The sequence below is a fragment of the Salvia hispanica genome, chromosome 3, assembly GCF_029641045.1.
Source record: "Salvia hispanica isolate PSC_SH4W2 chromosome 3, Shi_PSC_v1, whole genome shotgun sequence".
Taxonomy (NCBI): domain Eukaryota; kingdom Viridiplantae; phylum Streptophyta; class Magnoliopsida; order Lamiales; family Lamiaceae; genus Salvia; species Salvia hispanica.
This window is the reverse complement of record NC_142694.1, coordinates 33,481,586-33,689,186: the sequence shown is the minus strand read 5'-3', so window position 1 is coordinate 33,689,186 and position 207,601 is coordinate 33,481,586. Positions and strand designations below refer to the sequence as shown.

Here is a 207,601-nt window from a genome sequence, read left to right as displayed (position 1 = left end):
ATTCAATTTATATTAACTTTAATTTCAACATGGGTATATCTATACAATATATAAAAATGGAGTTTGAAGAAATTTACAAGATTGCCATTTAATTTAAAAAATTATATTAAATTAAAAATGTATAATTAAAGGGTGGAGCAAGTGGAAGGTTGCACGAAGGTTTTACACAAGATCCACCATTGCTTAAAAACCATCCAATATCATTTCATTCTATATGAATCTTAACATGGGGAAGTTCATTTTATTTAGTCAAGATTACTTTTGCAAAAGCTCTTTTGAACAGTATAATTATGTTGAAATTGATGCAAGCTACGAGCTTTCCTCATCTCTCTGTTTCTAATGTCTATATGTGTACATTCTTATCAAATGCTTCTTCTTATCTCTTATCTCTTGCGGAACAGTTATCTCCTGCGGAACAGTTATGTTTTATTCAGATTTGGGTTCCATCAAATCCGAAAGGTGCAGAGCGGGCCTCCTGGTTTGCAGTTACGTCAAGGGTTACGTGCATAAAATTTTTATACTATAAATATGTCATTTAAAGGCTGGATATCCACACATGCCTACTTACCTTATAGAACTCAAGCATACTCCCTCCGTCCGCTATTAGGAGTCCCGGTCACTTTTGCGCATTCGTTTTTGTAAAAATGATAATAAATAGTGAAAGTGGAGAAATAGTCAAGTAAGAGAGAGAATAACCTAGATAAAACTCTTCTCAACATTATTCTCTCTCTTACTTTATCTTTTCTCCACTTTAACTATTTATTATCGTTTTTACAAAGCGAGTGGACAAAAGTGACCGGGACTCCTAATGACGGACGGAGGGAGTACCATTTTTGCTCTTACCATAGGAGGAAAGCTTGACGCCATGAAACAATTTCACATCATGCTCAGTGAGCTCGAGGCTTCTTCAATTTCTTTGGTTGGCTAATTTTGTTCTTTTTAATTATGTTTTCGTTCCTTTTCATTTTATTAATTATATTTTTCTTTTCTTAACATATTCTTAATTATATTTTTTATTTTTTTCATTCATTTTTTATATATCAATTTTGATACAACATCGTATTTGTTTTTAATATTATATGAATTTATTGGTATTTTTTCCTTTTAAGTTATATGTTTCGATTCTTTCCGCTCATTTTTAGTCTATGTTTTCTTTTTTAGATTGATGTTACCACCATTTTCTTTCTTTTTGTTTTTAATAATTATAATTTTTTTTCAATGGTAATTATTAGATTTTTAGTCCATCTATGTTACTTTATAGTTGATCCATGTTAAAAAATTTATGTTGAAATTATAATTGACTAATTTTATATATATATATATATATATATATATATCTACAAGTAGGTCGAGTCATATGAAAGGATTATTTTGTTGGTAAATTTAATGTATAATTTAATTTGTTTTTAATTTTATTGAAAACTATACAAATTATTAGGCGAAAGTAGCTATGCATATTGATTATTGATTTTGTGCATTGTAAATTTATTTTGTTCCTTATTGTATTGTAGTTTTAGGTGAGGCGGATGACTTTAAAGATGATAAACGAGTTATTTTACCTATGAGTTATGTTGAAGAGTTACGAATTGTGAAGAATTGAATGTTTTAGTTTATAATGATGAGGTTGATTTCAATTTTAAAGTTAATGTAGTGTATTAAGAAATTTTTAAAATATGAGTAATTATCCATTGTGTTTAATTCTCTATTGTGATATATTTTTGTCTTCCTACTCCATGATTTGATGCTTAAACATTATATTATGTGATTTGTTTCAAATTTATTATGCTTCAATATTGATTTCTATGGATTTTTTATTCTCATATAACTAAAATTGTTACTCATATTGATTATTGTTAATATTGATTCTAATTTTATTTAATTAAATTAAAATAAAAATTATAATAATTTAAAAATATACTATCAATTTGTGCTATCATAGCACAGGTGATCGCACAGGTGTTATACTAGTTTATATTAAACAAATAGTTGTAGTTCACTTCATATTTTATACTAATAATTTAATATTTTAAAAAATAGTAGTAGCATCACTAAAAAAATTACTAAAACTCATAATCATCACATTTCATCCTTGGCACGTATATTTTTCAAAATTAAATAAAATATAAATTAGATATATTAAGTAAATTATGCTAACAGTAATGTTTGATAATTTAGAGAAAAATAGAGGAAACCTTTTAGTTGGAGAAAAATTATTGAGCAAAAATCTAAGAAAACGATTCGTTAAATAAAAAATCTAGAGAGTTCAAGATAAAATGTTAAGTTATGCAACTGTAAGTCTAAATGTAAAGAATTTAATATTTACAACTCAAAAATTTTAATCTTTTCGGATCACTACTAAGAAGTTTTAAATTGCACCAATAAATAGATAAAGAATAAATAAATAAAAATAAGAAATAACATCCCTTTTATCAAAAAAAGGGGGGGAAAGATCATAAGTAACAAATTATAATGTCATCCTTCAGGCTTATCTTTATGCATTCCAACATTTCTTAATGAAATTCCAAATTAAACATTCTCTTTGTTTCAACGGAACACTAATTTTATGCAATTTATTTTTATTTATTGAATCAAAAGAATAAAGTAAGATAGATACTACATCCATCTCTTAAAAATAGAAATTATTTCAATTTTGGACCGTCTTTTAAAAAAGAAATTTTAGCATCATTCTATTTTAGGATATGGACCTTACATGCTAATTCTACTTTTATTACATTTTCTTTTCCTCAATCTTTTTTCATCCTTTTTTCCTTTTAATTTCACTTACTTTACCTCTTCTCACTTACTTTATCAATTATGCATTAAGATATGTACCTTACAGTCTGCTAACTCTACTTTCACTACATTTGCTCTTCCTCTGTTTCTTTTCATCCCTTTCCCTTTTCATCTCACTTATTTTACCTCTTCTCACTTACTTTATCAATTATGCATTAGGATATGGACCTTACAGTCTCTACTTTCACTACCTTTTCTTTTCCTCTCTCTTTTTTCATCCTTTTCTCCTTTTCATCTCACTTACATTATCTCTTCTCACTTACTTTATCAATTATGCATTAGGATATGGACCTTACAGTCTGCTAACTCTACTTTCATTACCTTTTCTCTTCCTCTCTTTTTTCATCATTTTTTCCTTTTCATCTCACTTACTTTACCTCTTCTCACTTACTTTATCAATTATGCATTAGGATATGGACCTTACTGTTTGCTAACTCTACTTTCACTACCTTTACTCTTCCTCTCTCTTTTTTCATCCTTTTTTTCTTTTCATCTCACTTACTTTACCTCTTCTCACTCACTTTATCAATTATGCATTAGGATATTGACCTTATAGTCTGCTAACTCTACTTTCACTATCTTTTCTCTTCCTCTCTCTTTTTTCATCCTTTTTTCCTTTTCATTTCACTTACTTTACCTCTTTTCACTTACTTTATTAATTATGCATTAAAACTCGTGTCATTTCAAATGTTTTTATTTTTCGAAAATGGAGGTAGTAGTATAAAGCAGAGATAAAGATTTTTCTATTTTTAATAATTGATCTTTTTAATTAAGATAAACTGAAATGGAAAGTGGAATGGAAGGAGTATTTATTTCAAATGCTTTTTGGCCCTATATATTAGCCCAACATGTTAATCCGAAGTTCGAAGAATTGAGGTTGAAAATTTATAATCCAAGCAGGTTCCAAGTTCCAACAGTGAGGTATCCCCCATGAATTTGGGATTTCAGGGCTTTGTGTGCAAGAATGAAAAAAATGAAGATACGGTAGTTCCCAACGGCAAAATAATAAAAAGAGCTCTTATTTTGTCGGAGAAACAAATAATACAATAAATAATACAAACATGATTGTCGTTAATTCGATTTTTGAGAATTGAGTTATCGACTAGTGAAATTGGATTCATGTAGATTTCTCACTCACTATTGAACAATTTGAAATTTGGTGTCTTCAACTATAGTGCTTTCTGCATGTTGTGAAACCACTTTGTTTAAGAATTTCATTCATGGAATGTCAATTGAGATCATGGTGAAATTTAGGCATGTCAAATTAGGTACCCGGGATACCTGATCCGAAATTTTCGGGTACCCGATCCCGAAATTTCCAAAATTCAATATCCGATACCCGACCCGAATTTGATTTCGGGTACCCAAATACCCGACTCGGGTATCTAGTCCCGAAAAATCGGGTATCCAGTCCCAATTGTGATTTTGATTTTGATTTTTTTTTTTAAATTAACTACAAACTTTTAAAATTTATTTAATATTATTTAATTCAAATTTAATACAAAGTTGAAGTACTAATATCCAAGTAAAAATAACTACAAACTTTTAGAAATACAAAATTCTTATAGTAGCTCGAATTAAAGAGAAAATAACTACAAACTTTTAGGAATACAAAATTCTTGTAGTAGTTCGAATTTAAAAGAAAATAACTACAAACTTTGAAAAATACAAAATTCATAAGTTATAGTACATATTAAATTTTTTTATCCATCCACAATAAGTCAATAACCATCAAAATTCATAAGTTCAAACATTCATCCTTTATAAATATCACAATTCAATAATTCATAAGAATCAAGATCTAACAATAATATCATCAAAAAATTCAAAATTATAAATATCACAAGTCAATGAAATTAAAAATTTAATTAAAAAATTAAATTACATATAAGATATGCTAAATTAAATTATAGTTAAGAAGTTAAATTACATTTAGTTATAATAAAAATATAATTTATTAATTTTAGAAAATAAATCGGATAAATCGGATAATTCGGGTATACCCGATCGGATATCGGATAACCCGATACCCGATAATCCAAAATTCTCACTACCCGATCCCGATCCGATACCCGAAAAATCGAGTTTCGGATATCCAATTATCCGACTTTTTCGGGTTTGGATATCGGGTATCCAATACCCGATATCCATTTTGACAGGCCTAGTGAAACTCATGAATAACACTTTTCTTACTTTTCACATTTATAAGGTTCATCATTCATCTTCATGAAATCCCCTGTTATAAATTTAAATGCATACAATATTTTCTTGAATCTCTCTCTTTTTTAGGACATTGCAGGTAAATCCAAAAGTTCTAATCCACTCACTTATGCATATCTATCTATACATATATAAAAGGGGAGTTTTGGCCTTAATTTTAAATTTTATAAGTTTTGGGTATAAATTTAAACATTTGTAAATTTTGGGTGATAATTATAAATATTATAAAATCTTCCCATCAATTTGTTTTTTTAACTGCTCATTATAACTAAAAAAGGGTGTAACCGACTGTTGTGGTGGGGGAAATCAATAAAAATTAAATATATATCTTAATTTTGAATCAAATTCATATAGATTATTAATCATGTAAATTGTAACCGTTCCATGGCCATGGAGTATTGTAACCGCATATTAGTATGGGAAAATATTTAGATTTTTAAACCAATTAAATTATCTTCATTTGTGAATAATTAAATCGTATAATCAGTACTGATATAAATCATCATTTATGTAAAATCGTGAACCATGATTCACTGTTATATTACTTTTAAGATTTCAGCTGACAATTTTTTATTTAATTACTATTATTTTTCTAACAATTAATTTATTTATTGCACCATTTAACGTTAGTGCAGTTACATATGCAGAATTAATAATTCAATTTAAATTCATGGCTATAAATATATGCCATTTGTTTGTTTGTAACTCGATTATTCACCACCTTCTCCTATTGTACCACCAAATTTTTTCTAAAAAAAAATGTTTCTGTATGGTTTTTGCTATAGGGTTCTTACATATAGAGAATTAGTAGATTCAATTATTTGTTTTTTCCTTTTATAGCTATATTTTTTATGCGATTATTATGTTACTAATATTTATTGTTTGTGTTCTTACCAGAGGAAGAAAGTTGACACCATGGAAATGGAATTCAACTTTCTCAATGATCTACGACCTACCATAACTTAACCAGTCAAATTTTGAAATCATGGAAGCATTCACCTTGACGATTTGGTTTGAATTTGGTGAGTATTTTTATGAAATTTCATAATCATGAACTCTTGCGGATTACAAATTTCACCAATATAAACACAAACTTGTGTTTGCATTCGCATACAGATGAGGCAAGCTGCCTTGATGGAGAAGATGATGTTGACGCAGGACGACTAATCACTAAAGTGCTTGAGACGATGAGCGGAGAAGATGGAGGCTTTTGGAGATAGATGGAAGTCGATGGGCGGTGGCGTAGAGCCGCGTGAGTGAGCATAGGCGATTCTGGAATCCATTTTCTATATTTTTCATTTCTTGGTTGAATTCTGATCAATTGTTTTTTATAAATGGAGTTGATTAATGGTCTATTGTTAATCAATTTCAATTAATGAAATTATTGAATATACATACTATACTTAATTTTCAATATTATTGAAAATAACCTATAAGAAAATATGAGAAGCTATTTTATTTTTTTATATTTTTATTGTGATTGTATATAATTTTAAGAGCATCCGCAGCGGTAGCAGCTGCGGTGCTCGTCCGTCCGTGCCGCTGAGCACATAGCCGTCCGTCCGCCGTTGAGCCTCGTCCGTCCGTGCCAGCGGCACGGCGCTGCTCTTAGCTAAGAGCACGTCCGTGCCGCTGAGCACCATTACGTGGCAGCTTCTGATTGGCCAACGGTATAGCCGTTGACAATTTCGGTTTTTTATTTTTATTTTTAAAAAAATTCGAAATTTATTTTAAAAAATGTTTTTAAATAAAAAAAAATATTTTCCCACTTTCCAAAAAAATATATCCATTTTCTACCCACTTTTAATTTATTTTTCAATTTTTTCCCCAAAATTCACATTTTCATCTATAAATACCCCCACTCAAACACAAAAAAAATCACATTCTCATCTATTATCTATTCTATCATCATCTACATTCTCTCATCTTTTTTCCTCATACTCTCTCATCTAAATTCCCACCACACTATACAATGTCCGGCTCCGGCAATCACCCATCCGGCAATCGCGGTTGGAACCACGATTGGTTCGACTCCGAGGCCGGATATAGTCCGGAAACCCAATTTACGGCCCCTCCTCAAACCCAAGGTTCGCAAGCTCTGGGTGGCTACCGTCCTTACCCGTTGCACGACCTAAACGCCCCCGGGTTCGGGTGGGCATCCGAACCCGGATCGGGAGGGGGCAACAACTCTACTCCTACTCCTACTTCTGTTCCTACTCCTACTCCTCCTGTTCGTGGCACCCGCACCCCATACACTCCGGGTGAGATGATGGCGATGTTCAAAGCATACTTGGCAGTCTCCAAAGATCCGGACGTCGGCACGAACCAAACCGGGGATACGTATTGGTGGCGCATCACTCGCCTCTACAATGAAACCCGGCCGACGGGAACCATCTATCGCAATGATAGTATGGTTCGCAATTGCATCTACAGATGCAACGAGGCAATCGGGAAGTTCCAGGGGATTTACCTCCAGGAAGAGCGGTCGGCGGGGAGCGGCACGAACGAGCTCGACATCATCACTGCCGCCTTGGCGGCATACCAACGGGAGGAGTTCAAACCGTTCAAGTACTTCGATTGTTAGCAGGAGGGGCGCCTACATCCGAAGTATAGGGGCGGTATAGTAGCATCCTCCTCCAGCTCCTCCAGCAAACGGTCCAGGTCGGTTGCCCTATCCGACGGTGCCTCCGATGATGTGGCTACCCAGCTTGCCGGAGCTAACTTGGGTAGCCCCGACGCTGGCCCGAGCAGTTCCCGCTCGCAAGGAAGGAAGAAGGCGGCGGCCAACCGCCCCCGCCGTCGCGCCTCGACTCCATCTTCCCCCGCCCCCACCGCCCCCACTCCCTTTGTGCCTCCTCCACCCCCGAACAATACGTTGTGGGCCATCTTGAGTCAACTCTATATGAACGATACGTCTCAGATGACTCCGGATCAACTTGCAACACATGAGCAAATGATCCGGGGTCTCAAGAGGCAATTGGGGTTAGAGGAGTAGTCTTCCACGTGTGTAATTTTTAATTTATAGGATTTTAATTATGTATTTTTTTTTTTTTCTAGGATTTTAATTATGTATTTTTATTTTTTAGTATTTTAATTATGTAATTTTTATTTTTTAGGATTTTATTTATGTAATTTTTATTTTTGAATGTATTTTTATAATGTAGAAATATTTTTAATAATTGGAGTATTTAAATTGAATAATAGAATGGTGGGACCCTTGAGCTTGTCCTTAGCTAAGAGCACGGAGTGCTCTTAGCTAAGTACAAGGAGTAAAAGTGGGTTCGGGCCCACCTTCGTGCTCTTAGCTAAGAGCACGGATGGGGATGCTCTAAGTAGTCGTGCAACGCACGGGGCTGATACTAGTTCTTATTAATGTACGAAATATGGTTACTCACAAGATTTTTTGCTGATGTTTCTCAATATTTGTGTAGGCAATCTAAAATTGCACAATAATTGTGTAAGCAGATGGCCTCAAGTAAGATGTTTTTGTCCTTGACCGAAGAGGTATATTATAGAGCATATACATCATATATAGCTAATCTTGAAAGTTACATGTAAAAATTGAGGATTGTTTTGGCTGATTTCTGAATTTATGGATGAGATATTTTTCAATTTGACAAGGGTGATGTTCTCATAAAGTAGTGGTATCACTGGTATGTCACACCACATTTTTCACAACTTTTTATAGATTTGATAAAAAAAATGTGAGATACCTGTTGTATGCATTTTGTAGACTATTGCACCTAAGGATGTACATCGTTTCCGGATTCTGTGACTTCTCTTATAGCCGCTCCAACGATATTTGCTATGCTTTAGTAATCAGACTAGTAGGGTGTTTGGCTAAGCCTATTTAAAGATGTTAGTAGATTTATGTTAATGGATCATTTGTTGTAGACTGATAGCCATGATCAACCATGCCATAAAAGTATCTGGAGTGGTAAATCAAGAATGCAAGTTCGTGATTCAAAAATATGGCTCATCTATTATGGATATTCTCTTGAAAGAGGTAACTTTTCTTGTTTTTGATGATCTACATATGTTCCCAATTTCTGATGTTGCTCTCAACCATGGTTTGGTATGTCTACAGTTGCAACCAGATAATATATGTGGCCAACTTGGGGTGTGCGCAGCCCATGGAGCAAGGTTAGTGCTCGTCTTCATAGATTGTTGAGCTTAGATAAATTAAATATATGATAATTGAGGTTTGTGTAGATGGATATCTGATTTTCAGATGCACAAGCCGTTAGAGTTTGTATACTAGAAATCACCTTTCGAGTGATTGAATACTATTAAAACTCTTATTTTATTTTTCAAAGGAATAAACAGATTATTTTTGTCATAATGTTGTTATGTTTTACATTTAATGGATATTTATTACATATTTAAATGTATAAATAACTTAACAAAGTCTAAGTCTTTGTTTTAGTAGACCGGTTGTGGACGTCGTTCACTTTAAAGTAACACGGTCAGTTCTGAACAAAGAAAAAGAAGAATTTCACAACCTAGATAGGCTTAGACTATCTATTATGAAAGGTTGCAATGTCAGTCCGATTATTTCTAAACCTTACTGAAATAAGATGACATTGGTGTGGTATAACACTGAATTGGATAACAGCGAGACATGTCTTTATGCTATCTACTGAAAGACGAGGTCTTGTAAATTATTACTCCCTCCGTCCCATTTTAGGAGTCCCGGTTTACTACTTTTGGGTGTCCCACTTTAGGAGTCCCGGTTGGAATATTCCATAATTGGTAATAGGACCCACATTCCACTCACATTTTTCCACTCACATTTTATTATAAAACTAATATATAAAAGTAGGACCCACATTCCACTATCTTTTTTTACCAACTTTTCTTTGTATTTCTTAAAACTCGTGCCGAACTCAACCGGAACTCCTAAAGTGGGACAGAGGGAATATTTCTTAATCGATGTACGTTAGCATTGAACATACGGTATTGATTATGCACTACTTTGACTTACCAAATGGTATGGGTTTTTCGCAACCCAATAAGCTTGGTATATTGGATAGTGGTGATTAATATCTAGCGGTGCTAGGATTGCTATTATATTGAATCGTGCGCGAGGTGAGTCTCGTCTGATAACATCCTCAAGAGGAGCTTGAAATAAGGTTTTATTAATCGGAACCTAGCTAGTTGGAGTTTGATTACTCTATGAATAATAAATAAGAATTCCATGCTAAGTCCACTCTTGGAATTAATAAGAAATTAATTAATTAAGTCCATAGCAGACATTAATTAATTAATGGACACTTTTATCTTAAGTGCGGGAAATGAAAGTTAAAACGGAAACCCGAATTACTTACAATTTTGGATTTGGATGGGGAGAGTTCAATATTACTTCTGTAGTGGTTGCTTGTAATATTCAAATTAAAGCTTATATTAAATTGAGTTTAATTTAATTAGTAAAAAGCTAATTGGAGGAGCTCATATCCAAAACCTTCTATAGATCCTTGTCTTGGCCCAATATGTGACTTAATATAAATAGGAGAATAAAGGAGATAGAAATCACTTTTTATTTTGAGCACAAAATTTCGTCCCCCTCTCTACTTTGAAGAGGACAAAAATTTCATCTTCCTCTCCTCCGTGGGATAGATTTTTCGTCTTCTTTATTTAAGTCCTAGTATACTGGTGAGATCAGCCCACCCTGATATCAGTTTACAGTCCGGAAACCAGACAGAAGATCCGTGGTTTAGTACTGAAGGTCTTCACGTGGAGAAGGCGCTAGCTATCATCGATTCTTTGGAGAATCATCAAGGTAAAATAGCTAAACCGTAGAAAAGCATGTTTTAGGTTTTAATTAATTTAAAGCATGATTTATTTGAGTTAAGAGCATGATGCATGTGATAATTGCGCGAATAGAATTTGTCTAAATAATCTGCTAAATAGATCAGGATTATTATGTAATCAATTTATGTGAGCGCTTCCACTGCCAACCCCTTCACAAGCTTGGCTCAATGAAGGACTGAAGAGAGAAGAAGGTAGAGATTTTATCAGTCCAAGAAGCTGCATAATGTCCTAATCTCGATTTATTGTTTCTGAAGTTGTAACTTATTGCGGGTGTGAGGGGGTGTTTCACCTAATCATATATTTGTATCTGTGAATGTTTTCTTAATTGTTAATCAATAAATTTATAAACTAAAAAATACAATTTGATGTTTTTTTTTTAAAATATGGAGTACTATTAGCGACAGATTTTTTCAACAACTTTCCTATACATTTCTTAAAATCCGTGCCGAACTCAACCAGGACTCCTAAAGTGGGACGGAGGGAGTATGAGTGTAGTAATATTAAATAAAATAAATAATAATAGAAGATGAGGGGATGAAATATAGAATAATACTCTCTCTGTTCCGCAGTAGTTGAGTAATTTAATTTTCTGCACTTATTTTGGAAAAATGATAATAAATAGTTAAAATGAAGATAGAGTAAAATAAGAGACAAAATAAGGTAGTTAAGAGTCTTATCTACATTATTCTCTCTCTTACTTTACTTTTTCTCCACTTTAACTATTTATTATCATTTTTCTAAAACGAGTGAAGAAAATGAAATGACTCAACTACTGTGGAACAGATGGAGTAGAATATTACCCTTCGCCGTTTGCAGTCATTGCAGAAAAAGCTCGTAGATTCGGTCTGCCATGTCGCTGGACTAAATCCACGATCTTTCAGGCACTTCCATTCGAATGGAAAGGCTCATCGCCCAGGTCCTGACAGCATTGTCGATTGTGAGCTACTCGTGCAGTACGTGTTTTACTCTTTCGCACACACATCCTAACTTAGCCTATTTCTCTGTCTATGAAATAAAAAGTTACTCCTTTTTTTGGCAGTTTCGAGATGTTGGCGCTCGAAGATCAACTTGAAATCGCTAATCAGATTGGTACGACACGGATACAGATCATGTCCAACTTGAATGACCTCAGTGTTGCCACAAGCTTCTTATGAGTTACTTAAATATTAGGGTTGTTTTACCTTTATGCACAAGTTATGTATTTCACTTTTTTATGGATTTCGATGCAAATATAAATTTATTAGATCTAATAGTAATAGTTACATAGGAGAGAGTGTTATATTGCTAACTCAATACTTAATTGGCGTTTTTTGTGATCGTATTGACATTTCGTGGTTGATGATCTAGGCCTTTAATTTGAATATCTAATGGCTATTATTGAGTTGTAGTTAGCAACTAAACATTGAGTTATCAATATAACACTCCCCTAGAATTACTTCGATCAATACGAGCTTTATCTCCTCCTAATTTTACTAACTTATAGTATATAGATAGCTTCACTCTCTTACCACAGGATATTAATATGAAGATAATATCTTTTTCCCAACAAGGATGTAGACCAATCTGCATTCTTGCTGCAAACGGTGGCCCTGTTCAGGTTATATAATTTTCCCTCTGAATTATGTTAATGATTGGCATAAATTGGTAATCAAATGTTTCAAGAAGCACTTAAATGTTCAATTCAGGTCGTCTATCTATACTTTAGTACTTAGTAGATAGCATTACATCAAAATAGATTTTTGAATGCAAATTTGTACTGAATCTTGAAATGAAACAAACAGGTAGTTATTGACATTTTTGTTCCAAAAGCCTAAAGAGCCAAAATATGAGCACATGATTCCTCTGGCACGACCTTGCCTTGTTTAAAACTCTGAACATAACGTTGAGTTGTTAGAGTGCAAAGCCACGAAATAGCCTGCTCATCGTCTCACATGTATTGTATCCGCTTTCCATTAGAATTGCGGATTCTAAGGTCTGACCTTGACACAGATACAGCCTGCCTAAATCTGCTTTTCCTTTTCCTAGTTTAGTTACATGCCTCATATTTCCTTTCCAAGAATACACGTCTTGTTTATCTTTCACTAATTTTGGTAAATGAATCTTGCATTCCACTAGCTCATAAAACTAATACTCCGTACATACAAGTAGGACATTTTTCTACTAATTTTTCTTTACATTTTCTTAAAAGAGTCAAAGTGAGACAAGTAATTGGAGAGGAGTATTTAGGATCTTACAGCAGTATGCAGATTCTCCAACAAAAGTACTAGAGTTCTTGGATACTGTCACTTAGTTTAATAGTACTACTAATAGTCTTATCTTAAAACTGCATGAACCTCAAAATCTTGAAAAAACATGTGACTTGTCTATAAAGGGCATCTTCTCACTTTATCATTTCTCCATCCCTTGTTCATTTTCTGAATGAATTCTTCCACTCTCATCTTCAAATCTTCATCTTCGTCATCTTCATCTGCCATTGCTGCCTCAACCAGTGCACCATTACCCTTCACCGTCTTCGTCTTCGTCTCATCTACGGTGAATTTACGGGTTTGGTCATTCGACTTTGAGCTGCTGATGACGACGACAGTGATGATGAGGTTGAATAGGCAGAAAATCACATGGGAATTGGAGGCTGCGAGGCCGATCAGCTCAAATGTGGATTGCAACATTGTTTTGAGATTGTGTTTGTTTTGGTGATGAGAATGTGAAGTGTGGGAGGTTTTTGAGCCTAAAAATAGGCATTATTTTTGTCCAAGGCTTTGCTTTGAAGCCAACAAGAGTGTGGTATAAGCAACTTCCTTAGCAAAAGACACTTGTTAATTGAGTTGTGAAGGCTCTCCTAACTTGAAATTTTTTATTATTTTTAGTGCTATATAATATGAATCATTTGAGAAATTGAAAGTAGTGTCTGTGCCATAATTTCACTTGCTTTGGAAGTATTTAGTGATTTGAAGATGGTAAAAATGGAGTACCTGATCCACTAATGGAAAAGGCAAAAGGATAGTTAGTTTTATTAAGTTGAAAACTAACAAAAATTAATAGAGCTATTAAGCTTGGAGTGTTAATAGTTTAGGATTTGAGAGAAGTGGACAAAAATTCATAACATGCATATCAAGTTGATACTATAAGTGCACTTTTGCAATTATAATAAAATTTTCTACATAGTTGCCTTGATAATTAAGCTAATTAAAGTTGTTTACCGACTAGGGGAAAAACGAAAAATAACCACATTTTATTCATTGATAACATAACTACTTCTTTCTCTTTTTCTTTAAAATATACTAATACTAATAAATTTCAATCGATTAAGCTAGCTAATCTTCTTTAGCAGTAATTGTCAAATCATACCATTGGAGCCACGTTTCTGTTTTAATCAACCACTTCATTAATTTTTATGGCCTGATTTTGCCAACAACTTTTATTAACATTGCTTACACTTGTCCCACTAATTAATTACACCAATAACAATTAGCTATAAAGCCAATCCATTCAACTGTTCAAGCAATATTTTATTTCCATTTACCATTTCTGGTGTATTCCAAATCACTAATTATCAACTGAAATACTCAAAGTGGAGATATCTTTTTACTTGGCCTAATTTTCTGTATTTTATAGTAGTATGATTTTGTTTTGTATCAAGTACTTTTTTGTATTTTATAGGAGTATGATTCATGCACTACTCTATAATATTCTTACTTATTAAATTAGTGTTGCTGACGTGGCAGGGAAGAGAATGGCTGGCCTATTGCTGGTCTATGGCTGGCCTAAGCACCACTGCGGATGCTCTAATATGTATTGCATTAATTGAAAGTATGTATGATAATTGATATTCGTACAAGCAGAAATAACTGTACACCGATATTAATTGCAGTATGTACATTTTTGCCTCAATGTCAATTTTTATGGAATGATTGGTGGTAGATTGATAGGCAGTAGAAATAATTTGCTAAATTTGAATGTCATGGCACATTCCTTTCTTTTTTGAAAGGAACTAACCATCTACTATTACTGTTTCAAATTTAAATTGAGTTCGTCTATTTGATCATATCATGGAAAATTATAAAATATTTTTTTATCTCTCCAGCATTTAAAACACTATCATTTTATTCAATAAATTGCATCATGATCTAATGTGACCAAATAGCTATTCATTGTAAATCCCAATTTCCATAATTTGATCATAGGCTTCATAGCAAAGTAGTCACTCATAATAGGAATATTTATTTAGTTAATGAGTAAAATAATAAAGTATAAATAAATACAAAAGGAAAACTCATGTTTTAAATATTACTAAAATATATACTTTACCCGTCCAAGTAAGTTAATTAACTCAACTTTGTAGTAAAAATAAACTTTTACTAGTAATATTTTACTGTGTTTATGTATCTCTTATTTTTATTACATTTCCTTTACTAAACATTTGACACGAATGGAATAATATTTCATTTTGATGTATATGCATACTCTGAAAAATTTTGTCCCAAATACTCGTAAATTAAATGCGTTCCACGTAACCAGTGTTGACCATATAGTCAATCTGATTGGCTGATTTCAAGTGGGCCCACTACATTGACGAATTTCCAACTTTTCTTCCGTTGAATCCCACACGCGCCATAACTAGCACGTGGTACAAGGAAAAGTAGTATAATTTCGTCAGAAAATAAAAACAAAAATAAAAATAAAATACCCATTTTGATTTTTCTTCTTCTTCTTCTCCACACCACTTTTCCTCAAGTCAAGAACAGAACACTGAACACCTCACTCAATCACTCTCTCTCTCTCTCTCTCTCTCTCTCTCTCCCCCTATCTACAATACATACCCAAATTTTGATTTCGCAGCCTCTGTTTTGCGATATGTTCACCTGAGCGATTCTTCGAACACCTCACCCTCAAAATTCCACCACTTAAAAACGCGGCGGAGCTCTTAAATGAACTCACACTTGATCACTTGCGAAATACCAAGCTCGAAATGCCGAAGCAACAGTCATAACTCATAAACCAAAAAGCTCCGATTTTCACGGAACAGAAATGTCCAACGCAAACCCATCTCCAGCGGAGGCGGCTGAGGACGCGGTGAACAAGCGCTACGCGAGGCTGCTGTCGCTCCGTACGAAGGCGGTGGATGGGAAAGGAGCTTGGTACTGGGCTCATTTCGATCCCATCCTGATCAGAAATCCCGACACCAACCTCCCCAAATCAGTGAAGCTCAAGTGCACCCTCTGCGACGCCGCATTCTCCGCTTCAAACCCTTCAAGAACCGCTTCCGAGCATCTCAAGAGAGGAGCTTGCCCCAATTTCACCTCGATGCTGAAGCCGATCACGCAATTGCCCCCTCTCGCATCCCCCTCCTCGCAGCCCAATCACCGCAAGCGCGCTTCCTTGGACGTGTCTCCGATAAGCATGTTCGATTCTTCTCGATTCGCCGCCACTTCAATGACTCCAAAGCCGCCGGTTTTGTCTGGTGGGAGAGATGATTTGAGGCCACTGGCAATGCTGGAGGAGAGTGTGAAGAAGCTCAAGAGCCCCAATTCTCCTCCTTCTCATGTACTGAGGAAAGAGCAAGTTGATGCAGCCTTTGATCTCTTAGCCGACTGGTTCTACGAGGTATGTGGGTCTGTGGCATTTTCGAGCCTGGAGCATCCCAAGTTCGCGGCTTTTCTAAGGCAAGTCGGCTTGCCTGAAGTGTCAAAGAGGGAGCTTCTATGCTCGAGGCTTGATTCCAAGTTCGAGGAAGCTAGAAGAGCGTCCGAAGCAAGAATCCGGGATGCAGCTTTCTTTCAGATTGCTTCTGATGGATGGAATATCATTGAAAGGGGGAGCAAGAGCCTGGTTAAGTTTATGGTTAACCTTCCTAATGGAACCAGAGTTTTCCAAAAGGCGGTGTACTCGAATGGTGGGGCAGTGGAGGAGGTATTGTGGGAGACGGTTGGAGAGATTTGTGGTGACAATGCACAGAGATGTGTAGGCATTATCGCAGATAGGTATAAAGGGAAGGCATTGAAAAGGTTAGAACTTCAGAATACTTGGATGGTTAATTTATCTTGCCAGATTCATGGATTTTGTAGTTTGATCAAGGGCTTCAATAGGGAGCTTCCACTATTTGGGAGTGTAGCTGAAAATTGTCTGAAAATCGCGAATTTGATCAACTCTCAACCGAGGGTTAGAAGTTCTTTCCTCAAGTTTAGGTTGCAAGGGTTTGAAGTTCCTACCTTTATTACAGTCCCCTTTCCTAAATGTGACATTTCTAAGAATTATGGTCCTTTTGTTGCAATGTTGGAAGATATACTAACTTGTTCACAAATTCTTCATTTAGTTGTGTTGGATGATGCATTTAAATCTGTTTGTGTCGAGGATATTGCTGCTGTAGAAGTGGCTGATCTTGTTCAAGATGTTGGGTTTTGGAGTAATGTGGAGGCTGTTCATTCGTTGATAAAGTTGGTAACCTCGATGGCTGAGGAGGTTGAGGCAGATAGGCCTTTAGTTGGGCAATGTCTTCCTCTTTGGGGGGAGATGAGGTCCAAAATCAAGGAGTTGTGCACCAAGTACAATTTGGCTGAGGGGCCCGTTGAGAGGGTAGTCGAGAGGCGGTTTAGGAAAAACTATCACCCGGCATGGTCAGCCGCCTTCATTCTTGATCCACAGTATTTGGTCAGGGATGCCTGTGGGAAGTACCTCCCCCCTTTCAAGTGCTTGACGCACGAGCAAGAGAAGGACGTTGACAAGCTCGTCACCCGCCTCGTTGCAGGGGAGGAGGCTCATATCGCGTTGATGGAGCTTATGAAGTGGAGATCAGAAGGTTTGGACCCGCTGTATGCTCAGGCAGTTCAGCTGAAGCAGCAGGATCCCATTACAGGGAAGATGAAGATGGCTAATCCGCAGAGCAGTAGGCTTGTGTGGGAAACTTGCCTAAAGGAATTCAAATCACTTAGTAAAGTTGCAGTTAGGCTTCTTTTCCTTCAGGCAACCTCAGGTGGGAACAAGTGTGATTGGTCATTCACGAGATTATTTCGAGGCCAGGGAGTAGGGTTCGACAAGGTCCAGAAGCTTGTGTTCGTTGCAGCCCACACAAAGCTCGAGAGACAAGACTACTCCAGTGTAGAGGAGAATGATGCAGTGCTTCTTAGAAACATTAATGGTGAGGATGAAATGCTTAATGAGGCACCATCAATATAACTTCTTGTTGTTGTTGTTTGGTTAACTACCTAGAATTATTGGTGTAGCATTTGTTGATTTGTTTATTTATTTTCCCCATTTTCTCAATCAGTTTAGTGAAGGATAGATAGTACATTATTGCAAGAAATTACTAAATGGACCATCTCTTTTTTCTTGTTTGGTGTGTACAGAGGAAAATTTCATTCTTCTAGCTTCTATTTTTTAATCAGAAATAGAGAGGGAAACATCAATCTTTTGTAGCATATATATGATCATATGAATAGTGAAGGTTCTTATATTGCAAAAAGGGTAAAACCGCGTTTGGGGCTCGTTTGATGTATGTGGGTTTAATCCAAACGCGTTTCTACTGTTTTTGCAATATGCTAAGAAAAAGGTTCCCATTTTCAGAAAAAACCCGAATAGCGAATGCCAAATAGCTTCAGAAAGCGGTGATGTCTGTTGTCAAAATTACAGTTATGCTGTAAGATACTCTGGTTTTGTTTCATGCTGCATATGTTTCCTACATGGCATGTTGTCATTACTGATCTTCTAATTTCATGCTTGCTGTTTACTTCCAATGGACTTAACATATTTATAGCTGTAATAAATCTTCTCACTTTCCCATTATACATAATCTGTTTAAGAATTCATGTTATCCGAATTGAAGACATCTGTTGACAGCCTCAGCTGAACACTTTGCTCTCAATATACATAACAGGCCAGACGCATTGAAGCTAGAATGGTTGAAAAGCACGATCTTTTCCTTGCAAGAAGAGAGCAGTGGATACGAGGGAGTAAGAGGCTTCTGCTCTTATCCTCTTTCTGTTAAAGTTGCACAATTTGAATGATTGTAGAAAACGTGTTAAGGGGTGTCATGAACGCAACGTATGAAATGGACGTTGCAACGAGATAGTGAACTGGTTGCCGAGGCAAGACAAGTGTAGGGTGTGCTGGTGAGAATCATGATTTTGTGCATTGTTGCATCAATTTGTTTGTGCACATGGAATACTTAGGAAATGGATGCTCAATTTGTGCAGGCATCACGGCATCTGTCAAGTAAAAGGTTGTAATCAGATAAAGATGTTGATGATTGCCCATAAAAGACTCCAAGATGAAATTGTACAATGTAATGGTAGCAAAAGTTGGAGAGAGAGTGCAGAAATTGCATATGGGATCTCTTGAAAATGAGATTATCCCATTCCACAATTAAAGTTGTAAAGCTGAGATTGTCCTTCTCTTTATGTACTCAATCATTCCATCAACCCTCCAACACTAGTCAATACATTCCAACATACTCTCATCTGTCTAATTCAATATCTATGTACATGTAACACATATGGTGCTTGTATATTGCTAGTCTCAGTGTAGGGGGGCAACCTTCTCAAAAAATATGGACTTTGGACCATTTCTCGTTTTACGTGTTAATTTTAAAACATGTCGTGCAGGTGAATTGGTTTTGGTTTGTAACATTTGCTCCTTAATGGCAACTCTTATACCTTGCACTATTTTCAAAAGCTTATGAAGTAACATGAGAAGTCATTTACTCTATAAAACCTACATATATTGCTTATAGAACCAATGTGGGACAAGTCTCATACCTTGCACTGGTTCAAGTCCGTAACACTCCATTATCTTTAAGGATAAACCTCGTAGCAATCTATTGCTCATATAACAATGTGAGACAAGTCTAATATCCTGCATTGATTTCAATTCGCAGCATTCGACCCTCTTTGAGAACATGTCTCATACCTTGTACTGGTTTCAGTCTATAACATTCGAACCTTGTTGGTCACAATTCGTACTATCAAACCACCACTTTGAGTTGACTTCGATACCATTATTACAAACCAAATAAAGAGAACGCAACCAAAAAAAACTAGCCTATTAAGTGAAATAGTCTTATAGAACAGATATGAAGCAAGTCTTGTTTCAGTCCATGAAATTAATCATATTTAATTGATTATGATGGCTCATTAGTATTATTACCATTATCAAGTGAGTGATAAAAATTCTAATGGCTAAACCCTAGTCCCTCCTAATTCTTGCTTTGCCTTATAGTGTAGGTAAGGACTGCTCACATTGACTACTCACCAAACTTTAAAAGGAGAAAAGCCCTTTTCAATTGTATGGAATATGGGTATTGATTTCGGTCACGTTACATGTTAACAATGTAAGAGATATAATCATTACTATAGTACACAACAAATTTCACTTTTTTCTCTTGGACTTTGTGATTGATCATCTCTTCTCAGTCCCATTCACATTTGTAAGAATTCCTCTAGGTAAAATTCAAGAATTGACAGTGATGGTATAATCATGGCAATTATGTGTAGGCAATAAATAAGTTATTTATTGGTGTAAGATTGGAAAAAGTAGAAAATTATGGGACTGATAGACTGACACTGACTGGAATCATATGTCTACCACAAAATTCAGTGAATTATTATTTTTTAGATCAACCAATTATTACACATATTTATCATTTAATTTTAATTATGTGGGTGCCTCCTTTTTAGCTGTAAAATTTCCTAACACAATTCTAACCACCCTTTGTTATCTTGCTTCACTCTTTTACTTTCTTTCTTCCTTCCTTCCTTCCTTCTTTTATTGTTTCATTATTATAGATATGTTTCTTTCATGTCTTCACAACCATTAATGCTAAGGTTGTCTAAGCCAAGCCCCAAGATTCTTCTGTAATCTTTGTTTACCTCTCTCTATCTCTCTCTCTCATACACACACTGATTGTGGTGTTGGGACCATTCATCTTTTGCAAATTGGTTTCCATTTTGAGGATTGGGGCATTGATGAGGTCCACAATTTTTGAGGGAAGAAGGAAGTGTAGAGAAAAGTATGAAATCTATAGCATAGACTTGGGGAAAAGTTAAATACAGCAGACGAACACTAGATTGCAGTCACTCAATTCAAGATTCTTGAGTGAACAGTTGAAAGAATTGCCTTCGACGTAGGGAATTTATTTAAAATGACTTTTTATTTATTTAAGCATATTTGATTCTTCGAAAAATGTACAATACCTGTGATACTAATATGTAGAATACTCAATTTGCCATGCGAGGGTGAATACACATACACTCCTTGCAAAAATTCACAACTGCACGAGAATTTACTCAAGCTTGAAAAAAGGCGAAGTGTATGACACCGTAAGCGGATATTTGATGATCCGTTTGATAAGTCGTGGGATACAATTATGCTTCGAGCATTGCGCTATGAAGAGAAATAATTTAAGGATACCACGACGAACGGTGTCCTATTCTAATGCTTATAGCATCTTAATCCAAAATCAAGACTAAATTTCCACTCTTGGATTTTAAAATGAGTGGATGAGATTAAAGCTCACAAATCTCAATAAATAGTAGACAAAATATCAACAAAAGGGTAATATCGTCATTATGTTATCATATGCTAATTTTCGCGAGTGTTTTTTATATCAACATCGTGTATTACAAATATCAACAATATGACATTAGAATATCAACACAAGGACAAGAAAATATCAACACATTTTTATTGAGATTGGACATGCATAATATTGAGATTTTGCCTACAATATATTGAGATTTTTTGTTGCATTTGTTGATAAAAGCTGCTTATCAACATGTACGAAAATTGAAATACTCCCTCCGTCTCATGTTACTTGCACTTTTACTTTTCAGCACGTCACAAACTCCTTACACTATTTATAGTTTAAGTTAGAATTAATGCATTTAATTAATATATTAGATTAAGTTAAGAGGTCCTTTATTAAGTGATGTCTCATTACACTTAAAATTTTAATTTAATTACATTACAATCAATCTCAAATTTACGGCCTAGAATGAAAAGTGCGAATAGCATGGGACGGAGGGAGTATAATTTATCAAATTTCATCACCTAATATCGTCGGAACATATGCAATTGAGATCTCGTTGGAATCCTTATTAAATTATCTTTAATTTGATATATTTTTTGCGAAAAAATAATTTAAATTGAGAGAGTTACGTAAATTTAAAGATTTGAGATGATTTTGAAAAGAGAGAAAGTAGTTAGTTATAATTACTACATATAGGATTTGACATTAATACCCTTTTAATTTAATTAATAATTATTTAAATTTAAAATATATTACACTTGACATTGTATCAACCACAAGATCTTCTAATCTAATGGTTAAAAATTGGTCTCAATTTTAGATTGATAATTAGTTAGCAATTGATCACATCCCTACCATGACGAACCATCGAAATATAAATCCACTAATAAAGTATCACACAACAATTTATCAGGAGTGTAAATGTGTAATATATACTTCCTCCGCCCACAAAAAATAGATCACTTTTGTCATTTTGGGACGTCCACATAAAATAGATCAGTTTCTAAAAATGGAAAGTTTATCTCTCATACTTTTTTCACTTTTTTCTTCCCTCTCTCATACTTTATCCACTTTTTCTCCCTATCTCTCTAACTTTACCTACTTTTTTTCCTTCTCTCTCTTACTTTACCAATTCTACATTAAAACCTGTGTCGAACAACAATAGATCAATTGTTTATGGACGGAGGGAGTATATTTTATGTGAAAATTTGCCCCTTTTTTTAATTTATAGTGTCATTAATTTAAGAATTACTTATAATTAGGCAAGATTTTCCTTTAATTAATGTATTTGATGTAATACAAAAAATTTGAATGATTCATGAAATTAATTACCTTAAAAAGGTATTATAATCAGTATAATTATATTAAATAAAAATGAAATTTTATTGTGAAAAATTGCAAAAAATATGAATTTAGAGGCCCGAGAATGATTAAACCCATTTATCATAGCCCACATATAAATAAAATATTGAAATTAGCGAAAACAACCCCGTAGTTTTCCATATTACCATTCTTACCCTCCTTCAACAAAATCACATTTCTCTCTCGAAAAGTAGAAACCACAATAAGGAATTGCTAACCGCAGAAGAGAAGAAGAGATCACGCAAAATGGGGCTCACCGACGATCAGGTATCATCGATGAAGGAGGCGTTCAATCTGTTCGACGCAGACAGCGACGGCAAAATCGCGCCATCGGAGCTCGGAATCCTGATGCGCTCCCTCGGCGGCAACCCTACGCAGGCGCAGCTAAAAGCCATAATCGCCGAGGAGAAGCTCACCGCGCCGTTCGATTTTCAGAGGTTCCTCGATCTCATGGGGAAGCACTTGAAGGCGGAGCCGTTCGACAAGCAGCTCCGCGACGCGTTCCAGGTGCTCGACAAGGAGGGGACCGGCTTCATCGTGGTGAAGGAGCTCAGGCACATCCTCACCAGCATCGGCGAGAAACTGGAGCCCGCCGAGTTCGACGAGTGGATCCGAGAGGTCGACGTCGGATCCGATGGCAAGATCAAATACGAGGATTTCATCGCGCGCATGGTCGCCAAATGAGAAAGGTGAAATTTGAGTTATTGTTCAGATTTTGAATTTTGAATTCGATTTGCATTTCATCCCACCCGTTTATTGTTTATCTGTTTATGCGTAATGATTGTGTGATAAATTCGATTAGTTTCTTACTTTCTTTCGTTGGAATTTACCTATAATTTGATTAGGATGAAAAGAAAATAAGAATAGCCTTGAATTATTTGGTAACACATTTCATTAGAAACAGAGCTGGCTAACATTATCGTCTAGTATTCTCACTTACACCACTTCACCTCTTTACAAACTAGCCACAGAATTAGCATGCTATTCCCTTTGCCTATTTTTAACTACATTGCTATATCAAACATACATATATTTATCTCGAAATTGGAAATCTATCGTTGAAACTAGAGTTCTTATGTGGTATTTATCCTGCCACATTTATTCTGGTTTCATGTAAGCATTTTATTTCTTTTTGAGAAAATGGAAGATATGTAAACTTAAACAAGCAGTAGGTATTGAAAATAAAGCCTTGGCTGACTTTGGAGAAGATTATTAGGAAGAATTGGAAACCTTGAATTTTTTATAATTAAAAAGAGGATACACCTCAAACATGTAAATGTAAAATGATGAATATAATTTGAGAAGTTGAAGAATCCCCTCTTCTGAAGTTGGAAGACTTTTCCCAATCGTCATTATCTATATTTCCTCCGGACCTTTTGTTTGTCAGGGGCAAATATATCAAAACACCCGAAAGAAACTAGATGGTTTAAACCATGTTTTGTGGGCTGATAGAATGCAGTTTCCTGATTCGATGTGTGATTTGTAATGCATATTGAACTACATGCTGTGTGTATCTGAACTTTGCAGTGCCTGTGCCTAGATAATGTGATCATCTGCACAAGGAAACATTTCTTCTAAGCTCTTTCTTACATGATGTGTATCTCTTCTTTCTGGCTCCATTGCCATCGAAAAATACTCTGTAACTGGAGAATTTTTTCCTAGTATAATTATTCAGCAGTTTATCGGATAATCATAGCAGGAAGCCCTAACTTAACCCAAAACCATGCTATTTCACACTTTCGTGTGAAGCCGATGTGGGATCTTATCGCTATCTCTTAGTTTATGATTCATAACATTTTTGGAGGCCAATTGGTTTGGAACTGTTTGATGTTCTGATTTAAGCTGTCATTGCAGGTGAGTGAGAGGGGAGGTTCATGCTTTTCACAAGCCGTGAAGTCGTGAAGATGCATATGTTCGATTTTATTGATTTTGAACTTCATTTATTGTTGTAGGTAGCAAGTTTCATTTATTTATTGACTCATATCTTATGAAAAAGGAATGCCTATTTCATAATTTATCCTTTTTAGCATACTCTTGTTGTTTGGGAGATAGTGTCTTTTGTGATGAGATTCTTTTAATAAAATTTATTACTATAAAATACTAGTATATTTTACAATAATACATTACATCATAATAGTATTATTGTTTTTAAATTGTTAAAAATAATGGAGTACTAATGTACTTTAATTTTGCAATAAACTCACAATAATAGATAAACAAATTCAAGTAAAGAATACAAATTTGAAATAAAAAAAATTTACATCACCATATTGAGTTGTCTACTAAATTTAGTTTTCATCTACTTTTCACTTAAAACACTTTTAACTATAGAATATTGTTTATAATATCTTTTTTATTTTACTAATTTTGTATTAAAATCGTGCATTTTTATTGACCGAGTAGTATTAACTATGCAATATATTTATAACATCTTTTTATTTTATTAATTTTTGTATTATTATGGATTGAGGTAGTATGTATGAAAACATTGAAAGTTGTGCATGGAGTAACACAAAAAAGTGAATCATTAAATCTCATGGAAAGGTCAATTCAATACTTATTATATTTTTAAAGGAATAATATCCTGCATATGTTACGTGAGTATTACTCTCGTTTGTCGCACATTTAGCATTATTTGTTCCAATTTTTATATTTGATTTGATTTTAATATATAAAAAATATTATTAAAATTTTTAATTTCACAATATTCATAAAAGTAAAAGTTCGATTTGATCATTAAATTTCACTGAGTAAGTATATAAGCCCATTTAACATTTATAAGCCCAACAAAAATTTGCATATTAATAATAAGTGGGCCGGCCCAATATAATTTCTGCATTGCCTTCATAAGCATATTAAAACCCTAATCTTCAACCTCAATGCTTTTACTGTGGAGCTAGGGTTCGTGGCCTTCAAATTGGATATAGAACAAATTTCATCCGATTGAACTCACAGCTACTCCGCCATGGGTCGTATGCATAGCAGAGGGTAACCTCCATCTCCATCACTCTATTTACGCTTTTTTTCATTTGATTTTCCCGTAGTTATGGATTTTGCGTGCTCGTTTTTTGTTTGATTTCAGTAAAGGTATTTCTGCATCAGCTCTGCCTTACAAGAGATCTGCCCCTACCTGGCTCAAAATCTCGTCTCAAGATGTAAATAAGTCTGATCTAAATCTCGCATTTGTGTAATGCTTTACATGTTATGCTATGGTAAATTGGTAATGTATTTTTGTAATTGTTGAAATTCACATTCTATAGGTTGAGGAGAGTATTTGCAAATTCGCGAAGAAAGGATTGACACCGTCACAAATCGGTGTGATTCTTCGTGACTCACATGGTATTGCTCAGGTGAAAAGCGTTACCGGCAGCAAAATCCTTCGCATTTTGAAGGCTCACGGTATTGAGACTTGGTGCTCTCGAAATTAATTAATATTTATTCCTACATATATTTGCACTAGCTGATTGATTGCTGGTTGGTGTTAATGCTGTTTCAGCTCTTGCGCCCGAGATTCCTGAGGATCTGTACCATTTAATCAAGAAGGCTGTGGCCATCAGGAAGCATTTGGAGAGGAACAGGAAGGATAAGGATTCAAAGTTCAGGTTGATTTTGGTTGAGAGCAGGATTCACCGCTTGGCCCGTTACTACAAGAAGACCAAGAAGCTTCCACCTGTGTGGAAATAGTAAGCCCCTCTGCACTTTACTCCGTTTTAAGTTACTTCTCATTTGAGTAATTATGAGTTACTTGGTTGAATTGTCTTATATTTGCCCTGTATAGTTTGATATCTCAAAATGTGTTATTTATGGAGGCTTTATATTTCTAGATTGACGTAGGTCACCCATTAACCAGATCAAACTATTTACTTCCTTTTCTTTATGAATCTTACGATTGAGTCTCTTTGACTAATTGAGCTAGGATTCACTTGAGTCTCTTTGACTGGTTGAGCTATTCAGGAGATACTTCCAATTAGAATGTACTTAGTAGTTCTAGTTGACCACAGATTTTCAATTTTTATGGTTTGGAAGAATATTGTCTGGATTTCTAACAAAGGAAATCAAAGCCCCAACATGATTCATCGGTCGAATACAATATGCAAAAGGACCTGCATTTTGTTCTTGGATTAGTTTTTGTAACAAATGCATTGTGCATCATTTTAAACACCATCAGCTGTTCTACCTCCGAATTTGAACTTTGTGTCATTCCAGCTATAATCTTGTCTAGTTACTGCATAAATATTCTACTGCTGCTTCTTGTATCAGATCCTTGCAAAAGATTAAGCCATGCAACTTGTATTTGGAACATTAATTTCATCCCTTTCTAACTTCTTGATGTCAACTTTACTCCTGCAGTGAATCGACCACGGCCAGCACCCTTGTTGCTTAAGCTGAGAAGCCCTGATGAGAGCAGGGGAGGTGTAGCTATTTTTAGTCAACATCGGAAAAACCATTTTGTATTTTGGCAAAGCGAATTGTTGATTTGGAATTTTGTTCTTTTTATTCGACAGATTTTTTTACTCATGGTTGGAACTCAATTCTTCTTTGTTTCGTTAATGTTTGGTTCCTCCAATAACCATTTTCTTAGGTTTATTAATGAGTGTATTACTATATCTTACTACTAAAATCTCATAATCTCATAATCATTGTTACAGCTATATAGTTACAGCTACACAATTTTTGAAAATTGAAATTTTACTCCAGTTACATTGAGAAGTTATGTATATAATCAGGCTAAGCAACATATAATAATGAAAAGAGGTTACTATGTTTTTTCTGTCGATTAAATCGATCTAAAATTGAATTGTTGTTAAAATTGATTTGGTGTCGGAACTAATACTACTTCACATAAACAAATGAAATTTCCGAAACCATATTTCTCTTCCCCACCAACTCAAGTTGATGAAATAAGAATTGAGATTGGCATTAACAAGATGAGTTCATCTTGAATTAGTTCAGTTTGATACATGAAGGGATTGAGTGACATAAAGAACTAAGACATCTAACTTTTCAAAGATAGTACTACTACTATATTTGAAGGGATTTAGGTTAATTAAGGCTATTTGCAATCATTGGCAATAATTGGATGGGTCTAAGGGCACCCACACTGGGACGGATTAAGCGACGCCCTATGCACCGTCACGTCAACATTATTATCCTCCACCACTTCCACCTGCAATGGGGCGGACTATAGCCGCCCTAAGCCCCGCTCTAAGCATTTTACTTTTATTTTGTATTTATATAATTTATGCAAATATGTCAAGCAAAATAAATAAATAAAAACAACACAATTTAGGCAAATCCTACATTTACTTAATTAAAAAAAAAGTTACAAAATAAGAAATTGAAAAAAAATTTACAAACTATGAAATTAAAAAAAAAAGGTCCACTACATATAAACTAAACCCCGACTCGTCTAGAGTAGTCCCAACCTGCGGCTGAGGCCATCGATCATCCGCTGGATGCCTTCGATTTGAACAGGGTTGGTCGCCTGCATCAGGGCGTTGTGCACGTCCAACAACGTCTTGTAGTCGGAGGAGGCCACCAAATCCGTGTAGGCATGTGACACAGCCGAAGTCTCGCCCGGGGCCGGGCTTGCGGCACGGTCAGGCGGCGCCGCGGCGGATGTGGTTGCCTTGTCCTTAGCCTTGATGCCAGGGGGACGTCGGGATATCGGAGTGTCGGAACTCTCATCCTCGAACACCGAATTGTTGAGATCCATTGGAGACGCGCCGCTCTCGCTGCTTGTATAATCAGCGAATGTGCGCTTCGACGCCCTCTTCTTCGCCGCCGTCAATTGTGGAATCATACCACCAACGAACTTCTGATTCTCCTTCAAGATCGCCCAAGAATGTTAGTGCTTGAAATCGCCGTACAATGACGTGTACGATCTCATCGCTTTGTCCCGCACATCCGAAAGACTTTCGCCGCTGGCCTGCTCCCTCTCGCACTTGTCGTACTCCCCCGCAAATAGATTGACCTACTTCTTTATTTGATCCCAATGCTTGCGGAGCTGCTCCCTATTGCGCTTGTAGGCGTGGGGCGGCTTGGCCTCGTTGTATTTTTCGGCGATGCGCTCCCAATACGCAGTAATCTTCTGGTTATTGGCGAACACTCGATCCTCTGAAACATCAATCCAACATCTCGTCAAGACGAAGGATTCGTCCGCGGCGTAGTTCGTCCTTCCCGGGGCGAACTCTTCACACACCGTCGTTTGCGGCAATTTCTAGGCTCGTGCCTTGGGCCTCTTCTTCTTCGTGGCGCAGCCCGATGCGGCGGCGGCGGGTGTGCGGTTCAGAGAAGGCTCCATGTTTGACAGCCCGTACGAGTCCGTGCTGAACTCGGGATCGTATTGGGCGTTGGTGTCGAATGACCAGTATTCGTCGGGTTCTGTACCCGGCCATCGTGCACCGCCGAACATCGGACTATTCGGACTTGGGTAATCTCCGAGATTCATTTTGTTTGAAGTGTAGAATATGTAGTGTGAATTTGAAAGTTAAAGGAATGAAAAATGAAGTGAAAAGTGAGAGGTATATATAGGTTTTGAAAATTAAATAAAATTAAATTAAAAATAAAAAACGCGTCGCATCGTTCGCGATGCCACAGTGGCGGACGATGCGACGGATGATGCGCATCGTCCGTGCTTCGTCCGCGAACGATGGTTAAGCCATCGTCCGCCCCATTGTGGATGTTCTAAGGAGTGAACTGAAATCGTTCGTTGTAGGAAAGCAAGCTAGACCAGGGACCATGAGCCGGCTGCAGAGTGGTCTAGCCCGCATGAAATCAACCAATTTGAGAGTATCACACAACACCTACCGTTTATGAGCTGACCTAAAAAAAGCTGATATGACACGTTAATAATATGTTACTTGTACGGGATTTGTGGTCTATGTTGTTTGTGATTGCTCTGACGGCAGTTTTTTTTTCTTATCATTACTAATAAAATATTGATAGAAAATTAATCATTACTAATCAATTATTAATCCAAAAAAAAAACTATTACTAGCATTTTTTGGAAATCTGATTTTATCGGGCTCTTTTATAAATAAACCAAATAGCAGGGTAGCAAATGCAAATAGCCAAAACATGAAAACAAAACCCTAGTTTAGCCGCTTGGTTTAAAATCTCAATCACAATTCAGCTGCACTCTTATTTCGTCAAACTTCTCAGCTCCGCCGCCGCACTCCTCTCTCCGCCACCGGTAAATTCACACGCGAAAATAGTTTTTCGCAATAGGCTACTTAGTTAATGCTATTAATCTTGCGAATACGAAAATTTTGCTTGCTGATTGATTGACTGTACTATTCCGTGTGTATGTTGGAGCCAGACGAAACAATGGCGTTTGCAACAATGAAGCCGACGAAGCCGGGGCTGGAGGAGCCCCTGGAGCAGATTCACAAGATCCGCATCACTCTGTCCTCCAAGAATGTCAAAAATCTAGAGAAAGGTGCAACCTTTATTTGCTTATGCATTTTTAGTTGTGTTTCAGTATTCAATTGCTCTATTTAAGCTCTGGATTACATAGCTTGTGCCTGGTTTATTGTATTCTCGAAGACTAATTTATCCTGTTTGTGGTATAAATTGCAAAATGGCTTTGCTTGCTCCAGTTGTAGCATTGACTAATGGTTTGAGTATCTAAATAAGGAGCATATAAAATGTTAGTAATGACGGTGGTGTAATTGCAGCGTGATCAGTTTTGATTGCCCTTACTTTTGAAAAGAGCTTAAAAGGTTCTAGTGAGATTATTATTTTTGAAGCAATTTCTTCTAAAGAATGATTGCATACAGCTTAAATGAGCTTGATCATATAAGTTGTGTTCAAGAGCTTCATGTTATATTGAGGGTGAGCTTCATGTCTCCTTTTCCTTCGCTGGTGCCGTATGAGTCGGAGCGAATTAATAAATTCTGTTTTTTTACCAGCTCAATATTCAGAAAGTTTCAGTTTGTTGACGTCGGTCAAATAGATTGATATGGTTATTTGAGTGTGTTACGATCTTTCTCTCTTATTCTTTTTACAATTGGAGGTATGATTAGTTGGCACTGTTTACTTAGTTTACCTCTGATTGATGTATTCAAGAATCATGGATGTGCTATTTGCTTCTCCATTATTAGCTGGGGGATTTCTTTGTACCATTCAATAGGTTTCTTTGTAGTCTGTTGGCGCCATTGATCGATTATGTGTATGATCTGAGTGCGATGCTTCACCAACTTTGAAATATGGATTTATCGGTTCTTTTTAATGAGTTGGTTTTTTTTTTCTGTTGGATCTAATCCTGGACCATGGCTGTGCTCTGAGTTGTGATGCTTCGCCAATTTTGGTATCTTTCTGTATATGATTGAGGCACTGTTGACCTGAATTTTCTTTGACAGTTTGTGCTGACCTTGTACGTGGTGCCAAGGACAAAAGGCTGAGAGTCAAGGGACCAGTCAGAATGCCTACCAAGGTTCTCAAAATCACCACCAGGAAGTCTCCTTGTGGTGAAGGTAGGGATCCTATATAACTGTGAAACTCTTCGTGCTTGCTTGCTTGCTTATGTGAATCCACTCTGAACTAACAACTTGTAATGTTTCTTAATGCAAACTAATGTTCAGGGATTTGTTGCTCATGCGTCCAGTGAAAGTTTGTGTGGCTTGTGGTATACACAAATTTGTTTTTTGTAAATTTCGTCAGTGAATTTATTTTGGAATTTTCTTGGTAGATGCAAGAGGCTTGTCCAGCTTTCTCTGAATAGTATAGTTTACCTGATCTGTGTACATAATCTTGATGATGTTTATGTTTGCGAACATTTTACATTTTGTTGAATTGACTCTTCAGGAACAAACACATTCGATAGGTTTGAGCTGCGTGTGCACAAGCGAGTCATCGACCTTTTCAGCTCACCAGACGTTGTGAAGCAGATTACTTCTATCACCATTGAACCTGGTGTCGAAGTCGAAGTCACAATTGCTGACTCTTAGACCCTGTTGCTGTATTTCTGCTTTTGTTAGTTAAGTTTTAAACTTGTTTATTAAATGACCTTTTAGATTTTTGGAATTTGAATTAAGAGTGTTTCTGAACCAATGAATTTAAGTTTTGTAACAAAGGTTTTTTGTAGGTCTTTTTATTTATGCTCGGATACAATTCAGTTTAAAATTATGTTTTACGCTTACTCGAGTAACTGTTGTTAGTTGTTGCTGATTAGTACTCCATGTTTTACACTTTCACTTGCTTTAAAGGCTTTATTTCTTTAATAATTGAAATACAAATCATCACTTTTTATATACAATGAGCAATTCTGCAAGGGAGCTCAAGAACATGGGCTGGGATGGGGCCCCGGAGTTTGTGTGGAACTTGAGTAACCTGCAGATGTGGGTCAGCATGGATGCCTCGACTTGCTTGGAGGGTGTTAGGCCGGGCCTTGAATGGCCAGGTCAAGAACTCTGTTAGGGCCCCGAATGAGGAATGTGGCGCAGCACTATGCAATAAGTATGCATACAAGTATTAGTTAGGCCAATTAAGTTGTGCATTTGGCTTCATTTTATTTGAGTGTATGTCTGTCACCCAAGTTTGGTAATATAATTATATTATAGTGATTTGTGAAATTGAATCAATTGATCGGTCTTTATCTTCTTATCAAACTTGTTTGCCTAATGAATATGTGAAGGAAAATAGTAAGTGTTTCCTTATTTCCATAAATTTTTGAAGGAAAATATCCAATAATGAAAACCTATTTACGTTAAAAAAATACAAAAGGTTGAAATAAAACTAAGTACATTAAGAAATGAATTATTGAGGTTAGGTTTAGTAACTATTAAATGGAGCCAATAGATCTAGGTTTTAGGCAAGTACTAGAAGCAAATAATGAGATTTAATATGTACATTTTTCCATTTTAATGATATAAATAAAAATAAGAGTATATAAATTAAAGATATATGTATATCACATAATGCATGATTATACAATTCAAAGTCTACCATTCCAAGATACTCCTAATAGAATATACAACATCTCCGACTTATTGATTTTGACCCGGGCTAGAGGTGCCGATTGTGGTGAGCCGTGGGGCCTAAGGTGGCATGCTATAATCCAATTGACTAGCTAACTTACAATCCTAGTCGGCCTGCCACGCTCAATGCGTCAGCCTGAATAGGCTAACTCGATTTATACATAGGTTATTATTTTTCAGCTCCAATTGTTTACATTTATCAGTCACATTCATATATTAGATTTAGAGTTTCGAATTAAAGTGACATCCCTAGTAAGAACGTCGCGAACTTGTGGTTCAAAGAATAGGCTGAGTTAGATATTAAGATACCAAATACTATTAATTTGTACACAACCCTAAAACATCATGGTGTCTATATCCTTAACTATTGCTACAAACAGTGGCGAAGCCACATGAGGGCCAGGGGGGCCCTTGGTCCCCCCACCAATTTTGATGTTTACTATATTATAAATACATATATTCATAAGTTAATTTCGTACACTTAGCTCAGGTGGTTGTCAACTCTGCCCTTTTTTTGTTTATTATTGTTTTAGCTTCAAAGGTACAATTTATCCTTAGTCTTTGTTCCACAAAATTCTAAGAGATCCATAAATGTATCTTATGAATTTTATTAGTGAATTCAATTTTAAAGTTATTTCGCACATATTATCCATCTTTGTCGCAATCTCAACTTAAGTCGCATCAGTTCTTGGCGAAGACGAAACAAAAATATCTCACAACCTTGGAGAGTTGGTTGGGCTCCCCAACATTAAAATTCTGGCTTCGCCGCTGGCTACAAATGGCGCTTATAGATTCTTCCACGAGGAATGATCAGACTGCGAGTAACGATTTGTTGAGAAAGGATAAGGATGTGGTCAGCGTCGAAATTATAGGGGGTGGCTGTTGGAACGCAGAACGCTCAACTCAGACATGTTTGGTGGCCAAAGGTTTTTATACATTAAATAATGGATTGACGGGTGTTGGTCGGAAAATTATATAAATATTAATAATTATATAGATTTATGTAGTAGAATATCTACATACTTGTAAAATTATCTATACATAGAATTCTCTAGTTATAGATTTCATCTAATATAGTACTAGACCTTTTGTATGTAAAAATTTAAATGTTTAGAACGTAAAAGAATAGAGTACGAGAATTCTATAATATGTGAGAATTATCTATATATATCTACACCCCTATATATATTAGTGTGCTCTATCATTTTGCATAAGTTAAGAACTTGAAAACTAAAGTGTTTCTTAGAATTATGTATCTTAGATCTTAAAAGTTGGGAAAGTCTATCCGTTTGTTGAGGAGTGAGTGTTTTGCATAGATTATGATAAATGAATTTCGATATTAATTTTTTTTTGTCGAGATCGGAGATGTCTCGACTGCTGCACTGGCTGCAGAAAATAAGGGAAAAGAAGTGGAACAGTTGTTAGACCTGCCGTAGGAAAGAAAATAAGGGAAAAGAAGTGGAACAGTTGTTAGACCTGCCGTAGGAAAGAATAAAGGAACTGAACTAGCTACTAGGTACTGCAAGAAAAAAGAGAGGAACTGAACCTGTTACCTACTACGTTGTGCCATCGCCTACACAAGTGCCACCGGTTGCAACGGTGCCACCGGCTGCACTGGTGCCACCGGTTGCACCGATGTTCGAGTACACTTCCCTACCACCGATACCGGGATTTTCAAAGGCGATTTCATGGGATTATGGGACAAACGACAGACAAATTCATGTGTTTGTTTCAATGTGGATTGTAATCACAAGTCAAAGCAACACATGTGTCCTGAAGATCAACAATGTGATGTATCCAGTACAATTTCTGCTGTGGTCGTGGTTGTTTGAAGAAGTGTCCTCCTGGCCAGCTAAATATTCAATCAATGGATCAGATTAGATGTGGAGGGCCTTCGATGTGCGAGTCAGAAACAGCTGGGAAAACGAGATGATCCATCGATTGAGTACAAATTGTCCATGTTTACTTTTCACGTCTAGTCTCCAACATATGTATATTATGATATAGTATGAAGTAATACATAAATGTACTTTTTAATATATGGTACACGAAATCTAGTACACCACTTTACACCACTTTTTATGGGTGCTATATAAAGAGTATCTATCAATGGCCAACAAAAGTCGACATTGCTTGAAAAGGATAGTTAAAAAGAAGTTTACCGACGAATTTACCGACAGACAACTATATTTTATTTGAATACAATTAGCTAGTGAGCCGCGGCCTTAGAAAAATAAGCCAATAATCCAACAAGCGGCGACACGATATAAGTGGTGGGTTCCGATTTGGAGGAGTTGGCCCGAGCATCAGCAAAGGAGTCGTCTATCTCCGGCCCTCCAGATACGGCCCCTGTGAGCTCGTTAGGGTTGGGGGACGTGTTATCGAAATTCGGAAACCATTCCTGGCATCCTATGTGGTCGGGACGTTGATCCAACGACGGTATTGATGAACCCCGGTGGTGCATCCTCCTCGGAAACTTAGCGCCGTACCCCACCATGTAAGACATGTTCAATGGATTGCTTCCTAGTATATAATCCACCTACACAATTCAATTCAATTAGTTTCAATTATTCCATTAAATTTTCGGAGGTATGTAATGTGTACCTGATTTTTTGTGAAATTCAGGAGTTGGGTATGATTGATGATTTTGTCTTTGCATCGAATCACATGGGTAGAATTCTTCAAGTAATTAGTGTAGGCTAATACAAGGAATGAATAGGAGGTGACTTGTTGCAAATCGCATTTTCCTCCTCTCATCAAAAGCCCACCTGCAACACATCTATATACAATTAATACGCATTTTTGAGGATAGTAGTGGTTTATCATGGTCAGTTCCATAACGTTTGAAAACTAATATTAGCATATATATAAAAGTGTTAATTTTTTTCTCAAATTAAACCATCCACTTTTTATATATTTTTATACGTACTATATTAAATTAGAGGACATTACCAGGAGTGAATTGGACATTTTTGGTGGGAGATTCGGGAATAAGAGAACACATAAATGAGTCTGCATAGGATAGGAAAGGTGTTGTAGAAGCTTCCTTGTTGTTTTTAAGCACCCACTGCATCATGGTAGAGACAATGCTTTTGTAAGATTTTGTGATGAAAAATGAACATAGGATAGGAATAATCAAATAAACATATATGTACATTGGAGACAAGAACACTGATTCCAGCATGTTTTGAATCCCAACTGAATTCGAAATTGGCTGCTTCGATATTGGATTTGAAGCTTATGACATTTTTCTTCACATAATTCCAGTAATACACCTTATTGGTGGCTTTGTATAGCCATGCTGCGCCCCACAACAACTCATCCTGCAATTTTTTTATTTATCATAATTAATTGTTGGGTTGGTAAATTTGACAAAGAAACATACAATATCAGTGTAAATATAAAACTGGAATCAATATAAGAGTCTAAAATTGATTTTGAGATGAAAATCCCAAGTACTTATTTCTCAATATAATTTAAATACTCCTACATTATAGTAGCACTTACTTGGTAGCCACTGTAACTACAATAAAAAGGACATACTCCTTCACCAATACTTTCATTGTAAGATCTTCTATACTTGTCTGCAAACTCAAATACCTAATACAAACACACAAATAAATTTAGAACAAAATCCAAAACAAAAAGATACTTCCTCCATTACTATTATTCCATAGTAATTGAGGTAAAACTTTTCGGCACGAAAAATAAGAATAATTGGGTTAGGTGAGTTAAGTAAAATGAGAGTAAAGTGAAAAATGAAAAAAAGGTAGAGAGATGAATAGAAAAAAAAGTAAGAGAGAGTAAAGTAGGTGTGGAAAAATGTGTTGACTTTTACTGAAAAGGGAAATGACTCTATTACTATATAACGTACTAAAATGACAAAATGACTCTATTACTATGGAATGGAGGGAGTATATGTTAATAATGAAAATTACCTTAACAGCCCTTTCCAAAAGCACCTTGCCGTACGCCTCATCCCCGAAAGCCCTAAACGCCAAAGACGCGGCAGCCAGCGCCGCTGCGGTCTCAGCCGCGACTTCGGTTCCAGGCTTGTTAGGAGTGACCGCATAGACCGTTCTCGGGGTGTCCATGTCTTCCGGCCTTTGCCAGCAGTTGTGGTCGGCGTTGGGGTCTCCCACCTGAGCGTAAATGATGGCGGGGGCCGCCGCGGTGGATTTGAGGAAGTAGTCCGTCGCCCACCGCACCGCCTCCAGTGCATCCGGCAGCTCCGGGCCCATGGAGTTGCCGTGTTCGATCACACCCCAAGCCATCATCGTTATCGTGAACGCCATCGGGAAGTTGTACTTCACGTTGTCGCCCGCGTCATAGTATCCACCGGTTAGGTCAACCTGAAATATGGAGTCAAAATTAATCCTCTATAATCCTAAAATAATGTGTTATAATTATTTATTTATTCTAATAGTGGGCGACCTTCAAATTTATGTTCATTTAACCATAAAAAGAAATAAAATAAAAATGATGCTTACACCCTTATCGAAACCGTCGCGAAGAGCCGAGTCCTTTCTCCATCTCACACGCTGCGTGGAGGGAAGCTTCCCTGACCTTTGCCCCTCAAAAAATAGCAAGCTTTTGGAGAGGGCATCGCCATAATCATGCGATTTTGCATTTCCACTACTTACATACATTAACACTATCACCATACATATTATTTGTCTCACCATTGTCACTTTCATTTCTCCTAACACTGGTTATGGTGTTTCGTTTGGTAAAGCACAAGATTTTTGTTTTTATAAGAAGAGATTTTTCCATAAATAGATAGTTTTGGTTTGAGAAGTAAATGGGTCAACTTACTTCATTTTATCTTTGAAACGTAATTGGATAATTGTATTTATGTTTCATTTTCATAATCCAGAATGGCATAGTTTTTTACTTTTAGGAAATACAAGCAAATGCCTTAATTTAATTTTTAGAATTCCATAAAATTAAAGAGAGTCTCTCTTCAGAAGCAGCGCAAAAATACATAAAGAGTTATTTCCATCAATTGAATGATTTTTTCACCTATATATGTAACGTGGCATTCATATAAAGACTATATGTTCCCCATCGTAAGTACTATGCATTTGGCTTAAATATTTAATGGTGACGGAAAAGATTTGCTATAAAATATGACATATAAAATATTTTATTCTTGTAGTATTTGTATATTTCAGAGATAAATTGAATAACCTACAATCTGATATGCATGTAAAAACACACATTTTCGACATTATTAGAATTTTTCCAATGTGGCAAAAACGACTACCATTAGCACGACACCATTTATAATAGAATAAGCTAATTTAGTTGTAAATACAAGAACTTCCCAGATTTTACCTTCTCTCACTTTGAGAAAATTAATTTCGGGTTGGGGGGGACATGATATTTGAAGTTCATATATTTGGATTTTTAAAAAAATGGCGAAAGTTAGAAATAACTGAAAGTTCATACACAATAAAATGACATTTACGCCCTTGTCGTGCCCGTTGCAAAGAGCCGACTCCTTTCTCCATGCCACACGTACGCTACGTAGGCGGGAGCTTCCCCGACCTTTGTAATCATGCAATATTGTATTTCCACTACCCAGGACAAATAGTACTGATACTAATAAATTTTTTTCACCATTATCACTTTTATAAATCGATTGTTGTTTTCTGACAAGAATTCCAGATAAATATTCGATGGCAAGGTTTATTAGCCACGAGGCTGTCAGAACGCTCAATTCAGACATGTTTTGTAACAGCCCGCCCTCCTAGGGTACGATAAATGCGGCGGACTGCTACCCAACCGGCTCCAAAGACGTAAATATAGGCCAGAGTTACATTTAAAGAGAAATATCAGAGTAATTAATAGTAAAGACTTGACCTAGAAATTTTAAAGAGAGAATAGGAGGATATCATAAATGGTTCAAAAGTCTTAAAAGTACGACATAGTATCCAAGACAAAATCACGAGAAAAGGGCTAAGGCCACAAACAAAAGTAAGACGTAAGTATCCCAAAAGAAATTCCAAAGAGTATCAAAAATTCAGCGGAAAACGACCAAGAGAGGAGCATAGCTATGTATGGTGACACAACTACACTTAGAGTTCAACACATCCATGGTTATTAATTAAGCCGCTCAACACCCGCCACCGCTCGTCATCATTCAACTTGCACATAGGAAAACACATGCAGGGCTGAGTATTTTGAAATACTCAGTGAGCTCATTGCCAAAACATTTTATTTAATAAGTTATGCCACCCTTACCAAGTGAACTCGAGTTTTAAGCAGTTAAGAGAAATATCACGAGTATCACAAATTATTTTCCATAGACTGGCCAGTCAAAATAACTCTCCATTTTCTCATCCAATTTCACAATCACATATCACAATCTTTCCATGGTGCGACGAAAGCGTGGCCACGCTTTTCGCCCACGAGACCGGCCGACTAGCTAGGACGGCTCCCGATCCCCTCGTGTACACAGCCTGGTAGGGTTTGCGGCCCATACTCAGACCCGAATTCGTATATCATATCCATAGCCCTATAGCCCAATGGAGCGAACTCACAAACTAGGCATCAGGCACACAATCTCACAATAAAACAAACATAGGCATGGCATAACAGTTAAACCACCCTTATAGCTCCGATAATTATCTTTGACAAAATAAAAGAGAGTTTTTGAGAGTAAAGCCCACCTCGATTGCTTAGATTTCAAGTAGTTTTGCTTTTCCGCTATCTGGCTTCGCAACCAAGGTTTCACCTTTAAATTCACATAGGCACATATTCATAAATTAGGTTCAATTAAAATTCTCAACTTATGCATGTCTCGTTACTTCTCTCTTCCCAACGATTCACCTAAACCTTCATAACTTATAATTTCAAGTCACACTCACCAAGAATTACTAATTTCAAGTCATGCTTAACATACATATATTTCTTAGCGTCTCAACCCTAGATCTATCATCATACGTCATGCAAAAGTATTTAGCCATCAAGCACATACTACACAACACACACCACACGCATAACACACACACACACGGCACACACACACCTCACCCTCTCGGCACACACACACACACACATGTTCCATATCCCTTCTTATCCCGTTTTCTCTCAATAATATGCATGAAGGTTCAAGAACACCGATTAAATCGGTTGGAAGAAAAAGAAAAGAAGGGGTAGAAGAAGAACAACAAAACTCTTAAACGAAAATACCTTTTCTAGAGAAAATCAATCGGTAGAAGCGAAGTATAGGCTTGGTTCTTCAATATCCACGGATTAAACTTCGATTTCTTCTCAAAAGATGAAGGATTTATGGAGTAAAGTGGAAGAAAATTGAGAGAGCATATGGGGGAGGGATTTTCGAAAACTATGGGGGCTAGGGTTGGGGTTGGTTCTTATTTATAGAGTCCAATGAGATCTTTAGGTAATAAGAATATAATATTTGGTAGGATCTTTTGCCTTATAAATAAATAGAATAAAATCATAGGGTGAAGTAGAGAAGGAAAATTAACAAAAATAGGAGATGGAAATATCTCCATATTTTCGAAAATATAGGCTAGGTAATTAGCCATGGTTTTGTTTTGGTATATTTTACGGAGTAGAATAAAATATCACGGATAAGAATTCCCTCTTGGAAGCTAGAAATAGGCGTGTTCTATGCCTATTAAATAAGGTATGGATTTTGACTATCAATTAGAATAAAGTAAGGTAAGATCTCTTGAAGTATGGAAAGATTTTGTAGAATAAATATATTCTAGGTATGGAAGGAAATCAAGTAAGGGATCAAATAAAATAAAATAAATTCCTTCCTTCCCAACAATAGTGATTTTCGAAAATCACTATAAAATAAGGGGGCTCGATTTTTGTGCTTCTAAACAAGGAAATAATTGGCTCTTAGAACTTAATTTAAATAAATATCTCAAGGATTAAATTAAATCCGGAAAAAATAGAAATCCTCCACAAAAGGGGCTAGGGTTCGAAATTCACAAGAATTAGGGTGACAAGTATTTATGGAAATTTTCTCCAACATTCTCACTCACCCTTAAACAATTAATTTGCCACATAAATAATAAATAAAACACATGCCACATCATCAAATCAACAAGTTTGACTTTTCAAACTTTCAACATAGATTCATCTCACGAAGTTAAAGCATTCTTGATTCCACGTCATCAACAATTAATTCTAGGGCTCTAAGATTAGGGTTTTAAATTCCGGGGCGTTACATGTTTGGTGGCCAAAGGTTTTATACATTGAGGATTGATATTGGTCGGAGAATTCCCCCCCCTAATTTGTGACAAATTCATGTGTTTGTTTTGATATGTATTGTAATCCCAGGGATTATAGCCGTTTGCGCTTGATACTTAATTTTTTGATCGAATGAAATGTCTTGATGATCGACATTATATTGGAATGGTTGTCAACACAAATTTAATAATTTGGGGAAGGAGTTGATGTTATATAATAACCGTATAGATCTCAAAATACATCAATTGTCGCTTTTTGTGAAAAATAACATCGTTTTATTGTCATATCATATTTGATATTGCCATGTTAATTTCAAATTTGACCAAGCTGAGAAAAATAAAAAAAGTTACTCCATGGTCCGCCATTTATAGTCCCATTTGGACTCGGGGCGGATTTTAATAAATTATTTGACTTTGTGAAGAAAAATGGAGAAATGAATTAGTGAAAAATGAACCCACTTTCATATATTGGTATAAGAGTGTATTGAGTTAGGTGAATAATGGATCCCCTTAATGACCTAAAATGGAAAAAAGCAAATGAAACTTTAAATCGTGGACATCCCAAAATATCATAATGGGACATTATTTCAAGTACGGAGTGAATCAATTTTAAAAGTTGTGGGACTAACTAAAACTGAACGAAAAATTATTACAATCATCCCTTCTTTATGTTAGGCCTTCAATTTTTTATTGTGAAATCAATGTCGTGAAACTCTTACAAAATCGACGCTTTAAGAACAAATTTTGTTAGAACACGTCATGTTCACTTTTCACATCTCCAACACATTGCATATTATGGTATGAAGTAATAGCTAGATGCATCTTTTAATATATGGTACACAAAATCTTGTACACCACTTTACACCACATTTTTTGGGTGCTACATAAAGAGTATCTATCGGTATCAAACAAAAGTCGACATTGCTTAAAAAGGAGGAAAAAAAGAAAAAAAGTTTACCGGCGGATTCACCGACAGACAACTATATATTATTTGAACACAAATAGCTAGTGAGCGGAGACCTCGGAAAAATAAGCCAATAATCCAACAAGCGGTGACGTGATATAAGTGGCGGGCTCCGATTTGGAGGAGTTGGCGCGAGCGTCAGCAAAAGAGTCATCTATCTCCGGCCCTCTGACTACGGCCCCTGTGAGCTCGTTAGGGTTGGAGGCCGTGCTCTGGAAATAAGGCGTCCCTTCCTTGCATGCTATGTGGTCGGGATGTTGATCCAACGATGGTATTGACGAACCCCGGTGGTGTATCCTCCTCGGAAACTTATCGCCGTACCCCACCATGTAAGATATATTCAATGGGTTGCTTCCGAGTATATAATCCACCTACACAATTCAATTCAATTAGTTTCAACTATTCCATTAAATTTTTGAAGGTATGTAATGTACCTGGTTTTTTGTGAAATTCACGAGTTGGGTTTGATTGATAATTTTGTCGTTGCATCGGATCACATGTGTAGAATTCTTTAAGTAATTATTGTAGGCTAATACAAGAAATGAGATGGAGGTGACTTGTTGCAAATCGCAGTTTCCTTCTTTCATCAAAAGCCCACCTATAATACATATGTATACAATTAATACATAGTATTATTAAGGAGAACAGTTGTTAATTAATCTTGATCGTATAACGTTTGAAAACAAATATTAGATCATACTATATAAAGGTGTTAATTTTTTCATTCGTCCTATCTGTGGAATTTTGGGTAAGCATATGTGGTGACGTGGCAGCTAGAAAATTTGAAACTTAATTCGTAATCTAAATATTCCGTTTCTAAAGTTACTCACCGACCAAAATTCAACCAAATATTCTACTCTTTTTAAGATGAAAAATTGTCATAATATTAAATTAGAGGACATTACCAGGAGTGAATTGGAAGGTTTTGGTGGGAGATTCGGGCATAAGAGAACACATAAATGAGTCTGCATAGGAGAGGAAAGGTGTTGTAGAAGCTTCGGTGCTGTTATTAAGCACCCACTGCATCATGGTAGACAGATACAATTAATGATTATGTAATTAGATTTTGCGATGAAAAATTAAATCTAGGAATAATCACATAAACTTACATTGGAGACAAGAACACTGATTCCAGCATGTTTAGAATCCCAACCGAATTCGAAATTGGCTCCTTCGATCTGGGCTTTGAAGGTTATGATGTTTTCCTTCACATAATTCCAATAATACACCTCATTGGTGGCTTTGTATAGCCATGCTGCGCCCCACAACAACTCATCCTAAAGATAGAGTTGGATTCAATATAAAATTCTAAAATTGGTTTTAAGATGAAAATCCAAGCATCAGAGTGATCGCCGACTGATGGCTAAAACTTTAAAGAGACATCAATATATATATGGCTTGAAACTGAAAACCGACTAAGCCAATGATACATCTGGATCGAAACAGAAAAATACTGACATAAAAGTATATCAAAGCTTTAAACAAGCAAAAACAGAAAAATGATTGTTTAAGCAATGTATACATTTGCGCTGAAACAATAGAATGACTAACAATATGTATATGGTCATCAAACAAATGAACCTATTAAAACGAAACAAAAATGACTAACTCATAAAACCACCCATAAACTTAATTGTAGCACAACATGTATTTCTCAAAGCTTAAATGATTTCATCTATACACATATATAGTAGTAGTACTACTTACTTGGTAGCCACTGTAATCACAATAAAAAGGACATGCTCCTTCACCAATACTGTCATTGTAAGTCCCTCTATACTTGTCTGCAAACTCAAATACCTAATTATACAAATACACAAATAAAATTAGAACAAAATCCAAAACAAAAAGATATGTGTTAGTAATAATGAAAATTACCTTAACAGCCCTTTCCAAAAGCACCTTGCCGTACGCCTCATCCCCAAAATCCCTAAACGCCAAAGACGCGGCAGCCAGCGCCGCAGCGGTCTCTGCAGCGACTTCGGACCCCGGCTTGTCGGGAGTGACCGCGTAGACCGTTCTGGGAGTGTCCATGTCTTCCGGCCTTTGCCAGCAGTTGTGGTCGCCGAAGGGGTCTCCGACTTGGGCGTAAATGATGGTGGGGGCGGCGGCAGTGCATTTCAGGAAATAGTCCGTCGCCCACCGCACCGCCTCCAGTGCATGTGGCAGCTCCGTGCCCATGGACTTCCCTTGTTCCATCACACCCCACGCCATCATCGTTATCGTGAATGCCATCGGGAAGTTGAACTTCACGTTGTCCCCCGCGTCGTAGTATCCACCGCTTAGGTCCACCTACTCGAATTAATACAAATACAGATCAAACTAACGATACTTTCAAGATAATTGCACACATTTTGTTCTTGGAGATAATTGCATTTTTTATATCAGGAAAAAGAAAGAAAGAAAGTAAATAAGGTCTACAGCCATTATGTGGCATAGGGGTTACATCCCGTACAAAAATTAATAGGATACCACTTCTACGAATAAGCTCGTAATGCTCTAAAATCCTTAAATAATCATAATTCGATAAAAATGATGCTTACACCCTTGTCGGAACCATCACGAAGAGCCGAGTCCTTTCGCCATGTCATACGCTGCGTGGAGGGAAGCTTCCCTGACCTTTGCCCCTCAAAAAATAGCAAGCTTTTTGAGAGGGCATCGCCATAATCATGCGATTTTGCATTTCCACTACTTACATACATTAACACTATTACCATACACATTATTTTTCTCTCCATTGCCAATTTCATTTCTCCTAACATTAGTAATTATGCTAAAACACAAGACTTTTTTTGTCTTATTTATAACAAGAGATTTTTCCATAAATACATGGTTTTTGTTTCAGAAATAAAAGGGTCAACTTAATCTTATCTTTGTAACCTAATTGGATAATTGTATTTATGTTTCATTTTCATAATCCAGAATAGCATAGTTTTGGACTTTTGGGTGAGTACATGCAAATGCCTTAATTTTATTTTTAGAATTTCCACAAAATTAAGCAGCGCAAAAATTCATAAACAATTATTTCCATAAATTGAATGATTTTATCAATGCTTTAATGTTACGTCTTAAGATGCCCCCATCGTAAGTATACTAGTATGCATTTGTCCTTAAATATTGTTTAAATTGAGCAACCTACACACCCTATTTACAATTATAAGAGGAAAATTATACTATCACAAGTTTCTTTATTTATATTATTTTTAAAAATATGTAAGTAATTTTATTCTTGAAAATATCCATGTTAATTAAAAGATTCACAATAAAAATTTAGATAGAATAATTATTCATAGTATTCTAATGGAATAGATTTTTTATTCATTTATTAGAATTGCCACAATGATATAAACATAAATAAATTGTTCCTTTTTCTACAAAGTAAAATTGGGCAAAATACTCTTTTAATTCAAATTTCTCTCGTATTATGCCATATATATTTAAAACTACTGAAATACTATATTTTTTTTAATTTCTAACTTTTAATTTTGCAAGTATTTTAGTACATATTGGTAGAAATTTCAGAAGAGAACAAATTTTTTTGCAAAATAATAAAACATTTCATTGAAACTTCTTTAATATATTTCTTTGTAATAATATCTTTTTCCTTCATAAATATTATTCTAGATATTTCTTTATTTTATATAGTGTATATCATTGATATGATTTCAAAATGAAAATAATATATAATTAAGAAACTATTATGGTTAAATGATATTATGTGATGTATGACATTGCTATAATTTATTATTAAAAATATAATATGGGTCAGATGATGAGAGATTGTTTGAATCAGTAACATACAATTCAATCTTCTAATGTAAATCTTCTAATGTATAGCTTGTGCTGCACAAATTGTTAAGATTATGAAAAGTTGAAATTATCTGATAAATCACTATGATTTCAACATTTCACTGAAATATTGTAGCATAATTTCATAATTATTTTTGTATTGCGTTAAATAATATAGGGATGATTCGATGATAGCAACATATGACATAACATGTGACATATTATTTAATTGTATGACTACCAGATAAATTGATATAGTAAATTATATAATAAATCCCTATTATTTTTAAATCATATTATCGAATTATTTTGTGATTAGCATAATAGAGGTAATTCGATTATTGAAGATTGTCACACTCAGCGGCCCCATATGCTCGTGATACATTCTTCAAGTGTAATTAATTATGTATTCAAAATATACAGTACTAGATGATTAAATCTTCTTTCATGTAATTTTGACAATAGTACCAAATGATAATATATTGACATTTCTTTGCATATTTCTCCATGTAATTTTGAAATCATAGCTTCAAATTATATCCAAATCACACATATTAAATTAGTTGAAGAAAGTGAAATAAAATACAATGTACATACGTGATCAAAATTAAAAAGAAAATACTCCGTATATAATAAAATTTTGGAATAAAAAAATAATTTAAATAAATTTATGAAAATAAGTTTATAAGAATTATTATTTTATAACTAAAAATGATAAGTATTGAAGGAAAATGGATATATTGGAGTAATATACTATAACATTAATCTTCAAATAATATTATGATATACTATATTATTATATTATTTTAAAATTAAATTTTATTTAATCATTATTAATTTGATTATCAATATTTCCACTGTTTTTTTTTTCTTTTAACTCATTTTCATATTTTTGTTAAAATTATAAAAACATGACGTAGAATATTTGTTTAAATTCTGAAAATTAAATATTTTTATTAAAAATCTAAGCATTTTCTTTTTAATGTTTGGTTTATGTATTATAGTCCATTCCTTAATTAGTTGACATGGGGTTATAATGTATAATTAAAATAAGTAACTACCTTAGTCATTGCAAATAATAGAAAATGACAAATATACACCAACTTTGTATATATAATTTTTGTTAATTTATCACTACTCTTCTTAAAATTGGATTATTAGTATTTATTGTTCGAATAAAAATAGAAAGGAGTTATATGCATGTAAAAAACACAAACTTTCGACATTATTAATAGAGTTTTTCCGACGTGGCAAAAATGACTACCATTAATACGACACCCTTTATAAAAGGATAAGCTAATTCAACTTTAAATACAAAAAATTCCGAGATTTTACATTCTTTCACTTTGAGAAAGTTAATTTCGTCAGGGAAAAAATATGATATTTGAAGTTCGTATATTTAGATTTAAAAAATGGTAAGTAAATGTTCTTATATAATAAAATGACACTTACGCCCTCGTCATGGCCGTCGCAAAGAGCTGAGTCCTTTGCACCTCATAATAATATGCTTTTTTGCAAGGGCATCCCCGTAATAATGTAATATTGTATTTCCACAACCCAAGACAAATAATACTAATACTATCATCAAACACATATTATTTTCACCACTATCACTTTTATAAATCAATTCTTGTTTTCCAACAAGAATTGCTGATACATGTTCGATGGTGAGGTTTGGTGGCGGAGAGGCCGCCGGAATGCTCAAATCAGGCATGTTTGGTGGCCAAAGGTTTTATACATTAAATAATGGATTGATATTGGCCGGAGAATTTTTTTTGCCCTAACTTGTGACAAATTCATGTGTTTGTTTCAATGTGGATTGTAATCCTAAGGATTATAATCTTCTGCGGTTGATACTTAATTTTTTTGATCTAATGAAATGTCTTGATCGACGTTATATTGGAAAGGTTGTCAACACAAATTTTATAATTTGAAGGAAGGAGTTGATGTCATATAATAACCATATATACCTCAAAATATATTAGTTATCGTTTTTTGTCAAAAATAACGTCGTTTTGTTGTCATTGTTGGAATCTATGCCCGATTAATGAACTTTGACCAATTATAATTTTAACGAGACATTTAATTTTGTAAAATTAAATGATATAGCGTCGATCTACGTTCGGAGTAGATGACCGTGGTATATTCATTTTCTCAAATCCGATTCCCGGTGAGTGAGAAATAAGGGATTAAAGTTGTGCAAAATTGCAAACTTAATGAGCTATGAAAGAAGCTTAGGAAATAATTAAGAGAGTTAATTATCCCACATTGGAAGTTACAACCTTATTAAACTAGGAGTATTTAATAAGAAGGATTATTACATGGAATAATTATAGTGGACTAAGATGGGTTGTAGAGCCCACACGCGCGCGCCGCCGCCGCCCGCCCCGCCTCGAGCCCGTGCCCTTGGATCTTGGCAATTGGTCTTTGTGCTGTTCTTTGGATCTACAGCCCACACGCGCGCCGCCGCGCGCCCCGCCTCGAGCCCGTGCCCTTGGATCTTGGCAATTGGTCTTTGGGCTATTCTTTGGGCCTGGTCGTGGGCTTGGTGCTTGGGCCTAGTTGTGGGCTTGGCCCAAGGCTAGTGGGTCTAGTACTCTTTAGACCACCACCGTTTCCACGTCAGGGGGCCAAGCGGGATGCCACCTCGTCAGTATGACGCGGTAAGCCAACGTGGCTGACACGTGATAGTCCACGTCATGAACGAATCTAGAAGCTTCTAGATCAGACTCTCAGCTCTGTAACGTTTTGTAACGTTTCGTACCGACGACCGTTACGGTCTAGCAGCATTGATGACAGCCATTATGGCCGTTGACCCCCTGCAGTGGACCGAGCCTATAAATAGGCTAGCCATTCTAACATTCTACACACCAGAAACTAGAATTCACATAGCATTTGCATCATACGCTCTCTCCTCCCTCTGTATTGTTCTTCTGTCGAAGCTCTGCCCTCTCCTCCATCCAGTTCGCCGGAGCTCTGTTGATTCCGGTGTTGCTTCATCAGAGACGCTAGCCGTTTTATCTTTGGGGACGAAACGTCAATCCGAAGAGCACTACCGGGGCATATCTCGTCTTGCGGAAAGAGGCCTCCTCGACTCGGCTAAATTCCTTTTCAGTTTATTTGTTTCGAATCTTCCTTTGTAATTTCGATTCAGTTAGTTCTTTGTATTCCTTCTTTTGGGTTGTATTACGCCCGACTTATATCTTGTAAAATCAGAAACCAATAGTCATATCATATTTGATATTGCCATATTAATTTCAATTTGACCAAAACAACTGTGAAAAATCAAAAAAGTTATGATTTTATATATCAATTTTAAAAGTTATGGAACTATAAGTTAACCAAAAATTATTACAATTTGTCCTATCATATTTGATATTGCAATATTAATTTCAATTTATCCAAAACAATTGAGAAAAATCGAAAAAGTTATGATTTTATATATCAATTTTAAAAGTTATGAAACTATAAGTTAACCAAAAATTATTACAATCATCCCTTCTTTATATTAGGCCTTTAATTTTTATAGAGAGATCAATGTCGTGCAACTCTTACAAAATCGACGCTTTTACAAATTGTGTAAGAATACATCATGTTCACTTTTCACATGTATATCATGGTATGAAGTAATACCTAAATGTATTTTTTTTAATATATGGTACACGAAATCTTGTTCACCACATTTTTGGGTGCTACATACAGAGTATCTATCAATGCCAACCAAATGTCGACATTGCTTAAAAAGGATAAAAAAAAGTTAACCGACAGACAAGTATTTGTAGTTTGAATAGAATTAGGTAATGAGTGAATGCAATTAGCTACTAGCTAGTGAGCGGCGGCCTCCGAAAAATAAGCCAATAAGCCAACAAGCGGCGACACGATATAAGTGGTGGGTTCCGATTTGGAGGAGTAGGCACGAGCATCGGCAAAGGAGTCGTCTATCTCCGGGCCTCCGACTACCGCCCCTGTGTGCTCGTTAGGGTTGGATGCTGTGCTAGCGAAATACGGCGTCCCTTCCTTGCATGCTATGTGGTCGGGGTGTTGTGCCAACGATGGTATTGACGAACCCCGGTGGTGTATCCTCCTTGGAAACTTATCACCGTACCCCACCATGTAAGACATGTTCAATGGATTGCTTCCTAGTATATAATCCACCTACACAATCCAGTTCAATTAATCAATTATTCTATTAATTTTTTTAAGGTATGTAATGTACCTGATTTTTTGTAAAATTCAAGAGTTGGGTTTGATTGATGGTTTTATCGTTGCACTGAATCACATGTGTAGAATTCTTCAAGTAATTAGTGTAGGCTAATACAAGAAATGAGATGGAGGTGACTTGCTGCAAATCGCACCTTCCTCCTTTCATCAAAAGCCCACCTGCGATACATTTATGCAGAATTAATACGTATTTGTTAGGATAAAAGTCATTTAAACTATGAATCTTGATCTTGTCAAGGATTAATTTTATAACGTTTAAAACAAATTATTAGATTATCAAGTGTTAAACAAATACATCTAAAATAATACACGTATGTCCCACCACATTAAAGCTCATGACAAATTTCTCAACCTGACAATCCAGAAAAATTAAAACTTTGTAACGTTGACCATAATTCAACCACATTCGTTGTTTAGACAACCCAAATTATTATGAATATTGTTGTACTAGAGTGTTAAATTAGAGGACATTATTACCAGGAGTGAATTGGACTGTTTTAGTGGGAGATTCGGGCATAAGAGAACACATAAATGAGTCTGCATAGGAGAGGAAAGGTGTTGTAGAAGCTTCGGTGCTGTTATTAAGCACCCACTGCATCATGGTAGACAGATACAATTAATGATTATGTAATTAGATTTTGCGATGAAAAATTAAATCTAGGAATAATCACATAAACTTACATTGGAGACAAGAACACTGATTCCAGCATGTTTAGAATCCCAACCGAATTCGAAATTGGCTCCTTCGATCTGGGCTTTGAAGGTTATGATGTTTTCCTTCACATAATTCCAGTAATACACCTTATTGGTGGCCTTGTATAGCCATGCTGCGCCCCACAACAATTCATCCTGCAAGTTTTTATTTATTTATTGGGTTTATTTTGATTTAGTAATTGAATTTACTTCATACTCACTTCATAGCCACTGTAATCACAATAAAAAGGACATGCTCCTTCACCAATACTGTCATTGTAAGTCCCTCTATACTTGTCAGCAAACTTAAATACCTAATGGAGTAAGAGTAACAAAAAATTTAGAAGAAAATCCAAAAACAAATTAAAGATGCAAAACATTAATATAGTAGGAGTACCTTAACAGCCCTTTTCAAAAGCCGAATACCATAGGCCTCATGTCCGAAAGCCCTAAACGCCAAAGACGCTGCAGCCAGCGCTGCGGCGGTCTCTGCGGCCACTTCGGATCCTGGCTTGTCGGGAGTGACCGCATAAACTGTTCTGGGAGTGTCCATGTCTTCCGGCCTTTGCCAGCAGTTGTGATCGGCGTTGGGGTCTCCCACCTGAGCGTAAATGATGTCGGGGGCGGCCGCCGTGGATTTCATGAAGTAGTCCGTGGCCCACCGCACCCCCTCCAGTGCATGTGGCAGCTCCGGGCCCATGGAATTGCCGTGTTCGATCACTCCCCAAGCCATCATCGTTATCGTGAACGCCATCGGGAAGTTGTACTTAACGTTGTCGCCCGCGTCGTAGTATCCACCGCTTAGGTCAACCTGAAAATTATTAATTTTGTCATGTAAAAAACTACCCCTCTGTTCTATAGTAATAGAGTCATTTTGTCATTTTGTCAACCTGAAAATTATTAATTTTGTCATGTAAAAAACTACCCCTCCGTTCTATAGTAATAGAGTCATTTTGTCATTTTAGTTCGTTTCATAGTAATAGAGTCATTTCCACTTTTAGTAAAAGTGAACACATTTTTCCACACCTACTTTACTCTCTCTTACTTTTTTCTTAATTCATCTCTCTGTCTTTATCGTTTTCCACTTTATTCTCCCTTTACTTAATTCACCTAACACAATTTTTTCTTAATCTCCGTACCAAAAAGAAACAATGGTAAAATGACACTTACACCCTTGTCGCGCCCGTCGCAAAGAGCCGAGTCCTTTCTCCATGTCACACGCTGCGTAGGCGGAAGCTTTCCCGACCTTTGCCCCTCATAATATAATATGCTTTTTGCAAGGGCATCCCCATAATCATGTAATATTGCATTTCCACCACCCAACATCACTAATACTAATACTATCACCAAACACATTATTTTTCTCACCATTATCACTTTTATAAATCAATTCTTTTTTTCTGACAAGAATTGCAGGTACATATAATGGGTGTTTGGGTTTGGGATAAGAGAATGTCGTCAACTGTTGTTTTGCTATTTTGATTTGAATTAAATCCAAAATACTGCCTTAAGTAGACCTCACACATAAATTGTATAGAGTCAATCCATACAAATTCAGAAAATATTAGTATATGGAATTCTGCTTAATTTTCTGATGATTTTATGTAAATCATATTGACTTAATGACCTTTTGTGACTTACTTAAATTAGAACATGACAGTTTCATTGGATTAAAATGGCGCATTTGGATATTGTTACTAAACAGTCAAAATGTGGTCAATTCAGTAAAATCAAATTACCTAAATAAAAACAATAGTCAATTTTCATCAAAAATAAGATTGTTAAAATTATTATTATTATTATTATTATTGAAATTTTGCGTGGGCAATTATGTGACTGCATAGCTTTAATTATTGTTATCAAATAGGAGGATCTAAAGTGAATAAAGAAAATGGATAAATAAGATGTCAGTTGACGAATATTAAAAATTTTTGAAAAAATGAATATTTCTTTGTGTCATTTACCGTGTCATAAAAACGAATCTATTATATTAATAAACATTGCCGATTATAAAATAAGCACCATTTTATGTAGCAGTAAATGAGTATAATAAGTGATCGAATTAAAACCATTTTTAAATAAAAAAATAAGGTTATATTAATTTTTATATATTTTTATTTTACGATTATTATTTTGACATTTGGAAATTAATCATTTTAATACTTAAATGGTTATTTTAATTAATATAATTCAAGGAACTCTTTAATTTATGGGAAATATTTCCCTTAATTTAAGCAACTTGATTTTAAATTTTAACTATGTATTAAAATTATACATGGTGTTCGGTTTGCAATATTGTATCCAGGATTAAATTTGTAATGTGTTTGGTTCATGAGATTCAACTAGGCCTGCTTATTCGGCCGGTTCCGGTTCTAACCGGACCGGTTGACCGGTTAACCGGTTTTAAATTTTCATAAATTCAAGAACCGGAACCGGAACCGGAACCGGAACTGATCGGTTCCGATTTGGAACCGGCCGGTTAAGAACCGGTCGATTCCGGTTCTGAACCGGAACCGATGTGTAATTTTAATCCGAATTTATTTATAATTTTAAATAGTTCAATACTAAAAAAATAATAATCCAACATCTAGAATTATAACAAATAATACCTAAAAATTAAAATAAATACACAAAATACAAACCAACAATAGAATAATATTCATATATGGATAAGAGTGATGCCAAGTGTAGTAGGTCGGGTCGGACTAGTTTATGTTAGCAATTTTTTGCTAATATAAAAATAGGAGTTCTAAACTTTAGTAATTTTTTAAAAAAAAATGAGTTTTAAAATTGAATTTCATTTTCCCTTTTTTGGCTAAACATAGTATTCATTGGAATTTCCAATACTAATTTATATTGTTGTGACTATTTGGTTTATACCGGAACACTTAATAAATTATTCACAAATATGTTAAAATCGTATGTTAAATGAATTGTTAATAAATTTGTAAGAAATATATCATATGAAATGATATTGTTTTGTATAAGTTCTTTTGAAAACTAAAAACAAACTTATGATGTTCTACTCATTGTAGTTAGTTCATAAAAAATGGATTAGGGAAATAATTATAGATTCAAAGTATCACAGATTAAACATTTAAATCTAAAAATCACTCAATGTTTCAAACTATTTTACTTTAATTCAAAATTAATTCAATAAATTAGATTTTTTAGTATATTAAATTATAAAAAAATAAAATTGAATTATAATCCGGTTCCCGGTTCGGAACCGGTCGGTTCCGGTTCGGAACCGGAACCGGTGTTATTTAAAAAGTTGGAACCGGTACCGGAACCGAAACCGGATTTTCCGATTCCGGTTCCTCAATTAACCGGTCGGTTCCGGTTTCGGTTCCGGTTCCGATTAACCGAGAACCGGAGAACCGTTTAAGCACCCCTAGATTCAACCCCACAAGGCCACAACTCAATCAAGATGGATAATCATGAGATAATTAGTCATAGCTAATCCCCTATGACTCAAATAATCTCACAACTCAGTCCTAAATTGTACTATCTTGTATTATTTTATCTTGAAAACTGCACACCAGTATAATGATATACTCCTTGCAAAGCTATTGGACACACATTATGAGGATACATATCATCATTCATTTGAATATCAACCTTGACGTTATATATAATAATATCATTAATTAGCAATAATATCGTAATGCTCATAACCAATAAAACCATAATTATATAATTTTCAATTATAAATTTTTATGAAAAATAATCTCATTTGAATTTCATAATATATGACGATGAAGACATATTATTGGTGAGAAGGCCCATATATTTGGGCTGGGCTGCATAACCTCGCAATAGAAATAATTGTACAGTTGACGCTAAACTCAGAGCCCAATTAACAACGACAATTATTGTGGTTTGGTTTGTTTTATTTTCAATTATTGAAAATGTTCATTGAACATTAATTGTTGTCTGATTTGCGACCTCAGTGTTGTAGGGTAGTTTATTTAATAGATGTGGTATGAGTATAGATTTGATGGTGGTGGGCGTGGCTGACACTCGCAAAGGGCATTGGCTTGAAATTCACGATTTTAGGTTAGGCCATAGTTACACAGTCATCATTCTACATCTTTTCTCAGTAATTATAGTGTTGGTTTGCCAAAATGCTTACGTGCCATTTTCCTTTTTAACCCCTTTTTTTTTGCAGTCAGTTGGTGATTATGGAGGATGATAATTACATTTGTTTTGAATATATTGGCTCTTTTTCTAAAAAAAGGAAAAATTGACACCAATTAATGAATGTGTTCTAGAATGCAATCAAAACATTTTAATTGCTTTCACCACTATAATTTGCAATAAGCCTTTAAAAGTAGTCTAATTACCTTTTGCTACTTTCAAAAATATATAAGAGGAAGGACAATTTTATGCAGGATATAAAAGAAATTGTGCAATGTGTTATATGTACACTATCATATCCAATATACACGTGGTATTTAATATTGTGGATGTATAAGGTACTTTTTCTTCATAAAACATAATCTCATAATCTTCTTTATATCTCAACCTTACAAATATCTCTTCTCTATAAAAAAATCCATATTTTTCTATTTCTATATAGTGGAGCCCTTAATTAGTAGTAATATCTTTTTTCTACTAAAAACACACCGTAACTAGCAACTATTAGTATTTTCTCAAAATTATGCATTGAAAATATTTGTAAGGTAATTTCAGACAATATTTCAACCACCCTCATTTGAAACAATAGCATTACATATTTAAAATTAAGTATAATGCCATTATTTCCTCAAAGGAAAAATATATCACCTGTATATGTATCGCCAATAACAATAACAATGTTGCACGAGAAAGTATATTGCCATTTTTGAGGAAAAATATATCACCTATATGTGTATCGCCAATGACAATGTTGCACGAGAAAGTATATTGCCATTTTTGTATACATTTGATTGTTTAACCATTATGCTTAATGAACACCTATAATGTACTTCCTCCTCCGTTCTATATAAAACAAAGTCATTTTGCTATTTTGATAAGTTCCATAGTAATAGAGTCATTTCTCTTTTTAGTAAAAGTCAACACATTTTTTCACACCTACTTTTACTCTCTCTTACTTTTCTCTCTCTTCATATCTCTGCCTTTTTCATTTTCTACTTTACTCTCCTTTTACTTAACTCACCTAACACAGTTTTTCTTAATCGCCGTGTCGAAAAAAAACGTCTCCATTACTATGGAAGGGAGGGAGTACATCGCCAATGAAATTGTTGCACGATATTCTCCATTTGAAAGCCGTTATACGTAGGATGAAACGGAACTTAGTGAGTAAACACTTCTCTTTTGTTAATGGACTCAATGTTCCACTAACTCTTTTTCAATCACATTTTATTCTAAAACAAGGAATGTATAAAAATAGGAACATTGCACTAACTCTTTCAACCCACCTTTTATCATACATATTTAGTAAAACTCGTGCTGAGTCAAAGTATGAAGTTTAATAATAGACGAAGAGAGTATATAATAGTATTCCCTCTGTCCTATAACAGATGACACATTGGAATAATGACACGAGATTTTGGGAGATCTTGTTTTGTGTGTTAAGTGAAAAAAATATTATATATTTATATGAATGTGAGATGCAACTTTTATTATAAAAGAAAATATGATAGCTTTATTATGATAAACTAAAAATGAAAATGTGACATTTATTATGAGATGGAAGAAGGTAGTACTCCCTCCGTCCCACTTAAAATGGAACATTTGGAAATCGGCACGAGATTTTATGTAGTGTTATTTTGTGAGTTAATGAAGAGAGAGTAAAGTAAGAAAGATAAAAAAGTAGAGATAGAGTTGTTTCATTTTAGAAAACGTTTTATTTTTAATTGGACAGAGGGAGTATAATATTATGGTAAATAGGGCAATATTGTCTTTTTAGTTCTTGACTTAGGAAGCACCCAAAGCAATAGCAGTGGGCCTACCCACAGGGGAAAAAGGTATCCATGTATGCCGGAGAACACAGATTGGAGTAGGTACACCGTTTTAGTACGGACCCCGCAATCCTATTGGTTAACGTAAAATCTATCCAATCAGAAGCTGTCCCTCATCCTGTAACGCCGTCTGTCCTTGCCAATCCGTTACTACGGGGTCAATGTCGTCATCCCGTATTCCCGTTCCATCTATATGACTATATCTATTTCTATTTTGATATTTCGAATATAATCAGTAATAAAAATTTATTCATTTTGTGGAAATATAACAGATTTATTTTTTCTTTTGCATGGAGATTTAAGCAATTTATCTAAATAATTAAGAATAGTTGTTTTTTTAAAAAATTTCATTGTACAATCTTCTACTATATGTGTTTATAAATAATTTCGTTCTTAGTTGTGCGATATTAATTATTAAGTACTAAATGAGTTACTATGTATATAATCAACAATTTATTATTAATTTTTTTCATTCAAAACTCCTATACATTAAGTTCTTGATTATATTAGCTATAGTAGTAGTGTTCCTAAAAGTTAGATGATCTGAACACACATCTTGCACCTGGTTATCATGTTATATTGGTCTGTCTAGTTTTCTAATTATTAGAAATACAAGATTACGAATGTTTATTATTTTTATTAATAGTAATTTATTATCATCATTTAAACCCTTCAAACACTTCGTAATGATTTATTAATTGTAAAATAGAGATCGACGCAACGTGAGTGGCCTGACTTCGAACTCCTCATGACATTTAGACTTTTAAAGCCCAATAATCATTTAAATCGTTAGTGGGTAAGCAATCATGAGTAGATGGAATTAATTGGTTAAGTTTATTTTTACCAGTTTGGAAGTGGTTACATTTAAAAAATAAATACTGGTATTTTACAAATTTCGAAGTCGTTACATTAAAAATTTAATCACTAATGTTTTGGAGACATAATGTCTAAGACATAATGAGGTTAAAGTAGTCATTTTAGATTATTTTATATTTTTATTTAAATAAATATTTTGTACATATACCATACTACCCTTGTGCATATAAAAACATTTATTTATATTTAAGAATTACTTGCTTAGGAAAGTTGTGTGCATTTATATGGATGACATGATTTAAGCAAATATTCTCTCTAATCATCTCACCATAATCTTCAATCTCTCTAATATCGGTTGCATCATATATTGGATTTAATTTTATACTCCACTATTTTGTTTAGGAAGAAGTCCACAATCTCACCATTTTTTTCTAGTTCCAAAATTCCACTTGATTTAATTCTACTAACATGAGTCACGAAGACTTGGAAATACATGCCATAAATTTTTTGAATTATTCATTCTAACTTCAATCACGAATTTTTTTTAAAAATTTAATCTAATATAATGAATTTAAACTTTATTTTAAATAATACATTATACAATTAACTTTTTTAAATTCTAAACTTATAGGTACTTAATAGATTTGATACTCAATCTTAATTATATTATTACAAAACATTATTGAATCTAGAATTTATAATTATAAAATTAATAAATCAATTTAATTGCTTGAGTTCTTATAGCATCAAATAAAGATTCGAAATTTATACATGCTTTATTTTATTAATGGACAAAATGTTAGGGAACAATAATTTAAATTTGTATACTAGAATTAAATTGTTACATGGTGTCAAAATAATGTGTTTTAGAATTTTAGAATTTAGAATTTTAAACATTATTATAGAAAAAAAAAAGTTGACGTGGGTGACTATTACTATTTCGTTGAACAATGACACTAAGAAATTAAGTATGTATATGCATGCAATCATTTTTATGATTCAGAATTTTAGTAATTATTTAATACTAATAAAATAATTTGACGCAAATGACTATTATCCTTTCATTAGATGACACAGGTAGAAATTAAATATATAACATATGTATACTACTGGAGTACTATTTTAGAATTTAGAATTTTAAACATTATTATAGAAAAAAAAAAGTTGATGTGGGTGACTATTACTATTTCGTTGAACAATGACACTAAGAAATTAAGTACTTATATGCATGCGATCATTTTTATGATTCAGAATTTTAGGAATTATTTAATACTAATAAAATAATTTGACGCAAATGACTATTATCCTTTCATTAGATGACACAGGTAGAAATTAAATATATAACATATGTATACTACTGGAGTACTATTTTAGAATTTAGAATTTTAAACATTATTATAGAAAAAAAAAGTTGATGTGAGTGACTATTACTATTTCGTTGAACAATGACACTAAGAAATTAAGTATGTATATGATGCAATCATTTTTATGATTCAAAATTTTAGTAATTATTTAATACTAATAAAATAATTTGACGCAAATGACTATTATCCTTTCATTAGATGATACAAGTAGAAATTAAATATATAATATATGTATACTAACTATTACTATTTCGTTGGATGAAAACAATTAAACATATTTATGTACGTATATACTTTTTAAAATCTAGAACTTTAATTATTATTATTTAATAATAAAATAATTAGATGTGAATAAATATTTTTGTTTTGTTAGAGGATAATATTAAGAAATTAAGTATTCCTATATGACTATTAGATGATTGAATTAAAATGTTTTTATATAATGCAAATTTTGTAGAAAGTCAATTTATGATATGGAGTATCCTTACTAAATTATTGGCTAGCGCTTAGAATCAGAAAATAATGGTAATTGCAAAATTAGTGCATTGATTTGAAATGTCAAATCTTTACGATACTAGTGAATTAATTTGACAAGTGCATTAGTTTGAAAATAAGGGTATATTAGTCCATATTATAATTTGGCTTATATCAAATTGACATAAGGGTATTATGTCTTGGAGACATTATGTCTCTAAATCATCACTCAAATTTAATATTCTTAGAGCTTTCAACTATTTAATCTTTTAGTTAAAACATAAATTGTTTACATGAACTTCTCCACTTTGTTATGATTTTAGTGAGAGAGTTTTTGTGTTAATGTAGTGATCAGCGTTCCTCAATTTAATTCCATGCCAAAGTTATCAATTACTACTATATTTGAATCTATAAAGGTGATTAAAGGGATATGATGTTTAATTAGAGTAATTAATAACAAATAAGATAGACTTAATTGAATCCGAAGATGCAGAGAAAATGTCACGCCGGACCACTAAATTGGTACTTAATTAATCTACTGATTATTGAATCTACATTTGATCAATTTGGGCCCTCTTTTATTTCCACCACAAGTCCACAACTACCAAATGTCACAATTTTCTAATTTCCACCTTTCATCGTCAGTTAAATCCCGTTTGTGGAGAAAAAATGGTGTAATGGGTAAAGATATATGCCCCGAACAGAGCTGTTATGATATTTACTAACCTTTTTAGATGAATTAGAGCATATATATGTTGACAAACTGATCTTGTTTTCCCGCAACTTTAAAAATTAGTCAGAAAAATTATGAAATTTGAATTTTATTCGCAACCCACTGCGAATTTTTGGATAAAATTGTATATGACCGATGGCAGCCGAGAAAGCATATGTATATGATATCGTTTATTTATAAAGAAAATATTGTCTTTCAGTTGAAAAACATACATTGGCGATTATATTTTTTTAAGTGAGATAAGAGCAAATTCAATGTTCATCATTTTTGGAATGATTTTAAAAATTGATTAATATATGAATGAGAATATTTTGAAACTTGGTGGATTTGTATGTTATGAATTTAGACAAAACGGGGTAGAAATAATGATGAGAGTCGGTGGTGGAGAGGAAGGCGTATTGTTCACGAGCAAGAAGCTGCTGGTAACTTCAATCATGTCATGCAAATATATGAGTATCCATCTTCCACTAGTGAGCAAAGTGCAAAGGGATTTCCAATACCAAAATATTTAAAAATTATCTTACACGAGCCCTAAGTCAGTAAAAGCTTTTCTTTTCTTTGTTTTTCCTTTTTCTCTTATTGTGGCCATTTTTGAAATTATTAAACCAACGTAATTAGGATGAATGACTAATTAAGAAGGTCATCTAGTTATAATCACACTTCAATTAATTAGCTTACTATTTAGATATAGATTGACCATGATATGACCGATTAGAGGAGGGTGTCTAGACGACATAGCTTGTTAACTTCAACAATATAAGAAAATGATAAGAATGAGGGGATATATACATGAAAATAATGGACTTCTTGAGCTCGTTGTGATTTTGTTGTTTCTTGGCTTCATAAGTGATTAATTTGTTTTTATTAGGATAACGTAAGAAGTTGGTTTATGTTTGTACTTTTGTATTTTGATGAACCTCTGCTCATATTGTTTGATAATTTGAGCATTTTTAGTTCTTTTTATCATCCAAATCGACATGTAGTACTCCTACTATATATTGCAATACTCTTTGACCACACATTCATAAGTAGCATCAATATGATCAACTATATATAGTGCATATATATATACTTCTTTTTAATCACAATGAAATGTCAATACAATCTATGTGACATTAAATTGTGTGAATAAAGATGGCTTATATATGGATTTTAATCTGAGGGGACGAGATGGGTGGGACAATGATGGTGGTAATAATTGAGAAAGTTAACAAGCTAACCAACCCTCTCAATAAATGAAAGATAGGACAATAATTAATTACAATGATTCACATAACAAACACTACACTTATTTTAAAAAATGAAATATCCCCAAACAGATCAAGTATGCACCGTGCGCATTTGGGTCCCATATTGTTGGCTAATTAGTGATGGACAAGAATTTGGTAGGGACAAATTTTAACATAGATGTCTAGGGTTGATAGGGTCCATTTTCCTCCATTTTCACACATGGGTTTTACATATTCTGGTTTGCAGTCATCAAAACCCCACAAAAAGAACTAATAGGAAATTTATTACTTAAGAGACCAATCAATAGTTTATTGGCCCTTTTGGGTGTCTTATTGAAGTCTTGGAATAGAATGTTTCCTATTGGTTTGGTCTTTCTCATTCTTTCTTTGATATAAATATGTCACAAAAATAATCAAACTGACATAGAAAATACGAAAGTCCTAGCTAGTTTCTTAATTTGATTTCTTTAACAACATTAAAACTTACTAATAAAATTCACAATTTATAAGTGGTTTGAAAACTCAAAGAACAGAAAATGAAATAAAATGAATTATGAAAATAAAAAATAAAGACAAAAAATAATAAAAAGACTATTGCATAAGTCCGGTGTGAATTTCCAGTTAATCCGACTAAGAAACGTTTTCGATGTTGTCGACGTCTTTCACTAGATTCAGTGTTCAAAATTTGAGTCACATTTTATATTTATAATCCTAAAAAAGAGGACGAAAGCACCAAGAAACTTTAATAATTTGAGATGTCATTTATAATGGAAAAAGGATCTTTATTGGTGACGAATTGGAAAATGCCAACAGTAATTCTCTTGATATCAAGTAGTGTGATTTACCAATTAGGAAAAAGGTAGAGTTATCATATGAATGATTAAGTACAATTATACACATTACATATACAAAATAATCATTAAATTTATTTAAAGTTCTAGAAATGTACCCAATACCATTAAAAACACAGAGAATGGTTTTGTTCTTTTGTGGATTGGGAGGATGACTAATTCAATCATTTAATTAGAAATGAATGATTAAGGATAGAGTAAAATGAAGTGAGTTACATTGTACTTTCAAAAAAGTGAGTACTAAAAATATGCATATCTGTATAACACATATCATAATATTTTGAAGCTTTCATCTAACAAAACTACTCCAAACATTTGAAAGAAAAAGGAATAAATGTATCATTCGACAATGAAACCATATAAAATACCTCCATGTTCATACCTAAGTCGAGTAAAACAAATTATGTATATCTATAAAATACTAATGTCTTTTTAAAAAAAAAATAAAAAAAATCATTCGGCCCCAAAAGTTTATCTCATTTCAACTTTGGTAATTTATTTCTCTAATATGGTGAATTTCATTCTTCGTATAATACTTCAATCATTTTTTAATCTCTATCTATATCTTAATTTATCAAGTATGCATTATAATTTGATCAATTGATCACTAGCAAGACGGTTAGAAGTGGACAAAGATATCAGTGTTGACAAATGAAAAAAAAAAATCCTCAAATCGATATACAGATGGAACTAAAAAATATGCATGTGAGTCTTCTATTTTATCAAATTTGCATCAAAATTCAAGTCACACACTATCAAGATTATTCCTAGTGGACGAAGATATCAATGTTGGTATATAAAATTCACAAACGAACTCACTACATTAGTGTAAAGAAAAGAAAAAAAAAACAACTATCACTACAAAAAATTTACAAGGACACAAAGATTGAGACGCTATTACTAGTGTTTGAATTTTTTATAAAAATAACCATAATTAAGGACACAAAAGAAAACATTCCTAAATTGAAGACAAATTAACATAATCGTTTGCTTTTCAAGGACAATTCTATTTGTGTCTCCTTATTTTAGTTGTGACAACAACAATAAGGACACTTTATGAAGCATTGGTGGTATAGTAGGACACACAAATTAGCGTCCTTAATAGCATTAAAAAGAGTTATTAGCCAACTTTTTTGTTGTAGTGTACAAGTCTCATAGCTAGGCTACTACTCCCTTTTATAACAATTGGTTTTAAGATGAAACCTCTTCAATTTTTGTCATGACATCAGAACGGATCACTAATTGTGGTCCGAAACTTTAACTGACCTAGCAATATACCCGGAACCGAGATAGGTCTCAAATCTCAATCAGTTGCTGGTGGCCAATTCTGCGCCACCTTTTCTCGCGCCCAAAAAAATACTTTCCCAACAATTCAGCTGAGTCTTGACAGCGAGGGACAATCAACATAGTAAATGTTAGCTACATAACCTTTCATCATTAGGGCTCCACTTTCTCTCTCTCTCTCTCCACAAATTAGTTTAGAGTTTTGTCCTTAGTACTATATCTCTCATTTGCTCTTTCCATTCTCCCCTTGTTTAAGTAGGGTTTTCAAGCCTTGATCTCTCTTGCTCAGTTAGCTAGGATTCAAGAAGCCCTTTTCCTCGGGATCCGGCCTGGCCTGGCTCAGCCGTGTAAAACGGGTTTTAGTCCCGAGGAGAACTTCTTCCTCCTCTTCGTCGGAGATTTCACTTCGCCACGGCCCGATTCAACTTCTCATCAAGGTTTGGAATCATTCAAAGTTGTGCGTGTTAAATGAAATAAATTGAAAGTTGTGATTGATTTTAGGATTGCCATTACTTTAAGCTAATGCTAAGCTAAGATAATATATATCTTGCATATTAATTTGAGGTTCTCTATCTTCTGATTTTTCAGAAAGTAATATTTCGTGTCATTTTTCACGTTTTTTCTCTAGATTTTCACCTAGTTCAATTTCACTTTTTTTTGTAGGAGGGCATTTTGTTACTACTATAATAAGAGTACATAATTGAAATACTATGATTTTGATATTGATTTTACATGCGCTCTTTTTTTATATACATAATTATAAGGGGAGTGATGAGAACTTTGCATGCATCTCACATGCCTATATTTTTTTTCTTCTCATTATGATACAAGCACTAGTATTGATTTAATTAATTTGGCATCCACCCCATCCATTTTGCATTGAGAAATTGTTGTCGATGATTATAGCCTTGCAATTTCTTGTTGGAATTCATCATCATTGACTGCACGCTTAATACTCCATATATATACGTTCATTTAATTTTGTGATTTTTTTTCATTTAATTAACCTTTAAAGTTATACTATGAAATATCATGTTAGAATTTCAAATCTAGAACAATTTTTACATCCAAATTAATTTGAAATTCGGACCAGTAAGCTAGTTTATCATGTCATATTTAGATATTAATAAAAAAGAGAGCACTTATTTTTCATAAAGATTCATTTTATTTTTGTTGCTTTACGTACACATTAAAAACCAAACACCTCCAAAAATATGTTTAATTTTATACGAAACAAACATTTAGCAATACGCTCCAAAAGCATAGTATTACATAAAAAAAATTAGGAAATTATGTCACGCGCAAATTATAATATGAACAATGTTTGGACCATATAGGCTGAATTATTCGATGATAGGGATATTTGGTGGACATGATGTGCTTTAATTCTTTCTTTCCTTTTTGTAAAACCCTAAAACAATCACATAAACACCTTTACTTTGTTGAGAAAAGAAGAAGAAAGAGGAGCAATTAATCTTGATGGATTGAATCAGATATTATGAATACATTTTCACACGTCCCTCCGGGCTTCCGATTCCATCCGACCGACGAGGAACTTGTCGATTATTATCTGCGGAGGAAGATTAGTAACCGAAGTATCGACTTGGACGTCATCAAAGATGTTGATCTTTACAAAATTGAGCCATGGGATCTCCAAGGTACAATATGATCATTTCTTCACGTACACTCCATCCATTCAATTCAAAATACCTCCTTTCACATCTATAATTAAAAAATTCGTTTCTTTGTCCTCATTTAAACACCGAATACTACATTTTTTTAATGTACTTTGATACACTAAAAAATTCCACCTAAAATCTCATTTATATATGTACTGAAATCTAACATAGTTATGGTTGATTTTGGTAGAGCTGTGCAGAATAGGAACAGAAGATCAAAACGAATGGTACTTTTTCAGCCACAAAGACAAGAAGTATCCAACGGGAACGCGCACGAATCGAGCCACGACAGCTGGGTTTTGGAAAGCAACCGGCCGGGATAAGGGCATCTATTCTAAGCAGGATTTGATCGGAATGAGAAAAACCCTAGTTTTCTACAAAGGGCGAGCTCCAAATGGTCAGAAATCAGACTGGATCATGCATGAATATCGCCTCGAAACCGACGAAAATGGAACCCCTCAGGTATGTAACTAGCTAGTTTAATTTTCTCAATCTATTGATTCCTCTATTTTTCTGTTTTGATCCAGATATACTGCTGAGTCGGTTAATGTTTCATCCCAACTACACCTAATTTAAGCTAGTACTACTATATACTCCCTATGTTCCATAGTAATAGAGTCATTTTACCATTTTGGTACGTTCCATAGTAATAAAGTCATTTCTCTTTTTAGTCAAAGTCAACGCATTTTTTCACACATACTTTACTCTCTCTTACTTTTTTCTCTCTTCATCTCTCTACCTTTTTCATTTTTCACTTTATTCTCCCTTTATTTAGCTCACCTAACATAATTTTTTTTAATCTCCGCGCCGAAAAGAAACGACTTCATTACTATGAAATGGAGGGAGTAGTATTGGGCCAGTCATTTTCCTTGTGTCTGAGTCAGTCATTTTTCTATTTCGGCATGGATAATATTTTAGCACAACTAGACTAAATTTGAAGCCCATATATATATATACGGTTAAATTGGGCCAGTTAATATTTCAACCCAACTAGTCCAAATTTGAAGCACAAATAGGTGAATGAATATTGTGTTTGGGCCCACATAGACAGTCTGGTGAGTTAATGTCTAATGCATAATATTAATGCAGGAAGAAGGATGGGTGGTGTGTAGGGTTTTCAAGAAGAGGATTGCGACGACGCAGAAAATGAGCGAGCACGACTCGCCTGTGTGGTACGACGACCACGTCTCGTTCATGGAATCTCCGAATCTGTCCTACTACAAGAAAGAGATGTCGTTGCCGTTGCCGTTGCCGTACGGCCCCGACCACTTCATCCAGCTGCCTCTTCTACAAAGCCCTAATAAAGTTGTTCAGAATCCGGATCTCGATCACAACTTTCACGTCACGGATTGGAGAGTTCTCGACAAGTTCGTGGCATCGCAGCTCAGCCACGAGGAGGTTTCCAAGGAGAACGAGGGTTTAGGGGAATTCAATGTGACGACGTCGTCTTGTCAGATTGATCTGTGGAAGTGATGTGCATGCGATTATATATTTACTGTTTCTTGTAAATAATAAAACTCATAGTGTCACCTATAGGCTATAGCTGTTCATCTTGCAATACTACTTACTACCTATATATACAAACTAAATTTTAAAAAAACACACAAAGAGGGAGGGAAAGTTTAGTACATATGTTATTCTTGTATGATTTATTGTGGTTGCACATGGTCATCTGTGTAATGCCTCTTATATATGTCCCTTTTGTTTTGTACGAAATTTATAAGGGCCAATATTGCCCAATAAAATATGAAGATTAGTCAAATTTTTTAAAATGAGTCGGGAAAATAATGACATTTTGATTTGTTTTCAATTGTCCTAAGGAGAAAAAACAGGCTGCCCATGTGTATATATATTTGTTGATGTTTTCAATGAAACAGCATGATTTTCTTTATAAATGGACAACATCGTTCATCTCACCTGTGGTGACGCACATGCATAATTTCTCGATTTTAACCAAAAAAAAATTAGTCACTGGATAATTGCAAACAAATTCAAATTTTATGATTTTCACTAGTATATATGTAGTAGTTTTATGTTATGAATGAGTACTATTATCGAATGTAAAATTTGTTAATTACTTAGAATTTATATGTTAAGAGCACTACTAAACTTCATAAATAAGGAGAAGTCGAAGTTGAAAGCTAAATAGGGATAATTTAATGGGGAAGTGTTACAATGATACAAAGTAAATATGCAGTATATTTCCTCTTTCTTTGCTTTTGCTGTCCGAAAGCAACGTCACTTAGAAGGGCAGGCTTGTAGAATATTTGGCTTTGATTCGTATATTTATTTGAAGAGCTGGTCGAATCTTTTACAAAAGCTTGTCTTATACTTTACACATACGTAAACTCATCGATATACTATTTAATTGATAGATTGATGATGATGAAGATACAAATGGTCCAATGCATGATGCATCTCTACCTACTTTCCGTATATTTATATATATACACAACACATTATTAGTGAAATCCTGCATTGTGATAGAAACTTTTCAATTTGCTTCATGATATTTAAAGCATATACAAAGTGTAAAAACAATAATAGCATTAAACATCTCATATTGCATTTACGAGAATCTTCTATCACTTAAGATTATGCATCATGCCATTATTTGATTAAGTTACACAAATGAAAAAAGAATTTTTTTCAGTTAGTAGGGGGGAAGAGATTTTAAGTATGTATTTCTTGCATGGAATGATAATATTTCTTAGAATTTATAACTCCATGACTTGGAAGTATATGCAAAAACTATACCAAAATATATATTAAGTCCAACCTCTATGAATAGTGTGAGAAGCCAAAAGATAACTATAAGCATATATATATGCATATATACGGTGAGTGTGTGTGTGTGATGAACATAAACCATTACCAAAATGCGGAGTCTTGTTTGAAATTTGCAGTTTCTTGCGTCTTGCCGCAGTGAAGACACCTTGTTTTTGAAGTGTGGTGGTGACAAATAATTAATAGTAGGACAATATTGGTGTTAATATATATGGGAATAAGAATTCATGTGTTTGGGAAAAGATGCATATATGGTTTCAAATCTAACTACTCATTTGACCTCAATCTTTGGAAGTGTGGCCAACATATATTGAATCCTCAAGTCAATGCATGTTTCTTGTGGCTATAGAGGAAAGAGAGAGATTTATACATACATATATATGTGTGTAGTGAGAATGGTGATATGATTATGGGGTGATTACTATATTGTGTGCTATGGAAGTAAACATGATTAAACAGCTATAAAAAATGATCATGTGAAACTGTATAATGATACACCATCCATCACTCCTGATCAGCCTGCATTGTCACAATTATTACTCCAAATTATTATTAACGTACATTCCCATATATAGTGTACCAGGTATTTACGTACATACATGATTACACATATGACATACAGTATATAATCATGTTCTCAAGTGTAAAAGGTGTTTCCTTTTGTACAATTTGCATTTTATGTGATATGTTACTCGCAAGTTGCAACAGTAATAAGTATGAGTCTAGTGCAAGTGGCCCGGCCCATGTGTATATCTGGGCCCGTCTTACTCTTCTGTACCTCATTCCCTCGCTCACGCTTCAGGTTCGGCCTAATAAAATGTGGTACATGTGTGGTGACGGTGGTGTTAAAAATAAGAGTGAACTACGCTAATAGTCCCTGATCTTATCGAAAAATGCACCAGCGGTCCCTAAAAAATTTTTATAGCCTATTGTGTCCCTAAAAATTACATTTTTGGTACCTGTCGGTCTTTTATACCCCTCTGCATTTGAAAAATCTCCTAAATGCCATGGAGGGCATTTTCGGTACCTGGAAATTATAATTTTTGTACCTCTTCAATCATGTAATTATTTTGGACATACATAAAAGCACCTTTTACAACAAAAATATTTTCTTTTGAATGAATTCACTTAAATTTTTTAAATAATTACTTGAATAATGTATAGGTTAAGCTTTATAATGAAAAAATTACTATAGTTCATTTTATGTTTTAGTAAAAAAATGTTACTTGCAAGAGTTCGCTATACTATATTTTAACTAACGTAGTTAAAATATTTATTATATAGTTCATTTTATTATATTTTTTTAGTAAATTTCAATTATTATATTTAAAAAATATTCTTCACTATACTATGTTTTAATTAATGTAATTAAAATACTTATTTTTCACTTAAGTATAGTAACATTTAAATATTTAAGTAACATTTTTTTAAAAAAAATTACTATAATATTTTTTCTTCTCAAAGTAAAATTTTAGTAAAATTTTTAAGTAAAAATAAATCCCACAAAGAATTTTCTATAATTCACTTTAATATTTATATTTAAAAATATTACTATTAAATATAATATTTTCTTCACAAATATATAGATTAATTTGTATAAAAAATAATATTTAATTTTAAAAATAAATAAAGCATATTTTAAACGTATGATTTCTTATTTAAAATTTTGAAATCATAAAGCATCAAATATTATTTAAATGAAAGTATAATTGAGTTTATAAAAGAAAATGGTGATGGAAGAAAAAATGAGAAAAAATAAAAGGATAGAAAGGTCCAAAATGCCCCATAACTTTAAATATTCACACTAGTGGTACCTAGGGTTAGTTTTGTCTTATCGTACCAAAAATGATTAAAAAAAATTTAGGGACCATTGGTGCATTTTTAGACAAGATCGGGACTATTAGTGTAGTTCACCCTAAAAATAAAGCCCGTCCTATACTAATTAATTAATTAACATGTAAATTTCCTAATAATAAACTCTGCATATACGAATCACACATAATTGATATAGTACTAGTATTTACTCAGGAAGATGCCTAATTAAGTAATTATGCAATTTTGCAGCGCTGGTAGCATTATTTGACTATCAAAATTCATAATGTAAATCATTAATCGTTGGGTCATGTTTTACAGCTGCAACATTACTAATATTGAAAATTAAATCGCTCTAAATATAAATAGTACTACAATATATACAGATTTTAGTGTTTATATATCGAGGTGAAGTACTGAAGTATATAGTATTCTAAATCAGAACATTGACCATAAAAAATGTAAATTTCCTAAAATCTGATGCAGCCATAAGGGAGACAGCACATTCTTTGGTCAATCATTCTTCTTTCCTTGTGTGCTTATCCATATCTTTTACAGTCAACCCCAAAATAAAATACTCCACATAATGATTCCATTTCCACCATATGATAATTGTGTCTAGGACCGGACTTTATAAATTAGTATAATTGATGAAAGGAAAGAAGACCGCCACTCGTAAATTATATTAAGACTAATATTACTTGGCATTTAATTTTGAAATCGAGTACCATAGATAGATAATTTAGTCATATACTCCATATATAATAAAATTGGTGTTTCTCTTACTAAAGTCGGAAAGTTAATATATACTATAGAGAGAGAAGATCTTTATTATATATACATATATACTCCACCAATTAAATTGTTTATAATACACTATAGTACCATTTATAAAAAATAATAACAGCAACTTAAATATGTATTTAAATCACTTTGCACTTGCCATTTAGGAGTAGTAGACATATAAAGTAATTAAGCTGATTTAACGAGAAAAAATTCCCTAGTCTAGACATACCATTTGGCACAATGAGTTAGTATGTCCAACAAATAATCATTCGATAAGTGGAATTCTATAAAAGTTATATTCCAACTATACATGATTATATATGGAAATTAATGGATGTAAATCTAAAAGTCAATTATTACTTTAAATTATGGGAAAAAATCTAAATATTTTGTATTTATGTCATATACATACTCCGAATTTAGTGGGAGTAATATATTTATACAATTTTACATGTTTTTTGTTATTTTATTTTATACTTTAAAAAAATTCTTAAATTTTTATATTCTATCAAAAAATAGATAAAAGTTGAAATAATTAATAATATATCAACAAGATTTAAATTAATAGCCACACTTTTTATTTTAGGTTAATATACGTTTGTGTATATAATATCACGTGTGTTCTACTGAGTACATAAATAATGAAGTGTGGCTATTAACTTAAATTTTGTTAACATACTAATGTATTAATTTCAATTTTTTTTTCTAATTTTTTAATAGCATATAAAAATGTAAGAATATTTTAAAACTATAAAATAAAATTGCAAAACACATGTATTATTATGTGTACGCAAATATTATTCCCATTGGATTCAATATGTAGTTGAGAATATTTAAAAAGGTTCAAAATATTTTGGAAAATTTTTCATAATTTATTGTAATACTCATTGAATGTTGATTTACAGTTTCCATGTATAATTATGTATAGTTGGAATATTAACTTTTATAGAGTTCTACTTGTCAAATAATTATTTGTTGGGTACACCAATTCATCATGTCTACGTGGTGTGAATGGTCTACTGAAATTTTTTCTCTCGATTTTAATTGTTAATTGAGATTAAATGGTTCAATCCGATTTTGCTCTTCGATTTTAATTGTTAATTGGAATTCCATTCCGTACATATTCTTTACTTTAAATTAGCAAATTTTAGTTATGGTTGCTGTTTCATTATTATAAGAGTATATAATTATTTTAACCTTCAAATTTAGAAAGAAATCATATTTTTATTACTTGGGGTGGAGCAATAAATGTTGATTGCAGTATTAACATTGCAATTTATAATACAGCTAGCCAAGATACTGTCCACAAATCTTAATTCTCAGTTCCAAATTAAGTTTCGACTAATTAATAATGTCAATAATTAGGATTTGACTAGATAGAAATTGGGGAATTGACTATTGAATGTCAAGCAAATTAGATTTTCAAGTTAATTGCAACTGTGTAGAAGTAATTAATCAGAAGTAATTGGATGATGAGTCTCAAAGAAAAATGTTGAACCAAGGAAATAAAGAAATTTTCAAAGAAACAAAATTAGATTTGCAGGGAGGGAGCATAAGAATGGTACATCTTCAACAATGTAAAAATCACCTAGAATTAATGAGGACTAATGCTTTGGACAAATTGAGAAGAGTACTAATAATCTTACATGATCAATGAACAAAAAAACAATCATGTCCATAACTCCAACAACATTTTGACACACCACGCCGTCTCGTTGGTTTGAGAAATCAAGATAAGAGGATCGAATCATTTCTCCCCAGCCCTTTTCCAAATTTGATAAATGTTGGTTGATCATATATTTCATCGTCAGCAAAAGTTTAGTGCGAAAGGAAAATAAGTGTCGGAACGATCACTAGCATCATATAGAGCAAGCGTATGTGCAGTGCTGTTGCTGAGGAAGCTTTCTGAGGCCTGCACATAACCATCAAAGTAAATTCATGGTGCTAAAGATGAGCAAATGGAATTATTTGCAGGTAGAGTTCACTCACTTTTGCATATGGCTGAGGGCACCACAGAAGAGAGCGTTGTCGGGGACAGGCAGTTCTGTTTTGTTGCTGGAATCTTCGGGGTTGATGATTCTCATGTAGGTCTCTTGCCCAAGATACCACCTATCAAGGTTGTCAGTCCTAAGGTTCCATGCACCAACATTGTCGAGCGACACATAGACAGCAGTCCATCCTCCAGCGAAAACCTGACCATCGAAAAATATAAGTTGTAAAACATGATAGCGCATAAGTGGTTGGTCATAGGCTTCATACCTGGACAGTGGAGCGAGATATCGCATCCCATCTGTTGTACGAGCCCCTGTTGTTTTCCGTCCAATCACCATAGCCCATCCTGAGATCATTCACCATACAAAGTGGTTAGGATGGGTAACAAGTCACCTGTTTATGAGATGAAATAACTAAAGATTGAGACCATACCCAACGACAAAGAATGAATATCCATCCACGTGAAATGTCTGTACAACTGTGTCGTTATTCTGGAGTATGATTTCTATGAATCCCTTGTATGTAGCGTTGATGAGAGATCTGTCCACAATTGCGGGCCTATCCAGTGGTTTGCTGGGGAAATCTAGCTTATAGTCGCCTTTCACCTTGTACACATCAGCGAGGCGTATCGGGGTGTCAGGGTTGACAAATGATATCCCGTTGTATGTTGCTCGTAGCTTCCCATTAATTGTTACTGGTGGAAAACTCTTGAGAATATACACATCGGTAACATTGATTGAACCATAGCGAAAAGAACCCTGTGGGTTAGGACGAGCTCCACTAGCACTCACGTTTTGCCTGGCGTATGCAAGAATCAGATTGAGGAACAGCAAGTAATGAGAAGAAAAGAACAGTTCGCATCAAAATTAACGTGCATCGAAAGAATCATACAACATAAAAACGAAAAGAGATGTGCTAAAAGTGCAGAAACTACGAACCTGATGGACAGCGCCTGGTTGAGTGAATATGATTTGTCATAAAAGTCATTCGGAGAGTCTGGGAGTGGACCAGAAGCCTTTCCTTTCGAGTTTGAATAATGCAAAACAGCGACACCGGTAACTCTCTGCCAGAGTGACTCATTCACAAATCTTGCACTGGCAACAATATAGTAATCGCTGCTTGCATTCTGATCCATGGTAACGAGGAAAGAGTAAGACTGCCCAACGTGGATATCCAAACTGGTGTAGTTCTGCTGAGTCGTGTAATAACCCTCGGTTTCTGCCAGAAGCAGATTATGGTTCTGAATACGAAAATTCAGGCTAGTTGACACCCCAACATTGTGGACCCTAATACGATACGTTTTACCTGCAATTTCAAAAACAAGAACGCCGAACACAAAACAAGGTTAGTCCATTATGTAATGTAATATACGCTTTTGTAAGGCATAAAGCGAACAAATCAACAATAAGAGATACTCCATCGGAAAGACAATCAATTGATTTGCCAGTAAATGAGTTTACGAAGTTTACCAGGATCAACATTAATAGTCTCGTGCACGATTCCATCAGGAACAAGAGATGTATTGTATCTGTATGGTCCTTTTCCATTGATCAAAACTCCATCAGGCATTCCTAATTCTTTTCCACTGTCAAGGGCTTTCCTTAGAGCCTGCATTTCGATACATGATCAAAATAAGAAAATTCCGTATTTCACAATTGAGTGCATGATCAAAATAAGAAAACCAACCGTGTGGTTTTGTGTGTACCAATCACCAATCATGATAACTATATCACCATCAGGGGTGTTGAAAGGAATAGGAATGATATTGCGGTTCATGATAACCAAAGAGCCGAATCCACCAGACGCCCTCTGCATGTTAAGTGATGGGAAGTAAAAGAAGCTACCAATCTGATCCTTCACCTGGAACTGGTAGGTCCAGTTCCACTTCGGCGGGATGGGGCAATTTGTGCCAAGAACCCCGTCCTGCCATGAAGCACGGCGCATCTGGATCCCGGACCTGTGACACCAGCAGTCTTATTACACAATCTGGTTCTATGTAAATGACAATCTAATGAGGTAAAGCTTACCATGTGACTAGGAGATTCTCATCTAACTTGTTCTTAACATTTACCACCACATTGTAATTCGTTGTAACGTTGATCACAGGGCCTGGGAATTTCCCATTGACAGCTATTACCTACAAATGGAGCAATGTTACTAGAAATTTAACACCAAAACAACATAATCAACATGCCAACCTCATAACATAAAAAATAGTACTACTAATAAACAACCAGAAAATCCTCAAAAGAGTAGCTAGAGTCAGAGATGAATCATAAAAGCTAACTCAGATGATTAAACAGACACTATTTATAGCAGATTCATATTGATCTACTGTGGTCCCTATATTCTACTTTTTGAAATCATCAAAGCAATAAAATCAACAGCTCAAATCAAAATTCAACTTTAATTGGGAGAAAGAAAAAAAAACTCAAAAGCAGAGACAATTACAAGAAGTTAAAAGAGCTTTAATAAGAAAAAAACCTACAAAAGAAGACTAATGAATCCAACAGAATCAATATGGCAACCTCAATAGCACACAATAATCAACAAGAAAATCCTCAAAAGAGTAGACAGAGTCAGAGATGAATCATAAAAGCTAACTCCAATAATTAAATAGACACCATTTATAACGGATTGGTTTTGATTCCACTGTGGTCCATATGTAATACTTTTTGAAATCATCAAAGCAATAAAAACAACAGCTCAAATCAAACTTCAACTTCAACTTCAATTGAGGAGAAAAAAAACCCAAAAACAGAGACAATTACAAGAGCTTACATACAAACAAAAACAAGAATAAGGCATAAATCAATCCAACAGTTGCTAATAAGATCGAGAGAAATATAAAATTAATCAATTTTCAGTAAAATCACAAGGAAGAAATGAATTAACCTGTTGAGGGACACCTAATGGAGAAGCAGTGATGTAAGAGAAATCCAATTCGAAGTTAGCAAAGGGGTCGGCGCAAGAACCGATTTTGAACAGAAACCCAATGAAGAAGATCCAATACAGTAACCGGAATGTCGCCATTATTGATTTGACAGAAGAAATTTGCAATACAAAACAAATGGGATAAACTGGAAAAGGGAAAAAACAGAGTGCCCAAATGCAGAGAGAGTGCAAAAAGCGTGCTTCAACTTCGTCTATCAACACTCAAAGGAAATTGTGAGAGAAGAAGGCTTGATTTTCTTGGGCTTTGGGTGGAGTGAGTGATTTGCGTCGTTCTTACCTATAACCCTTTTTTCATGGCGCATTGCTTTTTTTTATTATTGTTTATTTTTCTTTGTCTAATTATATTAATAACAAGTTTTAATTCTAAAAGAAAGAATGTTCGAGAAGTTTAATATTTATAAAATAGGGCTAGCAGAGCACTTTTTAAATAATTATCCCAAGATTAATCTTCTTATAATACTATTTGCATTATATCCCAACACTATACATAATATTTAATGTACTAAGAATTTAGAGTCTCTTAATCTTTGAAACTTATGTTTGTATAATAATCACAGTAATTTTAAAAAAATTAATTGAAAAATTATGAAATCATTAACAAGTCAACAAAATGATTTAAATGACAATTACCTAATTTTTTATATATACTATACAAACATGTTTTCAACTTTCCATATTAAACTTAGCAACGTAAGAGGCATAACCGCATAAGATCCCCAGGATATTGTTATGAAAATAAATTTAGAATGTAGTGGCATTATAACTTACTAAAAGTTTAAAATAACAATGATATTTAGGCATGAAATTATAGATTCCATCATTTTATAATTCACATATTTTTAGTGTTATTTCAAGGAAATATTTATTCATATGATCGGCCGACATGAAAATATATTTCTACATTTGTCCCGCAAAATCTTCCATTTGCAATATTTCTAAAATAAACAAATCCTAATTATATGGTGGAATAAAAAATTGGAAATATGTGGAGTATAAAAATGGGAGTCAAAACCCCGCGCCCCTTTTTCCACCTCCAACGTTCCGAATTTCACATGGGAAATCCGGTGGGCCCATGTGCGTGGGGCCCAACTAACTAACATTTATACAAAAATGACTTTATTTTATCCGGTTTCATATTTCATTGTGTCCCTACCAACTCATTTCTCCATCTTTAATCTTTTCTTGCCGCCAATTTCGGCGTTCAATTTAACTTGTTTTAGATGTAATCTCTATCTATATACAAATTAAATTAGGTCAATAGTCTATGTCACTCCCAAATTGATCGATTTCATATCGCTCTGCATTATTGCTAACATATTGCAATGCTTTAATGTTACTATACCCTTGTTTTGTCTTTAACAAAAATGTTCCTTATTCTGGTTTTGATGAAAATTGGTTAGTCAAATGTCAGTTTATTGATTACTTACAAGTTAACAGTATAGAAATCAGTGTTGCATATTTTGAAAATTAATTATGATAAAACAAATATATCATATTCATTTATATTTATTTTCCTCATTTTAGGGGAGTATGATAAAAATTAATTAAATCATAATTTGACTATAATAAATGGTTGAATTCTTCCATTTATTGGGGATACCTGGAAATTGAAGAGTGCGTTTTACCTTCGCATATTCTCATTTCCTCTTCCAACTTCCAAACACTTACTTTAAACACAATTATTGTCATTAATTGAAAATTAGAAAATAGCATCGATGTCATATAAGATTTGACTATGTCCACATTCGGACAACACTAAAATCACACGATATAATTAACTATATATGGTTGGATGTCGACAATTCAACTTTAATATTATATTTTTTAATAATAGTAGTAATATTTTCTATCATATATTTGACTTTGCAGTCCTACACTTTTTTATATTTCCCCCACGAAATCCGCTTACATTCTTGCTATAATTATTAAACTAAGAATGATAATTAGCCAGATTGCATGCGCATATGACCTATCTAGCCTCAAAGTATAGTGGGATAATAACTATTTAAATTATGAAATTTGGTTAAATTTTAATTACTTATAATATTTGAAATTAGAATATTAAATTATGAAGATTCAGTTGTTCTTAATTTTTTCGATTCGTATATAACACGACGTTTTATAATGTTAAAAAGACGTTTTATAATGTTAAAAATAACATTATTTCTTTAAAAATGAAAAGAAAAATAAAAAATAAAAATAAAATAGTTATTTCCGTAAACATCACCAAATTTTATAATTTAAATGACCTCAAATATTTCGTTCAAATCTTATGCAACTGTCCACAAATATTATGTAACTGACTCAAATTTTATAACTTAAATGGTTATTATTTTAACTATAGTTGAAAAGTTGTACATTTAAAATTTAATACTAATATAATAAGAGTTGTTTCAATGAGAGAATCGAAAGAACTATACATTAACTTTTCTACTACGTTATTGTCTAGTTGTAACGATAGTCTTTAATTTATTAAAGTGTTTACAGACAACGCAACTCCTTTTGATGAATAAATAGTGCCTCGATTTACCAAATAAACATTTAATATTTCTGACTCAATTGCTTTATCCAATTGTATATTGCCCCAGTGATCGTATTATTTTATTTGTTGTATTTTTAATACCATTATATCCTATACTAAAATTTAATCCAAACGAAATAGTACAAGAATAGAGGGCCAATGTCCTTATTTTAGTAGTTGAAGTTTAGAGAAATAGGCCAAGCCCAAATCTTGGATGTTGGTCCGTTACATTTGAAATCTATCATGTGGGTATTCCAACTTGGTCCACGAGTTTTGTATTTCCAAACAAAATAATTGAATATTAAATATGAATAATAATTTAAAGCATATTTTTCAGACTGGTTACTTATATTACATTAATTGAATATTATAGGTTAGGAGAGTCCCATAAGTTGTTTCCAAGGATGCTAGCAGGATGAACTATATATAAGAAAATTCCATTGATGATTTGTATGGATCTATTGGCAGTGGTTATAGGTGTGGATAAGTTGATAATGATAGTGATATGTAGGAATTAGTGGCGGCTGATAATAGGATACACCTTTTTGACGGAGAGGAAGGCTCTGATCTTAACGGTAGGGTGGTCATATATTTGGATGAGATTGGATAGATCCTGATCCAAACCAATGCGTCCAGATCATCCGCGGGCACTTGGCAGCCACGCATCTCTCTCATCTTCACCAATACAAAACCTAAATTTGAATCAATTATTCATTTCTATGCAATCGAGATCATAGGCTCGTAGAACGGAGAGGAGGCGGGGCCGGGGGAGAATCCCACCTGCACAGAAATTTGATGGAGTTGGGAGAAGGAAGTGAACATCCAACCATACTTGATCTATGGCTTCTATTTATTGCTTTTTGGAATTTCGAAGAACACCCAACCCTTATTTATAGGCCAACAAGAATTTAAGTGGACTATTCTTTTTAATCACACATTTGTAGTGGAGTATATCTTTTATGTAATACTCCATTTGAATTCTATGGTTGTCTAACAACCACTAAAAATTTATGTAACTTTCTTTTCTCTCACATTTCTACTTATAACTTTTCCTTATATTATTATTTATTACTTTCATCCGTTCCATAATATTAGATTTATTTTTTTTATTTTGACCAGTTCATAGTACTAGAGTCATTTTCTTTAATTCTTGGTAAAAAAGTAACACATTTTCTAACTCTTACTTTTCTCCCTCTTCTACTTTATTGGAACTAATATCACACATGGGCTATGCACATATTAATAAGTGGAGTATATTTTTAAAATATTAATTTTCAATTTTAATTAATTATTCCCTCCGTCCCGCTTTAGCAGTCCCATTGACTTTTCTGCCCTCATTTTGTAAAAATGATAAAAAATAGTTAAAGTGGAGAAATGGTAAAGTAAGAGAGACAACCATTTAGATAAGACTCTTCTCTATATTATTCTCACTCTTAATTTACCATTTCTACTCTTTAACTATTCTTTTATCATTTTTATAAAAAGATGGCAGAAAAGTCAATGGGACTGCTAAAGTGGGACGGATGGAGTAAAAAAAATAGAATCAATATTAACAATGAACAATATGAATAACAATTTTAGTTATATGATAATCAAAAATCTATACAAATCAACATTGAAGCATAATAAATTTAAAACAAATCACATAATATAATATTTAAGCATTAAATCATGGCGTAGGAAGATAAAAATCTATCACAATGAAGAATTAAACACAATGGATAATTACTCATCATTTTTAAAACTTCTTTATACACTACATTAACTTTAAAATTAAAATCAACCTCTTCATTATAAACTAAAATCTTCAATTCTTCACAATTCGTCACTCTTCAACTGAACGCATAGGTAAAATAACTCGTTTGTCATCTTTAAAGCCGTCTGCCTCACCTAAAACTACAATAAAATAAGGAACAAAATCAATTTGCAATGCACAAAATCAATAATCAATATGTATAGCTACTTTCAATTTGTATAGTTTTCAATAAAATTAGAGACAAATTAAATTATACATTAAATTTACCTATAGAATAATCCTTTTATATTATTCAACCTACTTATGGATATGTATAAAAAAAATTAGCCAATTATAATTCCAACATAAATTTTTTAACATCGATCAACTATAAAATAACATAGATGGACTAAAAATCTAATCATTACTATTGAAAAAAATTATAATTATTGAAAACAAAAAGAAAGAAAATAGTGATAATCATGAATTGATAAAATGAGATATGAGTACCACTAAGTTCTTCAACAAAAAGTTACCTGAGCTAGTGACTGGTGAGTATCAGCATCTAAAGCCGCCACACCTTTCATTACAGTAGCTGCCTTCTCCCACGCAGATATCAAAGCTTTACAATGGCCGCACCATAGGGCAAGGAACTCAACCAAAATTATACCATTCGAATTGAGCAGCTGTGCGACACAAATAAACAAAATTTTAGAAATACTACATCGTCTCAGCCAAAAATATGACAAATGGATTCTCACGTTTCCACTTTCCTTATAAACCACTTTTATTATAAAACCTCCCGCTCACTCCACGTAAATTTTAATTCAATATAATTTTTTAAATTAATCTCTAAAATTCTCCCAAAACTCTCCTTTTATATATTGTATAGATATCTTTTTATTTAATACATTTTTCTTAATTTTCTTAGCGCAAAGAAATGTCATTTTTCTACAATACTATTGATATTTATAAACAAATGGTGTGAATTTTTTATACGGGTAAAAAATTCACTAACAAGCTACAGTATTAAAAAACGTACTAATATTCAATTTTTTTCATGACAATGGCTCAGCATTAATACTCCAAAGTAAAAAGATATTCAATTAAATTTTTTTTAAAAATGGCCATGTTCAGTCACAAGCTATGCATGGGGTGGGAATGAGAGGGTGCAGACTGCAGAGAGAAAGAGATAACATGGCGAGAGCGACAATGAGGAGAGAAGAAAGCAACTTGATCATAAAGAGAGAGAGTTATAGTAGTCTACTCATTCATCTTCTCATCCCTCAATAAAAACTTTTGAGTATATTATAAAAATTTAAAGGTTTAAGTTCGAAATATATATCACAAAGATTTTGAAATTATATCTGCACATTAATTTTTACACTCTTGAATAGCGACTATTGACATAAGTAAATTAAGAAGACAAAACAAAATTTATAATGTATACATTCATCATACATCATATATGTTGGAAGATATCACGGAAGATACACCAAGATTAGGAACTAAATTAGAATGATCTCACATTAATTGTAAATTATCTCTTCCTGATTTATAGCTAGGGTAAATCATACCATATGTACATGATTCTCAGCCTATTTAGGCGTGTATTCTCCTCTCTATGAAATACACTTGAATGAATATATGAAACAATAGCAAACATGGCTTCAGAGCAGGAGATTCAGAGGCTCAGAAAATAGTTCATCATCGCCAATACCTTGTCCCGACCAGAAGGCGACGGACAACCGAACCTGCAAAATGTCAGGGGATGAAGATGATGTTAAACCCGGCGATATCAGACTCAAAACCAGCAAGAATGTGACGGTAGCATTCAAACTAAATGGGAGAAATTATCCATTATGGGCTCGGCTTATGCGAGTTGCCATTGGATGCAGACGGGCGTCGAGGCACATCACGGGAGTGCCGGCGCCCCCAGACCCAACAGATAAGGATATCTGGAGTGGGAAGAGACCGATTTGGTGGTCTTTTCCTGGATGGTTGACAATATGGAGATCAACCTCGTCGGAGATTTCACACATCACCAAAGTGCGAAGGCGATTTGGGATAGCTTGGCTGTGACGTATCAAAGTACGTCGGATGCATATTTGATATACGACCTAGAGGAGAAGGTCAGTCGAATTGTCCAAGGGGACATGGATCTGGAAACGTACTGGAGAACCCTGCACGGAGTATAGGTGGAGATCGATAGATGCCAGAACAAAACCATCACCTGCTGCGACAAAGGAGTGTGTCAGTATCGAGAAATCATCAATACATGCAGATTATACAAATTTTTGGCCGGATTGAATTCTCAATACGAAGGAGTCAGAAGGGATATCCTCAAAGATAGCCCGACACCTCCAGTGGACGTCGCATATGGCTGGGTAAAACGGGAGGCTATACGACAGAAAATCATGTCGCCGACGAACCCGACTGGAGCGTCGACTGGAGAAGCGCCGTCAGGAGGAGTGGGCTTCGGATTCGGAGCCCGAAACCAGTGAACCTCATCCCAACCGGCGCCGCCCCGCCAGCAGACCCAACACCCCGCCGCCACCAACAACCGCCGCGGTGGAGCCAACAAGCCAGACAAAACCAAGTTGTGGTGCTCTCATTACGGGATGAATAAACATACCAAGGAAACCTGCTTCAAATTAGTGGGATTCCCGGAATGGTGGGATGAAACTCAAAAGGGAAAGGCACGATTGGCCATCGGAGTGGAGGAAGCCGGTGGAACAGAGTTCAATTCCCGTGGGAGAGGCGCCGACGGAGAAACTCCACGCGGCGGCGGCGGCAGGCGAGGCGAAGAAGTCGGGCAGGCAGCCTTCGCCGGACGCGTCGGAGGAGAAGAGAGCGGCGGCGGGATTTTCCCAGGAGGTAATGGGCTGGGTTTGAGAAACCCTAGCCCAATTTATAATTTTCCTGCCAGCCCCTCTTTTTTGAAAAAATTACATATTGAACCCCATGTCTCACAATCTGACCCCCATAGTTTGAGTATTTTGATAAATGACCCCATATTATGTGATAATGCATTTGTCAGCCCCAATAGATTTGAAATCTTGCACAAATTGCCTATTGCATGTAATGTAGAATGTAAGCCGAGAGAAAAAGATAGAGGGTGGATTTTTTATTGTGGGGCGACTGATACTATGACTCATGATAGGAGGGATTTTTTGGATTTTTGTGGAAAAATGAAAAGTCAAATACAGACTGCAGATGGGGAATTAACATCAGTAGAGGGTAGTGGAACAATTGAGATTTCTCCCACGCTAAAATTGTCGAATTGTCTCTATGTTCCCAAATTATCTCACAAGTTGATGTCTATTAGTCACGTGACGAAGGAATGAAATTGTACGCTACTAATGCATCCTAATTTCTGTGTATTACAGGATATCAGGACGAGGAGGATAATTGGGCGTGGCACTGAGCGTCAAGGCCTCTACTATGTTGACGAGATGGCTCACCAAGGGAGTGCCGCAATGCTGGCTCACGGATCTGCGACTCGAGAAGCTTGGTTGTGGCATAGACGTTATGGTCACCCATCTCATGGTTATTTTAAATTACTTTTTCCTAAGTTTTCTCATTTTAAGAACTTTGATTGCGAATCTTGTGTTTTGGCCAAAAGCCACAGACAATCGTTTAAGTCATCTGAAACTCGAGTTAAGAGTCTTTTTTCTTTGGTACATGCTGATGTCTAGGGTCGTGCACCCGTTACTGGTGATCATGGTTTTAAATATTTTTTATTGTTTGTGGATGATTGTTCGAGAATGACGTGGGTATATTTTTTGAAAAACAAATCTGAGGTGTACGAAAAATTTGTCCTTTTTTACAAACTGGTTCAAACTCAATTTCAGACAACCATTAAAATTCTTAGGTCAGACAACGGGAGGGAGTTTGTAAATCGGGAAATGTCAAATTTTTTCGTGGATAAAGGGTTAGTTCACCAAACCTCTTGCCCATATACACCCGAACAAAATGAAGTAGCTGAAAGGAAAAATAGGATCATTTTGGAAATTACTCGTGCCTTGTTTTTTGATTCTAATGTTCCAAAATTTTTATGGCCTGAGACTGTTGCTACATCTGTGTATTTAGTTAACCGTCTACGAACAAAAATTTTAAACATGAAAACTCCTTTACAACTTTTATCTTCCCTAGCCAAAGTACCTGAACCACTTACCTTACCACTTAAAATTTTTGGGTGTTCCGTGTATGTCCATGTTCCAAAACACGAAAGAACCAAATTTTCCGGTTGCGCCATAAAATGTGTTTTTTGGGGTATGGAATCAACCAAAAGGGGTATAGGTGCTTTGATCCATCCTCTAGGAAGATAATAACCACTATGAATTGCAACTTTCTTGAGTGTGAGTATTACTACACCAACCTTAGTGGTCAGGGGGAGAGTAGAACTATTGATAGGACGAGTGGACCTCTAAGTTGGTTTGTGTCACCACCAAGCAACTCTGTCGCGGAACCAACAGAGACAGTTAGTACTGCCGCAGAGCCTGTCTTGTCAACAGCGGAGCCTCCTCACTCGCCTTCTCCCGATAGTCCTCCTCCAGTGATATCTGAGGTAATTACTGAACCTGGAGTCAATAGTACGAATATTCCTAATGACTCTGTGACAGAACTGGAACCGATAGAGACTGCTGCGATTGATGGAGATACAGGACAGTACATACTCCCTTATCGAACCACAAGGGGCGTCCCACCCAAGAGGTACAACCCAGAACGTATCTCGAAGAAGAGTAGATATTCGGTGGCGAATCTGGCTAAAGCAAATTTGACGGAGATGGCAAAGGCCTTCACAGTAGCTCTATATGATGAAGAGGAAATTCCCAGAACTGCGGAAGAAGCAATGAAAATCAAACATTGAAGGGAAGCAATGCTCGTAGAAATGAAGGCACTAATGAAAAGCAGAACGTGGGAAGTGTGTCTGAGACCCGAGGGGTTTAGACTAGTAGGATGTCGTTGGGTATTCACGATCAAGAGGAAGCCAGACGGTTCAATTGAGCGCTACAAGGCGAGGTTAGTGACAACAAGGCAGCAATAAGCATATCTGAAAATCCCGTGCAACATGATCGAACGAAGCATGTTGAAGTAGACCGCCACTTCATCAAGGAGAATATAGAAGCTAGAATTGTGGACCTTCCATTTGTTCGTTCAAAAGACCAGTTAGCAGATATTCTTACGAAGGCTGTGGATTTAAGAAGCTTCCATGAAGTATTGGGCAAGTTAAAAATGGGTGATCCCATTGTTAACTTGAGGGGGAGTGTTGGAAGATATCACGGAAGATACACCAAGACTAGAAACTAAATTAGAATGATCTCACATTAATTGTAAATTATCTCTTCCTGATTTATAGCTAGGGTAAATCATACCATATGTACATGATTCTCAGCCTATTTAGGCGTATATTCTCCTCTCTATGAAATACACTTTGAATGAATATATGAAACAATAGCATACAATATAGAATGTTCATGTTCAAAAAATCTCCAACGAAGGTCCTAGATGGCGATTGCCACTTGCAAAATTTTATACAATTTAATGTTTTGTTGCGACGCCAATAGTTACAAATTGTCACATTGTGGGCCATTATTATCCATTAATTTGCTATAGTCTTTTGGAAAATGACATGGATTTAGCACTTTGTTTGTTTTGTTTGGTTGGGATGGTACGGTTAAATTACACAAAAACGACAATTAGAATTTGACTGGTTTTAGAAATATACTACTCCTATAAATCAATCTTGAATATGGACAATATTTTGTTTTCTACACAGCTCGAGAAATAGATTACCAAACTGTCAAATTGTAACTGCCGTGTTGTTTAATTAAGGTTGGGAAATGCTGACTTTAATAAATACTCCGCTGTACTTAGAAATTAAATCTCATCTCACTGTGTCACTTGTTTTATGAAAATTTAGTAGCTTATGTTTGGTCTTCTTAAACCATTGTGCTACTTCATTAGCAATTAATGTTCCGTTGCGAATTTGTCCATTTTTGACGAAAACATGATTATATAACAAGCCATAATTAATGGTTATTTCTTAGATTTAAACATTACGTGGTGAAGTTACCGATATAAATATCTATAATCCGGTTAATTAGTCAAAGAAGCAATTTAATCTATCTATCTTGTCCAAATCGTTTTCATGATAAAGAATAGTAAACTTTTGTATTCGTGTTAATATATCATTTTTCTGCAACGTCTTTGTTACTATAATTGAATTATTAGTCTTCTCTATGAAAAATAGAAGAAGATATTTATCATGAGATTCAATTCAATTCCAAAAAGAAGAAGATATTTAATTTATCACGTTATTATACATAATATCAAAGCTCGTTATGTAGATGGAAATTATATCGCCATCTTCGCGTCTTCTTTTAGTTTTGTTTATTTTTGCATACGTTTGTGTTAAAATGACAACCTCTCTTAAAGTGATACCGTGACATTACTTATACAACAATATTATAAACGTTACACAACAATATTATAAACGCTACACATCAATCTATAGATTGTTGTATAGTGTGTTGGATATTGCTGGTCAAGAAAAATTGTTGTATAGTGTACAACATATTGCGGACTGTCTTTTTCAGAATTTTTTTTTTGCCACGTGGCAGCTTATTATTCGTCCACGTGTACAAATGATTAGCTAGGAATGGTGGTATGGTGTTATTTTAAGAAGTGGTGACACCTAACGCTCCCCTTTTTGCATATATATAAAGCCTGTATACATATAATTAATTATGCTTGTCCAGTTGTCCTTATAAGAGTAACTCAAATCGGAAAGAATACACAGTATTTATTTTCAATAAGTAAAATTTGTGAGAAGGTAACAAGAAATTAAAAATAAAAACGTTTATAACTTGAAATGGACTTACGACACGAGCTAGAATATGGGCCTAATAAGCATATTTTCGGCACAGAAATCTAAGATTGGCCATTTGGGTCAGTTGGCTAAGAGCTCAAAATGGGCCTCTGGGCTTATCCTAGTATTAATAGTAGTAGTAGTAGTAGTACTCAGTACTTAATATTTTCTGGATTTATGAATCTTAGTATTTACACCACAATATAATAAATATACTAATGCTCTATCCGTCCTCTGGATGTTCATATTCTTGAGTGACATAAAATTTTAAAAAGAATTGTAGGTAGAGTAAATAAAGAGAAAAAAGAAATTAAATATTTTAATAAAGAGAGGGATTTATTTTTAAAAATGAAAAATTTACATTTTAATTAGAAAGAGGAATATTTTGAGTGAGACGGAGGAATAATAAAATTACATAAATGTGATACTGTTAAAGCTACATCCTTACATCCAAACATTACTAAAATCATGCAAATATGCAACGATTTATGGTTTTGAGAAGCGGCAGTTTTGTTTAGGTATGATTTTTGTTGTTGGGCACATGACATCAGCTGTGATTTCTCTCGGATCACATCAATGTTAAGCACCATAGTCAAATTCTAGAATTACAAGGATGAATACACCAAATTTCATACTCATATAATAAAGTCATGCAGATTTATTGTATTGACAATCGGCAATTTTGTCTTATAGGGAGTAGTACAGTAGTAACATTTTTTCAGTATATATAGTACTCCTTATCGTAAAATATACTTGTATACCAGATTCAGTCCGGTTACAATATAATACTACTAGTTACTACTATTTTCTTACATTGATCGATATTTTTGATAGGAGTATAACATTATATAGTACTCTCTCCATTCAATGTTAATTGTTTAATTTTAGGAAATTCAAACATAATTGAGTCATTTTTCAAAAAATCTTATTTATTGTCTCTTACTTTATTCACCATTTATTTGCATTAATCTCAATTAAGAAGAAAGGAGGAAGTATGATACATAATCCTATAATCCATTTGTTGAGACAGAAAATAGGTGCACTTAAAGGAGTTGGTAGTGATTAAAAGGTAGCGTGGATAATGGATATTATTGGATATAGTGGCTCTGAAATCTTCAGCTTTCAACCACTCATCCATATTCCATTCACACACCGCCGGAAGAAAAGTGAGATTCAAGAAAATGCAAACTCTTCTCATTCTCATTCTGGATTAATGGTCGTTAATCAATCTCAATAAATTCTCGGATTATTCCTTGTCTCTCTCATTTCAGTCAGTCCATGGCTACCTCCTACGGCCTCAGACACAGCACCACCGCCGCCTCTCTCCTCCTCCTCCGCAATTCCCACATCCACCTCCCCCGATTCCGACTCAATACACACCTCTTCATCCCCAACCCTCACCCACCATCATCATCTCTCTCCATCTCATTCTCCAGACTCTCTCCCTCCGCCGCCCTATCCTCCTCCTACGCCGGCGGCGAAAATGAGGAGCTCCCCGGGGTGGCGGAGGCCATGAACATCTCCCCGGCGACGGCGGCGGCGGTGGGGGTGTGCATCGCGGTGGCGGTGCTGGCCCTGCCGCTGGCGATGCCGTCGCTGGGGCGGGGGCTGCCGCTCAAGACTCGCGCGGTGTCGTACGCCACGCTGCTCTTCGGATTCTACATGGCGTGGAACATCGGGGCCAACGACGTGGCCAACGCCATGGGGACGTCGGTGGGGTCGGGGGCGCTGTCCCTGAGGAGGGCGGTCATCATCGCCGCCGTGCTGGAGTTCTCCGGGGCGCTGCTCATGGGGACGCACGTGACCACCACCATGCAGAAGGGGATTCTCGTTGCCACTGTGTTTCAGGGGAAGGAGACTCTGCTTTTTGCTGGCCTTATTTCTTCCTTGGCTGCTGCTGGCACTTGGCTCCAGGTATATCGAATACTAGTACTATCACTCATTAACTGCTACCAACTCTTCTTCAATTTGCCTACTTAGGTTGCATCATACTATGGTTGGCCTGTCTCTACCACGCATTGTATAGTTGGATCAATGGTCGGATTCGGGCTAGTCTACGGAGGCGCTGGAGCTGTTTTCTGGAGTTCCCTCGCTCGAGTCACTTTGTCCTGGGTCGTGTCGCCTTTGGTGGGAGCATTCGCCTCTTTCCTCGTCTATAAATGCATCCGCAGGGTATGTATGTACATATGTTTCAGTCTTGTGGATGCAGCCTCAAATCTAAGCCTTGTCTCTACATCTCTAGTTTGTTTACAGTGCTCGAAACCCGGGGCAAGCAGCAGCGGCAGCTGCACCATTAGCCGTCTTCTTAGGCGTCACAGGGATTTCCTTCGCTGCATTCCCTCTCAGCCAGACTCTATCTGTAGCTATCGCGCAGGCCTTAGCCTGTGGCGCTTGCGGAGCTGTCCTGTTCGACAGAATCATAAGGACACAGCTCGGCCACCTCCTAGACAAGCCTCCTAAAGATGATGCACAAGTGACAGAATCGAGAACAGAGAACGAGTCGAGTAAAAACATCGGTCTCCTGTCTGATATAGCTGGTCCTAAGGGAACGCAGTTGAAGATAGTTTACGGAGTGTTCGGGTACATGCAAGTTCTGTCGGCCTGCTTCATGTCATTTGCACACGGGGGGAACGATGTCTCCAATGCGATAGGCCCTCTGGCAGCGGCCCTATCGATTCTGCAAGGTGGGGCGTGTGGCGGTGAGATTGTGATCCCTAATGACGTGCTGGCATGGGGCGGATTTGGGATCGTTGCAGGGCTTATGGTGTGGGGATACAGAGTTATCGCGACTATTGGGAAGAAGATAACGGAGCTGACACCGACTAGGGGCTTTGCTGCTGAGTTTGCAGCAGCATCGGTTGTGCTTGGGGCTTCGAAGCTCGGACTGCCTATCTCGGCCACACACACGCTGGTTGGAGCAGTGATGGGGGTAGGGTTCGCAAGAGGGCTTAACAGCGTACGAGCAGAGACCGTGAGGGAGATTGTGACGTCGTGGGCTGTCACCATCCCTGCTGGTGCCACTTTTGCTGTTGTTTATACATGGATCTTCACCAAGTTCTTATCCTACTTACTGTGAGTGAAACTCCAATTGTTTTATTATAATGTGCACTGAAATTTTTCAACTGAGATTTATGCATATGATTCGCATCTTCCACATATATGTTATTCACTTATGGAGATCTCATGATAATCAAGTATTATTTCTCAATCAAGAAGAAAGTTCATAATCAAACACAAGAAGCCAATAAACATAGAGGAATCTGATTAAACGGTTTGTGTTCATGGAGATAACTCTCGTATAGAATCGAGGCTCGGCTCCCAGTCGCTTTCCTTCCATAGCTTCGGCTTTTGGATTGGTGGAACGAATGGTCTCTTCTCTTTCACAGATTTTTTCGCTGCAGAATCTGCACGACGCGGACGCTCTGTGGAAACGAAGAGGTCCTGAGCAGAAGAGATGGATTCCTCGAAACTAACATCTCCGGCTTCTTCAATTTCACCGGCCCTCCCTCTGGCTGAGTGTTTACGTTTCAACTTCTCCACAGAAGTACGCCTCATGAGAAAGTATTTCCGGCCAGGTAACAAGACGTCGTCTGCTGTCAAGACAGATTCCTGTGGGCGGTTGAAGACCTGAGGAGTAGTGATGCAGAAATCTGGGTATTTCTGAATGAGTTCGGAGGCACGAATTCGAGTATGATACATTTCTACTCGACCACCAGCATGAACTACCCTCACCATGATATCCTTCATTTGCCTGCTCACACTCTGTGAATGAGACGGCGTCTCCTCTCTCACCTCCTGCTTTCTCTTGCACGTATTTTGCACGGCTGGGCTTGCGGTCGACTGGAAACATGAAAACATCCCTCCAGCATCTCAGACCAGCAGAAGCAGATTGATGAAGCTGTGGTGTGGGGGTAGGTATCTAAAGCTCTAAAACCTATGTTTTTCTTAGTTTCCTAAGCTCTTTCCTTTTTTTAGCTTTATTCTAAAAGTCCAACGGCAAGAACTAAGTTATCGATGTCTACGCATAGGAATTAGCAATGATGCTTAGAAATAACTTTTGGGATTTGTCATGTACCAGCTTTGCAAACACATTCTAGTGTTGATGTCATACTCCCACAGCCCGGACAATACCTGCCTTTCGAGCTTCTTTTTTCTCCCGTTTATCCAGTTGTTGTGTAGAACAAAACAGCCCCTTTCCTCGCAGGCCTTCTTTGTGTCCTCCTCCTCCCACAGACCACGGTATGCACCGTTTGGGAAGAGATCTCGATCCAAGAAATGGACCCGTAGGTTCGTTTCTGGGTCCAAGCACTGGTCATCGCCTAACCTGTAGGAGCCACCTTCCCCGCATAACGTATCGTAGAAGCTTGGTTGTTCGGATAGATTGGAATAGGCTGCGTGCTGCACCACCTTTCCCAGCGCAGCAATTGTTATTCTGTCTGAATGAGCATAATAGAAGCCAGAGTTAAGGCGCCGAGGCAAGTTCATTGCTCCTGCAAGAAACCAGAAGCAAGAAGTTATATTTGCTCTTTCACCATAGGGCAAAATGCTGAAAAAATCAACTTCTGATCCGCTCTGTATCTTTAGAAATTAGCCAGAAACCCATAAGTTTGGAATTTTTTCGCAACCATCAAACCAAACTTCATGAATTTTTTGTGGCAATTTGCCCTATTATATTTACCTGTGACATTAAATTCATCGGACTGTGCGACAAGAACACCCGGGCCGAAAGAAGTGAGATAATCCAATGGATTCTTGAACCAATACACATCCACATCACTCAAAAGCACATTATACCCAAGCTCCAAAATCTGCAGAACCATTCTTGACTTCACTTTAGTTACTTTCTGAAAGCATTCGGATCCGAAATGGCAGTCATCGAAGCTGATGTTGGTTGGAGGAGATGCACATTTAATAACTGGGACGCCCTAACATATGAACATAAAATGTTAGCTAATCTTGAAACCGTCAATCAAGCTATATAGATCAGTAATGGAGGTGAAGCCACCTGCAGGACTGAGAAATCATAGACTTCATCATCGAGGGCGCAGACCAAATAGTTCGGTACTTGGAGGTAACGCAGCCTGCAGACCCAGCTCATCAGCATGTCTTTGTAACTAGATCCAGCAATTCCAAGTAGAATTGTCTTGTTCTGATCAGCCTGCATTGCCAGTAGAGATTCCATGGACATTGGAAGTGTGACTGCTTTCGTCACACTCAACGCCTCTCGTTTGAAGCACCCTTCGTGTGACTTCACTGCTTCAACACAATCAAACAACTCCTTTTGTGTAGATAAAAAGAGGCTCTTGTTTCTCAGGTTCAGTGGTCTGTTGTATCCCTGCCAAAACACAGCGCTGTGATCCGTGTTTGTAAACAGATAGTTCCCACCACATGTAGATAATCTGAATGAATTAGTATAGTTCGGATCATCGAAAGAAAATGATCCATAGTTCCTTCCAAGAAGGGAATTCCCAGCAAGTTCCCAGCTTTTTTCTTGATCAAGCTCGCTTAGGTAGAAACTCGACACAGTCAAGGTTGCATCGATCACGAGCCTGAAATCAGAGATCAAAGCTTCAGTGACAAGCCAATGGTTGTGAACTCCCTTCCCAAACAAGAAAGGGGGAAGAACACCCTTGTGAAGAGGCAGATCTCCATTGTTCCATGCTATAAGCATTTTTTCTCCGCACGAAGCTTCTTGAACGAGCAACGCCTGCAACTAAGGAAGACGACAGTTTTAGCACACACAAGATGAAGATCTGCTTCTCCCACCAGAATATGATGAACCGGCACAATACCTTTTGTATCCTATCGCCACCATCATCAGACTGTAACGGAAAGGGGAAGGTGGAAGCGTTTCGCGATGAAGCAACGAGCAGCCAGTCTTGGTCTAGCTTATGAGCGTATCTCAAAGTGGAGAGAAGGTCTGGCATGAGAATGGTGTCTGGATCAATCAACACAGAAATATCTGATGAGGATGACAGAGATCGAGCAACCATTGAATGGAAAAAGGGGGTGCCCAGAAACCTAGTAAAACGATGAAAATGTAGGAATCCATCCCACCATTAGCAAATCAGTCCACCTTGAGTTAAGATGGTGAAAGAATCAAACTCACGTGAAATCGATTTTGGTCTCCACAGAGATTCGTGGACCAATGGAGGTAGCAAAGGAGGAAACAGAAGGGTCTTGGCTGAAAAGAACGACATTGATGTGTTCCGACAATCCGAGCCATGATCTAACAGCAAGACTCTGTCTTTCACCGAATGATCCAACGAAAGGCCTCGGCGCTGTAAAGATAGTGATGGTGGGGATACTCGAACTCTTCATCTTGATCTGGTCTTTCAGCATTTGGGTGCCGTAGAAGGAGACACCAATCAAGAAGAAGCCACATATCCAGACAAGCCAAAGTCCACTTTGCAGAATCTGCAAAATAAATTGGGGGAAACTGAAAAATGAGAATGCGTAGAAAATGCTCGACGATTTTATTCAACGAAATTGGGAAATTCCACTCTGTGTTTTACCTTCTTGTTATAGATACTACTAGATAAGAAATGCATACCCATATACATCTCCGCCCTTTGATTCACAATAAAATGAATCGTATTAAGCGGTTAGAAATGGATTGAAGGAGTGAAAATAACGCAAGTAATGGCAATACCATGTGACGGCAGCGTAATCTTCACCACTTCCGATGCTCCGGAAGGGAAACGCGTAATTTCAATTTCCTTATTTATATTCAAACCATTTCCTTTTCTTTTTTTGTTCTCCTTTTCAGTTGTCAACTGATTAAAAAAAAGATGAATTCGGTAGTGGAGCATTTGCGAACTCGGAGCTCAAAAGTTGCAGATAAATATAACTGTCTGTCTGTGAATTGTTACTTATTTATTTCTGTTGTGAGGAATTGCACTTATAATTATAAACAATGTGTTACTATATGATTGGTTCATAATTACTACTCTAATTAAGGAGGATAGTTTATGCTATAATCTTTTCAATTAATTGAAGATTTAAATTGTATAGTGCTTAAGTTGAAGCATGTGATGATGTGCATACTATAAAGTGAGTTGACAATTAAGTCAAAAGTTGGTTTGGTACTCCCCCATTTGGACCAACAATTTTCCACTCAAAGAACCCCATATTTGAATCAGTTCAACTATTTTAGCGAACAACATTAGAATGAAATCATTTCAATTTGATTAGAATTTTCAAATAAAATAAATCATAAATTAGGAATTAGTAAGTTATATAATTAAGAAAAGAATTTACTCCATGAAATTTAGGTACATACTAGTTTACAAATTTTGACACACATAAAAATGCTAATGGCTGTAACGAGGGTAAATAGGTAGTAGTGGAGTCACCGGGAGGAGGCTAAAGAGCGCCATTTGTCGGCAAGAATTACAGCTCTATTTCGACAACTTGCTGAGAGTTGCTCAAGCACAGCGTCTCTTGCTGGTGCTGCAGCCATTTCACCGGCCCTGGTAGCCAGTTCCAGGTACACCACACCATTCATTGCGTCGCCTTCCTGTCAACGAAGTAGAAATATCATCTAACTATCTGAGTTTTGAGCAATTACTCACGACAACTGAAAGCAAAGAGTGCTCGTGTTACATACTGAAATGAGGGCCAATCCGTGCTCATACTGAGCTTTGCTATGGCCATGGTCAGCTGCCCTCCTCATCCATTTTCTAGCCAACATATCCGATTGCTCCAAACCTTCACCGAGTGAGTAGCATAGGGATGTATTGTACATCGCACGCGCATATCCCCCCTCTGCAGCTCTTGCATACCAGCCAGCCTATTAAAATTAGTAATACGAGTAAAGGATAACCATTAGTCAGCAGTCTATGAAACTACAAGAGCAACTGTAACCCCTATGAACACCAACAACTTCATTATTTGGGCCATCATCGTTAAAATACAATATAATAGTCGATAATTAATTCTGCTAGAGGGTGAGTCAGGCTTTCTACAATACAGGTGTTTATAATCAGGGATGAGCATTATACAGAACACTGTTAAATTGTAAAACTAAAGAGGATCAAATTACAAACTTGGTTTCTTTTATACTACTCTTATAGTAATAAGTTAGTTCAGTTCCAATACAGAATTATGAAGAATTGGTCTGGTCTAGTTGTGCTTCTAGTCAAAGCTCAATTTCATATGCAACATCCAGATTCCAGCCTTGTACCAACTGATTTATCAACCAACGCAGCCTGAAACTTACAACCGGATGCATTTCTTCTGAGTTTCAATAGGTTGGCATATGTTAAGGTCAAAACAGTAGACAGTTGGATAACATCATACCGCTTCTCGTACACTTTGTTCCACCCCTTTTCCTTGATGAAAAGAAAGCGCCAGTTGGTATTGAGCGCGAGCATGGCCGGCAATGGAAGCCTTGTACAGCCACTCAACTGCCTGTTTGGTATTTGGAGGTTTAGCTGCAGCATATGCACAATCGTCATTCATATAGTAGTAGCTTTGTTTTGTAATCTCATTAATTGGTTTCTCAATTTCGTATGTATAAAATTGATTCTAGAAACATAACTTATGACAAAGATTTCTCATTTAGAAGTACATTAATCATCAATAACAGTCCTAAACATCAAACACTATATGCTGAAATTGATTATTCCCAAACACACACACCCAATCATGAATCACCAAGACCAAACAATAGCCTTTTCAAACACCCCCATTTCCCAATAAATCAAACCCGCATCTACCATAGCTAGAACAGAGCCACGCGCTGCCGCCTGCCGCCTTCAAGAAACAATCCAAAGCCTTGTCCAAGCAGGGCTGGCGGCCGTGCTTGAATTGCTTCCCTCGCTTAAACAAAGCCATGGCCTCGCTGAGCGGCTTGAGCGAAGCCGCCCTCAGATCCGGCAGAGTGAAGGACGCGGCGATCCTGACTAATGCGTCGTAGGGGATGCCGGAGATAGTTGAATTGGGGGGGTTTCGATGTTTTTGCCAAAGCGAGGGTATTCTTTTGCTTTTTGATCAAGGGAGGGGTGGATGATTTATGAAGAGGCCATTGCTTCTGCTTCATCTGGCCGTGGCGGCGGAATCGGCGGTGTTGAGCTCGGTGGAGACCGATAGCTGAACAAAGTAAACGATAGCCTTTTATTACTCATTTTTTTAATGCCATTATTTTATTTTAATCCATGCATAATTATTATTTAAATGTCATAAATTTAAATAAAATGTACTAGTACTATATATTAAAGATTAATAAGAAATGATGAATTGATAAAATATAGTACTACTTCATTATCTCGTGATTAATAAATTAATTGAACATCAATTCAAAAAGCTTATCTAGGGGTGCCGTTTGTCCGGAACGAATCACCTAAAACAAACCCTAAACCCTAAAACACATTTACAAAGATGTGTAATGATTCCACCATATAAAATTGTTCATCTTTATAAAATTATTTTATTTTATTCTGAGTATTTTAGGATTTTGTTTTAGGCGAATCCAGACTTTTTATATTGGGATACGAATTTATGATAAATAAACGTATTAAAAATAAGAGAAATGTTCCGCTGCACTCCTAAAATAAGCGACGGGTGAGCGACGCAGCCACGTCACCAATTAAGTTGTATACTTTTATCTCTCTCTTCAATTTCGGTCTCTCATCATTTTCTTCTTCGTTTTCTTTACACACTCGCTCTCCTCTCTCCCTCCCTCGGCGACTCTGCCTCTAGTTTTGCAACTAAGAATCCGAAATAATCTCTCTGAAAAATGGATCATTGCCGACTCTTTATAGTTCTTTGCATCTCTTTGCAAATCTCAACACTCTATTGTTTTCCCAAATCTATTAATTTCTTCCCCAATTCATGTCTTCTCGATTGGCAACTCCAATTTTTTTTTATTCAAGTGAGTTCTCAATTATCTCAACTCCCCTCTCTCTTTCTCTGCAATTTTCTCTTCAATTATTTTAAAGGAAATAGAGATAGAGAAATCTAGAATTGAGAAATGACAAAATCTTGCATGGTCTGATATAGAAAACAGGCGGAGATAAAAAAAAATGAAATAGAGATTCTGCAAAAATTAGAAAGAGCAGGAGGAAAAAAAGAAGAATCAATCACTCATCATTTATGAGAGAGAAACTAAATTAAAACTGATTGAAATGAAAGAAAAGTGCAGCAATAGAGGAAAAAGGAAAAGTGGAAAACTAAAAAAAATGCTAAGTAAATAAAATCAATAGGAAGAAAGAGGGGTGAATGGGAGTTAAAAACGGAAGAAAATTGGTGACGTGGTAGTGTCGCTCACACGTCGCTCATTTAAAAAGCGCAGCAGAACATTTCTCTTAAAAATAATACTCCTACTATATTAAAATATAAACAAGATAAAATATATTATATTATATATCACCACAAAATAATATAAAAAAAACATAAAATAGACTTCCTAAAATCATCAAGTAACTATCGGAATGTGGATACAAAATAGAAAATTTGAGTAAAGTATACACAAAATAGGAAACATAGGTGATAAACTACAAAATGGAAAATAGTTTGGAAATGTAGAAACAAGTCAAACTCGGGTCCCCACTTCGAGAAAACGCCTCACCAACTGCACCACTAATACTTCTTGCAATATCAATCAGAAAAATATACTACTAAGTAGACAATTATTTGGGGTACAATGGTACCCTTTGTTCTATGTTGGCTTCGCCAGTGGATTTAGGTGATCCCTTCCGCCGTTTGTCATTGAGTGGGTTCGCATCTTGTGGAACTCAAAATTCACTGCACTGCACTAAACGCTACTAATGCATGTTTATTACTCTATTTCTCTCCTTATCAAGGTTTAAGAGTGGAATCTAGGGCCGCTGCTGCCTTCTCCAAACCAGCGATACGAGCAAGCGTGTCATTTGACTAGGAAAATGATGAACGAGTCTCGACCATTGATCACCGCACCAAATTGTTATGGAGTAAAGGCAACTTATAATAAGTATATAAACAACCTGAAGATAAGGAATAGAAAGTACTCTCAAGCGTTTGGAAACAAGAACTAACAAAACTTGGAAATACCAATAGATAATAATCCTCTCACCGAGGCCTCGGTTTTCACCGCCTAATAACTTTAATCTCTCTTGATACATACTCAAAAACCTTCATACTCCCTCCGTTCCACAGTAATAGAGGCATTTCATTTTCTGCACTCATTTTGAAAAAAATGATAATTAAATAGTTAAAGTGGAGAGAGAGTAAAGTAAGAGACAGAATAATGTAGAAAAGAGTCTTATCTACAATATTCTCTCTTACTTTACTTTTTCTCCACTTTAACTATTTACAATTATTTTTTCAATATGAGTGCGCAAAATGAAATGCCTCTATTACTGTAGAACGGAGGGAATAGTATATATAGGAGTTTACAATATAATAATCCCACCAAACTTGCACCTAACTGATTCAAAATCAATTCTTATTTATTCAAATTAAATCTAATTTATTCAAATCCCTCCCATCCTACCTACTTACATTAGTGCATAATCATAGTACTATTTCAATCCTACCTACTTACATTAGTGCATAATCATAGTACTATTTCACAGTCAACTCTTGGGGCTACTTACATTAGTGCATAATCATAGTACTATTTCAATCCTACCTACTTACATTAGTGCATAATCATAGTACTATTTCACAGTCAACTCTTGGGGCTGATTTTATTCCAATCTATTTCTTAAAAATTATTCCATGAATGGGGACTGATATCATATTAAGGATTAATAAGAAAATGATGAATTAATATATATATATATAGGAGTATATATCAGTTGGTACATTTATTGAAAGGTTCCATTCAACCTCTAGCCCTAACATTCTTATGGAGTAACTAAAAACTAAAAGCTACTACAAAAAAGGTGAAACAGACAGAGCACGTAGGGAGATCACAACAATCAGATTTCCAAGAACTGAAACCAGATAAAAGTTATATGCAGCCAGGCAAATTTGGTCAAACCCTACGCTGAGAGCGAAGAATCCAGCACAGGCCGAAACTTAAGTGGGACTTTGAGCAAGGGAGCCTGGATTTCACCCGGCTTGCCAAGCTGGCCACAGGCGGCCATCTGATCATCGCCTCTGCTGGGTCGTACGAAGACCACCACTCTTGCTTTTGCAAGTATGTTGCGGAACTCTATCATCTTCTCGTCTGTGGTTGGCTTAAAGTTTGACCCACAATGGGGATTGAAAGATATTAGATTGACCTTGCAAGGAATGCCTTGGACAAGATTGATCAACCGCTTAGCATCTTCGACACTGCAACCAAATATACCAAATGATCGTCATACGGTCTATGGTTGATTTCCTTGTATCATTCACAGTGGAGTCTATTTGACAAACGACAAAAGATTTGCTATCAAAAGGATATCTGACCTGTCGTTCACTCCAGCAAGCATTACATATTCGAATAAGACCTTGTAGTGGCGTTTCAAGCGAAGTTCCTCCCGAAGTGTACCAAGAAGTAGCTCAAGGTTATACTTGCGGTTGATTGGCATGACCCAATTTCTGACCTGCATATGTTTTAGCAATGTGTTTAATTTAAATCTACTTTATATGTATAACTGTACATTGAGAATAATCAGAAAAAGAAGGCTAGAGGCAGTACCTCATCCGTGGTAGCATTCAAACTGACAGCTAATGCACAGTTGGATTCTTTAAGGAAACGCTTTAATTGTGGAACAAGACCACTAGTCGAGACAGTAACCTTACGAGGACTGAATTGAAGACCTTGCTCGTCTACCATTATGTCAGCAGCTTTTAGAACATTCTCAATGTTGTGAAGCGGTTCGCCCATCCCCTATAATGAGGAAACTTCAATCAGTAACTACAACCATGATGTGATTAGAGCATGAGACGTCTGATCAAATCAGTAGAACCTTCAACGCATGATCTCACACATCTAGGTCAAATGAAAACCATCAAACTCTGAATCTTAACCCATCATTAAGCAGATTTGATAACAGTAGTTGCTCAAAAAGAGTCATAATCAACTCTATTAATGATGAAATAACTCAATTAACACTTACCATGAATACAACATTTGTTATGTTACCAACTTCATGTGAGAACAGTCGCCTTGCAAACACAGCCTGCTCCACAATCTCGGCAGCAGATAAATTTCTTTTCAGTCCCATTCTGCCAAAAAAATCAACAAGAAAATCTATTACTACTTGGATAACAATAAACATTAAACGTAGGTAGCATTCTTCGGTTGAAAATTTGCACCATCCTTTTGAAACTCAAAAGATTTAAGTCCCAAGTTCATCTTCACAGAAGCCACACAAGGAGCCTTTTTCCGCTTACGTTCATATAATAAGAAACTAGAAAAAAAAAAGAACAAAAGAAAAGTAAATGTAGGTTAAAAATCTTGCCTCCCGGTGTAACAAAACTGACAATTCATGGCACACCCCACTTGACTAGAAACGCATACTGTAGTCCGGCCTCTAGGACAAGGAATCACAACGGTTTCAATCACTAGTCCATCCTCCAAAGTGAACAGTATCTGTAAAATCCTGTGACTCCCAAATGAATGAGACGGTTCTCAAAACTGTTGAAGTGCGTGAAAGTAGTACACATGCAACCTAATACTTCGCGTAGCTAACTAGCTATACAAGGAATAGTGACTAAACCGTCAGTAGACATGTTTACCTTCTTGGTTCCATCTGAAGCTGAAATCATATCCTTTAAGTGTAGTGCCTTGAATTCAGCATGTGCACTTAACATCTTTTTGAAATCCTTGTTCAAACCTAACAGTGCCCAACAAAGCGGGATGGAACTATCAATTAGCCCAAAAAATGGAGTACAAGATGGTTTGGGGAAACAAATGAAAACTAATAAAATGTGTTAAGTTTTTCCAGAGACAGAGTGATAGTGAACTTCGTTTCATCGACAAACTTTCTCGATTCTCAACTTATACAAGGATAAAAATATAACTAGAGCAGTTAAATTCACAGTAGCTATAGAAATAAAACTTTATAGAAAAATTAAAAAAAAAACAGAGACAAAGTCACTTGATCACAGAGCTAAAGAGACCGACCTTCTAATTCTTCATGGCAGTGAGCCCAGATATTGTTTCCGTACAAGCGTTTCCATAACATCATAGCCTGACCAGGCCTGTAGCCATGCGACTGAACCCATTTCTGTTATAGCAGTAAAACATTGAGATACTGAACTTCAATTCAATTCAATTTGGGTCACTGCAAACTCATTACTTGGGCAATTATATCACAAGATGATAGATAGGAAAAAATCAAAACTTGGTAGTAGATAATATCAACAGGAAAAAAGCTACTAGAAAATTATATTGATTAGAAAGAAGAGAGAGCAGGCAGCTAAAGTTATAACCAGGCAATCATTCTTCAACTTAGGATTTTCATCAAAAAAGAAATAAAATTAGTAGGATTAGAAAGGAGAAAGAGCAATACCTCAAGCTCGTGATATCTCATCCCTTTCAAAAGCACCATGGAACCCTTGATTGGAATTTCCATACCTCCGTCGCACTCTAAGTTAACTACAAGTAAAACGTAATCATATTTGGGTGAGTTAAGTGTTAATGTGGATAGAGGAGTGAATTACCTTTAGGGTTGAGGGGGACGTTGGATTGGAGAGTGGCAGCAGCTGAGAAAGAGAGAAATCGGGCATTGGAATTGGCGATGGGGAGAAAGCGGAGTGGTGTGAGAGAGGAAGAGGAAGGGAAGCAGAGGGTTGCGAGGTGCCGCCTCATCCACTGCCCGCGGCTGAGCGTCATCTCCATTGCCTATAGCCGCTCGAGTTCCAGAACACACCCACTATTTTACCACTTTGATTGAATGCACTATCTATATGCTTATGTGATGCCATTGTCATCGAAGCAGCATCAAGCGTTTGTAGTCCAAGGGTTAGGATAATTGCCTTCCAAGCAATAGACCCGGGTTCGACTCCCGGCAAACGCACCCATTAAGTTTTTTTTTTTTTTTTTTTTTATGCAAACTTTAACTTCTGAAAAAGGAAATACACATAACTATGATATTGAAACGCTGGTCTCCCCTCCGCCTCAGAAAAAGAAAAAGAAAAAATAAAAAGAAGAAAATCCAGAAAGAAGAAGTGAAGCAACAATGGCAACTACTCTCCCACCTTCAACTCTCCACCTCCCTAAGCCTAACCCCACATTCCCATCCCAACCCCGGCCTCTCAAATTCCCCGCGCCTCCCCCTCCCCGCGCCGCCCCAGAAGACCCCCCTTCGGAAAGCTTCGAGGAGCGCCTCTCGCAAGTGCGGCTCCGGTACCGCAGCGGATCGGGGAAGAAAGCGGAGGTGCGGAAGAGCCGGAAGGGCAAGAAAACCGGGTCGGGTGCGAGCGTGTTCCTGCCGCCTGTGGCGCTGAAAGAGCCCAAATCGGAAGGGCTGAATGTTGAATTCGGGTTCAGCCCTTATTCGGAGCGGGTGAACGGGCGGATTGCGATTCTGGGATTGAGCGCTCTGTTTCTGGTGGAGCTGGCCACGGGTCAGGGCGTCATTAACTATCACACTCCCTCCATTGTCTTCCTTCAGATTTACTTCGTGGCCGCGGTTTCCGCCATTTATGTCAAATTTGAGAAAGAGAAGATCAGTGTTTGGCCCAAATGAAATTCTATTCATTTTCTTTTTTTTTCTTGTTTCGGATTCCTTTCTGATTTTTATTTTGTGGTGTCAAGAATTATGAATCAACAGATTTTGTGAGTATAACAAGTATTCGCACAATTTCAACTCTCTAAGTCTATGAGGTTTTTTGTTCATGAAGAAGCAGCAGATTCTTCTCCAGATTGGCCGGGATTATGTCGCTCATTCTAACCAAACAAATTAATCTCCTCAATTTTGTGCAAACAAATCATTTAGATACGTCTTTAGCGTACAAAATCATTTCAATTTTGACTACTTATATTATTTATATACATTGTGTTCGTTTTACGGGATCGAATCAAATTCAATTTCACAATTCAATCCTAAACAGATAATCGTAGGATAATTAATCATAGCTAACCTCCTATGACTAAAATAATCACACGACTCAATCTAATATTGTATCTTGATATTATTCATCTAGAAAACCGAACACCACCATACATAGAATTATTTTTTAACTGTTTTATACTCCATTTGTCCCCGATTACGAGTTACACTTTGACCGGGCACGAGTTTTAAGAAATGTAAAGAAAAGTTAGTTCAAAAAGTTAGTGCGATGTGAGACCCACTTACTATTTATGATAAAAATGAAGTATGACTCTTAATTAGGGACAGACTGAAATGGAAAAGTGTGACTCTTAATCGGGGACAAGGGGAGTATTAGTTAGTAGTAGTATAATTTATATTTATGAATAAAGATGAGAAATTGATAATTTTTAAGCAACAAGAATAACATATTTATAAAAAATGAAAACAATAAAGTAATGAGTAGTAGGAGTATATTGTCTAGATAAAAAATATATAACTAAATCTGTTTTTCATGGGGAATAGATGTCGTGTCGACGCAAAGATATGCAAGTCATGCAACATTTGTAGATACGTCTGAGCATGTTATTGTCAATGCCCTAAGAGCACTCTCATTTCATGAGTTTGGGCTAGAACGATATACAACACTATAAGGTATAGATCACATGATGCATCAGTTTGCTTACAAGATGACCAGACCATGTGGGCAAGTCTAATACTGGTGCATTGCGATTTATGAATGATTTGTAATCTCTTAAAAATCAATTTAGTAAAAAAAGAAATTAAGTAGTTATCACTACTAATCTAGGGTTGTTAGATGACTTTTCAAGACCATTAATTGTATCAAATGACAAAAATAGTACTAGTAGATTAAAAAATTTAAAGCTAGAAAGATTAAGGTGTTGTGGGTTGAAATAAAGAGTTATTTAGTTATTTTTATCATATAATTGGGCTTCTTAGTTCTTACGTTTGGGCGTTAATCTTATAAAAAAAAGGACGAGACCTAACCCACGCTGAAACACGCACGCCTACATCTCTCGTTATTCTCTTCCGCCGCGAACCCGCCGCCGCCACCGTCACCGTCACCGTCGACCGCCGCCTCACCGTTCTCTCCCTTCTCTTCTCAGCCTTCTATCTACCTGCACACACAGCGCGCTCCCGCGCACCACCTTACGCATTAGCAATTCCCCTTTTCATCTTCAACCGTTGAACTGAATCGGCATCTACCGCCCCAATCAAGGTAGAATTCGAAACCTAGTTTATTTCTATGCTTTAATATGAGAAAATCTCTTTTGGAAGTTGAGAAAAGGGAGGGTCGGTTATGGCGGGAGGAGTTGAAAGTAGGGTTACGATTTTCGGTCATTGCTTAATTAATGGCTAGATGCGTGACCTATAATTGAATTAAGTTTGAATTGTGAAAGAAAGTTGGAACCTTGGATGAGTATGTGGGCTGGCCGATAATTTTGAGGGTTCAATTTGGGGATTGTTGTCTAATTGCTTCGAATAAGGTTATATGATTGTGCTTGGATATATTTTGATACGATTGAGTAGGAATTTGTGTTAAAATCAAAATCTCCTGATAATTTTGTGGTGGCCAAAAATTTATGGCAGTTCTTCTTGAAATTTATGAGATACTCGTATTTCATTAGTTTGGCTATATGCAGTTATCTTTGATAATATTGGTCATTATTTAAGTTGAAAATGTGAAATAATGATTGAAACTTGGAAGAGTGGTGTATGGACGAAATGCTCTGTTTAGCCTCCTTTTTGAATTTTGTTTAGCATGCTGTGGGTTATTTTTGTTGAATAACTTGAAAGGTAACTAGTGAATACATATTATTTGCATTTCTTGTCTTTTACTTCACTAAATATCTAAATGAATTTCATAAGTAATTGCATATATAAGAATTTTCTGGATGCACTTTGCATCTCCAGTTAAGATATTAATATTGCTGCATATGAGCATTTCAAAAGCAAAGTAAATATTTACATGCTTTCTTAGCTCCAGTATAGTGAATATTCTGCTGTACTTGTACATAATGGTAACATGTAATTGCATTCTTTGTAAAAATGTGCTAGTATTGCTTACAAAATCATTGATTGTTTTCTGGTGCCGCCTTAATGACAGCACTGAGCACTGTTATTGATGATACACCTGCTCTCTATAGTTTTTATGTTTAGCTCTTACACCCAGAGGTACTTGTTCAATTCACTTTGATGTTACTGTTATGTTAATTCTACTCTTTATTCATTAGTTTTATTTTCATTTTCTGAGTGAACATTGATGAATGAAGGTTCACTGAGGATATGAGCATATCACTTTAGACCGGCAGGAGAGCTCATCTGGTGTTCCGTGAGGAATTTTGGTGAAGAAAGGAACTTCTTATGGCTAGCCTGTTGACTGGTGAAACCTCCCATCATGGAGCACCTGTAGAAGATGTTGGTTCACACTGGTACTTATCAAGGAAGGAAATCGAAGAGAATTCTCCTTCTAGACAAGACGGTATTGATTTGAAGAAAGAGACTTACCTGCGCAAATCATATTGCACATTTTTACAAGATTTGGGCATGAGGCTGAAAGTGTAAGTTGTTTTCAGGTGCTTTGCATAGATTTCATATATTAGTATTCTGTTCGAGGTTTTATCATTACATAAAGTTTCTTGTGAGCAACTAGGTTCTATTTTTTTAGAGAACTGCTTTTTGTACATATTGTGTGCTTGCTTCTATTTTTGTTTAAATTCTGAGGAGTACAATGATGCATTTATGTGTTCAAGTCATTTGTTGTATTCACACCATTAAATGTAAATGGACAAAATTCTATTAAATTCTCTGGAAAATGAATAGCTAAATGGGTTTTAGTTTGCACTAGATTTGCCAATTTTGTGCCTTTCTAGGAGTTTTATGTTCAGGAAGCTTTTGGATTGCTGTAAGCTATTTAGCCTGTATATTTTTGCATGCATTCTTATGAACTGTGGTATAGAAGTTTCATGTGATAATATCACATTATCTGTAGTTATTTCTTATCAGAATGTATTCCACCTTGCAACTAAACACCGTATATGTTTATAGTCTTGCAATTTTCTTAGTGCACTGTGCGGATTCTTCATGTTGCAGGCCACAGGTGACAATTGCTACTGCAATTATATTTTGTCATCGTTTCTTCCTTCGTCAATCCCATGTGAGAAATGACAGAAGGGTGAGCAAATTTTCAGTTTTATTCCGACCTTTCTGTTTTCCCTTCACAGTTTAGTCTCAACTTTATGGTGTGTATGCTAAGAGACTGCTGGTGGACATTTATATGTAGATTCCATAAGAGTATACTATCTTTCTGATTGAATGTTTAGATATGGTATTCTGTATTCAGTAAAGAATTACTTATGGTGCTGACTGTTGATGTACATTAAGTAGTTTATTGTTTAACCCTTAACCATATGACGCCTCTGTATAAGGTCTTAATTTTGGCAGCTCATCTTTATTGCATTGTTTCTGCAGACTATTGCCACCGTATGTATGTTTCTAGCGGGTAAGGTTGAAGAAACTCCCCGTCCTCTTAAAGATGTGATTCTTGTGTCGTATGAGATTATTCATAAAAAAGATGCTGCAGCTATGCAGAGGATCAAGCAAAAGGTGATGTACAATACAACTTCTATGAATCAATTATCTCTGGACCATAGAAGTGTATTGATTAGACGTGTCTTATTTTAACAAGTACTGACTTTTCCTTTCAACATGAAGTTGGGATCACAATATTATGACTAGTAAGTAATATATAGTACTCCATGTTAATTTAAAGAAGTTTACTTTACTCTATCTAGTTCACTTGACACTGCTTTATCTTGGTTGTTTTTCTGTTGGATCTGCCCCATTAGACAGTCTATATGCCCATCTCAGAAAATTGTACTCCTTTATGCATGGATATCATAATACTCCCTTTGTCCTTGAAAATTTGTCACTTATTTTCATTTTCATCCTTCCTTAAAAATTTGTCACCTTTCACTTTTACTATTTTTGTTAGTGGACCCCACACTCCACTAACTCATTCTCACTCATTTTTTAATAAAACTAATACATAAAAGTAGGACCCACATGCCACTAACTTTTTCAACCCACTTTCTATTCCATTTCTTAAAACCCGTTCCGGGTCAAATGGTGACAAATTTTTAGGGACAGGGGGAGTAATTTTTAAGAGTTTTGATAATCCTCTTACACATCAATCATTTCATATTTAGTTCTCTGTACACAGGAAGTGTATGAGCAACAAAAGGAACTTGTTTTATTGGGAGAAAGGGTTGTGCTTGGAACACTTGGTTATGACCTGAATGTACATCACCCATATAAGCCCCTTGTTGAGGCAATTAAAAAGTTCAAGGTTGCTCAAAATGCCCTAGCTCAAGTTGCATGGAACTTTGTAAATGATGGGTATGATGTACTCTATATAGTTTCTACTTGGTGCTTATCCAAGGCGATTCTACCTTTTCTCCTTTTGACCAGAGAAAGCCCCGTGCAGGCTTCGGACTTCTCTGTGCTTGCAATTTAAGCCCCACCACATTGCAGCAGGTGCTATTTTCCTTGCTGCCAAGTTTCTCAAAGTGAAGCTTCCATCTGAGGGTGAGAAGGTTTGGTGGCAGGAGTTTGATGTCACCCCACGACAGTTGGAGGGTTGGTGTCCTATCAGCCTTTATACAAAGCGGTTATAATCATTATCATGCTATCATGGGCTATTTCTTATAGAGAAGACATGTATTTAATTTAAATGTCTGTTCAAGGAGTAAGGGGAGGGTTAAGGGTGACTCAGTATAATAGGATTGTATAACTTTCTTCATGGTAGGTAGTAGCATATTATGTGACGTTTCATTTTTTTACTGAAATTTTGTTGTTTGCAGAGGTTAGCAACCAGATGTTGGAGTTGTATGAACAAAACAGAGTCCCACAATCACAGACAAGTGAAGCAGAAGGGAGTGCTGGTGGTAGTCAGCGACCCCCATCAAAGATGACTGCTAATGAAGAACATGTTACCAGTTATAGTTCCCCTCATGGTGGATCTGCTTTGAAGAGTTCGTCCTCTAAGCCTGCACTATCACAGCCAAGTCCTGATGAACAATTTGTCGACAATCACAGTGGACCTTCTAGAAATACTCATGCACAAAACAGTGAGTATGAAAGTTCTGAATATAATAGTTTTCCAGATCGCCGGGGAGAGGATGTGATTCATGAACGAGAAGCCCTTCCACAACAGGGGAACTCGGGGGAGACCCAGAACAAAACTAAGCTCGGGCATGGGGAGGAGGATCAAAAAAAGGACGCTCTAGAATCTAAGGACAAATATCATGGAAGAAATGTGTCCAACAAGGATATTGCACTTAGTCAGTCACCTCATGATGCTACTAGAAAGCTTGACAGGGAGAAGATTAAAGCTGCCTTTGAAAGAAGGAAGGCTCGTGGAGATATTACTCGTAAAGTAGACCCTGTGGATGAGCTTGAAAAGGAATTGGAAGATGTGGAAGTTCCTGGGGACAGTGAGAAGACTAAGCGTGAAAGAAAGCAAAGTTGGAACAAGCCGTCAAGGACAGACCATGAGAACTCCCACAGCACCAAATACGACAATGAGTCTGGAGATGCGCAATACCCCCTAATGAAGGGGCAATCCTCCCACGGAGAAGATTTTGATACTGTAGAAGAAGGTGAACTTGAACCATCTGATCAAGCTGATCGGGCATATCGGTCACCTCGCACGAGCCGCAAGAGAAAAGCCAGTAGCCCGTTGGCAGGTAGCCCGTTGGATAGGAATGGACAGGGGAGGCCTGGGTATTCAGAAAGAGAACACAAACGGCATGGCCATGAACGGGGTTGATTGCTTGTGCGTGTTTGAAGCACTGTGCATGCTGCCCGAGGTCTTGACAGGCTGGTTACTGAAGAAAGAAGAGACATAAAGTCAGAGAATTGGAGAAGCTGGGAGCTGTTTTGACAAGATGAAGGGCCTTGGTATTAAGGTCGATTTTTTGATCATTCTCTGCATATGATTTACCTGTTTGAACATAAGTTCCAGGTTAAAATGTTGAGGAACCAATTAAGGTGATTATATAATTTATCATTGGCCTTGAGTTGGCACATATAATGAGAGAAGATGCAAGATTTGATTTCTGCCATTTAAGGTGGTGACTGAGATGCATTCAAGTTGTAACAGTAACAGTAACAAGAGTAAGAAGTAGAAATTTGTTCAAATTTTTGGTGGATTGTGACAATTTGTTCCCTTTTCCAGCTTCACATTTTCATGCAAAACATCATTAAATTTTCAACTATTTAATGCCGCATTTCTTTACTTGTTCATTTAGGTTAATCCGTCTCAATTGACATTCTCCAATTTAATCCGGTAATGTGTGTAAACATTCACAAACATGTACCTCCATTAGAAATGAAATATTTTTCTTTTTGGGTTGTCATATTAAAAATAAAATGTTTCCAAAAGTGGAACCAACATTATCTCTATTTTTTTCATTTCTCTCACTTTATTTCTTTTAATTAACCCACAAAATAACACTACATAAAATTCCATGCCGGAAACCATATGTTTCATTTTTATTGGTACGAAGGGAGTACAAGTTATTGGCCTCTGTCTCTCGAATGAGAGTCACATGTGCGTGTCACTATCATCCCATGGTGCATCACATTGGTTCCAATTTATGGCTATTTATGTTCCTTAAAAATAGAAACTACTTTTATTTTGGGCTAACTCATAGAAATAGAAACTTTCTAAACTTTCTATTTTAAAACAAGAAACTCACAATCCATCGAAATATTGTTGGAATCGATAACATACATTCATAATCATAATCAAAATTGAAGAGATTCTAAATATAAAAACAAAAATGCACATATGGAGTAGTACTTTGATGCACGTAGGGCATGCACCATTGTAAGCACCCGAAATTAGTCGAGAAAGAGGGGGAAAAAAAAAAAGAAAAGACACGTTGAATTCCACATTTGATGTGGGTCCATCCGTTGAATATTGAGGGAATGGCGTTTTGAATTCTCAACCCACCCTCTTAACCATGGTTACTTCCTAACTATAAGTAGTATTAATAGCACAAGATCATTTAATCGCCGGTCATTTCAATTTGAAGAGATAAACGATTTGGAAAAAGGTCTGTATCACCAATCCCATCCAATTCATCATTCTCTATGATCTAACTAGTTTTTCAATTGCTTTCTGTAGCTACGTTGATTCATTTTTCATTTTTTAAAAATCATAAAAACGAGCATTTAGCATGTGATCGTTGTTTACGATCTGGAATTTGAGAATTTTAAAATGTTGTGTGCACTCACATTTCATCCTAAAACTCATAAGCCTGTTTTGTTTTGTTAATTTGGAGGTGAATTTGCTTAGGCGCACATTTAATTGTAAAAATATGGCATTGGAAGCCATAGCCGGGCTTAAGAAGCTTCTGAGGTACAGTATTATATTTTGCAGTTGCAAATCAAATATATTTTGACCAGGTGTGCTCGCAGTGAGAAGGTGGAATTGGAGGGCGCCGCAGCCACCAAGGTTAATCAGATGTTGACGGAGCTGACGGCAAAGTCGGCCTTGGACCCGCTCGCCAGGCTTCAGGCCGGCTTCCAGCATTTCAAGAAGGAGAATTATGAGTCAGTTGCTTTTTATTTTTGGAAATTTTATTCATACAAAAACTGCTAACTAATTAATCCAACACCTAATTCCGACTTTTTCATAGTTAAGTTAGATACATTTTTTTATCAGTACATATGTGAAGATGCATTGAGTAATAACATGGGATCTTGGATGGGATTGAAACTTGGAAATAAGTGGTCCTCCTCCTTCATACTACTATTAAGTAGTTTTGTTTCGTAATTCAAACCAATTTCCTCGTTAAGTGGAGTACTTGAATTCCCTTGTTTTATCCACCGTTGTGTTAACTGCATAAAATTAGAAATTTGTTACAAAGGTTCAATACACGTAAATCTGGACCATGTCTTCATTTAATTAATGCACCATCTCTAATAAACTCAAATTCGATTTTCCTTTTATGAACCATAGGAAAAATCCTGCTTTGTACGAGGAACTATCCCAAGGCCAAACTCCAAAGGTAAAATAAAGCATATGAAAACTGTATACATACTGATACAGTGTCAAGAATTTTTATTTTTTTTTTATCTAAAACAATTCTTTTCTTAACCATTGATTCATTAAAGTATAAAAATAATTGCAGTTCATGGTATTTGCCTGCTCTGACTCGAGAGTATGCCCTTCCCACATACTGAATTTCCAACCTGGGGAGGCTTTTATGGTGCGAAATATTGCTAGCATGGTTCCACCATATGATCAGGTAACACACCAAACCCAAATAATGTCTCCAGTTGAATTATTGAGGTGCTTTGTCAAGTATTAATTTTCTTTGATTTTTTATTCATTGCAGAAGAAATACTCAGGAGTGGGAGCTGCAATCGAATATGCAGTGATTCATCTGAAGGTGGTTATTATCCTTTACTTTTATATTTTAATTTTAGTTCATAGTTTTAAATTTTATCAGTTACATGGATTAAGTTGCAAAAAATCTAAACTTTGTTTACTTTTTCTTCTTGGCAATAATTCTAATAAGTTGATAGTTGAGAGAAAAAGTAGTGGTTAGTATGTGGGGAAAAAGTCTAGAGACCTTAGCCATAAGCTTTTTTACATCATATATTTGCCACTTTCTCAGCCACACGACAACCTATATTTTTGCTAGTGGATAAAGTGTTTCTTAATGTGGAACTCAAATAGTTATGATTTTCAATTCCGCAAAAGGCTTGTATTTCATTTCTCAATCAAAAAGTTAAGTTTGGCGGTGGGAATCCATCTCATACAGCAAGAATGATCATTAGATAAGTCTATATAACTGAATTAAATGACATAAACTAATGACTAATCATATGCCAGTACCTTTCGTACCGTTCACTGAATAGTGGGGAATTGATTTCCTCATCCTCACAATCATTACTTTGTTCAATGATTTCATTTTGACTAATATAGATAACGCCAACTTACTAATCTTTAGTAGATTATACATTGTTATATGTGATTGGTATTGATGGAAAAATTATGGAATGTTAGGTGGAGAATATATTAGTGATTGGGCACAGCTGTTGTGGAGGTATAAAGGGCCTCATGTCCATCCCAGATGATGGGACCATTCAGAGGTTAGTTAGTGTCATTTTAATTGTAATCCTGCTCAGTCTATTTTGTACTTTCATTTCATTCCCAATTTCTATGTTAGGACATGTGTAATAATCATAGGACTGTAACTTAATCAAAGATACAGACTTTCTGGGTGATTTCTGGAGTAAATGTTTAATCTTATTTCTCCATTTACCTTTTTTTTTTTTTTCCTAAATGAATAGTAGTAGTAGTACATCTTTTGTACCAAATCTTAGGCGAACATTTCCTCTGTTGGTTATGAAAAGTGCATATCTTATGTTTTATTATACCAATGTTGCAGTGATTTCATAGAAGAATGGGTGAACATCTGCAAGGTGGCTAAGGCGAAGGTGCGGATAGAATGCAAAGACTTGGATTTTGGAGAACAATGCAGTCATCTTGAGAAGGTAAGAAGAAACATGTATTTTAAACCAGTCATTCAATGCTGGATTCAATATATGATGTATAAATTGGTTATGGTTATGGTGATGATGAACAGGAAGCAGTGAACGTGTCGTTGGGTAACCTATTAACCTATCCATTTGTAAGGGAAGGTGTGGAGAAGAAAACTCTGTCGCTTAAGGGAGGGCACTACGACTTTGTCAAGGGAGCCTTCAAGCTCTGGAACCTCGACTTCAACCTGTCTCCTTGTCTATCACTATGAGCCATACCAGCATTGTTAATTCATGATTCTTCAGATCAAATGTTGTAATTTCTTGGTGTTGAATAAAATGAGTTTTTACTTTCAAAATGTGTGCATTGTGTAAACTGTAAAGTGACTTGTAATAACAAGGAAATGAGTTTTGAAATGAGATTCAACTTTTATGCACTTTCATCATGAATGATCAGTGGAATGAGATAAACTTAAGAGAGCTTTGAATTCAAGAACAACCTTCTATGGGAATGCCTTGCAGTTTTTCTCCTGACTGCCCATCTCTCTTTGATGTTTTTATGCACATGGTCTTGTCCATTTTCTGTGGGTTCTCCATCATCTCCATTGCCGGAAGCTTGCCTGATTCGGGCAGATTCAGCAAGCAAATCGGTGATCAACATTTCAGTGGTCTTTGTAGTGATCCCTCTGAGGTACCAGGAAATGGGCGGAGGAGGAACAATGGCCGGCTGTATCAGCTGCTCTAGCTTCAACCTTGATGCGATCCTTCCTACGCCATTGCTGAAAGAGACGTACTCCGCCACAGAATTCGGTTTGAAGGGATGGCAGAGCTCTTCATCCACAAATAAAGGCTCCATTTTCCAGCTACCTTCAAATTTTTCCATGAATCCTGATTTTATCTGTTTGAACTTCATCTGGTAGACAGGGAGAACACCTAATGTCTTGAAAAGAAAATATAGAGCTAAAACACATCTATTGAGGAAATGATCATGTCCTTACAGAATGATCTTCTCTGTTTTGGTCGACTAAAACATGAACGGAGATTGTTCCCGACCACCAGAGGAATCTCCAAATTGCTGCTTGCTCCAATTCCACCACCTGCCTTAATCCTTCATCCACTAATACCTTTCTAGAAATTACTTCCTGAATACATCCAAGAAGAAGGCTACAGAGTTGGAGTGCCTTGCAGTAAATGATTAAATAATTTAGAGATAATTAACTTTGTTACCTTGATGTTTTTGAATACTCTCTTATTGTCAGGGTCTGTCACAATGTTGTATACAGCATCCGGAGGCAACCCAACATCAACACTCACACTAAGGCATGAAAGAGAACCTTTAGGGATGGTTACCTGCACGTTGTTGAAAAAAAGCAAACCACGAGATTCAAGAAATTACACATAGTTAACAATAGGGAATATCTAGGCTAGCACATGTACTCTAACAACACAAACATTAAACGACATTGTGGAAAATGTCAAACTTTTGTCACCTTTATACACGGAGGACGTTCCACCCACTCTGGATTGTGTTTCCATGCTTCCATTTGCCTCTCTAAACTCAAACTCGTAGTAGACAACTCTTTGTTGTTTCTAGCAGATAACTCAGAGGATCTGAAATGGTCATTCTTCTTCAATTTTGTAAAACTAAACTGCTGCATCGAAGACAAGACGCATAAAGTGAAATAAAGAACTGAACTTCCATTCTTCAAGTAGAAATGAGGGCAGCCACCCACCTTAACATACTTGGGGAAGTATGAGGTGAAATTACGCAATCCTTCAGTCAGAAAATTAGGATGCTCATTAGCCTTTTCTTCACTTGGATTTGCAGGGCTTGATGCACTAGTTTTCTCCTGAGCCATCTAAACCTGTGTAATTGTCATATTACTTCAACTGAGAAATGGTAAGACAGTGAAGTGAAGTTAAAAAACGGCTTTTCTTATCAAACATGGGACAAACCTATAAACAAGGTCGGTACAACTTAATTGTCCAACCATTTGCTACAAGATATACGCTATAAAGATACTTGGAATTCCAGTTTTGAAGCATAAATGAAATGAAAACATTCTAGCACATGGAGTATGTTCAAGTAATTAAGAATCAAACAATTGCAGAATCAAAAGTGAAATCTTGATTCAAGAATCTACTACTCCACTTATCTACATAACAATTAACAAAGGCATATGATGGAAATTTCAACTTCTGAATAATTGGGGATAACAGTCTTCAAAGAAGTCCAAAATTACAATAAGAAATACTAGTATTCAGAAAAATGATGGGCATCAAAGTATATGCAATTATGAACTCTGAATGATAGATCCATACAGTTATAGAAATTAAGCTGACGGGAAATGTGGATTACCTTAAACAATCTACTACAAGAATCCCAGCTGAGTTCATCCAAACTGAGATTCCTTTGCCCTTTCAGTTCGACTTTCTAACTGATAAATCCATTTTTCCATTATTTATTCATTCACTTATCCCTTTTGTGTAAAAATATTTCCTTTTTTTTGGTGCCAAATTCCAAACAGTAAGGAGCTTAGAATGAGTTTTATATGATTTTCCTTATGCTAGTTTAAGGCCCAATAGAGCTAAGCCCATTAAATTAAATATTGAGGCCTATTAGTTTACCAAATATTGTACTCCTACATTATATGTTCAACTTTATACAGAAGTTCATTTTGACCCTGGACTACTAAATTAATCTTATAACATTTCTTCAATCTCACGTATAAATCTCATCGGTTGATTTCAGGATGTAGTATATGATTATGTCTCCATGGAATTTCTTTGAATTTGCTGTAAAAGTTGACATATATACATTTATTTGCACATGACTAACAATTTATGGTTCCAATTCTAGTCAAAAATTGGATTGGTGAGGCATTGATCTAGATTCTAGATGCGTTTTTTGTTGAATTGCAAATTTCACCACTCTTAATAGAAAAGATCTAGCTATATAAAGAAAATCAAGATTTGAATTTTTTATTCACTTTAATTTCGTGTGCATATTATATCATTTTATTCCTCTTGAATTACACAACGATTTTGGATCTAAATATAGGAGTATTATTTTGGCGTTGTGTTCCACACATTTAATTGCATTGTCACCTAAATAATTTATCCTCTCCAAGATTAAATATTACAAGTACTACTATTATTTTACATAACTATTCGTGGAACTAAAATAAATTAATAAACCAAATTGTATTTGAAATTTTGAACTATACAAAGCCTAATCAACTTTATCATACTTGGCAACAATATGATTTAAAGTAATATAGGGAATCTCTTAATAATCATATTTAAGGTGTGTTTATTCAATTTTATTTTAATGGAAATTGTAATAATTAGATTAGCCTATGCTAATCCCACTTCTTATGTTCCCATTTATTGCAACTGGTAGGGGTGCTTAAACGGTTCTCCGGTTCTCGGTTAACCGGAATCGGAACCGGAACCGACCGGTTAATTAAGGAATCGGTTCCAACTTTTTAAATAAAACCGGTTCCGGTTCGGAACCGGTAACCGAATCATAATTTTATTTTATTTTTTTATAATTTAAAATACTAATACATCTAATTGAATTGAATTAATTTTGAATTAAAATAAAATAATTTGAAACATTGAGTGATTTTTAGATTTAAAAAGTGTTAGATTTGCGAGTTCTGTTTCTGAAGTATTTAAAATGTTTAAACCGTGATACTTTGAATCTACAATTATTTCCCCAATCAATTTTTTATGAATTAACTATAATGAGTAGGACATCATAAGTTTGTTTTTAATTTCCAAAAGAACTTATACAATTACAATATCATTTCATATGATAGAAATTTAACTTTATAACAAATATATGTAACAATTCATTTAACATACGCTTTTAACATGTTTGTGAATAATTTATTAACTGTTGCGTTATAAACCAAAAAGTCACAACAAGATCAATTAGTAATATTAGAAATTCCATTGAATATTTGTTTAGCCAAAAAGGGGAATTGAAATTCAATTTTAAAACTTATTTTTTAAAAAAATTGCTAAAGTTTAGAACTCCTATTTTTTTATTAAAAAATTGCTAACATAAACTAGTCCGACCTACTACACTTGGCATCACTCTTATCCATATATGAATATTATTGTATTGTTGGTTTGTACTTTTGTGTATTTACTTGATTTTTTAGGTATTATTTGTTATATTTCTAGATGTTGGCTTATTATTTTTTTTAGTATTGAACTATTTAAAATTATAAATAAATTCGGATTAAAATTACACATCGGTTCCGGTTCGGAACCGGAATCGACCGGTTCTTAACCGGCCGGTTCCAAACCGGAACCGATCGGTTCCGGTTCCGGTTCTAGGATTTATGAAAATTTAAAACCGGTTAACCGGTCAACCGGTCCGGTTAGAACCGGAACCGGCCGAATAAGTAGGCCTAGCAACTGGGCTGCCCTATAATTAGTAACCTTTAATTACAAATTACTGAATCTTTTTTGGATTAATTAGACACACAAAAAATGTATGGCTAATTAGGCAGTTAGGGGGTTATAAACCACAAAATAGTGTGGAACTTTTTTATAAAAAAAACAGCACATGTGGATCGTGGTAGGTACATATTTATTGTGCACATCATTAATTACCCACTATATAACTAAAATTCAAGAAACTTTCAATTTTTTTTGCAATTATATTCTTATATTGAAATAAGAGATACTCCAATATGCTCCTTAATTACGAAAAATATAGTAAAATGTTATTACTTACTACTCCTATTTCATAATTAAAAAAAATAATAATTCAAACTTCACATCTAGACTCAGATCGGTTCAACTGCACTTAGTGAAATAGGAGTATTAATATGATTTAAGATAGTTTGCGTCATGATGCTTACATGTAGCGGATAAGTTCAAGCTGTGTGATGCTTATCTCTTTTTTCCCAAATAATTTTCTAATTTAAAAAACATTCGACCTCCTTTATTACAATACGGACATACGTAGAGTTTCATTACAAGTTGTACAATTGAATTTCAAGGAGTGAATGGATCTCTAATAATTTATTCATAGTTAATACAGTAATTTATTTAGCAAATTTGTAAAATGATTTTTGGGATGATATTATTTTTTAAAATAAAGCCAATAGTCCATCTAGAAGTATTACCTACAAAATAAAAAGGCAGCCCCATTGATAAATATTATTAATATATTATGATGATATTAAATGCTTACTTAGAATCGACCTAGTATACCATTTTAAAACACAACATACAGTAGTATATGTTTGTATCTGAAAATACCTCAAGCATGGGATGTAAAAAAAGAATTAGTTATCTTTAAATAATTACAAAATTAAAGTTAAATATATAGAAGTAGACATAAAAAAGTGGAGTATCATAAATAAAGTTTAGTATGAAGATGGAGACAAAAATGATTTCGCTTACTGTATAATAATAGTGTTTGTTAAAACTAATACAGTAAAAAAAGTGCTACTCCACATATCCAAAATCAAATCTAAATTTCTTTCTAAAACCAACCAACTGGCAAATCTAACACACTAAAATCGGAATTTTGATTTATATGTGAAGGAGGAGCAAATACCTATAGCAGATCAAACCGATTTTCCTTCCCCTTGCTCGATCTGCAAAAAGAGCAACTCTGTCTCCACCGGATTTTCAAAAATCAAGGATCTTCTTTCCGTATTTGCCATACCGGCCGCACCTCATCAATGGCGGATCGGATTCACTCAAAATGTGCATCCGTCTTAGGAAATATATCTGTTATTTCGGTTATTTTTATTGCCCATATTAGAATAGGCCATAGGCTGTATGAGTTACAAACTTACAACTTACAAGATTCATACTAATTCTTTTTATTTATTTTTTTAGACAATTTCCAATAGTATCCACACTATTTTCCTATGTTATTTATATGCATTTCAATAAATGAACTACTAGCTCAAAAATTTTAAATCACTTCATATCTAAAGAGACACATATCACTTCCCGACCATTTGGTTAAGGAAGATCATTAATTCTTTGGTTGTAGTTTGCTTAGTAATAGTATATTTGATATTTGTATTGTTGAGTTTGATTAAATGGGAGTAGTAATTTAAGTCAGATTTATATTTTACATATACTTTATGGTATGGTGGGCTGTACTACCATATTAATAGAAACTTATGTGGAATGTAAATATAAGACATATATACAGGGACATGTTTAAAATTAATTTATTTTAAAATTAAAATGTACTTTCAATCATGTAACACGTAGCATGCATACCCTATAACTATAATATAATCTACGGAAATCTATTTACAATTTCCAAATATGTCTATTGCATGATTGTATGATTGTGTTTACAATATTGAATGCTACGTGTCACGTGGCAGCATTTTGTAACTCTAACTTTCTAATTAAGGATGCGCCCTAAAGCTCCCTATATTTATATATTATATTCATAAGTAATATTATTGCATTTCAACAAGTTAAACACGACAGTTAGAAACTTACTTGTTTCATAGCGTATTTTCCACAATTGTTTAGTTGAATACTGTGAAGAAAATTTACTATTTTTAATATTAATATCATAATATGCACCTACAATTCGATGCAGAAACAATTCTCAATATACAGTTTAGTAAGAGAAAGTTAGAAAATCTTTAATTGAATATATATTATATATTTTTCTTACAAAGAATAAATATACGTTACATTTTAAATGCTCTCCACTAATACATTGATTATCTATTTCTCTACTAACGGCATCGTAAGCTTTGAGTCTATAAATTTGCATCATTTTCTTTGTAATACATCAATATTCAATTTTCTATTTTGTGATGAATGTGAAAAAAATACCTTTATTACAAGCACATACTTTTGTTAAAATAATTATTAAATTTCTCTGTCACACACACTATACACTTTCTTGACTTTTGCATTATTATTTGCTATTTTCCTGACTTTATAGGTTTTGGAAAAGGAATTGTTGAAACAGTACGTGCATAACTTTCTAGTGTTTGCAATTGGACCTTTCTCATGAATTTCAACCTTGAAAATAAAATAAAAGAAAATCAAGAACACAAGATTTGCGGAATAATTTATTAGGTGAGAAATGGATACAAGCTTAATCAAGACAGCAAGGGCCCCCAACTTGGTTATTACTTATTACCCATGAAAGCATAACATACAAAGGCCAAAACTAACATGCTCTCCACTTTGCTTCTCAACTACTCAATCAAATCAAATGGAAACACCCCACAAAAAATCAATGACTCAAATAAGATTACATTCAGACTTTAAATACATAGTGAGTATTACAAAATGGGAACAAACAATACTATATTCAATACCAGTGAAAATAGCTCAGTTTGCTTTCTACTGATACTGCTAAATCAAATTATCCATATACCCAAAAATTACATATAATAATACACCTCTTCAACAAAGTTCAAATTAAGGGTATAGTAACCTTTTTGCATACAAATTCATAGGAAAAAATATTACAACAACAAGAAAGGGGAAGGGGAAGCCATCATATTGATTAATTTGAAAGAAAAATTAATGTAAACTACTACCCCTGGTGATCTCAAGCATCTGTATGTTAAAACCTACTACTGTATATATTATGGGGTTAGGTTCGAGTTTTCGCAGGATTGTTCCATAAATTGATGAGTGATCTCTGTAAATCCATTTTTCTCATAGTTCATGAAAGCTCCCAATGCCCCAAGAAACCCTTCATGCCTCAAAAATAGAGCTTTTGCTTCACCTTTTGACCTGAAAAAGTATGCTTGTTTCAAACACCATTAAAATAGCATACAGATTCAAATTCCTAGAGAAGCAGCTCATTACCAAAAATTAACTGCAACAGAAATTGTATCCATTGTGTATGCATGTCCTCGAATGAAAAATCCTCCAAAAAATATCCTCTTCAATCCGAAACGTAATGCGTTCAAGTAAGCGATCTGACATTAGCAGATGAAGGGAACAGTTTATAGAAATATAGAATCAACATGACATGGTAAGCAGATGATTTCCTAAACTCCAGCATTGCAATTTGAATGTTTTTTCCAACAGCTTAAACTCGTTATGTGCTTAAGTGTGTCTTACCAAGTTTTAGCTATGACCCAACAGTAAGTAACACTGACTCTTAATGTTTTTGTTTGTTTGTAGATTACTCACATATATTTCATGATGTAAAGATTTCCCCTTTTCATTTCACTGACCTGTCCGATATTGTTTGAGATCATTCTTAGTAGGGACCTTGCTACATCCTCGGGTCTGTAATCATCAAGTTCTTTCTTCTCTGATATTGCCTTGCCAAAGCTAGAAGCAATTGCCGTTGACGTAAGACCAATCTGAAATAGAAGTAGATATTATCATACCATTATAGTAGTCGGTGCTACCTGACCACTCATGTGACTACAAGATTCTCCCTAACAAGAGAGGATGCAATATCTCTCACTTCAAATACCTATCACAGCGAACCCTAAATCTATTTTTCGTATTGAGGGGGGATTTCCAGACACTGAGTGAAACACATAGTGGTATAAAGGACATCAAGGAGATTAGGACATGCACTCAAGGAAATATACCTTTGAGTAATCCATTCCACCGTATATGTCTCCAACAAGCATGTCTATCACTCTGTTGTTTCCTTGGCGACTCAGTTCTAACAACTCATCGAAACTGTGAAAACCATATAAGATCATGAAGCGAATTATGGGAGACCGTACATTGCACTACAATGAAGGATCTAAGAGCAACCTTTGGCACTTGGTTAAAAGTCTTCCCAGACCCCAGAATGTGCCGCCACCAACACTTGTTCCACTCACTCGCTCAAAATCGTTGTCACCATCTACCTAAATATATATGGAAGGGAAAGACAACATAAATAGTTACAAGAAGGAACTAAATCCTTTCATATTCTCATACACGCAAAACATGCAATAAAAATGTCTGGTAAACAATCAAAAGATAACATTGACGAGCAGTACCATATCGATAAGTTTCGTATAACTAAATGTCTTATATAGAAAACCTTATTCTAGAAAATGAAAAGAGAGAAAATACCAAGATAGAGTGAAACAGGAAAAGATTACCTTGATCATGCTGACTCCAGACCCCACATTGACTAGGAGATAAGGGTACAGATCTTTGTGGTTAATCTGGACATAGTCCTTCTGGCCATCTGTATAGGTAAATGCTTCATGGTTCACTGCCTAACCAATATAAGTGAAATATGAAATTCATATCAAGCGTAATTAATATAGAAGCATAGCACACACACCTACAGGAAAGAAAACAAAATAGACAGCAAATAAAGGAGCTTGAAGTGTTTGTAGAAATTGTCGTCTTAAGCTGATAACTGGAGTGTAATAGAATATGATAACTCCTTAATAATCATTTATACTTATTCCTTACTAAAGGACATAATATTGTCAATTTGGTTTGTTACCTAAATGGAGAACACAAACAGTATCACTCAAAGAAAAATATCGGCGGAAAATGAAAAAAATGCGAACTGCAGCAAAGAGTCATCCAGAGATAATAATGAAGTAAATTCCAAATTTTATGCATTAAATGGTCTATACCTTAAGTAGGAAATTAGCTCCAGCAACAAGGCAACTCATTTCGTCAACCTTGTCCAGAACGATACCTAGCTTTTCTTTAAATAAATCGGCAAATTTAAATGCCCCGCCACCTGTGGCCTTCAGAAACATAATCAATCAGATTATCAATTTATATATTATTTGTGTGTGTGAAGACAATATTTTATAATTGACTTGAAACCAATCTGGTGTGTACACATTACATGGTCAAATGAATCAACGAAGAAAGGAAAAGGAAACATCCTCCAGGTTCGGTCTACGATGAAAAGATAGTCAGATCCTTTTCCACTATTATTAGCAGAAAGGGGAAAACATATGACTGGCAGAAAATTATTGGCAGCATGGAGAAGCGATTTCCATATTTATTACTTACTATTGATATCAAATTCACTTGTTTTTAATCACAAATCAAAAACTACTTCAGAAATCAACAACTCATAAAATATCTGAAACGAACTAGAAGAAAACTTCTCGGTTTCAGGACAAGGCAATGACAAAGGACGTCATCTAATCATGTACTCTGACATAAATCAAAATATTACCTTAACAATATTTTCGTCACTGGCAAGGTCCTTATCATCCTGATCACCTGAATTCACAGAGCCTCTAAGAAGGCAGATATATGTAACACTACTACACAGGATTCACAGAGCCTCTAAGAAGTAAGAAGGCATAAATATGCAGAAATAAAAATAGTTCAGCTAAACATGCATGATAATCGAATGGGTTAATAATACCAGATTACGGTTGCTCATAATCTTGATGTTGCATTACATCTTGCATCTCATACAGGTTTTCAATATGCACCACACACATTTGCATGCTCAAAACAAGTGAACATGCACGATCACATAGTTAATCGATAACTCCATATAAAGATTATACATAATCTAGATGTAAATTTAGCATCTCATACAGCTTTTCAATAGGTACCAACCAGTAAACATAATGCATAACCATGCGATCTAAATCATTAAAATATTTTCCTTTTCATATTTAATGTGAGAATAGGATGATTATTCTTCCAGGTTCTTGGAGTATAATGGGAAAATAGAAGTAATATATATTAGCCTCAATCACAATCTATTCCCATCACAGGCAGAGTATAGCAGGACAATATTCGAAGCTACAATATTGGAGGTAAAAAGGAACCGTTTGTAGACAAGACACATGACAAATACTACTTAAGTGCATATTTCCAATGTCTTGATATATTGATCATCACCATAGAAAAGTGTAAACTTACCATAGTGTTGAAGGTGCTTGGAAGATATAAACTTGATGCATTCGCTGATTTTGCTGGTTTCAAACTTGAGAAAGTGAAGTTTCCCCCTGGAGCCATCATGATTGGATGTGTTAATTCCATCCTTTAAATAGCTGTGTTTATCATCATCATCGGAGGAGGAGGAAGAGGAGCTACTGCCACTTGAGAAGTAAACCATCTTAATTAGAGAACCTACAGATTATAAAGGAAGATCAATGCAAAATCTTGATTGGTTCATCAACTCACTATTTTCAAACTTTGGATGACCGAGGGTAGAGCTTTACAAAGTTGGAAATTATCAATAAATGAAGTAAAACTATATCAAGCAGAATGATAAATGATCTTGAATCCAAGTTGTAAAATTCGATTAGGAAACAACAAAGTTGAATTAACATTCCTCATAACTAACTTGTAGTAAGAACAAAGATTGCTTTTTTACGGGCATTTTCATATAGTAAATCACAATTGAAAATGGGAAAAGGGTAATCGCAGTCAGAAATCAAACAAAAGCAACAGTTTTTCGATTGCAATTGCATACGAAGGGATCCAGCAATTAAAGAAGCGATGACCTCCTATATCAAGAGAGAGATGCGAAACACGATCACGATCACTGGACTTCAATTCCGTCTCTCCCGAAATGGCAACATGAGTTCCAACAGTCTCCATTCCGTTGACGAAAGAATCACGAAATTCGATTCGGCGGAGTCTCCGGGTAGCGACTACATGATTTATGCAGAGAAAACAAGTGAGATTGTCAACTATGGCTGCTCAGTCAAACCCACCTATTCACATCCAATATTCCAATTTTATAATTTTATTTATTTATTATGGCGGAATTAACCCCTAATTGGAATTCATAAATGTAAAAATGTGACCTTTTTGGGATTGGATAAAATTAAATAATGGGCATGTGAATATTGACTTGTTTAAAAGCCACAATTTTTTAATTCTATACTTAATTTCGTACACAAGATAGGATAAAAGTTATCTATCCCCCTACCTATGTTCACAGAAAATAATTAGTCTTGTCTATTTATAAGGAGTAAGTTTTTCATTTATCACCCATTTAGATAGTTTTCCCATAAATTTTTTTTAATTGTTATTTTTTTTACTAGCTCTAATTTTATCAATTTTATATTAAAATAAATATAGTAAATCTCTTTACATAAAAATAAATTGTAAATGTCATTTTATTTGAAGTACTTAGTTATTCTTTATGAGTTTATTCAAATTAATAAGTCTCTTTTAAAATTATACTCCCTGCGTCCCCCATTAGAAGTCATGGTTTGACCGAGCACTGGTTTTAAGAAATATAAAGAAAAGTTGGTTGAAAAAGTTAGTGGAATGTGAGACCCACTTTTTTATATTGGTTTTATAATAAAATGTGAGTGAAGTGAATTAGTGGAATGTGAGACCTACTACTATTTATGGTAAAAATGAAGTGTGACTCTTAATTGGGGACGGACCGAAATGGAAAAAAATGACTCCTAATGGGGGACGGAGGGAGTATTTGGTCTTCCCCTTCATAATTTTTTTATTGCATTCAATTTTCATGTGTAGGACAGATTGTTCTTCCCATAAAACTTCAAACTCAATCTAATTTGATGTAAAAAGGCAAAATTCCCAATATCAATATAGAAATCATACAAATCTACTACTCCCTCAGTCTCGGTCCCTTTGTCCCGACTAAGATGACACATTACTTAGCCGGCCCCGGATTTTATGAGTTGTTGGTTAAAGTGTTAAATTAGAGAGAGAGAAGGTGAGTGTAAGTATTAAAGTAGAAAGATAAAGAAAGATGAATATTTTAAGTGGTTGAGTGTATTAATTGGAGAGAGAAAGGTATAAAAAAAAGAAATGTGTCATTTTAGTTTAGACAAACTAAAAAGAAAATCGTGTCATCTTAAGCGGGACAAAGGGAATATATAAACTAGTGAAAATTTATAGAAAAAGCGTATCGATGTTAAGGTGAGGCTGTCCGAAACTTTGAACACAATATATGAAGTAGTAGCATGATATTATCGACTTCAAATGTTTATTAGACATATTTCGATATATTCGAGAAGCAGTGTATAGCAATTACTAAACCCATCCACAGTAACGTACTCTAGCATAATAATGAAAATATAACTAATTGATTTCAATTAACTAACAGATAATTCAAGCCACGCAACAAAATAAAAATGAGATAATGCACCGCAAAGAAACAGAAAAATGCAATTGGGCAAACAGATAATTAGCTTTTATGAATGAATATAGCATTACATGTAGAACTGATGTACCGTAAACATATGAAACAATTTCATTTTTGGAAGTGCTAAAAGAACTTCCAAAATTTCTGAAACGAAATCATTCAACACACAGACTGGTACAAAGGCTATGAGAACACAGCTGAACGCATTATCCAAGCAACTCCGAACAACATTTAAGCCTGTAACAACAGATTCAGATTCAAAAATTGATCGAATAAAGTATGAACAAAATACTACTCCATCCGTCCCACTCTAAGTGGAGCATTTCTTTTTCAGCACGAGATTTAATGTAGTGTTGTTTTATGAGTTAAGTGGAAAGAATAAAGAAAGAAGGAAAAAGTAGCTGAGAGTGATATTTCTATTTTTAGAAATATGTCATTTAGTGTGGGACATCCCAAAAAGAAAAATGTGTAACTTAGAGTGGTACGGAAGGAGTAGTAGTTTACATGTATCTCAAGAACTTACCTTGTTAGCTATATTGTTAGAGAGCCAATCCAGCCCCTCGTAGAGCCCCTCCCCGGAGGTAGCACAGGTGCTCTGGATGTACCTGAAGGCAATACGTGTTGGGTAAAATTTACAACAAATAGATTCAAATGCATTTGGGATTGCTACAGTTTACACAAACAAAAATAGTTACCAGTGACGCTGTCTCAGTGAGTGCAGGCCGAGCTTGTCAGTAATTTCGGCAGCATTCATCGCATTGGGAAGATCTTGCTTGTTTGCAAATACAAGTAGCACAGCGTCCCTCAGCTCATCCTGTAAGAAAAAAACAAAATAAGAATATTATCAGTGTTTCATCCTCAAACAATGTTTATTCTGCAGAAACCAGTTGCAGGGAGACAATGTATTCATTTGAACAAATATGTTCACGGCTGCTTGGAGGCCAGTTGATAGAATGCAACAATCTAATCAAAATGCCTTAATTTACCATTGGCTTTGTAACTAAGCCAATGATAAGATATTAGCTTAAGCAGCTATTCATCGGTCTACTCAAAGAGGGGCGTATGATTAGTTAGATCATTCCATCTATTATACTATCTATTATTAAAATGCTATACACCAATGATCCTAGACATATGTTGATTTTGATGGACCAATGCAATGCAGCTTCAATGATAATTCTCTTACCTCATTTAACATCCTATGCAATTCATCCCTTGCCTCCACAACACGGTCCCTGTCATTGCTGTCCACCACAAAAATGAGACCCTGTGTGTTTTGGAAGTAGTGCCTCCACAATGGGCGGATCTGAACGAAAGTAGAAAACAAGTAACTATGAGCGTACAGCTTCAATGAAAATTCTATCATCTTACTGATACAAAAATAAGCAATTAAGATGCTCGTATGTATTTACTTCAAGGGGGGGGAAAAAAAAAAGAGCAAATGAAATTTTAAAAAAGCAAGTCCCACCTTGTCCTGACCCCCAACATCCCACACAGTGAAGCTAATGTTCTTGTATTCAACAGTCTCCACATTGAAACCTACACAGTTAAAGTTAAACCCAAAGCAATGAAAACCAGAAAATGTTGATGCAAATTCCGAGAAATAGCTAGACATTCATTTATATGTCTTCTATAAAAAAAGGTGTATGAACAGGAACAAAAGGTTAATGATGTTGCAGCATACCAATGGTTGGGATGGTGGTGACAATCTCTCCGAGCTTGAGCTTGTACAGGATGGTGGTCTTACCAGCAGCATCAAGACCAACCATCAAAATTCGCATCTCCTTCTTAGCAAAAAGCCGGCTAAACAGCTTTGTGAAAGTCAGCCCCATTTCTTTTTTTCTACTTAGGTCCCTGCATATCATCAGAATGGAGATAGAGATTCAAATATATACACATACAATCATGATGTTTATGTGCGAAGCAATATTTCCACCAGTATTTACCCCTTGACATTTATATATGCATACCAATTTAAGTTAACACACATATATGGAATTAAGAATAGGTCCATCAACCATATGCTAATATATATAGAATGAACTCTGAAAACAAGACTGTACATGTAAAGTGTAAACAACAATCATTATTGAGAACAGCCTGAAAAATTTACAAATTACATGAATATAAATATTTTCCCAATACCTCATGATTTTAAACATATACTAAAATTTATCTAGTAAGTCGTTCTAATCTGAAGATTCTCACATAAATGGCATTCTAGACCTCTAACAAGCATGGAACAGGTTCACTAACGATTAGTCGATTACTGTTATTTAAATTGTAGTAGTTCTCATCAAATGACACCTAACAGGCAGCAATATGATCCGCATCTATAAAATGATAAATCTAACTAAGCGAAAACAATACAGAACATTCTGAAATTTCACTTTCTGAACCGAAAATTATCAGCATGCAACCGCTCAGACAATTTATTATGTCACGATCTAAAAATGGAGAACTATGCAATCAAAAAGGTTTTCCAAAGAACAAAACAAATATCAAAACCGATTCCAAATACATTCCAAAATAATGAGTTTCAGATCGACATCATTAGATTAGTAGACCTTCCAGATCAGGCATCGCAAGTGATACGAAAGCAGAAATCAACTGTGCTTTCAGGAATGAAAATAAAAACTAAACATAAATTCTAATTGCATAGGAAATGTGATGTAAAACTCAGATATAACAAAACAAATAAGAGAAACCTCAGAATTCAGATCAGATTTCCATTGTCACATAATAAATTCAAGCGAAAAAAACAAGTCCGGAAGCTTAAGAAATTGGAGCTGAATCAGATCTACGAATTGGCAGCCGATCTCAAGCATTTACATACCAGAAAACGATAGATCTGGGGAGGTGGTAGAGAGTGTACGCGGAGAATTAGGGAGCTGCTTCAGAACAACGCGACAGTTTTTAAACTTTCGATTCTTCTTTTCTGATGAGAAATTATCGGCCATCGGATATTTATACCGATCTTCAAATGAAATTACTATAATGCCACCGGGTCCTCCCAAATATAACAACGTTGACCTTTTAGCAATTACAGTACTTATGGATATTGGGCACGGCAGGGACTATGCTAATTATACACACATGTCTACTTATTTCATGATAAAATAAAAAATAATATTTTAATATTATAATTTAAAAATAAAATAATAGGGGGTATGGAACAGCATTCCTGTTATGCATCCAAACCCCTGGAAATTCTGGGTTGACCCAGCCATACCAATAGGATCTTGTCACGTCATTTTTCATTAATTGTCATTTATTATTTTTATTCTAATTCAAACACTTGATTCATTTGTCTTCTCTACCAACTTCTTCAGCTACAAACACATTAACTTATGAGTTTGGTTGGTCTCCCCTCCATATCTAAGCACGCTTCAATGAACGTGACATACATAAAAATCAAAATTATAGAAATAACGGTATTGACAAGCTCATTTTATCTTCTTCGGTAGCATCATAGAACCTTGCCAAAAACCACATCTCACGTGCTTGTTTCGGACCAACCTGTATGGTTATGGGCTTTCAATAACTATAAAGAAAAATGGCTCAAACAGGACGTGTGTAGAAGATTCTAGACTTACCAAACGATCCATTACGAAAGCTCCATAACTGGCATCTTCATTCTACACTTCCAACCTTGGGCCCTGTTTGGCCAAAAACAGCAGTGTCGTTTTACCATGTGAAGCACGTGCCCGCTCTCAACTGTGTACGCAACAACCTTTTATCAACAAATTGGAAAAAATGGATATTAGTGATATTGAAATTGAGTACTCCCTCTGTCCCGTTTCATGTGACACATTTCTTTTTTCGCACTTGTTTTGAAAAAATCATAATAAATTAGTTAAAGTAAAACAAAAACTAAAGTAAGAGAGATTAATGCAGATGGGACTCTCTTCTACATTATTATGGAATTATACACACACGTAATAGAGTCATTAAAAGTCAACACATTTCTTCTCATTTACTTTACTCTTCTCGTTTTATTTCTCTATCTTTTTCATTTCCTACTTTATCCTTCATTTAATTAACTCACTTAACTCTATCTTAACTAGGGCTGGGGAAAAATACCAAAAAAATGATATATCGCTCGTATCGTATTGAAAAATATCGAAAAATTATCAAATTTTCGATATATCGTAATTTTCGATACGATACGATATCGTATCATAAGTTTTCGATACGATAACGATATGAATTTCCTTATATCGCGATATATCGTTTTATATCGAAAATACTATATATATCGAAAATTTTCGATATATCGATATTTTCGATATATATCGATATTTTATTTTCGATATATATATCGAAAATTTCGATATATATCGATATTTAACGATATATCGAATTTCGGTACGATATATCGAAATATCGATACAATAACGATATGAAATTTTTTTATATCGAAAGTTCGATATATCGAAACGTTCGATACGATAACAATATGAAATTCTTTCACATCGATATTTTCAATACGATACACGATGCAACGTTTTCGATACGATATATCGTATCGACCCACCCCTAATCTTAACGCTTCCACAACCGCATAACAAAGGGAATATATGATTTCACAAAATGTTCCAAAATATTAATGGAGAAAGTAAAGTTTCAATATACACAAATAAGAAAAATATTATTGTATGAAATGAAAAAGGAAAGGATGCGAAAAAAAAGGGGTAAAGTTAGTTGGTAGGCAAACCACCAAGTGAGAGAGATTCCCGCCTTGAAACAATTCATTTAAATTCATCAACCAAATATCGCCGGAAAATAATTTCCTAGGGCGGGAGTATGCACGGCGGCGGCAAATGATATATATTTCCTCTCCGGCAATGGAGAAATATTCCCAATTTGTCGTCAACGCATACTCTCCCCCTCCCCGGCCCCTCCTGGAGGCCAAGCGCGGAGCTGAGGATGGCGAAGACAGACTCTCCGCCCTCCCCGACTCCCTCTGCCACCAGATCGTGTCACTCCTGCCCGCCACCGAGGCCAGGCGGACGGCGTTCCTCTCCCGCCGCTGGCGCTACATCTGGTGCGCCTGCCATTCCTTCGACTTCGACGAGAGGGAATTCCACGGCCGCCCCCTCCCCCTCCTCCACCGCTACCGCAGCCGCCTCAATTTCATCCGATTCGTCGACGGCGCCGTCGAACACCGCCGCAGATTCTTCGACGACCTCACCGTCGACCGATTCAGAGTCTCGATCCGCTTCTTCGAGGAGCTCGCGCCTCACCTTGATCAGTGGATCGCCTTCGCGCTGGAGAAGAGCGTCAAGGAGCTCAGCGTGACGGCCGAGATGAAGGATCTCATCGCGATCGCTGAGTTTCTTCAGCCGTTCAGAGTGCCGTACGAGCTTCCCACCGCCGTGTTCTCCGCGAGATCGATCCAGACCCTAGATCTGGTGTTCTGCGATCTCCGCCGCGTCTCCGCCGCTTCGATCTCTCTGCCGCTTCTCAAAAACCTAGAAATGGTGAACGTCCATTTGAGCGATTCCATTTTGGAAGGAATTCTCTCCACAAGCCCTCTCCTTGAGAAAATCAGCCTCTCCCTCGTCTGCGGCCTCAAAAACCTCCGAATCTCCGGCGAGAATCTCAAAATGGCGGTGGTTCTAAAATGCTCGCCGCTCTCAAACGTAACCATCGCCGCTCCGAATCTGGAATCGCTTCTCTTCAGAGGGAAGCGCCACAGCCTCGACAAAATCGACGTATCGAGCTGCCGGAATCTCCGATTCCTGTGGCTGCAGCGCGCCACCAGCCTCACCGACGACGGCCTCGAGAAAATCGTGCGGCAAAACCCAAAGCTCGAGGTGATGATTCTATCCCACTGCTCGGGATTAAAAGACGCGTTCATCAACTCACCCAAACTGTGGATGTTGGTGCTGTTCAAGTGCAAGCACCTGAACAGCGTCAAAATCCTGGCTCCGTCGCTGACTGCGCTAGAATACTCGGGCCACATGGTCTCGTTTGGAGCTGTGGAGGCATCGCCCAAGCTGGACGCGGTGGTGCACATGGACCCGGGGGAGATATCGAGCCGGTGGTACGGGAAGCTGAGGGAGATGTGCGGGAAGCTGGAGGGGTGCAGGAAGTTGTGGATCAAGTGTGAACACAACATAGACTTGATCATACCGCACGACATGCGGAAGCGGCTGCAGCCGCAGCTACATGGGCTGAGGGAGCTCAAGGTCCACGTGCGCAGCGGGATTCTGAATCTTGCGGTGCTTGAAGATGGGATTCGGTGGATCTTCCCTGGGTTAAGGAATCTGTACGTGGAATCTGATGGATTCACGCACCATTTTTGCTACAATCACAATGGCAATGGCAATGGGGATGTAGATGTCGGGAGGAGGAGGAAGTTCCTCATAAATCAAACGCATCACAATACTTAGATTCATATATCTATTGCTTTTTGGGCGCAACTCACTAATTTTTCTGCCCCCAAAATCATATATGTATCATTCTAGTCTTGGCGATGTTTACATGTACGATTAATTACAACTTTCTTCCTTATGGAATCTGATGTCGCGTCAGGAAATTAGCACATATAAGATCACGTATAGTATAAATCATAAAAGACAGAAACACAATGAATTATTAACCCAATTTGATACTATAGCTATCTACTCAAGCTAAAGGTTTTATTGCAAAAATAATGATCCATAATCCTAGTCAAGATATGTTTAAATTGAGTCTTAACTCTTAAATAATTGTACTGCAGTCCTCCATACAAAACATGTTAAGCGGTTGCGTTAATCATGCAAGTAAGTGATAATGAAAGTCGATAGAGTAGCCAAGAGTAACTCTCAAATTTCATTTTTTTTTATTTATATACACCCTATGAATTCATACAATTCCCACAATCCGATGTTCTCACTCCATTTCTTTTAATTAAGAAATTATGAATCTAATATATAATCAACAAAAAACAAGAATATATATATTTCAATGTTTTTTTGGATGCACATTATAAAAGCACATGAATACTTAAATGCTCAAGAGTCAAGTGTTTCTCATTGCCCTAGGCCCTAGGGTCTATTTTTCAGATGACAAAAATATGTATACACTACACAGTAAAGCCAGGCAAACAGGGGATATAGAGAACTGAGTATTCCTATTAAGATAAGTTAAATATTTAATTGATATTCAAGATAGATAGACCTCGAAACTAGCAGTTGTAATCATCTGACAGACAGGACAAACAGTAGCAAAGGCTTGACACTCTCTACACAAACAGAAATGTCTACACGGCATTAGCAGAACGGATACCTCCTTGCCTTTGCAAGCTTTACAGATGATGTCTTTCTTCGCGGGAGCAGAGACGCTGAGGTAGTTGTTTGGATCAATGCAAGACGCAGCATCATCCGCATCGCTCTCTCCACGCCCTTCTTTGCCTGCGTTTGACCCCCGCATGGCTTGCTCGAGATTGGTTTTCAGAACATTCACGACTGACTCGTTGTACTTGGCCATATAGCACCAGTTCTGGGCTTCACTCGTTGCTTGCTTCATGCTCTCGACCAGTTCTTTGTTTCTGCGGGTTACGCTCTCCAGCTCAACGTCTTTCTCGCGCAGCTTTCTGCTTACTCGTTTCTCCAGGGCAGTCACGAAAGAGGCCATGTGTCTCTGCCTCATGGCTTGGACCCCTTTTACCATATTTTCTTCCTGTCCGGATTCAAGAACATATGTCAGCTGGGTGCATTGGACAACTGCAGCCTCAAGTAGCATTTTACTACTACACATTTTATCGAGTTTCCCACATGAACGGACAATAGAAATACCTGAGTTCTGATAAAGTGGTTGAGTTCTTCCTTTTGCTGATCAAGTTCACTTTTGATGTCATTGCTCAGATAAGGAAAAACTGAGGATGCTGCTGTCAGGCTTCCACTTGCAGAAGTGATAGAGGAGTTCCGCTCCTCGTCATCATAAGAGAGTCTTAAACCAGTGGACACAGGATTTAGGTTCAACGTGCTGGCTCTTCTCTCCGATTCATCATTTGAAGTTTTATTGCTTAATGAAAACGGAAATTTTTGCTGCCTCGGAATGGCTTCAGCATCCCTGCCACATTTATTCGACAGGAGGAATGGAGTGTCGCTGTTACTTCCAAGATAATTTACAGGGTCAGAATGAAATTCCACAGGTACTGCAACACAAATCGAACAAGATATATCAATGGACATGCATTAGCCCCACACCAGAATATGCGAGACAGAAAACGTTAGACGTTTGATGCTAATCCAACTTACCAGTATACTCTTACTACAATACCAATGTCATCACCAACAATTTCAAAGGAAAGGGATATTTTATTTCTCTTTTTTGGGGGTAATGACTATCGATCATAATACATGTGAACTAAGAAATGGATGAATTCAAAAATTTTAAGCTCGTCTCTAAGTTTAAAACGAGAAAAACATTAAATGGAAATCGGATCATTATTGCATGTGACACTTCACTTTTCCAACGAAATAAACAAAAGAATGGAAGCACAGGTCATGATGTAGGGTCAGATATATATTTTAGACAGAACACGAATACATGTCATGTTATGTTTGTTCATGACAGTTAGCATGGTATAAAGTAGTATAAACAATAGCAGCACATGCAGAATTGCTAGGACATGCACTTCAATATTTTTCCGACCCCCACCACTAGTCCCAACCAAATAATAAATGCTACTGCAGATGCCTAACAATAACCACATGTGGGAAATATTTAGGCATGATCAAAGAGAAAACAATGGTAGCGACTAGTGAGCATTTATAAAACACGTTTCAAAGAAAACTAAAAGAGCACAATTATGGCGGGTAAAACCCATATATATCAGATATGATAGATAACTGTTAGAACTCACAGTTTCCACATAATTGCAGCTGATTTGGGACATCTGCCGGGTATTGAAGATGATTTTCAAGAAAAGACGGGGCAGCAGTGTTGCTGTTGTTGCCTCTGAACATTGCCAGACAATGTATGTGTAGCTGATTTGCTTCTGCAGGAGGAACACAGTTATGAACTCGAATACAGGATCAAACTATTGATTGTGCTCGAGCCAAATATAGTTTGTTGAAACTTGAAAGTATTAGAGACCCATTGATTACACAAGTTTGACAAAAGCTCATACATCAGGCCTTTTAAAATGGATCATGAAAACTAAAATATTACATAAACAGCCATATCTTGTCTATCTTCTTCTCTCTCTGAGAGACAAAAGGACTTTTTGGAATACAGCATACACTTGATGTTTCGCACAATTACTTCTGTTTTTGTTTATTAAGTCGGAAATTGCTAGAGCACAATTACACATACTGACTAGAAAGATTGCAAACCTGAGATTCGGTAGGATAAGGACTTAGCTAAGTATTAAGTACTCCCTGAACACAACGCAGAAGTAACACTGGAGACTATGCATGATATTTTCACATAATTGTAGCTCTTATGGTGAAATAAATCTAACTCAAACGAACAATTATCAACAAAACTCATTAGCTTCTTTGGAAGAATATTGCTACATTCAGTAGTTGGAGACATGATATAAAAAAACTTGTGCCTTTATTTAAGGAACGTGGAACAGCCTCAAGAAAATGAGAGATCTCCAAATTACACACTAGAAATTTCGAATATGAAAGTAAGAAGTCAATTTGGCTCCACATCCAACACTTTAGCCTAAAAGTAATTCTGAATGAACACAAATCATCATAAAAATTCATGTCTTTATACAAGAAATTGATTGATCAGATAAGAGAGTGACAATCAAGCGCAACAACACATCTTTCATCCTCAACAAGAAAAAATCCAGTAAAAGGCATATTATTCCATGGGCAAAATAAGGCATGCATAGGAAATGATCAAAAAAATTAGATCTTTATTCACTAAGAAATAGAATTGACCTCGGATCATAAATGTTATGAAAACCAAGAAATAGAGTTGTAAAGACATACTTAAAGGAGAGAATGGGTACGAGTGAAGAAAAATGGTGGTGCGGTGAGAGATATAATAATGGTGAGGGTTTGGTTGGGATGATGGAGGCGTTTGTTGTAACAAAATAAAAGCGCGCAGAAGAGAGCAGAAAAGGGAATCAGCAGATGAAGAAGAGCGAATCGAGTGAGGCCCACATGAAATAAACAAGAGAGAGAGAGAGAGGGGCAGGTTTCTCCTTTATTCATTATTCAATTCTCATTTCTCCCATCCTTTTTTCTCTTCTTTTTTTGGTTTTTATTTGCTTACATACGCGTCTTGTTTTTTTCCACTTTTTATTACTACTATTAAGCCCTTCACAACCAATAATCTTACTTTTAATTTTTGATCATCTATAAAAATTTATTACATTTTGATAAATTCATCTTTTTAATAAATACAGTTTTCATAATTCTTGTGTCAGAATGTAATTCATCGCATAAGAGAACAAGAGACTACAAATTTGATTTCATAAATTAAATCAATTTTCTTCATCATATAAGTTGGATCGATAGGAGTACAAGATTCATTTCAGAAATTAAGTACTCCTATAATTCTTTTTTTTAACTAAACCAGTATATTTTTCTTAATATTCATGTCAATGAAATTCATTATATAAGTCGGGATGAACGGAGTACAAGATTGATTTTCATAATAAAATCTTTTCCATTTATTAGAGCTGATTTCAAAAGTTGATCATAAAATCTGCACTAATGGCACGGTAAATAATCATAGTTGATGTTTGATAACAATAATTGAAAGGAGAGGCTGCCATTCATTAATGACTGTATTCTTATATAATACTGCACTTAATAATATTTATTTTGATGCTTATCGCTAATCCATACGATAATTGTCCATTGACTCCACCATTAACCCCACTTTCGTTATTATTCAATTGAAATTAACAACAACAACAAAAAAAAAAAAGAAAAAAAAATCTGTATTTATTAATAAGTCATACGCAACGGTTTTTTGGGGGACCTTTTATTGCAATCAAATATTAATGTGGCGTGATTAATGGCGTTTCGTTGTCTCAAAGCTTAATCACTTCCAATTAGAATCTTCTTACCTTTTAAAATTCTGGCCCTCATTTTTTTTTTGGTAACGTGCCTAAGATAATGAGCAAATGAATTGGGACGTAAAGTCATTAGAATAATGAGTCACATCCTAAATTGAGAAACAAAGAGAAAAATAAAATCAGCCCTCATTAGTTTTTTTTCTTAATAAAGTGTAACAAAATTAATTTCTTGATTTATATTGATTATAGTAATTTCTTACTATTAACTCATTTTGATGGTATTAGTAATTATTTGGTGGAAAATTAAGTTACTCCATTAAATGAATGAACCGGCCTTATCTTATTACGGACAAATCTATTTATTTCTCATTTATTTTCCCTCTTTACGTGTTCGGATGTTCCATAGGATAGGCCCATAGCTAGTTGTTTTCAAGATTAAAAATCCTCAACTTAACTACAATTGTGTAATTATATTTTATTATTTATTTAATATTTTGGGCAAATGGGGGGGGGGGGGGGGTTGGGGGGTGTGGGGGGCTGTGTTTCGGCCTCAAAAAATTGATTTCATTAGTTTATGAGTTTTGAATTTAATTCGCAGGCCATGTCATATTTTTTTTAAGGTGATGGGCTAATGGGTTAGGCCTCACTTGATTAATTTCATTTATTTGGTCAATGGGTCCATGGCCTCACTTAATTTGTGAACTAATGGGCTTAATTGCCTTCACCTAAAAAAAAAGGTGATGTACTAAAAATTAAAATTTTAAATAAAATTGCATGATGTCCACCATTGTTAGCTGCTCAAAACACATGACAATTCTTTATTCATGAGGAAGGCCTAGTTACCAGAAGGGACTCGAGATAATGAAGATTCTTGCTGAACAAATCGGCATTCCTATCGAGGTCTATACATATACATAATACACACGCGCGTGCACATACGTTGTCAATGAATATAAACAACCTTATGGATTGATATGTTTGGGATGTAGGTTAAGAGCATGAATAACCCTGGCCCGGATTTGGGCCGCAAGTCTCCTCCACGTCATCATTCCCTCAAATTAGGGGTTCCAGGTCACAACTCCATTAACACCGCAGGCCACAACTCGGGCCACAACTCAGACCACAACTATTCATTTCACAACATATTTTAATCGTAAAATAGAATACGTTGAACAATTAAAACCGGGAAAATTCATTGTTCAGTCAGAAAATAGGAAAAGAAAATTACAAATCCTAGAAAAAAAAATTACCAATACTAGAGAAAGAAAATTACCAAACCTAGAAAAAAGAAAATTACAAATCCTAGAAAAAAGAACTACTTTTTCTTCATTTGTGCGCGAAGGTATTCGATCATCTCACGGTGCAATTCGAGCTCGTACTTCGACATTCTCGAGGTATCCCTCGATGTCAACTCCGTCAGCTGGCCTATCCGCAACGTAATACTCATATCTGACATAGAGTCTGATATCTTGTCCAAGGAAGGATTGGGTGGCGGCGGCGGCATAGCGGAGTAGCTCGCAGTTGTCTTCCCTTTTGCTTTCCTCTTTGCCGTCTTTGTGCCCATCGGACGGCTTCCAGTACCAGGAGATGAGAGGAAGAAGTCATCGTCTGTCACGTTGAGGTCGATTGGCGGACCTCCTTCGCTTGAAGTGTAGTGTCCGGCGGCGACTTTGGTTCTCTTCGCCGCCGCTTCAGCCCACCAGTGTACTTCGGGCTCTTCTCGACAAGCTTCCAAACGTCGAAGTACTTGAAGTGCTTCTTCCCGTCAGCGAAGTAATCTGCCTTGGCCTTGTCCACAAGGTCCATCTCGCTGTGCCCGCTCGGCCACATCCGGACTACGTTAGTCCACTTGCCATTCCACTTGTTAATCTCCTTCTGCACCCGACCCCAATGCTTGCGTAGCTTCACGTAAGTACGCTCGAACGAGCCTTCGGGTCGACCAGCGTTGTACTTATCCGCAATCCGCTGCCAGAACGCTTTGCCGCTTTGCTGGTTGCCGATCACAGCGTCCTCGGAGACGTCGACGTAGTTCTTGGCCAGCCACATTGTCTCCTGCGGACTGTACTTCTTCAGCCCATCCTCATCGGCAACCTTGCCCTTGCCCCTCCGTGGAGTTGGCTCCATATCGCTGATATCGTACTCATCAGTGCTAACCGGCGATGCCATGTCTACATTGGTAGGCAGCCCGGGACTAGGTGTTGCATCTGGATCGGGTGTCGGCGGCACTTGCCAGTTCTGGGAGTTCACGAAATCGTCCATCTGGCGTTGGTCGCTGTTAAACCAATCCATAGAACTCAAAAAGTCTTGAAATGCTAGAGGATTGAGAGTGAAGTGAGAGTTTGTGTGGAAGAGTTACAAAAAATGAGCAAATATAGTGTATAAATAGAAAAAAAAAAAAATTGAAATTCGGTGGGGACTTGCGGCCCGGCCCAAACGCAATTAACGCCGGGACGGGCCGCAACCGATGCGGCCCGGGCACGCATAACGCCGGCCGGGACGTGACTCGGGAGCGGCCCCGGGACGCAACTGCGTCCTCGGGACCGTCCCGGGCCGAGCCGCAACCTCCTCCAACGCTGTTCTCGGGCCAGGACTCGCGATTTGCGGCCCGGCCCGCCTGCGTTATTCATGCCCTAATGGACCAGAGGCAACCATGACTGGAATCTGCAAAAAGGCTATTGACTGCATCAGTGCTGCTGCTTGAAGTTGCTAATTAATTCTCATAACCAATCCTTCATCTTACTTTTTAATTTTGATTTACCCAAAATGGGCCTCAAGAAATTGGTCTTTAATACAACTATCACAATATATCCAAATTTAAGAGCTACTCCTACAATCTTGATGAAATAAATTAAAGAGCTAGTACAATTTTGATGAAACGTAGAGCTACTATAACTTTTGTAGTAATAAAAATGTACTATGAAGTATTTCTTTCTTGCTTCCGGTCATCCGGATGAGTGAAGTAAAATTCCTTAATAAAATAAAATACTCTAGGTTTGAAGTAGTATAGACCTTCCTACTCTTTACTAAGTTGAATTAAATTCATTTTTTTTATGTTCCAATTGAATTGAGTTATTTTATTTTTTGATAAAATACATATATCTAATTATTCTTATTTTATTTCATTACTTACTCTATTCTATACTCTATTATTTTTCCTACTTTATTCATTTGTTATATTTTTTAACACAATTCTTAATCTTGTAATGAAAAATTTTGACTCAATTTATTTGGGATGCAGGAAATAATAAAGAATTAAATTCTATTACAAATGTAGACCAGAGAATATTCAGCTTTCCCAATACGACAGAAATACCCTTACGCCTAGTGTTTCACATAACACAAATTAAAGAACATTTTTCCAACATTAATGTGATGTCATGTACCCAACATTGAAATAAAAAAAGATCCTCATACATTGGAAAAAATAAATCAAGTACTAGAAGAAAGAGAAATTTGTGATAAAGATTCCCATGCCTATTCCTTTTAACTCTAGAAGATACAATTGATCTACTATACGTATGTCATACTATAAATTAGTACTACTAGTATTTTATGAAAATAAATGGTTTTCATTATATTGGGTAGCTTAACAAACCATATCAACTCTTACCTAATAACCACATTACTATTCCTTCACCAACAACACTTTATTTAAAAATTGATGTATATAAGAGAAAATATTTAATAAAATAAGTTATTACTACTTCAAAACATGTAAAATTGTGTCTCTAAAGAAAGATAAGTATTTATAAGTACAATTTATGTATTTATAAGTACAATTGTGTCTCTCTCTTTTTTTTTTTTTTTAAGAAAAGCGAGCAGAGCCCGAATACACACTAACGAATATAAGAAACACCTAATCAAATACTATATTACGTTACTATTGTTACAGTAACCACCCCTAAAAATAAGTATATTACTTATACTACTATACTAAGACCATCTCTAATGGTACACTAAAACCTAAAATGGGATAGGTACTTAGCTCCAATAGTACTCAAAAATCAATCCTATTTTTGATTTTTGAGAAAAAAATACCTATATTTAGGTTTACACTAAACTAATACCTAAAAGTTTTTTAAATTTTGTGAGTAAAAAAAGCATAATATAGAGAATATTCTTTTAAGTTTAAGTTTAGTATAAATGGTTGGAGTAAAATCAATATTTAGTGTGAGATTTACGCTAAAATGAGTTTGAGTTTAGTGGAATGGTTGGAGATGCTCTAAACTACTGTATACTAACAATTCTCAGTAAATTAAATTTTATTGGTGACTGAGATTATAATAAATCACTCTGATAACAACTGCGAAGAAAAGTGATGTCTGATTTAAAAACAAGTCAATGGCCATGGGCAGATCAAAATCATTAGTAGTACAATTTAAATTTAATAAAATAAATTAATAAGTCCAAAGAAGTGACTCCTGCCATCAAATATCTGTATTTTTGGTTCTGTAATCTGATTATATTTTTAATCTAAGATATGCCATTGTTCTATCTTCGAATTCAAAGCAAATTTATTGTTTCCCCGAAAAAATACAAGTAGATTTTTCTACATCTGTATCTGTGACCGCACTGTGAGGCGTCGCTATCTTTATGTTTAATGTTTATGCACCTTTTTGCAGAATTATCTTATTTTGTAAATACACTATTGAATTGTGCGAATTATGGCTGAAGAGTGAAGAACTGAAGTGTGTAGAGTTATGCTGTTCTTGAAAAAACTAGTGGATTTTTCATTTTTGTAAAGAATAAGATGCTATAAGCTGTAGAGATTTTTCTCTTTTTACCTTTTTTGCAAAACGCAAAGACGGATAGAAGGTTAAAACTGCGTGGAATTCATAGGCAAACTCAATTCCCATATCTCAAGGCTTTGTTTTCAAGAAAATACCCCTCATTTTTTTGGTTTCACTTCATCCCATGTTTGTGAGCATTTTGGGTAAGAAATCTGCTCCGTTTGGATCAAGACAGCACCTTTATCATCCGGGCCTTTTGTTTTTCTGCCTAAAGCTGGTGGATTTATTGGAGATTCAGTGAGTAGTTTCGGAATCTAGAAGTGGGAAATCTTTGTTTGTATGAGCATTGTGTGTGGAGTGTGTGAATTGCGGTGAGATCACTTATTCTATGAAGGGAATGAGAATTATGCAGAGGTGAAATTAGTGGAGTATGGAAAGAGGAAAGTTCCTGCTTTGGCAAGTGGGATTGCTGGTTTTGACCTTAATTGAGGCTTCTCATTCAACTCTATCTCCTTCTGGTGTAAATTATGAAGGTAGATTTTCTTCTTTCTGAAAAAAGGTTTTGTTTTTTTAGTTTCCTTTGCTCAGTAATTTGGAAATTATATGGAAATTATAACTGATCACTAGTCTTGTTCCTGTTCTTGCAACTCCCTGCAGTTGTTGCTCTGATCGCAATAAAGAATGACTTACACGATCCTTTCAATGTGCTGGAAAATTGGGATGCTAATTCTGTTGATCCCTGTAGCTGGAGAATGGTTACTTGTGGCCTAGATGGTTATGTCTCTGCTCTGTAAGTTGCTTGGCCGCCGAAACTAATGCTGAAATTGGTTTCTTAATGTCATCACTAATCTTTCTTGTTACCAATGCTTGCATAACAGTGAAAAAGTTTTTCAATCTTATCACTAATCTTTATTGATGGTTAACCAGAGGACTATCTAGCCTTGGCTTATCTGGAACTCTGTCGCCCCGGATAGCGAACCTCACTAACTTGCAATCTGTGTAAGTAGTTTAGATAATGCTTGCTTCTTGGATGGAGTGTGATTTTGCTAATGCCTATGTCTCTGTAGGTTACTGCAAAACAATGGAATCACTGGTACTATTCCAGCCGCTGTTGGGAAGTTAGAAAAGCTTCAAGCACTCGACCTCTCTGTTAACAGGCTATCTGGTGAAATTCCCAGTTCTCTGGGGGATCTGAAGAACTTGAACTATCTGTGCGTTTGAGAATTATACAATTAAGCAATTAACTAATACTACTACTTTCTGAAGATTGATTCTCATGCCTGCTATTCTTCTGGCAAGACAGGCGGATTAACAATAACAGCCTTACTGGACCTATTCCCGACTCTCTGACCAAAGTCGAGAGTCTCACTCTCGTGTATGCCATCCTTCATTTCTCAAAATGGCTGTAGTATCCCCCTTCAATCAATAACTGTAGGCTTATTGTATTATTAATTCTTGCAGAGACATTTCCTTCAATAATTTCAGTGGCTCGTTGCCTAAAATTCATGCTAGAACGTTTAAGTGAGTTATCTTTCTAGTTACATGGACTAATTTGTTCTCATATTGCATTATACTCGTTGCTAATTTTAAGTAGCCTCATTGCTCGAATCGGTTTTCAGAATGGTCGGGAACCCTCTAATTTGTGGACTGAATTCTCGAAACAATTGTTCTGTTGTCTATCCAGAGCCGTTGTCCTTCCCACCAGATGCTGTTAAAGGCAAGTATCATCTCATCTTCTTCCATCGCTTGTGCCTCATGATCGAGATAATATATTATCTGATATCTGCTTCCTACGCAGGTCAATCAGACTCTGGAACAAAACATCATGTTGCAGTTGCTTTTGGAGCAAGCTTTGGTGGTTCCTTTTTCATCATTGTTGTTGTTGGCTTGCTGTTTTGGTGGCGATACAGGCGACATCAACAGATATTTTTTGATATTAACGGTGAGTTTACATTGTTAGAACACGAATGAATGTATGAACTAATTTATATTGATAAATAGATGTGTCTCATCTGGTTCTTGAAAGTTAATGAATATTGGCGTTGAGATGGTAACCACTGAGCCCGACAAGTTTTTTTGCTCGATTGTTTCTTTTTATAGCTCGTAGAACTGGTCCTCAACATGCTTCTGCTCGCCAGTTCATTTTAGAATTACACTCTTATATGTAAAGCAAAAGTTCTCATTGTTCATCATTCCTCTTTCCTCGGGAGAAGCTTTGTTTGCTCCTCGTTACATCATATCCGAATACTATGTTTATTTTGCACGTGCTAATGCAATCACAGAAACTTGTCTTGGTTTGGAACTGACTTCCATTGCTATGATTTTTAACAGAGCAATATGACCCCGAGGTACGCCTAGGGCATTTGAGAAGGTATACTTTCAAGGAGCTTCGAGACGCAACTGATCATTTCAATGTGAAGAATATACTAGGGAAGGGAGGATTCGGTGTTGTATACAAGGGTCGCTTGAACAACGGGACTGTAGTGGCTGTGAAAAGGATAAAGGATTACAATGCTGTTGGTGGAGAGATACAGTTCCAGACAGAGGTAGAGTTGATCAGTTTGGCTGTTCACAGAAATCTCCTCCGACTCTGGGGGTTCTGCTCAACTGAAAGCGAGCGACTCCTAATCTATCCGTACATGCCAAATGGCAGTGTGGCATCGAGACTGAAAGGTAAGCAAAATCCAACAGTCAATCATCAGTTGATCATTATGTAAAGGTATCCATAATTGATTTTTTTGGCAGACCATGTCCATGGGAAGCCAGTACTGGACTGGTCAAGGCGGAAGAGGATAGCGCTGGGCACTGCACGGGGTCTGGTGTATCTGCACGAGCAGTGTGACCCCAGAGTCATCCATCGCGACGTCAAAGCAGCCAACATTCTGCTGGATGAAGACTTTGAGGCAGTGGTTGGCGACTTTGGATTGGCGAAGCTCCTGGACCACCGCGATTCTCATGTCACCACAGCTGTCCGTGGCACTGTTGGTCACATAGCGCCCGAATACCTCTCGACGGGCCAATCATCCGAGAAGACTGATGTCTTCGGATTCGGAATCCTACTCCTGGAGCTGATCACAGGACAAAAAGCTGTCAACTTTGGGCGGGGAAATAACCAGAAAGGGGTGATACTAGACTGGGTACGACGAGCACCACCTTTCTAAAACTGTTACACACACAATGTTGATGATGTTGCTAAATTGGTGATATAGGTAAAGAAGGTCCACCAAGAAGGGAAGCTGAGGCTTATGGCAGACAAAGACCTGAAGAGAGAGTATGATGAAACAGAGCTTAAGGAAATGGTTGAGGTGGCATTGCTGTGCACGCAGTTCAATCCGTTGCATCGGCCTAAAATGTCAGAGGTTTTGAGAATGCTGGAAGGCGATGGCCTAGCAGAGAAGTGGGAGGAGCAATCACAGAACAACGAGCCCCCTAGATACCGATCATTTGAACATCCCGTTCAAAGATACTCGGAATTGATAGACGAATCATCCCTTGTAGTTGAGGCTATGGAGCTATCCGGGCCAAGGTAGTATCTTTCCATAATGTTAGTTTATGTATCGATTATTAAGCTAAAAGATTTGAAAATTTACCATTCGTTGCTGTCTATAGTGTTTGTTTGGAACTATTTGTGTGTCTGAAATCACCTGTATAAAAGAAAGAAAGAAAGAAAGAATCATGTACATTTGAGTTGTTTGGTGGAAGTATTAGATTCATTACATTTCCAAGAGGGTTTGCTCATAATTGTGTTTTGCAATGTGATGCATATGTTAGTGTGTAGCTAAATTATTTACGATTAATTGTAGACAAGAGTTAGAGATCATGAACTAAATTGTGCTCCTACACTATACTACTAACATATTTCGATTTATTTGGGCCATAATCCAAAAATATACTTAGTACATTCTTTACATACTGGGCCTGAACTATATGTTGATTTAGCGTAAGGACCAGAAATTATATGCTTTCCACAAATAATAAAACAATAAATATATTACTAAATCAAAATCATAGTCACAGTACTTATAAAATTAAAAAAAGTATGCCTTTAATTAATACAGCTCAACAAAGGGAAAAGCGCCTGGGATTGCTTCATTTGTAAGACTAATGTCTTGGGAAAGATGTGACATTTTATATCGAAAACGAGCACCATGTGCAGAGTCATAAATTAATAATCATATGATGATGCAATTAACAATGCCTCAATCAGATTCTGTACAAATATAGTATTTCTGAATTAAAGACATCAAATATTGTCATAATGTTAAGGGTATCATAATATACAACTATATGTATAGATTGTAACATTTTGGGTATGTATATACCCAAAATCAATTAAATGTAATCCCATATTAGAAATTGATACATTCCATAAATTATACTTGTGTGAATTGAATTATTATGGTGATAACTTGATAACGACTGAAGCTATTAAAGAAACTTTAAATTCGAATACAAACCTGAATATGATATCATTAATAATACGATGAGACAAAAACACTAATATAGTGGAGTAGTAAACAAAATATCTCCAACTTATTATGTGGAAATTTGCATTAAAATATCTGATAAGTAAAAAATATCCAATCACAAGCCAACAAAGCAGCCGCAAGTCATGGACCCCGCGCCTATGCTCCGGGCACGTGATTAATCTCCAAAGCCCTTTATTTTTGGTATACCTCTATCATGTTGCCACGTGTCCCCTTTTCTCATGATAATAGTAGTAGTAATATTAGTATCAGTTACGTATTAGCAACGTTCTTCCTTTTTCTAAATCTTGCCACTTTCCAGTTTCCATTTCAGTCATCGCTTCACTCTCTTCTCCCTAGATTTCATTCCGCCCGCTTCAGGTGAAGTTTGATTACTGAATTGCTGTTGTCGGATGCAATGTTGACGCTTTTTGTTGTTGTGTAATTTCAAATTTGTTGTATTTGGCACTTGAAATCATGATGATTCTGTTGACTAGTTTATTTGGTTGCACGTCAATTGTTTGTCTAAATGATTGACCTAAATGCTTATGTTGTATCGCACTATTACTAATGCCTATTGGAGTTCAAATTTAGTTATATGATGTTTGCTGCAATGTTCGCGCACTAATATACTGATTTAAGATTTTACTACCAATAGTTTATGTTATGTGTGTGTGGATGTGATTGTGTTTATACTCGTATATCCGTACCATGGTGGTCAGTGTTAATAATTCGGCATTTTGTTCTTTTTTTCACAGGATAAATATTGAGGTTGAAGTTGTGATTGTTGGAGTTAATCATACAATTGAGAAAACATGAGCAACACGATTGGGAATAACTTGCTGCATCAGAATTTGCTTTCTCCGACGGTTTTAGAGCATCAGAGTAGAAGCAATACTTCAACCTCGGTTAGGGGGAATACCTTTCTCCAGCCTCAAGCATATTCACTAACACACCGAGCTCCTATATCTACTGACTTTTGGGGTAGAAGGGTCTCACTGCAGAAAAATAAATTACAGATGGGAAAGATGTATACTATCTTAAGATCCGTGAAGGCTGTCTTGGCTGCTGATCCATCTTCTATGGTAACATTGCAAAACTCTTGATGAAAATTTAACATTGTATTAGTTTCATTGTGCATGTTTCACTGTTTCTTCTAGTGGAATGCATATCTTCAGATTATTAATTCTACTTGATTCTGTTGTACTGAGCGTGAGAAAGATTGACAAAAAGATAATAAACACACAGAATCATGTCTTTCACTAACTTTCGTTAGCTATTTCCACAAACTGAAGAGAGGATAATATCATTGATCACAGATATGATTGAGACGTATGAATGAAAATCTTATTAGAACCCTACCATTTAATTAATGTGGGTATATTTTCTTCACTTGGTAATGATCATTTCTGTTTCCCAAAGTCTCTTGTTTCTATAACTGTAAGAATTGGAAAGAACACTCTCATTTGTACTGCAAGGCTTCATTTGTGGCAATACTATGACTAGTTTCTTTAAGATATTTCCCTACTCCTGTGGTGAATACATTATCTTAGTTCATTGTCTTTACTGTTTTTATTCTCTAGCAGCAGATGGAGAAATTCAGACTCGACGATAAGGTTGAATTACAGGTATGCATACAGATAGTGATCTTTAATTCAGCATGCAAACTATATCTCCCACTGTGCATATAGGATGACACTTGGATGAAACGTGCAAGCCAATGTATTTAATTTAGATTATTGGATGTGAATAAACAGGTTGATGTTGGGCTTCCGACATCTGGATCTGGTTCAGTGGTAAATATTCAAGTTACAAGCAGCAGTGACAGCATACTTCTACACTGGGGTGCGATAAAAAAACGACAAGAGTAAGTGCAATTGAAGTATATAAGTATTTATTTACTGTAAAATGGGATCCAGTATTGAGTTAAAAATTTCTTTTCTCTTGGTTGGTCAGTAAATGGAGTCTTCCACGTTGTCGTCCAGTTGGAACTATGGTGTACAAAAACAAAGCACTTAGGAGTCCTTTTGTGAAAGTAAGCTCAGAATGCCACTTGAACTAAATGTGTCTTATGGGTTGTTATAATAAGTAGAACTGCATCATTTCTGGTAGATAACATGTTTTTCATGTGATGTCTCTTCTTAGTCTGGTGCTAATGCTTCACTGAGCATAGAGATTGATGATCCTGCAATAGAAGCTCTAGAGTTTCTGATATTTGACGAAGCCCAGAATAAATGGTAGAGTGATCAATTATTAAATTTAGAGCATATGTATCAAACCATGTCTTTAGCGTTGTATTTCTTATGCTCTCAGGTATAAGTACAATGGTGGCAATTTTCATGTTAATTTGCCAAAGAAAGAATTTACAACTCCAAACATTTTGGTTCCTGAGGATCTTGTTCAAATCCAAGCTTACTTGAGGTGGGAGAGGAAAGGGAAACAGATGTATACCCCAGAACAAGAGAAGGTTTGTGATTGTTCATTGCTTTAGCTTCAGCTTAAGAATACTGTAGCTACCTTATAATGATGCTCCATCCCCCTTTTGGTTTACAACAATTTTATAATCCATATGTTTCCTTTTCTGATTTCACACACAATATTGAGTTCTGCTCTTGAACTACTTTTATGATTTCGTGAATTAATTATTTAAATCACTAGATGCAAGATCTAGATATATATCTTCAATCAATCTGTTCAAACAGTCAAATTTATTTTACTACTTGATTGTCAAATCCATTGCATGCCTTTTGGATTAGTTACAGTTTTTGATCCTTTGTAATAATGCTAGTTGATATTGAGGCGTTTCATACAAATATTGGTCGTATCCCTGTTTGATTTTGTTCTTGCTCATATTTTCATGTTATTTAAACAGGAGGAGTATGAGGCAGCTCGAATGGAGCTATTGGAAGAAGTTGCTAGGGGTGCTTCGGTACAGGACCTTAGAGCAAAGTTAACAAGTAAAAATGCTGCAAGTGAAAGTAAAGAGCAATTTGCTTCCGAATCAATGAGCAATATACCTGATAAGGAAAAAGACAACCACAGGAAAAATATACAATCCAAGGTTCCCAAGAAACAGACTCCAAAAACTAATTTCTCCAATGAAAAAGTTCCGCGCAAAAAAAGGGACATAATGTCGCTTCTCACTAAGTTTAAACCAGAGTCCATCAAGGAAAATATCCCCCCTTCTCCAGAAGTTTTATCTCATATTAAACAGTTCTCTATGGAGAAGGAAGCTCATATCGATGGCCCGATAATGAACAAGAAAATTTATAAGCTTGGTGATAAGGAACTCCTGGTATGTCTACAACATCCTATCTGATCTCCCTTACAAAAGTTTTAAAAAATTGAGCATATGTTTTATGAAATTCATTTTCTTCTGAAGGTACTTGTAGCAAAGTCCTCAGGCAAGACAAAAGTCTACCTGGCTACAGATCTTCCAGATCCTGTTATTCTCCACTGGGCTTTGTCCAAAAACGCTGGAGAATGGACAGTACGTAAAAAAACCTATTCATAGTTATTAACTCTTCCAATGTGTATGTTAGTGGAGAAACTAAGTAGTATACTATATACTTAATTTTCATTTTTTAGTTTGTAATATATTTCTTATTATTCCGTTGAAAATGGCTGATTATGTTCCAGGCACCTCCCTCAACTATGATGCCCCCTGATTCAGTTTTTGTAGATAAGGCTGCCGAAACAAATTTCACAACCAGTTCTGTCAATAATCAGCCACACAAGGTATGGAAATTAACTTTTGTATATTTCTCATTTACCTTGATATCAACTCATTGAGCTTAAGGAAATAACTTCTTCCTGGACTACTCTTTCAGATTCAATCATTGGAAATAGCAGTTGAAGATGAAAACTTTGTGGGGATGCCATTTGTTCTTTTGTGTGGTGGAAACTGGATAAAAAACAGCGGATCCGACTTTTATGTCGAGTTCAAAACTAGGCCTGCGAAAGTTCAAAAGGTATGAATAAAATTCGTGTTGTCCTTTCTTGATTTTCATTGCATATCTGTTTCCATATTACATTGACTATCCCAATGTTTATTTTGTGGCAAAAGGATGCAGGAGACGGGGAGGGAACATCAAAGTTTTTGTTAGATAAAATAGCAGAGTTGGAAAGTGAAGCCCAGAAGTCATTTATGCATAGGTGACAAATCTACTTGCATCTCTAAACTCATGATGAGATTTCCTACTAGCAATTTCATCCTTCATTTCCCTTATATCAGAGCTTCTATTGATATTTGAATTTTTTTTTGTCTTAGCGGGGATGATAAAGTATGTGGTGTGTAACATGTATATCCTACAGATTCTAAATTTCCTGCTTTGAATTTAGTATTATTATGAAAACTTAAATGCATGCAACTGAGTCTTGGGCTTTGACTTGTCAACTGGAGCTATGCAAACTGACTGATATAAAAACTCTTCACAACTGTTTCTTTAATTTTGCATCTGTACTTTAAATTTGCCTCAGTTTTTTTTTTTTAATTCTAGAACGTTTCTTAGTTCTTTAACTATGTCAAGTTGCCACTTCAAATAAAAAAAATCGCTTATAAATTCAAGATACCTATCACCTCATATTTACGGGGCAGACATTGTATTTCTAGCTTTTTGTTCTTGATGAAAAATGGAAAATAAATTATATTTTGAGATTCCACTCAATGTGCCTTATGCATATTAGTATTAGGATATAATTTACTACAGTATGTGACTTGTGTTAACACATGATGTTTCCTACAGATTTAATATTGCAGCAGACTTGATGGAACAAGCAACTAGTGCAGGTGAAGTAGGTCTTGCCGGCATTCTTGTGTGGATGAGATACATGGCAACAAGACAACTCATTTGGAACAAAAATTACAATGTAAAACCACGGTATGATTCCTAAACCGCAGCTGCAATTGTTTTTATGGGTGGGTTTCTCGTTCATGGAAATGTGGGTCCCCACCTTTCTGTGGTCCTTGGATAGGGTATCCTATGAACTGCCCAAGTTCTTAGGCCCTTCTTGGTATGATGAATGGAATGTGATTCCTACTTCCATCTACTTGCTTGCTTGGCACGATGGAATGAAGGGAGGGAATGGAATGAAAAAATATAAAGGAAATGCAAAAAAAATATCATTTCATTTTTATCTTCATTCCATTCCATCATACCAAGAAGGGCCTTAGTTTCTGAAAATATTTGGTTCTGCATCATATGCTTTTTGAGGAAGTCGAATGAAAGGACCTCCACAATGGATGTTGGGGGTCTGGGGGATATGTTCTCCACACATATCTTTTTCTTTAACTCTTGTCATTTTTCAGCTTAATTGAAATATAAATACTTGTCTTGGTGCAGAGAGATAAGCAAAGCTCAAGACAGACTAACGGATTTGCTCCAGAATGTCTACAAAAGTTATCCTCGGTATCGTGAAATCCTACGCATGATTATGTCAACTGTAGGTCGTGGAGGAGAAGGGGATGTGGGGCAACGAATTAGGGACGAAATATTAGTCATTCAGGTAGTTTTCATAAGCATGCCCTTACCTACTTATTTTCTTTTGGTGGATATTTGGATTTGATAATGCTATATAAGTTATTATTCAACTGCAGAGAAACAATGATTGCAAAGGTGGACTGATGGAAGAATGGCATCAAAAGCTTCATAATAACACTAGTCCTGATGATGTTGTAATATGCCAGGTATTCAGGATATATAAGTAAACAATCATTTGGCTGATCGAAATATACACACTCATGTGCATGTATAGAAGTTTCAACTAATAGTTTTACTCACATGCTCCCTATCACAGGCATTGATGGACTATATCAAGAGTGATTTTGACATTAGTGTTTATTGGAAAACCTTAAATGATAATGGAATTACAAAAGAGCGCCTCCTTAGTTACGACCGTGCAATACGCTCTGAACCTAAATTTAGGGGGGATCAAAAGGATGGACTTCTGCGTGATCTTGGACATTACATGCGAACATTGAAGGTTGGAGATTTTGTCACATCTGCATGACCTTATAACTGCTTCTTTGTATGTGTCTGAGTCATTAAAAGTGAATACATGCAAGTCTAAAACTCAAATTTCTTAAACCTTTTCATTCCACATAGAAGGACTTGGTCAGATTAGTTCATTTCTGAGCAGTATTGTAGCAACTACTTAACTTCCAAAATTCTACTGTACTGCTGTGCAGGCAGTTCATTCAGGTGCAGATCTTGAGTCTGCTATCGCAAATTGCTTGGGGTACAAAGATGAGGTAATTCCATCATGGCAATTCCTTATCAGTTAATGTCATCCCTCCGGCATATCGTCTAATTTGTAATTGATGCACATCAGGGACAAGGTTTCATGGTTGGAGTGCAGATAAATCCTGTCGAAGGCTTGCCAGCAGGATTTCCGGTAGTTCCATTTTTCAATATGTAATAATCCTTAGCATAGAGAAATTCTGAAACATTTTGCTAAATTGTTCTGATTATGATTACAGGAATTACTCCAATTTGTTATGAACCACATTGAAGATAGAAATGTTGAAGCCCTTCTTGAGGTATACCCGATTTTGATGATAATTCCTCTTTCAATCTTGGAGAACCCGTAATTTGTCGACCCTTCACTGCATTCTTGGTATTTATGCTTTTTCACTCAGGGATTGCTTGAGGCTCGTCAGGAGCTTAGACCATTGCTTTCCCAGTCTAATAACCGCTTAAAGGATATTTTATTCCTGGATATTGCCCTAGACTCTGCAGTTAGAACTGCTGTAGAACGTGGATACGAGGAGCTAAATAATGCTAGCCCTGAGGTATATAAACTTTATTATTGTTCATTATTTGTTCTTCCTTAATCCCTTTTCATGCAAACTCCCTCTTCTTTATTATAATTTGACTTGAGTTGCAACACTTCATGCAAATTCTGCAGAAAATCATGTACTTCATTTCCCTTGTTGCTGAGAACCTAGCACTTTCTGTCAGTGATAATGAAGATCTCCTTTATTGCTTAAAGGTGAGGAGCAATGGAACAAAAGCATCATAAGCATTACATTTGAGTCCTTATAAACACATGTACATGAATTTGGAGCTTTTTAGTTAATATTGCTCGTGGAACTTTCAGAAGCCTCATACTTTTTGTCCTTATGGTTCACATCTTCAATGTTGGATCTTTCTTCGTTAATGCATTTTCTAGTTGATGGGAAATTTTGTTAAATTTGCTGATTTTTTCTAGTTGATGGGGGATTTTGTTAAATTTTGCTGATTTTAATGTTCTTCTCATAATAAGGGGTGGAATTTAAGCCGGAGCATGTTCAAGAGCAGGGATGAGCACTGGGCATTGTTTTCCAAATCAGTTCTTGACAGAACTCGGCTTTCACTTGCAAGCAAGGGCGAGGCATACCATCAATTACTGCAACCATCGGCAGAGTATCTTGGCACACTGCTTGGGGTGGATCAGGGGGCTGTATGCATACATTGACACTTGTATAGTCCTTTTGGTGCCTATCCCAATTACAACTCATAAGTAACATTGTAAATATTTCACGCAGATCGATATATTTACTGAAGAAATAATTCGGGCGGGCTCAGCAGCTTCACTGTCCTCTCTTCTCAACCGACTTGATCCAGTTCTTCGACAAACTGCAAATCTAGGAAGGTCATCAAATATAGTAGCTCACCATAACATATAATTTATAAATCTGCATCAATTTAGTTACAATCATTTTTGAACCAGGGTGACCCTGTTTACTAAGTCCGACGAGGAATGCCATTTCTGACATCACTTGAAAATGTGAAACTATAGCTGTTGAACTAGCATTAGTAACTTACTAACACGTATCCCATATTCTGCTACAGTTGGCAGGTCATCAGTCCGGTTGAAGTTGTTGGCTATGTAGTTGTAGTTGATCAATTGCTTTCTGTTCAGAATAAATCTTACTCAAGACCAACAATATTGGTTGCAAAATCTGTTAAAGGAGAGGAAGAAATTCCTGATGGTGCTGTAGCAGTACTGACTCCTGACATGCCTGATGTTTTGTCGCATGTTTCTGTTCGAGCCAGGAACAGTAAGGTTGTATTTCTGTTGCTGTTTAGTTGTTCAGTGCGATTTTTGGCTCAAAATATCCCTCTGTAGCTCCGCTAAGAGTTCTCCTTTTTTTTTTTGTAGGTTTGTTTTGCCACTTGCTTTGATCCCAATATATTGGCTGACATTGAGGCACATGAAGGAAAGTTGTTGTGCTTAAAACCAACATCCGCAAATGTGGGATACAGGTGATTCAGGATAATCCAAGTTTACTGTTCATGTTCATTAACGTCAAAGATATCAGGGACACTTGAGTTATCTTTTGTTTCTTTTCTTTCTTCACATTTGCAAATAATCTTAGACCTAGAAAACCTGCACTTCATGATTTTGTGAAGACCGAAGTTGATGTCTTCTTAATTTTGCATCATTACTGTAGTGAGATGAAAGATGATGGGCTAGTAAGTTCAGCTAACTCACAAGAAGCTTCATCTTCATCTACTCCTTTGTCTTTGGAGAGAAAGCAATTCTCTGGAAGATATGCAATCTCATCTGAGGAATTTACAAATGAACTGGTCAGCCTTTTACATTTACTTTATATTTCATGTTCTCTATCTATTTAAAGTTCTACTTGAATTATTATGCCCATTGAAGAATCAGCTCTAAACTAAACTCATACGAAATGCATGATTTAAATTTGTCCAGGTTGGGGCCAAATCACGCAATATCGCACACCTAAAAGGGAAAGTTCCATCTTGGGTTAACATTCCAACTTCTGTTGCTTTACCGTTTGGTACTTTTGAAGCAGTCCTTTCAGATACTTTAAATCAGGTTATACTCTTTGGTAGATGCACCCTTTCATGCCTCTCCATTTTGTACACATTGCCCGTCATCTTATACTTCTTAATTCGTTCATCAGCATGATTATCTGGGGTTGCAATTGTTCCCATTTTCTACTCCCTCCGTGTGTGAAATGTTGTCCACTTTTGCCATTTAGGTCTGTCCGAGAAATGTTGTCCACTTTGCTTTTTTTTTTCCTTTCCATTTTTGGTAGATGGAGCCCACTTTCCACTAACTCATTACCCTCACATTTTATAAAACTAATATTACATATACATATGGAACCCACATTCCACTAACTTTTTCACTCACTTTTCTTTACATTTCTTAAAACCCGCGCCGAGTCAAATGTGGACATCATTTCGCGGACAGAGGGAGTACATTATGGCTTGAATTGCTCTTAGGAATAGTTTTCCTCTAGAGACTTTATTTATTCAAGAGAAAAATCTGTATTTGTTTTATAGGGTCTCTTTGGACATTTAAGAGCACTCCCAATGGGGGTGGCGAAAATCCGGCGAAAAATCGCCGAACATCGCCGGATTATCGCCGGCCGTTGTGGTGAAATCGGCGATAATTCGGCGATAATCCTACCGTTATTTCGCCAAGCGGCGTTTTTTCGCCGGATTATCGCCGAGCGATCGCGGCCACTGTGGGCGACGCTCGGCAATAAATCGGCGATATTTAAATTTTTTTTTTTTTTTTTCGGCCCAACGGCTATTTTTACATCCCACCCCTATAAATATTTCCTCCACTTCCTCCATTCATCACCCACAATCTTCATTCTCTCCATTTTCAATCTCTTCTCCCAATCTTCAATCTTCATCAATCTTCCAAAAATTATGAGCTTTTGGAAGAAAAAGTCCCGCTCGGGTAAGGGTAAGGGTAAGGGGAAAGAGTCGAGTTCACAAATTCCCAACACGGATGAAGCAAACGAGCAGTGGATGCACTCGTTGTTGGCGATGGGTTCTCCTCCCGGCCAACTTCCATACGCGGGTCCGTCTCCTTTGCAGACTCCTCCGGCGCGGAGACTTTCTCCGTACTTCAACTCCGCCGGCAGAATGCCCTCTCCAGCCGACGATGTGTATCGGCCCCAGTTCGACACCCCCGGATCAACCCCAGGCGACCAAGAATCTCAGGCCGCGACACTGAGCGCGGAGGACTTCGATATGGAAGAAACGCCCACCGAGCTGCCTTCTAGGAGCGGGAGGGGGAAGGCGCCGGCGTCGTCGGCTGCGACTGATACGGGTTCCGATGAGAGGCCGAAGCGGGTAAGGACTACTTACACTCTGCAAGAGTCCGAGCTGATAGCCACCTGCTGGGCGGACACGTCACAGAACGCGGAGCGCAGCAACTACCAGACTGAGATCATATTCTGGGAGCGGGTTGCCGCGAAGTACAGGAGCCACAAGACTGCCTCAATGAAGGACCATGGCAGCGAGGCGATCCGTCGGCATTGGGAGCGCCTCATGAGGGACTGCGGCCACTTCAACGGTATTTATTCTAACTTGTTGGCGAACATGCCCAGTGGCCAGAACGAGCATATGGTCCGAGATGAGGCCATGCAGAGGTATTGTGGCAAGTACTTGTCGAAGGGGTTCAAGTATTGGAACATCTACGATAAGCTGAAGGATCTCCCCAAATTCCGGACGGGGATGCACGTCGCGCTGCACGGGAAATCGGTGCGCTCGCGACTTAGCGTTTCGGAGAGCGAGGGGAGCGCGACCCACATCGACTTGAGTGGGGATGGTCCGCACGAGCGCCCGGAGGGAGCGAAGAAGGCGAAGGGGAGGCGGAAGGGGAAGGGCACAACGTCGGAAGTCGAGTCGGAACCCCACATCGACTTAGAAAAAGCCACTTATTCGAGCAATGTCGCCAATCTGACGCAGATGTACACGCTGTACTTCACCGGCGGCGGGACCCCTGAAGAAAAGGCGGCCCTCTGGAAATGCATCCAAAGCCTGCAGATTACGATGGGCCTCGATCCCGACGCCCCTCCGGCCCCTCCGTCTTAGTTTTTTTTTTTTTAAATCTTTGTTTATTTGCGTTTTTTATTTGTAGTTTTTTTTTTTCTCGTTGTATTATATTTTCCAATGATTAATACAACGATGAATTGTTCATTATTAGTCTATTTATTAAATACGTTTGTAGGGAAAATTAAATAATATAAAAAATAATGATGTAAAAATGAAATGTTGAGTTAGGGAGAAATAAGGGAGAAACCAATGTAGCAGTTGGCTAAAAACTGGGGATAAAATGTGATGCTGATGTGGCGCTGATGTGGCAGGAGTTAGGGAGAAATAAGGGAGAAATAAGGGAGTGCCATTGGGAGTGCTCTAATGGAATTTAAATTTCTTAAACGTACTATGATCTTACTAGTTGAAAGTTTTTTGGTGCACTTTGGATGGTAAAAGCTTCGGCTGCATCTGCTCTAATAGCTTTGTGGATTAAATCCTGTGAAGAATGATTGGTACTACTATAGTCTATCCCCTTTTAGTCAGCACATGGGTGGTATACATCAGAGTTTCTTATGAACTAAACACAACTGCTTAACAATCTCTTGATTTTCCATTTTTATCTGGAACTCTGCAGGTTGTGGCAGAAAAATTGCTAGTCCTGAAAAAAAAGTTACACGAAGGACACTCCAGTTTCCTTGGTGAGATACGGAACACAGTTTTGGAACTTTCAGCACCACCACAGCTGGTAAGTCCCCTTTTAGTGCCACCACTTTTTTCTAACTAGGCATTTTCCTCTTTCCAATAGTTTCCATACATAACTGGCGTTATATGTTGATGGCCACACCTCAAGAGTAGATTATAACCAACATACTAAGTTACTACATGAGACTAAGATTAAAAGTATACCCTGAAATTGGCAGTGTTGATTGAGAAAGTGAATCATTTCAGATGCCCCATAGTTTACTTGAGAAACTTGTCTCAGATTAAAGAGCTCAAGGAGAAGATGCAAAGTTCTGGTATGCCGTGGCCCGGGGATGAAGGTGCAGAGAGATGGGAACAAGCATGGATGGCCATAAAGAAGGTAAGCCTATAGATAGGCATCCATACTTGCATGTTTTATGGAAACGTTGCCATCTTTTGATAACCATTGATTCAAGAACAACTGATCTTTACATCAGCCAAATGTTTACTTTTCTGCATTTCTAGGTGTGGGCCTCAAAGTGGAACGAGAGGGCATACTTCAGTACAAGAAAAGTGAAGCTTGATCATGACTGTCTTTGCATGGCTGTCCTAGTTCAAGAAATAATAAATGCTGATTACGCATTCGTTATCCATACTACTAACCCATCTTCTGGGGATTCATCAGAAATATATGCTGAGGTAATAATATATGCTATACTTTGTTTATACTTTATGAACTGGTAAAAAGTGTTGATTTGAGTTGCATGGGATATTCATCAACTTGTCGCTTGTAAACACACAAGAAATATCAACGTACATGAGAGACATCATAGCTGAATAATTATAAAAGAAGGGATTTAATTACTAGATTGCCTCCTACTGCCTCCCACACCCTCAGTAAGGCCACAATTATCTCCGACACCCCCTCCTCCCCCAGCAAATGACTCTCCTTATATTTGCATTTGAAAGTAAACTTTTACTGATGAAAGAATTCTGTGTCAAAAAGTACGGGCACACTCAGGAGTGGCAAGTCTAGTACACCCCAATATATGTCTATAACCTCAGGTGACAAGCTAGACATGAAACTGGTAAACCATCAGCTACCTAAAATCAAAATTTATAGTTAAACTAAACAACCTATGTCTTTTCATATATTTTTTCTGTGCTGACTCATTTCTTGGGGTTTAGCTCCTACTTAAAGAATGAGGTAAGAAGAGTTTTTGTGCCTGTTGAAGATCTCCAGACTCATGTAGCTGTGAGGCATTTATTTATCTAATAAAGGTTATCACCTTCCTATGCATTTCTCATGAATAGGTTGTCAAGGGGCTTGGGGAGACACTGGTGGGAGCTTATCCAGGTCGTGCACTGAGCTTTATTTGCAAGAAAAATGACCTTAAATCTCCTCAGGTAAGTTATGAAACTGAGGAGGGTTGCAGCACATCTGGATGTGTCATGTCCTTTCGAAGTTAACACATATGTTCCTATTGACTGCTGATAAGTTTGTCCTTATGCTTTATCCTTCCAGATTTTGGGTTACCCCAGCAAACCTATTGGCCTTTTTATTAGACGGTCTATAATTTTCCGGTCAGATTCCAATGGCGAAGATCTAGAAGGTTATGCTGGTGCTGGGCTTTATGACAGGTAAAGTTTTATGATGGACGCTCTTCTCTTATGTCACAGGATCTTCCGAATATAACCAAGCCTTGAACTTGATGGTGTTTCTTGCAGTGTCCCAATGGACGAAGAGGATCAAGTGGTGCTTGATTACTCGTCTGATGCATTAATGGTTGATGGCGACTTTCGTCACTCAATTCTCTCTAGCATAGCCGTTGCAGGAAATGCCATCGAGGAGCTCTATGGATCCCCTCAAGATATTGAAGGCGTTGTCAAGGATGGAAAAATATACGTAGTCCAAACAAGACCACAGATGTGATCAAATTTCCTGGAGTCCAACTGTTTTCCGGGATGGAAAAGACCTACTTCATACAAACACGACCCGCAAAGAGAAACATCTACTATAAGGGCAATGGAAGGAATCAGGTAGTGGTAGTTTATATCAACTGTCAATATATATGGATGCCACAAGTAGTTCATATTCAAGTTATTCTGTATATGTTTATTCTAAACGCTGTATCATTAATACATACTTTATTTATAATAACTTAATAAGCATTGTTATTATTGACAGGGTGTATAAATGTTTTTTATTTTTCTGGTGAAATACCTCTACATTCACATGCCATTTATCTTTTCCAATCCTCGTTATAACTTATGCATAGTAGTACATGTTTCGTTTGATTAGTTTTTAAGTAGATATATTATTTAATTAGCATCTGTATTATTAATCATTCGAAAACACCCAGAGATAGAAATGATTAATGTTTCTTTTATTCCGAACTTTATTTCAATAGTCTTAGAATATAACTTCACAAAAATTAATTGTGACCAATCCCACAAAACTATATATGCTGGTAATCCAACAATTGTTTGAAGAAGAAATAAACATTGTTAAATTTGTACATTTTTCTTTCCCATATCGTGCAAAGAAAATGTTACTAGGAGATAATTAGTTTGTAATCTACTTTCGAAATATGCATTTCAGTTTCTATTTATCTTTAAACAATTTACGCTGACACACTACGTTGTGCAAGCATGCAAGTGTGCATTAACTAAAACTGACATAATGCACTCTTACATGCTTGCTTGTGAAAAATAGCTAAAACTTTCAACTATCTTACATGTTTGTACATTTGGAATTGGCAGTGGATCTCTAGATTCAACACCTGGATAGAAAAAAGGAAAGACTGCTGCAGTATCTTCTTACATAGGCTAATTACTTTCTTGTCTAAATCATGTAATCTAGAGATTGTTCTCATCTGCCACTGGAAACTCCACTGAAAATTTGGCTGCTCCCTCCAAGTGATGCCTCCCATTCAATTGATGACATTCTGATTCGAGCTAATGCTATGACAACCTCGCGCATCTCTGGCCTGTCTACTGCCTCTTCACTTAGACACCATTGTGCAATTTCACCCATCTGCACCCACCATTCACAACCCTCTTAATCTTTCTTATACCACCACTCATGGAGTATATTTTCTATAAACTCTACGTACCTTGTATACGTCTTCTCGAGGATAATTGTCTTTCAGATTTCCATCTACCATTACTTGCAACGCCGAAGCTGCATCTTCTTCATTGAAGATATTGTTTACCTGACCATAAATAAATTTGGTCTTTTTTTACTACTATTTAACAATATGCATCATAAACTTTGTTCACTTACTACTGTGATCAAGGACTTCATCTTATTTGGCTCTTGGTTGTCTCGGATGAGTGCACGTTGGCCGGTTATAAGCTCTGCAAGAACTACTCCAAATGCAAACACATCAGTCTTAGTAGTCACTTGCATCTCTTTCACAGACCTGCAACAAATCATAATCATTTTACTTTGATATGCTAATGTAATGATGATATGATGATTCAGATACACCACAACTGGACTTACTCAGGTGGAAGGTATCCTGGCGTCCCAACAAGCCGGGTTGCTATAAATTCATCTTCATTGCTTCTACCAACAAGCTTTGCTAAACCAAAATCTGCAACCTGCAGATATTCTGAATCATGATTGCTCCAAAGATCATGAAGGAAGATCAATAAGTAGGTACATACCTTTGCTCTAAGCCCTTCATCTAGCAGGATATTGGTAGTTTTTATATCACGATGCACATATTGAGATTTTGTGTGGTCATGGATGTACTCTATACCCCTTGCAGCATCAAGTGCGATCTGGGTTCTTGCGCTCCACGAGAGAGGCTGATGACCTAATTAATTCATACCCTATGATATAAGCATTTCTTTGCAGTTTATATGCACTAAGCGTAGTGTTTCTTTGAATACCTTTCATCAATGGATCATGAAGATGGTCACTAAGAGAGCCATTCGGGATATACACATAAACCAAGTAGAGGTGGTCATCACCAGTGGCATAACCCATCAGCTCCACCTATATTCTTGATAAATTGTAATGGCCTCTCAATGTTACAGTAATTCTCAGGTGATGGAAAATTTCTCTTACCACATTATTGTGATGTATTTTGCACAACACTTTGATCTCAGCAAGGAATTCCTTGGAGTTGTTGGACCTCATTTTCTTGATTGCAACTTCCTGATTCATGTCAATGATAGTTGGGACTAGTCAAGATTCTTGATGAATATTTGGGGGACTAAATAGTACTACTACCTTCTCTCCGATCACACCGTGGTATACACTTCCATATCCCCCCCGACCAATTATTCTAGTCTCATCAAAGTCACCTGTGGCCTCTGCAATCTCCTCAATACTGAAGAAACTTGGTTTCTCTGACTCAAAAACTGTGATATCTGTCAGAGATCCATGCAGATCATTTTAATTTCTCTCTCTGAGTACTATGTAGAGAAGTGAAATACTCCATCAAATAATACTACTACTCTGACCTTGTGTTATTTCTTTCTGTGTGTACTGTCTCTGCAAGGAATGTGCTCTGGCACTTGAGGATTTTTTGAATGAAGATTTTGGATCCTCTTTCTCTGACTGCCTTCTTTTTCTCCCAACTAGGATTATGGCCAAGGTGCATACTGAAAGTAAGGTTACAGCTGACAATATCCCAATGAGTAGGATCCATTTGTGTGCCTTTTTTGTCCCTGAAACCAAAACAATGAGGAATTCATACATGAAATTTCTAACAAAGTAAATGAATGTCATGCTCACCTTTCTCTGAACTAGGGAGTCCATATTTTTCCATGGGCACATATAAGAGCCAACCTTCTTGAATGAAATCTGGGGTTTTCAAATATGTGTTTAGTTTCTGAATTCCATCAACTTGAGCAGAAAGTAGATTTGCAATAGAGGAGAGGGTATCAGTTGGCTGAACTGTGTAGGTGACCACAACTTGGGACTCAATCTCCACACAGCCACACAAAAGATGCAGTGTTTTATTTTTTCCAACATTTAAACTTGTATTTACTCCGCTACTCCAGACTTGGCCGCTAAAATTTTGATTTGATACCTCGTAGAAAGTATCACCGTGCTTTGGCTCGTAGACTACATCATAGAAGTATCCTCGAGTTCCATCAACATTCTGGCACGAGCAGTTTACAGAAACCAAGTAATCTTGCCTATCTGCATATGGTATAGGCTTGACTGCTGATGCATTGACCGAGTACAAAGAGGCCACATTATCCACCTTATATCCATTGTGCTGGTAAAGAAGAGCACTACATGACTGGATCTTTTCTGAACAACTGAAGGGGTACATCTGTGTTTCTGAAACACAGCTGTTCATGAACAAGATTGGGAGAAGAAGGATGTGAAAAAGAGGACTACATCTCTTAAAATCCATGAAAACAAAGATTGTGAGAAGAAGAAGAAGAAGATAGTAGTTAATTAAGAGGAATTGGAGATAGCTTTTTGGATTTGTTCCCACATATCTGTCATTATATACTTGCTTGTCTTCTTCATTATAATCAAGTGAATAGTTAATCCAGAATCTCTATACTTTTGTTGGAAATTTGGTCTAGTTATTACAAATGTATGTCGATTTTCACAAAGACACATATCTAGCTAGGTAACCTATCCTTCTGTCAATGGACATAGTCTCTAGTTTAGGAGATGAGTTCTATGTTGAATACTCCATTAGTATTCCAATTTGAAAACATCATCATAAATTAAAATGTGACCAAGGTAATTAAGTGGTGAAGCTCATTGGTCTGTCTAAAGATGCATGGTTGTCTCATCTCTTACAAATTTGATCCTTGAGCTGTGCATATGACTATTGACATCGGCCGGCTGAGTAAACAATCACTATTTCCTGCACATACTAGTATTATATTTTACAGTATTTTTTTTAAAATCATCTCTCTTTATATTACTACTACTTACTACTTAATTTGACCCCTTCTCTTTAACGGAGTACTAAACCAGACGGCTGATTGATGCGGACAGACACTCTATTTATTTCTACATTCCAACTTCTTTTGTTCTTATCTCATCATAACACTTCGTTTCTCACGAATTCACTTTATGCCATATATAAATCCTAAATTTACTTGTAATCCATTCTCATAAGTATAATTAGTTGATGGACTACTAATCAAGCCTTAAAACGTCTTCTTAATACTGCAATTGGGAGATTAGAAAATAGAAAATAGAAAATGAGATTTATTATGATTAGATTATAGTTCGCCGGCAAAAGTATCTTATAAATTTAATACTCCTCCATATTACTAATACTTACTATCTTATGGGCCACGACACAGTTATCCAAAAAGTGAAAAAACATTAGTGGGTGATTTGAACTTGGTCTCTAAGGCCCAATACTATAGAGGCCCGACTCGATTAGTCCAACCACCTACCCACTTCAATATTTAATTCTTTGGTGAACAAACTCCAATCCATTTTTAAAATTGTTTCCATGTATTTTCTTAAATTAGGTTGTATTTAATCCAGACTATTTGGGAGTTTGAGTTGCAATCTTCTATTTAGGTTACATCTTTACGCACAAATGAGTTAAATAGTAATATTACCAAAATCATATTATTAAATGATAAAACAAGGACTAGCTAGTAAATACTAGTACTAATAATTGTATGATGAAATTCATATTTTATAAAATAAAATTAATAAAAAAGATATATAGTACTACTAGTCTACTAGCATTGAGAACACGCGTATGTAAATTATACATAGAAATGAAAGTAAGACATGTAACAAGTAAGGTCTAATACGTGTAACTAGTAAGAACACGACGTAAACTCAACTTCCCATTTTAAAGATTGATAGCTGTCGATCTTTACATTGTGGAGTAGTTTCCATCAATATACACCAAAAAAATCCTCCATACTAACTCCATTTGTTCTAAAATGTAGCTCAGAGTTCACTTCTAACTCGTCATGTCTGTAAGAATCCTGTACAAAAGTCGTTTCAAAATCTGTCTGCTTGAATGTATCAATATTCACTTCATCCTTCAATCTACTGTACACGGCTTTTCGTCTGCTTTCTTGAACTCTTCCCTCAGTAAATTGCGAATTCTCCTTCTCAGACTTGAAGCTTCCTCAGGTCTGAACCATTGCTTTCCGAACTGATAATGGATAAGAATGCGCAGAGGTAACCAAAAATAACCACAAACATAAAGAAAACTGAAAATATTAGTAAAATGGAAACAAGTACCATATCCAAGTCCCGCTTTTTCAGACATTCAGGCGCATCACCAATGAATCGTTCTATAAAGAATAGAACAAAAAGACCACAGTCGTATACATTCTGTTGCTGAGGCACCTGTTTCACAAGGCAGTTGTCTTAGTTAAATAAACGCAAGCAGGCCGTGGTACAGTATCTTCGCTTTCATAATTCATATTTGCATACATTCGCCAAACTAAGTTACACTTCACTCTCTTCTCAACACCTTTAGCTTAACAGTTTTCTTCACATTAGGAAATGATTAAACAGAATTTCTTTCAAAGGAAGAAGTATACCTCAATAACTCTGTCTTCAATTCTTCGAGAGAGCCTGTTCCAGATATTCTCTGCAAAGGGCAGTTGCAGCACTTCTTCTTTTTTCAGAAACTTCCACTCTTCTACTAGAAAGCTGTCGGATAACAAATCATGGCCACATTTGAAAACAAATAAATTTGCATGAGCAATCAATTGAATAACTTGATTTAGATGACTTGGGGCAACAGTTCAAGTGGCATACAGCAAGCCAACCAAACAGCCTGATCAAAGTGACAATTTATGATAATGACAATGACAATTCATTCTCTAGTGTTCAGATAATAGACAACTATGCATAAGCAGTAGACTTTTGCCAATGCATAAAACACATGCTAAGTATTCAACTTATTAGCTGGTGATACTTAATATGCTCCTAGTCTCCTACAACTAAGGAAGTAAATACTACTAATATTTATAAGAGAGCCGTATGAGGTCAAAAAATTCAGATGAGAAAAACCAAGTTGAGCATCTGTAATTTATTAGAATAGTCAGTGTACACCCATATTGAAGGCACAAAGCGATAGTTTCCATACAGACCCAATTTAACTATACTACCACTTCAGGGACCATGTACAAGTAAAAATTTCTGAGTGCCAATGGAATCTAAAATGTTTAGACAGTCTCAAAGACCAATCATATGATATACTATAAAAATATACTCCCTCCTTGTCAGTCTTGTGGTTAAATTTTAGAAGAGGGACAAGGTTCCTGGTATCGCATCAAACATTACAACTTCTCGTCAAATATCAAGGACAAGTTCAATATTATTGTATATTCTACTTTAAGAAAAAACAAAAAGAAACCTATGCACCAACTTAGAGTGAAACAATCGTGTAGTATTCTCCCAGTATGATATCAGAGTTAATAATTAATATCCCATAACACATTGTAAGGTATCTGCTATACGATATACACACTTTGGCAGTCTTTTAGCAAACTATCAAATTTTTACTCCCTCTGTCCCTCTGTAGTAGAGGAGCATTATCTAAAAGCAGTTTCAGTGACCAGTAAATAGTGTTTGTCTTGCAACATAACCAAGAACAAAAATTTACTTACCTCTTAATATTACTGAAAATTGACTTGCTGCAATGAAGTCCTAAAGAATCCAAATGTAGTATAATTGGCCCTGATTCATCTTCTTTATTTGGCATGGATATAATAATCAAACTCCAATGACAGCTGCCGGAAATGAGATAATGCAAAATATAGTCAGTGAGCTAGTCTGGCAATTCAAAATGAGGTTACAAAAGAAGATCTGATAAGTTTCACCAAATACTTGACATGGAATGTCGACTCACGGATGTAATGCAAAGGACTAGAATGGAAATATATCGATGTATATGGAATTATGGATGAAATGCAGATGTTCATATGACTCTGAAGTTCTGGGGGTAGCATCTACTTCTTATCAGTATAAATTGACCTGTCTTAAAGCTTGAAACAAAAGGCCTCATATTACAGCTTACTAAACTTGGTATAGTACTCATGTAATTATCACCCCAATTACCCCAATTTCTAAATAAAGAAACACAGAAAGCTGATTCAATTATTTAATAAAAAATTAACATTTTTTCCTATATATTAGTTTAACTTTAGGCATTGATATTTTTGTTGCGTTATTGTCTTGCTCCTGGTTAAAGATTAATTCTCTCTCCAAAAGGGGTCGGCGACCTAACACATCATGTAAGGAAATATCAATGAGACCAACCTACATGTGTATATCAGGGAATCACTGCCATGGTAGTATGTTATGCACAAAAGCAGAGGTCATAGTTCATCCAACTGATATAAAAGAGAAAAAAAAACTACTTCCAAGGGTAGCTTGACATCATAACAATTGATCTTACTGCTTACTTTTCATGAATTGGGAGGAAAATGTATGCTTTCTCGAATATATTCACACCTTTCCACCACCTTCTGAACTTCAAAAATAGATCTTCTCTATCAGCCTGCATCGGGGAAAAAAATACTAAGTAGGCCAAAAACTTATAAATACACTAATTAACTAAAAACAAACAATATAAGTTACTGTATATTGCAAATAGGATATACAAAAGGACCAGTTTCTGCTTTTCATTTGAAGGGATTTGACTTATAGTACATATGAAATATTCTACAGCAGTCATAAAGATCAGCATGATTTTGAGGTTGACAAGAACATCAAATTCTAAAAAAGGAATGTGTCCATGCCTCTCATAGTAAAACTCTTTCAAACTCTCAGAGAGACACTAGACAAGCAATCCATTGTAAATGACAATATGACATTGGCGCATTTCTTGTTTCTTGAATATCAGAAGATTCTATTTACATAACTAGGATAAAATTGGTTGTCCGGCTCCAAAGAGAGGAGTGCTCCAAGAGTGTCAGAAGCTACCTTCGACAGAACATCCTGTTTCAACTTCTCGTAGAAGTAAGTGTTAAACATATGATAATTGTCTTTTCTTCTAGCACTTGGGGGTGTTGGTTTCTGCAAATATCTAAACAAAGTATATCAGTTAGTAACTATCTCATTATAAATTTTTAGCAACAAACCTGCAGTTTCTAGTGATAAAAAGCTAGCATGCAATTGAAGTGTCCTAAGGAAAGAGTTTAGAGAATGATAGGACAACTACAAATATTTTCTTCATTTTTGCAGAGAAATTCTTCATAAGTGAGTCTCCCACAAGATGAGCACTAATTAGTGCTTTTCACTTTGGTTGAAATAGGATTAAATCATTATCTTATGAATAAGTAAGACCATGAAGACAAACACGGACAACTGATTAAGGGTGAAAGCCATAAAGATAACTTAAATTATGGCATAAGTTACGTGAACGAACTAGCACTTTAGCAACAAAATAACAACCAAACCGAACCACCACTTTTTTTTTCTCTTCTTTTTTCCAAAATGGTCCAAGATAATCATAGCATTGATAATTAATAGTCTTAGCTTAGGATGGCAGGTCAGTATCCAGATTATATTCATATTGCTGGAGGACTTAGTGTGAACCAAGCTTGTATACAACTCAAAGAATGCAGTGTTAGAACAAACGAAACTAAAACTACAAGCTCATGTTTCTTCACTATATTAGGAAATGAAATGTAAATTACAAAGTTGCTAGCAATCCATAAAGTGGATTACTATCAGTAATAAAAGTGATGGTCACATGACTCACATACATATTGACGATAAAGAAGTAGAATAACTAACAACCTTTATTGAGCTTACCGAATGTAAAAGTTCATGATTGGTGATGACAAATAAGACTCCGGAGTCAGACATTCCATGTCCAAGTAACAAATTTCGATGGCTTCAGGATCATCCCTATTTTAATAAACAGTAATGTAGGATGCATAAGAAGGAACTTTATCAAAGAAAAATCCAGTATTCCGTGATACATATTGCAGTATGATGGTACCTTGATGGGTAGTATATACAGGCATCTTTGCTGCTGAAACAAATTAAGAGGAAGGAATAAGTAAGTTCTGATCCCAACTACACAAAGCATCTCACAACTTTATCCCTGAAAGCAGACACCACGGTTACAGTCTTGCTCTAGATTGTTCAAGGATCTATACTATACCTTTGACCCACTTGGTCTGTTTCATCTACTACATCGACCTCAAGTTCATCCTCCTCATCTACTAGAACAAAAGCTCTCCGCTGAAAATTTTATGTTGGGTTGTTAGTTGTCACCTTCATGAGTTGATTAACAGTAACAGCTGAAAAACATAATATACAACACTGCACCACTATAAACAAAACTATGGGCACAGAATATACTTGAACAAGAAAAAGGCATATAAAAACTAGAAAGGCAACACAGAGAAGTGCACAATTACAAATAACAGAACAGATACAGGAGAAAAGCACTAACTATATTGGCGCTACAATTTTAGATAGATAGGAGTTTGGACATACTCATCAATTTCTAAACATATTTTCCAGCAATGTTGTTCCATAACAATCTCTTTATCATGGATAACTTGACTAATGGCTCAACTCCAGACATCCCAAGATGTGAATGCTATAGTCCCCTTTTAAATAATTATTTAGTTCTATTAACAGATCTCCATAGCTGCAGGCTGCCTTAGAATTTATCATCTCAAAGGTTTAGTGCACCACCCAAGAAAGATTGCAGATATAAGTTTACTGTTAGCAGACACTGAGAGAGAGAGAAGAGAGATAGAAAAGTTGGACAAAGGGGTACATGAAAATTCAACTCAAAACTAAGTGAACTTACCATGCTCCTTCTGGTGTTATGTAGACGCGGACTAGGAATACTACTTTTCCTAAAAACAGAAAAAAAAAATGTCAAGAATATGTAATCATCATGTAAAATGTGTTGCTTTTTCTGTTAAATAAGTATATTTTTATATAGATTCTAAAGAGTCTGAGGGAGAGACAAGTAAATCAAATATCAGACTTTGGACTCAGAGACACAGTAGAGGGATCAGCCATTAGAGGTAGGAATTTCCACAGCACAAGTAACACTGATGAATCCCCTTAAGAACAAATAAAGAAAAGTGCAGGAGCGATGCAGTCGAGTAAACAGAAAACTAGCAATAGAATGGGATGAGGGGACGACCAGTAGGTGGCTAGTACCATATCTATTTATTACTCCCATGAAATGTTGTCCACTTTTACCATTTTGGTCCGTCCGCAAAATGTTGTCCATTTTGCTTTTTTTCCATTTTTGGTAAATGAAGCCCACTTTCCACTAACACATTACACTCACATTCTATTATAAAACTAATATATAAATGTGGAACCCACATTCAACTAACTTTTTCCTATCACTTTTCATCACATTTCTTAAAACTAGTGCCGAGTTAAATGTAGACAACATTTCGCGGAGGGCGGGAGTAACAAATATGGGTCAGATCATCAGTTACAACTGGAAAGGCACACTCACAAAAATGCTGATGCATTATGATGAGTAGCTGTAGAGGGGGGATGGCAGAGATAAACAAGCATTTCCAATACAATAGAACAAGCATTTCAACACAATAGAACAAGAGGTTACAGGTTTAAATGACCTTCAAAGATATATGCAGTAGTTGCAGTTAGCATGACTGAAAAGATTAATCATAATCTGAATTGTTCTGCCAAAAATTTAGCACAGCTTTACTTACTTTCTTGCTGAACGACAAGAAACATCTTTGTTAGACGGATGAGATGAAGAATTAGAAGCATGGCTTCCTCGTTTCTCACCATTGGTTTGCTGCTGGTTACCAATATTTGCTGAAAGAAAATTTGCAGTTTTAAAAGGTGTTTGTCTTGATGATAAACCTTTCTTCTGTGTTATCTGAGCTAAAAATGGCTTGTGCTCTTGGATATTTTTCTGATCAGATTGATTCAAAGTAGATAATTCGGCTCTGAAACTCCTGTTTGCATTCTGGTTGAGAAGGAAAAGGAAAAATTGAAGGGGATCTGACACCACGTTATCTCATTGAGTAAACAGGAAAAGCAAGTAAATAGCTTATAAAATGCATACTTCATTGTCTAACTTGCTGCAGAAATGCTTACTAAATTCTGAAGCAGGTTCAGATGGTGGAGCTCGTGTATGAGATAAGTCATCCATGGCACCTACAAAACACAATAGGCTTTAATCACCATGTGTTTAACTGAGAGTTACACACAGGTGAAAATACAAACACTGAACAAGATCAACAGGAAGGAAATAGAAGAGGGAAAACAAAACCAACAGGTACAAAAACATCTACTTTGTACAGAGTGATGCAACCTCACCATTACAAGTAGACTCATCAACTAATGTTATCGACTTGTTGCATTTGAGGTTATCCTGAAAAGAAATATCACCACAAATACATGATCAATCCCATTGTAATGCAAGACATTTTAACGTCAAGAAACCAGATTTTTGCAGCAGTTTAGGAGATTCAGATGTAAAGCATTGGATATGATTTGCCCAATAATTCATCATGAAGAAATCACTTGAACAGAATGCCACAGCATAATGTTACTAGTACATTTTGATGAAATATGGGCAAATAGAGATTTTCTTCCTGGCAATTCCTAGTCGAGAACAGTCCAATAATGTGGTATGACCAAACTCAACTCATAACCAATAGTTTGAGTTATGACAAACAATGACGAAGATAAAAATCCAACCTTGTCAAGACTTCTGCGCGCCAATTCCGCTTCCATCCTATTAACGATAGCTCTCAATTTGGCGCCGCCGTCGGACAATATAGTCGCATTTGCGTTTGCGAAATTCGTGTTCCTCGTAATCCTCTCTTTGAGCTCTTTATCGGGGAGATTCCTGATATAATTGTCGGACCTCGGTTCCGCCTCCGCCAGCGGCATCGACTTCTCCTGAATCAGCAACTCCGGAGGAGGCTCATCGTCTCTAGGAAGTAGCTTATCGAAGTCGAGTTCTATACCTGCTTTCCTCTTTCTCTCTCCTTCCCGAGCCATGCATTCAGAAGTCTGCAACTGCCGGTTCTCTCCTCCTCGGCTCTCAGTCTCAGGGCCAAACCCGCAAATCACAGCTCAGCGTTTGGGGTTTCTATTTCAATTTTTTTTCCCACTCCTATTAATATTATTCAATATTGGCAAATCACAATAATAAATAGGAGTTTTAATGCGTAACTAAGAGCATCCACATCCATCCACAGTGAGTACCCTAGTGAAAGCCATAATGGTTGTCAGGTCAGCATATTCTATCTTTCTACAATAATGGAGCCCTAGTGGATAACATATCTATTATCCATTTCTCATTTCAATTTTATTTTTATATTTTTATGTTTATCAATTATAAATAGCAAAATTAGACTCCAAAGTAAAGAACTAACAAAAAACATACATTACTTATTTTTTTTATAAAAAAAATTACGAAAGAGGTACAATTTCAACGACCATTACGTGTCCAGACTTCTTCAATCATGTCGTTCATGAGTTGAAGATGAGCTTGTTGATTGCGCATGCTCTTTTGAGCTTGTAATCTCTCGTTGACTCCATAGGGTAAACCTTGAACGACCGGCGGGGTTGCATGACTTGCGCTCGAAGTGGCTTTATCGTCGGACCAATCGCTAGTTGCACGACCTTCATCGTGAATAATCATGTTGTGCAAGATGATGCACGCGTACATGACATTGACGATATGATGCATATACCAGGAACGAGCCGAGCCTTTCACTATTCCCCAACGCGCTTGAAGCACACTGAATCCTCGCTCCACGTCCTTCCGTGCAGCTTCTTGGTGTTAGGAGTGGTATACTGAAAAGCATATTTCGAGCATGTTGCACGGATAGAATTGCTTGTATTCAATATATTCTACAATCCACTTTTAACCCAATGCGAGAAGAAGTAATTTTATCGCATTGTTGTTTGCTTGTACATTTATAAGATGTTTCTCAAACATTTAAATGTATAAGAAGCAAATAAGTCTGATTCTTCTGCATAGTAGACTGGTCGTGAACGACGTTCACAGAAGGCAACGTAGTCGGTTCTTTGTAGAAAAGAAATAGAATTTCACAACTTAGATAGACTTTGGCTACCTATCGTGAAAGGTTGCAGTGTTAGTCTGCATGTTTCCTCACATTAAGAAATAAACGACACTGGTGTGGTATATCACTGAAGGATCTAACAGTTGAGATAAATCTTTCTTGCTATTTACTGAAAGACGGGTGTCGGTGATTGTTATTTCTTAATCATTGTTGATATAACATTGAGCATACGATATTGATTATGCACTACTTTGATTTATCATATGGTTTCGCAATCCAAGAATCCTGATATCTTGGGTAGTGGTGATCAATGTCTAGAGGTGCTAGTATTGTTATTGCAATGAATCGTGTGCTGGGTGAGTCCAGTTTGATAATATCCTCAAGAGTGTTCGAAAAAGGTTTTATTATTCTGAAACCCGGCCGGTTAGAATTTATTCCAGAATAATAAATAAAGATTTTGAACTAGACAACTCGTGGAAAAAGATTTTAATTAATTAAAGTCAAATAGTAGACTTAAATTAATTAATGAGTATTTATATCTTAAACACGAGAAATAGTAAATTAAAGAGGTAAAGCCCAGATTACTCGTAATTTTGGGATTGGACGGGCAGTCAATATTGTTTTACTGTTGTGGCTGATAATAATATTATGTTGGACTTGTATTAAATTGGGGCTCAATTTTATTAGTAAAAGTCCAACAGATTTGGCTAAAGTCCAACCTCCATGGATCCCTAATTTGACCCATCATAACTCAATATAAAAGGAGATTAGAAAGGAGATTTAATGTGATTTAACACATAAATTTCGTTCTCCCCTCTCTAGAGTGAACGCTTTTCTCAGTTCTGTGCTGAAGTTTTGTCTTCTTTCTAATCAAGCCTTTTTCGATTCTGACAAGCTTTGCCCACCCAAAGGGCAGATTCTGAGTTCGGGATACAGATTAGAAGGTTCATGGTTGAGTACGAATATCATCACGTGGAGAAGGCGCAAGCAATCACGATTCTTTGGAGAATCAGATCGGTAATCCTAAACCGTAGAATATCATGAATTAGGGTTTTAATTCCTTAAGCATGATTTATGTGCATTCTTGTATGCAAGTAGATAATTAATCCCATAATCGGTCAAATAGATTTGTAGATCTGATTTATTTGTTTATGCATGTCTTCCGTTGTGCAAGGGCACCAAACCCCAACACTTGGCGCGATGCAAAAAACTCTTCCCTGGAATCCGTTAGGCAGGAGATCGAGATCGTCTTTAAGAAAATTGGCCATCCCGGGTAAATGCCGTCGGCTAAGTAGTACCCCATATGATGCTGCCGTCCGTTGGCAGTGAACTTGATAACCGGACCGCTGCCATTGCATTACTTGGTGAAGAGACTCGGCGAGTTTAGCACATGGACGTCGTTGTTTGACCCCGCCACGCCAAAGTGAGCATGCCAAATCCAAATATTGTGGTCAACGATGGCTTCAAGGATCATCGTCGGGTGGGTACCCTTATACCCACTGGTGAATTGGCCTCTCCACGCTGCAGGACAATTCTTCCACTCTCAGTGCATACAATCAATACTCCCTAACATTCCAGGAAAGCCGTGCACTGTATCGTGCATCCATATCAGGTTTTGGCAATCTTGGGCATTTGGCTTGCGCAAATATGTGGCGCCGAAGGCGTCAATAACGCCCTCACAAAATTTTACCAGACACTCTCGGCCAGTTGTATCCCCGACGTGAAGATACTCGTCGAACATGTCCGTCATAGTGCCGTATGCCAACTGACGAAGCGCAACCGTGCACGTCATCAGCGGGGATAGACCCTTTCTGTGGTCGCATCTTCCCGCTGCTGGAAGTACACGTCGCGTGCCTCCATCGCGTGAACAATCTGGAGAAATAGTTCTCGTCGCATCCTAAACCGTCGGCAAAAAACGTCGGTCCCCACCGGGGCTCATCGGTGAAGTAGTCCTCAAACAGACGTTGATGAGCTAGGCCATGCTCTCGACGGACGGATGTCCATGGGCGGATGGGCCTCGGGACCTGCTCTTTGGCCTGCTGTTCGGCTTGCTTTTGCTCTTGTATTGCACGAATACCTGCGAGAATCTGGTTCCCGAAAGCAAACATTGCGCATTCCATAGCCCGAACCATTTCTTCCCCGAGAAACATTTTGGAAAAGTGAGTGAAAGAGAGATATTGCGATGGAGAGAGATTTGAGAGATGTGTGAGAGTTTTGTGAAAAATGAGTGAAATTAAGGTATATTTATAGATTGGAAAAAAAGGAAAAACGCGTCGATCGGGCGTCCGCGTCATCGGGCGTGACGCTGTAATGGGTGCCTGATCTCACGCCGGATGGATCGGGCGAGAGATTGGTCGGTCTTCGTCGGGCGCGCCCGACTCTTGCAATGGGTGCCCGATGATGCCCGATCCTGATCTCGGGCGATAGGACGTGAAATCGTGCACCCATTGTGGATGCTCTAAGAGAAAAGTTAAATGAAATTGTATAGTAGATGATTCATAAATAATAAACTAAAGCCTTTAAATGAGAAAAATATTGCCAACATCATCTTGCATGAAGGCAGGGTTGGATGTGATGGGCCAAACTATCGTGAAACGGAGGAAGTACTATTGAAGAGTCCAGAGAATGAGAGGTAATGTATTAAGAGCAATTTTGCAGTATAAGAAAATCAAGATTAATTTTTATAGACAAATGAAAATGGAAAAAAAATGATACGGAGTAGTTACGAGGAAACACAAAAGTTAATGATATGGTGATTTTCATTTAATTTTAACTCCTCCCGTATGCCAATATTTGGTACAAGTTGACCGGTTCGAGTTTCAAGAAATGTAATAAAAAAATGATTGAAAAAGTTAGTAGAACATGATTTTTATATACATTTTAGCTTTATAATAAAACGTGGATGAAAATGAGTTAATGAAACATAAGATTTATTATCAAAAATAGTAAATGCAACAAAGATTTCGGACATATTAAACAAAAGAGTGAACTACAAAAATAGCCCCTGGACTATGCGTTTATCTCGCCAGTGAACCATGGACTTTAAAAATATCCCCAAACAACCCTGGACTAAGTCTTTATCTCGAAAATGGTCATTTTTCACTGTTTCGTGACGAAAATACCCATTTGGGAGGTTTTGGGAGGTTTGGGCAATTTTGTCTTTTTACATTTTAAATCTGATATTATTTCAGTTATATACTAAATCTGATATTATTTCAAAATTATCATTCTTCTTCCATTTTGCCATCCTTCACTTTGTTTCTTTATTTCAATATTAGATTTAATTTTATAAAATTAAATTTTAAATTTCGATTCTTAAATATCAATAATTTTTTTTTAATTATTAAAATTACTAGTGTTAAATAACAGATTAATAGTTTTAATCAATATTTGATAGTGTCTAATATTTAATCAATAAGGTACGGCGACACCTTAGTTTTAATCATAAATAGATCATATAACACGATTTATTCCGAATAAATATGCATCTAATGTAAGAAATATAATTTTCGTTTATTAATTTGAAAAGAATCAAAATTAACTAGAAAATTTCAACAAAAATTCTTCTATATCAAATTTTTAGTCAAATTCATAATATGTTTAGTCAAATTCTCCTATACATTAGATGCATATTTATTTCATAATAAATTGTGTTATATGATTTATTTATGATTAAAACTATTAATTATTGATTAAAACTAAGGCGGCAGCGTACCTTATTGATTAAATATTAGACACTATCAAATATTGATTAAAACTATTAATTTGTTGTTTAATAGTAATTTTAATAATTAAAAAAATTTATTGATATTTAAAATTCAAAATTTAAAATTAATTTTATAAAAGTAAATCTAATATTAAAATAAAGAAACAAAGTGAAGGATGACAAAAGGAAAGAAGAATGATAATTTTGAAATAATATCATATTTAGTACTCCCTCCGTCCCAGAGAAGTTGGCATACTTTGAAAATGGCACGGGATTTTAGGAGGTTTTGTTTTGTATGTTAAATGGAGAGAGAAAATATAATTTTTATATTCATGTGAGAGAGAACTTTTTCCAAAAAGGGAAATGTGACATCTTTTGTGGGACAAACTAAAAAGGAAAGTGTGCCAACTTCTGGGACGGAGGGAGTACATCACAAAAATAATATCAGATTTAAAATATAAAAAGACCAGATTGCCCAAACCTCCCAAAATCCCCCAAAATGGTATTTTCGCCACGAAACAGTGAAAAAGGACCATTTTCGAGATAAACGCTTAGTCCATGGTTGTCTGAGGATATTTTTAAAGTTCAGGGTTCATTGGCGAGATAAACGCATAGTCCATGGACTATTATTGTAGTTCACTCTAAACAAAAATAGTGATAATTAATGGGAAATGATTTGTGTGGAGTAGTATTTCGAGTGAACTAAAAAAAATATCCATGAACCATGAGTTTATCTCACCAACAGTCTCTAGACTTTAAAAATATCTACAGTAGTTCCTGGACTAAGAGTTTATTTCAAAGTCGATCCTTTTTACTTTTTTCAACTGAAAATGTCTTTTTTGGGGCTGGATAATTTCGTCCCTACACAATTTTCACTTTTTGAATATGATATTATTACAATAATTTAATTCAAAAATAATTAATTTTAAGATTTATGTATTCAAAATAATTAAAATTTTAATTTAATATAATTTATTAATATTTAAAAATCTTAAATTTAAACTTAATTTTATAAAATTAAATCTGATATTAAAATACAGAAATAAAGTTAAATGACAAATTTTAAAATAAACCAAAATCCTTTTGACTAGATAAATCCAGTACTAAGGCCATCTCCCATTTATGAGGATAAGTTACACTTAAAAATAGTTTTACTCCAACCATTTACACAAAATTTAAAATTCACACCATTTTTGAGTTTTTGTCTCATGAAATTTTTACAGTAACATCATATTTGGTGTTGTTTCACAAAGACCATAAAAAATTAATTTAAGTTTAGTGTATAGTATAAGAATATTTCTACACTAAAACATATTTTTGGGGTATGATTGGAGATGATCTAAATTCTGCATTCGTTAAACGATGAACACCCTAGACGAGAGCCGGCAGTAGATTAAAAATTAAATTTTGAGCGCACCACAAAACCCAAAATTAGGGCTCAGAAATCTCAGTAGAACTGAAAAAATCATCTTCCAATTCCAATGGCGGATTCAAGTTCAACGCCATCCGCCGGCCACAATCCTGAACCCGAATCTCGACCTGCCCAACCCGATCCATCTTCCATATCGCTTCCAAACCCTACCCCTGCCCCTACCGGCCCTCTTATGCAGCCCTCCTTCCGCCCTGCTGGGCCTGGGACTCTATTTTCATTGCCTACCGGCGCCCCTGCCCCGCAATTCTCACATGTTCCGTATCAAGCTCCTGCCGTTCCACCACCGGGAGTGGTACCGCCTCCTTACGTCATCGCCGGGCAGCCTATGAGATACGGGCCACCTATGTCGAATGGCTACTCTGCCATGCCTCCGGGTGGGTTTTTCTCTCTACTTCCGATTAAATCTGTCTCTGGATATATGACTTGTGTTTGTGCGTGCGCTTTAATCCCACTTTCTTATGGATTTTAGAGGATCTGCCTTTAATTTGTACTAATAAAAACTGGGCTATTCGCCGAATCACAAGCTTTATGCTTTATGCATCCTAGGTTGTACACTAGTATCTTACAATCTGTTAACAGAAAAAACATACCAGGCATAAGGGATATAGAGGGGTACATGTTAGCCAGATTAGGGGTATCGATGACGGGATGTTTTCTCTACAGTGTCTCGTGATTGATTACGGTTGGAAAGGTTGGAAGGCTTCATGTCCCTCACACTTCAACTCCTTTTTGTTGGTATGCACGCATTTTTTTTTTATTTGCTTGATTTCTTTGATTTCTACTGCATATATTTCTAATAGAATGTACAGTCATACTTGTGAGTCCAATGCTATAGAATAAGGAAACACATAGGATTTTTAAAAGTTAATGTATAGGCTGAAAAAAATTATTTTCCATTCCAATCTCAAAATTGTTATGGTTTTGCTGCTCACTGAATGGTCTGTTATTGTAGTGATAAGACTGTTTAAACCCTTTTACGGGATATTAATTTTTTAATTGCCGACAGCATACTATGATAACAGTTGAGTGCAGCTATGCCTCTCATTCAAGGTATCACAATCCTCCTAACCATACAAGCTTCCTATGTGATTTGTTATGATTTGCGTGATTAAGGTTCTATACCATTAAATGCTAGTTTTATATCTGAAATGTGTTAGCTTGAGTGAAAATTTGGTTTGGTCATCTCACTTCTCAAATTAAACATTCACCTATAGTGCCTCCAATTGGGTAGTTTTGTCGTGCCTTCTGTTTGCAAGTCAATGCTTAAGGTATGCCCTATTCATGCATTTCCTGTTTCGTGAATCCCAATGTTATTTTCTTGATGTTCCTTCAGTTTATATGTTCAGCTGGTGAGTGTTGTCATGCCTGTGCTGCAATCTCTTATTGCTTTGATATTTTTGGTAACAACAATTGATTTATATTGTTGGATCTTTTTATGCTTGATTCAATCTATAATCAGTTGATATGTAATTTTCTTAGCATGCTGCTGACATTCTGCCTAGTTTTTGTGGCTTATTCATGCAGGTGTACCTCATTATCCTTCTCCTTATGCACAAATGCTTCGGCCAGCATTTCCTCCACGTCCATTGGTTGGTGTTATGCCATCATTGGCACGCCCTCCAGTTATTGGAATTCGTGGTCCAATTGTTCCTCCCGTTGTTAGACCCATTACACCAAATGCCACATCTTCAGAGGATCCACAGACAACTGTTTATGTTGGGAAGATATCATCAACCGTGGAAAATGATTTCATGTTGTCTCTCCTGCAGGTTTGATATAGTAGCTTTAAATATTGTTCTCTTCTATTGTATTCTCTTGTGGGATTCATTTTGTTTATGTATGATTAGTTTATGGAATTTTGTTTGAATGAATAAGATAGCTTGATATTTATCTCAAACAAGTCTAACTTCTAACACTTTCTGAAGCTCTGTGGGCCTGTAAAGAATTGGAAACGTCCACAAGACCCCACCGGTACTTTAAAAGGTTTTGGATTTTGTGAATTTGAGTCTGCAGAAGGAGTTCTTCGGGCATTGCGACTACTCAATAAGCTAAGAGTTGATGGACAGGAGTTGTTGGTATGATTGTACTACCTTCTATTAAAGATTACGTCTTCCTCTATTCATTGTTGATATTTTTTCTTCAACTTTGTCGTTTTAGCCTTCACCATTTTCATGCAAGATGCTGATGCCCCATGCTACATATTTCTCTCCAAAATTGGAAATTTTTTATGACTCATCAACATTTTCTGGGTTTTAGTTCATGTGCTACAGATGTTTAACTAGTTATACATATGCTTATGCGTCTTCTATCCCTCCCAGCTATGAAAGTTGAAAAGGACTTTTATTCTTATGCTGATATATCATGAACTTGATGGGTCTGCAGTTAAATGTTAATCAAACAACTCGGAAATATCTTGAGCGTTATGTTGACAAAAAGATCGAAGGTTCTAAGGCCAAGGAAACTGCAACTGATGGTTCTGACAAAGAGGAAGAAAGAGAGTCAAGCATTGATACTGAAAAAGTTGTTAAGTCGACTGAAGAGTCTCTAAAGCCTTCATCAGATGAACCAAAAAAGGATAACAGTGAGATAAATAAGGACAATTTGGATGCTGGAAGTTTTGGCCTTGTAACTGATGCAGATCGTGATGCAGATCGTGATGCTTCTGAGAAGCTCACAGGTATGATAGAGGAACGACTTAAGAACAAACCACTTCCTCCTCCACCCCCACCCCCACAAACACTTATTGATGGACCTGGAAAGTCAAACTCAGAGCAACCTTCTGGGTCAAAGGACAGGGAATCAGAAGATGGGGTGAAGAATGGTACGTAATTCTGTTAAACCTGATAATCTTGCTGGGATGTTTTATTTCCATGTCACATTAGTTGTTACAGACAATGATGAAATGCTTAAACTTCACTGTGCAGACACAGAAGACAAAAATGAGGATGATAAGACTGCTGAGAGCAAACCTTCTAGTGAACCGGATAGAGCTGGAACAGGTTCTCCCGATAAGAGTAGAAGACATGATAGGTACAGGGATCGAGACCGTGACCCAAGACGAGAAAGAGAAAGAGAACTTGAAAGATACGAGAGAGAGCGGGAGCATGATCGGGCAAAGAGGGAGAAGGATAGAGAAAATAGGAATCGCGAAGATGAACGGAGGTATAAAGCACGTGAAAAAGAGTGGGAATCAAGAGAAAAAGAGAAGGAGCATTGGCGGAAGAGAGAGCGAGAAAGAGAGAAAGATAGGGCGTATGAAAGGAAATGGGAAGTTGTGGACCAAGAACGTGATGGTGATGATGGATATGGAAAGAAGAGGAAATGCAAGGTAAGCGATGAAGAGAGAAAAAGAAGACAGAGGGAGAAGGAAGAGGACCTGGCTGACAGAGTGAGAGAGGAGGAAGAAATTGCAGAAGCTAAAATAAGAGCTGAAGAAGAACAGAAGAAACAGCTGGAGGCTGAGAAAGCAGGAAGTGTTCCACCAGCTAATGGATTTGAGAAAGCTACCTTGCCAAATGAAATTAATGCTGAAAACCAGCCTACTGATCAGACCTTTGAGCTCAAACCAAGTCCCGAGACTTATGAAGGTATTTATTCTTCTGTCTTAACTGATGATCGCATTTCAGTATGGGGGTCTCCACCTTTGAACTGACACATACCTTTCCCAGTTACAGCTGAAGGGATTCTGCAGAATGGCACCAGTGATTCATCTAATTCTGCCTCAGATGTTCGGCAAAATAACAATGTGCCAACTAAAAAGTTGGGTTTCGGGCTTTCAGGGTTGGGAAAGCGAGCTACTGTGCCTTCATTTTTTAACGAGGACGAGGATGAGGATGCACACAAGGAAAAGAAGATGAGACCTCTAGTTCCAATTGATTACTCAACTGAGGAACAGGAAGCTATTCAATCTTCCATGTCTGAAGCCCCATCATCCAATATGGCTGCCGCAGCAGAATTCGTGAAGCGTATTTCAACTGTTAATCCAAGAGAACTTGACGGAGAAAAAGAAAAAAGTAGGCATTCTCATGAGAGATCTGGACAGCGAAACCGTGATAGACATGAGGAAGAGAACAATAGCATCCGTGAGGAGAGCAGAAGAGATCATTTTGAAAGAGAAAGATCAAATAAAACAAAGACCCCAGAAAACCAGAAGCTTCTGGATGCTAAGCAATTGATTGACACTATCCCAAAGACCAAAGATGAGCTGTTCTCCTATGAGATCAACTGGGCGATCTATGATCAGGTGATTACCCTATATGCCTCTTTGATGCTATGATATATTCCATTTTGCTTAATCATATCCTCTGGGGGTTGGAGGGAAGTAACTAATTATCATTTTATTCGTTTTGATTTAATGTTGAAAACCAGTGAGGCTGTGATAAAATGAATTATAGTATGAGTGTTTTAAGGTTTTGTCTGGTATTAATTACCGGATCATGCTTGATTTTTGTGTAAATAACTTGATACAGTGGGGTTAAAATATAAGGAGGTAAAGGTGGTGTAGTTTCCGAAAGTGGAAAGTGCACACTTTTGTGAACGGACTAAAATAGAAACTGAGCACACCTATAAGGGACAGAGGAGGGAGTATTATTTTGGGAATGATTGAATTCTTATTACTGTTACTGTATGACGTAAGGTTATGTGCATGATAGTTTCTAAGGAAGCCTATCTTTGTACCTTACAGAATGTGCTGCACGAAAGAATGAGACCATGGGTATCAAAGAAGATAACAGACTTTTTGGGTGAGGAAGAGGTCACACTTGTGGACTATATTGTTTCTAGCACTCAGGATCATGTAGAGGCAGGTGAGATGCTTGAGAGGCTCCAAACTATCTTGGATGATGAAGCTGAAATGTTTGTACTCAAGATGTGGAGAATGCTTATCTTTGAGATCAAGAAGGTAGAGACTGGCCTGACTCCGAAGCCCAGGGGCTGAGTGAATTAAAGACGAATATAACGTGTTGGTTTAATCAAACTTATATTCCCATTTGTCCTTATATTAGAGATAGATGGAGTAATTTGCAAATTTTCTGTATTTTTTTTTACCTTTGATGCAGTTTCTCAATCATCTTATGCCTCTTCGCATATTTTTACCATTATGCCTTTGATTGATGCAGGTTTTGTATTTGAATATGCTTTTATAGTCAGTAAAATAAGCCTAGTTTTTTGTTGGGATTTAATGAAGTGAATTTGGTTATTTGAAGACATTCACAGCAATATTTTGAACAGCAGAATTGTGAGATTGATTAGCAGATGACATGACTTTCAAATATTCCATGTCCTGAACAATTTGAAATTGAAAAACAAAATTTATGCGAAAATATCAAAATTAGCCAAAATCAGCCACAGAGAAATGATTAGAGTAAGAAATTAGATTTATCAACGTTTGTTTGATCTTTCACATGGAGTAGTGCATAAGAAAAAAACAAGGCTGAAATTTACAAAGACATTTCCTTATGTTTCTTTCCTTATTTGGAGGAAAAGAGAAGTTTTAAGTTGAGCTCAGTACACACAGCCTAGAAAAATGATACTCCACACAATGGGGATGGTCGATATACTGGTGTGAGATTGGAGAATGGTGATGGCTCCACAACATAAGATCTACAAAATTTGTGTGTGACAGGCATTAAACAGACTTAATCAAAAGAGAAACCTTTACTTAGACAGATAAGCATCATAAGCACGACACAAATACTCCCTAAGAATGGCAATAATTATTAAGTAATTAAGTTGAAAAAAGAAGGAATGTGACGATCAAGCATTGATGTCAAAGCCATTTTAGTTACCAAAATGGTGAAGAAAGCAGCGGGAGATGAAGGGATCAAAACTTAAAATCGATTCTACTTGGGCTACATATGGAGTAATAACTTTACTTACTCGATTTATTTATCATTATTTACCATTTGACTAACCTTTTTTAATTCAATGGCTTCATCATTTTTTCCAGAGGTCCAGTTCAAAACCAAAACCAAAATCAAACCAAATAAATACTTTATAATTTATATAAAAATCAATACTTACTACTATGGAGTATAATGGTATAACAATTTTTTTATACTTACTATAGTTCAATCTTTTGTTTTATATGTATGTATGCATCACGAAAACAACATAATTTTGTCTTCTCTATTGGCTCTGCCGAATATATGATTTCGACATATAATCACAATACTAATTAATTAAGCATCCTTGTTTTCGTAACACATAAAGAGAGATAAATTACATAAATTGCCAATTTTGCCTTGTTTCAACATTTGTCGTTTGTCACAATAAAAAAAAATAAAGTAGTCATAGAATCCGAATGTTATTACCATTTATTCCAGACTAATTCAAATATTGTTCCAAAAAAGGTACTAGTATAATGTAACTCCTTATAGTATAATCACTCCATTTGTCACTACATAGATAAACATAGCCTCCAAAATTCAATCTCTATTGATGATCATCATTTTCATTATGTCCCTTTTCAAGAAAATGAATCATCTAACATTCATCAGATTGATCTTGTTAATGAATCTCCATTTCATGCATCAAGCAGCTCTAGCAGATGAGAATCAATGTGTTGTTGACATGAAAACTCCATCATCATGGAATGATTCAAGAGGTGCGGGAGGAAACTGGGGTGGATTTGTCAACAACAACACATGTGCACAAGCACTAGAAACATATTTATATGCGTTGGCGAAGAACGCCAACAAAACCGGGGAAATATTCCTGAACCGCACACAGCGAAAGGCCTGTCTGAGTTCAACAAACATGAGTGAGAAAACCTGTGGCATTGAGAGGCTAATTAGTGGGAGAGGAGGGTGCTCGGACTACTCAGTGAAAGACGTTGTTAACGAGCAAGCAATTCAGCTGCAGAATTTGGATCAAGGCTGCAATGAAGGGTGCAGCTCTTGTTTGAAGAGGTGGGAGCAGATGGATTTTTCATCGGCCAGTAATAGCTCGATCGAAGAAGAAGAAGAAGCCGATATCTGTAGGTTTTCGGTTCTTGTTTCACTAACTAGTAGAAGGGCTAGTGACATGGAATGGATAGATTCAATCTACACCTGCCTTGGAGATGGAATTCCATTAGGTAAGTTGTGCATATATAGTTTTTATACCTAGTGATTCTATGGATTAAAATTTGATCATCTTCTGCAGCTGATGAGGGAAAACAAGAAAAGAAGATCACCTTAACTAAAGGTATGATACTTAAAAAGAATAAATGGCCTTTTTTTGGTGATTGATGATTGTTGATTACAGATCTTGAAATTGTGGCTGGTGGTGTTGGGGCCATTTCAATAGTAGTAGCCATTTTGTGTGTAATCTTCTTCTACTTGAAGAAAAGGACCAAAACAAGACCTTCTAAAGAGATTTATGGTAGTGATCATCTTGATTAATAATCCAATGTAATTTAAAGAGTGATTTCAACTAATCTCATGTTTTTTTTAGGTGGAAATTCGTGTTGGGAGCAATCCAGCAGCATCAAGATCTCAGTCAGAGAGGTGTATCAAGCCACAGAAAATCTCAGTGCAACAAACTTCATAGGCCAAGGCATAGCAGGTCGAAACAATTCATCCCCTTAAAAAAAAGAAAAAAAGTAGTGTTCGTATATATATATGATGGACAGATGGGTGATTGTGTTGAGCAGGGAAAGTATACAAGGGGATTCTGTGGAACGGGGAGGCTGTGGCGGTTAAGCACATATTAAACGAGGGGCACATGGAGACGTTTGTAAGGGAGGTGAGGAGCTTATCACATGTGAAGCACCCGAACCTGGTGCAGTTGTTAGGGCATTGCGATGGAGAAGATGAGAGCTTTCTTGTTTACCAACTGTGTGAGAATGGAAATCTGTCTGAGTGGCTGTTTGGTAATTAAAGACTAGTTAACTCTTGTGTGTGTGTGTGTGAGTGAGTGATTGTAGTAATTAAGTATGTTTTTGAATTTTGAGTCCAGGGAAGCATAGATTGTTGTGTTGGATTAGAAGGGTGGAGATTGCTCTAGACTGTGCGAGAGGCCTCTGGTTTCTTCATACCTATCCCCAAGGCTGCATTGTTCACCGTGATGTTAAGGTAGTACCATATATCATATATATAGCCAATCCAATACTTACTGGAGTTGTAATTGTTAAGCATGCATGCAGCCAACAAACATCCTTCTAGGCAGCAAGTTTGAAGCGAAACTGTCGGATTTCGGATTGTCAAAGGTGATCTCGATGGGATTCTCCCACGTGAGCTCGGAGGTACGTGGAACCTTCGGGTACGTGGACCCCGAGTACCAGAAGGATCGGCAGGTGCACTCGTGTACAGATGTTTATAGTTTTGGAGTAGTTCTGTTGCAGCTGCTGTCGGGGCAAAGGGTCATGAATCTCGAAGTCAGTAGACCCGTGGCCTTGAGTAAAAAGGTACGTAGATAATTGAATAGTAGTAGATGTAAGATAGGGAGGTAACATTTTGGTGTCCTTAGGCTAAAAAGGTGATGAGAAAAGGCGGAGGCGGAGGGGATATAACAGAATTTGCGGATCCAAAACTTAATGGTGAGTATTGTTTGGAGGGGTTTGAGATGATTTTGAAGCTAGCATTGTGTTGTATTGGAGTTAAGCAGCAACGCCCTTCCATGGAAACAGTCGTCTCATTGCTACAGGAAGCTCGTCGCATTTCTCTCCACACCATCCACAAATAACAAATACTACCTACTACCTACTACTATATGCTTGGCTTTGTAAATACCATTTTCACAAGGACCATTTTTTGGGCTGAAATATTTATTTCTCTTCTACTACTATACCTCATAAATAACCATACCCCATTTTCATTTATCTTCTTAATTATACACCTTGGATCACCTTTGCTTCTTTCTTCTTCTTTTGGCTTTTGCTTTTGGAGAATATATACAATGCATGTTACTCCCTTTATTTCACTCTTATAATATTGCAGTAGCATTTTTTATGAAAATTAATATACGAATTAAATGGTCATTAATATATATATAGTACTACCAAAGAACAAGTTGGTCAAGTTCACTCTCGTAGTCTTACCAAATCACAGCTGTTTTAGGGCACACAATTGCAGCCTCAATAATGAATTCATGACTCAACATTTTCACCATTCATAGATGTGACATCAATATCTGATCAAACTAACATTTCTACGATTTTAATAAACAAAATTAGGAATTAATACACTCAAGATATAGGGTCATATTTTATTGTGGAAATAGAGATGTAGATAGGTGATAATCTACATAAAATGGGGAGCCTATTCCAAATTTTTGAAATTCAACAAAATTGTATCCAAGAAAGCTACACTTGGGAATGATCCTGTTTACAGCTGTATTGATTGATGTTCAATTGATTAGCCTCATTATCAATTTCATTTTCTAATTCATATAGTACTACTTATTAGATGTTGAATAAAAATATTATTATGGCTAATATATTTAGTGATCCATCAGGTCTCTATCTATTAGACTTATATGGACTAGTACTGACTAGTAGTTTTACTTTTTATAGTATTCGATAAAAAGTACAAAAACATCTCGCCAATCTCATATTTCATCGCAAATGAAAGTCCTTAATAAGTTGCCTCCATCACATGTACCTTCACAATTTGTAAAAGAGCCAAAAATAAATAAATAAATTACAGCCAGCTTGCAACAACTAAGCACAAAATCTATGTCCTAAGTCTATATAAATATTGCGACCAACATTAAATCCATTCCCATATATTGCAAGAATGGCCATTTCCCACAAAAATCTATTACTATCAATTGTTATTCTGTGCAACACAGTCCATGCATACTCCCGGGGACCTGTCTATAGGCCTCCGGACGTCGAGAGATTAACTGACAGTTTTATTCGATTAACGGTTAACCAGAGCTGCAATGTGTTCTTTGGAGGGGTGAATGTGCATGTCATGAGCAACGGGGCAAATGCTGAGCTGAGTTTGGACAAGTCCTCAGGTAAATTCAAACCATGTAACTGTGGCAACACTTGTCTGCATCATTTCATCCTCTTGTTTTCCGCTTCTTAGGTTCTGGCTTGTCGTCGAAAAACAAATATTACTATGGATTCTTCAACGCAGCTATGAAGATGCCTTCTGGTTTTACATCAGGGGTTGTGGTTGCCTATTATGTAAGTCTTCAATAATCTAAAACTTCAATATTTGGCTACTATCTTTTCCCCTGTTTTTCAAGAATCTCAAACTTCAGTCTTGCCTTACTCTGTTTTTTCAAGAATCTTCAACTTCATCTTGCCTACTCTGTCTTCTCCTGTTATTCCAGCTATCAAATTTTGACGCTTTTCCTCACAACCATGATGAGATTGATTTCGAGCTGCTCGGGCATGAGAAGAGAAGGGAATGGGTGCTGCAGACCAACATGTATGGAAACGGAAGCGTGAAGACAGGACGGGAAGAGAAGTTTTACCTGTGGTTCGATCCAACAAAGGGTTTCCACGACTACAGCATTCTCTGGAACAATCACCATATAGTGTATGTAGGCTTCTCACACCCTCAATCACTAAAACTCCTTGCTTTCCCAAATTGACAGTGAAACATGCAGGTTTCTGGTGGACAACATACCCATAAGAGAAGTAATTCACAGTAATGCCATATCCCCTGCTTATCCATCAAAGCCTATGTCAGTTTATGCGACTATCTGGGATGGCTCGCAGTGGGCAACTCGAGGCGGAAAATATCCCGTTGATTACAAATATGCGCCATTTGTGGCGTCAATGGGAGGGATTCAGATGGAGGGCTGCATCTTGACCACAAAGGATATGGCTCCTTCGTGTTCAAGGAGCAGCCCGTCGAGCTTAGACCCCGTTGATGGCGAGCTGTTTGCTAAGCTGTCCAGTCAACAAACCACAGGGTTGGAATGGGCTAGGGGAAAGCACATGTTCTACTCATATTGCCAAGACAAGTCCAGATACAAGGTTATGCCACCAGAATGCAATAGCAAATAGTAGGAAAAAGATTACTAGTTTCATTCTTTTTGAATAACTTGTTGACTATCATCAACTATATTATCAAGATGGAGATGAATAATGACAGCACTATTGAAATATTGCCAAATATAAATCTTCAAATAGACTTCAAATATATCTTCACTCGTATAGTCGTATTTAATCATAAAACATCACACATTTTCTTGCACCAGAATATGTAGATGACTTAGATTGCAACACGATAGATTGATCATGTTTATTACTGGTTATACAAACGTTAAGATTCAGGCTAAGACAAAGCCAAAACAAACTACAAAATGCCATCAGATATGACTTTGGTCCCAGATATGATGAGCACCTTATTATGAATCTCGACCAAAAAAAGACGGTCCCGTGCCTGTTTTAAGAAATGCCAAAGATTAAAAAGTGTGTTTGAAGCTGCTTCCTCCCAAACGGCTTTTAGATAGCAATAGCCAAAAGCTAACAAGGTGAGAGACCGCAGCTATTAACAATCATGTTCTATCTAAACATGATACATGGCTGAAACTGAAACTATATAGGGTAAGGGTTGTTACTTTATAAATGGGATACCGGAGGACGTTCGTCTAGCATACGCCTCATACTGAGAACCAAAATACTGCCTCAGGAAAAACTCTTCATATGGTATCCTCATATGGAAAAAATGCCAAACCATTAGCGCAAATGCAAGTGTACATAGGGGATTGCAAAGCACTATCTGAGTACCAATGGACCAGAGAAAGAAGCCACAGTAACTTGGATGCCGGACGTACTTGTAGAGCCCATGAGTGATCAATACATGATCATCATCAATATATTTCTTTATTAGATGAGTGAAGGACCTACCAGCGGTTATTATAGCCAACTTTCGTATGATTTCACCAACGACTACCAAGGCAAGACCCATGTTGCTTATTGCCCACTGTTCCTTCATTTCTGGAAAGAAATGTATTTCAACCAAGTACTCGACCAGGGAGAAGATCATTGCCATAACATAGTCTATGCTGAGTAAAAGGGAATTCGGAGTTACTTTCTGAATCCCATGAAAGTAAACTGCTAGAAGAAACTCAGAACTGTGAAAGAAGAATATCGCATACAGCATTTGCGATATTTGTCTGAAAGCTGTGAAGCTGAAAATATCCGACATTTTTCAAAAGAAGACCCAAAAGCCTATCCCCAGGGGAAATAATCAAGTCTCGTACTCCGAATCATCCCAAACAAGAAAATTTGGATAAGTTACTCTTGTTTTTTTTTTCCAGACCTGAAATGGTTATACAGAAGTAAGATATTAGAGATGAAACACGGGGGCTCAACGGACAAAACGGTCATATGTGTCTAGCATATAAACAACATTAGATCAATTTAAATTACATCTACAGTTCAAACATAATGGTCTTTATCCATATTGGGAAACATAACTTTGAGGACCCTAATCAACCAGGCTATCACATTACTAAATTAAAGCTAAAGGAGCTGCTAGCTCTCGATACCTTGTTACGGGTGCACAAGCATTGCTTTCCTGCTTAAATATTTACATGCCTACCAGTGTTTTATGAAAAATCTGAGAGGATTCATTTTGTCGACACCAAGCCACAAATCACAGCAATGCAGGGTTCTATTACAGATGCCTTAATTTTGAAGATATGCAATTAACAAATGCACTAACTATGGTAGTAAATTCCCCCATGTCAAATCACATTTCTTCAGTCCAACCCCTTGTTCAATTTTGTCCGCTTAGCATATTTAACAATGTTTGTAACATAATCAATACCATGTGCACGCTTTTACAGAAGTCATATACACATACTAAGAAATCAAAACCCCAAGCAAAATTGCACCTTCAAACAGAAGCAATCAAAATCTTAACAAAATTCAGAGAAACACAGAGACATACAGCATTGTATTTACGAGATTTGCAGCTATATTTCGACATTGCGAAACATTAAATCACCTGACGTGGGCGGATCGACACTGCGTATTGGTGTCTCTCTGCAAACAGTTAGCAAGTAGATCTATGTGCAATCAATAACACCCAGAATTTTCCATGATATAGGTTGTATTTCCTCTGTATTTTGAATCGTGGAGAGATTTTTTTTGTTGGGACCGGTTTTTTTTTTTCGGATTTCATAAAAAAGCCGCGATCCATAAGTAGTAGTGAGTACTGAGTAGTAGTAGTATACTATTTATTTTAATTTGAACCTTCCCCAAATTTTAAATGAATTTTTAACATCATTTTTTGAGTTTTCTTGGTAAAAATATTGCATCTTTTTAATTTTTGTGCTCAACATTTTTCAAATAGGACTGTAATTCTTAACTGCCACATATTCATATGAATTTTACTATCGAAAATATAGAACACAATTGCTAGAGAAGCAAATCCAATACATAGTGTATTTTGTTAATAAATCACAATTAAATCAAAACGTAGATACTTTTAAAAATCAGTCGAAGTAGAACAAAAAGGCATGTAAATTATATTGCTTGAATTCCCAGCAAATATGAACAAAGGCTACTAACAAAAAGGCATGTAAATTATAACCAGAGCTCTCAATAAGATCAGTAGTTTCCCGATGGCTACTAACCAACCATAAACACTAGCATTAACATCTGGCAACTAACGCCTCTCTCTTACTATTTTGAATATCCAATCAACGGAATCATCACCATCACAGCATTGCCTCAGCGTCTCATATTTAAGCAAGCGGCAGCATGCTGACAGATAGGCGATGAATCCGTTCCAACATTGGAAATATGGCAGATTATGACAAAATCCCATTGCTGGAGCTGTTTTGATATCGAAGGTGGTGTACGTATCACGCAACTGGGATTTTGGGTTCACCTAGATTTACAAAAGACTGTGCACGAGCCATTCGTGCTGCTGCTGCTTCCCATGATATGAGGTGATCCATAAATGTGTTGATGTATTTGGCTCTATCATTCTGTTATCAAAGATGGCAAGAAAGAATTAGTAAGAAGCTTGTATTTTGGATAATGTAAGAATGGACTTGTGAAGATCAACACACCTTGAAATCCAAATAATATGCGTGCTGCAAAACAAAGGAAGGATCAGTATAGCTTAACTAAATAATGTTATCGTTTCTAATTGTGCATATGCCTTTGTCAACATAATTTGTGTGTGTGTGAGAGAGAGACAGAGAGAGGTAAAGTGCATACCTCCCACACATCCAGACCAGTTATTGGCTGCAACATTTAACAGATCATTAACATGCTGAAAGAAAATCAGAGTCTAGGCAATTGCATTTATAAACATGATTGAAACCCCTTACTATGTCATTCCAGACCAGAGGATTAATTGCATTGGATGTTTTAACTATTGCAAGACATCTTTTCTCCCTTTTCACTGCAACAATTTAACAAGGAATTAGTGCTGCCGTAGCATAACGAAACCATTACTGAAAAGAATTCGTAGACATGAAAACTACTTATACAACAGCATAGTTAGCAACAAATATCATTCATCAATAACAGATCAGATGTTGATCGCACAATTTCTGACCTAGGCAAGATATCATTCGCACAATTGAGAACTGTGCGAATCATCTGCACATCAGAAATAAATTTTTCTCACCTTAATTCTTGATTCGTACAAAAGATAACTTCCAAGTAACAGTAATTGGCAAGAGCTAAAATGACAACATATGAAACTTAGACAACAATATAATACTAGAAACTGTTGTGTAGTTACTGATCCTAGTCAACTTTAGAGGCTGTAATTGGCTACATCATTGAGCACTTGGTGTTGGTTGGTGAATATCCAAGAGCATGAACCAACCATTGCACATCAAGATCTTGTTCAGATTTCAAATAGTACTTAAATAAATGTATTCAACTTAGACAAATATTCATATAACACTTACAAACCAACCACACCCAGCAAGATCCGAAGGATGTAAGGGCTGCTTCTACGAACTTTTCTCTGAAATTGATAAATGAACCAAAGTCTTTTTCTATCTGCTGCAGTAGGCCCAGTGTGGGCATTTCACCTCCTCCGGGTTGCATTGATTCCCAAAAGAAGTCATGATTCCAGACCTTAAATTGATGACCACAAAATATGTCAGAAGCACTGGATGCTACACTAACAAAACACCATAAGTGAAACGCGAGGCTTATATAAGAGCAGTGGTTAGACTTGCCACTAACCAAGTAAGCAGAAGGCATTTCAAAATATTGGTCTCGTCAATATTGAAGTTTAAAGTGCTTATTGAAACAGCAAAGCATACGAGACAAAAGTAGTCAGCGAAAACTACCTGAGCTGCAGAGTTGAACTCAGGCCACGGGTTGCCGTTGTTATATGTCACTTTGATCAGCTCATCCATTGTATATCCATAGAGTAGATCATTTTTTGCAAGATGTTTGTTAAGAGCTTCAACATAACCACGATGGTGAGCTCCCCAGTGTACCTCGAGCGTTTTCTGGGTCATATATGGTTCCAGAGCATCCTACAAGAAATGAAAAATAATGATTATTTCTCGAGAAAGCACAAGCAAACTAAACAGGACCTAGATTTAAGATGCTGCCATTTCCCCAAACCCTCATACCGTGCAAACAAATCAAGTGAAAACTTTGCATCCCAAAAAAAGCTTGTGTATATCTATGAATGCGAGAATGGGTAAGTAAGTGAGGAATTTTGTATGTTTTTATGTTTGTAGACTTGTAGTACTAGTAGTTACTTTGATATTCGATACTCAAAGAAAAAACTCACTAGTTTGTAAGGTGGGGTTTTTAAACCATAATACGCAGTGATGCTGCGACTATTTCTCGATTTATCTCTTCTCTGTGCTCCTCCTCCCTGCATCGAACAGAATCCAATATTTCATTCACCATCACACATTTGACATATCAAACGCGACATACCAGCTGGGGAACGGCGCCACAGCTCCCCAATTTGTTTGAAGACCCAAAATTGGAGCCCAAAGGGCACTGATTAGTAATGCAATTAAACAAACTCATTTCCTGCTACGGTAACCGCAACCTCGAACAAGTAAGGATACCTGAATAAAGAGGAAGAAGAAGAAGATATTTCAGGCATTTCACCGAATATGTGGAAAGCTACTCGGAAGCGGAAGGTAGCATACCTCAGTTAAAGATAAAAGCAGCACTTCGTATTCCAACGTATATCATCAATTCTTTTTGGGCTTTAGCCATGTTGTGGGCCGAGATGATGAATCACAACTTTATTGGGGAGTAGTATTAAATGAATTGTTTTTTCCAGCCCAAGAACATTTAATTAGTTAAGCGAAAAGATAAGATGAAAAATGTTTTTTTTTCCAATTAATAATTCTTAGTAAGAAACTAGTTGCTACTTTTCTGAATTTTGGGGGAAATGGTTATGTTTGAAATCTACTTCTGCATTTAATCTAAAATGTACTCCATAAAGAGCAATATACGAATAAACAAATTTCCATTTTTTTGCTAAAATCTTAAAGTGGAGTATTGCATCAAATAAAATCATTCATTCATCATCATTTGTACATGAACCAGCAAAACGCAGTGCCTATGGAGTGTGATTCAAGTTCTCCTGATCTTCGAAAAGCTTCCAGTCTCCGAAAAATAAGTACCCACAGTTCCTCCAAACTGGTTCGCTTGAGGATTTAAAAGCTCGATTCCCTGAAAAAGCATGTCCAGCCTTCACTCAGTAAAATATAATCCCCAAGGCTTATAAATAAACGAAACCAAGCATCAAAGGCTGTGAAAGCCAGACTTGAGATCAGTCCAGAAGTTGCGCCACTGCTCACAAATTTTTTTACCTTAAACCTGAAAATGTATAACAATGCATTCCTGAATAATGTGATCAAATAGGAGAACAAATCAAACATAAAGATTAGCAAAGAAATCATACTTCTTCGCTACTTTAGCAGCAACTCTGCTCTGTCCAGCCTTACCGAGCATTCCGAATCCTACACCGAGCTCATCACCTTCAAAAAAGTATAACTCCATGAGGATTTGAACCTAAATCAACAGCCTAACACTTATAAACTTAAAAACATAGTATTAGTGGTACCTAGTGAGCTCTCCTCTGGTACCCCAAATTGCATCCTGTTTGCCAGCTTCTGCATGTCTGTAATAGCATATCTGATGGAAATGGCAATATCATTAGGTAAATTTAATGAATAAAAAAAGTTGTAGGGAAATTTCAAGCACCTTTCTTTCATTTTCCTTAAACGCCGACCACCTCTCTTCTTTCTAACCGGGAGTGGTTTAGGCTGCTTACCAGGAGGCCGCTCTGGCCACTTGTCTATCTTTTTGTGAATCTCTGCACGTAAACTTGTACCAGCTTGGCCGGTTGGGTATCCCCTAGAGGAATCTACACGTGCAGCAAGAGCAGATTTTGAAGCCAAAAGTCGACAAGCACGCATTCTTAAGGAAGGAGGAGTACTCTGGAAAATCACAGTTTGCTCCAAATAACCAATACGAATTCGGGATGTAGCTGTTGAGAATCCTGGTAAGTTCAAGAAGCTGAACATTACATGCAGGAAATGTTGCTAATGCTGAAAGACCACCAGCTGTAACAATTAGTTTTGCAGCAACATCACTTCCAACTATGGCCGACAGGTTTGGGGCAATATACCCCATTCGACTCTCCACTAAATCAAGGACCATCTTGTTTGCAGAATCTAGAGCAAGAGCACTATCACATGCATCAATTGTCATTTGCAACACATCCTCCGGAAGGGGCTGATGCTGTGACAGATACCACCATAATAACAGCAGAGGGTAAAATCCCTTTGAGATCAACAAGCGTCAGATCCATTTCATTAGCAATATTTTTAACACCCCGGGCGTAATCAATTGGGTGATGAACAAGAGATTCAAGTTCTGGATATTTCAAGCGGTACTTGTCGCGGATAAAATTATGAATTATTACAATTTCATTTTCAATATCAACAGACAAGGCATTACAATCAACGATCAACTGATACTCATCTTCCAAGACTATTTCATGAGTTGAGTTCTCAGCCACATTTTGTAATGCATGTTCAACTTTCTGCAATAAAAAATAGTGGTAAAACTTAGTTTGTATAATAATGAGACACATAAGACATGCCATTAACTCTAAATACAGACCTATAGAAGGAAATCAGTTGCTGATTAAGACAAGCGAAGTGCAACAAAACCATCCTAAAGAAAAGCAAGCAACATCAGATGGATTAACTAATATAATGGATATTGGATACATAGATAGCTTAGCTAGTACTCTAAAATAAACCAACCTTCATGATATCAATAAACCGCTGAGTGTTTTGTAGCTTGGAAATGTCAGTAAAATCAGCATCATTATTATCTGCTTCCTGAAAGAAAAGTAGTAGTAGTAGTATAAAACTTGGGCCACAGCCAAGAAAAAATAGCAAAAACAGGAAACATAAAGTGCTACCTGCTAAGTGATTATATGCAATACAATAAAACACTAATATGCTTACCAGAAGATGACCTTCGTTATCTGACAATTCATCAAGATCAGCCAGAAAACAGTCATTAAGAATTGCCTGAAACAAAATAGGAACAAAACAAGCCCTGTTAGAAACTTCACACTAACATAACTTACATCACATAATTTGTAAAAAAAGTAAAAAGATTCACATTATATGACAGATACACAATCAAGAAGATGAAGATCACATGTAGCCACAACAATATTTGTTATCTATATGCAGAGGAAAGTTGGAATTGATCCTTGAATGATCTAATTAAATAAACCGGTTGATATAAAACAGCACTACTCAAGAAAACTATAAATCCACACCATTACCTATCCATCTTCCAATAGCAACCACAAGTTCATCTCAGCAACTATTGTAGAAAATTATCAATAAGCATGAATTGCTCATCAAAACAGAATACCAAACAATAAAACAACACCCACGGCCACATTATTGAATTTAATCACGACTCAGATAAAAATCCAGGCACGTATACAATACAGAAAAAAAAAAACATAGGAGTAATACTTACAATGCATAACCTCTAATATAACTGCAATTCGCAGCAACAATTCAAGACTATTAAAGCAATGGGAGATTATAATCGAATTACCATTTTTCGCTGATACCCGCGTGTATGTGATATCGTCGGACTCAAGAATATGGAAGAGGCAGCGTTAAAAAGAGAATGATGAAACTAAATATTACTATGAAGTTTACATATTTATAATATGTTGACCAAAATAAAATAAATTAAATTAAATTAAATCAAACCAAATCAAATAAAATCAAATCGTAATCATCTATTATGAAAATACATAATAATGATAACATTGAAATAATATTACTTAGATTTATGCAATATGATCTTAATTATTTATACAAACAAATAACAATGATGATATTAAACAATGTTTTCTAGATTCATGCAATATTACTTTTATCTATACGGAATGTTATAATTTTAATAATTTATAGACCATGCATGTATCTTTGTTATTAATTAAAATATGGGCTTACACCCATCCTTTTTAATTAAAATTCATATCATCAAATTGATGTTTATATATGAAGCACAGTCATCATAATATATTATTAAAAACCGTATCTTTGGTTTTCATTAAAGAAATTTTTTAACATAAATACTGGACACACGCAATATTTGTATATTTCAATTCATATCTAATACTATCATCAAACTGGTAATAAAATATCTTCACACATCTAATGAATTATCATTATGAAAAACCTCTACTTTTTTGGTTCCGAAACATAAGGTCATCTTCTATTGCTTATAGCATCATAATCCAAAATCAAGACCAAATTTCAACCCTTAGATTTTAAAATGAGTGGATGAGATTAATCTTACGAATCTCAATAAATAGTAGACAAAATATCAACAAAAGGGTAAGATCGTCATTTTGTTATCATATCATAATTTTTGTGTGTTTTTTTATATTAACATGACATGAGTATTTCAATATAAGTACACGAAAATATCAATCCAGTTTTATTGAGATTTTACATGCATAATATTGAGATTTTATATGCATTATATTGAGATTTCGTCAAATCATCAATATACACGAAAACTGAAATAAAAACCATCAAATTTCATCATCCTATCATAATTTTCGTGATTTTTTTATATTAAGATAGTGTATTACAAATATCAACACAATGACATTAGTATTTTAACACAAGTACATGAAAATATCAACCCAGTTTTATTGAGATTTCACATGCATTATATTGAGATTTTACATTCATTATATTGAGATTTCGTCAAATCATCAACATATACGAAAACTGAAATAAAAATCATCAATTTCATCATCCGAACATCGTCGGAACATATGCAATTGAGATCTCGTTAGAATCCTTATAAAATTACCTTTAATTTGATATATTTTTTGCAAAAAAATAATTTAAATTGAGAGAGTTACGTAAATTTAAAATTTTAGGATAATTTTAATAAGAGGGGATTGACATTAATACCCTTTAATTTTATTTAATAATTATTTAAATTTAAAATATAATACACTTTGACATTATATCAACCACTAGATCTCCTAATCTAATGGTTAAAAATTGGCCTTAGTTTTGGATTGCTAATTAGTTAGCAATTGATTACCTCCCTCGAAACATATGCATTATCTTTATTGACATACATTATTCTAAAGACAAAATGTATTTGGAATTGGATTCAAACGTCGTCTCATTATCTAAAAATTAACGAACTATATCGTTAAATTTATACAATAACGTTCGTGCGGTTCAATTGGAACACGACGTTGTAAGGTGGGAAGAATGCTGGCAAGCAATGCAAGTCTGCATGTGCTTGAGCATAGATTATGTTGCATAATGAATGAGTGATCAGTGGAGTTTCTTTAATTTTAACACCACTCTATTTAGAATTTATACGACCATGGATAACTGAACCTGTAATTCTACACAACTAAAGGAATTGAAATGTTGTATTACTTGCTTGATGCAATAAAACTACTCTTTAAAAAAGATGAAAACACATGCATGAGAGCACTATGCAACTAACAGAGGGAAAAGTGCGTGATGGAGAACTATCCACTAACTGAAAAGGAAAACGTGCGTGACTATGCCACTAATCACTAACTAAAGAAATAAACATGATAATGTAACTACTTTGAGAAATAAAGAAAAGACTTAGTCAACACTATATATGATGCTCGTATCAATGCCTCTTGTAGAGAAAAATAGATATATGCGAGATCGATAAGATGGTTGTTGATGTGAGTTATTCTAATTGTTATTTTGATTCACATATCTTACCATGTGGTGAAGCATTGTTATTGAACTAATATGATAGATCATAGAACTTATCCGGTCCTTCCTGGCAGGTTTCTTAAGCAAATTTTCCCCTGATGGATTTGAAGATCCGCGAGTCACACTGCACATCAGAGATGGTAGTTTGAATTCTCTGTTAGTTTAACAAAAACATATGAATTCTTTCTCTTACTTAATTAGTTGAATTTGTGCTCTGTAGGGGTTGCATGTCCAATACTCTTCTTAGCAGCACCTTCCTAACAAATTCCATTCAAATGTAGAAGTTGTAAGTCAGGCCCTGCCCAAGAGTTGTTTAGAAAGCCCTTTTTTGCAGGGCTCTCCGACCTGGAGGTGTTGTGTGTACCCATACCATTATCGAAGATATCGTTTCAAATTGTCGCCAAGTCTTCAAATGTTATGTCAGTTATTATGCCTGGACTACAGTCCCTACATACCCAAGGTATTTTTTGCCAGTTACATCTCTAAACCCAACTCGACCATCTGATTACAAGGAGATGCTAATCAATCTGTTTTTCACACCCCAATCGACTTCAAGAATCCAATCAACCCGAAGGGACCTTTGAGGTTCTACAACTCTTTAAACTACTTGACATTAGGGCTGGCAAATCGTGCGGATTGGGTCGTTATCGGGTCAACCCGATAACGACCCAACCCAATAAGGGCAAACCCGAACCCAACCTGTTAAGGAAACCCCAAACCCGAACACGAACCCAACCCGCCACCTTCAAACCCGGACACGACCCGGACACGATAACGACACAAACCACTTTGGGTTGACCCGACACGATAACAACACGATATCGACCTAGACACGATAACAACACGATATCGACCTGAACATGATACCGGCTTGACCCGACACGATAACATCACGACAACAACCTAAGCACGATAACAACACGATTACATATTGCTTCAAAAAATGATCAAGACTTTAAAAAGCCATATAACATGAATATGTTCCATTTTAAACAGCAAAACTCCAACACAATCCAAAAAAACCCAACAAAATACATAACTTTTGTTCCAAATCCTCCAGGTTTCCGGCGATGATGAGCGGCGGCGGTTTCACTTTCAGAGGTAGGAAATAGAAATATAGAAGTAGGAAATCTGGAAGACGGCGGTTGTTCGGCACTTCGGCTATTCCACAATCCACATTCTAATTTTAGAATTTCTAACCCTAATCTAATTATTTATTATTTTATTTCCTAAGTGACTAAGTCTAATAATATGAAAAATAAAAGGGTAGTGAACATGCTTTCGGCTGAATTCCAAAACAAAAAATGCTTCTATAATTTTAATAAAATATTTTATTATATTTAGAAAAATATTTTACATCATGTTTTTTCTAGTTTTAACAAAAAAATTTGAAACAAGTTAAAAGAACTAAAGAAGTAAAAAGAACAAAACAAAAAAAGTGAAAATACTAATAATTAAATTAAATTTATTAAATCAAAATAAATTAATATTATCCTTTTTAAAATTTGGAGGGCATTTTGTGTATACAATTTTTGTAAATTTATCTTTACTCAAAATAAAAATAATAATATTAATTTTTAACGGGTTACCCGACCCGACCCGCATCCGACCCGCATCCGACCCGATTTTTTCGTGTTCTTAGTGGGTCGACCCAATTATGACCCACATCCAATAAGACTTGATCCAAACCCAATAATTTCGTACGGATTCGTGTCGGATTATCGTGTCGTGTCAAAAATTGTCAATCCTACTTGACATTTGTCCTTGCTTTGTGCTCTTACAATCCTTGTCTTCAGATTCAATCAAAAGCTGCGATTAGCTGAAGATAAACTCTGGAGCCATCAAATCGAGGAATCAGGCTGTTGTTTGGTTCCTAATTTATAACTACTATATATATTTAAACGCATAAGACAGAAAAAAGTACTAGTAGTCTATAAATGTAAACATCATGTTAGAAGTTGTGGTCTGTTTTTCGATCTATAATCATAACTTCTAGTACTGACTATATATTATTTTGTTGCATTCAATCATAGGATTACACCATCTGGAAGATGATTAGGCAACTTTGGAAAACTCTCTCTCTCTCTCAAACACACACACACACTTATTCTCATTCCTATCTTATCTTCCACTCACAATTAATGGCAGTATGTAAAAGAGCACACACAAGATTAGTTACTTGTGTTCAACGTCAATCTAAGCCATAAATAAGTACTCCTACATCAAACGTAATGTCATTTTAAGTCCAAACGCATTTGTGCCTAACTTTTACTCACGACCTGTATCTAACATTATATGTGCTAATCATTATATTATTCTTCGAAATGGAGAAGGCATCGAAATTCAACTTAAGTTTAATTCCAAAACATGATCATTTTCATGTTTAAATTGTTGGAACAACTGTGTGAACAATTACATAAACCTTTCTATGATAATTAACCAAGAACAACGGAGAAGGAGCATGAACTGTGGAGCGAAAGCGTACCTTGATCCATCTAGAAAACAACACCGAAATTGCATTGCAGCGGCTATGGATCTTCCAAGACGCGTTCTTCACAATAGTCTGTAGAGGGAGTACAAAGATAACGAACAATTCTTCTGACGTCTGGGGACCATAACCATAACTTATATTTATAGAAAATGGTAAGTTCCTTTACTTTCTATACAAATGGAAAATCACAAATTGGTATCTACACTTCCATAACAAATAAATACACTTTAGTCCAAATTTTAATCTTTATTGGGTCACTTTATATTGGACAACTGAAAGATAGCCATACACATTAAATTAGTCATGTGGAAGCTCAAATTTCTAACAATCTCCCACTTGGGCAACACATGACACCGAATAAATGTGTACAAACCAAATGATCGCTCAAATATGCTATCACATAGTGTATTCCCGAACAATCTTATTATCAACCATATCGGCATAGGACTAAAGAGACAGTCACCATATTTTATCATGATTAAACCCATCAGTAATCACATATGTAAATATAATCACCAACAGATCAATTATGGAGTGTAGTATGGAAATTTAATGCAAGGTGATCATACATGTCTATTTCCAACTGGTCCTCCCAAATCCTTAGTGAGATCAAACCAAAACCAAATAACGCAAATAATGGACAAAACATAATACTCCCTCCGTCCCACAAAAGATGTCACACTTTGCTTTTTAGTTTGTCCCACAAAAGATGCCACATTTCCCTTTTTGGAAAAAATTCTCTCTCACATAAATATAAAAATTATATTTTTTCTCTCCATTTAACACACAAAAGAAAACCTCCTAAAATCCCGTGTCGTCCCAGAAGTGTGACATCTTTTGTAGGATGGAAGGAGTACTTTATTTCTGCAGAGAATAATATGAGTTTTATAACTGCATGTTCTAAACACAATATAGAGCAATAACCAAAACTACTCCTACTGAACGGAAGTACCCTTAAACAACATAACACTCATTTGGGCTACATGCCCGTGAAAGACCTTGGGTGATAGTCCCTTAATGAGCGGATTTGTCATCATCAAATCCGTTCCCTTATGCTCTATATGTATTTGTCCATTCCGAACTCTTTATTTAACAACCAAGAAGCTCATGTTGTTTTTAGAATATAAAACCGCAGAGTTATTGTCACAACATAACTTAAGTGGTCTTTCAATACCTTTAATTAGGGATGTCAATGTAGCCCGCAACCCGTGGGCTGGCCCGAATAGCCCGCCAAATTTACAGAGTTAGGGCTGAAATTTTCTAGCCCAATAAAATTACAGCCCGATTAGCCCGCACCCGATTAACCCACAACCCGTTAGGGCTAGACCCGAAAACCCGATGGGCTGGCCCGAAAACCCGATAAAATTTATATCGTTCTATTTGTTTGACTCTAATTCGACACTTCATTGGTTATTTTATAATATAGATTACTAAAAACATAACTTTCAATTTTATATATTAAATATATAAATTATATATTAAATTTTTATTAACATAATAATAGATATATAAATTAGAAAATTCAAATTCACTAAAAAAATATATTTAAATTTCTAAAACATGCTTTAAAATTTCTTGATGTTTATGTTTTGTTTTGCATAAATCTTGATATTAGTATTTAATCATGTTTATGTTTGAGTTTAAGCATATATCTCAAATTTATCATAATTAAATATTCTACATTTTATAAATATAACTAATTTTCACCATTATTTATTGGATTGAACGCATGTTAATTTTATCGGTAGCAACCCGATTAGCCCGCTGGGCTAGCCCGAAACCCGAGCTTTTAGGGCTAGGGTCGAACTATTATAACTCGAAAAAATATAGCCCGATTAGCCCGCACCCGATTGACCCGCAACCCGAATAGGGTTGGCCCGAAACCCGGTGGGCTGGCTCGATTGAGATCCCTACCTTTAATAATATGCAGCCTAGTGACAAAAATTTGCAGTCATATTCAATAACTAGATGCCCAAAACAAGTTACGAATTATGTTGTCATGACAGAAGTAGCTACAAGTCTTTGCTTAGCACTTTTCCACGAAATGGCTCCACAGCCAACAGACATACGTAACTTAAAATGGATCATTTACTGTATAGGCATCTAACAAAATCAGAATCAAAATACCTAATGATCTCTCCAAATGATATGATTTTCTGTATGCGAGCATGTAATGCTTAATTCTCTATAAATATCTCATAATCCGTTTTGCTGCTTCCTAATGACTCATACCGGATTACTGAGATATCTGCCCAACATATTAACAATTAAAACCAAATTGGGTCTAATACATACTTGAGCACACATTAGGCTCCCAATCGCCAAAGCATATGGAACCTTCTGCATTTTCTAAATCTCAAGATTTATCTTAGGGCACTGAATGAGACTAGGTTTGTCTCCCTTAGTCATAGAAGTATTTCTTTACTTGCAATTATGCATCTCAAATAATTTAGGCACTTTTTCACTATATCCCTTCTGTGATAGTCGAAAATTATTTCTTTCGATTCCAGATACAAAAGAGGCTTCCCCAAGATCTTTCATCTCAACATCAGCCCTGAATATTTTGAACTTGTCTAAAGCCCCAGACTTTTAATGGATTAGATGTAGGTTCCCAAAACAAGAACATTCGCCTATGAATGATATAAAATATTGTAGATCATTCCAAGAAACCAAAGGGAATGAACCACAAATTTTCGTATATATCAATTCTAAAACGTGTAGCTCTATTGGCACCTAAATTCTTTTGTTTGGTCTGCTTTTCTTTCGATACACTGAACCCATAAATCAACATCTGAAAAGATAAGTGTATTCAACATATCATCTGACACAAGCCTCTCAATTTCTGCTTTTGAGATATGACCTAACACTTGTGCCATAAATTACTGAATTTTCATTATTTAATTTTCGCTTAATCCCTTTGATTCAACATGTAAAGCTTCTGAATATGAAGTAACATAATTAGGCATGTAAAGATTGTCATATGCACTTAAGGAAATAGTGCCCACAATACTGGAATCATTTGAAGGAAGAAACTTACTATTTCTAAATGAACAAGCGAAACCAAATTTGTTCAAAGCAGAAATAAAAACCAAATTCTGTCTAAAGACAATACAATAAAGTATCCTTCAAAACCAGAATAATTCCAGTCTTTAATAACAACCTACAATGTCCAATAGTCTATACTTCCACCGATTTTTCATATCCCACATAGATGTATTTTTCACCATCAATTGACTTTCAGTAGCTCAGACAGTCTTGCATTGATAACCTTATGTGAGCAGTAGCACCATAATCTACTCACTATATATCATTAGGGACTAAATCCAAATTAATTTCAGAACAAACCAAAACAAGAATTGTAACTTCATTTGTACGCCATGCGTGATATCTGTCACAATTCTTCCTTTTATTATATCCATGTCTACTACAAAAAAAACAACTATCGTTGTCCTTATGTTGTTACCTTTGTGATGAACCCTTATCCATAGCAGCATTCTCATACACTTTTTCTTAATACCCTTAACTTTATTTCTTGAGATATTGACCAGATGTGCAACACCAAATGCACAAACAAGTCTTTAGAATTCATGTTTAAGTGGAGCAACATGAGAAATTTTCATAATGTGCTCCCTTATGTTGCCCTCGCTCTTATTCTTTATTGAGATCAAGCATGCTTGTCTCAGCCTTATCGTTTTTCGCAAAACGTTCCTTAATTTTGGCAAGGTATTCACTAGCCTCAGTGATATAGTCAGATGCAAATGCAGTGCCTCGAAAGGCTTCTGGGATGCTACACCTAATGATCAGCAGACTTATGCGATTCAAGTGTTCCCACTTCTCATAATATCTCCTTTGATTATCTATCCTTAGCGCGTAATCCAGGTCCATGCAACCCAGAGTAATAAGAATATTACCTTTCCAACCTTTAAAATTTGACCCATTTAATGTTAATATATTGTTTATATTGGAAGAAACTATAGAAGCAGGCATCATAACTGAATAGAGAACAAAACTGAAATAATTGTCATGCTCACATAATAAAATTCAAATAAGAAGGTAACATCTTGAGGTACCGGCACAACATTCAAATCAAGTCTGTAGACAGCAATATGAACTTGCAAGTGGTAACCTTTTATAATAATCAAACACTGACAATAAGATCATGTCAAGTAATGTGTGGGCATCACAATTACTCACACAAAATCTGGATAATCATCACGTATTCATCACCTGTTTTCTCGTTTACCTCGTCTCGTGATAGTAGATCTTCTTTAATTCCTTAGTTAATCATAATCTGATGGTTTGATTCGGCTTGCTCTGTTTCGATTTGTTGTTTACTTTGCTCCCTGCATTTTGTGATCGAGAATCGTTGTTGAAGATGAAGATAGTTGTTAGTTGAACCTTTAGTTAGTTATTTTGCAGCTTTTCAATCGTACCTTGCTATTTTAGGAAATGGTCCCCACGATCTGTTCTTTATCTGTCTAGGTACTTTAGGAATAATTATTCTCTAGGTCTGTAAAGTTCAGAGTCTTGTTCTGTTTGCATATCTGCTTTCGTCATGCATGTGTTTGTTATGTTTTCCTAGGTCTAGCTGGTAGAATAGATCATTTGCATTTCCTGAGTCTAGTAGTTAAGTTCTCAACTCAAAAATTGCATGGCAGCAGCCAACCCTTTTCCAGAGTCTCTCAAATGCTTTTCCTTACGTATCCATCTCTGTGGGATTCGATCCCTACTTCCTTATACTAGTTTTAGTATTGTGGGTTGAGGGTTTTTGAAAGGCCGATAAAATTGTGTGCCCAACGACCGACGGTTTTTGAAGGTTCCCTGAGTTCCTAGACCTTGTGATCTAGTGGATTCCCTGGATCTGAGAAAACTAGCTATTATTTCGAGTGTACCACTATCTGTATCAAGCAAGTCCTTTCAATATCTCTCTTTGATAATATTTATATGTGTGCATATTTTTTATCCTGTTCATGACCAGTCAATATAGATGTAGGCTACTAGCACTATTTTTAAAAATTCTTTTATTGGTGCTACTCTCTCTGTCCACCATTAAGAGACCAATTGACTTTTCTGCACTTGTTTTATATAAATAATACTCCCTCCGTCCCACTTTAGGAGTCCCGGTTGAGTTCGACACAGATTTTAAGAAATGTAAAGGAAAGTTGGTGAAAAAAGATAGTGGAATGTGAGTCCTACTTTTATATATTAGTTTTATAATAAAATGTGATTGGAAAAAGGTGAGTGGAATGTGGGGCTTATTACCAATTATGGAATTTTTCAACCGGGACTTCTAAAGTGAGATACCCAAAAGTGGTAAATCGGGACTTCTAAAGTGGGACGGAGGGAATAATAATTAGTTAAAATGGAGAAACATACATTATTCTCTCTCTTACTTTACATTTCTCCACTTTAACTATTTATTATCATTTTTACAAAATATATGCAGAAAAGTTAACATGACTCCTAATGACGGACGAAGAGAGTACATAACTATTTATTATCATTTTGTGGACGGAGGAAGTACATTAAAACTCCATTAAAAACCAAAGTACGTATAAATTATATATATTGAAGAGGGATGTAATCAATTGCTAACTAATTACCGATCCTAAATTGAGACCAATTTTCAACCATTAGATTAGAAGATCTTGTGGTTAATATAATGCCAAGTGTAATATATTTTAAATTTAAATAATTATTAATTAAATTAAAAGGGTATTAATGTCAAATCCTATATGTAGTAATTATAACTAACTATTTTCTCTCTCCTCAAAATCATCTCAAATCTTTAAATTTACGTAACTCTCTCAATTTAAATTATTTTTTCGCAAAAAATATATCAAATTAAAGATAATTTAATAAAGATTCCAACGAGATCTCAATTGCATATGTTCCGACGATGTTCGGGTGATGAAATTTGATAAATTATATTTCAATTTTCGTACATGTTGATAATCAGCTTTTATCAACAAATGCAACAAAAAATCTCAATATATTGTAGGCAAAATCTCAATTTCAATTAAAATGTGTTGATATTTTCTTGTCATTGTATTGATATTCTAATATCATATTGTTGATATTTGTAATACACAATGTTGATATAAAAAAACACCCACGAAAATTATCATATGATAACATAATGACGATATTACCCTTTTGTTGATATTTTGTCTACTATTTATTGAGATTTGTGAGCTTTAATCTCATCCACTCATTTTAAAATCCAAGGGTGGAGATTTAGTCTTGATTTTGGATTAGGGTCCTATAAGCATTAAAATAGGACCCATATTGGAGATATATTTTTATTGAAAATATGAAAAGGTACGGAGAAAAGAAAATAAATTATAAGAGATTAAAAATGTTAGTAATAAATTTGTTTTAAATAAAGAAAATTTAATAAAGAAAATAAATAAAATAATGGATGTAATACAATGAGGAAGAAGGGGTAAATAAGGAAATAGAGAAACTTCTCATCTTTATCCACTCCTTTTTGCGACATTTTCCACGGCATTAACATTTTAAGTTATTTTTTGTAGACACTTGAGCCAGTTGTACCTTAACAATTGGAAGTTGTACATTTTCTTCATCTTGCTGCACTTATTATCTTTAGAGCATCTCCCGCAGCGGACGTTCTGGCGGGCGTTGGACTGGCGTGCCTGCCGTCCGCCATAAGGCGCGGCGAGGACGGACGTAAGGCGCCGCGGGGACGGACGCGGATGTCCGTAGCGGACACGGGAGATCCGCGCCATTCCCGGGACGTCTGTCGCGACGGCGGACGGAGGTCCGATGCGATTTTTAATTTTTATTTTTTAGAAACTCTATATATACGGCTCGTTGCAAACTTTAAATATACGGCTCGTTGCAAACTTTAAATATACGGCTCGTTGCAAACTCTAAATATACGGCTCGTCGCAAACTATATAGATTCAACGCATATGTATGTTTTTTTAAAAAAAAAAAAATCATTGCATTTTTCCCGCATTCGTGTCTAAATTTTAGTTCCGTAAATTGTTTAATTTGGTGAATTTATGAATTCTTTTAATTGCGGAAAGTCTGTGGGATGTCCACCTCTGTGCAGTGGGAAGTCCTTATAACGTGACAGTGCTGTAAAATGTCCTTACATGACATGTGGTGTTTT

At 36.0% G+C, this 207,601-nt stretch overlaps 29 protein-coding genes, 1 non-coding gene and 3 pseudogenes across 56 annotated transcripts; 16 read left to right on the top strand and 17 right to left on the bottom strand.

Annotated features, from left to right (window-relative positions):
* Positions 1-15,538: 15,538 nt before the first annotated feature.
* LOC125216050 (uncharacterized) lies at positions 15,539-19,329 on the top strand. Of its 2 annotated transcripts, XR_007175340.2 has the most exons (3): positions 15,540-17,956; positions 18,692-18,926; positions 19,011-19,329. XR_007175340.2 is itself a non-coding variant. In XM_089069198.1 (1 exon), the coding sequence occupies exon 1, from the start codon at positions 15,850-15,852 to the stop codon at positions 17,992-17,994; it is 2,145 nt and encodes a 714-aa protein (XP_088925324.1). In that variant the 5' UTR covers positions 15,539-15,849; the 3' UTR covers positions 17,995-18,224. The 2 variants fall into 2 exon arrangements, 1 of the variants encoding a protein (XP_088925324.1); XM_089069198.1 differs by lacking the exons at positions 18,692-18,926; positions 19,011-19,329 and having other exon boundaries at positions 15,539-18,224.
* A 3,523-nt stretch (positions 19,330-22,852) lies between these two features.
* LOC125212841 (putative calcium-binding protein CML13 pseudogene) lies at positions 22,853-24,821 on the top strand (annotated as a pseudogene). The gene is made up of 2 exons (XR_016136631.1): positions 22,853-23,391; positions 24,557-24,821. The product of XR_016136631.1 is annotated as a putative calcium-binding protein CML13 pseudogene (transcript).
* A 732-nt stretch (positions 24,822-25,553) lies between these two features.
* On the top strand, positions 25,554-27,234 carry LOC125212199 (small ribosomal subunit protein uS15y). Its single transcript, XM_048112293.1, has 5 exons — positions 25,554-25,690; positions 25,785-25,857; positions 25,963-26,101; positions 26,199-26,385; positions 27,053-27,234. Exons 1-5 carry the CDS (start codon positions 25,668-25,670, stop codon positions 27,084-27,086), a joined length of 456 nt encoding a protein of 151 aa, XP_047968250.1. The 5' UTR covers positions 25,554-25,667; the 3' UTR covers positions 27,087-27,234.
* Positions 27,235-29,788: 2,554 nt separating this feature from the next.
* LOC125210634 (small ribosomal subunit protein uS10y) lies at positions 29,789-31,844 on the top strand. Of its 3 annotated transcripts, none has more exons than XM_048110178.2 (4): positions 29,789-29,897; positions 30,024-30,143; positions 31,066-31,179; positions 31,511-31,844. In XM_048110178.2, exons 2-4 carry the CDS (start codon positions 30,032-30,034, stop codon positions 31,651-31,653), a joined length of 369 nt encoding a protein of 122 aa, XP_047966135.1. In that variant the 5' UTR covers positions 29,789-29,897; positions 30,024-30,031; the 3' UTR covers positions 31,654-31,844. The 3 variants fall into 3 exon arrangements, with proteins under 3 accessions (XP_047966135.1, XP_047966136.1, XP_088923139.1); XM_048110179.2 differs by having other exon boundaries at positions 29,801-29,897; positions 30,020-30,143; XM_089067013.1 differs by lacking the exon at positions 29,789-29,897 and having other exon boundaries at positions 30,011-30,143.
* A 2,909-nt stretch (positions 31,845-34,753) lies between these two features.
* On the bottom strand, positions 34,754-37,367 carry LOC125209820 (endoglucanase 8-like). The gene is made up of 7 exons (XM_048109400.2): positions 37,173-37,367; positions 36,621-37,034; positions 36,190-36,282; positions 35,838-36,005; positions 35,635-35,749; positions 35,287-35,450; positions 34,754-35,221 (listed from the first exon to the last, which is right to left on the bottom strand). Exons 1-7 carry the CDS (start codon positions 37,365-37,367, stop codon positions 34,892-34,894), a joined length of 1,479 nt encoding a protein of 492 aa, XP_047965357.2. The 3' UTR covers positions 34,754-34,891.
* A 4,347-nt stretch (positions 37,368-41,714) lies between these two features.
* On the bottom strand, positions 41,715-44,615 carry LOC125216657 (endoglucanase 8-like). The gene is made up of 7 exons (XM_048118410.2): positions 44,421-44,615; positions 43,756-44,169; positions 43,585-43,677; positions 42,987-43,154; positions 42,783-42,897; positions 42,312-42,475; positions 41,715-42,248 (listed from the first exon to the last, which is right to left on the bottom strand). Exons 1-7 carry the CDS (start codon positions 44,613-44,615, stop codon positions 41,919-41,921), a joined length of 1,479 nt encoding a protein of 492 aa, XP_047974367.2. The 3' UTR covers positions 41,715-41,918.
* Positions 44,616-49,491: 4,876 nt separating this feature from the next.
* On the bottom strand, positions 49,492-51,951 carry LOC125209819 (endoglucanase 8-like). The gene is made up of 7 exons (XM_048109399.2): positions 51,751-51,951; positions 50,978-51,391; positions 50,802-50,894; positions 50,569-50,736; positions 50,365-50,479; positions 49,883-50,046; positions 49,492-49,821 (listed from the first exon to the last, which is right to left on the bottom strand). The coding sequence occupies exons 1-7, from the start codon at positions 51,949-51,951 to the stop codon at positions 49,492-49,494; spliced, it is 1,485 nt and encodes a 494-aa protein (XP_047965356.2).
* An 11,519-nt stretch (positions 51,952-63,470) lies between these two features.
* Positions 63,471-66,584, top strand: LOC125212666 (NAC domain-containing protein 7-like). The gene is made up of 4 exons (XM_048112895.2): positions 63,471-63,734; positions 64,791-64,955; positions 65,167-65,438; positions 66,066-66,584. The coding sequence occupies exons 2-4, from the start codon at positions 64,796-64,798 to the stop codon at positions 66,447-66,449; spliced, it is 816 nt and encodes a 271-aa protein (XP_047968852.1). The 5' UTR covers positions 63,471-63,734; positions 64,791-64,795; the 3' UTR covers positions 66,450-66,584.
* A 5,291-nt stretch (positions 66,585-71,875) lies between these two features.
* On the bottom strand, positions 71,876-75,605 carry LOC125210264 (monocopper oxidase-like protein SKU5). Its single transcript, XM_048109826.2, has 9 exons — positions 75,249-75,605; positions 74,381-74,490; positions 74,040-74,310; positions 73,823-73,961; positions 73,292-73,658; positions 72,786-73,151; positions 72,621-72,699; positions 72,351-72,553; positions 71,876-72,273 (listed from the first exon to the last, which is right to left on the bottom strand). Exons 1-9 carry the CDS (start codon positions 75,384-75,386, stop codon positions 72,180-72,182), a joined length of 1,767 nt encoding a protein of 588 aa, XP_047965783.1. The 5' UTR covers positions 75,387-75,605; the 3' UTR covers positions 71,876-72,179.
* Positions 75,606-87,531: 11,926 nt separating this feature from the next.
* PHT2;1 (phosphate transporter 2;1) lies at positions 87,532-89,594 on the top strand. The gene is made up of 3 exons (XM_048110078.2): positions 87,532-88,352; positions 88,419-88,610; positions 88,681-89,594. Exons 1-3 carry the CDS (start codon positions 87,717-87,719, stop codon positions 89,512-89,514), a joined length of 1,662 nt encoding a protein of 553 aa, XP_047966035.1. The 5' UTR covers positions 87,532-87,716; the 3' UTR covers positions 89,515-89,594.
* A 21-nt stretch (positions 89,595-89,615) lies between these two features.
* On the bottom strand, positions 89,616-93,340 carry LOC125210534 (Nucleotide-diphospho-sugar transferase family protein). 4 transcript variants are annotated; one of them, XM_089069324.1, is made up of 7 exons: positions 93,091-93,336; positions 92,954-93,008; positions 92,548-92,855; positions 92,231-92,459; positions 91,444-92,151; positions 91,117-91,363; positions 89,616-90,928 (listed from the first exon to the last, which is right to left on the bottom strand). In XM_089069324.1, the coding sequence occupies exons 2-7, from the start codon at positions 92,999-93,001 to the stop codon at positions 90,483-90,485; spliced, it is 1,986 nt and encodes a 661-aa protein (XP_088925450.1). In that variant the 5' UTR covers positions 93,002-93,008; positions 93,091-93,336; the 3' UTR covers positions 89,616-90,482. The 4 variants fall into 4 exon arrangements, with proteins under 4 accessions (XP_088925450.1, XP_088925451.1, XP_088925453.1 ...); XM_089069325.1 differs by having other exon boundaries at positions 91,444-92,145; positions 92,954-93,340; XM_089069327.1 differs by having other exon boundaries at positions 92,231-92,376; positions 92,954-93,338.
* A 341-nt stretch (positions 93,341-93,681) lies between these two features.
* On the bottom strand, positions 93,682-95,560 carry LOC125210536 (F-box protein At1g70590-like; annotated as a pseudogene). Its single transcript, XR_016137381.1, has 4 exons — positions 95,076-95,560; positions 94,740-94,911; positions 94,048-94,230; positions 93,682-93,957 (listed from the first exon to the last, which is right to left on the bottom strand). The product of XR_016137381.1 is annotated as an F-box protein At1g70590-like (transcript).
* Positions 95,561-98,167: 2,607 nt separating this feature from the next.
* LOC125216628 (Radical SAM superfamily protein) lies at positions 98,168-101,362 on the bottom strand. Of its 2 annotated transcripts, none has more exons than XM_048118383.2 (9): positions 101,019-101,362; positions 100,868-100,944; positions 100,480-100,582; positions 100,092-100,189; positions 99,815-99,945; positions 99,470-99,578; positions 99,049-99,240; positions 98,817-98,953; positions 98,168-98,699 (listed from the first exon to the last, which is right to left on the bottom strand). In XM_048118383.2, the coding sequence occupies exons 1-9, from the start codon at positions 101,194-101,196 to the stop codon at positions 98,405-98,407; spliced, it is 1,320 nt and encodes a 439-aa protein (XP_047974340.1). In that variant the 5' UTR covers positions 101,197-101,362; the 3' UTR covers positions 98,168-98,404. The 2 variants fall into 2 exon arrangements, with proteins under 2 accessions (XP_047974340.1, XP_047974339.1); XM_048118382.2 differs by having other exon boundaries at positions 100,868-100,953; positions 101,019-101,358.
* TRNAG-UCC (transfer RNA glycine (anticodon UCC)) lies at positions 101,303-101,374 on the top strand. Its single transcript has one exon. It is a non-coding gene; the product is annotated as a tRNA-Gly (tRNA).
* Positions 101,375-101,465: 91 nt separating this feature from the next.
* Positions 101,466-102,174, top strand: LOC125216629 (FKBP-type peptidyl-prolyl cis-trans isomerase). Its single transcript, XM_048118385.2, has one exon. It carries the CDS (start codon positions 101,537-101,539, stop codon positions 102,044-102,046), a length of 510 nt encoding a protein of 169 aa, XP_047974342.1. The 5' UTR covers positions 101,466-101,536; the 3' UTR covers positions 102,047-102,174.
* Positions 102,175-103,359: 1,185 nt separating this feature from the next.
* Positions 103,360-108,652, top strand: LOC125216626 (cyclin-T1-3-like). Of its 2 annotated transcripts, XM_048118381.2 has the most exons (8): positions 103,360-103,628; positions 104,517-104,584; positions 104,683-104,970; positions 105,503-105,584; positions 105,881-106,015; positions 106,632-106,807; positions 106,896-107,047; positions 107,272-108,652. In XM_048118381.2, the coding sequence occupies exons 3-8, from the start codon at positions 104,774-104,776 to the stop codon at positions 108,237-108,239; spliced, it is 1,710 nt and encodes a 569-aa protein (XP_047974338.1). In that variant the 5' UTR covers positions 103,360-103,628; positions 104,517-104,584; positions 104,683-104,773; the 3' UTR covers positions 108,240-108,652. The 2 variants fall into 2 exon arrangements, with proteins under 2 accessions (XP_047974338.1, XP_047974337.1); XM_048118380.2 differs by lacking the exon at positions 104,517-104,584.
* An 884-nt stretch (positions 108,653-109,536) lies between these two features.
* LOC125212098 (carbonic anhydrase 2-like) lies at positions 109,537-112,410 on the top strand. Of its 2 annotated transcripts, none has more exons than XM_048112150.2 (8): positions 109,537-109,835; positions 109,895-110,029; positions 110,439-110,487; positions 110,611-110,727; positions 110,818-110,871; positions 111,492-111,577; positions 111,877-111,982; positions 112,075-112,410. In XM_048112150.2, exons 1-8 carry the CDS (start codon positions 109,795-109,797, stop codon positions 112,237-112,239), a joined length of 753 nt encoding a protein of 250 aa, XP_047968107.1. In that variant the 5' UTR covers positions 109,537-109,794; the 3' UTR covers positions 112,240-112,410. The 2 variants fall into 2 exon arrangements, with proteins under 2 accessions (XP_047968107.1, XP_047968106.1); XM_048112149.2 differs by having other exon boundaries at positions 109,883-110,029.
* LOC125212097 (OBP32pep, putative (DUF220)) lies at positions 112,373-114,469 on the bottom strand. 3 transcript variants are annotated; one of them, XM_048112145.2, is made up of 6 exons: positions 114,327-114,469; positions 113,701-113,857; positions 113,458-113,619; positions 113,195-113,317; positions 112,966-113,109; positions 112,373-112,880 (listed from the first exon to the last, which is right to left on the bottom strand). In XM_048112145.2, the coding sequence occupies exons 2-6, from the start codon at positions 113,824-113,826 to the stop codon at positions 112,440-112,442; spliced, it is 996 nt and encodes a 331-aa protein (XP_047968102.1). In that variant the 5' UTR covers positions 113,827-113,857; positions 114,327-114,469; the 3' UTR covers positions 112,373-112,439. The 3 variants fall into 3 exon arrangements, with proteins under 3 accessions (XP_047968102.1, XP_047968101.1, XP_047968103.1); XM_048112144.2 differs by having other exon boundaries at positions 113,701-113,832; XM_048112146.2 differs by having other exon boundaries at positions 113,458-113,616; positions 113,701-113,832.
* Positions 114,470-119,223: 4,754 nt separating this feature from the next.
* On the bottom strand, positions 119,224-123,606 carry LOC125212096 (pantothenate kinase 1-like). The gene is made up of 10 exons (XM_048112143.2): positions 123,397-123,606; positions 122,810-123,019; positions 122,106-122,152; positions 121,546-121,662; positions 121,054-121,173; positions 120,719-120,813; positions 120,547-120,640; positions 120,178-120,309; positions 119,804-119,916; positions 119,224-119,728 (listed from the first exon to the last, which is right to left on the bottom strand). Exons 1-10 carry the CDS (start codon positions 123,491-123,493, stop codon positions 119,578-119,580), a joined length of 1,176 nt encoding a protein of 391 aa, XP_047968100.1. The 5' UTR covers positions 123,494-123,606; the 3' UTR covers positions 119,224-119,577.
* Positions 123,607-125,047: 1,441 nt separating this feature from the next.
* On the bottom strand, positions 125,048-127,996 carry LOC125213219 (ADP-ribosylation factor 2). 2 transcript variants are annotated; one of them, XM_048113633.2, is made up of 7 exons: positions 127,858-127,996; positions 126,706-126,875; positions 126,490-126,560; positions 126,208-126,327; positions 125,717-125,835; positions 125,545-125,626; positions 125,048-125,258 (listed from the first exon to the last, which is right to left on the bottom strand). In XM_048113633.2, exons 2-7 carry the CDS (start codon positions 126,851-126,853, stop codon positions 125,253-125,255), a joined length of 546 nt encoding a protein of 181 aa, XP_047969590.1. In that variant the 5' UTR covers positions 126,854-126,875; positions 127,858-127,996; the 3' UTR covers positions 125,048-125,252. The 2 variants fall into 2 exon arrangements, with proteins under 2 accessions (XP_047969590.1, XP_047969589.1); XM_048113632.2 differs by lacking the exon at positions 125,048-125,258 and having other exon boundaries at positions 125,518-125,626.
* Positions 127,997-129,718: 1,722 nt separating this feature from the next.
* On the top strand, positions 129,719-131,545 carry LOC125213216 (F-box/LRR-repeat protein At3g03360-like). Its single transcript, XM_048113629.2, has one exon. The coding sequence runs from the start codon at positions 129,845-129,847 to the stop codon at positions 131,417-131,419; it is 1,575 nt and encodes a 524-aa protein (XP_047969586.1). The 5' UTR covers positions 129,719-129,844; the 3' UTR covers positions 131,420-131,545.
* Positions 131,546-132,122: 577 nt separating this feature from the next.
* Positions 132,123-135,163, bottom strand: LOC125213217 (SBP (S-ribonuclease binding protein) family protein). Of its 2 annotated transcripts, none has more exons than XM_048113630.2 (4): positions 134,912-135,163; positions 133,879-134,013; positions 132,806-133,167; positions 132,123-132,689 (listed from the first exon to the last, which is right to left on the bottom strand). In XM_048113630.2, the coding sequence occupies exons 1-4, from the start codon at positions 134,958-134,960 to the stop codon at positions 132,174-132,176; spliced, it is 1,062 nt and encodes a 353-aa protein (XP_047969587.1). In that variant the 5' UTR covers positions 134,961-135,163; the 3' UTR covers positions 132,123-132,173. The 2 variants fall into 2 exon arrangements, with proteins under 2 accessions (XP_047969587.1, XP_047969588.1); XM_048113631.2 differs by having other exon boundaries at positions 134,963-135,163.
* A 5,260-nt stretch (positions 135,164-140,423) lies between these two features.
* Positions 140,424-144,454, top strand: LOC125214289 (protein CLAVATA3 INSENSITIVE RECEPTOR KINASE 1-like). The gene is made up of 11 exons (XM_048115232.2): positions 140,424-141,262; positions 141,387-141,519; positions 141,657-141,728; positions 141,797-141,940; positions 142,033-142,104; positions 142,191-142,250; positions 142,349-142,446; positions 142,528-142,671; positions 143,061-143,402; positions 143,475-143,866; positions 143,939-144,454. Exons 1-11 carry the CDS (start codon positions 141,160-141,162, stop codon positions 144,257-144,259), a joined length of 1,881 nt encoding a protein of 626 aa, XP_047971189.1. The 5' UTR covers positions 140,424-141,159; the 3' UTR covers positions 144,260-144,454.
* A 986-nt stretch (positions 144,455-145,440) lies between these two features.
* On the top strand, positions 145,441-158,847 carry LOC125209815 (alpha-glucan water dikinase, chloroplastic-like). 2 transcript variants are annotated; one of them, XM_089068231.1, is made up of 33 exons: positions 145,441-145,576; positions 145,954-146,280; positions 146,782-146,823; positions 146,953-147,062; positions 147,152-147,230; positions 147,341-147,432; positions 147,509-147,662; positions 148,068-148,490; positions 148,578-148,685; positions 148,835-148,933; positions 149,026-149,166; positions 149,262-149,350; positions 149,941-150,075; positions 150,538-150,700; positions 150,792-150,881; positions 150,992-151,177; positions 151,383-151,445; positions 151,526-151,588; positions 151,674-151,733; positions 151,833-151,985; positions 152,102-152,185; positions 152,459-152,635; positions 152,721-152,827; positions 153,028-153,241; positions 153,338-153,441; positions 153,630-153,765; positions 153,896-154,021; positions 156,620-156,730; positions 156,968-157,066; positions 157,192-157,365; positions 157,981-158,073; positions 158,192-158,307; positions 158,395-158,847. In XM_089068231.1, exons 2-33 carry the CDS (start codon positions 146,011-146,013, stop codon positions 158,597-158,599), a joined length of 4,266 nt encoding a protein of 1,421 aa, XP_088924357.1. In that variant the 5' UTR covers positions 145,441-145,576; positions 145,954-146,010; the 3' UTR covers positions 158,600-158,847. The 2 variants fall into 2 exon arrangements, with proteins under 2 accessions (XP_088924357.1, XP_088924356.1); XM_089068230.1 differs by having other exon boundaries at positions 146,779-146,823.
* A 571-nt stretch (positions 158,848-159,418) lies between these two features.
* LOC125210346 (lysM domain receptor-like kinase 3) lies at positions 159,419-161,963 on the bottom strand. Its single transcript, XM_048109908.2, has 10 exons — positions 161,417-161,963; positions 161,143-161,349; positions 160,910-161,049; positions 160,745-160,834; positions 160,567-160,672; positions 160,339-160,490; positions 160,175-160,272; positions 159,953-160,091; positions 159,783-159,881; positions 159,419-159,703 (listed from the first exon to the last, which is right to left on the bottom strand). Exons 1-10 carry the CDS (start codon positions 161,961-161,963, stop codon positions 159,539-159,541), a joined length of 1,743 nt encoding a protein of 580 aa, XP_047965865.2. The 3' UTR covers positions 159,419-159,538.
* A 1,491-nt stretch (positions 161,964-163,454) lies between these two features.
* Positions 163,455-170,715, bottom strand: LOC125211909 (ubiquitin-like-specific protease 1D). Of its 3 annotated transcripts, XM_048111870.2 has the most exons (14): positions 170,312-170,715; positions 169,928-169,982; positions 169,674-169,765; positions 169,312-169,574; positions 168,420-168,468; positions 167,760-167,839; positions 167,595-167,627; positions 167,405-167,500; positions 166,571-166,673; positions 166,051-166,145; positions 165,253-165,375; positions 164,179-164,290; positions 163,874-163,981; positions 163,455-163,784 (listed from the first exon to the last, which is right to left on the bottom strand). In XM_048111870.2, the coding sequence occupies exons 1-14, from the start codon at positions 170,615-170,617 to the stop codon at positions 163,671-163,673; spliced, it is 1,629 nt and encodes a 542-aa protein (XP_047967827.1). In that variant the 5' UTR covers positions 170,618-170,715; the 3' UTR covers positions 163,455-163,670. The 3 variants fall into 3 exon arrangements, with proteins under 3 accessions (XP_047967827.1, XP_088922648.1, XP_088922649.1); XM_089066522.1 differs by having other exon boundaries at positions 163,455-163,981; XM_089066523.1 differs by having other exon boundaries at positions 163,455-163,981; positions 167,595-167,624.
* A 335-nt stretch (positions 170,716-171,050) lies between these two features.
* Positions 171,051-173,756, bottom strand: LOC125209814 (uncharacterized). The gene is made up of 2 exons (XM_048109395.1): positions 173,339-173,756; positions 171,051-171,397 (listed from the first exon to the last, which is right to left on the bottom strand). Exons 1-2 carry the CDS (start codon positions 173,754-173,756, stop codon positions 171,051-171,053), a joined length of 765 nt encoding a protein of 254 aa, XP_047965352.1.
* Positions 173,757-176,735: 2,979 nt separating this feature from the next.
* LOC125211987 (splicing factor PWI domain-containing protein / RNA recognition motif (RRM)-containing protein) lies at positions 176,736-181,882 on the top strand. 6 transcript variants are annotated; one of them, XM_048111974.2, is made up of 8 exons: positions 177,005-177,160; positions 177,450-177,521; positions 178,289-178,555; positions 178,712-178,861; positions 179,169-179,607; positions 179,711-180,373; positions 180,455-181,029; positions 181,471-181,882. In XM_048111974.2, exons 1-8 carry the CDS (start codon positions 177,137-177,139, stop codon positions 181,720-181,722), a joined length of 2,442 nt encoding a protein of 813 aa, XP_047967931.1. In that variant the 5' UTR covers positions 177,005-177,136; the 3' UTR covers positions 181,723-181,882. The 6 variants fall into 6 exon arrangements, with proteins under 6 accessions (XP_047967928.1, XP_047967927.1, XP_047967931.1 ...); XM_089068108.1 differs by having other exon boundaries at positions 177,366-177,521; XM_048111977.1 differs by having other exon boundaries at positions 177,023-177,160; positions 178,311-178,555.
* A 1,282-nt stretch (positions 181,883-183,164) lies between these two features.
* LOC125210541 (proline-rich receptor-like protein kinase PERK3) lies at positions 183,165-185,552 on the top strand. The gene is made up of 8 exons (XM_048110084.2): positions 183,165-183,861; positions 183,930-183,971; positions 184,032-184,148; positions 184,221-184,331; positions 184,420-184,638; positions 184,725-184,840; positions 184,912-185,172; positions 185,235-185,552. Exons 1-8 carry the CDS (start codon positions 183,225-183,227, stop codon positions 185,448-185,450), a joined length of 1,719 nt encoding a protein of 572 aa, XP_047966041.2. The 5' UTR covers positions 183,165-183,224; the 3' UTR covers positions 185,451-185,552.
* A 950-nt stretch (positions 185,553-186,502) lies between these two features.
* LOC125211859 (putative xyloglucan endotransglucosylase/hydrolase protein 33) lies at positions 186,503-187,867 on the top strand. Its single transcript, XM_048111803.2, has 4 exons — positions 186,503-186,728; positions 186,800-186,900; positions 187,050-187,258; positions 187,329-187,867. Exons 1-4 carry the CDS (start codon positions 186,503-186,505, stop codon positions 187,729-187,731), a joined length of 939 nt encoding a protein of 312 aa, XP_047967760.1. The 3' UTR covers positions 187,732-187,867.
* On the bottom strand, positions 187,825-189,874 carry LOC125211860 (protein-S-isoprenylcysteine O-methyltransferase A-like). Of its 3 annotated transcripts, none has more exons than XM_048111806.2 (3): positions 189,626-189,874; positions 188,289-188,992; positions 187,825-188,110 (listed from the first exon to the last, which is right to left on the bottom strand). In XM_048111806.2, the coding sequence occupies exons 2-3, from the start codon at positions 188,876-188,878 to the stop codon at positions 187,891-187,893; spliced, it is 810 nt and encodes a 269-aa protein (XP_047967763.1). In that variant the 5' UTR covers positions 188,879-188,992; positions 189,626-189,874; the 3' UTR covers positions 187,825-187,890. The 3 variants fall into 3 exon arrangements, with proteins under 3 accessions (XP_047967763.1, XP_047967761.1, XP_047967764.1); XM_048111804.2 differs by having other exon boundaries at positions 189,683-189,874; XM_048111807.2 differs by having other exon boundaries at positions 187,940-188,992; positions 189,683-189,871.
* Positions 189,875-190,182: 308 nt separating this feature from the next.
* Positions 190,183-192,745, bottom strand: FSD3 (Fe superoxide dismutase 3). Its single transcript, XM_048110670.2, has 8 exons — positions 192,607-192,745; positions 192,455-192,541; positions 192,000-192,191; positions 191,610-191,781; positions 191,019-191,092; positions 190,906-190,932; positions 190,755-190,778; positions 190,183-190,670 (listed from the first exon to the last, which is right to left on the bottom strand). The coding sequence occupies exons 1-8, from the start codon at positions 192,700-192,702 to the stop codon at positions 190,545-190,547; spliced, it is 798 nt and encodes a 265-aa protein (XP_047966627.1). The 5' UTR covers positions 192,703-192,745; the 3' UTR covers positions 190,183-190,544.
* A 343-nt stretch (positions 192,746-193,088) lies between these two features.
* On the bottom strand, positions 193,089-195,844 carry LOC125209813 (U4/U6 small nuclear ribonucleoprotein Prp31 homolog; annotated as a pseudogene). Its single transcript, XR_016136192.1, has 8 exons — positions 195,784-195,844; positions 195,171-195,236; positions 194,964-195,041; positions 193,894-194,737; positions 193,754-193,824; positions 193,592-193,667; positions 193,431-193,506; positions 193,089-193,359 (listed from the first exon to the last, which is right to left on the bottom strand). The product of XR_016136192.1 is annotated as a U4/U6 small nuclear ribonucleoprotein Prp31 homolog (transcript).
* Between the last annotated feature and the right edge of the window lie 11,757 nt (positions 195,845-207,601).

What these genes read in the sequence shown, in the direction of transcription:
- LOC125210634 (XM_089067013.1), top strand. Translation starts at nt 30,011, where the DNA reads ATGTTGGAGCCAGACGAAACAATGGCGTTTGCAACAATGAAGCCGACG. An exon ending in TGTCAAAAATCTAGAGAAAG is followed by an intron (nt 30,144 to 31,065) that starts GTGCAACCTTTA and finishes TTTCTTTGACAG; the next exon opens with TTTGTGCTGACCTTGTACGT. An exon ending in GAAGTCTCCTTGTGGTGAAG is followed by an intron (nt 31,180 to 31,510) that starts GTAGGGATCCTA and finishes TTGACTCTTCAG; the next exon opens with GAACAAACACATTCGATAGG.
- LOC125210534 (XM_089069324.1), bottom strand. Translation starts at nt 93,001, where the DNA reads ATGTATATGGGTATGCATTTCTTATCTAGTAGTATCTATAACAAGAAG. An exon ending in GAGACCAAAATCGATTTCAC is followed by an intron (nt 92,460 to 92,547) that starts GTGAGTTTGATT and finishes TCGTTTTACTAG; the next exon opens with GTTTCTGGGCACCCCCTTTT. An exon ending in GTGGCGATAGGATACAAAAG is followed by an intron (nt 92,152 to 92,230) that starts GTATTGTGCCGG and finishes CGTCTTCCTTAG; the next exon opens with TTGCAGGCGTTGCTCGTTCA.
- LOC125212666 (XM_048112895.2), top strand. Translation starts at nt 64,796, where the DNA reads ATGAATACATTTTCACACGTCCCTCCGGGCTTCCGATTCCATCCGACC. An exon ending in TGAGCCATGGGATCTCCAAG is followed by an intron (nt 64,956 to 65,166) that starts GTACAATATGAT and finishes TGATTTTGGTAG; the next exon opens with AGCTGTGCAGAATAGGAACA. An exon ending in ACGAAAATGGAACCCCTCAG is followed by an intron (nt 65,439 to 66,065) that starts GTATGTAACTAG and finishes ATATTAATGCAG; the next exon opens with GAAGAAGGATGGGTGGTGTG.
- LOC125213217 (XM_048113630.2), bottom strand. Translation starts at nt 134,960, where the DNA reads ATGTCTTTACAACTCTATTTCTTGGTTTTCATAACATTTATGATCCGA. An exon ending in CATAACATTTATGATCCGAG is followed by an intron (nt 134,014 to 134,911) that starts GTCAATTCTATT and finishes TTCCTCCTGCAG; the next exon opens with AAGCAAATCAGCTACACATA. An exon ending in GCTGCAATTATGTGGAAACT is followed by an intron (nt 133,168 to 133,878) that starts GTGAGTTCTAAC and finishes TTTGTGTTGCAG; the next exon opens with TACCTGTGGAATTTCATTCT.
- LOC125209819 (XM_048109399.2), bottom strand. Translation starts at nt 51,951, where the DNA reads ATGGTGAGAAAAATAATGTGTTTGGTGATAGTATTAGTATTAGTGATG. An exon ending in TCAGTGTTCTTGTCTCCAAT is followed by an intron (nt 50,480 to 50,568) that starts GTAAGTTTATGT and finishes ACCATGATGCAG; the next exon opens with TGGGTGCTTAATAACAGCAC. An exon ending in TGAATTTTACAAAAAATCAG is followed by an intron (nt 49,822 to 49,882) that starts GTACATTACATA and finishes TGGATTGTGTAG; the next exon opens with GTGGATTATATACTAGGAAG.
- LOC125212097 (XM_048112145.2), bottom strand. Translation starts at nt 113,826, where the DNA reads ATGGCTCAGGAGAAAACTAGTGCATCAAGCCCTGCAAATCCAAGTGAA. An exon ending in ACTTCCCCAAGTATGTTAAG is followed by an intron (nt 113,620 to 113,700) that starts GTGGGTGGCTGC and finishes TCTTCGATGCAG; the next exon opens with CAGTTTAGTTTTACAAAATT. An exon ending in AACGTCCTCCGTGTATAAAG is followed by an intron (nt 113,318 to 113,457) that starts GTGACAAAAGTT and finishes AACAACGTGCAG; the next exon opens with GTAACCATCCCTAAAGGTTC.
- LOC125216629 (XM_048118385.2), top strand. Translation starts at nt 101,537, where the DNA reads ATGGCAACTACTCTCCCACCTTCAACTCTCCACCTCCCTAAGCCTAAC.
- LOC125212199 (XM_048112293.1), top strand. Translation starts at nt 25,668, where the DNA reads ATGGGTCGTATGCATAGCAGAGG. An exon ending in GGTCGTATGCATAGCAGAGG is followed by an intron (nt 25,691 to 25,784) that starts GTAACCTCCATC and finishes GTTTGATTTCAG; the next exon opens with TAAAGGTATTTCTGCATCAG. An exon ending in TCAAAATCTCGTCTCAAGAT is followed by an intron (nt 25,858 to 25,962) that starts GTAAATAAGTCT and finishes CACATTCTATAG; the next exon opens with GTTGAGGAGAGTATTTGCAA.
- LOC125214289 (XM_048115232.2), top strand. Translation starts at nt 141,160, where the DNA reads ATGGAAAGAGGAAAGTTCCTGCTTTGGCAAGTGGGATTGCTGGTTTTG. An exon ending in CTCACTAACTTGCAATCTGT is followed by an intron (nt 141,729 to 141,796) that starts GTAAGTAGTTTA and finishes ATGTCTCTGTAG; the next exon opens with GTTACTGCAAAACAATGGAA. An exon ending in ATTCATGCTAGAACGTTTAA is followed by an intron (nt 142,251 to 142,348) that starts GTGAGTTATCTT and finishes ATCGGTTTTCAG; the next exon opens with AATGGTCGGGAACCCTCTAA.
- LOC125211909 (XM_089066522.1), bottom strand. Translation starts at nt 170,617, where the DNA reads ATGGCTCGGGAAGGAGAGAGAAAGAGGAAAGCAGGTATAGAACTCGAC. An exon ending in CGCGCAGAAGTCTTGACAAG is followed by an intron (nt 169,983 to 170,311) that starts GTTGGATTTTTA and finishes ATTTCTTTTCAG; the next exon opens with GATAACCTCAAATGCAACAA. An exon ending in ATTTTCAGTAATATTAAGAG is followed by an intron (nt 164,291 to 165,252) that starts GTAAGTAAATTT and finishes GTTATCCGACAG; the next exon opens with CTTTCTAGTAGAAGAGTGGA.
- LOC125211859 (XM_048111803.2), top strand. Translation starts at nt 186,503, where the DNA reads ATGGCCATTTCCCACAAAAATCTATTACTATCAATTGTTATTCTGTGC. An exon ending in GAGTTTGGACAAGTCCTCAG is followed by an intron (nt 186,729 to 186,799) that starts GTAAATTCAAAC and finishes TCCGCTTCTTAG; the next exon opens with GTTCTGGCTTGTCGTCGAAA. An exon ending in GGGTTGTGGTTGCCTATTAT is followed by an intron (nt 186,901 to 187,049) that starts GTAAGTCTTCAA and finishes CTGTTATTCCAG; the next exon opens with CTATCAAATTTTGACGCTTT.
- LOC125211987 (XM_048111970.2), top strand. Translation starts at nt 176,836, where the DNA reads ATGGCGGATTCAAGTTCAACGCCATCCGCCGGCCACAATCCTGAACCC. An exon ending in TTGATGGACAGGAGTTGTTG is followed by an intron (nt 178,862 to 179,168) that starts GTATGATTGTAC and finishes ATGGGTCTGCAG; the next exon opens with TTAAATGTTAATCAAACAAC. An exon ending in AGAAGATGGGGTGAAGAATG is followed by an intron (nt 179,608 to 179,710) that starts GTACGTAATTCT and finishes TTCACTGTGCAG; the next exon opens with ACACAGAAGACAAAAATGAG.
- LOC125209814 (XM_048109395.1), bottom strand. Translation starts at nt 173,756, where the DNA reads ATGTTTGCTTTCGGGAACCAGATTCTCGCAGGTATTCGTGCAATACAA. An exon ending in CAACTGGCCGAGAGTGTCTG is followed by an intron (nt 171,398 to 173,338) that starts GTAAAATTTTGT and finishes CCTAACACCAAG; the next exon opens with AAGCTGCACGGAAGGACGTG.
- LOC125213219 (XM_048113632.2), bottom strand. Translation starts at nt 126,853, where the DNA reads ATGGGGCTGACTTTCACAAAGCTGTTTAGCCGGCTTTTTGCTAAGAAG. An exon ending in ATGTTGGGGGTCAGGACAAG is followed by an intron (nt 126,328 to 126,489) that starts GTGGGACTTGCT and finishes ACTTTCGTTCAG; the next exon opens with ATCCGCCCATTGTGGAGGCA. An exon ending in TGCATAGGATGTTAAATGAG is followed by an intron (nt 125,836 to 126,207) that starts GTAAGAGAATTA and finishes TTTTTCTTACAG; the next exon opens with GATGAGCTGAGGGACGCTGT.
- LOC125212098 (XM_048112149.2), top strand. Translation starts at nt 109,795, where the DNA reads ATGGCATTGGAAGCCATAGCCGGGCTTAAGAAGCTTCTGAG. An exon ending in ATGCAGTGATTCATCTGAAG is followed by an intron (nt 110,872 to 111,491) that starts GTGGTTATTATC and finishes ATGGAATGTTAG; the next exon opens with GTGGAGAATATATTAGTGAT. An exon ending in GATGATGGGACCATTCAGAG is followed by an intron (nt 111,578 to 111,876) that starts GTTAGTTAGTGT and finishes CCAATGTTGCAG; the next exon opens with TGATTTCATAGAAGAATGGG.
- LOC125216050 (XM_089069198.1), top strand. Translation starts at nt 15,850, where the DNA reads ATGTCCAACGCAAACCCATCTCCAGCGGAGGCGGCTGAGGACGCGGTG.
- LOC125216657 (XM_048118410.2), bottom strand. Translation starts at nt 44,615, where the DNA reads ATGGAGAGAAAAATAATGTGTATGGTAATAGTGTTAATGTATGTAAGT. An exon ending in GTGATGGTTCCGACAAGGGT is followed by an intron (nt 44,170 to 44,420) that starts GTAAGCATCATT and finishes TAATTCGAGTAG; the next exon opens with GTGGACCTAAGCGGTGGATA. An exon ending in TTTTGGAAAGGGCTGTTAAG is followed by an intron (nt 43,678 to 43,755) that starts GTAATTTTCATT and finishes TTGTATAATTAG; the next exon opens with GTATTTGAGTTTGCAGACAA.
- LOC125216628 (XM_048118382.2), bottom strand. Translation starts at nt 101,196, where the DNA reads ATGGAGATGACGCTCAGCCGCGGGCAGTGGATGAGGCGGCACCTCGCA. An exon ending in CAGTTTTGTTACACCGGGAG is followed by an intron (nt 99,579 to 99,814) that starts GCAAGATTTTTA and finishes TTTTTTTGGCAG; the next exon opens with AATGGGACTGAAAAGAAATT. An exon ending in CTTGCTGGAGTGAACGACAG is followed by an intron (nt 98,700 to 98,816) that starts GTCAGATATCCT and finishes ATTTGGTTGCAG; the next exon opens with TGTCGAAGATGCTAAGCGGT.
- LOC125210346 (XM_048109908.2), bottom strand. Translation starts at nt 161,963, where the DNA reads ATGTACCCCTTCAGTTGTTCAGAAAAGATCCAGTCATGTAGTGCTCTT. An exon ending in CCAGGATACCTTCCACCTGA is followed by an intron (nt 160,092 to 160,174) that starts GTAAGTCCAGTT and finishes GATTTGTTGCAG; the next exon opens with GTCTGTGAAAGAGATGCAAG. An exon ending in CTCGAGAAGACGTATACAAG is followed by an intron (nt 159,704 to 159,782) that starts GTACGTAGAGTT and finishes TGGTGGGTGCAG; the next exon opens with ATGGGTGAAATTGCACAATG.
- LOC125213216 (XM_048113629.2), top strand. Translation starts at nt 129,845, where the DNA reads ATGATATATATTTCCTCTCCGGCAATGGAGAAATATTCCCAATTTGTC.
- LOC125211860 (XM_048111806.2), bottom strand. Translation starts at nt 188,878, where the DNA reads ATGTCGGATATTTTCAGCTTCACAGCTTTCAGACAAATATCGCAAATG. An exon ending in TCCGGTATCCCATTTATAAA is followed by an intron (nt 188,111 to 188,288) that starts GTAACAACCCTT and finishes TTCTTAAAACAG; the next exon opens with GCACGGGACCGTCTTTTTTT.
- LOC125212096 (XM_048112143.2), bottom strand. Translation starts at nt 123,493, where the DNA reads ATGGAGACTGTTGGAACTCATGTTGCCATTTCGGGAGAGACGGAATTG. An exon ending in CAAGCACCTTCAACACTATG is followed by an intron (nt 122,153 to 122,809) that starts GTAAGTTTACAC and finishes CTGTGAATTCAG; the next exon opens with GTGATCAGGATGATAAGGAC. An exon ending in TCTGTTGCAGTTAATTTTTG is followed by an intron (nt 119,729 to 119,803) that starts GTAATGAGCTGC and finishes ATACTTTTTCAG; the next exon opens with GTCAAAAGGTGAAGCAAAAG.
- LOC125210541 (XM_048110084.2), top strand. Translation starts at nt 183,225, where the DNA reads ATGATCATCATTTTCATTATGTCCCTTTTCAAGAAAATGAATCATCTA. An exon ending in ACCTTCTAAAGAGATTTATG is followed by an intron (nt 184,149 to 184,220) that starts GTAGTGATCATC and finishes TGTTTTTTTTAG; the next exon opens with GTGGAAATTCGTGTTGGGAG. An exon ending in TCTGTCTGAGTGGCTGTTTG is followed by an intron (nt 184,639 to 184,724) that starts GTAATTAAAGAC and finishes TTTTGAGTCCAG; the next exon opens with GGAAGCATAGATTGTTGTGT.
- LOC125209815 (XM_089068230.1), top strand. Translation starts at nt 146,011, where the DNA reads ATGAGCAACACGATTGGGAATAACTTGCTGCATCAGAATTTGCTTTCT. An exon ending in GACGAAGCCCAGAATAAATG is followed by an intron (nt 147,433 to 147,508) that starts GTAGAGTGATCA and finishes TTATGCTCTCAG; the next exon opens with GTATAAGTACAATGGTGGCA. An exon ending in AAAACGCTGGAGAATGGACA is followed by an intron (nt 148,686 to 148,834) that starts GTACGTAAAAAA and finishes ATTATGTTCCAG; the next exon opens with GCACCTCCCTCAACTATGAT.
- LOC125209820 (XM_048109400.2), bottom strand. Translation starts at nt 37,367, where the DNA reads ATGGTGAGACAAATAATATGTATGGTGATAGTGTTAATGTATGTAAGT. An exon ending in GCGACGGTTTCGATAAGGGT is followed by an intron (nt 37,035 to 37,172) that starts GTAAGCATCATT and finishes TCCATATTTCAG; the next exon opens with GTTGACCTAACCGGTGGATA. An exon ending in TTTTGGAAAGGGCTGTTAAG is followed by an intron (nt 36,283 to 36,620) that starts GTAATTTTCATT and finishes TGTTTGTATTAG; the next exon opens with GTATTTGAGTTTGCAGACAA.
- LOC125210264 (XM_048109826.2), bottom strand. Translation starts at nt 75,386, where the DNA reads ATGGCGACATTCCGGTTACTGTATTGGATCTTCTTCATTGGGTTTCTG. An exon ending in CATTAGGTGTCCCTCAACAG is followed by an intron (nt 74,491 to 75,248) that starts GTTAATTCATTT and finishes CTCCATTTGTAG; the next exon opens with GTAATAGCTGTCAATGGGAA. An exon ending in TATTCATTCTTTGTCGTTGG is followed by an intron (nt 72,700 to 72,785) that starts GTATGGTCTCAA and finishes GAATGATCTCAG; the next exon opens with GATGGGCTATGGTGATTGGA.
- LOC125216626 (XM_048118380.2), top strand. Translation starts at nt 104,774, where the DNA reads ATGGCTAGCCTGTTGACTGGTGAAACCTCCCATCATGGAGCACCTGTA. An exon ending in ATGTGAGAAATGACAGAAGG is followed by an intron (nt 105,585 to 105,880) that starts GTGAGCAAATTT and finishes TTGTTTCTGCAG; the next exon opens with ACTATTGCCACCGTATGTAT. An exon ending in TGGAACTTTGTAAATGATGG is followed by an intron (nt 106,808 to 106,895) that starts GTATGATGTACT and finishes AGCCCCGTGCAG; the next exon opens with GCTTCGGACTTCTCTGTGCT.
- FSD3 (XM_048110670.2), bottom strand. Translation starts at nt 192,702, where the DNA reads ATGAGTTTGTTTAATTGCATTACTAATCAGTGCCCTTTGGGCTCCAAT. An exon ending in AAACCCCACCTTACAAACTA is followed by an intron (nt 192,192 to 192,454) that starts GTGAGTTTTTTC and finishes CATTTCTTGTAG; the next exon opens with GATGCTCTGGAACCATATAT. An exon ending in CTCTGGTCTGGAATGACATA is followed by an intron (nt 190,933 to 191,018) that starts GTAAGGGGTTTC and finishes TAAATGTTGCAG; the next exon opens with CCAATAACTGGTCTGGATGT.